Below are 288,358 nucleotides of genomic sequence, written 5' to 3' on the forward strand. Positions count from 1 at the left end.
ATCTCTGTAATGGTGTTAAAGGTGTCTGAGCGTTGATGGATCGTAATGCATTCACTCATTCACTCTGGGTATGAGAACGTCCTTTGACGTCTAGCTGCGGTGCTGCCTGTCGATCGTGCCTCCGGGGGGGTTTGTAACTATGTTACCCATGGTTATCCATCATGGTGTTAGAAGAGAGTGTTGGTAGCCATTAGCTTTAGCATCTTTATCTCTCTCTGTCTAGCACTCTAGCTGTAATGCGCGGGCCTAATTTGTTTAGCGTGCGCAGAGTGTCCATTAGGGATGGGGTTTGTGTGCCTGGGTGTCTAAGTCTGTGGAAATGGTGACAAATCACACATAGATTTCCTCTCAGTTTAATGCTGGCAGTGTACAGGAAGAACAAGATATATTTTTGGTGTAGAGAGGATAGTTTATCCCCCCAAAAATGAGCATTTTCTCATCATCTATATTTTTACTCATGAAATAGTTTTTTTTTTCCCTCCATGAAATTCAAATGGAGTTATTTAGCACAATAAATGAGTTTACATGCACCGCAATATGCTGAAAACTATCCAAAAACAGATTGTTCCAAAAACCTGAAAGAAGGGCCTATAACAGTGTTAGCCTAAATTATGTCAAAACGTTAATAAGAACATAGGCTAATGTGTATACTTGAGAAATCGTCAAAAATGTGTGTGTGCTCTATGGGCTTTATTTAAGCAGTTTATGACCGTTCCCAAATAAAAGAACAGTTTAAGGAGTTTACATGACCATGTTGTCAGGTTACAAAGACTGTGCAAGTAAACACTCTGAGTGATATAGAGTATTTAAGCAGGTTCCAGGCTACTTGAAATTTCTTTCAGAAATTATGGCTTTAAAATATTAGGGCTGTCAAAAGATTAACATAATTAAATACGCCTAATCTTAGACCTATAGACCATGAAAGATAACCATAACGGTATTATATGTAGCCTACACACAAACTTACAATAACATTGTTTATTATAAGTGCTCACTTAAACTATGTTGTCTGTTGCTTTAAATGCTTGAGCTCTTTAAAATCGGGCGGATACTGATTGGATGTCAAGTGTGAATATTTTTATAGTTTATCACCTGGGGGAAAAAAAAAAATCATTCTGAAAGTGATTCCATTGATATTGCTATTCTGTCATTATCATTAGATGTGGTTTGGACATCCTTATTCTCATATAATTAGAATTATTATTACAACTTTAAAGCTAGTTATTGTTAACCTGGTTTGAACCCTTAACAGTTTGAGTTGCTTTTTGAGGAAAGAAAAATGTCAGTTTGGAAATTGTGTGCATAACACTTGAAGCAGAATAAATGTGAATGTATTGGAAGAGAACAGACAGGTAGAGTTCTTCAACAGCGTTCTTACAAATCTCGAAAGTTTCTCCAAAATTGTCCCCAGAGCTGTCAAAACGAATGAATTAAAAATGAACTCGGGTCTCTCATTAAATGAAAGTTGAGAGGACAGACACTTGATATGTCTGTTTTTCGATGCATTGTTTATTATTAGTTTAGATATGAATCATTGTAAGACTGGCCATTATTTAGTCATATTAATGGTATGCTGAAGGTTTGGTGTTCATAAATGTTAATAAAGTTGGCCTTTGTTCTTGCTGCTCTGAGTAGAAACGACACTAAACATGATTACTGTTTATCTACGTTGTGTTTACATTGAACTTTTAAAACTTTTAAAGTGCAAAACTTTATGTATCAGCAGCAAAGCCATACATTCCCCTCCTCCATGCAGACAGTATAATGATTGTGAGGAAAGCGGTTTCATATTCTTGCGAGTCTGGGTCAAGAGTACTACTGTAGATCTTCCTGTCTCAGGATCTATTATGGATAGACCGGTTAACCTTTCATACACTAGACCACTATATTGGTGCCTGTGAAATATTGGTTGTGAATCTCAAATACAGTATAACGACATTGAGATAAACTAGCTCTGAAAGATGGCCAGATTCAAACACCATGCAGCTAAAGTACCTCAGCAATAGTAATGCAGATAGAAAGTTGCAAAGCGATAACTCCCCCCTAGCCCACTAACTATGCAGGAAATGACTGTGGTTTCCTACAAGGTAACCCAGTAGCTGCCAAAAGTTTGTTTCAGATATCTTTAGATAAATAACTGAGAAGCAAATATCCTTTTTGATAAGGCATTCGTGAGCTCAGTGCGAAACTAAAATCGCATTGTCCCGCAGCTGCTTGTGCGTATCTGCGGTGAATATTTTCTTAGAAGAAAGGCTGTCATGAGATTTCTGGCTGGATCAGTTTTTGTCTTTTCCTAGAGACAGTACAGTGACATAGAGCTCAGAAATGGAGCTCATTCTAGAACAAAAAGGCCAACAGATAAAGCTTTGAAAGGCTTTGGCTATCTCAGTGATCTTTATCATCATGTCTTATCAAGTAATCGCAGACCTGACAACAACATTATGTGCACAGAAAGAGAGAAAGAGTGTGAAATAGTGACTGGCAACTAGGATGCACAAAGTACTTCTTATTCTCTTTCACTTTCTACTTATTGGAATGGGATGAATGGCTGTCTGCTTTACAGTGTGGCAGGCGAAGTTCTTTGCTCAGGGAGGGATTTCTTAGGAGATGGGAGAGGAGAACAGGGGGGTGTTTATGGGGGGATCTTGTAAGCTTGCATTGTTGTCCTGGGCTTTCCCACAGTCTCACTTTTGTGTGTGCAGTCCCTTGCAAACTCAGACATGATGAATTACCTGCTGCACGCTGCATGCCATGTGGTTCAGTTGCACTGGAGTTACTTTCTCCGTTATGGTTATACCTCCTCCCCCATCCCTACACTCATCTCTCAATATGCTTTCTTCAGTTCATGAGCAGACTATCACTCTCCATCCCTCCATTATGTTCCTCACGCTCAAACTATCTATCTTGGAACCCGAGGCACACGGCCCCACGCTGTTCAACTTTCTCTCTCTTTCTTTACCCATTAGCCTCGTCCAGCCCGCCCCTCGTTGGCGGTCTGTGATGTCCAGAGGGTCTCTGGATCAGTGTCCCCTCCTCCTCATAAAAAGCCTTTCTTTTCCTCTAAATGCGAGCACCAAACTGCTGGCCATTAAATGTTTGGTCCACCACAATAGAGACATTAACACACGAGTGAGTAGCTCTGAAAAGCCTGTTAGAGTGTTAGGTGAATTCAGCATGGCAGACGACCCTTTCAGCGAGCCCTGGGCCTGTAGTACCACAAGCGCAGTGGCTTCAGCTGGAGGTTGAAACCTGGACTGAATTTTTGGGACTTCAGTGATATATTATATTATATTATATTATATTATATTATATTATAAAGTGTATTATATTATACAGTGTATTATATTATACGGTGTATTATATTATATTATATTATATTATTATTATATATGTGTTATATTGTATCTGTGTTTGTTTGGAGTTGGTAAGTAATGTGGTAAGATAAGAAGTCTCTTATGTTCCTTCATCAAAAATACAGTAAAAAAACTGCATTGTGAACACTCTAAAATGCTGATTTGGTGCTAAAAAACTTTTATTTGTTATTGTCAGAGTTAAAAAAAGTTGTGCTGCTTAATATTTTTGTGGATATTTTTAGGATTCTTTTATTCAAACAGCTGTGAAAAAAAAATGTATATAGAAAACAGAAATAGAAACGTCTTTACTTTTTTTATCATCAATGAAATGCATCATTGTTCAATAAAAGTATTACTTTCTAAAAGTATTATAATCTTACTGAACAGTTGTGTGTGTGTGTGTGTGTGTGTGTGTGTGTGTGTGTGTGTGTGTGTGTGTGTGTGTGTGTGCGTGTGTGTGTGTGTGTGTGTGTATGTGTAAATGTACATTTTATGAGTAAAGTAACAGGCAAAATACACCTGCATATCTTACTGTTTTTGAGGTCAACGGATTGCTTTCTTTGGTGGTTTCATGTGCATGTGGCTTTTTTTTGTCGTGAGTTTCCTTACAGCAATGAATCTTCACAACAGCACAACCTGCCAAATAGAACAATCTGTAGAATGAAGAGTTAGATTTGGCCCTCAATCCAAGCCATTATAACTGGCTGACCTTTGAGGGTGAACGGGGGAGAAAGCAGGTGACCAGAGTTCAATCCTTTCAGAAATGTGCTAAAAAAAAAAAGGTAGAGAGTGAAGCATTTATTTTGGACAAAAAGTCAACCATTAAGCTTTGATGTGTCTCAAAATGACACAGAATGGCAGAAATGCACAAATGGCACATGCATTAGTCTGAGAAGAAAGGTGTGTGAGAATAAAGTTTTTTTTTGTGTGTGTGTGTATGTGTGTGTGTGTGTGTGTGTGTGTGTGTGTGTGTGTGTGTGTGTGTGTGTGTGTGTGTGTGTGTGTGTGTGTGTGTGTGTGTGTGTGTGTGTGTGTGTGTGTGTGTGTGTGTGTGTGTGTGTGTGTGTGTGTGTGTGTGTGTTGAACAGCACTGACTGAAGGTAAATGTACACCAGGAAGTGATTCTATGAGGAAATCTTAACAATAGCTCTCTATCCTCCTCTAATGGCCATTTGTTTTATGAAAGAGAAAAGAGGAATATTGCAGACATATTTCATATACTCTGCCTTGACTTTGTTGGTTTCTCCTGAAGAGCAGAAGCTGACACTGCACTTTACAGTAGCTTTCAGAGTCAATCCACAGCGACTATGAGGACTGTAAGTGTCAGACATCACACACACAGCCATAGATGGGGGTTGATGTTAGTTGAGGAGTCTGAAAGCCTTGTCACATCATTGATAGTGTTGCCATGACGAAGCAGAGTTTTGTTACTAGATGAATGAAGCATGCTGAAAACCTTTTCTTATTTTACCCCATGGGGAAATTAGGTCATTGGCATGCAGCCTGTATGGGGTGTAAATTGCTGTCTTAATTGGACACATAGAAAGTCCCAGTTGGAGCAAAGAGCAAATGGATAAAGTAATGCTGGTTTCACTGGTCAGTGTTCAGCTTAAAAAAATATATATTTTAAAGATTTTTAGTATCAACATTCTTCAAAAAGAAGAAAAGTTTTGTTTTGCAGACCATTGACAGGTTTGCTGTCCATTGGACAAAAAACGCTGAGACATTTCTCATAATATATTTTATGTTTTCACAGACAAGGTTTAAGCCTCCCAGACTAAAGCATGTCTGACTTCTTGGTGTAATCTGTACTTTGAATGCTTTGTAAATATGTCATAAAGCTTTATATAGCAAATAATTTAAGAATGACGTAAATCTTGTTTGCTTTCCATGTTAATACGAGACGTTTTCTTTTTTCTACCTAACAATACGTCATTTGGAAACAATGGTGGCACACTAGCGAATTGACCAGTAAGATTTTAATTTAGTTTAAGTTATTACTCAAATATTAATCACATCAGCATGCTTTTTTTTTAGTTATGAGCTTTATGAAAACACACTTAAAGGGGTGATGAACTGAGAAATAAAATTTTCCTTGAGCTTTTGAAATCTAAGAGGTCACCATATTATAAGAATATCCTGTAAGTTTCAGAACTGAAAAAGTCCTTGTTAGTCCAATAAATGCTTTTATTGACACCATGCTCAGCAAACGACTCGTTTTTCAAACTGGGGAACTATGACGTCAAAGAGGATAAAACACCACCCCCGCAGAAGAAGATCAACGCCTACTTCAACACGGCCGGGTTAGCCCCGCCCACCGATTCGCGCATTACACGCATAGCTAAATAACATAGGCCTACCTCGTGATGACAAACCGGATCGAGCTACCGAGCAGTAAACATGCCGTTTACTAAATATTGTGCAGTGCCTGGTTGTGGAAGAAGACAGTCGCTGCATAAGATTCCTCTGGATTCCAATAGGAATGCATGGTTAAAATTTATTTTTAATGAGGTTCCAGCTGATGTGGGTAAAACATTGTCCGTTTGTTCGCTTCATTTCGCCGAGGACTGTTTTGTAAACAAGACACAGGTCGAGACAGGATTTGCAGACCGATTAACATTTAAAAACGGTGCTGTGCCTTCTATATTGGATCCGACAGGAATGGTGCAACACTCTTATGTGAGTAAAATTTCTATAAAAACATTAAAGATAGCCTACATTAGAAGTAGCATAAACAATTAACAATAACTTACCACGCTGTCACAGGCTGAAGTATCCGTTGTATTTGAGGTGTTGTTGGTTCATTGTCCTGCGATTCGGGATCGGACTCTGGGTCGAACATGTATGGGCGAATCATTCCGGTTGCCATTTTGCAACATTGGAGGTTTTCAAAACAATTTCCCCCACGTGCACTGACGAGTGAGTTGAAACTCATTATTATGCAAAACTGTTATCCACTCACAGCAGTGGGCGTTTATTTCCAAGTCTTCAATGCGAGACGCCCATAAAAACCGAGCGTTTTTGAGCTAGGCTCAAAACTAGGGTTGAAAATAGCCTATTACTTATTCATTTTGATGTTTTTTAATGTAAAAACCAAGCGAGCGTCATAAGTTGACCTCAGACAACAATATAATTTTTTTTAAAAAGCCAGTTCATGACCCCTTTAAAAGTATGATGAAACAGAGTGGTGCAGGTATGACGTCAGAACCCTGAAGAGTAATATGCCTCTCGTTCCTTTGAGATTTTTCTGTGGGGTTTTTCGATTTATGTGTAAAATAAAACCTGTGGTAAACATAACTTAACTATACTTTGATGTTTTGTTCTACAACGTAAATTATACCCATAGCCAAAACATGATTTTTTAAGCAGTTATGTTCATTTTTTTTAAATGTAGGCTACGTTTTGTAGTAACTAGATAAGACAGCTTGGGTTGTGAATGTGTGTTTAGAACAAAACGTCAAAGTATTGCCAAGTTATGTTTACCACAGGCTTTATTTTACTCATAAATAGAAAACCCATAGAAAAATCTCAAAGGAACCAGCGGCGAATTAGACTTCTGGGTTCTGACCACATGCCTGCTCCCCTCTATGGCACTGTTTGTTTTTGTTGCTCTGCCATGGCAGCTTAGTCATGACTGCAGTTTCCCAAGCTCTGTCCAAAATCTCATCTAGTGCAATCATTTAGGGGGAAACCATTTGTAGAGGTGTCCGAAATCGACTATAAGTATATTAGTATACAACTGATGTACACTCAATGGCTCATACCCATAATGCAATTTGCAACAGCAAGCAAAATATATGCAAAAAGTGGTAGCCCTTCCGGCACACTCAAATAGTGTTCCAAATGGCAGAATACACTATGCCCTTAAACTGTATTCAACTGTGTGGTGAATTAATTTTATATGGTTATTTTCTCATTTTAACATTGGAGTCTGATAGCCCTTCCCCTTAAGGAGGGCTGCAACTGCATTAAGTGTCCAACGTCCCACAGTATTTTTTTCCGGTTAAGTGCATAATTTACGTTTTTAAAGTGCACTTTTTCTTTTTGGAATTTTCATTGTGAACTCACTACTTGCACTATTTATACTACAAAATTATATAGAATAGTGCATACGTATGCAAATTGGGATGCACCTTCAGTGTACGAATTGGCTCATTTGTTTTCAATCACTCCTTCCGTGGACTACTTAGGTAGGCCTATAGTGAATGACTACTTAGGTAGGCCTATAGTGAATGAGAGAATGTGAGTGATTTTGGATACAGCCACAAGCATGAAAGAGAAAACTGACAATGCTAATATAATAAATCGATAATGTGCAGCAAAAAATAGCGTTCACGTAGGCTAGGCTACTTGGCTAAAGTATATTTTGGATTAAGTCTGTATCCTGCATGCTTTTTTGAACATTAGTCCAAAAATTCTTCCTAAAAATAAATTTGTACAGTATTTAAGCGAAGCGCAATTTTATAGCGATTGCTAATAATATGAGAATCACTTAAATTATTGCATATTTGTTTAGTTTCGTACTACGAGACGTTTTCTCTTTACAGCCTAATATAGCTTACATGACAAACTTGTGCAAAGTGACGCTACAAGTAAAGATACTTTAATTAAGCAGTTTAAAGCCAGTCTAAAATGAAATTTGTCAGCTGTCATCGTCTGCGCTTCCTTCAGTTTCTCTGTGGCGGTTGAGATCTTTATCGAGCTCGCGCCTTTAAAAGCACCAGCGCGCCTCCCGCCGTCCTCCGTTTCCCTGGCAGCCCGGGATGATTGACACGCCGAGGCTAACCGGACCCTCCCTCTCCTCTCCTGCTCTCCTCTCCTCACTTCAGCTCTGATCGCGAGCCTCAGTAACTTTCTACAGCGAGAGGGATGCAGCGCGCGCCCAGCGCAGCCTGAAAATGGCAACCCTTTGGATTTATCCGTCCCTACTTTTCTTTCTCTTATCCTCCCTCACGCCGAGTCAAGCCTTACGGAATTACCCAGAGAATGAAGGTATGAGGACTTTGAGTTTAACAAGTAAAGAATAGGGTTTATGAATGGCTGAGGTTTGCGGGAGACACAGTTTACTGAAGTGCGCTGTATGGATGATGTGGTTCCTATAAGCCATGCACAAGGCTAATTAAGCAAGCAGAGGAAAACTAGCAAGTGCATGTGTTTTTAAGTAGGGTTTGTTGAAATATTAGAGTTCATCATGCCTGTCCATGTCCAGTAGAACTCGCTCTAAGTGTTACCGGTGGATTGCAGCTGGACGTTTATGATATACGTATTTTACACTGTGCACGTGCCAGTGATTAATGAAAACGATGGCACATCGTCACAAGTGTTATTATTAATGAATATATTTGCTACCATAATTTGTTGTATGGAGTTATGGCTATATGAAAGCCATTTTTGAACATTTTTAAATATTTAAAATTAAGCAGTAAACTGTTTCCTCTTCTATTGGAAAGTCACTGAAAAAAAGTTCAGTAATGTTTTTTTTTTAAATAAATAAAATGGAATTTAATGTTATATTAAAGTGTTTACGTTGTTTACGAATATATGTATATATAATAAATCATCTAGCTAAGGATTAAAAAAAAAAAATTAAACAAAAAGAAGAACTTGTCATGAGTCGACTGTCCAGAATTGATGCATGTATTGTGTACAATGTGCCGTATGGCAAGCAGGATATAGAGAGAACTGGAAGTCTCTATAAGCCTGATCATTTATCAGTGACCATAAGGTAATTTGTTAATGGCGTGTGCATCTTTTCTATATAGCAGTCTCAATGCACGCAAGACAAATCTGTTCCACAATCTGTTAAATAAATAAAAAAATCCTGAAATAGCATACAAGTACCAGTTCCCTGCCACAAGAGTGAAAACACACAAAGCTGGCCAATTTAGCACTTTATTTGAAAATAAATGTAGAATGGTAATCTATGGTTATATTAATGTACTTGGAATGAAGGTTTAAAGTATATTTATCCTCTCAAAGATCATTTTTTATCTATGTGTGCCAGAGCTGTGAGTTGCAGCAAATATTTCAATATGGTTTCAGTGTTTGTGTGTGTGTGTGTGTGTGTGTGTGTGTGTGTCAGTCAGACCTTATGAACAAGCTTCTTTTTTTGGCACAGCTTATCCCTTAAATGTCAAATGTTGGAATTAGAGTTCAGGAAAATCCATCCTAGATAGACAATGAGGATAATGATTCCATCGAGATGCAGTGCTTTTGAAGTAATTTCTTATCCCGAGCAGAAGAGTGCAATAACTTGTTTTCTTGGTCTTTTCAGTGAATTAAGTCAATTGCATGAACAAATAAATCTGCTTTTTGAATATCAGAAAGCATTTAGATTGCACCAATGGCAACCCTTAAAACCTGAAGAAAATGCCTTTCGTTGGAGAAAAAATTCATTTGAGTGGATGATGAAACTGAGTTTAACGAATGGAAATAAAAGACAAATCATTTTGTGCCCAATAGAAGGACTAAATAGTGCTTTTCTAGTGTTGGTCTCTGTGGCAGTCCGGTGACTGGGAGCCGCTCTCGCTCTTTCTCTCTTTTTCTCTCCAAGCAGGGCTTGTTCTTCTAGCCTCTTTCCTCTTTATAATGTTTTCTGCTTTCATCTGAACCTTCCCCTCTGTTATCGGCCTAATTGGCTGACTTTAGTCGACTGCCCCATGTCTTTGCATGTTTTCGCAGTAGCTTGTGTGTTTTTGTGTGTATGTGACCGGAGTGCATAACCGTTCATCAAGTGACTTTCAGTGCAAAAGCACAGTCTCTTCTGCTTTGTCTCCGCCATGCTCTGCTGTGCTCTATATGACTGTAAATAACGTCGTCTAATCTGCAGGACGCCCGCTGTGCTTGCTCGCCGATCCGTAAGACTGACCAACGTTTGTTATTTTAAGCCGCAGTGGGAGTGCGGGTGCCATGTTACAGTGGAGCAATGCGAACACAATGACACGGGAGTCATTTGCCACATATGGACCAAAATGTGGAAGTCATCTAAGAAGGAATGTATTCTGAGAGGTCAGGGGACAGTGCAGTAGCTAATGTGAACAACAGAGGGCGCCTTGCAGCACTAGAATTATTTTGTGAAGCTTTTGTTTTGCGCTGGATCTTAGCACAATTTTGTAAATATAGGAAATAAAACACTTGGGGCAGAAACCGAAAAATCTGTTTTTATTTCACTATATTGGGTTGAGATTTGGATCCCTTTTCAGATCTTAACGCTATTATGCCGACACATCACAGGCATGTTTTGCAGACTCTTGCAGTTTGAACAAGCACACAAATGTACACAAATTAGTCAAACCTAAATTTACAATAAAATGAAGAAGAGCGCTTACAGCAGAGGTTTCATACCACCACCTGCTTGAGAAAAGATTATATTGAGTCTGATCTGGGTTGGCGAGCTTAATTCGGTTTAATGGCTTAAAATGAACATTTAATCTTTTTGCTGAACCCCTGGAATGGTCATTGATTTATGTTTTTTTCTTCCGCTTCTTTTGCTCTAGATTAGTATTCTCTGCCATGGGCCGTTTTTACTTCTGTGATATTCCTCTCTCTTTCCTCCCTTCTAGCGAGTTTGGGTGACCTGTCCCTGTTGCATGCTTTCATTTACTGGGCAGCAGGATTAGTGGTTCAGCTTCCCCCCAGGGGAACAGGGTCTGTTTGTGAAGGAGCCTCTGTTCTCTGCCTTTTCTCTAGGTTTAAACAGTCTGGATTAGAGTGCCCCTATGGCCAAATGCCTCGGCTAAAACAAGCAAGAGAGGGACACACAACACACACAAAATCAAGGATACATGCTCTTATGATAATGTATATTTGATTTGCTAGATTACAGCAAGTCAATATATATTCTAAAATTAGAATCAAACTATACAATTGCATCATCCATCCATCCAGCCATCCAGCCATTCAGTCTTTCTTTCTTTCTATCTATTTAGCTGTTGGATATATAGATAGCTAAGTAGACATACATCTGATTTCACAAAAGTTTATCTCAAACTTTTTCCACAAATGTCTCTGGAGAAATTAAAATAGGAACACACAAAAAAAGATATTTGTTGCTATACTGTATACAATAATATTAATTTGGATAGCATACCTCAGATCATTTGGTTTTGGGTAAAAATAAGTGTTTGAGTATTGAAATCTTTGACTTTAGATTGCAACTGGTCTCATCTAGTTCCAAACAGGTATGATGATGACATTCTTTTTTGGTGCATACATTGAACTAAACATCAATGTGGTCCAATGTTCTTTTGGGCCACATTGACTTGCATTGTTTAAACAGTCCGTACATTCTTCAAAATATATTCTTTTATGTTCTGCTGAACAAAGAAAGTCCAAATTTGTAATTTCTTTGAGATCTCTTCGAGTTGATACATTTGAGATTACTAGAGTCTTTCTTAGGAAACTATTGATCTATTTATCGATTATACTTGTTTAACTATGTAATTGGAATGGGAATATATATATATATTCTATGATTAATCACATCAGTGTAATTGGATTGCTTTTATCACCATCATTATTTTGTTCATGACCTTGAGCTGACGTGGACATTGATTGGCCGCCCCACTGCTCTGATTCACCTCTATTACTGGGATTACTGATGTCTTTACGCTGTGGGTCGCACAGCAATGTGCAATCATAAAAAAGACCTTTGGAGGCATCTTAATTTCCCACCATACACACTATTATCACCACACATGACCAAAGTCTGAGGGCAAATGATTTTCTGGACACACAATGGCTCAAGCCAGATAATGGATTGCCAATAGTATTAGCAATGAAATTCAAATCGGTGAAAAAGGTAGGGGGTAGACGGATAGCTATTGATTTTAAGACATCATCAGTCTTGAAGTTTGCAAACAACATTAATTGCCAAACTGCAGAATATAAACAAGATTTTTTTCTAAGAAGGATCATTTTACGTGATCAGTTATTTGTTTTGGTTGAGCTCAGGTCATTGTTTGGGGTTCTATATTGTTTTGGTAAAGGAACCCTTTTTGTGACATGCTGGGCTGGTGACCTATATTCAATGGGATGCCCTCTGTTCTGCGGGCACAAAGCATTGCCCTGTCAGCTACAACTACTTGTGTCTCTGACAAATGAGCTGCACTGTCCCCTCTTTTTTTAACTCTCTCGCTCTTTCCTTTCTGTTTCTACAAATGAACGCCTCTGACACTCATGTTCAGCTACCGGTTCTCTGACTGGAAGCTCATTAGCAGGCTAGTCAACACAATGGAGCCTGACTCTAAACATCACGCTGTGTGCTCCGCTCTCCCTGCGGTCTTGCTGGGTCCCAGTCTTGACCTTTTATTTGTTATAATTGAATTCATCTGCCTGCCTTTGGCCTCGGCTTCTCTCTTTTTTGTGCGGTTTGGAGAGGCGATTGTGCTCGGAGAATCGCCGCCTTACTGCAGCACTAAACAAACAGCAGGGTTTTTCAATTTGCTCGGCTCTGTGTTATTGACCGGGTGAAATCTCTCACTGCCTCCGTCCCGTATGCTTTGAGTCTCTGTTTTCTGTGAGTCAGAGCTGATGGTGGGCTGTTTGCTCAGCTTGTCTACGCTAGCTCCTCCTGTGCGATGGGTCAAACGATGGCTGGATTTACATTTCGATGGAATGCGACCTTGCCACCGACTTCTCCCCACTCACCTGAGGAGCATCTTTTTTCAAAAGCCAAAACCAACATCCTGCTCTGGACAGCCAGCTTCCTGGGTCACTCTGATATCACATACTGTCTTTGTGACCTGATCCAGTCTTATGCGGTTCTTGAGACGGCACTTTAGACGGTCAACACACAGTGATAAAAGAGGTGTAATTTAAGTAATGCGCCTCTTAACTGGAAAATAATACAGCCTGGTCATGTTATAAAGATGGGGCAGAATTTTTTTGTTGGAAAATAGTTAAAGTGATACGATAATGTACCACAAAACTATTGGTGGTCACAAGTAAGTGCACTGAAAATGGATTGAATGAGGTTTGTGAGAAGATGATACTGAAAATTAATTCACGATTTCCTTTTAGGTTTCTAGTGTCATACAACCCACTTCTACAACAATGTGACAGAATACAGTGACATTGGTCAAAAACTGAAAAATTTTTTGTAGTAATGTTTCTAAAGTGAGTAATTTCAAAAAAAAATGTGCTGACATTTTTTTAATATTTAATTAAACAATTTAATTCATCAGTTGAATAATTTTTTAGATAATTAAACAATTATACATTTAATTTATTATTATCATTATTTATTTTTGTGTAAATAAAAAACATCTATTACAATTTGGGCTACATCCATTAAAGGATAGTTCACCCAAAAATGTTAATTCTGTCATCATTTACTCACCGTCAAGTTGTTCCAAACTTGTATGAATTTCTTTCTTTCTTCTGAACACAAAAGAAGATATTTTGAAGAATGTCTGTAATGTTGGTAATGTAGAATGCCGGTTGATGAGCCCCATTGACTTCCACAGTATTTTTTATTTTTTTCCATACTATGAAAGTCATTGCGGCTCATCAACTGTTTGGGTACTCATATTCTTTAAAATATCTTCTTTTGTGTTCTTTTGTGTTCAGCAGAAGAAATAAATTTGACGGTGAGTAAATGACAGAATTTCTCAACTATCCCTTTAGGTTAAATATTTATCTGAAATATTTACCTCATGCATTAATCACAAATCAGGGATACTCAGATTTGTGAATGGAGTCAAACCTTTTCCATCCAGCAGCCAGGTCATTATGGGAATTTTTGTGGTCTTTTTGTTCAGTCCTTGTAGAGTCTGATGGCCAGCGGGAAATGGCAGAGGAAAATGAGAATGAAAGAGATGAAAAGGAGAGGAAAAGAGTGGTCATTGTCTGAGGGCTTCATTCTCCATGCACTCTCCAGGCCGGGGCTGATGTTGGCAGCACAATAGCAGGATGACCTGGCAGCTGATGGGGGAAAAAAGAGGCAGAATGGAGATGTGTTTGTGGGAAGGGTTTGTATGCCAATGAGCTTTAGCCTGGACTTACTGAAAGTCTCTCTCTTTCTCTCTCAGTCATTCACACTCTTTTCATTTTCCGCTTTCTCTCACTCTTTCCCTTCTGTGGCCAATTTGGTGCCAAGGGACTTGAGGATGCTGTCATTCAAAAATCTTGTCTTCTAAAGCTTTGTATTCCCGTGACTCCAAGCTTTGTCCTCCTGTGTGATTGTCAGAGTGCATGTGTGTGCGTATGCGAGTGTATTCAGCTTTCCTTCTCTCCTGTACTCAGTTTCGTGTGTGTCAGTGCTTGTCTGGATTTGGGGTGCTCTAGATACATTTTACAGTACTTTCATGGGGCAAACAGATGCCATTTTTTTCAATTTACAAGATTTTCCTCAGTATTTTTTTAGTGCTATTTAAAATCTGTATCTGACATATATTTTGGTGTTGCTTGCCGCTAGATTTTCTGAATACAGCTAATTACAGCTAAACATATTACATTGGGGATGGAAATGAATAGGCTTGGACTTGGTGCTGATAACCCAATGCACAGGACAATAGTGACACCAGAATAAAAATATTCATGATTCTGAAACTGAAAACAGAATTATTTTAGACGAATATGCTTGATCTCTGACACTTACTAGATATATTTAAAATAATGTAGGCCACTTTTTACTGGTAACAAGACATTTGGCATTATAAGGACCCACGGATATTCCCCCATTGCATTATGATACATTATATTCAACATGATATATAGCAGTTTAATGTAGTACTGACACTAAAACTTTAATTTTTTTCTCACACAGTAATTTTTATTTTGGGTGAACTATACACAATACATATTGTCACTATCCACGATACATATTGTTGCATGTTTGTATTTCAAAATATTGTGACACGATATATTGTTACACCTCTACATGTCATGCAGATTTTCTCTCAAAAATGTATTTTATTTCTATAGGACTTTTTACACATTGATCCAAACCATATTTATATAATATAGAGAACTACATATTACATTGTATATAATTATGCACAGTTTTTCTGCTTTTATTTTGTATACAATATGATTCAAAAGTTTGGAATCAAGATTTTTTAAAAATAAATTAATACTTTTACTTAGCGAGGATGCATTAAATTGATAAAAAGTGATAGTAAAATATTTATATTTCAAATAAATTATGTACATTTGAACAAATATCTATTTATCAAAAGAATCCAGAAAAAAATGCATCACAGTTTCCACAAAAACATTAAGCTGCACCGCTGTCAACATTGATAATTATATAATACAAAAATAGTTTCTTGAGCATATTAGAATATCACACTATCACATATTTTATGTTATTAATTTAATATATGAAATCAAGAATCAAAACAATAAGTAGAAATTATGGGAAATAGATAAAATATATAGAAAATATAAGTGTTTAGTACTTATGAAAACGTCTCGGTTACGTATGTAACCCTAGTTCCCTGATAGGGAACGAGACGCTGCGTCAAACGCTGCGGGAACGCCCCTGCGTTGTGCGTCATGAAGCACGTATGGAATCAGCCCAATGGAGAGATGAAACGTCATAGGCGGGTGACGTCATCGACCAGGAAACTATAAAGCACCCCAAAAACACAAGCGCATTAGCTTCTGATAGGCTTGAAGGAAGCGCTAACGGGAGTGCCGGGAGTATGGCGGAGCGACGCAGCGTCTCGTTCCCTATCAGGGAACTAGGGTTACATACGTAACCGAGACGTTCCCTTTCAAGGGAACTTCGAGCTGCGTCAAACGCTGCGGGAACGCGAATACCCACGTCGCCATAGGACCAAATGACCGTCATGTGAGACTAGCGCACAGAGGACGAGAGCACCTGTGCCCCAGGGGTAGAGCTTAAGTCTAGGTCATAGAACTTAATAAAAGTATGCGGTGAAGACCATCCAGCCGCATCACAAACATCACTCAGGGAAACCCCCGACAAAAGAGCTTTAGAAGCAGCCATACTCCTGGTAGAGTGAGCTCGGACAACCAAAGGTGAAGGCTGGCCAGCCGACTCATAAGCAAGTGAGATAGCCTCAACCACCCACTTGCTCATTCTCTGTTTAGACGCCGGACACCCTTTCCTGGGTGGCCCGAAACATACAAAAAGTTGTTCTGATTTCCTCCACAGGGCAGCTCTGTGGACATAAGCGTCTAATGCCCTAACAGGGCAGAGTGAATTAAGTTTCTCCTGGTCCGATGACATAAATGGAGGAGGACAGAAAGCCTGCAGAACCGTAGGTCTAACAATATTAGTAGGAACCTTAGGAACGTAACCTGGTCTAGGATGCAGAAAAGCTTTAACCATGCCAGGTGCAAATTCCAGGCACGAGGGTGAAACCGACAGAGCCTGCAAATCTCCGATTCTTTTTAGTGAAGAGATAGCAAGCAAAAAGATAGTCTTAAAAGTGAGAAACTTCTCGGGAACTTCTTCGATAGGTTCAAAAGGAGCTAGGGAAAGACCTTCTAATACAATGGCCAGATCCCAAGTCGGCACCCTCGTACGAACTGCTGGCCTCCGCCTCAAAGTGCCACGGAGGAAACGAGTTATAAGCGGGTGTCTCCCAAGAGAAACTCCACTGAAAGGGACGTGGTAAGCAGCTAGTGCCGCCACATACACCTTTAGTGTGGAGGGGGATAACCCTGTGGAGAAGCGCTCCTGCAGGAATTCCAGCACTGCACCCACTGGGCAGTTAACTGGGTCCTGCAGGTGTTCTCCACACCAAGAAGTGAAAAGTTTCCACTTCAAGGCATAAAGCTTCCTCGTGGATGGAGCTCTGGAGTTAAGAATGGTCTCAACAACCTCGGTTGAGAGACCGGAGTCTATGAGCTGGGCCCCCTCAGAGGCCAAGCCCACAGTTTCCACAATTCTGGGCGGGGGTGAAGTATCGTGCCCCCCGCCTGGGAGAGTAGATCCCTCCTGACCGGGAGCTCCAAAGGAGAACCGTCCAGGAGAGAAATCAGGTCCGCAAACCATACTCGGGCCGGCCAGAACGGGGCTACTAGTAGTAGACTGACCCCGTCCCGGCGGACCCTCTCCAGAACTCCTGGTAACAGAGCAATCGGGGGAAAGGCGTACAGACGTGACCTCGGCCACGGCTGCACCATAGCATCCAACCCCAGGGGGGCTGGAAGAGTGATGGAGAACCACCGATGACAATGAGTGGTCTCCTTGGAAGCGAATAGGTCCACCTCGGCGCGACCGAAACTCAACCAAAGGAGCTCCACCACCTCGGGGTGGAGTCTCCATTCCCCTGGCCTCGGCCCCTGCCTCGACAGGGAGTCTGCTACCACATTCAAATACCCAGGGAGATACATTGCTCTCAGAGATAGTAGCTTCCCTTGGGACCACAGGAGGATCTGACGGGCCAACTTGTAAAGCCGGCGAGACCGCAGGCCCCCCTGATGATTTATATAAGAGACCACCGACGTGTTGTCTGATTGAACTAACACATGATGGCCTCTCAGGTCTGTTAGGAAGTGTTTCAGAGCCTGAAACACAGCCAACATCTCTAGACAATTTATGTGCCACGAAAGATGATGATCCTGCCACAGACCTTGGGCTGGGCGACCACTCATGACCGCCCCCCACCCTGTGAGGGAAGCATCCGTCGTTAGCGTTATGCGACGACAAAGAGCCCCCAGCACAGGACCTTTGGATAGGAACCAAGTTTCTCTCCACATGCCCAGAGCACGAAGGCAGCGCCGCGTGACTTTGAACGTGCGGAGCGGATTTCCCCTCGGGGAGAATCCCTTGGTCCTGAGCCACCACTGTAGCGGTCTCATGTACAACAGGCCGCAAGGTATAACGTTGGACGCTGCTGCCATCAGACCCAACAGTCTCTGAAACTGCTTGACAGTGAGTAGCTGGCCTAGCTTCACTTGTTTCACAGCTGAGAGAATCGAAGCGATGCGGGTCGGAGAGAGTCGCGCCCGCATCGATACCGAATCCCAAACGACACCCAGAAAAGTGGTCTTCTGGGAAGGAGATAATACACTTTTCTTTGCGTTCAGCCTCAACCCCAACTTTCTGATATGAGCGAGGACGACATCTCGATGCCGAACCGCCATCTGCTCGGTCTGAGCTAAAATCAACCAATCGTCGAAGTAATTGAGAATACGAATGCCCTGAAGCCTCAGAGGCACTAGTGCTGCATCCATGCATTTCGTGAAAGTGCGGGGAGATAAAGCTAGGCCAAACGGAAGAACCCTGTACTGGTACGCCTCGCCCCCGAAGGCGAACCTCAGGAACTTCCTGTGTTGTGGAAGGATGGACACATGGAAGTATGCGTCCTTCAGATCTATCGTGACAAACCAGTCCTCGGACCTGATTTGAGACACGATCTGCTTGATAGTGAGCATCTTGAATTTTAGCTTCCCTACCGAGCGATTCAATATGCGCAGGTCTAAAATTGGACGCAACCCCCCATCCTTCTTTGGAACGATGAAATATCGGCTGTAATAACCTGACTCCAAACTGGGAGGAGGAACCCGTTCTATAGCCTCTTTTTGAAGGAGCGTTTTCACCTCTTGTTCCAATACCAGAGCCTGCTCGGGGCCCACCACTGTGTGCAGAACCCCTCTGAATTTTGGTGGACGACACCTGAACTGGATAGCATAACCCTTTTCTACTGTCTGCAGGACCCAATGAGATATTTTTGGAAGGCTTTTCCACTCTGCCAGAAATTCTACTAAGGGTACCAGCCTCTCGAGACTGGCCTCTGGTGTAACTTGAGCAGCAGACGCAGCGCCCTGTAACGGCGCACCGGCAGGGAACAACTGGTCTGACCGCTCTGAGACCCTCCTCAGAGGGAGCGAGCGTCCCTCGGGAAAGCGCTCGCTGGGATCGTCTGTGCCCCGGCATAAAGGCGGGGTTGGCAGAACGAGCCCCTGAGGGCACCGAGGAGGAATGGGCACCGTAAAAAGAGGTGAACACCTTTCCGCCTCGGTGGGGACCACCCTCAGCATCCTGAACGGCTTGGCGTCAGGACTTCTTCTTAGCCGAAGCCTTCTTAGCCAATATAACTGTCCTCAGATCAGTTCTACTGGGAGAAGGCTTCGGCTGAGAGTGTCGCGGCTGAGCCCACTGTCCAGCAGGGGGAGCACGAGACGCGACACTCTGCCTCTGCTGCGCTCTATGTGATGAGCTCGAAGACGGCCGGGGCTGCTCCCGCCCAGCAGCCCCAGGGACATGAACTTTAAGGGGAAGAAACTTTTTAAAAGCTGCAGTTTGTTTCTTTTCTTCTTGGAATTTATCGATAACTGAATTCACAGCATCACCAAACAACCCCATGGGAGAAAGAGGAGCATCTAAAAGAAAAGCTTTTTCTCTCTCTTTAATATTAGTCTGATTTAACCACAAATGTCTTTCTGCGGCCACCAGAGCTGCCATAGAACGACCCATTAATTTGGCCGATTCTCTGGTGGCACGCAGGGATAAATCAGCAGCCTGACGCAGTTCGCGAACTACGTCAGTACTGACCTCCTCACTCTCACTCATGTCCCTTAGCAGATCAGCCTGGTATGCCTGCAAGATTGACATAGTATGCAGACATGACGCAGCCTGACCTGCTGCCGAATATGCTTTACCCACCAAAGCCGAAGTGTTTCTTAAAGGCTTGGTGGGTAATGCCGGTGCCTTAAAAGATGATGCTGCTTCGGGGGAGAGATGGCTCGCAAGCGTCTCTTCCACACGAGGCAACGCACCATAACCATGAGCCTTGGCTCCCATAATATTAGCGTATGTTGAAGTCTGGGGACTAAACACTCTATATGACACCGGTTTTCTCCATGATTTCGACACCTCGGTGTGGAGATCATGGAAAAACGGCAGGCACCGGCGTGGAGGCTGCACACGTGACGGCAAAAATCTCTCATCCAACTTTGATTTAGAAACAGACTCCTGTCTAGTCACTGGCCATTCAATATTAAGTTTTTCAACAGCTCTTGTTAACACCTCCATAAGCTCATCACTCTCAGGAGTGTGGGGTGGCGAATCCTCCACATCTCCCTCAACACTAACAACATCAAGTTCCTCAGAACTGGATAGCATTGGTGCCTCAGCCCGAGCGGAAGAAACCGCAGCGCGTGCTTCCGAACCCGGGACTGAGGCACTGGATCTCACAGGTGAAGGGAGAGATAAGGCAGAGCCCGTCTCAAACCCCGCTGTGAGATCCATCTGCGATCCCCACGATAAGCGCCGCCGCTCTGCCTCGGCAGAAGCGGGACCCGAACCGCGGGGAGCGCGCACCGAACCGCTCTCCTCAAAGAGCGACCGGCGGGAGCGGAGCGTCCTTAACGGCAAACGCTCGCAATGCTCACAGTCTGCTCCCTCGAGAGCAAACTGGGCATGCTGAACTCCCAAACAAACAACACAAAGATCATGTGTATCCCCGCTCGTTAAATAACGCGAGCAGGGAGGAACACACTTTCTAAACTGCTGTTCGTCCGCCATAATCTCTCAATATATATATATATAGGGATAAATTGTTTGTGTGGTGCAGGGTATGTAAGACAGACAATATCACACAGGGACAGATTCACATGTAGCGCGACTGAAAGCACAGAAGCTAATGCGCTTGTGTTTTTGGGGTGCTTTATAGTTTCCTGGTCGATGACGTCACCCGCCTATGACGTTTCATCTCTCCATTGGGCTGATTCCATACGTGCTTCATGACGCACAACGCAGGGGCGTTCCCGCAGCGTTTGACGCAGCTCGAAGTTCCCTTGAAAGGGAACTGTAATAGAAAATTAAGCACTTATTATCTTTAATCAGACCGATGCCGATTCAAACGCTAATGGTGGCCAATACTGATATAGTCACTGATATATCTGGCATCTCCATCTAATATGCTTTTATATACCTCGTTCTAAGCCATCTGCGAATTTGGAAGAGGAAACAGTCTCTTCCATATGCTTTTCTGATGACTTTGGCTCATTAGGGATTCAGCCCATGTTGCTGGTAGCTGCTCGCAGGTACACTGATTTGGCCCTCAGTAGTGATTATGTTCTCACTAATGTACCATTGGCTGCCGAGTGACCCAGTGTGGAGAGGGCTGACCGAAACACACCGACTCCAGCATTCCTTAATATCTTACTGGAGCGAGATGCACACAAGATCTTCAATTTCCCCCTTGCTGTACCCCTGTACCTCCCTGTTACCACGTCAACACCCTGGCCCCTGCCACTTAGACTGGAACGAAAGGCCTTAAGCACCATTGATAGCCTCATTCAGATGGAGAAATCCATCAGAGAGGATTAAAGGTTTGTGTGATTTTGTATTTTATCTGTATATAAACTTTGTTTTTAGACCTAATGTATTCTATAGGTGGGCTTTTGCAGTACATCTTTTGATCTTCATATCGATTCTGTTTTTCAGTTAGCAATCTATATATTCACACCTGTGACAAAGCGTGTGTTTTTTGGCTGCTGGCCTCATTGTGAAGTCGGGCGACTCTGCCCAAGGTTTCGGAAGGGATGACAGGGCGTTTGATTGCTGGCAGGTAGATTAAAGCAGCTCTTCTGCCAGGATTAGAAAGCAAAAGAGGATGGAAGTGGAGATCACAGCCAGAGGAACACTGCTCTCCCCACTCAAAGTGGCTGGAATCACCCTTGGCCTGGCCTCAAGCACTTCAACAGCAGGCGAGAGCATCATGGGCGATCTGGATAAAAGAGAGAGAACTAGAATAAAAAAGGGAACAGGTTTGGTGTTGGCTCAACTACTGGATGTATTTATTCCTGTGATGGCAAAGTTGAATTTTCAGCATCATTACTCCAGTCTTCAGTGTCACATGATCCTTCAGAAATCATTCTAATTTGCTGATTTGGTGCTCAAGAAACATTTATTTGTTATCAATGTTGCAAACAGTTATAATAATTTTTTCCAGGATTATTTCATTAATAGAAAGTTCAAATGATCAGTGTTCATTTGAAATAGAAATGATTTGTAACAATATAAGTTATCATCACTTTTGCTCAGTTGAATGTGTAACCCCTCCGGTTTACTCGGTTTACACTGCTCCGAGTGGGATTCAGACCGGCGTTCCTGCATGCTAACAAAGATTCTAAAGACCGCAGCCTCTAACGTCAGTGGCTTGCGTGCCCCTAAAGGGTTAATTCACCCAAAAATGAAATTTCTGTCATTAATTACTCACCCTCATGTTGTTCCAAACCCGTAAGACCTTCGTTCATCTTCTGAACAAAAATAAAGATCTTTTTGAATAAAACAGCAAGCTTTCTGACATCCCCATAGACTGCAATGTTATTAACACTTTCAAGGCCCAGAAAGGTAGTAAAGACATTTTTAAAGCTACACTGTGTAATTTTTTAAGTTGATTCTTAGTGTAACGGAGAGATATCCGAAGTCTATAAGTAATGGGGGAGTAGACCCGCTCAAGTTGTTCAACTAAATGAAAGTATAGGCTCTGGTGAGGTACACGGTTTCTTTATTTCTTCTTTTAAAAAAAAACATATATAAACATTGATTCAACAAATACCAAACAAAATAAACATTCACAAAATAACGGGGCCGCAATAGGGGCCAGATTGATTTACTTAGACAAAGTCTTGGACTGGAAGTAACAATCTCCGCTAATTTAGTGCAACCCAGGAAAATTGTAACACACGTGCCAAATGTAATACACAACACTCAAATCAAAAGATACCACTATCACTGCATCACATCATCTCCGAATAAGGAAGATATAGTCACGTCCATTAAAGGAAAACCCCTAGCTGGCCAAACAAAAGAAAAAAAAGAAAAAAAGAAAATTACACTATACAATGGACGAAAATCAACTAAAGAAAAAGAACACAAATAAACAATACCATATGAACATGAAATTTACGAAACCATCCAGAAACAAATCCAAACAGACACAATTGTAAATAAACCATATACTGGGAAAAACAGTGGTGTAGTGCACCAACAGCTGCCAGATGAATCTGCCAAAACATAATACACATCTACATTTGTACACTATTAAAATATACAATTAGCATTTGGACCATACATTTCATTTATACATCTTTCTATAAAATATAAAACCACATAAATAATTTCTTTACCTCCACAGTGTGTCCTATCTTATACTGAACACGTCATATCGCAAGTCACGAACACGATGGGAAGCTTGTTAGGTTACTACAACACATACAAAACATACATGCTCAAGAACAACAATACTCTGCTTTTTGCACATAATAAAATCAAACGACCTACCCGGGAATTGTCCGCAACATGAACAGGGGAAACTGAACGATGTGATACGTACAGATCCAAGTGAATGACCGCGTCGCAATGCCAGGTCTGTTACTAAAACACATCTAAAACACATATTCAATGACAAACAATACTCTGCTTTTTACACATAAATCAAACGACCTACCCGAGGATTATTGGCAACATAAACGGTAAGCGGTACCCCCAGCGTGCAACAGCTCTTCTCACTCACAGCAATTCCACGCCAAACAAACATGTGCGTGTCTCCCACACCATTGTGCCACACCCCCCTTTAACTCGCTGAGGCGGAAATGATGCTGGACGCATTCTGCCGTGACGTCAGTCACAATAGTAAAAAATTATAAACACTGACAACCCACTACATTAGCAAAAAACACTTTGTTCTTTCAAAATAGAAAGCTCTCGGATTTCATATTTTCATCAAGGTCTTCATTTGTATTCCGAAGATGAAGAAGTTCTTACGGGTTCGGAAGGACATGAGGGTGAATAATTAATGACAGAAATTTCATTTTTGGGTGAACTAACCCTTTAAGGCCACGGGAGTGAGATTTACTCATACAAGTACTACCTAGCATCCATTACACTCACCCCCTCCCTAAACCTCACTCCCAATCCTGGTAATGCACCAATTTAACCCCTCCGGATTCGAACTGGCGTTACAGGCTCAGAAGGCAAACAAGGTTAACAAGGATCCTAGCCTCTAGCGTCAGTCGCTAGTGCTCTGTTACAAATGCATCCTTACTGAATAAAAGTAAAAGTATGTTTTTAAAGGTATATTGTGTAGGAATTTCTCCCATCTAGCATTGAAATTGTATTCACTGTGAATTGAATTGCAGTTAATTGTGCTCTCCAGTACCTCGTCTTTTTCAAATGCGTGTTGCATCTACGTTAGCTGTTATGTGCCAAAAAGCTATGACAGGATCTCTTCTTATAGCACTTCGTCGAGTTTCCCTTCGGGTGAAAAGGTTTGTTATTTCAAACAAACTGCAACTTTACACAACAAACAAACGAATGTTAAAGTATGAATTACGCAAGGCAATGGAAATGTGAGATGATGCTGTGTATTATTTGTCATAAGTGTGAGATGAGGCGAGATATGGATCTTAATGTAAAGTGTTTTGCAGGGTTTAATCTAGTATTGACATTGATGGTGTTTTATTGGATGATGAATATGAGCTGGGCACGGACACAAATGGGCAAGTGACAAGTCCAAGTCAAGGTGTTAAGCCTGTGGATGAATTCACTTCTCCAGAGCCAGAGAAACAGAACGAGAAAATAAGAGTGAGAAGGAATCGAAGAGAGAAAGAGAACATGAATTTATACGAGTATCTGGCCATCAGTCTATCTATCTATTTAGATCTATCTATGTAAATCAAGATACTCTGGAGAGAACGGATGACACTGATGAAGGGTTGAACCCAAAAAGTTTTGAGCACCTTGAACTTTTTGCACTATATTTGTGGCCTCTGGACAACACATTTATGTGAGCTTTTTGGCCTATTTCTTGTCTTTTGTCAATTTTTGATAATCAAGATAATCTGAAGGGTTTTAAATTTAAAATCGATCTATCTATCTACACCTCTACGCACACCTTGGCAATAGAATCGTTTGGTTACTCGCCATACTGATATAGGCTACTATTGATATATGTATATATATATATATATATATATATATATATATATATATATATATATATATATATATATATACATATTCCACCAAATCAGCTTTTCTTTGTAAAATGGCACAGCTTTTTAAATATCTAAACGTACACTCTTCAGTCAATCAAGCATTATATTATGATAATCAAGCACTATTTAATGATATAACTTTAGTAATTAGAACTAAAACTTGGTAACCATGCATGAATGTTCATTTTGAATTTAGGACTGGTGGTGGTGCTTAAGATACTGTTGGTCAGTCAGTGTTTCTGTAAAAAAAAAAATGTATATATATATATAGTCCTTCTCAAAAACAAATAGGCTGTTCTCAGAGTGCTGTATCAACGCACCTCAGTGGGAAGTCTGTGGGAAGGAAAAAGTGTGGCAAAAAACGCTGCACAAAGAGAAGAGGTGACCGGACCCCTGAGGAAGATTGTGGAGAAGGCCCGATTCCAGACCTTGGGGGACCTGCGGAAGCAGTGGACTGAGTGTGGAGTAGAAACATCCAGAGCCACCGTGCACAGGCGTGTGCAGGAAATGGGCTACAGGTGCCGCATTCCCCAGGTCAAGCCACTTTTGAACCAGAAACAGCGGCAGAAGTGCCTGACCTGGGCTACAGATAAGCAGCACTGGAGTACCCACAGTCAGTGATGGTCTGGGGTGCAATGTCAGCTGCTGGTGTTGGTCCACTGTGTTTTATCAAGGGCAGGGTCAATGCAGCTAGCTATCAGGAGATTTTGGAGCACTTCATACTTCCATCTGCTGAAAAGCTTTATGGAGATGAAGATTTCATTTTTCAGCACGACCTGGCACCTGCTCACAGTGCCAAAACCACTGGTAAATGGTTTACTGACCATGGTATTACTGTGCTCAATTGGCCTGCCAACTCTCCTGACCTGAACCCCATAGAGAATCTGTGGGATATTGTGAAGAGAAAGTTGAGAGACGCAAGACCCAAGGCTGATTGCCTCCATGCCACGCCGCAATTTCTTTCTGTCTTACCCTCTTGCTTGAGGGTGTCAATGATGGCCTTCTGGACAGCAGTCAGGTCTGCAGTCTTACCCATGATTGCGGTTTTGAGTAATGAAACAGGCCGGGAGTTTTTAAAAGCATCAGGAATCTTTTGCAGGTGTTTAGAGTTAATTAGTTGATTCAGATGATTAGGTTAATAGCTCGTTTACAGAACCTTTTCATGATATGCAAATTTTTTGAGATAGGAATTTTGGGTTTTCATGAGCTGTATGTCAAAATCATCAGTATTAAAACAAAAAAAATACCTGAAATATTTTAGTTGGTGTGCAATGAATCTAAAATATATGAAAGTTTAATTTTTATCATTACATTATGGAAAATAATGAACTTTATCACAATATGCTAATTTCTTGAGAAGGATCGTATATATATATATATATATATATATATATATATATATATATATATATATATATATATAATAGTAATTATTAAAATATAATAATCCTACTACTAATTCTACTAATAATAATGACAATATACAACACAAGGATTGATTGCTGGGTTCATACATATTAATTACATTGGCAGCGTTTGCTCGAGCTGATTTGCTGAAATAAAAACAGGGATAAGCGCCATCCAATGAGATTGCTGTTTGCCGAAATATATATATTAATTATATTTCTTTAAAATTTAAAACAATCCAAACACACCTATATACATTTGGATGCTGCATTAAACAAGTTCTTAAAGGGGAAACATTTAAAATAATAAATCAACTCCATAGTTGATTCCAAGTTATCAAGGGCTTAGGACGTTCCAGTTCAGCCCATTGCAGTTTCCGCCAGTAGTGGGCTCTCGTGAAACGTAAGCAATGACGCACATCCGAGTGAACGAGATGGAGGGAAGTTAGGAGTGAAGAGGCTTGTTTGAGATGAGCAAAATCTGCGCAGAACCGATCACCGGTGATCAGCGCGCAATGCATGCCGGTTAGAAATGTGTCCGAGTGCGGTCCGCCTTGCTATGATGTCATACTGACGTGTGTCAAAAAGCTCTCGCGAGCGCAAGACGCACGTGTCGGATTCTGCAGTAGAACGCATGTTGCTCTCCACCAACTGCGCTGATCAAAAGCATGATGGGAAATGACTTGCTGACGACACAGCTTAATGTTGATTAGTTTAAACAATTGTGATGTATTGTTCTATTTTAAAATGTTTGATTTTAAAACTCGGATATCATGTTTTATGTGTATATGTTATGTGTGAATATTCCCAAACTCTCGGAAAGTGCGATCTCTATGGGTTATGCAATGCCATTTTATTATAAAAACAAAAAAAAACACATACCCTATGTCTGTATTAAAGAAAAAAATGATTGATAAACACTTAATTGGAATGGAATTAAACAATAAGTACTTTGGGTGTCTTGTTCATTATATTTATTTTCATATAAAAGCAACAGAACTTAAATTACATCCAGTTTATTAGCAACACTGTGCACAAGCGTGAATCCCATGAATCCCGCGATATCCATCATTGATATCGCAGGTGTCAGATCCACTGCGAGAAGAGAACTGTCCGGCTTTCCTGCGCTTTTTTTCACTCCTCCTCTCACTGCAGCCGCCTACTCTCGAGTCTCGACTACGTTTCAGGCGAGGCAAGGCGCATCACAAACAACCCTAGTCAGTGTCCGACTTCACGTCTCTGTTTGCAGCTCCTCCCCGCCTGCACACGGCAACTCTCGCCAATCGGTTACATCCAGCCGCAGCCGATGTCGAACACACCTAATTTTGGACTGGAACTACACTCTCGACTTGAACCGGCGCTGCACAGACCGCTCGGTTGATGACATCAAAGTACCGCGAGAGCGATTCAAAAGCATAAGGAGCTGTCTGCTCTCTAATCGCTCTCGCGGTACTTTGATGTCATAAACCGATCGGTTTGTGCTGCGCCGGTTCAAGTCGAACAAGTCATTTGACTCCTGATTCGTAAAGGTTTTGAAGCTTCATGAAGCAGTGTTTTGAAATTACCATCACTACATATCTTCTGCTTGTGCTTGTTCTGCTTGTTCTTAGAAGCTGAATAATTCCAAATGAACTGACAGAAAAATATAACAAAGAATATCGTAACATGTAGCGCATCGATTCTAAGACATTAGTCTCTCTCTCTCTCTCTCTCTCTCTCTCTCTCTCTCTCTTTGCGTGTGTGTGAGAAACGTGAGTGTTTATCGAGTGAACATATATCCATGCTAAACTTATACTTCGCCTCACACACTGGCGAGTACAATCAAATAATTTATTAGCCAAAGGCTAATGATCTATTCTTTTTTAGTGATCGACCGATGTATCGGTTTACCGATATGTTTCCCGATATTTAAGCATTTTCCCATAATCGGGAATCGGTTTTGTAATATCGGATTTTCCGATAAACGGCGCCATCTTGTGGCCGTTTTGAGAATTCCGCCATTGCAGCCCGCGTCTGAGGAGATCAGTCAATAACAACTCTGTGCACAGGTAAAGTATATGTTCTACTTGCTTTGCTTTAATTATTCAACTTTATTTAACATAACAGACATGCAGAAATGAGATTTGAGACATAAATGCCTGATATAGTTTATTTATGCAGCTTGGTTCTAAAAAATTGAGACGAACTCATTGAGCCACGTAGCGTAATCCGTCACGTCCTTCCCCAATAAAGACGTAACTTTACATTAATTAAATGAAACAGACATGAATGAGTGCATGTTGAAAATAAAAGCGCTGAATTTAATTCTCTATCTGTTGTATTTGCTCACCATTAGTCTCGAAAAAAAAGTTCGTTCATATTGCTGAGCACTCACTGGGTTGATGATCAGGAATGCTCAAGCACGGCCACTGAATGAAACTTTTGACAAGATTATCTTGTTTAAACACCCTAGATTATATTATCATTCACTACATAGCAATTATTTCGCTAATACACATCTAAATATACCGCTTTGTGGAAATTAATTATTTATTATCTGCACCCGCGATCGCGGTTGAGTAACGTATAGCCTAATGTTATAGTTCTGTGTAAATGCATAGATAAACAGCACTTTGTCATAAAGCATTTCATGATCTAGACCGACAAAAATATTAATAATATACTAGTTGGAAAATGCAATGATGTATATGCTGTTTTGTTTGTTACTTTCCTGATGTTATAGGCTATTCCAGCTAATATTATGCAGTGAATTAATATTACCCAGTGAATTATTCCTCACTCTTAGTTTAAACCTATTAAACGGCACATAAACCTTCTAAAACTGTTTAAAATGAATTACATTTCTGCAAAGGTGATATGACTCCCCTGTCAATTATTTTTTCCATATGAAAACATTAGACTTTTAACATTTATTTTGCCTATTGTTAACATTGTTGCTGCTGATGCTTATAAATGATATGTATAATTTAGATATAAATTATATAATGTAATAATATAAATGTTTTTATTGTAATTTGATTAGTTTACCATTTATGAAAACAAATAAACATATCCAAATATGTTAGAATAGTTTTTGTGCTTTATTTTTTACCTCATCAAAGCTTTTATTTTTAAACAAAGACACTTAGTAACAGTGCACTTTATTTTTTGGACTCAGACCCCTCTATTTATTTGTGTATAAATATCAAGGGTTTTTTTGTATGCAAGGAGAGAGTGATTGTTATGAATAAAATGGTTTGTTCAGTTCATTTGTGTTGTAATAATTGTGCCAAAAACAGAAGTATAACAGTAAATAAATATCGGTTCTGCATATCGGTTATCGGGCACATACACATGCAAATAATCTGTATCGGTATCGGTTATAAAAAATCAATATCGGTCGATCACTATTCTTTTTACAGTCTATGCTAATGATAGATATTCTTTTGTAGCCAAGAGTGATGATTTAGTCGCATATGCGAGTGATCGACTCACATTGTAGAGGTATCTATCTATCTATCTATCTATCTATCTATCTATCTATCTATCTATCTATCTATCTATCTATCTATCTATCTATCTATCTATCTATCTATCTATCTGTCTATCAAGCTATCTATCTATATAATATATATATATATATATTATATAGATAGATAGCTTGATAGACAGATAGATAGATAGACAGATAGATAGACAGATAAATAGATACCTCTACAATGCGAGTGTATGCGAGTATATATATATATATATATATATATGTCTGTTGACATGACTAGAACAACAACTTTGAGTTTCTTTGAATTTCAATTCATGGTAATTCCACTATAAGCTATTACATGCAAATTTGAGTTGCAAGTGAGGTTTTCACTACACACACAGTTGTGTTTGTGAAGCAGAGCAGAAGAGTTGTAGTGTTTAGTTAAATAAAGGTCTGTATATGTTTCACCCCCTCAGGCTTTATCACCAGTTACAATTGTATGAAAAAGTTTGGGCACCCCTGCAAATTCTCATGATTTTCTTTTACAAATCATTGGTTGTCTGGATAAGAAATTTCAATTAAATATATCATATAGGAGACAAACACAGTGATATTTGAGAAGTGAAATAAAGTTTATATGATTTATGGAAAGTGTGCAAGAATTATTTAAACTAAATTAGGCATGTGCATAAATTTGGGCACCACAAAATAATAATTAACTCAATATTTTGTGCATCCTCCTTTTGCATAAATAACACCCTCTAAACGCTTTCTATAGCTTCCAATTAGAGTCTGGATTCTGGCAGAAGGTATTTTGGACCATTCTTCTTTACAAAACATCTCCAGTTCAGTCAGGTTTGATGGTTTACGGGCATGGACAGCCCACTTTAAATCATACCACACATTTTCAATAGTATTCAGGTCTGGGGACTGAGATGGCCATTCCAGAACGTTGTACTTGTTCCTCTGCATGAATGCCTTAGTAGATTTTGAGCAGTGTTTTGGGTCGTTGTCTTGTTGAAAGATCCAGCCCCGGCGCAACTTCAACTTTGTCACTGATTCCTGGACATTGTTCTCCAGAATCTGCTTATATTGAATGGAATCCATGCACTGGACTGGTCCCAGAGCCCCACAGCATGATGGAACCGCCACCAAATTTTACTGTAGGTAGCAAGTGTTTTTCTTGGAATGCTGTGTTCTTTTTCCGCCATGCATAACGCCCCTTGTTTTGCCCAAATTACTCTATTTTAGTTTCAACAGTCCACAGCACCTTATTCCAAAATGAAGCTGGCTTGTCCAAATGTTCTTGAGCATACCTCAAGCGAGACCGTTTGTGGCGTGTGCTGAGAAAAGGCTTTTTCCGCATTACTCGTCCATACAGCATCTCCTTGTGTAAAGTGCGCTGAATAATTGAACGATGCACAGTGACACCATCTGCAGCAAGATGATGTTGTAGGTCTTTTGAGCTGGTCTGTGGGTTGACTGTGACTGATCCTGTGCCTCTGCTTATCTGAGATCTTTCTTGGTCTGCCACTTCTGGCCTTAACTAGAACTGTGCCTCTGGTCTTCCAATTCCTCACAATGTTCCTCACAGTTGAAACTGAGAGCTTAAATCTCTGAGACAGCTTACTGTATCCTTCCCCTAAACCATGATGTTGAACAATCTTTGGTTTCAGGTCATTTGAGAGTTGTTTTGAGGCTTACATGTTGCCACTCTTCAGAGAAGATGCAAAGAGAAGAAATACTTACAATTGGCCTCATTAAACCCTTTCTCATGATTGGATTCACCTGTGTATGGAGTTCAAGGGTCACTGAGGTTACCAAACCAATTCTGAGTTCTGATAGTTAGTGATAAAGGTATTGAATTCAATAAAATGACAAGGGTGCCTAAATTTATGCACATGCCTAATTTAGTTTAAATAATTCTTGCACACTTTCCATAAATCATATAAACTTTATTTCACTTCTCAAATATCACTGTGTTTGTCTCCTATATGATATTTAATTGAAATATCTTATCCAGACAACCAATGATTTATAAAACAAAATCATGAAAATGTACAGAGGTGCCCAAACTTTTTCATACCACTGTATTTGAGTAATTGACATAACAGTCATCAACCCAACCTGTGTTATCTGTATTATTGCGGCCTTCCTCTTCCTCCTCTGCAATTTCAGAATTGTTTAACCTTTAACGCATCCAGATTAGTTTTTCTCATCCACACAGCGGTTGTATTGGGTCAGATTCCGCCCTCTATTAGCTGGTGTGCTATTAAAGACATCTGTAATAATCAGTAGGTTTAACCAAACAGAGACCACATAAATGCTGTGTATCCCTTGTGTGCGGTTTTAAAGAGCGACCTTTCCTCTGTGAAAAGGGTACCTGTTCACTGAGCAAATGGCCTTAGCAAATACTCTGACACACTTTCGCTGAGACTTTATTTATTTACAAATGTCACCGTCACCGGGGCGTAATGTGTTGCATCAGGCGAAGGGCTCTTTAGAAAAGCGCTCCTCATCAATCCAGAGGATTTAGATGGGGGCTGCAGAGAGGAGGAGGTGGTAAATCACTTCATTAGAACACTCTTTTTTCATTTTACACTTTAGGCTATATGTAATTTAATTTATATATAATATATAATTTAATTTACTTTTTTAATGGTTTACTCAAACTATTAAACACAAATTGTGCATTCTCAATCTTTTTTTTTTTTTTACTGAAACCAGTTGTAACTTATTTTTAAATGTCCGTTTCCACCCTCTCTTTGGCCCTTAGAACTAAACAAGCTGTTTTGGTATTGTACCTTAAGATTAATTGTGTAAATGACCACTTTTCTGATTGGCTAACGCCTCTTTGCATGTGAAATGAGTGAATGACATTCACAGCTCTGTGTCGCTGTCGTTGTTTGGACATCTTATGTGTGCTGTGCTGTGCAGTATGTGAGGTAGATCAGATCCCTCTCACCGCTTAAGGATTACAGTCAGCCCTCAAGAAAATATTTATGAAACATGACTCCATTAATCTTACACCAACACTGCACTGTCACTATAAATCAAACACACATCCCACTCCACTTCATACACAGCGGCTAAGGATATACCTTGGTCTATTCTCATTCTTTACTTTTTCTTTGAACGAATACAGTTAAAACATTGACTTCCGAGAGGGTGAAAGACAAACAAAGCTATTAAACCACTTAAGATCTGCATGCCAATAACTTATGTGTGCTGATGTCAAACATGCTGTGCTCAGCTTTTCTTTATGCGAATATCCTGGAAGTATTGACTGGAAGAAGTGATTGTGTGTGTGTGTGTGTGTGTGTGTGTGTGTGTGTGTGTGTGTGTGTGTGTGTGTGTGTGTGTGTGTGTGTGTGTGTGTGTGCGTGTGCGTGTGTGTCTGTCTGTCTGTCTATCTAATGTGTATATTTTTATTATATATACATATTTAAATATATGAAATTTGAAGTCTGATTTTGTTAATTTCAGTTCTGTGATGTCACTGTGACCAAATATATCAGTGTTTTGATAATTTTGTCTTTTAATTCATGAAATGTAGAATTGAAATGTAGAACACATGGTTTGCAAAACTTTATTAAATTAGCCATATGTATATCTTTTCCTCAGTGTGAAAACGCAACATCAGAGGTGATTAAAAAGTAGTAGCCGTCGATGGCAAAACCTGATTTACCCTGGAATGTAGATCATAGCAGAAAAACACAGTATGCGACCCCCTGTGCGAAGGGGGGGAGAGACTTGCATAAGAAATTAAATGACCTCTTAGATGTTTTGTTGACCCATTTCCCTTTGCATACGCACACATATTCATACATACTCCAGAACTGAAAATGAAAACCATCAATACAGCGATCGAGGGCAAGCGTTGTTCTGCCGGTAATGCTGTGTAAGACATGAATGTGTTTTTATTGATACATCTGATTTACAAAACAGTCTTTCCCTCGTAATGGGTTCCCAGCATTGGATTTCTACGCTGGATGAACGAGGGCATTGTGGGAATGATTTAAACCGTGGGGCTAGACTCTCGTCCCTCAGGCTACGGACCTGATTGTCTGCAACTGCTCTGTGATTTACTTGCCAAATATGCAATCTCATCTAACTAGCTTGTTTTGCTCACAGTGTCACGAGGTTGAGTGAACTTTAACAAATCATTACTTTTTCTCTCTCTCCCCCGTGTGCTCTTTTTCTTTCTCTACTCCTTTCTTTCTCTCTAGTTACATTGCTGGACACTATGTCTGCTCTGGGAGACCTTGGCTGGGAGGCCTACCCAGCTGAAGGGGTGAGTAACACAACCAATCAAAATCAAGACCCAAACACACAAGCCCCCACAAACGTCTTTAATCAATTTTGACTCTTGCAACCAGCCAAAATTATGGTGCATTTTGTCTTGGCGCTTGTTTTACACAAAATTATTTGAACTGTGCAGGGACAACTTTTATTTATTTTTTTAAATTAAAATGAGTCTGGGCTCTTGGGCTCCGACACACTTTTGAACTCTTGTATTTTTTTTTTCTATTTGAACCCCTTTTGCATGTTTTTCCTTTTTTATTAAAACATGCTCTTTTCTTTTAGCAGAACTTTAAAATATTAGTCCACATTTTTTACTGTACATTATAAGGTTATGATGTCATCTTAAGCATAACATCACTGATTTGGATATTGGTTTTTTTTTCTTGACAAAATTTGGTGATGAAGGATTTTGTAGGCCAATCCAGAAGTAAGAATCACCCTGGTTCCTTCAACAAAACGCTGTAGTTTTTTTACATAAAATAAGTCGAAGACTTTATAGGGAGACGGTGCACTCCGATTACTTATGAATGGGAGAAAGTGCAATGCCCAAAATGGCGAATAAGACCCGCCTTCTAAATGAAAGACCCAATCATTGATTAGCAAAGTCATCACTGCAGCTGCCGTTAGAATCTCCGGTTGTTATAGAAACAGACAGTGTTTTGAGACGCATGCTTAGGACTGTGCATGCGCATTAGCTTTGTCCAGGCTGCAAAATTCTGTTTCTTGTAATGATACGAGCATTTACAAACAAAATTTATGAAACAGTTGTTGTCGATTTCATTGATGATTTCAAATATAAAATGTAATCATAAGCTTGGTGAACAGTTCTGGAGAATTTGATGTTCCCCCATTCAAAGAGATAGGAGCTGCACTTGCATGCCGGAGAGGAGTTTCAAAGATGGCCACCAAAATGGACTTTGAATAAGCTCTGTTGATCTTACACATTTTATTCTTCAAGGTAATCTTCAGTGCTTCTTTTACACAAAATTATTTGAACTGTAGAGGGACACCTTAAACAAAAAGAAAAAAAAAATCCCCCTGCCAACAATTATCGGTAATCATGTCTTAAATGTGCTGGAATCGCATATGGTTAGACCCAACCTCCACATGCATATGTATAAGAGTGGATACAGCATACATCGAGCCCATGGGAAAGGAAGGCTGTAAGCACGTTCTCAAGTTATATAAATAGGAGCCACTGTTTTTTGCATGTGCAAATTGTAGGATGTGGTGTCAAGGTCATCTGTGAAGTGAAGTCTAGCAAGCTTATACTCGTTTTCAGCCAAGAGGCATTCATGTTCGGCTTAACACCAATTTACCCGGTCGCTTACTTCCAATTTATTTGAGGAAGACGTCAAGATTAAGAGTCTCTAAAGCAGGAACACAATCCCCTGTGCCAGAGAACAGAAGAAGGAGCCGTTTATTTTGAGTAGAGGAGGCATGTTCTGTCTTTTTTGATGCACCCAAAGTGGTCTAAAAATAATCAAGTTAGCAAAAACCATGGTGAACTTAAAAGAAAATCAATCTCGGGGATTTCACAGCTGCCTTTTAAATGATTTAATAGAGACGTCAGAAGCTAGATCAGATTGCCTGTGCCCCACAGGCGTGTCTATGAGACGTGTCGTGTAGCAGCTTAATCTAGAGATGAGCGGAATTTACAAATTATTATTTTTTGCTGAAAATAGTGCGACAGACATGTACTCCTTCCCAAACCAAGAAATGTTAGACTTGCATAACAGAGTATTGCATTGCATTGCATAACAGGCTGATATGTTGTCAATAGCACAAACCAGGCACATCTCCATAAGAAATCATGTGAATACTGAATGACATTTAAAATTGAAGTCGTGGAAGACAATGCAAACACTGTAGGGCAAGATCCTCAAAACAGATGCATACTGTAAACCAAACTTCATTTATGAGATTGTTCATGTAAACGGCTTGGAATGTTTGAATTTCTGTAGTGTGAGTGAGCACATCACCAGCTCCTCAGCAGGTGAATGGAGTGTCTACAGGGGGCTGTTTCTCTAAGACTGCATTCTAGTTTGCATACTATCTGTCCTACATAGTACGCATGATTGGAATTTGTGTGTTCTAGGGATGTATGATGTATCTGGACCATATCACTTATCGGCCAATATTAGTGTATTCTTTTATTGTGAATGCTTGTTTCTGACTTTTTTACATCTTTGATTACATTTGCTATCATCTAACACCAACATAATTTTAATGGATTTTGCACAATCACAACAAAGATCCACAATTGCTAGTAATTGTTTTAGATTTTTTTTTATTAAAAACACTATTTTCTTTAGCAGAATTCAAATTTAATAATCCATATTTTTAACTGTACATCATTCGCAAGTTATGATGGCTGATCTTAAGCTTCACTTCACTGATTTGACTATTGGTTTTCTGTAAAGCTGCTTTGAAACAATGTAGTGTGAAAAGCGCTATACAAATCAACTTAAATTTGACAGAATATTTCTGAAATTTTTTTTTTTTAGACAAAATGGTGCTGGAGAGACAATGTATTTTTGTAGGCCAATCTGGAAGTTAACATCACCCTGTTTCCATTGACAAAAAGCCAATGGGATTTTTCTGTTGGCATTTGGATTATTAAAGACAAAAGCTTTGTGATCAACAAAGGTTTATGATTCTTACACATTTTGTTGCTTAAATTCAGTACATAAATACTTAAAAATGATTTTAGGACTAATTCCTGCATTACTCTATATACTACAGATTTTTAATATAGACCATTTAACCATTCATTTTTAGATCTGCTAAAGAAAAACATCTTATTGAATTTATCTAAATGCTTCATGTAAACAGCCTTTGCAAAGGGAAACATTGTAGATCTCAATGCTGGCATGCTTTCTTATTGCATATTCAAAAGTATGTGCTTTCCCATCAGTAGCCATCAACAGCTTTTAAATGGATAGTATTATTTATTTATTTTTACAACAAACCACTAATTAAATTTTACCCTAACCGATCATATTTTTGTTACTGGATTGAGTGATACTCTTACATACAGTACTGTGAGAGTCTCTTCCAATTGGCCTGTTTCCACATTACGTCTGTTAAACTCTTCAGAGAACATTCCTCCCTGTCCTCGTGCTGTGTTTACCTTAGATTCAGTGATAGTAGGAGTGTCTTTGTTTTGCTGGTATGGCAGTTGTTTAATGGGACTGAACTGTAAGGCTAAATCAGGTCTCGCAGCTGCGGCTTGCGTTTCATATTTGAGGATTATCATGGAGACCCGTGACCCACTGAACCCGGCGATGGTGCGCCGTTGTGGAGCGACTCACAGGAAAGCCGATGTGTTCCCAAAGCAGCCGCTTCACCTCCGCTGGATATTTACCTTACTGACTCAATCGACTGCCACTTGACCCTCGCAGGTCAAGACTAATACAGCTTTCCCTGTCCCAGATGTGGAAGGTTTGTTTTGGATTGGCTCTCAAATGGCCATAGTCGTTTAGGGTATGTGTGCATGTCTGTTACTAAAATAGAAGGGAGCAATTCACCTAGAGTGATAGAAAACAGGTAGCCCTATTAATGTGTCCTCCAAAAGGGGCCTTCTCCCCCCAAAAAACAGACGTTCTTTTAGGGATTTAAAGTCAATTGCATTTAAGTATCTTAAACTACCAGATGATTGTGGGCCTGCAATTAAGTTAAGCCAATGAAGGGCTAAGCAGACCCCCTGATCTGACATATTTGCCTGGCTTCAAAGCTGCCAGAGCCTGTGAAGGGTGACTGGGGAATGGAGTTAAGGTATTTCAGAAGAGACTCTAGGGGAATCGGCCAGCTGGAGACGCTAATTAACAAGACGCCCACGTCACACTTATGACCGCTACGTTGATTGAGAGTGGCTAAGCTTTACCTCCTGTCCAAATAACCTGTTTTTCACTTAACAATTGTGAGCGTGTGTTGAACTAGCTGTACGTAGGTGCATTTATGAACGTTTCGGTGTATGCTTTTGCTGGAGGTTAGTTTAGTTTCGTTCCTGAATATCAACTGCACATGGCCAATTTCCTTTGGACGGCTGTGCCCTATCGTGGCATACAAAAATGTGTAACTAAATTGTATATGTGCGCCTGGAGATCTGGGGTGTGTAACTCAACCCTTTAGACTTTGTGTAACCGCCAATCTGTGGTAAAATACTTCATGAATTCAGACAATGCAATTCCAAAGAAACTTTCCATAGCAGTTTGGTTCAGACAGACTCTTGAAAATAAATAAACAGAAAGGCATAAAACTGCCTTTATCCCTACATAAATATTCCTTCAAAAGTCGTAATTATTCCACTCAAAGGGAAAGAACATACCCAAGACGTTTAGTGGCTCTGTCACTTTGATCTGTAATATCCACCCATTCCCACCAGTCAGCATATGGCTCAGTTTAAAGCTAAACTGCTCTAACAATTGACACTGAGCCTCGATCACTTTTTTTGAAGCTATAAACTAATGGCAACGTGTCATAAACGCTCTCATTGTTGCTATGACATAATGGCATGGCCGGCAAGTTATGTGCAATTTAGACTTTGTTGACGCACTGTATAAAATACCTAAAATGCTTGAATGCACTGATGTGGAAAATGGCTCTTTTGTAGACATTCTGATGTACTAGGTCTCCTTGACCATTTGCTTAAATGTGCACCCATATTCACTGCCAATCAGTTTAAGGGTTGTTAAAGGATTAGTTCACCCAAAAATGAAAAAGCTATCATCATTTATTCATCCATGTGTCATTCCAAACCCATTTGACTTTGTTTTTTCCTTGGAACACAAAATGAGATATTTTATGTACTGATAGCTCTTTGCCATTATTGAGGACTGGAGCTTTTAGGCTTCATAAAGGAAACGACAGCACCATAAAAGTATCAAACGATTGACATGCTGTCTCAAGTTTCACGATAGCTTAATATGATGGACAGATTGAAAGTTGTTATTTACTCCAGTCAGTGATCTGATAACTGTGGTAACTGGATCATTGAGTCAAATCATTCAGATCAGATTTTGTATCAACCTATTCATTGAACATATCCGAAACAAAGTAAGATTTTGTTGATGTGTCCAACATAGCAACTTTCTGTTTATCAGACAAAGCCATTGTATGGCTTCAGGAAAATTTGAATATAGAGCACAAGTCATTATTGATCACTTTTAATGATACTTTATGGTGTTTTTGTATCCTTTTTTGGGCTTGAAAGCTCCAGTCCCATTCACTGTAAATGAACAAAATTTCAAGAAATCTTGAGTGGAAATGATGATGAATGCCTTCGAGTGGCAACTCAAGTGGTCAAGCAGTGATTCCTGAATGCTGAGAATTTGAAGTCTAGTACATTACTTGCTGATTGATCAGCAGCTCGAATGAATCTCTAAAATCACTTAGAACTGAGCCGGTGGTCTTCTAGCTCATCTCCGCTGCAAATTATACAGAGACGGAATAGAATTTATTGAAGCAAATCAGAATCTTTTTTGAGAACCAGCCGTTGAAAAATTGCCCACCCCTCTAAGACTCCCTGGATGGTTTATTTTCTCTCCCTTTAAGGAGTGAAATGTTACTTATGCATGAAGTGTTCCAAATGAAGGAACCGTAGACAAGTGGAAGCAGATGGCAAGAGATGATGGGAGACGAGTCCCTTACACATACTCTATCTATTGCTGCCCATGCATCTGGAGACATACACCCTCACACAAACTAACTGAGGCATACTATGTGTTCCATAAGTGTACATGCAATAGAAATAATATATAACAAATATTTACACAATATACATGCAATATTTAAGCCCAGAGTTCAGGATTGGCAAACTTGCACATTTTTGCAATCATAACAGTTGTTCTGTCTGTTGCAGTGGGAGGAAATCAGTGTGATGGATGAGAGGAACACCCCAATGCGCTCCTACCAGGTGTGTAATGTGATGGAGGCTAATCAGAACAACTGGCTACTCACGCGCCACATCCCACGAGATGGAGCGCAGCGCGTCTACATCGAGATTAAGTTCACCCTGCGTGACTGCAACAGTCTGCCTGGAGTCCCTGGCACCTGCAAAGAAACTTTCAATATGTACTACTACGAGTCCAACAACGCCAAACTGTGGTTCATCAAGGAGAGCCAGTACATAAAGATAGACACTATTGCAGCCGACGAGAGCTTCACGCAGACTGACGTGGGCGATCGCGTCATGAAACTAAACACAGAAGTCAGGGACATCAGTAACTTGAGCAAGAAGGGTTTCTACCTGGCTTTCCAAGATGTTGGAGCCTGCATCGCTTTGGTGTCCCTGAGGGTCTTCTACAAGAAGTGTCCTCTTGCCGTTCTGAACTTGGCCCAGTTTCCCGACACGGTGACAGGGGGAGATTCGGCTTTGGTGGAGGTTAGGGGATCTTGTGTGAATGACTCTGAGGAGTTTGAGGCGCCGAGGATGTACTGCAGTGGAGATGGCGGATGGCTGGTGCCCATTGGACGCTGTGTCTGCAAGCCAGGCTTCGAAGAGAACAAGGACTACTGTCAGCGTGAGTTTTCTATGCAGCTTATTGTTCTCCTGTGTTGGCAACTTTAGATATACAGTGGTAGTTAAAAGTATTTAGACACGTCTGTACCCTCAAGTTACACTTTAAGATGTAGGGATGCACACAGTAAATTGGGACACTTTTCACAGTCATTTCAATGGCAATCACCCTATTGTTTGGTTACCGGCCAATATTAAAGTATTTTTCTTTATTGGTCGATATTGGATATATTAAATTGTGCATGCTCATTCCTCCTATTTTACATTTAGATTACCTTTGCCGTCATCTAAATCTCAAAATGAACACTAATAATTTAATGACACTGTTAAAGGATAGTATGTCGTGATTAAAAGTGATCCAAAAAAAAAAAAACCTTCTTTTGTATCACTTTTTATCACAACATCCTATCCGTCAACAACGGAATCCATTCGTTATGCTAAGCTAAGCTAGCGGCGGTACTGCCAGACTAAGACAATGCATGCTTGACTGAGAAAAAAATTTGTTTGCCCACCTATCTAAATGTAGGGGAGACAGTGAGGGAATAACCCTTATTTCAAAAAACGGTGGCGTTTTCCTTTAAATGTAATCTTAAATGTTGCAAATCTCAAAATGAATATCCTTTTTTTTATACTGTTGATTATTTTATTGTGATGCCTAAATTTACTTAGCATTCACTAGCATTTAAAAAAAAATGTTTTGGGGGGGGATTTTAATTTATTTAGTCAAAATAGTACAAATTTGCCATTTAACATTATCAGCTATAACATGAAAATAATTTTCAGCTTTGGTCAAAATTTTTATATTACTGCATCCCTATTAATATGTTTGAATCTCATTGCTTTCCATACAAAATATTCGGTGCAAACGATGCTAAGCCAAACAGAGCTAACCTTTTGTTTTCTTTTGCATTTACTTTTAAGTGTATTCTAGGTCATTTTTATTGGATGTTTGACATTATCAAGTGTATGCAATCTTTCTTTTAAATTAAAGGTACTTTCTTAGAAAAAACAATGCCATTCATGTATTTCAAGTTTGGCTAAATTTTCCAAATACGTTTTAGGGCCACTGTATAACAAAACCCATGTTTTTATGACTTTATTAGGGGATTTATTGGTTAATATGGCACGGTCTGTAGTGATGAAATATCCACAATCTGTTTTTTTAGCAGTTGCAGTCCCTTTGTATGTTTAGTGAGCGTGTGTGTGTGTGTTTGTGAGCAAATGCAAATAAGTTTGCAATGAAAGTAGCTGTGGGCTTCTGTGACTCATTCAGATTCACTCCGTGCCTTGTTTCCCTGAGTTTGGGAAGGTAGTTATGCTCCAGGATACAAATTATTGAGACATAGCATTCCAAAGACTATCTGTTCTGTTTACTTGCTTTGCAAATCCATAGGCCTCCAGCAGGCTGTCTTGCTTTTATTCAAGAGTGTGTGCGTTCATTGGATGAGTTTGTAGAAGTTTTCTTTAAAGAAGTCTATGCCAGCTGTTGAATCATTATTTTCAAATCTGCTTACTTTTGTCTCATTTAAGTGTAGTACTTGCTCAAACCCCAGATCTTCTAGATTCATGGAGTTTAATATTTAAACTATAAGGTACCAGTGGCCATATGTTTAAAGAATGTTCAGCACAACTGTATTCACAATAACGTTTTAAATTTTACACTTTTTTTAAACTAATATTACATATTTACATTCTTAATTTTCATTAAAACATAATTTTATTAAGCAAATTCATTATTCAAATACTATATGCTACATTTTGGTATATTTTAGAACAATGCATTTATATATATATATATATATATATATATATATATATATATATATATATACACACACACACACATACGTTTTGGTATATTATAATTTATCTATATATATATATATAAACTTTTTATTATTATTATTTTTCTGATCCGCTGGGATCAACCTCGCTTAAATTACTTTTAATTCTTCTTACATTATTCTTTTGCTGTTTTGATTTCTGCATAGCCTGCAAACACGTCACAACATTAAAAAGTAAATATCTAGCAACTCACACAGCTATCAAAGTTTAAAACCTCTTGTTGATTGAATTTGCAGCTCATCTACAAACTCCTACTGATCTTTATTTATTTGCGAGTAGCATCATTATGCAGTGTACTTTCTATTATCAACTTTGAGATTTTAGAGGACTTTGGAAAGAGGAGTGGAAGTGAATAAAGCATGACGGGAACATGAGTGTATTGTGGGGATGTTGTTCTCTTTCTTTGTGCATTGGGCTGCTTGCTTTCCATCTAATGGTTGCTGAGGGGGTTCATGTTGTTTGCTAATAGACAGGCTAGAACAACACAGAGGGACCTGCTGAGGAGTCAATGACAACACCTTCATGATGAAACGTTTACAGAACTCATACCGCTCGCAAGCAGATACCATCTCAATTTTTTTCCCCCATTTTTTTCTCCATTGATTTTGTGCTTTTTTTGCTCCGTTGCTATGAATTTTGTTTTAGTTAGCTTAGCTTATGCTAATTTAATGGTACCAATATCTACTTCCTGATATTTGTGAATGAGAGTAGAATGGCATTTTGTTGTCAGTACACATCTTGTTTAATTCTGAAAGTGGCATCTAATTAAAATAACAGAAAACTAGTTATTTTGTGTAAAAATATCAACTAATATATTTTGGAATTCTGATCAATCAAGAAAGATTGATCAAGATTTTGATATTTAAAGTGACTGTTGATATTACATCCGGATCATTCATAACTCTAGAAATGGATGGCCAAATTGAGAACATTGAATTTTAGGATAAAGTATCCTACATAGTTTTCCTTTTATGTATATTTCAGAATGTTAGAGGTCGACCGATTCATTGGTTGTGTGGTCATGAAATGGTAACACTTTGCAAAATAATCACACTTTTAGCATTAACTAAGGTTAATAAATGTTTTAGAAGTATTATTCATAGTTAGTTTAATTTCAACATTTACTAATACATTTTAAATTGAGTTTTAATTTTTATTTTATCTGTTATTACCTTCGTTAATGTACTATGAACTAACATGAATGATCAATGTACAATTGTATTGCTACAATATTATTACATGCAGTAAAAATGTATAATGCATAATTCATATAGATCATGAAAGCTAGCTAATACATCCTTGTTAACAAATGGGACTTGCAAAGTGTTAACTATAAAATTTACATAGGCTATGTTTCTAGGTTAAAGCTAAAGAAATACACATTTGACCTGTGATATTTTAATGTTTAAATACTTTTCTGTAGAGTTCGTTCTTTTGAACTTCTCATTTTTATATATTCATATTTATTTCATTTAGCACATTTCAGTTCAGCACTGTTTTACGAGTGTTACCTTTATTTTTAATCCCTGTATCCATTAAAAAAAAAAATATCGGTTGACTAATTGGTTATCGGCATGTACGGTCAAACCTAAATATCGGTAACGGTAAAATCCACTAGTGGTCGACCTCTAAACAATATGCTATTCCATTTCAAACATTTCCATGATCTCAAATTTCACAAAATGCATTTAACGCAAAAACACTGTTTTGAAACTAGAGATATGCCCGAAGCCCACTTCCGAATTCGGAAAGGCACGGAAAATAAATAACGCATTCTAAGGAGCCCCTTTAGGGACATGGATTGGCTTGCTGCTGTTGTCGGTTACAATTCATCAGAGTCAAGCCGAGTCAATTCAAGTCACTTTCATTTATATAGCGCTTTTTACAATACAGATTGTTTCAAAGCAGCTTTACAGTGATTATAGGAAATTAATGCAACAAAGATTGTTTTGGCTTTACAGCAGCTCTAGAAGAAAGTAATTTTCTAGCTTAAGTAAGTTTTTGACTGATTCATTTCCATTGTAAAAAATAATTGGTTATTAACTTAGGGGCCATTTACACGACACCGTTTTCAAATGAAAATAGAAAACTTTTAATGCGTTCTGGCCGTTCCTTTACACGACAACGGCGTTTTGGTGGCCAGAGATGGCAAACTTTGAAGTATGTTTTTGAAACAAACTACTAACACTTCAGGGCTGCGTTGCGGTCGTGTCTTGCCTCAGGTCCTTCATCTGATCTGGATACGGTCCGGATCCAGTTGACAATGGTAAACCTCGGGATAACCAGAGAGACTAATATTAGCGTAGATGCCATTCTTCTTATGATGGAACGAGTATATCAGCTGACCTAATTTATGCAGCCTATAATAATTTTACATGATTTGAATTATTGAAATTGATAATGTGCTATGTGTATGCCAGGTTAAAGAGAAGTGTTTTTAGTCTAGATGTAAACTTACCGTGTCTGCTTCCCGAACAATCAGATTTCACTTATTCAATTCAATTCAATTCACATTTATTTGTATAGTGCTTTTCACTTTACACATCGTTTCAAAGCAGAAAATCATTTACAGAAAATGCATGAGTCCACATTACAATTTAGAGTGATCTGTTCTCAGAGGTAACTGTCTTAGTTATGTATTTCAGAAATGTACATACAAACCACAGTTAGCTGAAACTGTATTAATTTAAACAATGTAATAATTTAAGGCAGAAACTATGAGCTCATTGAAGTAATGCATACATTTACTTATGTGAATAGAGTAAGGGGAGATGACAGATTGGACGCTGGAGGATTTGGTGCGCAACAGACCCTGAGTGCGTGTGCATGTGAAGTCCGCATGTCCCATTTATCATTTTAAGTTTCAGTAGGGTGCTCGTGAGCACCCCCTTTGCGGTCGATATAGGCACTGAGGCAAGCTCCGCATGCAGACTTCTTCCTGACAGTCAAAGTGACGTTATATTGCGAAAGTGCTGACACTTTGGAAGACAGTGTGTGTGTGTGTGTAGGGTGCCATTTGGTACAGGGCTACATACGCGTGATCGCAAATTTGACAAAACCAGTCTTAAGTAGCACGGGTATATTTGTGGGAATAACCAACAATACATTGTATGGGTCAAAATTAATAATTTTTCTTTTATGCCAAAAATCATTAGGATATTAAGTAAAGATGATGTTCCATGAAGATATTTTGTAAATTTCCTACTTTAAATGTATAAAACATTTATTTTTGTTAGTGAAAACAGCACAATCGCGAACATAAATGGATAACTTTAAAGGCGATTATCTCAATGTTTCGATTTTTCTGCACCCTCAGATTCCATATTTTCAAATATTCGTATCTCGGCCAAATATTGTCCAATCCTAACAAACCATACATCAATGGAAAGCTTATTTATTCAGCTTTCATGTGCTGTATAAATCTCAATTTCAAAAAATTGACCCATAAGACTGGTTTTGTCATCCAGGGTCACATATTTACAATATAATTAATTACCCAACTATATAATTACGAGGGAATGCAAAAGCATTGAAAAATATTTTGTCCTCCCATTTCATATAGTTTTCCTTCACCATGTACCTTTAGGGGCTCTATAGAATCCGTTATCTCCTTTCCGAATTCGGAATTCGGCTTAATAGCACCCATCCCTATTTGAAACCTTCCCTCCTTCTAATGCAGCAGGTCAAGGAATGGTCACTCTTTGCAAAATAATCATATAAGAACGTGCCAGTGTAATGATTTGCTTTCTACCGGTAAATTAACCTTATTCAAGACAAAGCTAGCTGTATCTTTTCCAGTTGAATCATTCAATCAATCATGCGAGAGGTCAGTGGAAAGGAGAAATAAGAACTCACCGAAAGGCCTTGGCAACAGAGCACAAGACTCAATAAATAGAGATTGACCGTGTTGAGCTGTTTCTCAGTGTGGTGGTCCACAGGCCAGCATGACGAAATGGCTAATCATGGAGGTTTATTGGCAGCACAAGGTCAGAGGTCACCTAATATATGGCCTGATCCTTCATCTCAGGCAGTGAATTATAGCTGGATGTGGGTATGTGTAAGCATAGGCTTTTTTTTTTATTTTTTTTTTACATCAGGCCGGCAGATGGCTTTTCATATTTAGTACATGAGTTATCCCTTTAAGCTCTGATTATATTGAGGATTTGTGAATGATCCTCCGTCTGTATTAAGCTGGCAGGCTCTCTAGAAATGGTTTCTGCTAGCAGTACAATAGCTGCCTCGAGACCACGCGGTTGTTTAATCGACAGGTAGACAACTCACAGATATTGGAAAGCTTAGCATGGGATTAGGAATCACGAAACTATTGCTTTTTGCCGTAGGCCACTTTGGGTTAGCGTGGAGCCTTATCGTTGTGGTGAGAGATGATCGACCACAAAAGAACAGAATTAGAAACTCAGATCCTTTTTCAGTACAGAAAAAAAAGATGTTTCATTGCAACAACATTTAAGGCTTTAGTTCACTAAGGCCTTCTCCACACAAATATATATTTTTGTTTGAAAATGCATATTTTTGTCTCCGCGTTTACCTTTCATCCACACTGAAACTGCGTTTTTGTCTTGCAAAAATTTTGCTTTTTGAAAATGCTTTCCCATTTGAAAATGCCGCTTTTGCATTATTTATGCTGTTTTTTGGGGGGAGGGGGTTGGGGGGGGGAAAGCGCGAGAGGTATGGGTGAGTGAGAGAGAGCGCGTGTGAGGGAGAGAGAGCGCGAGAGGTATGGGTGAGTGAGAGAGATAGGGACGAGCGAGAGGTAGTGCTGCGCGAATGCGCTACGGCGCTCTGCAATCAAATACGATTTTAAATAGGCTTAGTAAAAAAATAAATAAAAAAACAATCGAAAATCAATGTGTGGCGGTCAGCGTTGATATTGTGACGGGCCGCCACAAATAAATGAACGTATGGGAAACCCTGGGGTGCATCTGCAAAGACTTTCTCAACGCCGGGTTTAATTTATCACCTGAAATCCAAACATTCTGATCGCTACGCTGAATATGAGAGGAACGGAAAAGGAAAATGCCTCTGAGCACGCCCACTCCGTCTGTAGCGGACGTTTTTGAAAAGGCAAGGAAGTTTCCTACAGAGAAAAATTTAAAATGCACTTGACCAAATGCTCTTTGTTTTATGAGAGAACATTTAATTTTAAAACCTTTCTGAAGGCCACTAGGCCTGTACATTATTATTTAATGTACACATGAGTGGGGTCAAGTTAAACATTTGTTAACACTTTAGAATACGGTTCCTTCGTTAATGAATAACTACACAGAACCAATGAGTAACACAATATTAACAATCTAGTAACTATTATTAACTAACAAGAAACTCTGATTAACGAACTAGTAAGTAAAAGCGCACAGATGAAAGTGGTAGTTCACTATTAACTAATCAATAACTACTATTTTTTTAATGCTTCCCAGAGAACTACTGAAAAAGTTTATTAACAATCTAGTAACTACTATTAACTAAAAAGAAACTCTGATTAACGAATTTGGAAGTAATAGTGCACAGATGAAAGTGGTACTTCAATAACTAATATATTTTGTTATGCTTCCCAGAGAACTACTGAACATTTTCATAATTCATACAAAACTAATCAATAACCAATGCAGGATAAATGACTAGCACTACATTAACATTTGAACTACTACTGTAAACGAATACACAAGGTTGTTTACATTATCAATATGTAATAGCACAGCAGACTTATGATTTGGGAAAGCTGTTAATAATTGGCCTTTGCTGTCTATCAATTGAAATATGTTAAAGAAATGGATTTTTAAATGCAGTTGTCGGGACCTTACTTGTCCTGTGGCCAATTTTCCGGCATTCCTCTGGACTGACATTGAATCACTAGAGTCACAGTGACGACTGGAACATATTGAGTCATCAGCCATCCAAATACCATATAGAGTGAATTTATTATTTAACTTACCTCACAAAAAAATATGTTTTTATGTATGTCTCCTAGCTCATATGTTTGTGTGTGTGTGTGTGTGTGTGTATGTGTATCTTGTGAGTGAGAAGATTCTACACTTTATTGGCTTTTCATTAGTAACTACTGTAAGAATCATGGGAACAAACTAGTAATGACTCAAGTGTTACTACATACTTCTATGGGAATTACTAATTATTTGGATCCGTATTCTATTCTAAAGTGAAGATCATGGTAACTAACTAGTAATGACTCAAGTGTTACTATACTTCTAAAGAAATTTTCTAAAAATATACTAAAGTTCACCAAAAATCTCAAATGCTTGAAATGACTTTTGTGTTTGGTTGCACAAATCATGACTAGATCATGTAGTAACACTTGAGTCATTACTAGTTAGTTACCATGATCTTCACTTTAGAATACAGATCCAAATAATTAGTAATTCCCATAGAAGTATGAAGTACCACTTTCATCTGTGCACTATTACTTCCTAATTCGTTAATCAGAGTTTCTTTTTAGTTAATATTAGTTACTAGATTGTTAAAAAACTTTTTCAGTAGTTCTCTGGGAAGCATTAAAAACATTGTACTAGTTATTGATTAGTTAATAGTGAACAACCACTTTCATCTGTGCGCTATTACTTACTAGTTCGTTAATCAGAGTTTCTTGTTAGTTAATAATAGTTACTAGATTGTTAATATTGTGTTACTCATTGGTTCTTGTGTAGTTATTCATTAACGAAGGAACCGTATTCTAAAGTGATACCAAACATTTTAGTTTGAATTTTATTTTATGCTGTGCATTGTTGCAATGTGCTAAATAAATATTTGCATAATTTGTAATTGATTTATTCTTTGAAACTTTCACATTAATTTACGCAATTGCAATTCCTTGATTTTAGTAAAGCTAGTACACAGTCATAGCCATACATGCAATGGTACTAATAATTGGTATATTTTTTTTCGGTGTTTCGCTTTTCGGCCTTGGTTTCCTCTTTTTTGGTATTCGGTTTCAGCCAAGAATTTTCATTTCGGTGCATCCCTACTTATAATGGTGACTGAGTGCGACCTGGATGCATGAGAATTCAGCGTTTTCCGGCGTTTCAGTGTGAAAAATTAGACATTTTTGGAAAAAGCTTGAAACCGGTTTTGTAGTGGACTGAGAGCGTTTTGACAAGTTTTGAGCGTTTTCAAATGTATTCGGATAAATGTAGACATAGCCTTACAATTGTGTCATTATTTACTCATTCTCATGTTGTTTTGCATAAGTTCGACAAAAATAACTGAAAAGTGACATTCAAGCACAGAATTCACAAAAAGGTCAGTAAAATATTTTTTAAAGAAATTAATCATTTTATTAATCAAGAATCTATTAAATTGATCTAAAGTGACACTAAATGCGTATGTTGTTACAAAAGGTTTCTATTTCAAATAAATTCTGTTCTTTTGAAATGTCTAGTCCTGAAAATTTCATGAATTCCACTAAAATATTAAGCAGCACATAACTTAGCATATTAGAATGATTTCTGAAGGATCGGGTGACATTAAAGTGGGCTAATGGCTGCTGAAATTCAGTCTTTTTGCTCTTATGAAGCTTTTTTTCTTGCACTTGAGAGCCCTTTGTCACTGTTCACTTTCATTGTATGGAAAAGTGTAGTATGAACATTCTGCTAAACATCTCATTTTTTGTGCCACTGAAGAAAGAAACTCGTACAGGTTCGGAATGCCATTGAGGGTGCGTAAATGAAGATAGAATTTTCATTTTTGGATGAACTAAGCAATTAAGTATGTGGGCAAGGACGTTTAGAATATTTTGAGAATAGTGGGAGTGAAAGGACTTTTACTTTTCTCTGATGAAATTTCAAAGCAGAGTGAAATTCAGGGGTGAAAAAAACGAGAACACTTGCTTTTCACATTCTTTTCACAGTTTAATGGTTGTGGGCCAAGGTGAAATGTGAATTCACCCAAACGGCAAGCTTTTCGAATGTTTTCGAGGACTTGAGTGCTGGCTAAATTTGGAAACATTGCTTGACTAATGCCCACATGGGCCGTTATGTTACCTCTTCTGTACCATTAGTAACTGAAAATGCAGTGAGCTGCTGATATTCTGAATGAGTCAGTGGAAGCAAAAGGTGTTGGTTTCTCACACTTTTTTCCAGTGTTTATGCCCAGGAGACCTGAATCCACTCTCTCCTCTGAGCCAGCGCTCGGCAAACAAAAGGTCAGAGCCCTTGAAAAAGCGTGTCAGCTGCGCTGAATAGCCTCTGCGGTGAAACTGTCAGCAGGCTAATGTATTAAAATTAGGCTTTTTTGCTTGTCTTCTTTATGCAAGGAAGGTGCTAATGGACTCATTAGCCGGGCCCGCTCTGCCTCTGAAATGGCAGCCAGTTCTAATTACTGACATTTTCCATAGTGCTGTTTTTGTAATATCCGTGTTTTTCTTCAGCTTTTCCATGGTCGAGTTTCGGTAATGGTCATCTCTTCTTCCCAACGCAGGCTCTAGCAATGCTCAGAGACCACTCAAGAGATGAAACTGCTGGTCCCTGTTTAAATATTCATAAGGACTCATGGATCCAACTGTCTCTGAGAAACGTGAATAAAAAGGCTAAGTGCTTTCATTTAAAAAAGGCAACAAATAATGGAAAATGATGACATTCAATTAGGCTTGGCTACATGCTGCCCGTCAACGCTTCTCATTTGGAAATCAGCAAGGAAGTCCATTTGAATGTTGATCATCAGCATATGTTTGTTCAAGTCTGCGTTTTTTGACAGCCATGCATAAATGTGTTTTAAAAGGTGCAAGCATGTGTGTTTGGTTGTGCCGTGTTGTCTTCTGTGCAGGGTAGAGCGTTTGTACATTTCCATAGAGACCTCTGGATGTAGCACATTCCCTCTATGGTTTTCTCAGATGACGCATACAGTATGTTTTATGAAATATTAATATCCTTGTAGCCATGTATTTTAAAGTTTCTCATGCACTTTTGGGGTATAATGGCATTTGTCAGAAAGAAGGCATGTCTGGCTGGTGAGTAGATTGTGATATAGGGCAATGCTACACTTTCAGCACCGCTGTATCGAGCAGAACTACAGCGGACATCACATTATACAGCCTCCTTTACTTTCGAATGATTAAATAAATATACAATGGTTTGAATCACTTAGCTATACTTAACGTATCCTTTTGTATTAAAGGAACACCCAACAATTAAAATGTAGCCATTATTATTATACCCTCATGTTAGTTCAAACCTGTAAACTAAAAATGTTAGCGTTTTATGAAAAAAATGAGATATTGGTCTCTCATTTTCTATTAGCTTACGATAAATCAAGACTAGAGCTTTCAAACCCCAAAAAGCATCATAAAATAGTCAGTAAGATGCAATATTCCAAATCTTCTGAAGGTTAAGCCGTTATTTAATGATAACCTTATTTTCCTCATGCGAACTGTGACTGGATGATTGAGTCGAGTTGAACTCAAGGACTGAATCAGTTGGATGTGTGAACTAGATCAACTGATTTATTAAAAAGACTGTCTGTTCACAGTTCACAGGTAGCCAAGTATCATTGAATTTCAGTAAATAATGACTTTCATTTAACATTTAAGGTGTTTTTTTTTTGTCATTATTGAAGCTTGAGAGCCTCAGTCCTCATTCACTTTCATTATATTAAAAGGAGTAGACAGAATATTGTTTGAAAATTCATCTTTTTTTCCCACAGAAAAGAGGATTTTAAATGGGTGATTTTGAATGCTATGAGGTTGAGTAAATAATGACAGAATTAAAATGCTTCGGTGAACTATCCCTTTAAATAGATGTTATGAGAATCCGTCAGCAGTTTCACGATGTAAGACAGGTCATCATTTACTAACTCCAACTTAACACACAACTTGAATGCTGTTTTTATTATTGATTCCTTAATGTATATTTAATGCTGGATCGGATGTGGAATTTAGTGATTTGAATCGGCTGAAATGTACTGAGATGCACTTAATGAGTTTACTGTAAATCTATCATCAATCTTACCAGAATGGCCCATCTCCTGAACCTCAAATGAGTGATTGTTTTATTTTTTTCTTCTTTTCTTTGTGCTTCAGCTGATGTGTGACTTCTTTTTCTACATGGCATTATGAATTGGGCTGGCCCATAACCTTCACACTCCTGTAGGTAATTAACATGCTCGTGCTGTGTCTTCAGTCTCATGAGAGCTCTCATTAGCACAGTCCTCTTTCAGTGGGATTCATTCACAGTGTTGGGGGTCTATCTGATAAGAGCGTCTGTTCTCAGGTCAGTTATTGTGTTGCTGCTGGCTGCTCTTATCAGCTGGATGAATAAGGCTATGACTGTGTTTAGTGTTAGGATGGGTACATGGCTTATTTCTTTTGAGCTCTCATTTCCTACATGAATAGAAGAGTGGTCATTTGTCTTTGCATATGCCATGTTGAAGGTAGTTTCATAGAGCCAGACTTCTGAATATCAACAAAGTCTGGGCCATTTATTAGCACTGTTCTGTTTATCAGCTGATTTTAATTGAATTAATTTGTATTAGTTGAAATTGAATATTTAAATTGTGCAATCTTATTTCCCCTGTTTTTACATTTTGATTATTTGATGTCATCTAATAATGAACTACTAACACTGTTAAATGTAATCTTAGCAACATGAATATATCCATTTTTCATAATGTACATTATAATAGTATGATGCCTAAATTCACTTTTAGCATTTAAAAGGATAGTTTTTAGTGTTTTATTTTTAATTAGTCTAATTTATTTTGTCAAAATAGTATAGACTTTAAAGATCAGTTGTTTATTGATTATCAGCCATAACAAAACAAACAAAAAAAAACATATATGTTGTTGGCTTATCAGTAATAGCTTTCCTATAGCTTTCCTGTAGCTCAAATAGTAGAGCGTTGCCGATTGCAGGAACTGATAGCAATGTACATGTGTACCTTGAAATGCAATGGAAGTCGCTTTGGATAAAAGCATCTGATAAATGTAATGGCCAAAATTTTTATTTTGGTGACCAATATCTAATTTTCAAAGAACAAAATAATAGAAATTGAAACATTGTGATGCTAAATGAGTAATAATTATCTACGTATCTGTGCTAGGTCATTAATTAAATGATAAAAAAATTAGCAAGCTTCAATTCAATGATGTTCCAGCTGAAAGTTTTTCTGTGTTGTGTTGTACTGATTCAAATCTTTCCACCAAGATTCCCAGAAATTGCATAAAACCAACCAGTCAGATTGAGGCTTGGTGTTTTGAAAAAAAGCTCTTGCATCAGATGATCGGTGAAACTACTTTTCAGGAAACCACAATGAGATGTTTTTAGCTGGGTAGATATTTATAATGAATGTTTGGGGCTGTTCCTGTGTACAATTTTTAGATTCTGTCAAATGTCGCTTGAGTTTGTTTCTATTTTGACACAAGGCTGTGTATTTATAAGAAACAGTCAGTGTGTTATATGTTACCCAAGGTACTGATGTCGGATAGTGTCTCACTGATTAAACAGAATAACTGACTTGTACAAGTCCCTGTGCGCTGTGTAGATTTCAGCCATCCTTTCTTTCTCTCCAAGTAACCCTACACGTCCAATGGCAAAAAATAACCTGGTGTGTACTGTCACAGGGATTATATCATTACGAAATTGAGATTTGCTGTCAAAACACACCACTGGATACATATCCTCAATTGCACTCATTGCACACTAATTTTGGTTCGGTCTCTTCCTCTCTTTCTTTTTTCTATCACATCTTTGAGTTTTTTTTTTTTTCCCCTTCCGTCTCTCTACCTGACCCCTGGAGGCCTGAAGCAGGCCATTCATGCTGTCTGCGTCCGCCACAACCAATTACAGTTCCAGGAGAGACCAGAGCAGCCCAGACACCTGTCATCTTCCACTCCTCTGTCCTGGAACGCAATATACTTTCTCTCTCCACTGACTCCCTCTGACGACTCCTCTGTGACGTTGGCTGATTGCCTCCTACTTGGACTCTTTTATTCCATCTCTTCAGTTGGCTTATCTAGTTCCTCTCTGCTCCATTCTTGTGCCCTTCTGTAAGTCTTGCTGTCCTGCTCTCTTTTGAAAACTACATCATGATTTTTAATTTTTTTTTGTGCAGAATCCAGAAAACTGAATGGTATCAGCGTGATGCTTAAAAACGGGTGAACTGGTTAGACCGGTGAACAGGTCATATTGGGATATCAGGATCAAATCACAGTCTTTGTTTTTGATATGATGATTAAATGTGAAGCATGACAAATGGAGTAATTCTGTGTTCAGGTCATGTCAGAATAACCACATTTACAATATGTTTTATCCACCAGTGGGGAAACTCAGCATTTTATTTGAATCCTGATTTTCTGAGTTATGTTAGTATCAATAAAAAAATAATAAAAAATAATAAAAAAAACAACATTGACAATAATGTGTGTTATATATTTTGACAACACAATTTAGTTTGTGGGCATAATTTTGTCATTTTTGTAAAAAAATACAACCCAGGCTCATTGGAAATGTGGCACTTTCAAAGTGAATGTCCGGTGAGTGGAACCAAAAGCATGTTCAGGTTTATCTGATACAGATGAATGTGAATCTGGTAGTGTTTCATTACTTTGGTTTGGTTGTCGGCCTACATATCGAGATAGTTCTGAATTGAAATGTCCAGTAAGTGGTTCTAAAAGGTTAATGGTCTATCGCGTTTGAAAATAACGTACCACCTACACCAAACCCTAACCTTATACCAGAGTGTTAACAAAAGCAAATATGATCTAAAAACACATTTGCTATAGCAACCATGCCATTTTAGTTTGCTTCTACAAGTCTTTAAGCTCTTTTATTGTGACTCAGTATTGCATGTGCAATGTTGTACCAGGTGTGTGTACTGAGCAAGTCCCCTATGGAGCTGGTTTTGTGATCAAATGTCAAAATGTATTAGTTTACAAATGATGCACTATGATACACGTGTTTAGAGGATCATATTGTGCAAGGAACTGGGTGAAAATAAGTATTTATTAATAGCTAATCTGCCCGAGTAGTCATCATTTTTGTGTGAAAAGGAATAAAAGTTGTTGCTGTTTTACTTCCTCTAGTGTTCATTTTTAAATGGAAACTGCAGTGATTTGTTTGTATTGGTACATTTTTTTTGAGTTTTGGGAAAATGTAGGTAGAGGCGCATCTTTCCAATGAGCCTGTGTTAAAAAATAGCTGTAAAACTGGTCAAATATTACATTCCCCAGTGCATCCATCCATTTATTCAAATGGATCAAAACCACTTTAACATGTGTCACTTCATATTTACGATTTCTGAACTCAAGTGAGAACTTCCCAGGGTGACTTAGAGGCAGCATTGGTATACACTGTAAAAAATAAAACAAACATAAAAAATAGGAAATGTACTTCATGTGGTAACATCTAAAATACTGTAACTACTAGCCAAAATATGATTTAATATGACTGAATCAACCTGATTACATTCGGTTATACATCAGTAAAAAAATAAATTTAACAGTCAGATTGGGAAGTATTTTTATAGTGTAATGCTCCTCTGAGGAAATCTCTGGGACAAGTAGTGTCCGAACATTTCTGGCTGGGTCCGCCACACGGTCAGTTTGTGTAGATTCCCTTGATCTTTCTGTGTCGTCAAAGTGACAGCAGAAAACAGATCCTGGTTGATTTCCTGTGGGTCCCTCTTACAAGCGATTAAGACTAGGCTGATTTGATTTCACAGTATGGAAAGTGGGTCATGGCTCTCAGTATTGAAAGAGCTGGTGAAGCTGGTCAACCAGCATCTTCTTTTGTTAAAGTTGATTAACTGAACAACTTTAAAACTGATAGTTTAAAAGTCTGGTGAGGACACCAGCATCTATAGACACATGCTGTGTAACCACCAATGTTGTTTTTTAACAGAAGTGAGGACAGACTAAGACAAGGATAAATTCTCCAGCCTTTCCTCTTTTTAGTGTCTCTGCTCTCTATAGTGTATTTGTGACCCTAAAAAAGTGTTTTAACACTGTGTCAAACATTAGTGGATTATGTCCATAGTTAATGTGGTTACTCTGCTTGGAGATCTGTGTGAACTTCATTCATTCACTAAAAATCATTGGGTAAAAGTCATAGAGATGGCTTATAAAATAGTTTGTTCTGATAAAAATATTCTGCACTATTTACTTTTATGTAATAATATTATGAATACAAAATTAATCATTTTAAATATAAATATAGCATGACATGAAAAATGTATATTTTACTACATTTTAGTAAGTAACATAGTCTATTAGATTACAAATTGAATGTATTCAGACTATACTTATTAATTGCTTTTAGTTTATTTTTGACCAAACTTGTTTATAACAGATCTGAATAGGATTGTTTTGTACCATTACTCATTACAGCGAGATGGTCTTTCTGCTGGGCCTTAGGCCTGTCGCACCTCCAACGGTGCCTTTTGTGGACTATGCATGGCAGAGGCGTCCTTTTCTCTGAGGCAGGCTTAAAAACCTGACTGCATACCACACGGTTTTGCTGCAGGGTCTTCAGCTGGGCACCACCGCTCATTGACGTTTCGCCCCTTAACCCAGAACGTCTCATGGTGGCGGGGCAGTGAACAGGGACGTCTCCCTGACACCCCCTGCAGCAAAACCTAACTTGATGTTACTCCCCACGACTTGTCTCGTCGTTTCAGCCAGAGCCAGTGGCTTGCTTTCTCAGCTTCCTCAGAGAGCTCTTTGGTGGATCTGCTCAGTGTGGCTCCCCGTAGTCCCAGGTCCTTGAGCAAACGTGATATTGATCTGCCCACAAAGCCTCTGGCTCCCACCTCCACCGGGTACAGCCTCACATTCCATCCACTTTCCCTGCACTCCGCAACCAGGTCTGCATACTTCGCCTTCTTTCTCTCGTAGGCAGCTTCCAGACCCTCCTCCCATGGCACTGTCAGCTCGATTAGTATTACTGACTTCACAGCTACAGACCACAGCACCACATCTGGTCTTAAGGTGGTGCTGCATATCTCCTGTGGGAACTGGAGCTGCCTTCCCAAGTCCACTTCCATTTTCCACACCGCCCCTGGTGTTAAAAGCTTGGCAGGTTGTCTCTTGCTGGTATGAATTACGTCTTCCCCCTGCCTAATGAAGTGGATCCTGCATCGGCTCTCTGATGGACTCTGGTTGTTTGCCTCCTGTCGACTTTTCTCCAGCACCTCTGCCAGCTTTCTGAGCACTTGGTCGTGCCGCCATCTGAGCCGCCCTTGTGTCAGTGCTGTTTTACAGCAAGACAGAATATGCTGGAGTGAGGCATTGATGGTCCCGCAGAGGTCACAGGATTGCTCTGTTCCAAGCCATTGGTGGAGGTTTTTAGGGCTCGGGAGGGTGTCGTACGTTGCCCTAATGAGGAAACTGAGCCGAGCCTGCGGCAGTTTCCAGAGCTCTGGCCAGCTGATTGCTCGGCTCGTGACACCCTCCCAAGTTGTCCACCGCCCCTGCTGCCCCTGTACTACAGACCTCACTCTGATCTCCTCCTGCTCAATCCTGGTGACCTCTGCAACAACAAGGTCCTTCCTCTCCTTCCTGCTTGCCTTGGACCATGGGATGGGTGGCTTGCTCCATCCCAGACCTGCCCGTCCTGTCTGGACCATGCCCACGACTTGTTGATGTTGCAGTCTTCCCATCACCTTCTCCACCTCCTCCTTGGCCCTCCACTTCCTTCCAGTCTCAACTCTGGCATTTGCATCAGCCACTGTCCTGTCGGAGGAGTCCCTTAATTCCATCACCAGCCTTGCCTTCTCCTGCCTATAGCCCAGGGTGATGGATTTCAAGGGTAGCTGGAGTGAGTTCCATCCATACAGGCCAGCAGCTGAGAAGCACCGTGGGAGGCCAAGCCATTTACGGATGAAGGAGTTGGCTTTTGCCTCCATCCGGCTTACGGCTGATGAGGTGACTTCGCACAGCTTCAGAGGCCACATCACCCTTGGGTACAGGGTGAAGTGATAACACCACACCTTGTACTTTCCAGGTAGCTGGCTTGCATCAATCTTGGATAGGCCTTCTGACAGCTGCAGAAGGATGATTTTCCCCATCTCCTTGTCTGAGAGACCAGATGTATAAAGTCTTCCTAGGCTTCGGATGGGCTGATCCACGATGCGGGGGATGTCTTCCCCGCTGATGGTGAAGGTAAGTCTGTCATTTCTCTCCCCCTTTCGCAATGAGAGGCTCCTTGACTTCTGCGGCTTGAACTTCATCCTGGCCCAGGTGATCAGCTCCTCCAGCCTCTTAAGCAGCCTAGCTGTGCATGGGGCAGTTCGTAGGAGGCAGGTGATGTCATCCATATAGCTCCTTAGGGGCGGGAGCCTCTGGCCTGAAGGCAACCGGACCCCACCCACCACTTGCCTTGCCCCGATCAAGATGACCTCAAACGCTGCCACGAAGAGGATGGGGGAAATGGAGCATCCCATTGCAATCCCTACTTCCAGTTGTTGCCAGCCGGTGGTGAACTTCTTCAGTGCAAAGCACATGTGCATATCCTGGAAGTAGTTCATGATCATGGTCCTGATGTTGTCTGGGATGTAGAAGAATTCCAAAGCGTAGGCTATGAGCAGGTGCGGCACTGAGCCATAGGCATTGGCTAGGTCTAACCATATGACATGCAGATCTTTCTTCTCCCTCTTCGTGGTCTGGATCTGTTCCCAAATCATGGAAGCATGCTCTACACAGCCAGGAAAACCTGGAATCCCGGCTTTCTGGCAGCTGGTATCAATGTAGTTGTTCTCCGTGAAGTAGGTGGACATTCTTCTTGCCATCACGGAGAAGAAGATTTTCCCCTCCACATTCAGTAGAGCTATGCTCCTGAACTGCTCGATGGTCTTGGCGTTCTGTTGCTTGGGAATAGAGACTGCCACTGCCCTCTGCCACTCAGATGGTATGGTCTGCTTAGACCAGGTGATTCTCATCAGGGTCCATAACAGCTTCAGCACTCCTGGACAGTTCTTATACAGCTTGTACGGTATTCCGTTCGGGCCTGGTGCTGAAGCAGATCTTGCCCGCTGGATCACCTGCCTGACCTCGCTGAGCTTGGGTGGTGATACGTCAAACAGGGCTGATGGTTCTGAGGGTCTAGGCACATACCCTGGCGAACCTAGGGGGTTGTTCCTTGCTGGGTCACTGTACTGAGTGCGGATGTGCTCCTGTAGTTCTTTTTTGGAGATATCCAAGGTTCCACTTGTCTTCTCCTCAAGGAGTCCACGTGCATGCCGAAATGGATTCCTGAAGAAGTTTGATCTTTCCTTCTCTTTCCTTTTCCTCCGTCTTCTAATGCGTTCTGCCCTCCGCAGGTTAGCAAGGCGTCTTCTGATCTCATCCCAGAGAGCTTTCAGGCCCTCCTTCTCAGACTCCTCTGCCTTCCTCCAACGCTTGCGAACCTGCCTTCTACTTGCCACCAGGTCATCAATCTCTTTTTCCCTCCTTCCCTTTGATCTTATTGCGTCTTCTCTGATGGTCACCTCGCCATACCTGTTGCTGCATTCTTCATACAGGATTTCCCCGAACAGATTTAGCTTGGCTACCACTGACCCGCGCAGAGCTTTTTGCAGCAGCCCACTCAGATGTTCGTCCAACTTTCTCCACTCCTCAGCTTTGTTGGCCTTTGGCCACTTGATCTTATTCCTTCGGAGTGGATTCTTCAGGTTCCTGGCCCTTTGGCTCAACTCCGTTCTTGAGTCACTCGGGGGTGCAACTGGGTTCACTTCTTGGGGTTCATCAACATCCCTTTCTTCCTCTTCCCTTTCAACCTGCCCTGCCTCTGCAACATTGGGCCCATTGGCACTATGGTTGTCAACCCGGCCTTGGATCCCATTTGTCTGACCTGCCCTTACCAGGGCAGTGCAAGGTTGCATTAGGCTACCACCACCACACTTCTTCTTTCCCATGTGGATGTGAAGTCCCCTCAGAGTTGTTGTTCTTTCCCAGCCGCACCCACACTTCCTTGGGATCTTCTCTTTTGCCGATATCCTTGCGTTCGTTACCGTTTGGTCCGTCCTTGTTGGCCCTTCTTTCATCCCGCCTCTCGGAGGGCCGTCGGGTTGTTTTCTTTGTTTCTTCTTCGTAGTAGACTTTGGGTGTCTTCCTCTTGAAAAACTAGAGGGTAGGGTTACTAGCCCGCCTCTCCCGGTGCAGTCTATCCTGCTGCCACCAGTCTCTCCTGGTTGTCCTCCAGTCTTCCCTGGACTCCAACTGCTCTATTCACAGTAGCCACTGTCTCCAGAAATGCATTACTCATTACAGCGAGATGGTCTTTCTGCTGGGCCTTAGGCCTGTCGCACCTCCAACGGTGCCTTTTGTGGACTATGCATGGCAGAGGCGTCCTTTTCTCTGAGGCAGGCTTAAAAACCTGACTGCATACCACACGGTTTTGCTGCAGGGTCTTCAGCTGGGCACCACCGCTCATTGACGTTTCGCCCCTTAACCCAGAACGTCTCATGGTGGCGGGGCAGTGAACAGGGACGTCTCCCTGACACCCCCTGCAGCAAAACCTAACTTGATGTTACTCCCCACGACTTGTCTCGTCGTTTCAGCCAGAGCCAGTGGCTTGCTTTCTCAGCTTCCTCAGAGAGCTCTTTGGTGGATCTGCTCAGTGTGGCTCCCCGTAGTCCCAGGTCCTTGAGCAAACGTGATATTGATCTGCCCACAAAGCCTCTGGCTCCCACCTCCACCGGGTACAGCCTCACATTCCATCCACTTTCCCTGCACTCCGCAACCAGGTCTGCATACTTCGCCTTCTTTCTCTCGTAGGCAGCTTCCAGACCCTCCTCCCATGGCACTGTCAGCTCGATTAGTATTACTGACTTCACAGCTACAGACCACAGCACCACATCTGGTCTTAAGGTGGTGCTGCATATCTCCTGTGGGAACTGGAGCTGCCTTCCCAAGTCCACTTCCATTTTCCACACCGCCCCTGGTGTTAAAAGCTTGGCAGGTTGTCTCTTGCTGGTATGAATTACGTCTTCCCCCTGCCTAATGAAGTGGATCCTGCATCGGCTCTCTGATGGACTCTGGTTGTTTGCCTCCTGTCGACTTTTCTCCAGCACCTCTGCCAGCTTTCTGAGCACTTGGTCGTGCCGCCATCTGAGCCGCCCTTGTGTCAGTGCTGTTTTACAGCAAGACAGAATATGCTGGAGTGAGGCATTGATGGTCCCGCAGAGGTCACAGGATTGCTCTGTTCCAAGCCATTGGTGGAGGTTTTTAGGGCTCGGGAGGGTGTCGTACGTTGCCCTAATGAGGAAACTGAGCCGAGCCTGCGGCAGTTTCCAGAGCTCTGGCCAGCTGATTGCTCGGCTCGTGACACCCTCCCAAGTTGTCCACCGCCCCTGCTGCCCCTGTACTACAGACCTCACTCTGTACACAATAACTGTAGGATAACTAAAACTTCCTTTTGTATTTAATAATAAAAAAATTGAAAAAGAGGCAAAATATAACATTTGATTTTAATTGTAAGTTCATGGAATGAAATATCCAACAAATTGTCCATAATTTATTTTAAAAAAACCTAAAAGGCCATCATTTATTTTAAAGCGTCAAAAGGTTTTATGTATTTCCCCCCCCTCAAAGTATTACAAAAATTATGTTACTGTCTTAAAAGTAATACAGAGGTCTATCAAATCTTTGTTTCAGATTATGTGCTCGATGAAGTTTTGATTGAATCTCTCAAAGGGGAATGACTCTTTGTAGCTCATAAGAAAAACAGACTTCATATTTTAAAAGAGAGCTCTGTGTGATATATGAACTCATGGTGATATATGAACATGTTATAAGATGAAAACAGATGTTATGAAAGGTTTTTCTTTAGTCCTGCAAAATACATTTGAATCTTTTGGGGGACATTTTAATCGTCTTTTGGCAGATTGTGTTCATATATCCCCTCTTCCTCTCACCAGCGTGTCCTGTCATATATCAGAAGAGGTGTGTGTGTGTGTGTGTGTGTGTGTGTTAAATCTGTATGTGTGGCAGTGTGGAGCAGCAGTCAGTCGAGACCCACCTGATCCCTGTTAAGTTCATCTGAAACAGCAGAGGATCTTTGAAGGTCAAGTGCTCCCTGAGCAGCTACATTATTCCTGAGCTCTCTCTCGCTCTTTCTTTCTTTCCTGTGGTAGAGGGTCAGTCAGAAGTCGGAGACCTCTCGCTGAAAGAGAGCTCTTGAAGCTCTGTGCTCGCATTGGGGCAATTTTACCTCATGCCAGATGTTTAGTAAAGGGGGACTGATGGGTGATGTGGAACGACTCCTTGAATAACAATCTGAGGGCCGTTGCCAACCCCCCTTTGCTCACATCTTCACAAAGCTTCAGTGTTAGTCACTTCTGGAATCAAATACACAGCTGCACCTCATTTTAAGACTACATCACCCTCTCTTCCTCTTCCTCCTCCTCCTCCTCTTATTCTCTCAGACTCTGAGCAAGTGAAATGAATAACATTTATTCCCCAGTATTTCAAGTCTAGGGGAAAAAGATGGCTGAAGAACGTACGTAGCAGTAAATGGTTGTATAGTTGGAAAATCTAAGGTCCAAATATAGATTGCCTTTTCCCCCATGGGACGATGCAGCCTTAATAGTTGTGCAGAACACCACAGTTATTTTTGTAAAGGTCAACATGAAACGCTGGTTGCAGCCCATTTTACTTCCGTAATCTGATGTATTTTCAAGTGAAATGGGGAAAAAAAATGTAGCTCAGGAATTTTATTAATTGGTCATTGATTGGATTGTGAAATTGGACGTTAGTTATCGGTGGAGGAGATGAAGAGATGAAAAATAAGACAAAATCTCCTAGCAAATCTTTTTCAAATCTCAAAATAAATATCCCTTTTTCTACATTGTGTACATTTATAATGTTCTTAGAGGACATAGGGTTAAATTTTGATATATATATATATATATATATATATATATATTTTATTAGTTATTGACCATAAAAAGAAAATAATTATCGGCTTATCGTATTGGCAAGATTTGTTATATCCCTTGAATAAAAATGGGTAACACTTTACAATAAGCTTCCATTTGTTAACATTACTTGCCTAACATTAACTAATGGGACCTTATTTTAAAGTGTTCTACAAAAAGTGAATAGTGAGAGAGATGTGAAAAAAGTCCATTTTAAAATGATAAGCCGAGAAGGACATGGAGGTTTACATAAATAGGGTTGCATGTTGGGAGCCAGCTGCCTTATTTCTGGAGGAAATGGAGAATTGACTCCTCTGATCCGTGGCGATAAATTCCAGATGTGTTTGAATGTTGTCAGACTGAAGGCCATGTCCGCGTTGACCTCTGCGCTGACAACACCAATCACAGCCCTGAGAATTGGCGGCTCGCTGTACGAACGAGCCCCTCTGTGGTGCTATGTTATCAATAATGCAAAGGCTCCGGTGCTTCCGCCTGCAGTCTGTTTCTCTCATAACCCAATTTGCACCTCAGATCCCCACTTTGCCTTCCTGGAGGCTGCAGCCTTTTGTCCTCTGTGAAGTGTGGTTGCTCTCTGCCTGCTCCGACATTGTCGCTCTGGCACTTAAGTTCAAGGACGCTGAGTATCACAAAAGAAAAGCTTACTTTAAGCCATACAGGCCAGGTTTTTTCATCTTCCGTCATCTTCAAACCTTGATGTGTTTTAATTTTTCTGCGCTTTTGAGTCTCTGACACTGCTGACATGTCTGTTATTAAATAGATTGTATTATAGTTGTTATCACACCAACATCACATACATGTAACATGCTTGAACATTTTAGTGTGTTTTTTTAAATGTGGTCAAGGCAAGAGCAGAGCATGTGATATGAGATATGTGCATGTGTGATGTATTGGAGTGCAAGGAGGTGATAAGTATTGCTCTGAATTGATTAGTCTGTCAGAGGAGGTAAAGATCTGCACCTGCTTCATCAAGCAACGCTTCACCCTCACAGATTTATAACTGCCACCCACCCCCTCTGCCTGCCACCACACCGCAGGAAAACCGACTCAGCAACCCTGCTGGAAACAACGGTTTCCAAGAGCATTTACTGTATGAGCAGTATAAGGTATATTTTTGTGTATTTTCATGCTGTGTTTGGCTGGTCTCCTATTCTTGCGGGGCCAGACTTTTGCACAAAGTCACTTTGCAGCTTGTTCTAGGCTACAACAATCGGCTTCCTTGACAAGAAGAGACCATCTAACTTGCATGCATATAGTAATATCTTTTCTCTTTTTTTTCAAGTTAATTTTAGTTACTTTATTGGATTTTAATGTGACATTTAGAGGTAGGTAATCTTGAATTCAGTGATATCACCTTAACAGACTGGTGTGACATAAATAGCCACATTTTTGATTGATGATTGATTGCACAGAAAACACATTAGCGTAAACATTGAGATTTTGTCAGCACCAAAGTATTAGCATTCAAACGTTTTTTTTTTAAAGAAGTATCTTATGTACACCAAGCCTGCATTTATTTGATCAAAAACACAGTAAAAACAATAATATTCTGAAAAAATTATTATCATTTATAATAACTGTTTTCTATTTTAATAAATGTTAAAATGTTATTTATTCCTGTGAAATGAAAGCTGAATTTTCAGAATCATTACTCCAGTCTTCAGTGTCACATGATCCTTGATTTGGTGCTCAAGAAACATTTTGGTCTTACATATGTTGAAAACAGCTGTGCTGATTTTTGTGGAAACGGTAATGCATCTTTTCAGGATTCTGTGATTAATAGAAATTTTAAAAGAACATAATTTATTAAAAATAGACATTTGTAACATTGTCACTTTGTATCCTTTTATTGCAACCTTGTTAAAGAAAAATATTAATTTATTTATATATATATATATAAAAAAAACATGCTGACCAGTAGTGCTGTTTTAAAGCTACATATTTTACTAATTATTGTAAAATATAAATTATTCCTCAAAAATGTAATTGTTAAGGACCGGTTGGTTGCCGTATATAAATCGCACAAACAAATGAGAATCAAATTGACAGTCTTTAATGACAAAATGCTCAGGGGAGAACAAATAAACCGCTAACATAACACAAACAAGAATTGACAAAGAATAGAGAACTCAGAGCTTAAATAATCAGGAGGACTAACAAGATAATTAACATAACAAGTGAATGGGATATCTAATCAACCATATTGGGAAACTGGGTCAGATGGCAGGGCATACAAGCAAACATGATAACAGAGCATATAATGTATGTTACAGTAGCAGCCTGGCATTATGTTACATTACTTTCCATTGGGACTGATTCTTGGAAGTTGCTTTCAGGCAGTCTGATTGGAGTTTGCGATCTTCGTGTGCAGTATGCATCATTTATGCAAACGAACCAGATTAACCATTGTATTACTCATCTAAATCAAATTAGATCATCTTCAAACTTGTGTAAGCAGGTTTTTTTTTTTTTTCAGCAAGGAAATCATGTTATCTGTTGAACAATCTTCTCACAACGCAATAACTTCTTACTAAGTCGAAAATATCACTAAAAAGTGTGAAATGTGGGGCCTGTGTGATGAAATTGAGCTTTGCATGATGGACAAGCTCCAAATGTTAGAATCCGAGAGATTCACTATTGATCCCTGCGGGGAGATCCAGTTTTACGCCCTGGATGGGAAAAAAAATAAAACAAAATCAATCCACGAAAACCTTTGTGAAATATCACCAAGCCAGCAGTTGTAACCAAAGCATCTTTGTCCTAAATCTGATGTACCCTTTTACTTCATTAGCACAACAATACCAGTTGTAATATCAAAGGGTGCTTTATATCAGTACTCACTGCTAAGTGATTTGTGATCTCTGTAAACCGACCACCACGGGGGTTAGTATTAGCAGTTATTAGCGTACAACATTTGAGAGGCGGTGGGCTAATCAGTGGTAATCGTAGCAGAGCAGTGTCTGTGTTCGCTGTTGCGATCTGTGCTCATTCTGTGAGCAGAGCATGTTAGTTGTGCTGTTGAACAGCTTCATTACAACGAGCTGCGAGTTGGACATCGCTGTGCTAATAATAGAGAGAGCAGTTTTTTGCGCCTGCCTTTGATCACGTCGTCGGCCGAAGCATGTTATTACTGTTATTCTGCTACTCTACACATGGGTTTTGCTTCACCTCTGTTGGCTTTTTTATTGTTTTTAATAAACAGGGACATTTAGAAAGGATTACTGGAAAAGGTATAGAGACGTTAAGATCGCTTGGTTGTTGCCTGGCATTTTTCACCTCACCTCAACTCTCACTGGTTTCTCACTAGCATGGGGGATGCATACAGTTAAATAACGGTGAGGGAACGCGGCACAAAAAGACTAAGTGTCCTACAGCCCGTCAGCACATTGTTGGTCTTCAAACTAACTCCAGCCCGTTTTATTTTAGGTTCATCTCTCTCAATAATTCATAACCTCTGTCCCAAGAGCGCACAGTAACATGTTCACAAGTCTCGTAGTCCCTTTATCAGCTGCACCATGCTGTTCATTCTACCCACCCTCCATCCTGCAGACCACGGTTTATTTATATAGAGCAGCTTTAGTGTTTGAATTAGGGTTGAACCTGTGCATCTTTTTTTAATAAATTTTTTGCCTGTATTTAATGCTCATCAAGGCTGCATTTTATTTTGGATAAAAAATATGGTAAAAACAGTAATATTCTGAAATATTATTATTTAAAATATGTTTTATTTGAATATATTTTAAAATGTATTTTTTTCCTGTGATGGCAAAGCTGAATTTTCAGCATCGTTACTTCCAGTCTTCAGTGTCACATGATCCTTCAGAAATCATTCTAATATGATTTAGTAAATGTCTTATTATTATCAATGTTGAAAACAGTAATATTTAATATTTAATATTTTTTATATTTAACCTTGTGTCTCCAGATTTCATCTTTTAATCATTACTGTTGGTCACTGTTTACATCAGTCTGTGGGTTTTGCAAATATTTAAACAATGAAAAGTAATATAAAGAGCCTGTGATTAACTGTTCTTTGAATAAATAGCGTTTTCAAGAAACACTTTATTTATAAAAGCTAATGTTTTATGTATTTGATCTGAGAAGAGTGCCTGAGTCTTGCATTTGTCGTCGAGTCATAGTCAATACTGTCTTAAATGGCCTGTGTGAAGCACTTAATCTTTTATGAGATTCTGGCCAAATGATTTAATAAACTGAGTGTCCATATAGCTACAGTAAACTTTATAACCTGTAAGTTGAAAGTACAAGTGCACTTACAGCCGGTGCACTTACTGCCTCAGATTTGGCCGTTCGCTGGTCAAAAACCTCAGACATTTGAGCTTTATTTCGATAAAATGTTAGTAATATAATGCAAAAGTTTCTGAACATATATATAAAGCCACAATATCAACTTTTGAAAACCTGGTGTTTAATTACAAAAAATCTGTTTTTTCGATTTCCTGAAAAACAGCATTTTTGGAGATATGAAGTTTCAACCCAACAGCGACAATTTCCTTAAAATATAAATCTTTTGTAATGTTATACATGTTACTGTCACTTTTGATCAATTGAATGCCTCCTTACTTTCTATATCTCATATATATATATATATATATATATATATATATATATATATATATATATCTATATCTACATACAGTATATCTACAACTATCTATATACAGGATAGAGGCCAATATTTGCTTTGAAGCATTTGTCATGGTAAGACCATTAGCTGCGTAAAGATTGTGCGAAGACTATTCACAGTGGTTTAACCCTGAATGACAGGGTGTCAGAGGGGTAGCTGAATAAACTTGACTCCACCTGGTAACAACTGTCTTCAGACAGGAACCCTTTATATTAATGTATGTATAAGTGAGTAGGCTATTCTGAAGGATCCCCAGTGCCCTCTAACACAGAGTCATTGGATCAATTGCATGGATTCGAAGTGTTCTTGGCGTTTAAGTAAAGGAGAGAGAGGTGTTTTTAGGCTTGACTTCTCCACTTGTTGATCATTCTATAGCTGATAGGGCTAGACAACATACAGCATGGTTGGCAAGACTGCTTTACATCATTTACATGTGATTTAAACTATTATGTGGTGGTTATTGTAGTTAAATGGTCAAACATTTTCACAAACTGTAATGAATCAGTGTTACAAATTACCCGATTTTGAATAAACATCTTACTGTATTTATATGCTTAGTCTATTGTTTAGAGATGCTCCGATCAGCATTTTTGGGGCCGATCACCGATTACCGATCACCAAAATCATGATCTGCCGATTACCGATCACTGCCGATCACAGAATGGCAGGGGAATGGGAATCTTTTATCTATAATCTAGCAGAGTTTGCACCATTTGTAGAAATGTGTTTATTTAATTGTATTTAGAAAATGACATGTCTTAAGGCTACTGTAGGCCAGCTTTCCCAAATAAGGCAGAGTAACATAAAATTATTCCAAACAAAGAGGGGTCAGGCAGACCAACACACATCAGATCAGCCTAATGGGAGGGGATCAAGTTACACTTAGGCATATTTGGAAATTGTAGCCTCTTAATACACCCACTACATTTACTAATTGGCAACAAAATGTACAACTTGTTACACCAAAACTGGCTACTGATAAAAGGACAAAACTATGGCTAGTTTTTCTGTTATTATCATGAACGTCTGATGTAGTTGAGCAGAATGCTCTTTTATGAAGTTACTTCATTAAAGGACATATTTAATGAGATTATGCCTGAAAAGGTTTTGGATTTTTTATCGTATGTTCATTTAAAAATATATATTGTATAAAATGACTTCTTGGTTCGTTTTGTTTTATTGTATTTATATGATATTTGTATTTTTATAATTGAATTTTTGCCATGAAAATAGCTTTGAATGCTGACATGGCATTAAATAAAATAATCTGAATCTGAATCTGATGTAGTTGAGGAACCAACTACGTCAGATCAAAAAAAATAAAATACCACCACCACTTTTGAAACATCTCGCGGCACGAATATACCAATACAAATAAATAAAAACATCTCCAGTTAACTCAGAGCATTCATTTTGTTCATTTGTTAAGAGGCGATCTAGCACTGAAATGTTTGTTTTTTTATCAAGTGATCAAAGTGCTCGTTGCCGCAGCGATCAGTGGCGAAGATACTGCGTTCTGTTGTGGCTCGCGCGGTGCACGGTCTTCACTCGGACGCGCGCTTCAATCCGTTGGGAGACTCCCTATTCGTTCCGGTGAAGGAGAACTCATGTTGCCACTGCCAAGTTCCACTCTGCTGTTGTGTGCCCGTGCGCCACGCATGCATGTGGGAAAAAGTTGCGCGAGTAATTTACGTCACGTGATCGGCTTTTTTGATCGGCGCTTTTGGTTTCCGGGTTCTATGAAGCCAGTCCCTTTAAAAATACGCAATGGGCTCAGATTGCTTAGCTGGCCCAGTGTGTTGTGATTCGCTAACTGCCTAGTGCACATTTTTTCGGAAACGTCACGCCCCCCGTACCTTTACCGGTAGTTTGTGCTTTGGTGTATTATAAACAATGGCGTCAATAAAACCATACCAATTTGAGCCCGAATCGGACCCAAAGAATGTTAGTGATGATGATCGAGCAGAACGGCTGTTAAACGACGTGTCAGAATAATAATACTGGATAATAATCATTAGACCACAAAAAATAAGCTTCATAAACAAGAATTTCATATAATCGTTCTAACAAATTATACTACAGTCCTCAAAGGGATTTTTTTAAGTAAACACTGCGGATCTATACTGATCGTTACTGATTGTATGGCACCGTTACTTTTGTATTTTTAGAACGATTTTAGCAAACTATCTGTCGCCAGAACTATTAATGCAAAACAAACACTAAGCATTGGCTTTACCAAATCAAACACAGAACGTCTCAGGTTACGTATGTAACCCTGGTTCCCTGAGAGGGAACGAGACGCTGCGTTGAGACGCGGTGGGAACGCTCTGCGTGATTGCGTCGTGAAGCACGTGTATAATCAGTCCAATGGAAGAACGAGACGTCACCGGCGGTGACGTCATAGACCAGGAAGCTATAAAGCACACCAGAAATCAGACCGCGACAGCTTCTGAAAAGGCCTGAAGCAAGTCGATCAGGGCATGCAGGAAGTATGGCAGGAGAATGCAGCGTCTCGTTCCCTCTCAGGGAACCAGGGTTACATACGTAACCTGAGACGTTCCCTTTCAAGGGAACTCGAGCTGCGTTGAGACGCGGTGGGAACCCCATGTCCACTACGCCATAATGAGAAATGCCCGTTCTGTGTGGAGTCCTTGCGCACACTAAGAAACAAGCAGCCTAGCCCCGGGAGTGGAGAGGTCTAGGTCGTAGAATCTGACAAATGTATGCGGTGAGGACCAGCCTGCCGCATTACAAACGTCCTGCAGGGAAACCCCTGAAATTAAAGCCTTAGAGGCAGCCATACTCCTGGTAGAATGGGCGCGGACAGCCATAGGTGAGAGCTGTCCGGCCGCTTCATAAGCAAGTGAGATAGCCTCAACTACCCACTTGCTCATTACCTGTCTAGATGCAGGGCAACCTTTCTTGGTTGAACCGAAGCAGACAAATAACTGCTCTGATCTACGCCACAGGGCAGCTCTGTGAACGTAGGCATCCAAAGCCCTAACGGGACATAACAGATTGAGACCTTCCTGATCTGGGGTAACGAAAGGTGGAGGGCAAAAAGCCTGCAGCACAATAGGGCCCGCCACATTAGTGGGGACCTTAGGAATGTAGCCCGGCCTAGGGTGTAAAAATGCTTTCACCATACCAGGTGCAAATTCCAAACATGAAGGAGCCACCGACAGGGCTTGCAGATCTCCAATTCTCTTGATAGAAGAAATAGCGAGAAGAAATAGAGTTTTTAGTGTAAGGAACTTCTCTGAAACCTCTTCAATAGGCTCGAAGGGAGCCAGGGCCAGACCCTCAAGTACAATGGCCAAATCCCAAGCCGGTGCTCTAGAGTGCAATGCAGGCCTAAGCCTCAGTGTACCACGGAGAAAACGAGTAATAAGAGGATCTCTCCCAAGAGAAGAAGCCCCCAAAGGGGAGCGATAAGCAGATATAGCCGCTACGTACACCTTTAAGTTGGAGGGAGATAATCCAGCAGAGAAACGGTCTTGAAGGAAATCGAGAACTGTACCAACCGGGCAGTTAGCAGGATTTAAAAAACGTTCTCCACACCATGTAGAGAACAATTTCCATTTCAATGAATATAGTTTTCTCGTGGAAGGAGCTCTGGATTGAAGGATGGTCTCAACGACCTCAGTCGAGAGACCGGATTCTAAGAGCTGGGCCCCCTCAGAGGCCAAGCCCACAGTTTCCACAACTCCGGGCGAGGGTGAAATATCGTGCCCCCTGCTTGAGATAACAAGTCCCCCCTGACAGGAATCTCCATGGGAGAGCCGTGCAGAAGGGACACTAGGTCCGAGAACCACACTCGGGTCGGCCAGTGCGGGGTTACTAATAATAGATGAGCCCCCTCCCGGCGGACCCTCTCCAGAACTCCCGGAAGCAATGATATTGGGGGGAATGCGTACAGGTGCAGCCTCGGCCACTCCTGTACCATAGCGTCCAGTCCGAGAGGAGCTGGATATGTGAGGGAGAACCAAAGCGGACAATGGGTTGTATCGTAAGATGCGAAAAGATCTATCTGAGCTTGACCATAGTTCTCCCATAGGAGCTCCACCACCTAGGGGTGAAGTCTCCACTCCCCGGGCCTCAGCCCCTGTCTTGACAGGATATCTGCTCCCACATTCAAATACCCTGGAATATAAACTGCCCTGAGTGACAGTAATTTTCCATGGGCCCATAGGAGGATCTGATGAGCCAGTTTGCATAATAATAGGGACCTCAGACCCCCCTGATGGTTGATGTAAGAGACCACCGATGTGTTGTCTGTGCGGACGAGCACATGATGGCCTCTCAGGTCTGGCAGGAAGTATTTGAGAGCCTGAAATACCGCCATCATCTCTAGTCGGTTTATATGCCACGAAAGCTGATGGTCCTGCCAGACACCTGTCGCCGAGCGGCCACTCATGACCGCCCCCCAGCCTGTGAGGGAAGCATCCGTCGATAGCGTTACGCGTCGACAAGAAGCCCCCAATACTGGGCCTTGGGCGAGGAACCAAGGTGAATTCTTGTTTCGCCATAATATATATATATATATATATATAGATAGATAATGTGCTTGTGACAGACAACAATAAATAGACAAGGACAGTATACAGAGAGTGCTTGCTGAAGGCAACAGAAGCTGTCGCGGTCTGATTTCTGGTGTGCTTTATAGCTTCCTGGTCTATGACGTCACCGCCGGTGACGTCTCGTTTAGGGCTGCAACAACTAATCGATAAAATCGATTATAATCGATTATGAAAATCGTTGTCAACGAATGTCATTATCGATTAGTTGGTCTGCTTACGTCACGGGGAGCGTTTACTGGTACGCACACACACGCAAGGTCTCTCTCCCTCAGGGGCTCTGCCGAGCGCGCGCGCTACACGGTTTGGAGCAGTCTCTGTCTCGCATGCGCGCTCTTGCTTGCGCGCTCTAGATTTCCATAGTAGATTTCGGGAGTTTGAACTAATTCGCGGGCATCAGGGAGCCGCAATCAATATGCGGGAGACTCCCGGGACTTCCGGGATCTTGGGATGTCTGTATTTTGTCTCGAGTATCAGGTTGCGCAATCAGTTTGCTCGCAACGTAAGTGATGGATTAAAATAGCGCTACCGCAGAAATAGGTTAAATTAAAACGGTCTTTACAAAGCGAAGCACTAAATATAAAGGCAGTTAATAACAGCAGCAGTAAAATATTGTTTTTTAGTCACTGTACTCAGTGGTTTTCAGCGAATGCTTGTGCACTAATGCATAATTTCTCCTGTCCTTTACTCAAGCCTGTTAGCTTGCTGGGTAACGTTACCTCCATTCCGTTCTCTTTTTATAGCATTTGTCTACTAAGTTTTAATTGTTTTTCAAACGCGATCTACTGCGGCTCTACGTTCACACAATTGTTTTCAGTCTTTCTATATTTATTTAATCAATTTATCCTTATATTATTCTTTTATATATTATATATAATATATATTATATTCTTTATCCTTATATTCCTTATATATAATTAATTTTAAATAAAAATTAAATGAATTATATATTTTAGATGTTTTTAGTTTGTTTTTAGTTCAGATATTCACATCTGAACAACATGTCTGTGTAAATGTGTTTTAACAAAAATTGTGTTAAAACATAATATGTTGGATATCATTTTTTTAACAGTAATCATGTTTGTCAACTTGCCATCAGCAATTATCATTAAAAACAATGCAAATATTGATATTAGTAAAACTTAATGTGTGGCTATTGCACTTTTTAAAGTACACTTTTACACATAAATACCCTGATTTACGGTTTTATTTAGTTATAATAATAAAAAAATCTAATTTAATTTCTATCCGATTAATCGATTAATCGAAAAAATAATCGTCCGATTAATCGATTATCAAAATAATCGTTAGTTGCAGCCCTAGTCTCGTTCTTCCATTGGACTGATTATACACGTGCTTCACGACGCAATCACGCAGAGCGTTCCCACCGCGTCTCAACGCAGCTCGAGTTCCCTTGAAAGGGAACCATGTTTACCATGCCTATAGACAAACCTATATATAAACAATACATAAAAGCTCTAATCAAAGAATAATTTACACTAATTCCAAGTTCGCTGTTGAGATTAAAAAAAAAATTTGTAACGTTAGGTGTTTGTCGGATAACGTTAAGTATGAATGAGCATTTAACAAACTGGTTTCCAGAGCCAGACAGCGTTGTCATTTGTTTACTTCCTTGCTACAACGTACAATTAACAATAAAAACAATTACAGGAAAACACATCAACGAAAAATAAATCATACTTGCAGGTTGTGGCCCGTAAACAAAAGCTTCTGTTCTGAAAGTTGAAACGGCTCCATCTTTCAGGACAAGCTGTTGTGCGAATCCTGCATTGAACTCGCCAAGATTGTGGAAGCTTTCCTTCGTAAAATGTGCAGCACAGAGACTGAGATTTGGGTAATAATTATGAGGGATCGAGTTAAAAATACATTTTAACCATTGATCCCTAACTCCCCCGTCCCTAGGAAGGCTGAACAAAGTGGACCTGCAATCCGGATGAAAATAACAGCGTTTCGACGGCATTGCGGCAACAATACTCCTACTATACCACAACAACTCTTCTCCAAAGCAATATAAATGGCATCACCACCCATATTTAGTATTCTCGGAGGAGGGGTTCATGTAAATATTGGGGTTAGTGATGTCAGCAACCCTAGAGGAATGTTGTGTAGTCCCTACTGCCCGTTTGCTCTACTCCTTAGAAATTGATTTCTTTAAAAGCAAATATCTCCCTTTGCTTTGAACTTTGAGCGTTGTAACTTTCCAGATGTTTATGCTCAAACAGCAACATTACACTCTAGCTAAAGTTAGAAAAGTGAAATTGTGTTTTACAACCCCTTTAGTGCAACTTTTTCAAATATTGACTTTTGAATTATAATTTCGGTCTAAAGTGAGCTGACTCTGGGTCACGCTGTTTTACAATGCTTTTAAATAAATTGTGAATGATTTTATAGAAATTCAAGTAATTTAAGGTTAAGGCACAAAACATTATTTAAACAATTAAACAATGCAATATACAGTGAATGAGTTAACTCTAAATTGGTAACCGCTGACCTTTTCCTTGGTTTGCATGAAAATATGGATAGAAAGATTTGCCTTTTCACCTGTCTTTCGATATCAGACTTTTTCTAAATAATCAGTTATATAATCAATATAATAATCAATTTCTGCAATATAGTTACAATGCAAACAGGCTAGACCTGACAAGCAGGGGTGTCATGTTTTTTTTTCTTTTTTTTTCTGGAATCGGTATGCTGAGCTCATAAAGATCCCGTATGGAAAGCTTTCTGGAGAGTTCCATGAGTCAAATCAGTCCAGGACAATAGAAAGCCCGTCGAGGAGGGCGAGACCCGGATATTACTGCGCTTATCAACGAGGAAGAGCTCATCAGGGTTCATTTGTACTCTCAAAGAAACGGACACTAAAATCCCTATCAGCAAGACTGAAAGGAGCGAGCTTTCCTATTAATTCTGACAGAGGGAGCATATGCTTCATCTGAATCAGTGTGCAGTTTTCAATCTGAAATCCATAACCTCCCATCTGAAGATGAAAGGAACAATGCCCCGCAGACAATCTGCCAGCTTTCGAGCTGGAGTTTGCAGGCGTGTGAGTAGGGATGAGATATTGTGTCAGGTCAGACCTGTTATCAGTGTTTTCTCTCACACAACGTGTGCATGTGTGTGTTTCTGTGTCCGTCGACAAAAGGAAGCATCACTTGCCATGTGGACCTGGGGGTCAGATCAGGATGTAATTTGCAGAAACCTGATACGTTCTAATGACAGCAGCCAAAAATTATTTTATTCTGGATCTTGTGATTTCAGTTTCATCGACTTTCCTAACTGAGAATGAAAATAAAAGAGATTAAATAATAAGCAAGTAAAAGGAAGGCCTTAGTTATTTTATATTTACTGTGGTAAACACCCTAGTTCCAAAATGCTTTCCTTTTGGAAATTAATCATCATTAAAAGGGATAATTCATCCAAATTAAAAAAAAAAAAAAAAATCAGTCTTTTTCCTTCTTACGCATGCCATTCCAAACTCGTATGACTTACTTTCTTAATTTTGTCCACATGACTTGTGCTTTATAATACAAGTCTTCTAAAGCCACATACTATTGTGTAAGGATCATAAAGTTATTTATATATATATATATATATATATATATATATATATATATAAATTAGTATTATGATTATTTATATTGTTATTGCGTCCTATTGTATTAGTCATTGATATAATTTTATTTTGTGATATTGAATAAATATGTGTAAGTATAATAAAAAAGTACAGTATAATATATATTTCCCACAGAATAAATGCTTTAATTTAAATCCTTTTTAATTATTATTTTGGTTTATACTATTTTAGTTATCTTCAGTGAGTTTCTTTATTTTGTCATATAAATATATATATATATATATATATATATATATATATATATATATGTGTGTGTGGGAGGTGGGGAGGTGCGAGGTTATATATATATATATATATATATTCCCCTGTCCCAGACACTTGGCATTCCTCCTTTCTAGAATCCTTATTAAAAGTGCATACTGTTTGGGACATTGAATGATATTATAAAACATTTGATCAGACCAAATGGATGCGTTTCTAGTGGTTACCGTTGAGCAGAGGATAAAATTAGGCTAGTTTTTTAGAATTCAGAAACACAGTTTGACTACTCTCCCAGTGAGAGAGATGTGAGGTTTGAGGAGCAGGGGGTTGTTTGTATTTCTTCATGTCAGATATTTCACGCGCAGAAGAGCTCAGAAGGAGGTTTCAGAGTGCTTGCAGAAAGCTGGGCTGTAGTTTTATAGGCCTTTACTTAACTGGTGCTGAGTTTATCCTATAAATGGCACAGAGCGGGACGTAGCCTTGGCATTCCTCCATCTGAGAAAAAATACATGGACTGAAAACTACTAAAACTTACATGGCAGTAGGGATGCGAAACTGCGTATATCTGTCACTGTGTGCATATTGCATAGCGCTGGTCCTTATTACCATGCAAACTGTCTAACTGCTGAAGCGCAGTTCGGTGTTAGCATGCTTGTTTTGAGCACAGGAATTAGAAAATAAAGACTGTCCTTAAATGACACACTACCTTTTTTTTCCCCGGAAAGGACTACACGTGTGTGATTCGCATTTTGTGCTAACTGCCGAAGACTGAGTTTCACGACATATTATGTGCATGTTTACTTTGGTAAGGAAGCATCTGGTTGTGAGATAGATGTAAATGTAGAGAGAGAAAGAGAGCGGTCTCCAGACAGCAGGCACAGGGCTGTAGCACCTGCCGCAGCAACGTGAGTCCCAGCCCGCAGCGTTAAATATTTACTGCTCATTCTCACACATGACAACACAGATCACACAGCCAGCTCCCTTCTCTCTCTGCATCCCTCACTCCTGAATCATCCCTATCCTCGCTCGTCTTTTATCACTCTTTTTCTTTAGTAAGTTATTTTGATAACACTTTACAGTAAATTCTCATTTGTTAACATTAGTTAATATATTAACTAACATGAAGTAGCTAACAATGCTGCAACAAGCCTTTCAATTGAAACAGAATTCAATGTTTTATTTTCCTTCGCTTGGCAAGCAACCTCAATGACTAATAAAATGTGTCGGTTGTACTTTGCATATTTTTTATTTATTTAGAAGTATAAGAAGAAATAAAAATAATAGAAAAATATAATATTATTAATTAGACGTTATCTTTTTAGACAAATTTTTTTTTTTTGCATTGTGAATTTATGACATTATTTTCATGGCAGTTTCAAACATATGTTCCTCCCACATTATCATTACAAATTCTATTTTTTTATTATTATCTTATATTAATTTAATTTGACCGAATCAACCTGACTACATTACTATTTTTTTGTCACGATTAAGTACCCCCCCCCCATCAAATATGCATCAAATATTCTTATTTATTTTATAAATATTTTTTTTTATAAAATAATATCTCTCTCTCTCTATATATATATATATATATATATATATATATATTAGTATAATATAGTATAGTTATATATATATATATATATATATATATATATATATATATATATATATATATATTATATAAAAAAATATATTATATATACATTATATAACTATATTTATATATATATATATGTATATATATATATATATATATATATATATATATATATATATATATATATATATATATATATATATATATATATATATATATATATATATATTATTTAATTGTTAAAATAATTAACAAAGATAACTAATATTAGGCTTTTGGACATTATTGCATTATGATATTTTTATGGCACACACATTTTTCTCCCAAATTGTCATCATAAATTCTTATTATTAATTACAGTGATGAGAATAAGATTTCACATTATGAAGTGTATTGAATTTGTTTATTTATTTATTTACCAAAAAATGCAAGTATGCACAACTTTTTGTAGAGCCTGAGCAAAATCTTTAATTTTTTTATGGGAAATTTGACAGTCATTTCCATTGTTGACAGGCATAAATGTTTGTGCTCTTGTTGTGAATAGTCCTGTGCATGGTCCTTACGACTCTAGTATGCTTCTAGCATGCTTAGACATTCCATAGAATCAGCACATGTGCCTGTCCAGCACACAAACTCTTTATTCCTCATCCTCTCTTTCATTTCCTTAGGCTCCGTTCCTGAACACATGCTGCGTCCAGCTACACACACATAAGCAGAAAGTCAGCTGGGATCGATTAAGGTTTTGTTGTGTGTTTGGGTGATTATAGCGTCTGTAGGCATGCATGAAATTAGTGAGTGATTAGTTTGCCTCACTGCTGAGTATCTGGAAGCTTTACTGGGGTTGAGACGCCCTGGCCAGCCGGCGTGTGTGTGTGTGTGTGTGTGTGTGTGTGTGTGTGTGTGTGTGTGTGTGTGTGTGTGTGTGTGTGTGTGTGTGTGTGTGTGTGTGTGTGTGTGTGTATGTTTGCCTCCTGCTGTGACTGTCTGTCAGAATGTGACCCTGACCCCACAAGAGCTCCTGCACTAATATTTATTTAATTTCAAATGACTAGCACAATGCCAAGAGGTCAAAGAGGAATAACAACCACAAACTGGCAGACGGAGACCAAAGCTGGAGCTCTGACTTCCTGTCTATCTCTCCGTCTACATATCTTTTTTTTTTCTTTTTTCTTTTCTAGACTTATTGCTTATCTGTTTGACTGATTGAAATCTGGGCAGCAGGTCATGTTTTTGTAGCAGTGAAACTGTTTAAGACTTTAAGCATTTTATAATACACACACATACAGTACACTTAGTGTTGTACATGTGCATGTTTACACAATGTCCCATGTACAGTGCATAAGTATACCTACAATAATTTTTGGTGGCCCTGTTGTGTGGCAATTTTGCAGGTCAACTCATTTAGTAACTAGCTTTATTCAAGCCACAAATATATTTTTAACATGATTAAATCAACCTGACTTCATTAGGTAGTGTTTTTATGTCATTAAGAAATGGCTCATATTGCCTATACAGTATATATACAGTATATATCATTATTCCAGCAATGAGAATAAGATTTTTAACAATATTTTTTCAATAATAATGCTGTTGAACTGTCAATGGATTGAGGTGAGACTGCTGAATCTATATTAACACCTCTTATCATTGAGTGCTCTCCACTCGTGTTAATTATCTGAACGTGCTCCTCCCGAACTTTGTTAATAAAACATCATACAGTAAATTACTGAGAATGAGTGAAAGGGTTTCAAATCTGATTAATTGTTATGGAAATTATCTTTTGATTTTAGGATGAAATTTTTTTATTAGACGCACCCACATACTAATTAAGGATGATACTATATTAAGGACAGGATTATGCAAAATCAACTAAACTAGAATGAGTCATGAAAAATATCATGTTTCTATATACACATGTTCTAGAACAATTTGTACCATAGTGCCAAGACTCAAAGAAGCAATGCCTCATCTCACACACTGCTGTCCCAGTGATTGATGGGAAAGTTTTGTGGTGGATTGGCTTAAACCAGTAAGCCAGGAGAGACATGATGTTCCCCTTCACTGATCTAAATCATATGAAAGGGTTTACTTAGAATTGGGATGGTGCTCTGCTTAAATGGGGCAATGTAAACTCACGTAGGTTTTATGGTTAACGTTTTATTTATTTATTTTTACAAGTGCACCTTTGCATCAAATATTCTTGTGTGCATGTTTGTTTGCTCATGTGTGAGAGTGTGAAGACTTGTGCTTGCTTTATCCATTGCAATGTCACTCAGAGCTTGACCTGGGGAGTCTGGGATATTTCCATTCAGCCCCCCTGACTCACAGATGCTCAGTTTGGACATTTTACGGGATAATCACCAGATTGATTCATCTGACTTAATTTGGGATAAGGTGAGCAAAGGTCACAGAGAACAGTTGTAGCAGTGGTCTCCATTCAAAATTCAGCTAAATATAATTAATTAATTCAGCTAAATATAATTTATTTGGGATAAGACAAAGAGTAAAACTCATTGTCTCAGTAAAACAGCGTTACTGTATATTTTTTTTAAATTATTTTTTTTTACCCACACATACCCATTGGAACGTTTCAAGAACCCTTTGTCAACACCAAACCCAACCTTCATTCATTCTTTGTATTTTATTTATTTATTTACTATTTGGGTCTATTTGAATCGCTGATATAGAGCATAATAAGGGTCTGGAGAAACATAGTGTAGAATATGCTCATGCAGACTAAGGCATAAATATGTGCTTTATAAGTACTAATAAACAGTCAATATGCTAGTAATATGCAAGCTAATAAGCAACTAGTTAATAGTGAGAATTGGACCCTAAACTAATTTTATTGTACTAAAAATATTTGGAAAAACTTTAATGTATTATGTAAGGTAATGTTGATTTGTTTTATAATATACATTTTTTTTATAGATTAATTGGGGTGTGTTTTTGCCGCCTTGCAAGGAAACACATCTAACATTAACTAGCTACCTACCAAATGTTAGTTAAAATGGGATGAAGAGCATAAATTAGCCTACTTCAGTACATGCTGTAAAAGTGTGTGGTCACTGTTACGCTCCATAAATGGTTTCATTTGATAATGAGTTTCTACTCGTTTGCTTTTCTGTTCGCTTTCCTTTGCTACAGCTGATTGTTTTAGGTCTTCACTCTTTTACACCCCAAGCCTGAGCTGTTATTTTCCCCCTTTTCTTTTTCTTTAACCAGCAATCTTTCCATTGACAGAGATAATTATTCAGTGACCCGTTTAGCTCAGAAAACAGCAGCCGACGAGATAAATGCATTTTGTTGAAGCAACTCCCGGGTGAATAACTGCCCTGTGCATGATTGTGGGCCGCCTGTAGCTATTACAGAGAAAAGCCCTTAGTTCAGCTCATCTGGAGCTCTGGCTGGCCTGAAATAGGGACATGTTGATTTTCTATTGATGCACTGCAGCGTTCAGGCTTAGCATGAAGAGGAGAGAGAAGAGTTTAAAGATGATTTTCAAAGAGTCTGTCCTCCCCTGGATGACACAAAATCAATATCGTAGATCAGGCCGCCAGCCCACTGCCCATCAGGTGAATGAAAATGGTGAGAGAGGAAGAATCTCTGGGTTTTTGTGAAGCCGTCAGCAGAGTTTCATGTTGAATTATGCTCCTCTCCATTAAAGTATCTTGTTTAGTGTATTTTACTATCGGCAATATCCGACTCTGTGTGTGTTTGTGTGGTACAGGTATACCTGTCGTAAGGGGGCAAAATGTCCACACAAAGATGGAAAATTGGCAATATCCGAAATCCTTGTGGGGACATTTTTTTAGTGCCCATGATGAAAACGGCTTGTAAACCATAGTATATGATGTTTTTTTGAAAAATGTAAAAATGCTGAAGTTTTATGTGATGGGTAGGTTAAGTGGATAGAATAATCAGTATAAAATACAGTTTGTATAATATAGGAATCATTGTCCATACTAGAATGTCTCCATAAAACATGAAAACCGAACATGTGCACACACACACACACACACACACACACACACACACACACACACACACACACACACACACACACACACACACACACACACACACACACACACACACACACACACACACAAACACAAACACAAACACAAACACATATCCACAGAACTCTATTTTACCAATAAGGCTGAATCTTTGACAAACAAAAAAACAGATGTATTACAAATTGTACTTGGGGGCATATTATTTATTTTTTAAATTAGTTAAATAGTCCATGTATTAAATATTAGTTAAATATGTATTATGTATTAATTTGCATAATGCCATATAAAACAACTTATAATCAATGTATCTCATGTGTGTTTGGACATATTCATAATGTGTGCTATGAATTTTTTTTTTAAAGGCATTATAAATATGTATTTATGTATTTAATATATGTATATTTTTTATATTATAAACTATATATTCATATTTATTTTAAAATTAATAAGTGACTGATAAAATTATTACATAGTAGTATTAGTAGGCTATGTTTTTTATTTATAATTGAAGCAATTTATTTTTTTATATTTATTATTTTATTTTATATATATATATATATATATATATATATATATTTATATATATATTAAATGTAGTGTACATACATATATATATATATATGTGTTTATATAAAGCACACTTGAATATGACTGTGTGGCCCCCTCATGGTTAGATAATTCATGTTGTCAGAGCTGTCCTCTTCTCAGCTGATTGGCAGACTCCTTCCGAGAGAAGCTGAATGAGTGAAATATGGAGAGGGAATGAGGAGGAGAGCGAGAGGAGGAGTGGTGTGGGGATTTGGTTTGCTTCAGTGCTTATTAGGATTTATCCCTGATTTGGGCTCTTAAAGCACTCAGGTTGCATTTAGCCAAGCTGTGAATGTCTCAATTTGGCCTCCAGAGCTTTAGCTCAGTGCTTGCTAACCGGGCAAAACATTTCAGGTCACAGTTTTCTTTTATGTAACCCTTGAGGAGAGGTTATAAGTCTGGTGAGGTAACAGCTGTAGACAATATTCAACTCAGAAGTTTCCAGAAGGCACAATAAGAGCTGATAATAGCCTGAGTGATTTTAGAAATTGATTGAGAGTTTGATTAGGCATACTCGTTAAATGGAGGAAGATTGAAGCCTTAAAACATCCAATCAGAATTCAGAGACATTACTAGCTGTTATTTTATAGTTCAAAAAAAAAAATAAAAAAAAAATTCTGTCATAATTTACTCACCATCATGTTGGGCCAAACCTGTATGACTTTCTTTATTCTTCTAAAAAAATCTTCCTTTTTGCTTGAACTATCACATTCGTAAATATTTATAAAACGGATAGTTATGTTTCTAAGTTCTGATTGGATGACCTGTGTTTGAAGGCTGTACAATCTAAGCACACATTTGCTGAATTTTGATTGAACTGTCCCTTTGGCACTTGCGGTCTTTCGTGGCGCAATAGCGGCACTCTAAACGTCAAGGTGTGTGAACTGCTAATTGTGTCTGTTCTCGGTTGTTAGGTTCTATGTTCCTGCACAGGAAGTGCAGCTAGTTAAGTTGTCGCTACAGCAGTCCACCACATGCACAGTATTGTTCCGAAATGTTAACGCCACATCTGTCATAGGCATCAAAAGCCGAGAGGAAAACAAAGAGATTTGGTTTTACATCTCACTCCCCTACGCCACCCTCATTTCTGCAGAGATATCCGTCTGCTCCTTTGTCTGCCAGATACACTCTACTCTCTCATGACAAATGAGGCCTGTCATTGTTTAGAGCCCTTCAGGAACCGCTCCTTATGTCAATGTCCAACTCTAATACGTTCAGGGAATGGTTTTATGAAATCATAAACAGTAAATGGAGATGCAGGTATAGAGGCCCAGCAGTGCCAGCGAATGACAAAACGAGTTCCTGGAAATCTAACACTAGACGGCATTGAAATTGAATCCCTTTATCTCTCCGACGTTTATTAGAGGCAGGAACAATTGTGTGCCATGTTTTTCATATCCTGAGATTTGAATGTGATTTGTGCCGAGCCTTGCTGATACAGTCCAGTTGTTTTTTCTTAAATAACATTAGCACCTGTGTTGCATTGCCTTTTGAAAGATATCAGTGAATGAGCCGTCTTTTCATTAGAGTTTAGAGGTTATGTGCTGAAGTGCATTTTGCAGCAGGATCAGATACTTGTAATGGCCTGACCCATGTTTCCTCTGCATACGATATAGTAAAATGTGGAGGACGTTATGGGGAATTGGTTGTGTTTATGTGCTGGATGTCCTCGGCCCCTACAGCGGCCCCTCAGGCTTTAAGACAAGTCAAATCCTATTATCTCCCACCCTGTGTCTATTGAATCTTTCCGTATTGAAATTCAATAGAGTGGTCTTGCGTAATCCCATAGAAACATTCTGCTTAAGGGAGGGGATTATTAAATGAGAGAGTTATCTTAAAATGACATTGCCCTGACGGCCACAGAGGCCAGTCACATGTCTTTCTTTCCAGGCTATGAGGAGATATTCAAAGTGGCATACAACCCCAATTTATATGAATTGGTATGCAGTGTGTATGCAGTGTGCTATGCAGAATATAAAAATGCAACTAATGAGTGGTTGACTTATTACATGCTAGATTGTGTGTGTAGTGTACAATAGAGTTGTACTTTGTAAAAAAAAAATCTTTTTTTTCTATTTAGTGCTAATAATTTTTTTTATTCAGTTATTAGCAATTTGTACTTCAGCTTATACTGGTTTAATTTAATTTAGTTGCCATGTTTTATGACGTCTCTTGTTTTCATTAAACTATTAAATGTAATCACTTTACATTAACTAAAACTATTAAACATATAATATTTGTTAATTTAAGTCCCTGTGGCGAAAATCAAGCTTTTAATGTTGTTTATATGTCTATGAGGTGTTTTTAATATGCTTTAAGAGAAACCATGTGCAAATTCATAAGTCAACACCATTGCTGAGTATTTTCTCCTTAAAACTGCAGTGAACCAAAGACCGTCTCAAAAACACGATTTTAAAAACGCTGGTGTTTCTGACGTCACAAACTACCTATATATATATATATAGTCTTTTTGGTAATCATAGGTGAGTATTAAGGGATAAAATGATTAACTACAAGGGGATTTTAACAATAACAGCAACAATGCTAAAACAAATGTCTGTTATTCTACAGACAAGCAAATAGAGACAAAATAGTGTCAAATGTTTCACAAGTATAGCAGATTTGAGATGTGCCGATTCGATTAAATTGAATTTGTCATTTCCAGTGTGGGTGTGCTTAGAGAAAGGCTTATCTTAAGCCCGGATAGAGTGTCTTCTTCCATTTTCTTTCCCCGTGTGTTTGTGGGCAATCAGATGGACCCTCACCCTCCACCATGAGTGTGATGTGCACGTCCTGATATCATATGATGCAGTAACACCAGCTCTTAGAGTCTCCACACAGCCTTATCACACACAGACCAGGAAGCAACTCACTGCTGGTGATTACCTACCTTGTGTGTGTGTGTGTGCTCCAGTAATGATGTCATCCTCCAGGATGTAATTCACAGTTATCTAGGAGTTTGTGATTTCTATTTCTCTGCCTGAGGTAGCGAGAGAGACCGAGACACCTCTGCTGGTATATTCTCTCTCTCACAAACACTTGTTTAGCCCGGGGACCAGGTATTGCTCTCTCAGGATGTGATTGTATTTCATATGAATTTCACACTTGTTGGGGAAAAAACCCTAGCATATCCTAGACTGTTGTGGAAACACATCCATATTCTACAGAGGTTTTAGACCCATTCGCTCAACTAGCCATTGGATTGCTGCTGCTTTTTTTCCCCACATTTACCTTTCAGCAGCAATGCACTTGTTATGAAAAGCAGTGAATTAGCAGCTACATCCAATCATACATCATTTGATACTTGTCATACATTGTTAATCTCAGGTAAACTCATGAGCGATTAGTTTAGCGGGGAAAATTTTGGAAAGCAGAGGCCCAAAAAAATAGCTGAGATGTGTGTGCGCTTGTCTTCATCATGCAGATAACATTGTCTTTATTAATGCTGATCCAAGGTAGCTTTTGCGAACACCCTTATTTAGGAGGCGTGGGTCGTGCTCGGCACCAGAGCACTGTTTACTTACTGTCATTCCTTTAAAAAGACAAACGCAGACTGATGCATTATGTATGAGCACGGCGAAAGCTGTGGGGTTTGTAATTTTCTGTCTTGCGAATTTGTTCTCTACCCGAACAAAGGGCAGTAATTGAAAAACGCACACCTCTGCTTTGACGTCTGATTGGATAAAGAGGGATGTTGTTGAAATCTGTTCTGCCTGTTTACTGCTGTGATAGCCAATTAGCACAGGGAAAATATGTTTAGATTATAATCAGTGATACATCGATGCGATGTGACAGCGTTGCAGTCGGCTTACCCAAACGGGTCATACTTCATCAGGGGCGTACGTTGGGCTGTCGGGTCCAGTTTGACTTCTGTGTAAGAGATGGAGGAAGTGAATCAGGATATGTAGATGAAAGGTGAACTCATGAACTCATTTTGTAATTGATTACTCACTTGACTGTTGACTATGATATCAGTACTGCTGAGATCAGACATTTCATGTTCATTAAATGGATGCATACTTAACATAAATCCTGCTTTATTTCTTCTTTTCATCTCTTGTACCCCCCCCCCCCTGCAAGCATTATTATAACAAAGCACACAATTATCGAACATCATAAAATGCTCTCGCCATAAAATATTTGAGCAATGCCGTAATCAAATTCCACGGATGACCGCTGCTCGGTAAATTAAAATGACGATTAAGTTGGTCTCATAAACAACGTTGTCTCGCGAGTGGATCGTTTTCATCATCTCTTTCTCTTACATTCAGGAATCATATCTAAAAGCTATTGATTGCCATAAACAAAGAACGGCAGTCAGATGGGTATGAATTTTTAATGGGGCAAACCTCCTGGAGATACCTGAGATGTAGATTTCTGAAGCGCTCGCTTCCCCTTGTCTTTTGATTTACTATACGTTTTAGAGCGCATACTGTGGGAAGATACCGTTGCAGTCAGAATTCCTAAATAGTGAAAAGTCTCTCTGTTGCGAATTGCGATGCATGACGACTGGGCTGCCTTATACAAAAAGCATAGACGTAGAGTTGGCGCTCCCAAATGTACCACCTCCATTCCTCATAAGTTTGTAAGGTAGTGAGTTGTCTATAAAAGTGATACGGGTTGTACTTTTCATTATCATTTAAGGTTAAAATAAAGTGTGTCTAAATTGTAACTTATTCCACTGATAAGAAGAGTGCGGGAAACATTCATTTATGCCATCATTAGTGTTGTAGTGTTGGACTACAGTAGATTCAGGCAGTGGTTCTGGTTTCTTTCTGTTATCAAAATGTGGCTATTTGGGTCTTTCTTCATGCAGGAATGCTCTGTGAGATGTTCAGCCTCTCACATGATCTTCTCTCGACCTCTGGCCCACTAGATATGGACACACTTTCTCTCTCCAACACTTCCAAAAAGAACACAGTGGTACAAAGAAATCTCCCCCAGAAGTTGTCTCCTAAAGTCATCAAAAGTCAGTCCTATAGACTTTATTCAGGGTAGAGGCCAAATAGATTTTTATTCGGATTGAAACAAGGCTATGAGGATTAGTCTTTGCAATGGCATGTCAGGTATAATGGTTCTAGATTACATGTCATTGTCACAAAGTTTGTAGAAGTTTTTGTCTTCTGAAAGTCTTTTAGAAATATTTCCTCAGCTAAACAATTTGTGTTGTTAAACAACAGTACAATCCTTCTGGATACCTCACTGTATCTCTCACAGTCTCGTTTTTATTCCTGTCAAAAAAACAAAAAAATATGGCGCTATACCCTAAGTAGTATGTCAGTGCTTTATTTTTGTATTTATTTATTTTTGTTTGTATTAGTATTTTTTAGATGTTAGATTTTTTTTGTAAATGTTGTTAATGTATTTATTTATAAATCACAGCACGTAAAAATCTTAAAGCTAAAAATAAGTTAATCCCCCTTCCCTAGTGCTTGCTTGCTTGTTTTATTTATTTTAATATTATAAATGTATTATTAATTAACTATTTTTAAAGCTCTGCTGGAAAAATAAATATTTAAAAACTCACTAGTAGACAAGTATTGGATAACCATTCCTTCATTTTCCCTGACATGGAAATTATGCTGTTGGGAAGAATCTTACTCAAATAGTACTTACGTCTTTAATTCTGTCAAACATTGCTCTTCAAATAAACATCAGGCTTCCCTTAGCCTTATGACTCTAATATGAGCAATTTCTAGTGTTTCACTCTTTGCTTGAAATTATTTGTGTTGAATATAATGTGGGTTTGGCTGGATGAACAAATTATGACTATTCAATCTTCGCCATAGTCATATCATTTTCCCTGCTTGAGTTCAGCACGGACGACTGAAATGGTTGTGGTAAAGCTGAGTCTTTGAAAGTCATCTAAACAGATGCTGGAGGTCATAGACTTCTTCTCTCAGAAACACTTTGTAAACTTTCAAAGATTGTTATTCGGAAGGGAATTTCCTGTGGCCGTAAGGGCCTATGTGTGTTTGGTCAGGCTGCATGGGAGTTCTGATATAACGCTATGGACCAGTGCCAGGAAGGAACAGCCAGCACCCCTCATCAGAAGGCCCAAACTCTCCAGTACAGCGGCACGGTGCCCAGCCTTCACCCCAGACGCTCCGCTTCTGATTAGGCTTTCTAAGAGCAGAACTACTCATCTCTGTTTCTCTCTTTCTCCTTCTCTTTCCAGCCACTACAACCCAACAAAAGGCCCACCACACTCAATACTAACACACTCTTGAACCTAATTAGAATCTATTTGTTTGGACTATTTAGGAGACCATGGAATGTCCCTTTTGGCTGACTTTTTGTTTGAATAAGAAAAATGAAATGGGATGTAGTGGTGTAGCGTACTGGTTAAGACACCACGGGTGGTATTTAGATGGTTGCTGATTCGATTCCTTCATTCTCTGACTATTTAGTTCTAGTCTAATAAAATGAATATTTTGAATGAATGAATATCGGCTCCGATACTGCTATTTTTGCCGAATCGGGTATCGGTCAGACGAGGCCGATCCAAATCCGATATTGTGCGCATACTATTCTGTGTTATTGTTAAGCCCCACCAAAACATTATAAAGCACCATAAAGTTTTCGTGCACTATATTACAAGTGTTCTGAAGCCATTATAGTATAATGTGAGATAGAAATGAACATTTAAGTCATTCAATTCAAGATCACGTAAACTTTTCCCTCCGCTGTGGCTGTCAATCATTCTTCGTTCAGCGTTCAAACAGCACGTCGCGTTCGGTTATGACAGTCAACTCGATGAAACTCTCTCCAAGATGATTCAATGTTACTATTATTATACTTATAGTATTATTATACTAGATCTGTTGATAAAGGTCTATGGTTTCGCATAAAACAACTTTATCTTGGTGGATTTTATTGCTGTAACTTAATCATGTTACTTTCTACGGGGTGTCTGTTAGATCACAACACTAGAGTAGAGTCAGAGCACTATAATTGTTCTTCAGGCGTACAGTAACTGAAATTTAAAACGTAAAAGAAAAGGCTCAATAAACTATTGCTTAGATGGACACTGTATAATACACTACGCATCAATATGTCCTTTGTTTTTTTGCTTTGAACTTTTCAATGCGGACTCGACGCGCTGCGCGCTGTGACTCCGTGTTGCTTCAAGCGCATCATTCTGTGCTCGGGATGCGCATACGCGCTTTGTGCCGCACTGTATTGCAGCCTTTCATATCATAATACAGTGACACAATGACAGATTATTAATAGCCTTTCTTGTTCTATCATATGTTGCAGCCTCATTAAACAGCTGTGCTTTACATTTAAAACATGTCTCAATTGTATAGTAGCTTATAGCTATTTATAAAATAATTTATCTTTTTGCTTTTTGTTATCTTGTTTTTTATGATTGTATTTTACAACAATACAAAGAGCAAAGTGTAACGTTTTACCAGATTTAGTGTTACACTTATTGTCTCTTATTAGTTTTTTTCACTAAATGTTCAGATTTTATACAATTATTGTGGACTAATGATTTTTCTAGACTAAATTTTACTGTTGAATTATCCACTAATCTATTTTATAATAACATTTTTGTCATAGATTATGATCATATATTTTTTGGATTTGTTTTTCTTTATAATGAAGTTGTCTGTATTAAGTAGATTGTGTTTAACACACAAAAGAGTGATTATCAGTTCAACACACAGAGAGTTATATAAATTCTACTTGATTTAAAAAGAAAACTGTATTGGTATCGGATCGGCATCGGTCGATACTCAGAATTTTTGGTATCGGATCGATTCTGAAAAAAGTGGTAGCGGTGCATCCATAGTCATAACATAATCGATTACATTTCACATTTTAGGTTATATAATGTGACTACTTTTTGATAACTTTTAGATTACTTTTAACCTTACCTATGAATAATTTACTGCCATTTTTTTATTTATTAAATAATCATGTAATCAATAAAAATAAAACTGTACTCTGATAATGAGTATTTTAAAGTGTAATATAATCTAATTACAAGTACATAGTTAACCAGTTACTACCCAGGACTAAACATAAACCCTGTCCCTTCTTTACAATTGATTATAAGCTCAATTCAGATCTGCCTCCATCCAATCAACAACCTGATGGATAGTCTCAAGTGCCCGTCCTACATTTTTGGATAATCCATTTCACTCGGACGTCATAATACAGAAGAAAAGACTTATAAAAGGTCGCTACTTCCGTTTCATAGTGACTTGAAAGTTGGCAAACTAAATGGTTAAACTAGGTGACTCATTTAAAAAGTAATATCCTGTTATATTCATGCGTGAATTGTATTAGGAAAGGTTTTTTAAATTTTTTCTTCAAATTTGAAAATTTTGAAAGGGTGTTGTGTAATGACATTATGTGTGGAGAACAGAGTGATGAGTAAAACAAGATGGTTTAAGTTTGCTACTCCTGTCTTGTGTGCTTTATTACTGCTTACTAACTTCTGACAGATACCACAAATACTATACATTTATGGGGGCAATATATGTTTTTAAATGAATAACTGGGTAATAATATTTTTTTAAATATTTAATTGGTTATATAATTTTGTATTGTTTAATCAGAGCAGTATAAGGGGCCATTTACACAACAGCATTTGCGACTAAAAATAAAACTTTTTATATATTTTGGCCATTTATTTGTTTATTTGGCCTGCAAATGCTAGTTTTTGAAAACGGGTTTCAAAGTGCAAGTTTTTGAAAACAATACCGTTATTGTCTCAGTGTAAACTACAAAAAACGTGAATTTGTGAAAATATATTTGTGTAATACATGCATATTACATGTTCAGTAGTTTTTATTTACAAAGTGACCTCACCAACTACTGGTCTAGCATGCATAATACAACGTTTTTAATCGTTTTCGCTGATCCATGGTAACGGGGATCGTTTTAACAACGTTGTCGCCTGTATGCGAAAAGCAAAAAGGAAAAACTTTTCCGTTTTTAGTACATCGTTGTCGTGTAAACGTACCCGGATAATAGAGATAACATTGAGATAACAGAGCTACTGGCAGCAACCTGTTACTCGCATGACATTGTAGCAATTAGCAAACGTTAATGATTCAACAGTCCAATCAATTGTCGATAGACAAAATCCTACCCTACATTTTTAAAATATGTCATAAATAGAGAAGAAAAGCTGATCACAATTTTCATTCGATGTTGACTTTAAGTCATTTTGCTTCTCAAGTAAATGCATCTACATGAAAGTTTGGATATTAGAAAAACTATTTTTGCAGTGTAGTTACTCTCCAAAACTATAGAACAAATGCTTTGATATGTTGAGATGTGGTGATCATGCATGGGGTGTACGGTCTTGCCCCTTTAAACAAGAACAAGAACAAAAAAGTTAACCTGGTGACTACTGTGATAAATCAAAGAAACAGTGGAAAGTAGTTAAATTTACACTTTGTATTTCTATTCATGTTTTCAGAGGAAAAGCAAGACAGCAGCAAATGATGTGGGAATGTATAGGAAGGTAGAGGTGGAGATTGAATCATGGCGGTGCAGGGTTAGCCTGCCGCTCTTTGCTGGGTGTGGATTTATGGGCGAGCAGAGGAGCTGCAAGCCTTGATTAAATCTGTGACCTTCACCACTCACACAGGCAATCAAGACGAGGATAAATTCATCATTGCATTGATCCATCAATTGAATTGCATTTCCGACACTAGCGATGGCTTGACCTCGGCGGCCGGCAGGATTGTCTAATTTGCTCGCGGTGCAGATTGCTAACGCTCTCGCCTTAACTGCACCATGAATTTACGTCTCTACCCCTGAGACGCACCATCACAAACCACCTCCCTCCCACCAACATCCCCTCGACGATTTGTATGCAGCAAAGCAATCAAATAAATATGCCCTTTCCAATTCATTAGCATTCACACGGGCCTCTAAATTTACATATATTAGAATATGCAGAAGTCCTTTGTGGTGTGTTTATTGGCGCCTTAAGCTAGATTTAGGCTAAAGCTATGCTAAAGGCCTACTCGCCACCTTCTACTCCTCTACACGCTCCATCTTTCAAGCCTGTGTTTGTGTGAACACTTTGCATTTTTAATTGGGTAAAAGGCTAAATTCCTCCTCACATATTTCAGAAATGGGTCATCCATTGGGGCTCTGAGGCAAACAAATGAATGTGAGATGCAGATGTGAAAAAGATGGAAAAGAGACAGAGAGATAAATAGAAAAGAGAAAGCTAACTGTTTTCCCTTCACAGAAATGGCCACAGTTTGAGAGGAGAGTCAGGTTATCCGGTTTGTAAACATAATCATGGTGTTCTCTGAGGCAGGGAAATGTTGGAATTTGAATCCAGGTTTTAAGGATGTGTTTTGGTTTTGTGAAGTCCTTTAGGGACACTCTGCTACAAGAAACTATTTGTAATTCCTGCACTCGCGCTCGTTTTTCTGCAATGTTTATTTAAGTCCGTGTTGACTGACCCATTTTACACAACACAGGATGTTGTAACAGCTCCGAAAAATAAGAAATAAATGTCTATTTAAGAGCTGAAGTGTGTACTTTTTGTGCCACCACCAAAAGGAATTACAAAAACAATAACTGTATACTGTTTCTATGTATTTTAGAGTTATTTACTATTTATAGACATCACTTTGGTCCATTCTAATGATTTTGAAAGTGCTTTATGAATAAAATCTTGAGTTGGGTTGAGTTTTATTTTTTGATTTGTTTAATTTGGTTTTGTTTAATGGTTTGCTTTGCTTTTTATGTATAGTTTTTTTCTGTTCTTTTTTTGTTTTCTAGGAGTGCACTGTAAAGCTGTATATCTAACCTTTCAGTCTTCTTGTTTCCGTTTTGCAGCCTGCAGGTCGGGCACCTACAAGGCCTCTTCCATGGATGCCTACTGCACCAAGTGTCCTCCACACAGTTTCTCCCATCAGGAGGAAGCCTCAGAGTGTTCCTGCGAAAAGGGATTTTACAGAGCTGACATGGACCCGCGGTCAATGTCCTGCACCCGTGAGTGATCCAGTACTACAGCCATAAATCTTTTTTAGGTAGATCATGCATGAATGCTGATAGGCAGAGCAATCCATGGATGGATGAACTTATGGAAAGAGGGATGAATGGATAGGGGGAGGTAATTATGAATGCATGAATCTATAGTATAAGTGTATGGATAAATAGACTGATGTGTGGATGGATACATAGATGGATGAATGAACTGATGGAAAAAGGGGTAAATGCATAGATGGATAAAATGATGGAAAGTTGGTTGAAAGGATAGTTCTAATTATACATGCATGGATGGATGGATGGATGGATGGAGGGCTGGAGGCAGTTTTTCTTATTTATTCTTATAGACTGGGCTCAGTACATTTTCACCTTCATCACTGTCTCATCATCATAAATCACGTCAGATTGGACGTCTAGCTCTGCTTTTACAAGACTGGTGAGGTCACCTTATATAGACCAAGAGAGTGAGTCATTACCTATATATATCTGTGTGTGTGCTTGGGGTTGAAGCGTGGAAGAAAGAAGGAGAGAAATGAAAAATAAAGAAAGGAAAGAGAAAGAACGAACCCCATGTGATAGATCCCAATTAAAGGACTCATTCATCTGATAAGGCAAATCATGCGTGCAGCTAAACATATGGATCTACTTAATGACCTTCAGTTGTAGTACATCACACACATACTTACACCCCCCCCCCCCCACCCCTCGCCCCCAAAGACCCCCCCAACACCCGCACACTGCTTACTTAATGTAATGATAAAATAAATTAGGGCAACAGCAGCGAAATGAGACTGTTTGTACTGTATATGAAAATCATGTGCCAGGAAATAAAAATGATGTGCTAATGTGATTACTGAGAAACCAGCTGTAAATCACACACTTGCATGTGAACAACATCTCATTCACATCCTAGTTTATGCGCATGTCATGTCAATTGTTTTTACCTCAAATTAGACTTTTTATGCTATGTCCTAAAATATTTGGGAAACCAGTGGAAAAAACAGCATTATGCCCTTATGCTCACTAATGCTACATTTAATAAAAAAATGCTGCAAAAATTTGGTGTTCAAAATATTTCTTATTATCAATGTTGAAAACAGTTGGTACTCAATATGTTTGTGGAAACTGGTACATTGTTTTAGGTTTCTTTGATTTAACAGAGTTCAAAAGAACAGCATGCATTTGAAACAGAAATCTTTTTATCTTTTAATTTTCTTTTTTTGTTTATTAACACAAAGTTGAACTGAACTTAATCAGACTCTTTTTCAACTCTTAAAAAACACACTCACTTTTATCTCAGTGACTGGGCTGAGCTTTAGGTTGTGCACCATATAGGCCTAGACTTCATCCACAGGCGACCGCAAACACACACACTGATCTGTGTCCCAGAGGAACCCTCCCTTTCCACCAGCTAGTAGATCTGGTGAATGTCACCACCACAGACATTTTAACTCCTCCACCCTGATCCTTCGTTTCCCCTGCTTCATTTACTCTCTCTATCTGGAAACTCTCTTACAGACTCTTCAAACCCTTTGAGCAGTGAAAGTAACCTTCACTGTCTAGGAAGAGAGTTGAGCGGGTTTGATTACTGAGGCTTTGCAAAAACAATTTGTGTCCTTGTGGAATATGTGCATTTGCGGATCTTCCCATCTTATTCTCTTTCCTTTTGGCTGTATTTTCCTGTTTTCATCTCAAACACTCATATGAGAGCCTATTTCAAACAGACACCCTGCTGAACGCAGTAGTGTTAAAAAAAACCTTTAGCTGTGCATAGTTGCAGGTTTAGCAGACTGTTAAAGAAAATAGAAATACCCCATGGCAGCACTATCCAGCCCCCTACAACCTGCTCAGACCCTCCTCTCATTATCATGGCCTCGGATGAATGCTGTCCCCTAATGCACTGCAGCAAGGCAATATTGGAAACATTCAATGTAAAAGCTCCAGCAAAACAACACCGGAGAAGTAGCCTGGCTAACGTCAAACCTAGTCCCATTGAGACGTGGGTCTGGGAACCACATGTTCCTTTTCTCGTATTTGAGGCATGGTTTACGAATGCCCAGAGCTGTTTTTTGGGTGCTACGAATGTCTATCAGATGCGCCTGTGCGTAGCTCATAGCCAATCGTTTCAATTGTACCAGATGCCGTATGTAGAGTGACATAAATTAGATGAGGAAGAAGACGATGGGTCAGAGATTTAACTAAACTACTTAGAACAATAGCCTATCTAAGGCTGCATCGAAAGGTAATTTCGCGTCCGCTGCCATGTTGGATCCATAGGTATAAACAAACTGCTTCGGTGTGTCGCATAGACATCGTCATTGTCTTGCTGCACCCTCCCCGTTCTGGTCCCCTCGCTGAGGCGAAAATCTGGTCCATGGAATCCAGACTGCCTAGCAGCGTGAATAATTGCGCTGCGCGCAAGGCAGCATGGGGAAGCCCAGGCTACTGGAGAAGCCTTTGGTTTTTCTTTTATTTCTTTTATTTTTTGCTCCTTGTTGTCTCAATGCTTGCTTTAGTGACAGTGCTGCACAGAAGGGGTTTTCCTATTTCTTGTTGGCAAAAATGTAAAGAAAAGTACATGAGAAGTTCCTCAAATGTAAAGGCTGTTTTATGTTTTATTTTTACTGATTGGCTTCATCACTGTCTCCTCTCCACCAGTAAACTGGTGTGTGGTGGGGGTTCTGGGGCATCATCCAGGTGGATGATGTACATTGGTGTTGCTTGAGGAGATTCACCCCTTCCATGTAAAGCGCTATATAAATGCAACTAATTATTATTATTATTATTATGAGAATTGCATGCTAGATTTGGTATTGACATAAAATCAATATTTTTATATTTTCAATTGTAAATAGAATAAAAAATATATTTAAATATATATGCACAAATTAATTGTTTAAGATAATATGGATTTATCTATCTATGGAGAAATTGAATGATGTTCATTGTAATTGAATTATATTTTATATTTGTGTTTTTTTATATAAATTTAATAATATTTAAAGAAAATACATGCACAAATGGAATGTTTAAGATTATTGGGATTTATGTCAGTTTCTATGGAGAAATGATATTGTTAGTTTAGATGTTATTTTTCATTTTTTATATTATAATATATTACTATTAGACAGATATCTGACACATTTCTGTAGAGAAATTAAATATTTATATTAATTGAATGATATTGATTGATTTATGTTTTAGAGTTTTTTTTGTTTTGTTTATTATAATATATTAATATTTAAATATAAAAAAAATGCACAAATAAGATGTTTCAATTATAGAGATTTATCTATCAATTTTTATTGAGAAATTGAATGGTATTTTTACTTCTGGAACACAACTGCTCAATAGGAAAGTTGACTGTTTTGTAAATGGGTAAATGTGATTTGCATAAGACTTGTGATCAAACTCATTCAAACACAAACTGAATTCACGGTCTAGAACAAATTGAATTACAGTTTTTCTGAATTGCTAAAACACATTTCTTGAAACCACTTTCTCTAAACCTTAAACACAAAAACAAATTTTCAAACCACATTCACAGAACGTCTGACTCTTATAGCAAAATCAAACAATTGCCTCAAAACAATTTTATCTGTGCTCAAAATCAAACAATGCTTTCAGATTATACACACTGCGAGTCAAAATTATAAACACTACAGATCATTCATTAGACAATACATCAAAAAAATGGAGAACACAGAATCCAAAGCATGCAGTCACAGAAAAAAGTATATTGTAACAAAGTAAACAAATTTTACAATTACGTAAAAAAGTATAGTAATGACAACTTGCAAGGAGAATAAATTGTATACTGTGTCCACTGCAAGTATAGTATTGTACTGAATATTGAATAGTAGGCCTATCGAATGTCTGTATATTCACCACTTGCATACAGTGAAAATACAGTGACCCAACTGCAAAAGCCAAAAAGTTTACAGTAAAAAACAGTAAAAGAAAAGCACGTTACATAAAGTACAGTCAGAAGAGTTGTGCAACTGCAAAATCAAGGTCAGTGAGAGAGAGTGATCCTGCTTCAGCATCATGTCTTCATGTTGGTCTGGCCGGAGGAGTTTCTCCACATCACAGACAATGTCATCTCTGCAGGCGAAGGGAAAAACCCTAAAGCAGATCCAGCAATATGCTCCATACCTGCTCTTCCTCGTCCTCATCCTCTTCCTGCTTGTTCACCTCCTCTTACTCATCCTCTTCCTTCTCTCCATCTTATATTGTTTCCATCCATTGTTGGTATCAACATTCAGTGCAACATTTTGAGTACATTTTGGGACTCTGAACTGACTTGTATTATGTACAGTTGGTTTGGTCACACATCATTAGAAATAAGTGTGAACAATTTTGAGTCAATTGTGTCACAGTTGTGTTTAACTTTCGCCCACCTGTGTTTAGCATTTTGAAACATAAGTGCATCACAGTGCAAAATGTGTTTTAGTGAGCGAGAATGTGTTTAGAGTTTTGAAAAAAGAGTATGATGGCAAACAGTGTTTTAACTACCTGAACTTGTTTATTGTTTTACAGAAAGAGTGATTTATTCCACAAATTGGTTTAGACTATTGAGAATTTTGTTTAGAGAATAGGGTTTAGTGTTTTAGCAATTCAGAAAAACTGTAAAAGCCAACCCTTTATTTCTGTATTTTTTCTTTTTCTCTACCAGGGCCTCCATCTTCACCCGAGAACCCCATCTCCACCCTAAACGACACCTCTGTGACACTAGAGTGGAGTCCTCCGAGAGACAGCGGTGGGCGAGGAGACGTCACATACAGCGTCCACTGCAGGAAGTGTGCCGGCGACGGAAAGACATGCAGCCCCTGCAGCAACAACGTACATTACAAACCTAGACAGTTTGGTCTCTCGATCCCTAAAGTGTTGATCACGGATCTGCTGTCCAACACCAACTACACCTTCAGCATAGAAGCGGTGAACGGGGTGTCCGATCTGAGCCCGACCCCTAAACAACAAGTCACTGTCAACATCACCACCGGACAGACAGGTAGATTGCGTCTCTGTTCCATGGTCATTTTTAAATGTTGCTTGGTATATATTTTTGTTGCGTTGTGCTTGGTAGCCCCACCCACAGCGAAATCTGACTGATTCAAAATCTAGCATCAAATATGTTCTTATTGGCTGAAATTGTCACTTTGTGCAGCATTTTGCTTCCAATGAGGACTGATAAATTATTCAACGCTCAAACGTTGCAGTGTGTCAGACCTGGTTTGGATGCAATATAACATTTTGAATGCCAAACGCTCATTAGATTTCCGTAAACGAAACCCACTCCAAAATATGATTTGAAGGTATTTTTGTAGTCAACGTGTGTGAGTCGTGTGTAGTCAACGTGTGTGAGGTAGACATGGTCTCTTTTTCTGTTTTTCCCTCTTTCTTAACACAATTTTATGCATCCTAAACAATTATGCTGACAGTGAAGGTTATTTTTTTTTTATTCAATGAGATGTCTCAAAACTCTCCAGTGTTTGACAGCCCTTGGGTCGGGTGTGTGTTTGCGTTTGTAAGCTGGTCTTTGTGATGCATCATTGTTCCGTATTTTCTCTGCTCTGCTCAAGGTTCCAGAAATGAATAACAGCCAAAGTAATGGTTCAGTGCTGCCAGAGGGTTGTTGTTCGACCAGATTCCCATCTCTTTCACACACACACAACCTTTGTGGAAGTTCATAAGTTCATAGAATTCTAAATGCTCTAAATAATACATGTCATCGAATATGTAATCTGCAGTCAGGACTCATTCTCTGGTGCTAAAATGTGGTAAAGACACAACTGCCCTCCAAAACTCCCTGTCTCACACCCCTGATAGACCGACAAGGGTCATCAGGGCAGGCGTGTTCTCATTAAATGCGTGTTTGTGAATGTGTATATGGTGGCATTGGGCTTGTGTAAGGCTTGGCTGAGGTATTAAATATGTATGAAGCTGGTCGGGCTGTAGAGGGAGGCTCTTGAGCAGAACAGGCACATGCTGAGAGAGAAGTGCTTAGTGTCAGAACAGGGTCAAAGATCCCAATGATACATTCAGCCACGTCAAACCGTGAACCAACCCTAATCTGAATATTGTATAGTTTAGAGCAATTTAGGAAGGAATTTTGCTCATAAAAATTCACATTTAATGAAAAAAACACCCACAAAAAAGATTTTCTTGCATAGCCTGATGCAATGGAAGAAAGGTTTTATTTATTTATTTTTATTTCATTTATTTTTATAATATGTTACTTTCTAGTTCTTTAGAAAACTAAGTAGTTTTTTTATGTACTAGTGTTTTAAATAACTAAACTACAAAGATCCTCAAGCAAGTCAAGAACCTATCAAATCTGAAATAAATGATCATAAAAATGCAAATGTTACTTATAGTGTGTAGCTGTAAAATACAGTGTATATACATATATATATATATATATATATATATATATATATATATATATATATATATATAAACCATTACAATTACGTCTTTGGGAGGTCCCCATTAAACACTGTGAACCAGTGTTCGTGTGTGTGTGTTTGTGTGTGTGCGTGTGAGTGTGTGTGTGCGCGTGCATGCGCGCGTGTGTGTGTGTGTGTGTGTGTGTGTGTGTGTGTGTGTGTGTGTGTGTGTGTGTGTGCCTGTGCGTGCATGTGAGTGTGTGTGTGCGCGTGCATGCGCGTGTGTGTGTGTGTGTGTGTGTGTGCGTGTGCGTGCGTGTGTGTGTGGTATGTCTGGTGAAATTTTGAAGACTGTTCACAGATCTCAGAGCACAGAGGAGGTGAAGGACACCAGGAGAATTTACCTCCAACCATCTGATCAAATATCAGACCTGCTGTCTCTGCACCCCTTCTCATTCCCTTCCTCTGTCCGTCCTGCTGTAGTGAGAGATGAAGGGACAGGCGAGAGAGACAGAGAAGGTGTTAGACTGTGTTTCAGGACTGTAATTACCTGCTGTCATGTGGCTCCCCTTTGTCTCTCTTTAGACAAAGGTTTCACAGCACTTGTGTGTATGTGTGTAAAGCAGTCTCAAGTGTGTAAGGGGATCCTGAGCTCTCGTTGGTTTGGTTTTGTAGCAATAGAAGTGTAATTGGAATAAAACCGTGTGGGTCAGAAACCTGTGACTGAACTGAGGTGGTCTTGAGTACTTATTGACAGACCATTTTATCATTTTTGTATGCACATCATCTCATTGTGGCTCTCTCTCTCTCTCTCTCTCTCTCTCTCTCTCTCTCTCTCTCTCTCTCTCTCTCTCTCTCTCTCTCTCTCTCTCTCTATCTCTCTCTGTCTCTTTGTCTCTCTGTCTCACTCTGTTTGCAGTGAATGTGATCCTGAAAGAGAGAAAGAGTAAAGACAGTATCACACTGGCCTGGCAAGGACCCGACAGACCAAACGGAGTCATAGTGGAATATGAAGTCATCTACTATGAGAAGGTACATCTCCTCTCCTCTCCTCTCCTCTCCTCTCCTCTCCTCTCCTCTCCTCTCCTCTCCTCTTCTTCTTTTCTCCTCTTTAATTTCCATCAGCTCTACTCTAACAAGCTGACTTCTCATCCTCATACACAGATTACAAACATGCTTCTTTGACCTCCATTAAAAGCTGCAACGATTGCAGTTGTCCAGGCAGCTCTGGCATGTGTAATTGAGGGCTGAAGCATCATCGTGCCTTTGGGAATGAAAGCAATCAGTAGACCCTGTACGCCACAGCCGACTGCTCACACATACACATAGCTCTTTAATTATAATGGGAGAATGAAACCAGGGCTGATGTCACCGATCAGAGAGAATGGCTTCACAGAAACACACCTGTATACTCACCCCCGGTTTCACAGACAAGGTTTAAGCCTAGTCCCAGACTAAAATGCATGTTTCAGCTGTTTTAATTGAAAGCAACTTGCACTAGTATCTTAAAAAATTATATATTTCTAAAATTTTATGTAAATATTTTATGCAATGCATTAAATAAAATGACAAATTAAATGTTGTTTTTTTTGTTTTGTTTTATTTACACATTTTCATTCTAATTAAGTTAAATATATCATCTCTTCTAACCATTCAAAACGTACTGTCTGTTGACGGTTAAAGGTTTTTTACATCAAACCTGCACAGATGCTATCGTTTGACTCAGTCTAGTCTGGCACACATGCTGGTTGATGTGCGATTATGGGATGTCAGCTCAAACTGAGTGCCAGGATGGGTGTCTGGCATTAGAGATCGTGTGGTTCATGCTGTGTTTGTTGGAACTGGAATGGTCCCACGCTCTCACACACAAACCTGCTCTGTCCTTGTTCATTCTGGGTGTGGTGGACAGGGACCAAGTCTTTCCCAGAACCCATTTTGGCTGAAACGCTGATCTGATTTAGTGACTGGTAGCTGATTTCTTTGAGGAATATCATTGGTCTTTTGACCATTCTATGTTTAGATTATCAATTTATAAGATCATATTGCAAGATATTTTTAGATTCACATAGTGTTTTTTTAGACTTAAATAGCCTTAATGCAAGTAGCTTTAAGAGAAAAGTGTCAGCCAAATGCATAGAGTAAATGTAAATGAAATGACTATCCAGACTGCTGACTATAAGACAAAGTCCGTCAACTATATCCATTTTTGTGTACAATATGCAGAATAGAATAAGTGAATGTGCCATGTAAAATGTTAGCTAGCAGACATGGTAATTACTAGAAAATTAATCCACACACTGTATTCATAGACTCACATTAACACACCACTGCAGATGTCTGACTCATGTAACTATAATCACACCAATAATCATGTCAAACAGGGTAAATGAAAGCCCTGGCCTCGACAGTTAGCACCCCAGCATCTGCCTCACTAAAATGACTCAAAATGCTAAAATGTTAAAATGCTGCTGAAATAATATCCTTCATTAATCCTCTTATGCACTATTCTACTGCACAGACTCGAAATTCAACACTGTCACCCTGTCGTTAACTTTAAAAAGCTTTAACAAGTATATTTCAGATTGAATTGTTAACATTGTTAGCATAGCATCACAGTAATATTTAACAGAAGGCTTGTTGAAACTTTAAAAATTCCATGTTGATTATTAGAAATCTGCTGAAAGAAATTGCAAATAAAGTGTGGTGTTAAACTGTTTGTCAAGATTAAACTTGTTAAAAATTGGGGTCAGTAAGATTCCTTTGTTCTGCAAGGATGCATTGGCAATTGACATTGTTACAAAAAAATGTATTTCAACAAAAATAATAATTAGCTGTTTTCAACATTGATAATAATACCAAATCAGCATTTTAGAAAGATTTCTGAAGGATCATGTGACACTGAAGACTAGAGTAATGATGCTGAAAATTCAGCTTTGCCAACACAGGAATAAATTACATTTTAAAATAATAGAATAGAAAACGGTTATTTTAAATTGTAATAATATTTCACAACACCACTGTTTTCACTGTATTTTTGATCATGTAAATGCAGCCTTGGTGAGCATAATACTATTTTGTTTCAAAAATATTTATACTGACCCCAAACTTTTGAACGGTAGTTTAGGAACATTTTCCAAATTACCATTAAATTCCGACAGGAACAGTATGCGAGTCTAAATCTACCATGGTTGTCTGTTCTCTGTTTATAAATCCAACCAAAACAATTTTACTGAGAGTGAATTGCTTGAACATTGTTGTTCTTTTCTGTTCCAGAACCAAAGAGACCAGAACTACACGGTTCTGAAAACCAAAGCCCACATGATGACAGTGGAGGGCCTGAAGCCGGGCACCACCTATGTGTTCAGGGTGAGGGCGCGCACTGACGGAGGCTACGGCAGCTACGGTGGAGAGATAGAGCTGGAGACCAGTCATGAGGGTGATGCTTTTATCCTTTTCTTAACAGTTTCCTTTTTTTCGGGACTTTTTCCCTTTCTTTGATCCACTCTATTGATGGTTCATTAGTGGCATACTGTAAATCTTTGGGGAGCCCATCGCAAACCAGCACTAATAGCATAATTTAACCACTTTTTATAATTGTATCTCTTGACAATGCCTTTTCTTTGTGTCTATGCAATAGTTTGAGTTATTCTTCTAGACATTGACAGCAATAAAAAGTTTGTGTACACATACCATTTATACAGTATGTGCTGCTTCTACAGTTCTATTCAAAAATTTGGGATGATTTTATAAAAAAATTAATATTACATTTATTTGATGTAAAATAGAGCAAAACCGAAAAACTGTGAAATATTATAATTTATAATAACTGATTTATGTATATATATATATATATATATATATATATATATATATATATATATATATATATATATATCTGTGTAAAATATATATTTTTTCCTGTGCTGAACAAATCTGAAATTTCAGCAGCCATTATTCCAGTTTTCAGTGTCACATGATCCTTCAGAAAGATTTGGTGCTCAAAAAGTCAAGTCACTTTTATTTATATTGTGCTTTATAAAAAACAGATCGTTTCAAAGCAGCTTTACAGTGATAACAGGAAAATGATGCATTTCAGCTGTTGTTTAGCTGAAGTCAGTTCAGTGTTGATTCAGTTCCGTTGTAAAGATCTTTAAGTATTCAATTAATTCATTTAATATATAAAGTAGTTCTGCAAAAAAATTTTTAAAAAATGATGTGGTAACACTTTAAGGTAAGGGTACATGAATTATCATAAATTCATGCATGAATTCTGCATTCATTCATGCATTAATTTCTCATGAATCATCAGGAACTAACACAAGTTCAACATTTTTCATTCATGACTTCATGGATGAACAACACCTTAATTAAAACATTAACTAAGATGAGCACATCATCATGAGTTATGATTTATTACGCATGATCATGATGTTTTCTTTGTTCACAGTTATGCCACCATTAATAGCACATTGTTCATCAGTGTTTCAAAGGACTAGTCGCCACTTTAGTTGAGGGGCCACACATGATGAAGTCATTGATAGATAATGCTTAGTTAATGATGACTACTGTATTTGAATGTCAACAGAATTTGTGTGCTATGAGTTGCGATTGGTCTATTTTGGGGTCTGTCCAATACAGTAGTCATCATTAACTAAGCATTATCTACCAATGTCTTCATCATGTGTGTGGCCCCTCAACTAAAGTGGTGACTAGGTCACTGACCTAGACAAAGAACAAAGAAAACATAATGATCATGCGTAATAAATCATAATTCATGATGATGTGCTCATCTTAGTTAATGTTTTAATTAAGGCATTGTTCATCCATGAAATCATGAATGAAAAATGTTGAACTCGTGTTAGTTAATGCATGAATTTATACATGAATTCATGACAATTCATGTACCATTACCGTAAAGTGTTACCAATGATGTCATTGTCCAGGTCAGTTCAGTTCCCTTTCGAGGGAACTCGCGATGCGTCAACGACGCTTTGGGAACGCTCCCAGCGTGAATGCGTCTGAAGCATCTATGTCAACTAGTCCAATGGAAGGAATGAATGTCACGGGCGGGTGACGTCATGACCAGGAAGTGATAAAAGAGCATCCGGTGCAAACCGGCATTAGCTTCTGTTGCCTCAGCAAGCGATCTGTGTCAAACTGTCTGTTATATTTACTGTTGTCTGTCTGATATATATATTTATGGAAACTAAACAATTGCACAAACTCTGTGTTCTCCCTGCTCGCGCTATTTAACGAGTAGGGACACACACGAGCTTTGTGTGATGTGTTTGGGAGTAGAGCATGCGGTATCAGCCTCCGAGGGGGCTGATTGCCAACATTGTGAGAAGCTTTCGCTTCGCATGCTCCGCTCCCGCCTGTCACTTTTCGAGGAAAGTGGCCGGGCTCGCAATTCTCAGGGTGACAGGTCCCGCGTCTGCCGAGGCAGCGCGGAGAATGCATTCCTGTGGATCGCGAATAGGATCTCTTTACGGGGTTCGAGACGGGTCCGCGGATCTTATCTCCTCCCTTTCCACGAGGGATCCAGTGCTCTCTCGCCGGTCTCGGAAGCCCGCGCTGCGGTCTCTTCCGCCCGGGGAGAGAGAGAAATCAATGCTTCAGTGCTCTACCTCCGAGGAGGTAGATGTGCTGGGCATTGAAAGTGACACAATCATGGGGGAAGTGAATTTGCCATCTCTTTCCCCAGCGTATGAGAAATATATATAGCCTATATATATATATATGATAGTTTATATATTATATATAAAATAAAGTGAATATATATAAAAAATATATATAAAAAATAATAAGCTGGTGGAAGTGTTTACTAAGGCTGTAGATAAATTAAATATTTATGGCCAGCAGAAATAAGGGGGCACTCGTCCTAAAAATAAAATAAATTAAACGAGTTTCCTTCCCTCTATTTTTCCACCTCCATCACGGGGCCTTCCATTTTTCCCGATCTGCACAGCGAGCTGTCTAGATCATGGAAAAAGCCTTACTCCTCTTGTCTTTTAGCCCCCACATTCATGTATATTCAGATATTTGGGGGTTAAGAGGGTATGGCTATGGGGCAATACCCCGGGTAGAACAGACGCTTGCGAGCTATCTGTCTCCCGGTTCAGTATCGTACCTGAAGGCGTCGGCTTCTCTCACTAAACCATTAAAGAAAACTATTTTTTAATCTAGTGGGAAAAGCATATATGGCAGTGGGTCTAGCATGGGCCTGCTTGCACACCATAGCAGTGCTACAAGCATATCAGGCTGACCTGCTGCGGTATTTGGACAGAAGTGAGGGAGTTTGGCCCGATGGGGTTTGAGAACTCCGTCGGGCCACAGATTTATCTCTCAGGGATGGCAGCCCTTGTGGTCACTGAGAGACACCTCTGGCTCAATTTGATGGGAATCATAGAGAAAGATACAAGATAATCTCTCCCTCGCTATGTCCAACCCCCTGGGGCTGCTGGGCGTGAGCAGCTCCAGCCGTCTAGTTTCTCATACACAACACAGCAGCCAAAGCCTTCAAAGCAGAAGCCGGATCCGAGGACCGTTCTTCACGCTGAGAAGGCTGCGGCTCAAAAGAAAAGGTCTGGCGCCACCGGCGTCAGACCGGTGAGGGCAGCCCCAACCGGGGTGGAATGGTGTACACCTCATTATACGGTGCCCTTTCCATCTCGGTGCCCTCAGGGGACCGTTCTGCCAACCCCGCCACCCTTGGTGCTTCGGGGCGCAGCGGTCTCCAGCGAGCTTCTGGCGCAGCGTCAACTCGACATTGCGTCGGAATGCGCCCTCTGAGGGGGGTTCGAAAACAGTCAGTTCGGGTGGTTCCGGCCAGTATGCTTCAGGTCCCCGAACTGGCTGTCTTTATTACACCAGAGGCCAGCCTCGAGGGGCTGGTTCCCTTGGTAGATTTTCTGGCAGCGCGGAAGCTACTGCCAAATATATCTCTATGGGTCCTGCAGTTAGTAGTAAGAGGCAGATTTGGTTCTCGTCCTCCAGGCTACAACGGGGTGTTGCTCACGTTAGTGCATTCCGAGCAGGCTCTGGTAATGGAGCAAGAGGTAAAGGCCCTGTTAGCAAAGAAAGCTATAGAGCAGGTGTACTCACCCGACATTGCGTCGGGTCTTTACAGTCGTTATCTCATTGTTCCAAAAAAGGATGGAGAGCTGCGTCACATACTAGATCTTCGTCTGTTGGAGTGTTTGGTGCTGGAACTCAAGTCCAAAATGCTGACACTCAAACAGATCGTGACTCAAATCAGATCCGAGGACTGGTTTGTCACGATAGATCTAAAAGACGCATACTTCCATATCTCCATCCTCCCTCAGCACAGGAGGTTCCTGAGGTTTTCTTTGGGGCAAAGAACACCAGTATCAGGCACTTCCTTTCGGTCTAGCTCTATCACCCCTCACATTCACGAAGCGTGTAGACGCAGCTCTGGCCCCGCCAGGCTGCAGTGCATATGCATTCTGAATTGCATAGATGACTGGCTGATTCTAGCGGAATCAGAACAGTTAGCGGTTCGGCACCGAGGTGTCGTTCTCGCTCCTATGCAGATGTTGGGGTTGAGGCTCAATGCCAAGAAGAGTGTGCTTTCTCCAGTACAGAGAACCACTTTCCTTGGTGTGGTATGGGATTCAGTGACGATGCGGGCCACTCTGTCGCCCGTTCGTGTAGCTGCTATCCTAACAGCCACAAAAGAGCTGAGGCTAGGCCAGTCACGCACTGTAAAACAGTTAGAGAGACTGTTGGGTCTTGTGACAGCAGCGTCCAACGGGATAACTTTTGGCCTGCTGTACATGAGACCTTTACAGTGGTGGCTCAGGACCAGAGGGTTCTCCCCGAGGGGAAACCCACTTCGTATGATCAAGATCACGCGGCCGTGTCTCCGCACCTTGGTTATATGGAGGAAACACTGGTTCTTAACCCAGGGTCCGGTGTTGGGAGCTCTTTGCCATCGAGTTGTGATCTCGACAGATGCTTCCCTCACCGGCTGGGGAGCGGTATTGGAAGGCCGCTCAGCTCAGGGCTTGTGGAGGAGTCATCATCTCTCTTGGCACATGAATTGCCTAGAGATGATGGTCGTCTTCAATGCGTTGAGACATCTCCTCCCAGACCTGAGGGGCCATCATGTGTTGTTCTGGAACAGTGACTGTTAGGCCTCAGGGCAGCAGCGTCCAATGTGATACCCTTTGACCTGCTGTACGTGAGACCTTTACAGAGGTGGCTCAGGACCAGAGGGTTCTCCCTGAGGGGAAACCCACTCCTTACGATCAAGATCACGCGGCAGTATCCCCGCGCCTTGGTTATATGGAGGAAACTCTGGTTCTTGACCCACAGACAACACGTTGGTGGCCTCTTATTTTGGTCCCTCAAGAAATTACGCTGTCTGAGGGCAGTGTATATTCCGGGGGGGGCCAGAATATTGGAGCAGACACCCTGTCGAGGCAGGGGCTGAGGCCAGGGGACTCCACCCCGAGGCGGTGGAGCAAATATGGGAGTTTTACGGCCAGGCAGAAGTGGATTTGTTCTCGTCTCAGCATACGACGCACTGTCCACTCTGGTTATCCCTCACTCAACCAGTCCCCTCGGGGCTGGATGCTATGGTGCAGACGTGGCCGAGGCTACGTCTGTACGCATTTCCCTCCGTTGCTCTGCTCCCAGGAGTTCTGGAGTGAATCCGCCAGGATGGAATAAGCCTATTTAGTAGCACCACCCTGGCCGAGCTGAATTTGGTTTGCGGACCTAATTTTTCTCCTCGACGGACCTCCCTTGGAGGTCCCGATCAGGAGAGACCTTCTGTCTCAGGCAGGGGATGCAATATTGCACCCCCGGCAGGGGATTTGGGAACTGTGGGTTTGGCCTCTGAGGGGGCCCAACTCATAGAGAGTGGTCTCTCAACCGAGGTTGTTTAGACCATTCTAAGCTCCAGAGCTCCCGCTACGAGGAAACTATATTCACTATTTCGAGAGTTTTTCACTTCTTGGTGTTGCCAGCGTCAGTGGGATCCGGTTAACTGTTCAGTAAACACAGTATTCGAGTTTCTGCAAGAACGCTATGTATCAGGTCTATGTCCTTCCACGCTTAAGGTATAATATGTGTGGCGGCCATTGCGGCTTTCCACGCCCTGGTGGGTAGTACATTTTTGGGTCGAGACCCCCTGATCACTCGTTTCCTTCGTGGCACTTTGAGGCTGAGGCATGCAACTTGCACTAAGGTGCTGGCTTGGGACCTTGCAATAGTTCTAGAAGGCCTATCTGGGGCTCCCTTCGAGCCCTTAGATTTGGTCTCAGAGAAGTTCCTTTCTTTTAAGACTATTTTCTGCTAGCTATTTCGTCCCTATAAGAGTCAGACCTTCAGGCCCTTTCGGTCCCCACCTGCCTTGAGTGCACCGGGATGGCCAAGGCAATCTTACCCGAAACATGGATATGTTCCAAAGGTGCCTACCATTATTCCGAGGCCTATTGTGCTGCAGGTTTCTGTCCTCCCCCATTTTTCGGACCAGGAAAAGCTGAACCTCTTGTGCCAGTGCGAGCACTGGACACTTATGTTCATCGGACTTCTCTGTCGAGAAAATCCAACCTATTGAGCATATAGATAGTCGAGACTATTCTTCTTGCTTGTGAGTCTTCTGGCCAACCATTTGGTGGTCAGGGCTCATTCCACTAGGAGTATGGCTTCTAAGCGCATTATCTGGAGTTCTCTCCAAGACGTTTGTGATGCGGCGGGCTGGTCCTCACCGCTCACATTCATGAGGTTTTACAGCTTGGACCTGGATGCTGCCCCAGGATCCCAGGTGCTTGGTGCAGTGTGACAACAGGCTGACACTCAGGCATTTGAAAGTCTGGCGTTTTGGGTATTCTCGTTCCCAAAGCGTCGTTGACGCATCGCGAGTTCCCTCGAAAGGGAACGTCTCAGGTTACGACTGTAACCATAGTTCCCTGAGAAAGGGAACGAGACGATGCGTCACCCTGCCATACTTCCTGCATCCCTGTGATCGGCTTGCTTCGGCAATTTTTGAAGCTAATGCCGGTTTGCACCGGATGCTCTTTTATCACTTCCTGGTCATGACGTCACCCGCCCGTGACATTCATTCCTTCCATTGGACTAGTTGACATAGATGCTTCAGACGCACTCACGCTGGGAGCGTTCCCAAAGCGTCGTTGACGCATCGTCTCGTTCCCTTTCTCAGGGAACTATGGTTACAGTCGTAACCTGAGACGTTCTCATACAACAGCGTCAGTACAGTCAGCTCAATAATATTGTTAAATATTAAGTGTCCCCAACTAAGAAAGTCAGAGGCGACAGACCAAAAAATAAATAAAAATCCACATAATTTCCAATGTAGAAAACTCACAACGGCATCCCACACCCATACGCCAGTGTCTTTCTATATACTCTTTCCATTGTTGAGCCAGGCTCACTGCTCTGGATTTAATATGATAAACTGTGTGACTTATTTACCAAACCTTCTGCTTCTGCTCCCTGGGAGGTGTCTTATGAGGACAAACAAAGCTGTGTTCAGCTGACCTGTGTTCCTTTGATGGAGATCAAAGAATGGTGGCACATTTTAAAAGGCTTTGGGGCATACGGTAAACACAGAGACCTTGTGGTATATGCGCCTAATTTAAAGCATGTTACGGCCCAGCAAGCATCTCTGGAAGCATATCACAGAGCTCACCAGACCTGATCTGCCAAGCTGAAAGTTAACTGTGTCATGTGTAGTAATTGCTTTTTTAATTATATAAGAAATGCTTAAGCCTTCGACTCACACTGACATTCATAAACCGCTTGCACCGTGTGCATTAGTTCATACAATACACATCAGAGCAGAACATACAGTACTGTAAACTGCATTTAGTCTGATAATGTAGAAAAATATTCCCCTGAAACCCCTTTATGGAACCATTGGTAGTTTTACATTTTTAATTTCGTTTTTATTTTTTTTATTTTAAATGTATCTTTTTAATAAATTTTTAATGTATTTATTTATTTTAAATTAAATACATTTAATTTATTGATTTATTGATTATTCATTTTGGGGTGCTGAATTTAATTTTTTTAATTAATCTGGATTTTACAGCGTTATCTATTTTTCATGTTTAATGCAGTTTGGTTGTAAATGTTTACAGCCCCCCCCCCCCAAAAAAAGTTACTTTTTATTTTTATTTTTTTAGTTATTATATTTATTGTTTAGTTATTATTTATTTATTTATTTTATTTCAGTTAACAGAATTATTTCCATATACTTTTTTATTTATTTATTGCTAACTATAAAAACGTCTCAGGTTACGACTGTAACCTATGTTCCCTGAGAACAGGGAACGAGACAATACGTCAACGACGTTATGGGGAAAGCCTCAGGCGTGACAGGTGTCTGAAATCAATATCAAATCACGTCAATCACATTGACCGGCGACAGCCCGTGAATCATTAGAGTAATGATCAACGTGCGACCTGGAAGTATATAAGGGCGCCTTGCAACATGACAAATCACCTTATCGTCTGAAGGGACTGTACGGTAGGCAAGCCCCGAGGCATGGCAGGGAGACGTATTGTCTCGTTCCCTGTTCTCAGGGAACATAGGTTACAGTCGTAACCTGAGACGTTCCCTTTCGAAGGGAACTCAACAATACGTCAACGACGTTATGGGGAACGATATACCAACGCCGCCATGCTAAGGGGAGTGCATGCCAAGTGGCAGTGACAACGGTCAGAACCAGCAACTTTAAATGAAACGCTAGAACCACTCACCCTCAGGTCACACTTGGCTGTCAGTGACAGCATTCCCTATGGTCATAGCACAAGCTACAGCCTCACAGGAAAAACCTTCATAAACATGGTTAAATGAAAGGCCTACCTGGGCTGGCTCCGGGCCTGGAACCATAGCTTCCAATTAGAAGGGGTCCCTTCTAGGGAATGTGGCTAGGGAACCCGAAGGAACCCCAGCCAGTCACTATTCAGGGGAACGTACTCACCCCGAAATGCCACCAGGACGGCCTGACCTGGCGTCAGTACATAGACACTTAGTCTGGCCAAATCCTGTCTGTCTGAAGACAGAGCCTCTGGACAAATGCCTTAAGTAAGGCATCCAACCCGAGGGACTGCGAAGCTGGCAGAGAACCACTCGGCCCGGATCTCAGAGACGGGATATCCCGGAGAGTATGACTCAGCATAGTGCTTTTCAACCCTTGCTAGCGAGGGGAGTTTCTCTACTCGATCCACGGATCAACCCAGTGTCTGTGTTTCAAAACACTGAGGAGGCCTGTGAAGGCCTAAGGGCTGATCTAACTGGGAGGCCTCACGAGAGGCCTACGACCGTCTGACCAGACTCAGGAAGCCGCATGCTCATAGAGACCCTCGGTGAGGGGAGCACAAGGTCTGCCTGGTAGGCAAACCAGGCTGTAGGCAGAAAAGGATCCGGGAGGGAACCAATAGCAGAGAATGAACACTTTAGCGAGCCAGGGCGCAAGCTCGCCTTCAGCAGCTGCCTATTAAGGCTAGCTGAAACTGATAGCAAGAGACCACTAGCTTCATAAACCCAGCACCACTAGGGAACGTTACAGGGAGGCCCGGAGAGGCCTACTACCTGATAGCCAACGTAAGTGGGAATTCACCTTCAGGGAGGCACGTGAGGCCTACTACCTGATAACCACAGTATGTGGGGTGCTCACCTTCAGGGAGGCCCAGAGAGGCCTACTACCTGATAACCACAGTATGTGGGGTGCTCACCTTCAGAGAGGCCAAGAGAGGCCTACTACCTGATAACCACAGTACGTGGGAACTCACCTTCAGGGAGGCCCGGTGAGGCCTGCTACCCTACAACCACAGTATGTGGGGAGCTCACCTTCAGGGAGGCCTGGAGAGGCCTACTACCTGGTAACCACAAACTGTGGGAACTCACCTTCAGGGAGGCCTGGTGAGGCCTACTACCTGACCGTTCTCATTCAAGGAGGCCTGGAGGAGCCTACTACCTGATAATCACAGTATGTGGGAACTCACCTTCAGGGAGGCCTGGTGAGGCCTACTACCTTTGACACCCAAAATATTTGGGAGCCCACATCCTAGGGAGGCCCAGAGCGGCCTACTACCTGACAGCCACAATATTTGGAAGCTCACATGCAGGGAGGCCCACAGAGGCCTACTACCTGATAGCCAACGTAAGTGGGAATTCGCCTTCAGGGCGGCCGGGTGAGGCCTACTACCTGATAACCATCTTAAGTGGGAATTGACCTTCAGGGAGGCCTGAGTGGCCTACTACCTGATAACCACTGGTAGCTTTGAGCCCTGAGTCCGGGTGATAGTATAAGGTGGCCTGCTAAGGCCAGCCAGCTGGGGACTCGCCTATCAGGGAGGCCTGGTCGGGCCTACTAGCTAATAGCAAGTCATATTCTGCCATAAAGTACACTGTTGGGAACCATACTACACAAGCATAATTTACTAATGGGCTTCCAGTAGCGCTATAAGGTATGTCCCACAATGTTGGGACTCACCTCCGAGGAGGCCTGTTTAAGGCCTACTACCCATCAGTGAGTCAACTGCCCGAACCACCAAGGCCAACCACGTAAAGTGAGCTGGCCTACAGTGCCCTCTAGGGGGCTGTCCAATCAAGGAGGCCTGCTGAGGCCTACTACCTAATGGCCTTCGTTGGCAGAAAAACTGTTTACACAGCGCCTACAGCATCCTGGTGCCTAATCACATTGCCCATGGCAGTGTACTCCGCAAGAAAGCTAGCACCCTTAAAACAAGGGGAGTACAACATACGCCACTCTGCCTCAACGGAGGCCCCAGTTAGTCAGGGGCCTACCATCTATGCATGGGCGTCAGCTCAGGGCAATGCTCTGGCTTCAGGGGAGCGTACTTCGACCAAAGAAGAAGTGAAGCTTACTTCATACTCGACCCGAGCCATAGGTGTGCGAGGTTGGATAAAACAGAACTGGGAGTGAAGTGCTCAGACCTACCTGTATCACAGGGGAATACTCACACCTCACCCTGAGGTTACCAGGGTGCGGGCCTGCCAGCGGCTCTAGGGGTGACAGAAATGTATCTGTGCCCAACCTAGGGGAGTGGGGCTTGAATGAAAGCCAACCACCTACAACCTAGCGCTCGAGCAGTAGCTCAGCGAGGTGAGTGAAGCCTAAACTGGTGGCCTAAATCCGTAGGCCAGTTCTGCACGGCAGGGTCGGGCAGGAAACCCAGTCTTCTTCGTGAAGCGAAAGATGGCCTAACCCTGCTCAGTAAAGACATATATACCACGGAGGCCTATTTGAGGCCTACCATGTCCTTATAAACCATCCTCTGCACCATGCTGCATTACTCTAGTCACCCCAGAATGCAGAGAAGGGGGCGGGCCTTGGCCAAACGACTCCCATGGGAGGAGGCTGTTTATACAGGGATGCTAGAAACCTACATTCACAAAGTGAAGGGTCAGAGGAAGAAATGCTAAAATTTTTAGCAGAGCGCCTCTATTATCCCTGGCACAGCCTAGGCCAGCTACAGAGGCGGCCCTGGTGAGGGCCAGCCTGCCAGCATAGATCTATCTGAGGGCTCGGAGGAGCCACAGCCTTACTAAAGAATATAGTCTGTATTATTCCATACAAAGGGCTGCAGAATCGCTCAGCCTAATGAAAACCCAAACAGAGCTCAAGGGGCGACATACTCAGGAAGAAGTCAAACGGACCCGTGGGCCGGACATAAGATCTATCTGAAGCTCTAGCGTCAGTCAACACTCTAAGTAAAACAATTTTAAGAGAGAGACCAACCACTCTACCCTGAGGTGGCTAGCAGCCCGAAGGCTAACACAGTTACCGTTCTGGCCACCTAACGGGGAACTTCAGGGCCCTGATAATCCAATAAAGTTCTCTTACCTTATTACCTTGACCTGACCCCATGACTCTATACAGGGAACGAGGTCTGCGGCGTGCAAAGTGAAGACTCGCCAGATAGTTCTTTACAGACCTGGGATCCGCCACTTTACATGCCTGAAAGGGGCGTTTCTACTAACCAAGCCTAGGTGGGCCATCAGAACATAGTTCTCATCATAGGCCCATTCCCAGGCCTGATGTTATGAACGCCTGGGGGTCAGAAGAGAGAGGGGAGATTTCGTGACCCTCCGGGGAGGTTATCCATTACCGACGCTGTGTGCGTTTGCGCTGGATAACCTCCCTCAAATCTCTTCTGTTGCGGGAGTCACGCCTTCTCTGCGACCTGCTCCTCAAGGGAGGGGAGCCAGATCTGTGGTGCGGCGCAGCTCAGCCACCGCCTCAGGGGACATCCCTGCCCCCTGGTCGAGATCCCCCAGCAGGTCGGCCTGGTACGCCTGTAATACTGCCATGGTGTGCAGTGCAGCACCGGCCTGACCTGCTGCCGTGTATGCTCTGCCATTCAAACGAGCCGTTGTTCTCAGCGGTTTGGATGGCAGGGTTGGAGCTTTCAGTGTCGCTGCCCGCCCAGACACGAGATAGTTCGCGAACGTCTCGTCAATGGGCGGCATTGACACGTACCCATGCTCTCCGATCCCCTCGACATCAGCGAAACTGGCCTGCTGATGTCGGTGAATACGGGCAGAGTATGTGCTCTTCCATGCCCTCTCGATCTCCGTGTGAAGATCAGGAAGGAATGGAAGGCTCACCTGAGCTGGTGGTGTATGGCCGGGGAGAAACCGATCATCGAGCCTACCGCGAGCGATCTCTCCTCTAGCGCGCTGCCAAGGCAGCTGCAGCCTGTTGGCAGCGCGCTCCATCACATCCACCAGCTCTGCATACACGGGGCAGGATGGCTGAGGAGGTTCAGGATCTACCTGATCATAAACCTCCTCAGCCATCTCCTGCGCGTCCTGAAGAGCATCAACTGCAGGTACAGTCGGTGAGTAATCTTCCCCATCCACCTGCAGTTCGCCCTCGTCAGCCGTCGAATCATCTGAGAGGTTAACAACCCTCTCGAGGCGATCGACAAGCTCCATCTGGGAGCCCCATGATGTAAGTCGCCGCTCGGCCTCGGCACGAGCGGGACCCGCACCATGAGGTCCAGACGCTGAACCCCCTTCACTCGAGAAGAGGGCCAGACGAGAGCGGAGCGTTTTAAGAGAAAAACGCTCGCAGTTCGCACATAGGGCTCCCTCGAGAACCTCCCGTGTGTGCTCTTCACCCAAGCAAAAAACGCACAGCTCGTGTGTGTCGGCCGGTGTCAGAAACCTCGGACACGGGTCGGCACACTTACGAAAACAATCTGCCTTAGCTGTGCGTTTCATCTTTCTCTTACCTTCCCGTATACTTGAATAGCGTTTTTTCAAACAAACAGTCCCTGAAGACGATGAGATGATTTGTCATGTTGCAAGGCGCCCTTATATACTTCCAGGTCGCACGTTAATCATTACTCTAATGATTCACGGGCTGTCGCCGGTCAATGTGATTGACGTGATTTGATAGTGATTTCAGACACCTGTCACGCCTGAGGCGTTCCCCATAAGGTCGTTGACGTATTGTTGAGTTCCCTTCGAAAGGGAACTGTCATACAGTGCTTAGCATAATTGAATGCTCCCATGCTAAATTTGACTAAATAGAGGAATATAAAATAATATTTTGGAAATTGATCTTAATGCCTTAATTTAAAAATGAGGAAAAATCCGACCTTTAAGGACACCAATTTTCTTTGTGAATGAATAATATATCGTAAATAAATAAATGTTCTTCCTTAAAATACAGGACACAGGACAATAAGTCAGGACACCCTATGTTATATTCCCATAGAGGCAGGCAGATTTTTATTTTTAAAGGGCAGTTATTTCATGGATCCAGGAAACTATGCATCCTGATAAAGTTCCCTTGGCCTTTGGAATTAAAATAGCCCCACATCATCACATACCCTTCACCATACCTAGAGATTGGCATGGTTTTATTTGAGTTAGCCTACTAGCTGGTTTGATTTGCATTGAGAGATGATCTTATGGAAAGTACCCCATGCCAATCTCTAGGTATGGTGAAGGGTGTGTGATGATGTGGGGATATTTTAATTCCAAAGGCCAAGGGAACTTTACGATACATTATTCATTCAGAAAGAAAATTGGTGTCCTTAAAGGTTGGATTTTTCCTCATTTTTTAAATTAAGGCATTAAGATCAATTTCCAAAAGATGATTTTTTATTCCTCTTTTTACTCAACTTTAGCATGGGTGTTTTCAGTTATGTGCTGTACTTGAGCTTGAATCCTGCTTTCCTATTTTCCTAATCCTGTTCCTTCTGTTCTCCACGTCCTTTCCTTTCAGTTCTCCATGTCCTTTCCTGTCATGTCTCTCACTGTCCCTGTCAAAAAAAAAAAAAAAAAAAAAAAAAAAAAATTTCTTGGTTCAATAATATAGCTGTGAGAAATTCATATTTAGCATATTGCTTAGCTGATCGGTGCATCTGTTCCTGTCTCAGTGAGTTGCGATCTCTTTCTGTACGTGGTGCATAACTGAGATTGTTGAATGAAGTTGAGTGGAATTCTAAATCAATTCCTGTTGCTGGAGATATTCATTTTCCTGAAAGAGGCGGTTACTCATGCGTTGCCGGGCTTGATAAATGATGTATTTGTTTTGAGTAATGAGTCGATTGCGGCAGCATAAAATCCATATACTCGCCGTGAAACTTTCAAACCGAGCCTGTTATTCCCTCTGTTAACATACCTATTTGGATGGCATGCGTAAATTAGAAAATTGACTCCCGTCTTCGCCTACATATTTAGTGGCCAGATGCAGCTTTTTTTTTTTTTTTTTGAGGGAACAAAAGCATTGACATTAAAGCTAAATATATAACCCTCTTTGGGGTCCCCAGAGACCACATACTTGATGATGATATGTTCAAAGGGTGAAATTTGTTACACTACTTGTTTGTTATAAAATATGAATAAACCCAATGATTTTTAAAAAAAATTTTACAACCAATGTCACTATATTGCAAAAAAATATATTTTTGAAATGAACAAGCCTAGTTAAAACAGAAATATACAAACCTGTGGTACAAACAGCAGGTTAAAGTTACTGTATTGTAATTTTACTATTATTATTATTATTATTGTCATCTTTTTTGTCCTTACCTTATCACATGCCTGAATATCTTTCTTGTGGGTTTTGATTAGGTCAGAGGAACTCATTGAGCTTTCTGAGGCCAAACTCAACAGACCATGAGGTTTAACATTGACACAAATGCGTCTATTCTTCTCTTTCTCCCTCTTCAGATATGCTGGCCATTGGGGACCCTAACCAGTCCACAATCCTTGCGGTGTCCATAGCTGGTGGCATTGTGCTCCTTATCTTCCTGGTGGCGTGTTTTGTAGTGAGCGGACGGTAAGACAGAACTTCCTTTTAACATCATCTGACCTTTGCTTCAGTCATTCTGTCCTTCTGAACCGCCTTGTAAGAAGTTGTACCGGTCCCGAGGGCTGATATTACTGAGCAAAATAAAATGCTTCTGTTCGTTAGATCTGAGAGCTGCTGTCAAATTGAAATTGAACCTTGAATTAGAAAATGAAGTGTGGATTCTTCCATGGCAAAGCTTTTAAAAGAGCTTGAACAGCCCATACAGGCACTCAGTGAGGTGTGTCTTATAGGCTCCTAAAAACCAAGAAAAAAGCGTTTGAAATTGAAGTCTAAGGAGACATTTTGCAGAGCATCTCTGGTATTCAAACAATAACTGAAGCAGAAAAGACAGTGCGTCAGTTGGATGAGACGTACTGAGCCTATAAATTAAAGCTGATAATAAATATACTCTGACTGAATGAAATAGCGGTTTCTTTCTCGAACAAAGCTCGCCCGAAGTCTCTAAAAACATTAGTATTGATCTGAGGTGATTGCCTATCACGCTGAGTGCCCTATTCAGTATTGACTAGAAAAGACCCATGTTTGCCTGCTGAGAGCATGTAGAAATGCACATAATAGATTTATGTGCAACAAATAATTAATCTCAAACCACTCAACTATAAACCAAAACAATAAATATGTAAGACTGGAATATGCGAGTCCTTATCGTAGTTGGGCAGAGGAAGAGGAGCGGTTCTCGCCAGGTTTTACCCACAAGCCAGTGCAGCTTCATGCATCATGCATTAGAGCTCCCTCATGCCTCTGTTCTGAGTAAAAGCTGGAAAAACAGAATGTGTTGAAGGTGTCGTTTGGTGCTCCTCAGATAAAGAAACAGCAAGTTAAGTGTTTAAGATTGTGAGATTGATTGAAGATTGATTGTCCAAGGGGACACATGAAAGACATACTGTAGAAGAGGAAGACCAAAGTGGTGGTGGACAGAAAAGGAGAAGGATGGTCAATAAGTGGAGACCACTAATATTTTTAAACAAAATGAATTAGAAGACAGTTTTGTTGTCTTTAGTGTGCTGTTGGACTTTTTCAGACACATTGCGTCTGTAAATTTCTCTCCTTTGAAGCACTGTACAATACATTTCAGGACAATTACTGTCAGATTTTAAATTGTCTGCTTTAGGCAATGTTCCTGTCAATGCTTATCCGTAGGCCTTTGTAGTTTTGTTCAATGTGTCCATCCTAATTTGTCACGGTAAAAATAGCTCAACTTGAGTGGTAGACTTGACCATAAGCCAGCCTTACTAAACAGAGCTTACATAATAGAAATTAGTGAACGAGTCATTTAAACATACTGTAGTAATATGTTAAAAAAGCTAGACACTCTGCTGTAGCATATTGCAGATACACAGTCTTTCCCACAAATTTGAGGCCCCCAAATGTTTTTTTTTCTTTCTTATTTCACTGTGCAGGTTTGCCAGGAGATTATTCCTTGACACCAGGCCTCAGGCGTAAGTCTCCACTCTAACACAACTGTCTGACATACCATAGAAAGATTATGCAAACGGTACTGTTCTTTAGAGAGAAGTCTGAGAGGTCTCAGTAACCCCTGCCGGCCAGCTATTTGTCATTGAGGAGAACCATTGGCTTACTTTCAAACGCTGAGAATAGTTTAATTTCATGCAGCTCAGGATTTCATAGCGAGATTTCGAACAGCATAATCACCTTTCCACACCTCATGTCTTGGTCTATGCAAGTCCCACTTGACCTATCAAGACCATTTTGTTTCCTCTTACCATTGGGTCTTTAGCTGCCGAGTACATCCATCTTTTATCTAACAATCACAAGAAATTGCAAAGAAAGAAAGAATGAGTAAACAAATAAGTGAATAAATGCATGAGTGAGTGATGGAACAAACGCATGAACGAGCAAACAAGTGAACAAAAGGAATGAGCAAACTAATGTACAAACATTAACGAAACAAACAAACAAACGAAATAATAAACAGTAGCAGAGTAGTTGATTAGACCTTAAGTTTTCAGCTGTATTACTTTGTTTTCTATCTCTTTGTTTTCTATCTCTTTCTATCTTTCTCCTTTTCGGTCAGTTAGAACATGAGCAGTATTTGCTTAGGCTACTTTGCCGTTAGCACATTTTTGTGCTGTTGAGGATTTCACCTGGCTCAGAGATAATGCATAATTTAGAGATTTTAACATCAGCATTGCTTGCTCCACCGCTATAATTCTTGCACATTAGTTGCAGCCTACCACAAAGACTGAGGCTGGGATTTATGCTTTATTATAATCGTTTGAAATGCAGCTAATTAGCGTAATTCGCCGCCTTGAATGAAAACAGGCAAGCATGATTAGCATACCATATAAATGCATGTTTCTAATCTGCCACACAGCCAAATTCTTAATATAAAATCAGTGCGCTAGTTAATAGAAATAAAGTTTTAGTTGGAGCCATTAGCATACAAAATATTGTCTCTGTTCTCTTGATTCGCTTTACTTTTAATGTGAAAAAAATAGCCACTGACATAAAAATAAGCAAATAAATAAGTAGTGCTATTTTAATTTGCTTGTTCAGTGCACCAGGGACATACATTGGCCGAAAGAATACAGAATATTTGTGGTCTTATATATGGACAAAAGGAAAAACTGGCATGTGCTACAGCAGGCAGATGGTGTTCACTCATCAAATTCGTACAATTTGTTTTGTTATTTTAAACGCTGTTTCCCTAAAAGCAATTAAATCACAGCAGGTGGGTGCTAACGGCTGGGAAACTCCTGCAAATTTAACTCTTGGACTTATCGGACATCACTGCTGCTCTCATCATTGCCAGACAATTATTTTTGTTTTATGAGAAAGTTGGAAAATCTATTTTACTCCCACGTCTAACTCGCTCTATACTTTAGGATTATCTCTTTTAAGCCGTATCCTCAGTGGAGCGCCTAATTATTTGGCGTGCACGCCATACGTGCCAATATTTGTCTTTTTAATTACATTTTTCATATTTTCTGCTGCACTCGAATCAAGCAAGCATAGTATTTTTGAATAACTATCAATAGCTGCTATATTTTTTAACATTGAATAAATGAATTATCTGAAAGGTTCTATTATGCTTCCTAAAGGTGAACTCAGTGACCCCCCCCCCCCCCCCCCCCCCCATTTAAGTAGTTAAGAATTTTTAAGAAATGTTTAAAATCGTATAATGAATGTTAGTGGTCTACAAAGAACTGCTTCTGCATGGAGCATGTTGACTAATTGGGGTGCTATGTTAGGATTACATAACCATCTGAATGTTGTTTATCACTCATTTTATTTCAGTAGATCCTGCTTAATAGATACTTTTGGAATAAATGAATAGTGATTTACCTCAAATAAAGCATTGCTACAATGGATTCAGTAACTGTAAACATTTGAAAAGCTTTGCATGCTGCTGCTAAAAACTATAGTTGCACTTCCAGTTAAATGAGCATGTTCCTTCTAGAGAAAACAAATTGGGATTTTAATTTCTAAAGCTGTAATCTTGATTTTCCCATTCATTTTTATACAAATATTCCTCTTTTTATAGTCCACTCCTCTTTATAATGTCTCTGGTGCAACTTTAACTCTTTCCCCGCCATTGACAGACATTTCCATCATATATGAGATAACACTTCCACGCCATTGATGGAATTTTCCAGCTTTCCGTGTTTTCACTGTTTCAGTAGGGCCGCTATTACATCTTCTGAAAGAGTACAGAATCTCCTGATCAAAAGAGAGGCAGCGAAGAATAAGCAGAAACAAGAGATAGCATATGTAAGAAGATGCATACGTAAAATCATGTGATCATCCACATTAAAAAGCATACAAATCAAAACGGTCTACTGTTACTGAATGAAATGTCGACCCAGGACGAGCTATAGGACTGTGAAGCTCTGGGGTGTTGATGGATGTTTTGATCATCATTCTGAATTCTATCCTGATTAGTCTTTAAAAAAAAAGACTTACTTTTTTTAATGAAACTTACCCACATTTAAGTGTTGATAAAAAATAATAATGTTTAAGCTAGAATAAAATATTTTATTTGTTTAAAAGCAGAGGGTCTGTTCTTTCTTTTGATATATTGCATGTTCAGATATTCACACAACAAAATATTCCGGGGGCCATGAAAGTTTTGTGAAAATGATCAAAAGCGCTGGCGGGGAAAGTGCAGTGTGTGTTTAAATCCCTCTACCTCTTTTGTCATATACAGTCTGCTTATCATGTCAGGGTGAATTTGAGATTCTACAAGAGATCTTTCACTTAAATCCTTGATGATGCAAGTATGGCACAGATGAATTTGTCTCTGTAATAAAAGATGAAGTGCACAGGAAGATTTTCAAGCCGATCTAATCAGAGAGAAAAATAAGTTCTTTGTCAATGAGATATCATCTTCGAAGCATCTGCTACAAGCCCTGGGTTATTCTTAAAACTTGATGACAGGAAAATGTGCATACACTCAGCCACTCTCATGTGAATAGAACATTTCTCCCAAGAACCTAAAGCTGAGAGCACTTCATTGCACTCAAACATGTTTTCGATAATTTTCTTCCTCCTATTATCTGCCATGTTCATAATGGACTTTTGCATAAAATGTTCAGTTTTACCTCTAGTGTGCTCGTATTTGGTGACATCGAAGTGAAATCTTTGATTGGCCAAATGGCACCAATTTAATAAACGTTTGGCTCTTTGTTTTTCTACCCCAGTATAGATTCATCTGTGCCGCTAACAGACACACCAAAGCGCCTCTCCAACCCTGCAATTGTAGCACAACAGACATAATGACGTTTTCGAGCCAAAACTGCTTATAAACTGAAGAGCTGTCCCATTTTAAAAGCTGGAATGGTGAACATCAAGTCTTTTGCAAGCTGGGCCTTCTCGATGCATTCTAATTTACACACACACGTGCGAACACATACAGGCACATACTTCTCACGTTTTTCCAGAGGTGTAATGGTTCTCCCATCCTCTTAATGTGATGGACTAGCCTCTCACCGCAATATACTCGCTGTGTGTAAAAGCACTCTTTGGCAGCAGCGTCGGTCCTATAATTGTTTCTATAGGATGGACTGCGCTATAGCTCAGTTCATTTTGAGCGGTGCGATTTGAGTAGCGACTGAAATATCGCGCAGTCAGCATAAAGGAAAAGTAAACACTGAGATAATGAAAGCAAAGCAAGCTGCCTCCTATCGAGCACAATTATAGAGGAAGGGAATCTCAAAGCTTTTGTTGGAAAGAGGTGACAGGCCTGTTTGTGTGGCTGGAGCTTCAATTATTTGAGGAAAAGAGTGTAAATTTCCAAGTACTATAGTACTTTCTGCAAAAAGCTTTGCTGAGACCAACAAAAAGTTTTAGCATTTGAAGGTTATAGCATTAGAAATATGATTGGTTAAGATTGGTTTTCAGAGACAGTAATAATAATAATATTAATAATATTTAGTACTAGTAGTAGTAGTTGTATTTTTTTTTTTTATACAATTTTATTTAGTGCTTTTATTTATTTTATTTATTCTTTCAGGTTTAGTTTAGGACATTAGACATTTTATTATTATTTTTATTATTTGTGCTTTTATAATATATTAAAAAAAGGTCAGGGAATGTGCAACATCAGCAATACACTACTACTACTACTAATAAAAATAATAATATAATAATAATAATATTTTAAATAATAACTTTAAAGAAAATGAAGATTGCTTAACCTTTCACGATTTGTATCCGTATTATTTATAATTTTTAATTAAAAGTCAACCAAAATTAACTTCTTGTCACGTTGAGCCTCATTTACACTGTCGTTTTTTCACAAAAAACAAAGGCATGCACTTCATGCCATTTCATTTTCTTTTGGCCGATTAGCAAATGAGGGTTTTATTACGTTCACGGACCCTGCATAGATTAGGGCGACACTAGTAATCATGTCAGAGGTCAGACTCCTTAATTAATTGGATTCTGACTGCTGTACTGAATCAAACTAATAAAAAGCAGCTCTCAAAAACAGGATCATGATCACCGTAATTTTCTCTCCTGCATTCTCAATTACCGTAATGAATTGCTAACAAATGAGATGTTGCTCCACACCTATCAGAAACACATCCTGGAATTTAGCACATATCTCCGTTTAATCTCTTCACTTCACTAATAATGACTTTGGCTGGAGTAAAGCTTTTTTTAAAACAGCAAGCGTAGGCCTTGGATGTCTGCCAGGTCTCCTCCAGCAAAGAAAGGAGCCAAGAGCAAGTATAGCTTAAAGAAAATGAAGGATCAAGAGACAAGGGACGGCCGTTTTGTTTCGCATTCATTCGGGCTATCTGTTATTGCTTGATAATGTAATGACCACACGATGCAGCGTCGACGGCTCCTGTGAGCTGGAGCCGTGGGTGTCGCTGATTGCCATTAATCTGAAAAGCCACTCTGCGTGATGAAAGCATTAGGGAGGCATTTCTCAGTCCGTCTCCATCTTATTAGCACTGTGGCAAACACACCGAATGATTAGAAACCGTCTGATCTTTGAAAAAACCTGTCGTTTATGCTAATCAGGCCTTCTGATGGACACTGCAGGCCAAAACATTCCCTCACCAAAAATATGGAGCATTGCAGAGCGTCTCTGTGCATCTCTTTCAACTTCATTGTCAATTTTTGAGACTAATTTTGTTCAGACGTTGTGTAGTGTATTGTAACTTCTGTTTTGTTCTGCATTGCATGCATGTTCTAAAGCCCAGAAACAAATCCGATCCCCGTTTCTCTCCCTTTCTCTTCGGCGTGACAGTAGTGAACAAAGGATTCAGAACAAAGTGCTGTCATTTGTTGAATTTCCTCATTACTGAATGTTGACGAGATCATTCACATAATTTTCTTTTTTCATCAGTAATAGAGACCCCTGAAAGTCATTTACTTTGATTCTAGCTTCAAACACGGCCATTGCCGTCTAATTTGAAACATACCAAAAGTGTTTTGGACTGCGTCAGATGTTAACAAACGTATAAACACAACTTCTTATTCTGCAATCTTCAAAATGAAATTTATTAAGTGTACTTTGCAGTACCTTAGGTTCAAATCTTCTTTTAAAGCATAATTTTTCACTGTACATTTGAGTTATATGGGCTGTAAAGATCTTTAGAGATGAAAAAACAAGGTTATTGATGTGAAATTGTAGTTTCTTAAAATCAGCACATTGACCCAAAAATGTTAATTCTGCCATAATTTACTTCCTCACATGTCGTTCCAAACCTCTATGACTTTCTTTCTTCTGTGTAACACAAAAGTAGAGGGTTTTTTTTTTAAATCCATGGAAGTCTGAACCCTCTGACTTCCATTGTTTGGGCAAAATCAAGCATTCTTGAAAATTAAACATTCTTCAATATATTTTGTGTTTTGGAAGAAAGTCACCTCTTTAAGCAACACAGAAACCAAAATACTGATTTAAAGAACCAATAATATCCCATCAAGTACATTTTGAATCTCTAAAGGGCTATATAGCACATGTAACTTAATACAGTGAAAATATGCTTCATAAGAATTAAACCTAAGGTGCTGCAAAGAACCATTGAAGAATCTTTAATTTGAAGTAGTGTTAATACATTGTTACCACCTGACGTTGTCTGACATGTTATTAATTCAAATTAGACTACAGTGGTGGTGTTTCTGAAAGTTTCTGAAAGTGTTTATTTTTGGGTTAACAATATAACTAACTATATAAAGCACCAGAACTTTGATTTCTAAACACTCTTAAAAATTAATGTTTTGTTGGCAACTCTATTTCTTTAACTTCCATGGAACCTTTCCATTCGACATAAGTTTTGTTATAGTAGAAGTATAGGTTCTTTAGATTTTTAAAACTGTTCTTCACACAAAAATAAAAATGGTTCTTTTAAGAACTGTTCAGTGAAGGGTGCGGTACCAAAAATTTGTATTCTGTGGCTCTGATTCGAAAACACCCTTTTGGAACCTTCATTTAAGAGAATAAAAAATGATTTGTTGAAATTAGAAAACTTGTGGTATCAGGCTGTAAAAGTTTTAGTCCAACCTAATATTTTTAAGAGTGTTCAAAGAGTATTTTTAAATAGAGCCGCCCATAGAATAATACCCAAAAAATTGCTGAAACCTTTTCAGAATTCCAGCGTAGCTGCATGAATAATTAGCTGAAGACATTTTGCAGACCTGAAAAGGTCACTCTGTCTCCTACGCTTCTTTAGTTCTCACATTAATAAAAAGTAAAATCCACACATCACCTTGACCATAGCTATTTTGTGTCATCAGCATGGGTGGTTATCTCAAGGTCGCATGCTTATTGTCAAATGAAAAGCTAAGGTTGGTCACCTCCCGTTTTAATGCTGTAAAAAATACAAGGTAATCAAACAAGCAATTAAGCATTATGGGAGGAAATAACTTCATGCTGTGCCCTTTGCAGGCTCCTTTCAGGTTTTACAGCTCTTCCCCAGCCCAGACACGCTCCAAACAGGAAGTCGGCATTAAGACCGCCTGCTATCCATCACTCTGAGAGGAGGAGAATGTTTTAAGGGTGGAACGGATCAGTAGAGAAGGTCAGCGTAGAGTTCAGATGTGTGTATTTTGCAGAAGCCTACGATAAACATGCATGTTCGTTTAAATGAAAATCGAGTTTAAAAAGGAAGTTTTAATTTCAAGTTATAATAAACCAACTGATATTTCAAAGGGTCATAACTTTGACCAGACAGTCACTGATTACTCTTTAGCGAATGGCTTACTTCATGCCGACTCTCCTGCTCCCATTTCTAAGGCGGTCATTTTGTGTTTGTAAAATGAGACGCCGGATGAATTAAAGCAGATGAGGTGATCGTAATTCAACACACTGCTGGAGCGTGAGGGTAAGGGCAGCAGCAGTCATGGGAATATCTGTACCATTTTTTTTTAACCTAATTGCAATTCAGTTAGAAACAGTTGGCAAGGACATGTGGCTAGGGAGGCTTTAATGGAGATGAATGGAATGCCATCCTCGGATTTCTGTAGTCCAGTTGCACCAAACAGTCTCGATCAACTCTTCTGACTATCAAAAAAGCCTGCTTTTCATCTGAAATATGTCAGCTTGTTTATCGTTGTTTGCCCAAAATTTGAATTTCGAGAAGGTTTTGTCAAGGTTGAGAAGTTCTTTTGGATCTTTTCAGCCTTTGAACGTCCATTAGATTCACATTTCAATTTGAGACTGTTTGGTTTCAAAGCGTTCCCTTTACATCCATATTTACTCAGTTTAAAGGTATCAAACTTTCTTCTAAAGGCGTCTCGGTGTAAAAACCCATCCACTCGAGCTGACGCCGAGGAGAAAGTTTCCTTTCATTTGATCACGCCGCTGTCTTTGTCTGGGCGCCGTTCTTGATCCTGAAGAGATTCTGTTTTGGAGAGAGCCGTTTTTCACACCAGGCACCTCGCAGAGATGGTGGAATCAAAAAGTGCCTTAGTCAGCTCGCCGCTCAGGGCAGGGGCTGATGGGAATGGGCTCTACAGCTCTAGGGTTCCTGTTACAGTGGATCACTTTCTCCCCAAGTCTCATTTCAATAGCGTTAGTATGCTGCAGCTCAGCAGAGCGCCGAGCAGAAAGCACACTGTCAGCACAATCGTCAGCCCCTGCTCCGACTCAAGCCCTCAAAGAGTGTCAAGACATAGATGTGAAAGTATAGCGAGAGAGATAAAAGGAAAGGAGAAACGATGGCTATGGAAGTTCTAAAAAGTGAAAAGGTCAGATAAGAGAAGGATAACTGAAATGGTGTGCGTAAAATGGCAAGTATACCATAACAAGCTGTTTATTCCTTCTTACGTTTGTATTAATACTTTTATGTTATGTAATTTTTTATATATATTTTTTCAAATGCATGTACACTACCAATTTTTTTTAAAGAAGTCTGTTGTTACTAAGGTTACATGTATTTTTTATCAAAAATGCAGTAAGATTGGGAAATATTATTACAATGTACAGTAATTTTAGCCCTGTTTTATTATTTATTTTTTTTAAATCCTATTTTGGCAAAGCTGAATTTCAGCAGCCAGTAAATCTTCAGTCACATGATCCTTCAGAAATCAATAGAATATGTTGATTTTCCATATAGTGAAAATGAATGAGGATTGGGTGCAGTCAATGACAAAAACAAACAAACAAACAAACAAAACAAAAAAACGTAAAAGTGACATTCCAAATCTTCTGAAGCCATGCAATAAGCTTTGTTTAAAAAACAAAAACAAAACAAAAATGATAAGAGAACAAATCATTTAGACAGTTATGTGAACTGAATCAATCAAATAATTGAAAAGATCAGTGGTTTTAAGTATTTATTGTAATTAGTTACTAAAGTACCTGAGTAACTTTTTTGCTAATTTGTAGTTTTACTGAGTATATTGCATGGCACCTAACTGTAACTTGTTTCTGCTATAAAGAAGTGATATTGCCATCTAAGGTTATTAACGGTACTATATCTTGTGCAGTTTGCCTGTACTCACCCAAACTTGTCAACAGGCTACTTTACGTCAATATAAGTGCATTAGCAGATAGTTGCTGAATCGCATGTGTTTGATTTAGGAGATGAAGTCATGACTGCAGCCGGTGATGAGACCGAAACCAGAACATCCAGTGCAAGTAGACTTTGATTATTTAATTTTACTTAACATTATTTTATTTATCCACTATATTGACGAGACCATTTTGAAGGATATTGGTTTACTAATGCACTTGAGTTTGACTGACTTGGCTGTTGTGTCTTCCTTGGTTTATTGCAATTTTGAGGTGTGCAGTTTTATTTTGATTTTAGAAAATATCAACTGTTTCTTATTTTCGTTTGTATGTCTCTTAGGTGTTGAGGACTAGTGCATATTTGACCCCACATTCAGTATGAGTAAAATGCTTAAGTACTGTCAACAAAAAAATAATACTCTAAGATTTAAACTAAATTCATATTGGAACTGGTGACTTGTAACTTGTAATGGAGTTGTTTTCGCTGCAAGGGTATCTGTACTTTTACTCAAGTATAGTTTTCAGGTACTCTTTTACACATCTGAAAAAGATTTCTATCAAAATAAAATGATTCGTTCATTATTCTGATATTCTTCTAATATGAACTCTTGTGAGCATGTCAATGAGAGCTTGGTTGGATGTTCAGATTTTGACAACATCATTTTGATATGTTCATCACACAAGCTATTAAATAGCTTCAGGAGACTGATTTGAATGGACCAATTTGATTATTCTAAATTTTTATTTTTTTTGGTGTATTTTGGCAAAAGAGTGGCTGGAATATATATATATATATATATATATATATATATATATATATATATATATATATTGTTAAATAGTGCCTCATGGAAGAAAGAAAGTCATACTGGTTTGGAATTGCATTAGGGAGAATAAATGATGACAGAATTTGCATATTTAGGTGAACTATTCTTTATAGAAGCAATGGTATGGTCTGCAGGACAGTCGTCGTGAAAAACTGTGCTTATGTGACAGCATATTAGACCAGGAAGGTAAATTGATATGTAAATTGAGTGCGCGACTCAGAGAATAAGGAAATATGAAAATGAAATATGCTAGACCTTCACATAGGACTAGAACAGCTTTTTTCCCTTCCCGTCAGCAGAGTACAATAGCAGACCCAGGCAAACCGAACATCTCATATCTGTCTCTTCTGTGGGGCAAAGTGTTCTGGAGAAAGAGAGCAAGAGTGCATTAGGCAACACAAAGTGATTTGTCCTCATGGTGTTCAGGCCGTACTGAGAGAGCAGAGACCATGCTGAACAAAAGCAAGCAGCACTCGCTCATTTATTGGAGGAACACTGGAAGATTGGAGTCGTTCATCAGGATGATGCTCACTGCTTTGTTCGTCAAGGAGAGACGTTTTGTCAATACAAGATGCTCTTTTTCTCATTAGATTCCTGAGAGGCCTGTCAGCCATACAGACGTACTGTGAGAACAGATTCAGAAGATTTGTGCTCCTCAATATCCGCATACACACTATGTAATGGAAATGTATGTTTCCTATCGACGAATGCAGCAGAGAATCTGCACATTTTCATCTAATCTATCTATCTATCTATCTATCTATCTATCTATCTATCTATCTATCTATCTATCTATCTATCTATCTATCTATCTATCTATCTATCTATCTATCTATCTATCTATCTATCTATCTATCTATCTATCTATCTATCCTCATGACAAACTATAAAATGGCATGACTAAATAATACCTTTATTTCAGAAAGTTAAGAGTGCTACCGATGTAACTGTTGTACTTTTAAGCTCATCTGTAAATGGATGATGGTATTGGATTATAATCAGCCTAACAAAACGTTAGAAAAATGAATGCAAAATCACACAGTATTTTGGTGTGTACTTGGCACTTGCTGAGTGCTATCATAATAAAGAGCTGATATATTTGCTGATATTTTCACGTTTGTCAGATTGCATTCAAAAAACAACTTGAGAAAGTTACGATCTTAATGAATGGCGTGTTTTCTAGTTTTGATGACCTTCACCGACCGTTCTTGTTTATTTGGCACATTTGTCTCCTTTTTTTCTTTCTTCGTTCTCCTTGACAATGACAAGATGAGTCGAGGTTTCCACAGTCACACATGCACACACACACACACACACACACACACACACACACACACACGTACGCACGCACGCACGCACACACACACGTACGCACGCACACACACACACACACGCACGTGCACAGGGGGATCCATCCGTCCAGCCAATTAGTGGCGTTTACATGATGACAAGCTTGTGTTTGATTCAGCCAAATAAAATCAGGATCAAACGGAAGTGATGGAGCATGATGAACACTGGGAATCGACTCCACTATGTGGTGTATGTGTGTGTGTCGGTGAGGTGCGCTTGCCAAAGACAGAATCATTCAAACTCTTCTCTGCCACGCAATCACATCTTCAGCCTGCCAACTGGCCATGGCTGGGCTCCTGTGACCCTGGCATGGGCGGCCCCTCTCCTCATCATTACTGCCAAATTATAAGCCAGAAGCCTCCAGCTCATCTGTCTCCCTTCTGCCGACTCTTATCATAGACTCGGCCGCTCCCTCGCCGTGCCGAACGGAGAGCACGCTTATTACGGGAGCCTTGGAACTCGCCCCAAACCAATTATAATCAAAATATGATTTTAAAATGTACTAGTCCTTGATTGTAATGAGAGAGTTCTACATTTTCTTTTTCAGATTAGCTGTCATGAGTGATTCTTACTTTGAGACAAATTACCGAGGGGAGTTTAGGCTCAGGAATAGGGGAGAAGAGAACTTGAAGAAAGGAAATGTAATTCCCTCATACCTTCTCTCATTAAAGCGTAATGCTGTTTGCAATGGGGCATAAAAGATTAGGCAGTTACATGTGGGAAGATGCGGAGGCTGATTCGGTTCAAGAAGATCTTCAGTCAAGCATCCTCTCTACCTGCTGTAAGGTACGGAGGAAAATAAATGGGTTTCTAGACAGCCAAAGGCAAGTCAGTTCATTCGGCGTCCATATTGGTAACACCTCCAGCTGCAATTTTCAAAGAATTTCTCCAAACCAATTGAAAGGTGAAGGATTTATATAGGAACCATAGGAAGGAACCATATAAAAAAAATGCTACGTTGAATGATTTTTAAAAACTTTTTCAATTAAATGTATTAATTAATTCAACTTCACGTTGAATGTTTATTTTATAATTTGAATTACTGGCACCTTATTTTTTACTTATTTATTTTCTTCATCAATCCTGTATCAATTCGACCACCCCTTTATTTTTATTCTATATTAAATATAAACCTCCTAATTTCACAAGGGAATTTTGAGCTTGTGTTTAGTCTCATATTCAAGCTTCCAACAGACACAGAGTCACACATGTTTTACAGTTATCTTATGCAAGGATTGTATAAAAAGGTAAACTGGCTCACTTAAAAATGTGAAACTGCTATTATAATTTCATACCTTGTGCCTTCAGGAAACACACTTCAGGGAACTTTTTTTGTGTAAACTGCAACTGCAATTAGTTGACAAATGACTGCGATGTTTAAAATGTTCTAGGAGCTTTTATACTGGGTATGTTGCACTATATTGCTTGCGGCGAAGGCAGACGGTTTCAGAATCATACCCACGGAGACCCAGAACACCAGTGGGTATTTTTAGACATTCCAACGTGCCCTCAGAGACTTCTCACAGATGTGGTAGTGTGCTCAACGCACACACACATATATATGCAAAGACAAACTTTTATCAGGGCATACACTTATTCAAACTCTTATTTTAACACTTTTATTCATGTTTTAGGTGGCATACTCATTCAAACACATTCAGACTCAATTAATGGCAGCATGAAAGGGAAGTTTTGATAGTCTTTTCTTCTCTATTGTGGTGTATATCCGATTGAAACGGCTTCTGGAATGAGAAAAAAAAATATATAGGGCAGGTTTGATTTCGTCCTTCGAGAATTGATTGGACCGTATGAAGTTGGGCGTTACTAACTAAATGGAAGCAGATCTGAATGCAACATTCTGTAAAAATATAAGAATCTTCAATTATGATTTCATGGTGACTTTAAAGTATATACTGACTGGAAAACAGTGATTAATGTTACAGCTGAGTCTATTATATGAAGGAAACTTCATCTCCTTCAGCAGCATGGAAATAATCGTAATCTTTTCCTCATTCGCGAGTCCTGAATGGCAATTTTATGGCTGGTTTATAAAATACACCTTTTTATAGGTGATGTTTTTATCTTTTTTATGCGTTTCAGACATTGTGGCTACATCAAAGCGAAGCAAGATCCAGATGAAGAAAAAATGCAGTTTCAGAACGGGAGAGGTACGGTGGCCAAAATAGCTCGCACACAAACACAAAAAAACACTCATACATAATGGATTGTGAAAACAAATGGTTGTTTTTAGAGGTAACATAAATGTAAAAGGTCTCTCTTCCAGCTATGAGAGTGGGATATAAATCAAAAACTCTCATGCTCAACCTCACTGTGGAGTTTATCTTTTCCAACATTTTTAGGAGACTGTTTGGGTTTATGGTCCAGTCGTGTCTTGGCTTTCATTTGGACTCAAAACCCCTGTGTGAAAAACATATGTGATCTTTTCTTTTTTTTCTTCTTCTTATTGCAGTGAAACTGCCAGGAAGCAGGACGTACATTCACCCCCACACTTATGAGGACCCAAATCAAGCCGTCCGAGATTTTGCCAAGGAAATCGATGCCTCTAATATACGTATAGAGAGAGTTGTAGGTGCAGGTGAGAGTCTGACTCTTCTGTAGACCAAATTGTGGAAATAAAATCACTTTGAATCACAAATATACATTATACAAATGTCGCTACTTACATACTAGGGTTTGTTCACTTCATATATCCTTTTTCTGAATGTTTTCAGGGCGTAAGTTGCAGTTCTTTGATAATGTATGTCAAAGAATAGAGATTTGTATTTGAGCCCTAATTATACAACGTCTGCCGACTGTAATCCTCCCACACAAAGCTGCTGTTTGAAACACTGACCTATTAATACCGCATATCTCTGCATCTGAACTTAGCTTTGAAATCTCATTTTCCTCGGCGTATGGTTTCTCTGTGAGTGAATGTCTGCTTTTCCATTTTCAAAAAATGTTTGTACTTTGTGCTTCTTTCATTCTTTCTCTGTCTCATTTCCTCTTTCTCTCCATCTGGCTGCAATAGTGTTCATCAGAGTTCTTTAGGGCTTTAGGAGATCTGAATTAAACGATACCATCTAGAAATGTTGTTACATTCTTTGTGTGAGAACAGAACACACGTTTAACCCAGACTTGTTTGGCTGAGTTGTTATCCACATAGCACAGCTTTCCCCAAACTCTCTCTGTGTCAATTCAACTTCCTTTCTGGAAAACTTGATTCTGGTTGGTCAGTAATGAAAATCTGCAGTGATGGATAGATAGATGGATAGAATGACAGACAGATAGATTGAAAGACAGACAGACAGACATAATATAGATAGATAGATAGATAGATAGATAGATAGATAGATAGATAGATAGATAGATAGATAGATAGATAGATAGATAGATAGATAGATAGATAGATAGATAGATAGATAGATAGATAGATAGATAGATAGATAGATAGATAGATAGATGGATGGATGGGTGGATGGGTGGGTGGGTGGATGGGTGGATGGATAGAGACTGATTGATATATAGATTCATATAATATTTCCAATTCAATATTTCATGGTAATTTATTTCTATTTTGTAAGCAACTGTGTTGTCTGCTGTAATAAAACAAAACAAAATAAATTAATAATAATAATAGTGTTTTGCCTTGCTTCTCAGTAAAAAAAAAAAATCTAAACATCCTTAAATTACGTAATATAATTGTAGTTTTTTTTAAACATAAACCTCACTAAATGTTATTTTTATGATAAAAAAACCCTAATAATTAGAAAAATTAACTAAAATAAGGAAATATCAAGTTATATAAATATCGTAAAGTCACAGTTGTAAAATCAGTCAAGTGGATATTATGTATGCATATTTCCTTGAAAAACCTGTCATAGTCGGACGCTAATGGAAGCTGTGTGTCGCTCCCTAGGTGAGTTTGGTGAGGTTTGCAGTGGCCGCCTGAAGCTCCCCAGCAAGAGAGAAATCTACGTGGCCATCAAAAGTCTGAAGGCAGGATACTCCGAAAAGCAGAGGCGGGACTTCCTGAGCGAGGCCAGCATCATGGGACAGTTCGACCACCCCAACATCATCCGACTGGAGGGAGTCGTTACCAGATGTAAGTGACTGACGTGTTCTTTCGTGTTCACCTTCACCCAAAGGCTTTTAAAATGATCGACTGAAACATTTAAGTAAACACACTGCATTATAAACACTGAGGGAAAAATAAGCTGTTCTCAAAAGGGCTTTCAGATTTCAATTGCACACTTGAGTTCATTGCTCAGTGCGTGGTTGAATAGCACAAGTGCGACAAAAAAATGATTATTGTGACTACACCAACAACCTTTTTCCGCCACAATGGTCACAAAGTGTTTTCATGGTATTGTGATTAAGAGCCAGATGGAGGTGTGCTGTATACTCACTGATGTGCTTAGTCTCGGGGAGGACAGGAACAGAGCTCCACTGTTCCACCTGAATGGATCTGTTGAGTTGGATCTGACCACACAAGAGTATTGGCTCGCTACAGCAGATGTATTGCAGAGCAAGCCTAGATTATTGGTTAAAGTTTGACTTAACATTATTTCTTTTAAATGTACCCGTTAACTGTTTACTTTACTTTTTATTAAGGAATGTTTGGCTCCTTGGAAACTTTTCATTAGGGAATGTTATGCAGAACGTTAACATTACGTTAAAACAATATTAAGTAGACCTAAGTGTTAAAAGTCTTTTCAAATTGACACGTAACTCGCTCTGCACTGTTTGTGCGAGGACAATTATTTGTTGAGAAGAAGTCTGTTACTTTGCAAGTGAATTTTCACCTAGTAGATTATCTCTTTTTTTTTGTCTTTTTACTTGTGCCAAAGGCTTTTATACTAGCCTTTAAATAGCATTATAGTCACTTTCTATTTTTTAATAGATATTTTAATATTCTTACAACCAAAAGGAAATACTTGTAAAATCTTAGGGCATAAATTTGTTATCTGGGAACTTAATGTGAGGCCACTTTCTTCTTGCGTATTATATTCTTGTTTTTGTTTTTCCTTTTATCATTTGTTTCTCCAATCTTTGACTGCCGTTTTGGACGTATATGTTTGTGGCCTATTGCCGTTGTCTAAACTGGATCTTAATCGCAGACAGAGATAGACTTACACTGGGTTATGCGTGTTGGAAACCTTTAAGAGTCTCATTATCTCATCAGTAATGGGGAAGAGCTTATCGAAGAACTTCAGCTTTCACCAGACGCCAAACAAAAACCCTTTCTTTCAAGTGTCATTATGACTGAACCAATGTCTGCGACTCTCCACACTACCTATAGAGCACAACAATGAGAGTATGCATATTTATGACCGCATGAATATTAATCATTTAAATAGTTAATTGGATGTGTTTTAAGTGTCATAAATATTCAGCAGCGCACATATGAAGAGCGAAGTCTCGACATTTCTTATTCATTTTTCGCTCTGTTCTCTCTAATGCGGAATGCTAATTTTGACCTTTTGTTAGCATTGGTTTGTGCAGTTTACAGAACTATTTTCTCTGTAAATCGAGTTTGCTTTTCATTTTGAAAAGGCAGACGCTGCCTAATTGCCTGTCTTCCAGTTATAAGTGGTGTATTTATGTTTTGAGCAAATATCAGGGGCTCAGGGTTAAAGCTCAGTTCAGTATCTCTCGAGGCATGCAGACTATTTGGAAGAACAAAGTAGCGGTTTAAGTGAGAGTAATACATTCAACATCGGGGTGTACTTCGACCTCTGTCTTCATGGAATAGACCGGTCCTCTCTCGGAATCTAAAAAAAGCCTGATTTTGACAGGGTAAAAGAGAGTTTAGAGGAAAAAATGAGACATTCATAGAAACAAGCATGAGGGCATAGAAATGTACACCACTTATATGTTTACTAATTTTTAAGAATCTGCAAGATGTTTGTCATATAAAAATATATATTTGATTAGCCTCTTTGTTACAGTGTTACAGTGTAATACATTTACACTAATTGATATTAATTAACAACATGTATTTACTATAGGGTTAGTGTTAAGATAAGGGTTTGGTTAAGGATTAGTTGCATGTATTTATGCTTAATTTCTACAGTAAGTAGGCTACATGTAAAACTTATGATCAAGCTATTTGACAATCTTACAAATAAAAACTGAATATACACTTTTGTGTAAGATATTATTTGTGTGATAATTTGACTTGTGGTATATACTTAAATATCTTAATTTTAACTAAACATCTTACAGATTTTTGAAGGGTAAAATGATAGTCATGTCACTGCCCATATGGCCGCATGTACTCTGGCCTTGGGGGTTGTGAATAGTTGCACGTATGACAGCGAAGAGAGGCAATTTCACAGATCACTGCTCAGCAGGTCAGTGGCTGCAGGGCCGAGGACAGGGCAAGGGAACCGCAGGGACTACTCGCTAACCTTTAACTCCAAACAGTTATTCAAAACATCCATTTCTAACAGCTCTCAGCATTAAAATTCTTCCATTTTGAATAACCTTTAAAAACCTAAAATATATGCAGGGTAGTGTCTCAATAATACCACTGCATGATCAATGATTAGCTCCTTCGCTAATGGTGTCTGATCCATAAATGAGTCATTATTTTTATTCATTTCCATGAATGAAAAGATATTAAAATAATTGTTATAGTGGATGTATGTCCTTTTATTTTTGCTCGGCTCTAAAATATTTCATAAAATATTTCATTGGCACGCAGACTCTTTGGATGAATAAAGAAGCAGTTTAAGTAAAAGCAATACATTCAATTTAAGGCTGCAGTCTCTAAAAAATCATTGTAGAATTATGTTTAAAAATCCAGCTCAAATCTCAAAAGACTACAAAAGTAATGGAATTTTATTTTTATTTTTTTTAAATGTAAACCCTGTGTAAACAGTGATAAACAGCAGTATTTAATATAATAACATGTATTTTACTACAAAAATGTAATGTAAAATGTTGTGCAGGAACTTCTGGGAACTCTTGAACTCAAATGAATCAATCAAGTTTTAACTTTTTTTTTTTTTTAATGAACAAGGCTACAGGCAAATAGTTGTCTAAACATTAGTCGACAAGAAGAGGCTAGTCGACCAAATGTTAATTAGTCAGTTGTGAAAAGAAACCACTCGCAAAGACCCGCCCCCTTAGTTACTGTTTCTATGTCCGACAAGCCATTCCGCTCTCACGCCACATATCATGTTCTCATGCAATGAAAAATACATCGCGGGAAGAAAAGAAGAAAAACTAACAACGCTTCGACAGACAGTACAGAGCATGTTACGTTTGATGTGAAACAAAGCCTGAACTTTCAAATTAGGTCATTTTTTAAAAGTAATTTAAACCATAAATACCATTTTGTGACTCTATAATGTGTCGTGACAGATCGCTGTAGCACCTCAGTTAAAGCTTCTCGTGAACCGATCATCTCTTCCTTCTAGTTAATTTATAGCATCAAATAAACATGAATGAACCATGGGCAATTTTCGTAAACGAAAACTGAAACTAAGACTAAAACTATTGGTCAAAAAACATTTTCGTAAACTGAAATAAAATTAAAAATTCATAATAAATGAAAGACTACAACTAAACGAAACTAACAACAGTTACTGAAAAACTAACTGAAATAAAATAATAATTAGCAAAAAGAAATAATCGTTTTCGTAATTCATAAGCTCTTTACTTTGGCGGAAAATCTGACCTGTGGCTGTTTAAGGAAATGCCTGATATGGCGCTTGGCTTCATACGTGAAGAAGTTGCTGAGGCGATTAACCGCTGTCCTTCTGTGATGCGCTCAAGGACCGTAACGTAGAACACATGGCTAGTTCTAAGCGCTGTTCATAAAGAATGTGTCTGTTGCATTGGAATGGGAAATAACACAAGGTAATAAGACGCAAGTTGGACGACTTTTAACTTGAGCGCAGCATTTTTAGAATACCGTTTGATTTGCGAGACGCGGGTGCAACAGCAAAACAAGTCCGTCAAGCACAAAAAAAACTTTAATTTAGACTACTAGGATAAAGTAAGCTACTGTATGTTTCAGATGTCATGTTTTCATGAAGGTTGACAGGGTGAAAGGTGCATTTAATATTATTATCCACGTTGAGACATTTCCCCCGCAATGTATGGAATACCAGGACACGACACACACACACAAGTGCGCGCATACAAACACACACACACACACACACACACACACACACACACACACACACACACACACACGCACACACACACTCACACACACACACACACTGATCCACTATCTTTGTGGGGACTCTCCATAGACGTAATGTTTTTATACTGTAGCCTCAAACAAACTGTGTATTCTGTCTCCTTACAGTACACTAATGTATGTACCAGTGGTCACTCTGCTACATTTACAGCTGAAAAAAAGTAAACTAGGCATGTTTAACAAGATTTCATCTTTAATATGAATTAGTTTGTCTGATTTTTTCACAGTTTTTTCTTGTATACTTGTAAGTTCCATTTATTTGGTGCTTTGTTCAATCTCAAACCATTATTTTATTTTTATTATTAAGATGTCAAGATGTACAAGAGTTAACTGTAATCTGGGCAAACATTAAACTTTGCTGAAATTAAGCGTCTCGCTTTGGTCTACACTGGAAGTGTTTTGTTTGTTCTGCTAAACTATAATTACTAAAACTAAAACTGAAACTAAATAAAATAAAAACTAAATAGAAATGTCTTTGCAAAATAAAAACTAAACTAAAACTAACAAAACCATTAATGAAACTAACTAAAACTAAACCGAAATTTAAAGCAAAATTGAAAACGATATTAAAATAAAAACTAATTTAAAAAAGCAAAACTATAATAACCTTGGAATGAACATCAGAAGGAATGTTGTTTCAATTGTGGAAAGACGCCAGTACACACCATTTTTCAAGTTCAAATCCACCAATGTTAATCCACTAAGTCTCCTGACTGCTTTGTCAGACAAAATAGCGGATTCAGTGGATGGCCGATTATGATTTGTCAGATCGTCTGTCAAACTGGATGAATTGCGATGTCATGCAGTCCATGATGGACAGATCGTTAATACAGTTGGTCCATGTGGTAATTATGTCAGGCAAGACATCCTAATGTTCACCTATAATTCATTGACCTCAAACATGGCTTATCATTCGTAATGATTATCATATCCTAAGTAGTAGCCTACGTTAGCCAGTTTACATGGCCGCTCGCTTTAACGTCAATGTTAACCTAGATAAATGTGTGCTATTAATAGGCACATATCCAAGTGTTTGTGCGGAGTATGGAAGCTGAATTAGTACCACATCTATTATACTGGATAGATGACGAATTGGTGTCTTTAACTTCATCTTTGCAGCCAACACTGACCAAGAAAAAAATAGTGTATTAATAAATTAACAAAATGGTATTAATTAATTAACAAAATAGTCTCCTCTTTTTTTTTCAACACATTCATAATCATTATTTTTGCCAGTGCGCTGCAGCAAGCTTTATGCATGCGCTTGAGTGCTTAGTTTATATTTTAAAGGCTCATTATAATGGTTTAGTATTTCTTATAATGTAAAAAAAAACATTTAGTAATGTTACATATAATATTATTTTTCAGGCCTGAAACTGAGACCATTTTCCAAAATGATTCTGGCCTCCCAATGTTATCTTTCTGGGCTCATTTTAGTAATGTACACAACGACGCTTTTGTAAATGTAGTTTTTAGTGTGTGTGTGTGTGTGTGTGTGTGTGTGTGTGTGTGTGTGTGTGTGTGTGTGTGTGTGTGTGTGTGTGTGTGTGTGTGTGTGTGTGTGTGTGTGTGTGTGTGTGTGTGTGTGTGTGTGTGTGTGTGTGTGTGTGTTTTCTGCTTGTGGGCTCCCTGATCAACAAATCCAAAACAGAGGCCCAATCAACATTGCTTTATCAGAATAATGTTCCAAACCCTCCCTCTCACTGTGATTGCTTCCATTGTTATGTAGATGGTGGGTATGGTGCGACTAAAAGAAATCTTTGGAAATAGCCCTTTTAATTGCCATCTCGTCATTTGTCAGAAAAGTTATGATCTTTCCGTATCTCTCATTTCCTCTTTTATGTTGCCAACAATCGCCTAATCTAAAAGCATTCAATTTGGAGGAGGCTATCATCTCCTCTCATCGCACTCTTTCCACCGCAAAGGATTTTCCTCCTAACGAAGTGGCTGCTATTTCGAGAAAGTATTCATTAAAACCGCCGCTCTATTGTTTAGGGGACAATGAGAGTTTAAAGTCTTGCGTAGTCTCTTGTGTTAAATTGCGTTAACTCTTGTGGTAGATTAAGGGCTTCGATGTACCTCTGGGTCTCTGTGCTGTTCTTGGAAAAGACTTGTAAAGCAACTCAGTGCTAAGTGCATCATGTGTCATTTAGTTAAAACAGCATTTGGAAAATCGATAAGATTGTAAAGTTGAAGAACAGCGTCTTTTGTTCTTTTGTTCATAATTGTAGCGGGAGGACACAAAGTGGGCCATCGGGGTATCAACCTGGTCAATATCTCTTTAATCCTATAAGTTAGTACCTTGTAGACCAAAGCCAGGAATATATGGAGATATGAGTTCTGCTGTTCCCACTCGAAAGAAATAAAACCGCATTAATGGGGGTGTAAAATCAATACTTTATGTGCAATAGGGGTTCTCACTCTGTAGGTGAGCCAGCATTGCGAATACCCCAATCTGCTTGCCTGATTTGAGCTTGTTAAGGGGTGTCACTGCTGGGGTCCTGATGGGACGACTGCAGGCCACATGTAAAACATCTTGTGTGCTGCTCTACACACAAACATATGTTTATACACAAGCGTTCAAGCTGGTGTGCCTCCCTCCCCATACACAATTATCCAATCCACCTCGTATCTGATGTCACAAAGCAATTTTTTATCACCTACACACACACACACACACACACACACACACACACACACACACACACACACACACACACACACACACACACACACACACACACACACACACACACACACACACACACACACACACACAAACACTCTAGATGTCAAATCACCTGCTACAAAGGTCTGTTTCCTTTAATGATTATCCTACAGTCCTGTTAGAGCTAAATCACAGGGGCAAGGGATTACACAGATGAGGTGTTATGTGATATTGATTACTTGAGTTTGTTGCAGGTATTATTATTATTATTTATTTTTTATTTTTTTACGGTTCCTGCAATACAAACATGTAGGTCAGAGGGACCCCCCTGGGAATAGATTTATATGGCAATTTTCCCCGGTAAGTATGTATAGAGTTCAAGAGATTCTGTGCAAAATGCCTTTGACAGCTGCGCGCTGTGACGGCTTTATCTAAGTGGATATGTTTTTAAAGTCTCTGTCCTAGATATCACAACACATGTAGACCTGGATCCAATCTGTTATTTTCATCAGAGACAATGACAGCTTAGTCTTTATTCCGGGCCATTAATAGTCACATTTACATTTTACATTTATTCAGAAACATTTATCCAAGATGTCGACAGTGCAACAACATAAGTGATTTATAATTTGTTTGTGTCTTTAGATGTTTCTTGAAGGTAGCGAGGGATGAGCAGTTGGGAAAATCATTCTATCAAAGTTTAAAAAAACAAAATGTGAGCTTTTTATTTATTTATTTACACTACTGTTCAAATTTTTTTTTTTCTTGAAAGAAGCCACTTATGCTTATGCTCTTATGGTTAATTTGAAGTTATAACAGTTTAAAAGTACTGTTTACTACTTTAATGTACTTTAAAATGGAATTTTGTCCTGTGAAACTACTCCAGTGGTCTCAAATGATCCTTCACAAATCATTGTGCTTAACATACCTTATTGTTATCAATATTGAAAGTTATGGATACAATATTGGAATTTTTTTTTTTTTGGATTCTTAAGAGAGTTCAGAAGATTCTATTATTTGAAATAGAATTGATGTAACAATGTAAAGGTCGTTATTGTCACTTTTGAGTGAAAGCAAGTATAAAAATAATTAAAAACTTTTATCAATGGTTTTATTTCACAAAGTTTGTTTTTAACCCAGTTTAAAGTCATAGAAAAGGACTTAAAGGGATAGTTAACCCCAAAATGAAAAATCTGTCATCATTTACTCACCCTTAAGTTGTTCCAAACCTGTATAAATGTCTTTGTTCTCCTGTACACAAAGGAAGATATTTGGAAGAATCTTTGTAACCAAGCAGATCACAACCTGCTTGCCTGCTTTTTTTCCAACCATGGTTGTCAATGGTGGGCGAGATCTGCTTGGTTACAAACATTCTTTCAAATATCTTCCTTTGTATACAGCAGAACATATACATTTATACAGGTTTGGGTTTGGGAGTGAGAAAATTATGACAGAATTTTCATTTTGGGCATTTTGGGTGAACTATCCTTTTAATTCTAAAACGCAACAGAAAACAATACAATGTGTAATTCAAAATCCTGGCAAATGCTTATGAAAAGGAAATCGAGAAAATTACTTTGTATTAACACAGAACATTGTCTTCTTAAGATTAATTTGTAAACCTGCCTTAACTGTATTTAGTGTCACCCTCAGGGTTTTTTGATCTTCACAGTATGTAAATCTATAACCTAACCCTGTGTTGAAACTGTTACTCCCGCACACACAGAGCTCATTGTAGAATGGCTACTATTCCAGCCATGCAGGGTTCACGAAGGGTTAAACATATTCTTATCTTTGTAGAAACAAAGCAGAAAGAGAAGAACAGGTCTTGAGGGTGAAATCAAAGAGATATGCCTGCCCTCTGTTCATAAGACATGTGATGCTAATGCAGGAAGCTCTCAATGAGCTCTATTGTGTGCTTTAGAGATAGCGAGCACACATTCTGCACCGGATGGAGATGCTTGTGTGTGCTTGTGCCATAACCTTTTTGTAACTCATCAGGAAAATATGCCACATCATATGTCCAGATGATCTCTTGATAACACATGAATTAGAGGGGAAATAAAAAAAAATCTCCTCAAGGTTGCCAGAGATTAATGTCAAGAGCGGATCTTTCAGAGCTGTTTTCTGAAGAGCTCATAACAAGGAGTGTTTTATTAGTTAAACGGCTGCTGTAATCACGGCTGACGGCTGTTTTAGCACTTAAACCCACGTACAAAATCAACGCTAGATGACCTTTCAAAAAGATTTGCCAGAGTTTAGTCAAGCGTTGAGTATGAAATGAATTTCCTTGGTAAATTCCAGCTTTTGAAACCAATTCCGATCTGGAGGACACCCGCATTAGAGATTTGATATTTGTTAAAGGCACGTACGTGATCCTGTTAAATCCTCACATCTGCCCTCGCTGTGTTTGACTGCACGTTCATCTCGTGTTTTCTGTCTCTGGGCTCGGCTGTAGGCTGTTACCCTGAGGTCAGGGCCCCCGGGAGGCCCCGTAAGCTTCCCTGATCGGATCCACTGCCTCGGCCACCCGCTCTTTCAGGATCAATGCCAGTTGCCGCTTCAACTGTCTTTCTGATAAAGCGGTCACACACACACACACACACACACACACACACACACACACAGTGACATCAGATTGCCACCCATCGCCATGCCATTCCCAGAACACAGTGCGCCGCGGTCCGTTCCCTCTCTTTCTCTTTCTGCGGCTGACAGCTACATTAGTCTGCCTCTGAAAAGTAAAAGCAATTGCATTTTTTCCCCCCCTTTTTCGGATGAGACATGGGAGGTTAGGTTTGGGGGTGTCGAGGAAGGCATTTATCTCAGTGAGATAGTGATTTAATTTTAGGTGATGTATAACCAGCCAGTTGCTGTGGTGATGCTCAGAGGGGGGTGATCAAACCTGTTTTTCACAAACTCATAGGGGCATATACTGTATACTGTATATGACTAGAGCACATATCTCAGTATTCCAGAGTGGAGATATAAGTCATTTATCACCACTGACATAGCTAGTGTTTACACGTCCTTGAGAGAGGCAGGAACAACAGCCCACAACTGAGCACTTAAACACTGATACACATTCTGTGTACACAATTTATTATTTTATTTTTTTTGGAATAGTAACTGTGGACTTTTTTTTTAGAACAAAAAATGCCATTTGATCGGGGGGTTTTTTTCCCCTCCTGATTTATTTACTACAGACTTTTTGCATTAATGTTGCTTTTGTTAACTTGAATTAATTGAGATTAAGCTGAAATAAAAACATTTTATCCCTTAAAACGCCCCTTTGATCACCAAATTTACATATTTGAACATTTTTTCCTTGCAAAAATATTTGTCATGCCTTATAATAGCTTGAATGTAACTCTTAAACCTTGCTTCATTTAGTATACCTGGTTCTATGAATAAGCAAATTAGCCCCGCCTCCACTCGCTCACTCCAGTTCAAAGATCAACTCGTTTGCATGATCGGTTACAAGGTAGTTTGTGACATCAGAAACACCAGCGATTTCAAACCGTGTTTTTGATATTGTCTTTGGTTCACTGCAATTTTAAGGAGAATATACTTAGCAATGGTGTTGACCTGTGAATTCGTAAAAAACATACTCAGTTACTAACGTAACCTCGGTTCCCTGAGAGTAGGGAAAACGTCTCGGTTACGTATGTAACCCTCGTTCCCTGAGTAGGGAACGGAGACGTTACGTCGGATGACGACGAATGGGGTTTCGCTTAGAACACCTATCGACTTCGAGTATTACAAAACGAGCCAATGGCAAAGAAATGCCATGGGTCTGCGGAATTTGCATGACGTAACTCCGCCCCACCTCATGGGTATAAAAGGAGGACGCCAGCAACAGGCAGATATGTTTCTTCGCTGAGGAGCCAAGACTGAGCTCAGGCGATCCCCGCGGTACAGCGGAAAGTGGCAGGCAGACGTAACGTCTCCGTTCCCTACTCAGGGAACGAGGGTTACATACGTAACCGAGACGTTCCCTTTCGTTGTCACTCCGAGTTACGTCGGATGACGACGAATGGGGTTACCAGTCTAATCACGCCACCTTCTCAGCTGTCTTCCAGTGCCCTGCGTAAATCTGAGATCCCTGTCGTGAGACTGGCACGGACGAAGGACTCCTATTTAGCACAGGAATACCAAGGTACACTGGGGAGCATATCCCAAAGTTTAGGGGAAATATGCAATTACTGCCAACCCAGAGGGGGGGGGGGACTTAGAGAATACACATATGACCCGAAGGAGACATATGGAGAACACTGGGGTGTCCAGCCGCAGGTGGAATATTTCAACCCCAGGGGAGGCAAGGTGGCTTGCCAAGGGAAAGACACATGCTCAAGAGGCTTACAGTGGAAATACACATGTGGGGGTCGCTCAGGGGAGGGACCATGCACACGGGAGGCACCTAGCCGACGCACAGGCAATAGACACTGGCGCCAACGTCAGGAGTGCTGGAGGAACTCAGGGCTTTTCGGGGAAGCTCACCTGAGGAGAATATCGCACGTATCCAGTCCGTGGAGTGGAATGGCGAGCAAGCGAAGACACCTGAGCGGGTCCAGTACTAGCTGGTTGAAGCGAGTACATGAGAGGACACTGGCTCCACTCGGAGATTGTAGAATCTGGCGAATGTGTTAGGTGTCGCCCAGCCTGCAGCTCTGCAGATGTCTGTTAGCGAGGCGCCATGCGCTAGAGCCCAAGAGGATGCCACACTCCGGGTGGAGTGGGCGGTCACACCAAGGGGGCACGGTCGACCTTGCTGCTGGTATGCCAAGGCAATGGCGTCCACTATCCAGTGAGACAACCTTTGCTTGGAGAGAGCCTTTCCCTTCAGCTTCCCACCATAACAGACAAAGAGCTGGTCTGAGGTCCTGAAACACTGCGTCCTGTCTACATAGGCGCGGAGGGCGCGTACTGGACAGAGCAGTGCCAAGGCTGGGTCTGCCTCCTCCGGGGGCAGCGCTTGCAGGTTCACCACCTGGTCCCGGAAGGGAGTGGTAGGAACCTTGGGCACATAACCAGGCCGGGGTCTCAGGATCACGTGAGAGTAAGCCGGCCCAAATTCCAGGCACGCTTCGTCAACGGAGAATGCATGCAAGTCCCCCACCCTCTTGATGGAGGCCAATGCAACCAGGAGCGCTGTCTTCATAGACAGGAACTTAAGCTCCACTGATTGCAAAGGCTCAAAGGGAGCACTCCGCAGGGCAGTTAGAACCACTGAGAGGTCCCAAGAGGGAACGAGAGGAGGACGAGGAGGATTCAGTCTCCTCGCTCCTCTCAGGAACCTGATGATCAGGTCGTGCCTTCCAACAGACTTACCTTCGACTGGGTCATGGTGTGCGGCAATAGCGGCAACATAGACTTTCAGGGTGGAGGGAGACAGCCTTCGCTCCAGCCTATCTTGAAGGAAGGAAAGCACGACACTAATCGAACATCTCCGGGGGTCTTCTTGAAGAGAAGAGCACCAGTTCACGAAGAGGTTCCACTTCAACGCGTAGACGTGTATCGTGGACGACGCTCTAGCGGAAGTGATGGTAGCCGCCACCGTAGGTGGAAGGGTACTCAAACCTGCTTCGTCCCGTCCAGGAGCCACACGTGGAGGTTCCAAAGATCGGGACGAGGGTGCCATAGGGTGCCCCGTCCCTGAGAAAGGAGGTCCTTCCTCAGGGGAATCGGCCAGGGAGATGCTGTCGCGAGGAGTACTAGTTCGGAGAACCAGGTCCGGGCGGGCCAGTATGGCGCGACCAGAATGACCTGCTCCTCGTCCTCCCTGACCTTGCGCAGGGTCTGTGCAAGAAGGCTCACTGGGGGAAACGCATATTTGCGGCCCCGCGGCCAGCTGTGCGCCAGTGCATCCGTGCCGAGCGTGCCCTCGGTCAGGGAATAGTACAGGGCGCAATGGGTCGAGTCGTGAGAGGCAAACAGATCTATCTGTGCGTCCCCGAACTGGTCCCAAATCAGCTGAACCGACTGGGGATGGAGTCGCCAATCTCCCGGGAGGGGCTGAAGCCGTGAGAGCTCGTCGGCTGCACAGTTCAGGGCTCCGGGGATGTAAATGGCATGAAGCGACCTCAGATGCTTCTGACTCCATATGAGGAGGTGGCGGGCGAGTTGCGACATACAGCGGGAGCGTAGACCACCTTGATGGTTGATGTACGCTACAGTGGCGGTATTGTCTGAACGGACTAGTACGTGTTGGTTCTTGAGCACGGCCCGGAAGCGGCGCAGAGCAAGACGTACGGCCAGCAACTCGAGGCAATTGATGTGCCAGAGGCGGCGGGGTCCTGTCCAGGAACCCGCGGCAGCACGTCCATTGCACATGGCACCCCAGCCCGTGGAGGAGGCATCTGTCGTTACAACAACATGCCGCGAAGCTCGTTCCAGGGGCACTCCGGCCCGTAGAAAACTGAGGTTCGACCACGGGGTGAAGGTCTGACGGCAGGTCGGAGTAACTGTTACTCGGAGGGTGCCGTGTTGCCATGCCCACCTCGGGACTCGGTCGCGAAGCCAAAGCTGAAGCGGTATCATATGAAGCAATCCGAGCGGCGTTGCCGCGGCTGCAGAAGCCATATGCCCAGGAGCCTCTGAAAAAGTTTCAGTGGAACCGCACTCTTGCCCTCGAACTGTCTCAGGCAAGTCAGCAGTGACTGCGCGCGCGCTAGCTCGTAAGCTGCGCGGACATGGCGACCGAGTCGATATCCATACCGAGAAAAGAGATCCTCTGCACGGGGCAAAGTTTGCTCTTCTCCCAGTTGACCCGAAGGCCCAGACGAGCTAGGTGCCGAAGCACTAGGTCCCTGTGTTCGCAACCTGAACTCGAGAGTGAGCTATGATCAGCCAGTCGTCGATATAACTCAGGATGCGAACCCCGTGTTCCCGAAGGGGAACAAGGGCAGCCTCGACGACCTTCGTGAAGATGCGTGGAGACAGGGCTAGCCCGAAAGGGAAAACCGCGTACTGGATGCCTGCCCCTGAAAGAAAACCGAAGGAATGGTCTGTGTCAAGGAGAATAGAGACATGAAGTAGGCGTCCTTCAGGTCGATCGCTGCAAACCAATCCTGGGCCGTATGCATTCGAAAACGCGTTTGAGCATCTTGAACGGCATCCTGTGAAGGGAGCGGTTCAGCACGCGCAAGTCCAGGATTGGCCGTAACCCACCGGTTTTATTGGGGACAATGAAGTAGGGGCTGAGAAGCCGGCTGGACCTCATCTCGGCTGGAGGGACAGTCTCGATTGCGCCCTTCGCCAGCAGGGTGGCAATCTCTGCTCTCCTGATGGGGGCATAGCCACCGACAAAAGTGGAGCGGACTCCCCAAGTGGGGAGGAGACCATGCGAACTGAGTCGCATAGCCGAGCCTGATGGTCCGCGCGACCCAGCGGGCCAGACAGGGAAGCTCTAACCAGGCTCCCAGGAACTGAACCAGCGGGATCATGCGACCACAGGCGTCCCCCCGGAGGGGCAGCGAAGCGGAGTAACTGGCCCAGACGTGGACGGCATAGCGGCCCGATGTGGGGGCACAGTTAGCAACCGCGCCCTGGCAGAGGGGCCAGGGGAGGACCAGGCTGGTCGTCCCGCGGGGGCCTGCTCTGCCAGGGGTCTGGCGACAGAGGGGGACAGGGGCGAAGCGGTCCGTGGACGGCACGTCATGTCAACCACCTCTGGGACAGAGGGGGACGAGGAGAGCACGGCTTGTGGGCGGCGCTCTGTGACGTCCGAGAACTCTGTGCTCAGAGACGGGAGAATCAGCTCTTTGGAGAATAAGGATTCTTCCCCGGCCCTCCCCGGGGAAAGGAGTGGTCCTGCTACCAACTCCTGGAAAGAACTGAGTCCCATCTCTGAGGAGCCCAACTCAAGAGCGCCGCTTAACCCGGCGTTTAGCGGGGTGCGGGGCTGGAGAGGACTGTGGCGTCCGGCCGCGGGGGGCGGGGTGGGAGCCGCGGGGGGGCGCCCTCGGCAGTGGGCAGACCGAGGGATCTGAGCGGACGGCGGGGCCGTCGGGACAGAATCAACCTCAGTCTGCTCCATCGCCGAGGTGCCCGTCTCACGAGCGCCGCTTAACCCGGCGTGTAGCGGGGGGCGGGGCTGGAGAGGGCTGTGGCGTCCGCCCGCGGCCCCCAGAGCCGGCCCGAGAACGGGCGGGGTGGGAGCCGCGGGAGGGCGCCTTCGGCGGTGGGCAGACGAGGGATCTGAGCGGACGGCGGGGCCGTCGGGACAGAATCAACCTCACTCTGCTCATGGGCGGCTGAGAGCTGTTGGGCAAGCCCTCAACCGCACCGCCGAAGAGGCCGACCTGGGATATGGGAATGTCGGACAGACGGGTCCGCGCGACATCCAGCACATCAGACAGGTTCAGCCACAGACTGGTAAGCATCACCTGACCCAGGGAGCGTACGGCCACTTTCGTCGCTCAGAGAGCAAGGTCAGTGGCGGCGCGCAGCTCAGTGAAGAGCCCTGGGTCAGTCCCGCCCTCGTGCAGGTCCATGAGCATCTGGGTCAGGTGGACCAGCAGAATGACCATGGCATGCAGTGAGGCGGCTGCCAGTCCCGTGGCGCTATAGGATCTCGCCACAAGCGTAGACGAAAAACTACAGGCCACGGGCGGGTGCTTAGGATTGCGCCGAGAAGAAGCACTCTGAGGACACATAGCATCGCAACAGAGCGTTCAGCCGGGGGAACCCCAGTGTACCCAAGGGCAGCGGCCCCATCGAGGGGAGGAAAGGCGGATGAGATCAGCGAGCGGTCCTGAGAAGACAAGGGGGTCTTCTAGGACTTCGAGATCTCATCATGCACGTCCGGGAAGAGAGGTATTGGGGTTTGCCACGGACGAGGGTCGGCGGCCTTACCCAAAACCAATCGTCCCAGGAAAGCATGGCCGTCATCTCCGGATCAGACTCAGGCACAGCCGTATGCACACCGGAAGGTGGCAGCTGTGACGAGCCCTCACTTCCAGAAGACTCAAGCCCACCTAGTGATGCTGCAACAGACATGGCATCTTCCTCTGTAGCTTCAACTGAAACACGCGGGCCACCAGAGGGTAGACTCGCGGGAATCAGCAGTTCACTAGCGGGCACCGTCATTGAAGAGGGGGGCTGGGGTCACGGACACATAGTCGGCGCCTTGTTCCAGACCGTAACCCTCAGGTCACCCTGGCCACCCGCCGAAGATCGGGGGGTGGATGAGGGGACTCTCACTCTTGCGAGTTCACAGAGTCTCGACCTATTTATGACGCGATGATCACGTTCCCTTGCGAGAACATGAGTCACCCACGAGCACTGTTCAAGCATGATCAAACACACTAGACAGCGCTCGTGCCCATCAGAGTCCGATACCAGTCCGCTGCAACCAGAAATGCACGGGCGAGCCGTCTTTAAAAAGACGTGCCGCGTGCGAGCTCTTTTATGAGAGGAGAGAAAAAACTCCGCGATGTTGAAGCGCACAGGGAGACACACACACACTGGCAGATTACTGCACAGATCAGCAGGCACTGTGAGCTCGCTGCAGATCGCCGTCACACCAACACCGGAGAGAGAAGCTCGTCTCGTAGAGCGAAGTCAGAGATGACTGTGGAGTGAAGAAATGCACTTGGCTCCGAAGCGAAAACATATCTGCCTGTTGCTGGCGTCCTCCTTTTATACCCACGAGGTGGGGCGGAGTTACGTCATGCAAATTCCGCAGACCCATGGCATTTCTTTGCCATTGGCTCGTTTTGTAATACTCGAAGTCGATAGGTGTTCTAAGCGAAACCCCATTCGTCGTCATCCGACGTAACTCGGAGTGACAACGAAAGGGAACTCATTTTCTCAAGAATATTGAAGCCATTATAAAAACGCAGTGCAGCTGCACAGGGAGCACAGAGTAGAGCGTTTAGCTCGCTCAACTGCACGAACCTATGGCGAGGCGGCTGAGACGCGCCGCGTGAATCAATCGGGTCGCTGCACGTCAGAACCTTTTTAACGTTTATATATATTATAGGCTATATACTATAATTTTTTTCCTTAAAAATTGTGTTTAAAACCATTTAACACGCAGGTCCTTACATTAGAAAAGAGCAAAAGCTTGACTGTGACTGAAAGCATAAATTATGTTATCTGATGCAAACATTTTTTTATCGACGTTTCTGAAAATGTTGGTAAACTGATTTTAATATTGTGTAATGTATGAAATTTAATATAATAATACATTTTATTTGCTTAAGCGAATTTTTATCATTAACACATGTATCTCATCTGGGTGCTAACATGATAACCTATTTCCAGCTATCTGAAGTACTGCATGCCCACTTAGCATTCAGTGTCTGTATGTATAAGCCTCATCTGTGGAGACCTACTTTTGCTTGGCGTAGGTTCATACAGAGCCTTGATATGCCCCTTTTACAAAGACAAGCATGGTGTACTACACCACCAGAATCATACGCACCGACTAATCAACAGGCACATTTGACACGGTCATATTACCCCAGTGGACACGTTTTGATTCGTTCCGTCAAATCTGTACATGGACGTTTCTGAAATGAAACAAGGGTCGCTAAATTGTTGAACTCTCTGTGACCTGTGAGTGATATATTTAGGTCAGAGGATTGAGAGGGATATGACAGAGCTTGTTAACGGGGACTCGACAAGGCGCTGGAACATTTTTCTGTTTATTTCACTATGTCGCTTTATTTCAGATATCAGGTTGCAGATGATGCCCTGCGGTAGTTGGTGGCAGCAGAAGTATAACTTATGCCTATAAATGGGAGTGTGTTTGTAAGACTGTTTTTAAGACTCTGTTTGACTCGTTGTCTACCTTGTAAGTAATCATTCATGTAGGATGTTTTCTTGTGTTCAAAACCGCTTATTGGAATTGAAAAGACTATGCGTTTGTCGTCTGAATATGCTAGTCTGTTAGTCTAAATATCCTTATCCCACCCACAGATTTATCTGATTGGTCGGTTTAACACTGACATTTGATTGAATATAGTGCAACAGTGCCCACCCACTATTTCAGTGGCCATATTTCTGAAAAAAAATTCCCATAGGGATTTTTCAAATCTATGTGTTAAAGGATTATAATCCATAAACCAAACCAACTAGCAATGAGGTGAATGGCAACATTACAAACTTTGATTTGAAATAAAAAGTATTTGGAAAAAGGTACAAGTTACAATACAATACAATAAGCAATACAATAAAAAGGTAGGTGTCTTTACTTACAGAACACAGCACTATACAGTTTGATATTAGCAAAGCTAAGCTAACATGTTTCACAGCTAATCTAACATGTTGATCTCTAACGAGAAGCACCAACAATAGATATAAACAAATATTGATTGAAATAGTGATGGAACTAATAAAATGTATGTCCACATCCACTTTTAGACTAGCTGGCCAGTTGGATGCTGTTTTAGCATTTGGCTAACATGAGCTACTTTGGAATAAGCAGCATTTTCTTTTGGATCCTTTGTGTCGGAAGTACAATTATAATGCCTTAAAATGTTTTAAGCAGCTCATTAGGTTTTGAAACAGTTGTGGAAATGAATGAACTTACACATGTACGGTATGTTATGATTACAATGTCACATTTGGGAGATTGTTTCTCAGGTCAATTAATAGATTAATACTTGCGGATTTGGTGTGTTCAGTTGACTGATCAATGTTGTTTTCTTAGTTTGGGGTCTGGAGCTTTGCCTCAGTCATCTGTAAAACAAACTTTGTGTACTGTTAAGCGTAAAACTGTTGAGATTACAGGTGATCTTCCTCTTGCTAGCTACATCCATCACTGCTCATGCCCACCACAACAGGTGCTGTGCCCTCCCATCGGTTCTCATTGACTGTCCTGCCCGCCCATCATGGCAACAAAGCTCTCTAATTGGTTCTCAGTGGATTATCTGGGGTTAATTAACTGCTGTGTTTGATGGTGGAAGGCTCTGATGAAGGTCTGTCATGCTGAATAATGGGGCTGCCTGGCCGGGGCAGAGGCTGAGAGTGTGGCCATGGTTTCGCCTCCTCTCTTCTCTCCTTCATTCCTGTGTTTCAGCATCTCAGCTATAAAGGATTAATGACACCATTACCATGATTTATTTCTGTGTGGATTTGTGTAGAATCATCAATCTGTTTGGACATTTTATGTTTTTTTTTTCCTTCCATCTAGGCTGATGGTAAATCTTGTATTTTTGTCTTCTTTTTTTTTTTCTTTATGTCTACAGGCAAGCCCGTGATGATTATTACAGAGTACATGGAGAATGGATCGTTGGATACTTTCCTGAAGGTGAGGAAGGCAAAATGCCCATGGCACAAGTCCACACCGATATTCACATGCCATTTAAGATGCTGCCTTACATTTAATTACCTACAGCCAATAAACGAGCATCGCTCAAGGGTATAAGCCACGGATACCTCCCTGAAAGTCTATTACTGGAGGGAAATTAAGCATGGAATGGATGCCTGGTCGAGGCAGCACAGATTCAGTTGCGGACTGTCCATTAGGACTCCCGCATCCTGTCTGTTGTACAGCGAACGTTCCAAGGTTATTATAGTTTGTTTCAGTTTAGTTTTCATTTCATGGGAAATTCTGTTGCGTTTTTATATACTTATTTTTAGTTAAATATTTTCTGTTTAGATACAACAGAATATTCCCATCTAAAATAGATTTAGCATGGTGCCATTTGCATTTTTTCAGAGTAATGGTTGAATTAAACTGCATCACTGCACTATAATGCCAGTTATTTTTGCATTTTTATTTCAGTTTATTTTTCATTGAAAGTTTAGTTTTTTTATTTATTTTCATTAAATACATTTTGTATTATTATTAATATATAAATAATTTCTGCTCACAAATATAGTTTTTGCCTTTGAGTTACACTTTATTTCTATAGTTCGCTTTAGACATTCTACTAACTACAAGTAACTTTACAACTATACATGACAACTAACTCTCATTAATTTGCAACAACATGTCAACTAACTCTCATTAGAATATTAGTAGACTGTAAAGTTACTTATAGTCAGTAGAATGTCTGTTGGAAGACCATCAAAATAAAGTGTTAGCAGATATTAAGCAGACATTCTACTAATACTTTACTAATACTTTAATTACTGGCAGTTGTCTTGTAGTTGCAAAGTTACTTACTGTATGTAGTCAGTAGAATATCTAAAGTGGACTATCGAAATAAATCGTTACCCGTCTTTGTTTTAGTAAACGATAATAACACTTGAGCGTGTATTTGAGTGAACGTGTTGTGAATGTGTCTCGTACAGAAACAGGAAGTGAGTAAATGAACTCGGTAGATTTATAATAAGGTTATGCTCGCCCCACCAAGCTGCCATAATGTCTCCTATGCAATCCTCACTAATTTATTACCGCCTTTGTCACCCAGCGGATCAGGCCACAAAGTTTTATTACGCACAGCACAGATACGTTTTCCTTTAAGTCAGGACTCTTTTTAATTGCCTACACTTTGAGAAAATGAAAATGAAATCTAACACCCCCTCCCCTAAAAACGGGCCTGTCTGAGACTTTCGATCTTTCTGCAGCGTACATAATGAATCCCATAAATACCCCCTTAGCCCACATAAAAAGCTAATATAATTATGGGTTCCGTTTTATGGCTAATAGCTCATAGTTCGGCCACCCAGCTACATGTGTTTAATTAGAAGACAGATCAGTTAAGCATCACTTACTAGTAGAAAAACAAATGATTTCTCTCTGTCTCTATGTCTGCGTCTCTCTGCTCTTCCTGTAAGTAGTGTGGCTTCTGACAGTAGATTGATAACAACCAGTTGATCAGGCCGGACGATCAATCAGCGGCCACATTTCACAAAACACAGCGTAATTAACTTACCCACATTATGATGCATGAAATACTATATGAGAGCATGTTTCTGATTGATTTGGCTCGGAGGTACAAAAGTGGAGTTTTAACAAGATTAGTGTACTGCCCAGATATGGAGATTAAGACATTCAGCTAATTGCTTATTGCGAAGATTGTTTTTGAGGCAAAATGGATGTCTGAGCTCTTTTGTTCAGCTAACAGAGGCACCAAATCCAGATGGTTTTACATTAATAAAGGACTATCAACATTATAGCAATTATGGCAGAAAGAGCTGTAAAACCAGAGGTCAGAGTCTTTTGCATAATGAATCAGAACTCGGGGCAAAACCATTGGATGTATATATTACACACACTATTAATATGATTATAAATAATATATAATAATAAAGATTTGTAAAATAATAAAAGTAAAAAAATGTTGATAGTTCATGATACCTGATTTTAACAAATTGAAAAGCATTATTAACCTACTTATAGTTGCCTCTGCATGTAAATACATGTTCAAGTTCAAACCACAATGAGTTTTGCATCCTGCTGCCACAGGAGAACAGTTTAAAGTTACTATTTAAACCTTTGTTTCCACAGTGTACACCACCTGTAAAATCTATAAAAACTAACATTTGCCGTCACTTTCTCTTGCAGAAACATGACGGGCAGTTTACGGTCATTCAGCTGGTGGGGATGATGCGTGGTATCGCTTCAGGAATGAAGTATCTGTCTGACATGAGCTACGTCCACCGTGACCTGGCGGCACGAAACATCCTGGTGAACAGTAACCTGGTGTGCAAAGTGTCCGACTTCGGCCTGTCCAGAGTGCTCGAGGACGACCCTGAAGCTGCGTACACCACACGGGTAAAACACCTTTCCCTGTCAAGGTTATTTTAAAAGTCATTATCAATTTTACAAAAACAGGGAATGAAGGAAGAACTAAATGAATAAAAAATGTATGTTGTTTATTGTTTTGTAACATCTTGTATGCTGTATAAATTCTGCTTTGGTGGGTATTTATTTAGTGGTTTTTCAGAGCTAGCTTTCATTGTCGTCTCATTTTTTGCGAATACGGTAAATCTGACAAATCCCATAAGACCTTAGTTAAGAAATATTGATTAAAATGTCTGATCTGAATAGAGAAATAGATGTCTCTTATGTTCTTTAAAAGTGTTTGATTGTGTGAATGAACTAAGATGAGACACAGAGAGAAAGAGGAGGGATGTTTGAGAAGTGAGTTGGCTTTCTCAGGGGTCAGTTTCTCTGTCCACACAGCATGTATTAATTACATCCGTTTCTGACAGGACAGCCTACACTCGCTCTCTGTCCTTCTCAGCTCGGTAATTGGTGAGCACCCCTGTGGATGCGTATGAAGGCCAAGGGCAAGAGAGGGATGCGAGGCTGTGTGTGCGTGTAGCCTTCAGTGTCTACCCGGGTGGACAAGGCATAGACTCAGCAGGAGACTCTGTTGTCACATGCAAACAAGGGAGGGAGGTGCTTGTACTACCCTGAACGGACCCCTGCAGATTGCCTTTTGATGCTCGTGTGTATGCGCGCCTGAGACAAAATGTGTTTCAACAGGGAGGAACTCTTAAAATATAAGTGTCTCTGACATTCAGCGCACCGTGCCCTGTTGCTTCAAGCCCTGAAATCATGAAGAGACAAAACCCTTCAGGCCATGCGAGGCAGCCGTTTATGTTGCTGTGACTTTATATAATTAAAAAAAATTGTAAAGATCGGTTTTTGAAATTCTCTTTAAATGATTTTACCCCATGGGCCCTGCTGACGTTCTTTGGCACGCTCGTCACGTATCAGTATATAGACTACAGCCAGTTTGTCTTTTGTTTGACTTTGACTGTAGAGATTAACTACAAACTACTGCAGCTATTTAAAAAGGCATTTAGGGAAATACAGACCCTGCCATAGTGCTGGAATGGAAAGGCAAATATTGTATCTATTCTGCTGTTTGTTTATGGGTCTTTCTTTAACTTTCAGAATGAAATTTCTTAAAACACATTTTTCACAAACTCATTAATTTTAGTAGTGTACTAACAACGTCCAACCGCGCAGAATTGTCATTTTTTTTATCATGGAAATTACACCACAATGTTATTTCAGCTACATCTCAGCTTGTATATTGTGTTGAAATGACGATGATGGAAATTAACATTTTTGGAATAAAATAGTCTTGCTACAGTAAGGCTAATTTCATAGTTAGCATTTTATGTCTTAAATAATGACAATTAAGCCATACACTACCGTTAAAAAGTTTGGGGTCAGTAAGATTTAAAAAAATATATATATATGTTTTTAAAATGGGTATCTTATGCTCACCAAGGGTGCATTTATTTGCTCAAAAAACTTAAAAAAAAAATAATATTGCGAATTATTACAATTTAAAATAACTGTTTTCTATTTTAAAAGAGCAGCCAAAACTGCAGTTCCCTTTCGTTGTCACCCCGAGTTACGTCGGATGACGACGAATGGGGTTTCGCTTAGAAAGCCTATCAACTTCGAGTATTACAAAACGAGCCAATGGCAAAGAAATGCCATGGGTCTGCGGGATTTGCATAGCGTATCTCCGCCTTACCTCGTGGGTATAAAAGGAGGACGCCGGCAACATGCAGATATGTTTTCGCTTCGGAGCCAAGTAAATTCTTCATTCCACAAGCCATCTCTGAACTGTCAGGCTAAACACAATCAGGCTCAGCTACACGATTCAGTTCGCGTGGTCTCCTCCCTGCTTCAGGTGAGTCCGCACCACTTTGGTCGGTGGCCATGTCCCTATCATGAGAGCGGAGGTTGCCACCCTGCTGGCGAAGGGTGCGATCGATACTGTCCCTCCAGCCGAAATGAGGTCCGGCTTCTACAGCCCGTACTTCATTGTCCCGAAGAAAACCGTTGGGTTAAGGCCAATCCTGGACCTGCGCGTGCTGAACCGCTCCCTTCACAGGCTGCCGTTCAAGATGCTCACTGCCAAGCACATTTTTGAATGTGTACGGCCCCAGGATTGGTTTGCAGCGATCGACCTGAAGGACGCCTACTTTCATGTCTCCATTCTCCCTCGTCACAGACCGTTCCTTCGGTTTGCTTTCGAGGGGCAGGCATATCAGTACGCGGTTCTCCCGTTCGGGCTAGCCCTGTCTCCTCGCGTTTTCACGAAGGTCGTCGAGGCAGCCCTTGTTCCCCTCCGGGAACACGGGGTTCGCATCCTGAACTATCTCGACGACTGGCTGATCCTAGCTCACTCTCTTGACACCTTCGGGTCAACTGGGAGAAGAGCAAACTCTGCCCCGTGCAGAGGATCTCTTTTCTCGGTATGGAAATCGACTCGGTCGCCATGCCCGCGCAGCTTATGAGCGAGCGCGCGCAGTCACTGCTGACTTGCCTGAGACAGTTCGAGGGCAAGAGTGCGGTTCCACTGAAACTTTTTCAGAGGCTCTTGGGGCATATGGCATCTGCAGCCGCGGCAACGGCACTCGGATTGCTTCATATGAGACCGCTTCAGCTTTGGCTTCGCGACCGAGTCCCGAGGTGGGCATGGCAACACGGCACCTTCCGAGTACCAGTTACTCCGACCTGCCGTCAGACCTTCACCCCGTGGTCGAACCTCAGTTTTCTACGGGCCAGACTGCCTCTGGAACGAGCTTCGCGGCATGTTGTTGTAACGACAGATGCCTCCTCCACGGGCTGGGGCGCCATGTGCAATGGACGTGCTGCCGCGGGCTCCTGGATAGGACCCCAGCGCCTATGGCACATCAATTGCCTCGAGTTGCTGGATGTACGTTTTGCCCTGCGCCGCTTCCGGGTCGTGCTCAAGGGCCAACACGTACTAGTCCGATCAGATAATACCGCGACTGTAGCGTACATCAACCGCCAAGGTGGTCTGCGCTCCCGACGTATGTCGCAACTCGCCCGCCACCTCCTCTTATGGAGTCAGAAGCATCTGAGGTCGCTTCGTGCCATTTATATCCCCGGAGCTCTGAACTGTGTAGCCGACGAGCTCTCACAGTTTCAGTTCCTCCCGGGGGAATGGCGGCTCCATCCCGGGTCGGTTCAGCTGATTTGGGACCAGTTCGGGGACGCACAGATAGATCTGTTTGCCTCTCAGGACTCGACCCATTGTGCCCAGTTTTTTTCCCTGACCGAGGGCACGCTCGGCAAGGATGCTCCGGCACACAGCTGGCCGCAGGGTCGCAAGTATGCTTTTCCCCCAGTTTCCCCCAGTGAGCCTTCTTGCGCAGACCTTGCGCAAGGTCAGGGAGGACGGGGAGCAGGTCATTCTGGTTGCGCCTTACTGGCCCACCAGGACCTGGTTCTCCGAACTAGTACTCCTCACGACAGCACCTCCCTGGCCGATCCCTCTGAGGAAGGACCTCCTTTCTCAGAGACGTGACACCCTATGGCACCCTCGTCCCGATCTTTGGAACCTCCACGTGTGGCTCCTGGATGGGACGAGGTAGGTTTGAGTACCCTACCACCAGCGGTGGTGGCTACCATCACTTCCGCTAGAGACTCGTCCACGAGACATCTCTATGCGTTGAAGTGGAACCTCTTCGTCAACTGGACCCCCGGAGATGTTCGATCAGCGTCTTGCCTTCCTTCCTACAAGGTGGGTTGGAGCGAAGGCTGTCTCCCTCCACCCTAAAAGTCTATGTCGCCGCCATTGCCGCACAGCATGACTTTGTTGAAGGTAAGTGTTTGGGAAGGCACGACCTGATCGTCAGGTTCCTGAGAGGGGCAAGGAGACTGAATCCTCCTCGCCCTCCTCTTGTTCCCTCTTAGGACCTCTCAGTGGTGTTAACTGCCCTGCAGAGTGCTCCATTTGAGCCTCTGCAATCAGTGGAGCTTAAGTTCCTGTCAATGAAGACAGCGCTCCTGGTTGCACTGGCCTCCATCAAGAGGGTAGGGGACCTGCACGCATTCTCCGTTGACGAAGCGTGCCTGGAATTCGGGCCGGCCTACTCTCACGTGATCCTGAGACCCCGGCCTGGATATGTGCCCAAGGTTCCCACCACTCCCTTCCGGGACCAGGTGGTGAACCTGCAAGCGCTGCCCCCGGAGGAGGCAGACCCAGCCTTGGGACTGCTCTGTCCAGTACGCGCTCTCCGCGCCTATGTCGACAGAACGCAGTGTTTCAGGACCTCAGACCAGCTCTTTGTCTGTTATGGTGGGAAGCTGAAGGGAAAGGCTCTCTCAAAGCAGAGGTTGTCTCACTGGATAGTGGACGCCATTGCTTTGGCTTACCAGCAGCAAGGTCGACCGTGCCCCCTTGGTGTGACTGCCCACTCCACCCGGAGTGTGGCGTCCTCTTGGGCTCTAGCGCATGGCGCCTCCCTGACAGACATCTGCAGAGCTGCAGGCTGGGCGACACCGAACACAGTCGCCAGATTCTACAATCTCCGAGTGGAGCCTGTGTCCTCTCATGTACTCGCTTCAACCAGCTAGTACTGGACCCGCTCAGGTGTCTTCGCTTGCTCGCCATTCCACTCAACGGACTGGATATGTGCGATATTCTCCTCAGGTGAGCTTCCCCGAAAGCCCTGAGTTCCTCCAGCACTCCTGACGTCGGCGCCAGTGCTATTGCCTGCGCGTCGGCTAGGTGCCTCCCGTGTGCATGGTCCCTCCCCTGAGCAACCCCCACATGTGTATTTCCACTGTAAGCCTCTCTGAGCATGTGTCTTTCCCTTGGCAAGCCACCTTGAACCCCTGGGGTTGAAATATTCCACCTGCGGCTGGACACCCCAGTGTTCTCCATATGCGTCATATGTATATTCTCTAAGTACCCCCCTCTGGGCTGGCAATAATTGCATTTTCCCTAAACTTGGGATATGCCCCCCAGTGTACCTTGGTATTCCTGTGTTAAATAGGAGTCCTTCATCCGTGCCAGTCTCACAACAAGGGAGCTCAGATACGCAGGGCACTGGAAGCAGCCGAGAAGGTGGCGTGATTAGACTGGTAACCCCATTCGTCGTCATCCGACGTAACTCGGAGTGACAACGAAAGGGAACGTCTCGGTTACGTATGTAACCCTCGTTCCCTGAGTAGGGAACGGAGACGTTACGTCTTCCTGCCACTTTCTCCTGTACCGCGGGGATCGCCTGAAGCTCAGTCTTGGCTCCTCAGCTTTCTAAGCGAAACCCCATTCGTCGTCATCCGACGTAACGTCTCCGTTCCCTACTCAGGGAACGAGGGTTACATACGTAACCGAGACGTTTTTAGTGTCACATGATCCTGCAGAAATCATTCTAATATGCTGATTTGATTCTCAATTTGGTGCTCTCTTTTTGTATCAGTGATTAAAACGTTTGTAATGTTTATTATTTTTGTGGAAACTGACACATTTTTTTAATGCTTTGATAGAAAGTTCAAAAGAACAGCATTTATTTCAAATAGAAATATTTTGTATAATTATAAATGTCTTTACTGTCCCTTTTCATCAATTTAATGTGTCCTTGTTGAATAAAAGTATTAATTTCTTAATAAAAAAAAACATTTTACTGACCCAAACTTTATGTTTTTATGTATAACTTTATATAACAATAGTGTATTTTCACAATTTATGCATAATTACGCACAAATAAAAAACATTTCTTTATTTTATTTTTTATATGACGTGTCATATTTAATCCCAAGCACTTCACTGACACTGTTATCTCTTGGTAACCAAGTACACAATTTTTTTTTTTTTTTAGAAAACTTGTTTGATGTGGTAGAAATTGTGCCATAAATGAGGGACAATCCTAAGTTTTGAAAATGACAGAAATTATTTTCTGTCATATTGCAAAATACATTTAAAATCAACCCCTGGGACATGAAAGTACCTGATTTTAAAGAAACACCATCTTTTTATTTCCTTTTTAGGGTGGAAAAATTCCCATTCGATGGACGGCTCCTGAGGCTATAGCGTACAGGAAGTTCACCTCAGCAAGTGACGTTTGGAGTTACGGCATCGTCATGTGGGAGGTGATCTCATATGGAGAGCGGCCTTATTGGGAGATGTCTAATCAAGACGTAAGTGTCCTTGAGAAACTGGAAAAACTCATGTTCTCTCGTGTATTGTTTAAATTGAAATCTGCTCCACTAATATCTAATATCTCCACTAATATCATTTCCATTGAAGCCTCTTGAGAGAGGGGGAGGGCAGAGTCTCTGAGCAGTGTGTCCTTGCAAGTAAAATCTTCCTGCGGTGATGTCTGTATAGAAACCGCTCGAATGACAATTGTTTTTAGAAGCCTCGTAAACGAGAGCTGTCCAGCTGCTCCTCCATTTAATACAAGCCAGTGAAACACACTTCATCCCTCACTGCTATATTATGCTAACAGTTTCTGACTTCTCCCTTTATTACCATCAGAGGAAATGTCATAGAAATCTTGAAGACCTTCAGGGCACCGCTGATAATGATTTAGATCTTCTGTGCTCATTCTGAAACACAGAAGAATGTTTCATGTCTAAAAGAAAATAGCTAATTTGATTTAAGAACATGAAGTGGCAGAGAACAGGGGCTGTTTTAACCATAGCATTGAGTTATAGTCATATAGGAGATGTATTGTACCAATGAATGTTACATGACTCAATTAAAGGTTCCAATGTTTTACGCCATGGAATAGACAAAAGTTAATTTAGATAAAGTAATATAGAAATGTAAATGTGATGTTCCTTACAGTAATATACCATGGTAACTACTACTAAACTTAATTTTTCCACTAAAGTACAATGATAGCATACCAGGTGCTTGTATTAGCCATTAACAGTGTTATCAAAAGAAGAAAAGAACAGAAATATTCAGAAAGCTTTATCATTTGAAAAAGATCCTACATTATTTTAGTATGGTTTTGTAGCAACATTAACAACAGCAGCAATGAAACAGGAAAAACTATGTAACCTAAAAATGTGCTTCATATGGTAGCAACTATATTACTGCATTTTACTTGAGTCAAAAATATGATTTTATTTGACTGAATAATTTAAGTTATTTTAAGGGACAAATACAGTAGAAATATATCCTTAAGGTTACATACTGGTAATTTTCTGCCAGAACATTATCGGTTGAGTTTACGGACATTTCCTTTAACTCTAAAACACAACACAATGCAATATGTGTAATTCAAAATATGGGTAAAACACCTGTGAAAAATCATTATGGAAAATCTCTTCATGTTAACACAGTACAATGGGCCCTATTTTATGGACTTTTCTGTGTGCATTTTCAGGTTTTGTTATTTGTTCGTTGTATTGTGTTTAATCTATGTGCCTCTGTTTCAGGTGATTAAAGCTATAGAGGAGGGTTACAGGCTGCCCGCTCCGATGGATTGTCCCGTGGTCCTCCACCAGCTGATGTTGGACTGCTGGGAGAAGACTAGAAGCGAACGACCCAAATTTGGGCAGATTGTCAACACTCTTGACAAACTCATCCGCAACCCCAACAGTCTGAAAGAGCTTGCCAACAGCTCAGTCTGGTGAGAAACTGATATGAACCTGTGCTTCAGCTTTTCACACTATGCTTAACCCCGTATTAAGGCCACTTTTTTTAACCCTTGGTTATGTAATGTTCATAGTGCAATAAATCATGTAAAATCTTGGTTTCCTGTAAAAACATCTGAATATCCTTTAAACAATATAAATTGAAGGTAAGATAATATACACAACCATTAAATTATACTTTTATGTAATAATGCATTAAACATATATAAAAAGAGACAGTAAAGACATTTATAATGTTGCAAATGATTTCTATTTTCAAAAAAAAAATTGGTGTAGACACTTAAAGAGGTTACATGTTCATCACTAAATAAGAAAATGAGAAAACTACCCCAAGAGTTTTAATAATGTAAAGTGTGTTCAAAAAAAGTATGATCAGACCTGATTGATCCAGATAACCCAAGATTATGTTAATTCAGGGTTATAAAGAACCGTTGCTTAACCATTTATTAACATTGTTTAAATATGATAAATTGGTGGAAACATGAAACAAAAAGAACGACACCAGTTTAAACCAAAGGATTGTCTATTTTAAAGTGAACATTTAAAAGCCACAAAAAAAATCCCTAAGAGCTCAAATAAATCAAGAGAAAATCCAATCCAGCTTTTCTTTGTCTGCCCCATAACCTCTCAAATCTTTCGTTTAATGTGAGACAACAAGCTGATAAACTCCATATCGTCTAATATAACCAAACCCAGTGTCACTGATCCTTTTCCAGCAGTCATTCATCTCGCAGCTTTGTAAAAAGTCATTGTCGTATAGATAGCCTGAACCCCTATTGTAAAAAACCTGACATGAGACAGAGCGCAGACTCCCCCCTCCACCTGCGGTTTATCAGGAGCGCTGGAGACGGAGACGCAGAGTTCACATTTCAGCCGTAAAGCTAGTGAGTCAGAGCCCTTCTTGAGATATACGCTTCTTCAAGCCCATCACAGTCTCTCTGATTACAGCCCAAACTGCCAGTCATTTTATCCCTCTGTGTCCGAAGAGGACAAAGAAGAACGAGGGCGTTAAATACATCCCAGGTCTGAGATTGAATTGACCCCCGGTTTTCACTCAAACTCTGCTGTCACTTAACATTGTGAGCCTAACCTGTCTGTCACGAAAAACGGAAAGGGAACATAATGGGTTTTAACCTCAACCGCAACTCTTTAACTCTTTATCCTGTTCCCGTGAAATTACTTAAGATATCGACTCACAAGGAAGTGCAAGGAAGTTCTTGGATCAACTTGCTTTTTTGGTCCTGAAAAATCGCTATCATTAAACAAATGACAGTTTGATTAAATTTTTGTTAACTGTAAGCCTGAAGCTGAACCCTTAACACTATAACCTACAATTCCAACGACGATTTATTATGCAAGAGCAGTTTTCCATCTCTGTACTCAATTCTTTACCATTAAACCACACCACAATTGATACAAATCCAATTTCCTTTCCAGGGAAGACCCCACCACCCCAGAGTTCAGCGTGAGTACGGTGGATGAATGGCTAGACGCCATCAGTATGGGCCAGTACAAGGACAACTTCTCCGGCGCGGGCTACGTTTCTCTAGATTCCATACTGTACATCAGCTTGTGGTAAGTTTGTGTATCTGTACTCACATCTTGGCAAGTGTTCAGACCCACATTTTTATTTTTAATGTTTTATTTTATTATGTATAATTATTTGGGGTGAATAAGATTTTTTATTTTATTTTTTGGAAAGACTGAAGGACTTTTATTATACATTTTTTTATTATTATTATATTTTATTTTTACTTTATTATTTTTAATTTCTATTTCAATTAAATGTTGTTCTTTTTAACTTTCTATTCATCAAAGAAATCTGGAAAAAAGTATCAAGGTTTCAAAAATATTAACGTTTATAATAAGAAGAAATGGTACTTGAGCATCAAATCAGCATATTAGAATGATGAAAATGCAGCTTTTTCAATTCAGCTGCAATATGTGTCATGCAAAAAAAGTATTTTTATAATGTGCTGTTGGGTAGTTCTGCCCACAAAGCAATCTCTTCGGTAATAAAATTGTGCTCCACATTGAAGCACATCAAATAGGTTCTGATTACTGTACTTTTTTCCTCCTTTCAGTAAGGGCAAAACAATTACTCAGAAACGAGAAATGAACCATCAGAGAAAAATAGTTGCAAGAAGGTGTTTATCGCAGTGATGCCATAGAAGAACCATTTTTTGCTTCCTCAAAAGAACCTTTCAGTGAACAGCTCTTAAAAGAACTATTTCTGTTTATGTGAAGAACATTGAAATAATCTAAAGAACCTTTTACGCAATGGAAAGGTTCCATGGATGTTAAAGGTTCTTCATTGAACCATCAATGCCAATAAAGAACCAATAAAGAGTGTACTCTTAAAGGCCCCCTGAAATCAAAATGTAAGTTTTTTAGCTTTTAGTATGAAACTGTTTTCCTTAAGGTTATGAATAAGTTGGTGTGTTCCAAAACAATGACAAAATTCGCATTTAGGAGATATAAGCATTCAAAACATACATTCTCTCACTTCCGCTAAAATGGATAACAGATGTTTATGGCATCACCGTGGACTTCAGCTTTCATCACATCTTCTGTCCAATCAAATACTCTCTAGAATCGTAATCGTCCCGCCCCTATGCTATAAATACCACCTGGCCAAAGCGACCATTGACACGTCACGGAGCAATATGGGTTAGAGATGTGTGTTCGGTTGCTCAAACCATTGAGTTGTATTCCGTTTTCTAACTGTACATTGGTTAAGAATGAAATGGCTAGAATTTATTCACACCTCCATCCTCAATCCAACGTATCATCAGCAGTCGGATTCGCTTCCATTGTGCTGTCAAGTACGACTTGCAGTCTGTGAGGTAAACTAAACGCTATTGTGTATTTGAAAAGAGGAAGGAGCCATTCAATATATGTCCAGCTGTATCTTCCTGTTTCAGTGGATATTATGTCAACACATCATAAAAAGCTGTGCGTTCCTAGGGACTTCAGTGGGCCTTTAAATATATTGTTCTTTAATGAATTATTCTACAACCAAACACCAAATAAACTGTACTTACTATGACCTGATTTCTTCAAACGTTTTCTCTTTTTTTGTCCCTTCTTCCTCAGTGAGTTAAGCAAGATGGGTGTGACTCTGGTAGGGCACCAAAAGAAGATTATCTCTGCCGTCCAGAGTTTGGACGCACAGGGGACACACGTGCAGGTATAACAAGCCTTCTCCACCGCCTGAGAGCGTACAGACTGAGAGAGTTAACAACTACTCCCACTACAGTCCCTATCAGCAGCTTCACTGTACAGTTCCCACCCTGGATGTTTCCGCATATGACCCTTTCATCAGCGCTCTGGCTTCCGTCCATGCACGTCCAAGCTTCCTACGAGCCAAGGGACACACCAAGACCGATCTGCAATTGCTTGACAAGCCCACGGCAAATCAGATATGAAGTATGATTATTAAACAAAAAAAGGAACAATAATACATTAGGGAGAATTCACAGCTTGTGTTTTACAGTTTCAACGTTTGCATTTCATGTGTGATCTTTTGCATATCAAAGGTCGGACTATTCATGAAAATGAGCGTTGTTGTTTCTTTTTATCACATCCATGTTTGGGATATCGGTTTGTTCTTCTACATCCACTATAAGCCACAGTACCATAAGAGAAGATGTTTACAGTATATTTATTTTGTCATAATTGAGGCAATGTTTGAGCACCGATGGATTCACGTCGCTGTATCCAATATTCAGGTGAAAAGAAAAGTTTGCGTTCCACCAGCAAAGATGGCACCCGCAACAACGAAGGAGAATTGTGAGGCCAGCGCAGGACGGCAAGATAAGATAAGAGAATTATATTCTTTTTAGCTGAGAAATAACTGCTCTTCACTCATTGCAGTGTTCCTTATGTGAACAGGCGCTGAAACAGTGCAAGCATTTGAATAAGAAACCGTTTGACTTCCAGATAAAAAGTAAAATGTTATTTCTGTCCATTCGCCACATAGACACGTTGTTCCACTGCAGTGAAAACAACTTCGAAACATTATTTACGTCATCATAACGTGTGTGTGTGTGTGCTCTCGTGCACCACGTCCTCATCGTCTTTACGTTTACACTCGTAGTGCGTGACGACATATACTATTGTACTATAGTGTATAAAATGTACAGTGTTGATTTAAAAAACGAAGACAAAATCGAAAAAACAGGAGAAAAACTAGAATGTTTGTAATGATGTACTTTTATTTAGTATGAAGAGGAGTTAGCGGCCGTGTGGTGCATTATCACCGCTGTCTGCTGATGTGCGATAATAACTCATCTCTGGAATGTAGCATGGATCCTAAGCTTCGTCTTTGATTGACAGGTGACAGTGACTGCAGTTTTTTCACTCAAGTGGTGCCCTTAGCTGCTTGACTTTAGATGCCTTATTAACTGTGCAGTTCTCTCTCTTTTTTCTCGTCCTCCCCTTAGAAATGATATCATGAAGTATAATGTATATAGTATTTATCATTGCGTCACTGAGAAGCTGGAGCTCGATATTAAAGCCAGGCTCAACATGTTTACCGTTGTTTTAGTCTGCTGTTTGTGGAAACGCATTAGATCTGCGCCGCTCTCGTGGGAGGCGCGGGGACATGTGGTATAGGGACGAAGAGGTTTTAATAAATCTATTGGGCTGAACTAAATTCCTCATGCCAACTTTACTGAGACTGATTTGCTGCACTGTATATTTTTGTACTAGTGAGGTTGTTCTGTAAAGTCAAAGTCTACCTGTTTTATTTAAATATATATGAGACAAATACAGGAACTGATGGTACTGAGAGGTAATCATATTTCAGGTCATGATCATGATTCCCATTTCAATCTTTGAATCATCATTTCAAATTTGATTTATTGTATGTCATTAATTGTTTCAATGCTTCAGCACAACACTGTAACTAATCGCAAGAGCTACTCAGAATATGTCGGGTTTCGCTGAAAGGATTTAAATATGCTAAAATATCTTGATTCAGAACTCTTTTAAAATGGAATTAAGTTATATTAAAATAAATATGTCCGAATTCTGTCTGCAGAATCCGAGTGGCTTTAAGTAAGCACACACAACCACAGTTCCGTCAGTCAATTATAAAGGTAAATCCATCATCATCTGATTTTAGATTATGTACAATATAAAAGTAAAATTTGCATAAATGCTGAAAATCTTTAAACGTATACCATGTTGACATAAACGGCAAAAACAAAACATTTAAAAATGTCAATCATACCAATATTGCAAATGGGTCACAACTATTGCACTTTTCTTTTAATTTTGCATATTTTAACCAGAGAAAAACACACTTCCTTAAACAAGCGATTATGCATTTAGTTGAATTAATTTGTTCTATCCTGAGATTAGTAAATTAATCTCATACACTTAATCTGATATTTCAATATGTAAAATAATTGCAGAAGGCCAGAATCTCATCCATTTTTATGCTAATTTTTGAATCTTAAATTAAATCTATTTGTCTCGGGAGGCAATATGCTGATGTGGCGAAATTGGCTGCACAAAATCCCAATGTTCCATTGAAACAATAAAAACATGATTTGGCGATGATGCTGATAATGGCAATATTAATAACCATTAATAAAACATAAGCTCCAAATTTTACTACTGCAACAAAAACTTTCTGGGTTTTGCAAATACAGCTAAGGAAATAAATCTATCTGTATCTGCTCACCAAATGAAAGCATACAAAGCAGGTGGTTGTGTGACTAAACAGTGTTAGAAGAATGTGGAATGTTGTTAATATGATAGAAGATGATAGATGAACATTGCTTATAAAGTTGTTGTCTTTTTTTCTGCCCTGGCTCTGTACATGTGTTTGGGCTGATCCTTTGTGAATGATCTCTGTTCTTTTGTAAGCTATGTGTCCATCATCTCTTCACACACTGCAGGTTTCTATGAGCTCGCAAAAAAAGAGTGTACGCATTGAGGTTCTTCATGTCGCTGTAATAAATGCTAATATTTTTAATTTCTCACCTGAAGCTTTGGCATCTCTTTTCCTTCTTCTCTAAATGCACCTCTGCATCACGCAAATGCATCATACACGCAGAAGCCATAAGACTCAAACGTTTTTATACCTAAACTTAGGTTTAGACAAGGGGTGAAAAAATGCACTGATTAGGGTGACCAGATGATGGGGAATGTTTGCTACGATGGATACTTCCCCACACACTCTTCCTGGTAACTGCAGAGACGTTTTTGCTTTTTAGCGGCGTGTTGGGGTTCCGGTACACCAGCCATGTCAATGAAACGAATCAATGAATGAAAATGAGCTTATCAATGCATATCTAAATTTGCGCCTACCGTATCTTTGTAGAACTTCAAAAAAAAAGAAACAAAAAAAATGCTGCAGCCAATGAGGGCGGCGGGGGCTGGCTGCAGGACGACTCAACCTCCACGGACAGTTTTTAATGTTTTATCATAACTAATAACTAGTAATAACTACTCAAGATTTTGCTTTAGTATAATTTTTGGTACAATTAGGGCCGGATTCGAGATTCGGGACAACAGCTTAGATTTCAGGAAAGTCCCGAATTTTTCTGGATGTCTGGTCACCCTAACACTGATGCATCCATTGAAAAATAGCAATGCATTATATGCAAGTCACAATGATGTGTATTGTATTGCACATCTGAAATACTGTAAAATGCCCTATTTTAAATTGTAAAAAATTCTGGAAAAAATTATATACACCAAATGTATAAACTGACCAAACTTTAGGCTTTATGAATAACACTGAAATAGTTAAATCAAACTGTGACACATCTTGTGATCTTGTGATTGTTTCCTTAATATATATCAACTCAAGTAAAAAAAAAAAAATGTGTGCACCTTTTAGAATGAAATCTCTCATATATATATATATATATATATATATATTCAGTAGAGCATCCTAATGAGGCTGTTACTGCAAAAAGTCCCATTTTTTATTTATGATAAGCAAAACAGGGCCTTTTGACCTGCGCGTTGTCCCAGAGACGGATGTCATATTCTCCAGAGAGAGAGAACAGGTCAGAGAAGGTCAGCTTTTAAAGGCACTCCTGCCTCTCTTCTCACTCTATGTTATGGCCATTACAACCAATCCCCACTCTCTTTTTCTCTCCTTTGTCTTGCTGTGCATTATACAGCACGCACGCACACACAGATCATATGGAACACATAGTCATTTTTCAGCCATCATTAGTGTGGCAGGCGGACAGATTTATGGGCAGCCTGTAGGGCCACAATAATACAATCAGCAGGCAAGACAGTACAGATGAACATTACGGACTGTTTTTCAAACAAATCATATTGCATTATATAAGTTCAAACAGTACACAAATCATCTCTAACAGTACGCTTTTGCCATAGCGGACCTGTTGCGTGTCAGAACGGTCCTCTCTGCCGTAGTGCCTCAGCTGAGAACTGACAGAAATGGAAGTAGTTTCTCCATTTAATGAGTATTACATGGGCTTTTGTGTTCACATTACACAATGATTAAAAACAGTGTTTATAGAGTAGACAAATCACAAGTGTGGGAAGTTTTCTTGTTAAGCAAAGAGGTATAAAAGGTATTATCAGCAGCACGGTTTGTTTGTTTTGCATTTCATCATGAGCGTTTGCAGCGCCGTCATGAAATAAGTGTGTGGCGTTCATTCAGGGCCATTTTTACAAGGGGCAGGGGTCAGTTTTCCAGCGCTTCTGTCCGAACCCTCCGGAGGTCTAAGTGGATCTATATCGCACCATCCAGACTCGGGCTCCTGTGTTCTTTTAATGCCTTCTGCACTCACATTAAGAGACACCTAAGCCCCTGTCTGACAGCATGACTGAGAGGGGTAATTAGGCTAAACACCCTCGGGACTCGCTACTATGTGCGTGTGTGTTACAAAGAGAGTGAGTAAAAGTGAATTTGTTGGGTTAGTGCGTATCTGCATTTGTTCAGAGTGAATCTGTGCAGTGTACGAGTTTGTGCACGTGCCCGACAACCCCATCCGTCATAGTGTGGCCTTTCGAGCCTTCTTTGCCACACTATATAACCTTTTCAAATTATGTCAATGTGTATTTCAAAATGAATCAATATGTCATACTGTGGCCGATTGTTCACATCTGCTAATATATGGACATGGGTCTAATTTGTGGTTTGGTAAAATGACACATTATCACAGGGTGATCCATCACGGCGTCCTAAGTGACAGCCGGTCATCCTTTCTGCCCTGCTTACTGGTGTCATATGATTGCTTAATATGGTGAACATGACAAAGGGAGATTGAAGAGGATTCAATTTGGGCCACGTGACTGGATGGCGCAACTGTCCGGGAACCGATCCGTTCCCACCGCGCTTTCTCTTGGATGTGTTTAACTGGGAAGCACTTAATACATTAAGCTTGGACACAAATTTCTTGCTTATTCAAAGCCAATCCAATCCGATAATAAAATATAGTTAGATAAATATGGAAATAAATTTAAATGAGATTAATTTCTTCTTACTCTTAGTCGTGGCCCTGTTGCTGTTTTTTTTTTTTTTTTTTTTGTCACGTAATCCTCCTGGTTAATTAGCGTTGACATTTAGCATTAGCTCCCAGTGCGCAAGGCCTTTACTTTCATTAAGGCAAAAACAAAACGTTCAGAATGTTCAGTGCCATCTTTAAACGACAACAAATAGGAGAAAGGTCACACACCGTAGCACTTTGATCACTACAAAAATCCTAAAGGAAGTCTAGTATGCTAGTTCCCTCGTCTTGCTAACTCACAGTGTCTCAGCTCAAACTGACAGCGTTTTACATGTCAGCCTGTGACTGCTGAACCTACACAGCTAATGCTGTTTGAACAGATGTTGTTTTTCATAAAAATATGCCATACATGTCAGTTTACTTTTCGGTGTCACTTACTTTGTAAACAAAATCGCATTTGTTGCTCAGTGAGAAAAAGAAGAAAAAAACCCAGCCGATTTAACTCACATATTGAGATGCTTGGGGAACATCGGACATGTGATTGCGCGACAGTCCTCTGTGTTTAATATGATCCGGCTCCTCACTGAGCTATTGTTTGACTGTGGTAGAGGATGAGGCACAGGAAGTGTGGGAGAATTTCAGCTCACAAAGACGATCTTCACGTTTAACTAGATTAGTCCAGCCGTCATCCTAATCCACTTCAGCAAAACACATCTATAGGGACGTCTTGGCTGTTGTAGACGGGTTCAGCGAGGGCCCTGTGAATGGTGGTTTTGATGATTGTACAGCTAGACCATTGTAAGCGGCTTTATTAAAATTGAAAATCAGCCACACTGGGACTCAATGAATGGTTCAGGAATTTGCATTTTCGATAGGGGCTTTCCTGAGCTGCAACCATAAAACAATTTTCTATATTGCACCCCAAAGTAATATCTTAGTCCTTAAATAGTGGTGCTGTATAATGGTTAAACATCTGCTTAGGTTATCAAAAGGCTGTCGGTTTGGCGTTGGATTTCACCACTGCCCTTGAGCAAGAATATATATATTTTTTTTAAATAAACACACACACACACACACACACATATATATATATATATATATATATATATATATATATATATATATATATATATATATATATATATATATATATATATATATATATATATTGTATTGGGTAATGTGTATTGGGTAATGCGTAATTGTAATGGTTTTTATTGTGCAGTGTGGGGGCATACAATAAAAATGTATTGTGCACTATACAGTACAATTTATAAGGTGCTTCAAAGAAATACATTAATTTTCTATTTTTTTTTAATTGCTTGTACTGGAGAGCCAATCACTTGTTCACAGTATAAAAATAAATAAAATCAATAAAATAAAACTTTATTACAACAACAACCACAAAAAAAACATATATAAACAAATCACACACCTACAAAAACTTTCATGTTAGATGTGATTAATCGATTTGACAGCACTAGTTTTATTAAAATATATATATATACATACATGAAAAAGTATATATATTAAAACTTTATTTTATTAAGCAAGTTCAAAGTGTGATCCTTTCGCTAGAAAATAGTCCCAAACATAACAGAAAGTTGCTATGCAACAAAAAACAATGATTCAATAAGGCAACTACTGATACGGTGAACAAAGTTGTTACAACATCATGGGAATATAATATGGCTTAAATGCTGCACTGACCAAATAACATCCAGGACCTGGAACTATACATTTTATAATGTCTAATATTGCTATCATTAAATTTACATTCATGCATTTAGTAGACGCATTTATCCAAAGTGACTGAGAAAGAGGAACAAAAGCAGATTTTTATGGAATATCAGGACTCCACACTGCAGCCATCACTTTTCCATGCACGATCAGCTGTTGGCTTTGACAGTAGAGATGTTACTTCACAGACGGCACACGTTAATTAGAGCCTGTTGGAACAGATGCCCGTCTATCAGCCTGCTAGAAAACCATTCTACCATGCATTCACCATCATTTACAGAAAAGTCTAACTTCACAGACGTATGTACAGATGAATCAGCATCTATTATTCCACAACCACACTTATTTTAGTCAGGAAGTCTTCAAAAGACCTCAAGGAAGTCTTTAAATGACCTTGGCTTTTACACTAAAAGCGAATATACTGTAATTGATGCTGTTTTGTATCTCACTTTAATCAAACAGTTCATACAATCGCCTTTTGCTTGTTTTCATTCCAAGTCATAGCATTTTCTTTCAAAGCATTTCCTGCCTCAAATTTTCATTAGCTATCAAAGTTCCTAATTCAATTTGAAAAGTATGGCGCTTTAAATTGCATTACATGCATGGGCCGCATCGTGCCCGCTTAGATCAGCGCTACAGTGAGATGCACGCTCAATACTGTTGACCCATGCAGGAAAGAATGCGCTCGATGCATTCTGCCATGCCAGAAGAATAATAGAAGAAAGGGGGGAGCTGTCACCATCTATGCTATTTGTTGTCCTTGCTTTCCACCAGGTCCGGGCAGGACGCCAGTATTCCCATTGTGAGTGTTCTAGTGAACCGCTCAATAACATTTGGTTGACTTTCCTCTTTCAAAAAGGGCATTATTTGGGGGTTTTGTGGGGAGTTGGTGCATCGTACAGGAAATTTTTTGTCCAGCTAGTGCTCAGTGGAGGTCTGGATTTCCTCTAACCCTCTGCAGATGTGCTGTTCTTTGGTGCACAGCTGGCACTCGTTTCTGGAAGAGTCTGCCTTGCCGGTTGCAGTTGATTGTGGGGTGAAAAATGAGCGTCGGTCCTGTCTTTTTTCTGGCGTGTTCCAGAAACATTGTGCCACATCTTGCAAACGTTAAATCGCAGAATGCCCCATCTGAGAGCTAGAAAGGAGATATTAAGGAAAAGATTATGGTGGATGATGCCATTCTGTGAGCTCAGGGAAATCTAGATTTACTTGCCTTTGGGCTTTCGGCCACACAGGTATTCAGGTACACTTTTTTTTCTTTTTCTGGCTAAAAATCATCCAGAAAGAGGCCAGCAGACTGACATGTAAAATATCTTTTGTTGTACTTGACATTTAGGGACAGTGAAATCTCAACTGATACAACCTAAGAGGTAAGATGAATATATAATAAATGTATTTATTAACTTTTACAGTGTAGTTAATGGATTAGGAATCATGGAAAATGTTTGCAAACTTATATATATATATATATAAACAAGTTTTTACGTTCAGAAAGATAATCTACCTGTCATTGATATATCTCTCCTGTTTCTAAGCAACATGTGTGTGCAATTAGATTATTAAGATGAGTATACGGCACATTTATGTAGAAATCTCTTTATCATTTGTTTGCATTAAAGGGGTCATATAATGGTACATGCACTTTTACAAGTTGATTGTACTGAAATGTGTGTTGGCAGTGCCTGTACACAACCATCATATAATGATAAAAATCCATCCAGTGTTTTTGTTTTAATCTCCATATATGTTTTCCCCTGCCTCAAATTGAGCCGTTCGTTTTTGTGACGTCACAAAATCGGACGCCCCTCCCACGATTGATAATTGACAGCAGCGTTTCAACACAGACCCGCCCTGAGCGAGCTGTCATCGTAGTCCGCCATTGTTGATACACTGGAGCAGAATGGTGTCAAACCAATTTTGGTGTTCTGTTCTTGGCTGTAATAATAAACACAGCAGTCATTTTAATGTTCCTAAATTCGAACCGCTGAAGACGCAGTGGCTGAGTTTTATTATTGAAGGCAATATTCCCAACGATCAACGTAAATGCTTTTATGTTTGCGTTCTCACCAGACTGCTTTATAAACGAGGGTCAGTGTAAAGAAGAAGTGAGTGTACATTTTTATAAACCTTTAACAATGAATCTTTGCAAATCGCTTGCAGCTTCACGATGAATGCGGTTAATGTTTACACTCAGGGTATATTACGGCATGTTTTCTGTGTAACGTTACGACGTTCTCAATATAATTCATAATCCCACATTTATAATGAACAACGCGTTATGGTTAATGTGTTATTAAAAACTGTGTACACAGGTGTACATTACGTGACATTACGTTAACCAACCATTCAGAAACGTCCTGTTCGAGCCTTACTTGTCGAACTTCTTCGGGGTCGTCATCTTTTTCCGGGTCCGAGTCCGGTTCAAATTGGTATGGTTGCACAGATGTGTCCTCAGAGGCTCCCGCTGACATTCTTGTTCCAAAATATACCCTCAACTGTTGTCAAGGCAACACTCCACGTGCGTTTGTGTCAAAACACCCCAAAGAACAGAGGGGCGAAGTGAGCAAAGCTCATTATCATTTAAAGGCATATGCCCTGAAACGGCGTGCTGAAAACAAAGCTGTTTTTGACCAGGTAAAATTAGTGTTTTCTTATAATACTAAAGAATTTTTAATAAAAGTATATTACAAAGTTTTAATTTAGACCCTAAAGATTCATATTAACTTGTACAAAAATGTCATTATGACCCCTTTAACATTTCATTGCATTTATGCATTTGGCAGACCCTTTTCCATTCCAGGTTTTTTTTTTTTTTCAGGGGTACCTTTCAGTGACTTTTTTCCAGTAGTGAAAAACATTTTAATAATCTAAAGAACCTGTTCCCACTATAAAGAACCTTCTTGTGTAATGGAAAGGCTGTGTTGTTAATGGTTCTTCATGAAACCAAAGAAGCCAATAAAGACCTTATATTTCTTAAGACTGTAGTGCTATCACTTGAGCTACGGCAACTGAATTTGTCTCAGTTTATTTCCACACAGGAAAATCCTCAAGCTAGCTTTCTGAACATTTTTAGCAGGCTAAAAAGCCAAACTGCAATCACAGGATTTAGCTGAGTGGAGATTGAGCTTGTTTAAATCACACTGTTCTCCCAAACTTGGGTTACAACCTGATACCTCAGCGAGCATTGATTTCCCCAGCATACTGAAACACTTGTCGCTCCTGCATCACTGCATGTACAAAAAAAAAAAAATAATAATAATAAAAACCAATTGGAAGATTGAAAGTGGAAAAGTAGTCTTGTAGTCGTGATATATCTGAAAAAGCAGAAAAGGGAATGAGAAGCAAACTAAGGCTGCAGATGGAGTGAGAGAGCGAGAGGGAGAGAGAGAGAGAGATAGAGAGAGAGTGCCACACTTCTACTCTGGTACTGTAATGATGAGTGATTGGAGGGAAAGATGATCTGGTACGTTGGACGAGCAGAAGTGGAGAGATGAGTATACTCGTGGATGGAGATTAAAGATGATGATGGAGGGCTGTCTCTCGCACCTCACAGCAGAGAAAATAACTGCACTGCTACATTAAACACAATGCAGCGCTGATGATTTGATCTGATACATTATAGTACATACAGCATATATTCCGTATTCGATTCTGACAGTTACATGAAGCTAGATCTGCATCACAGCAGCATGTGAAAAATGTCCAAAACATTATATAACTCGAAAAGGAGTTAATTTAATATTAAAAAAAGAGGTTAAGTAATTTAAACTGGTTTAACAAGTTGATAAAATTCCAAGCCCTTGTATAACCATCAAAAAAGACCATCTAAGCTAAATATGTAGCTAAACTACTAATTTCTTTAATTGAAATAAAGACACTTTAGTTTAGGGTCCAGTTCTCACTATTATCTAGTTGCTTGTTAGCATGCATATTACTAGGTTATTGGCTGTTTATTAGTACTTTATAAAGCACATATTAATGCCTTGTCCTCCATGATGACCATATTCTACATCCCTTAATTCTACCCATACCTAACCTTAACAATGAATAAGCAGTAATTAGGAGTTTATAGAGCCAAGAGTTGGAGTTAATAGTTAGTTGGACCCTAATCTAAAGTGTGACCATATGTATATACGCACCCACGCACACACAGAAAAGTACTATATATTCTTGAAATATAGTTCAAACTGCTTGTCTAATGAAATTCGTGGACCTGATATAAATGTTCAGTAAATAAAAAAAATAAAAAAATGATAAAATATCAATTAAAGTGTAAATTGCAGATTAACCACCACAATCAATTAAAGTGTTAATTAAAGTGCTCTACATATATATATATATATATATATATATATATATATATATATATATATATAAATTTCTGTCTTAAAATGCGTTAAAATAACATTTATTGGGGTTTCTTCAAAGGTAGCATGTTTTTTTACCGTAACTGGGTGATGACGTCATAACAGGGACTAGCAACCCGTACTCTGCTAGATTCCTACTGTTTGCGGTTTGACTATGGAGAACGACTGGGAGACTGAAGAGGTGGGAAACCATCAAATTCTTGATGGACCACAGCCCTACAATTTTGAACCAGTCAGGCGTGAGAGAGGGGAGGAAATTGTCAGAAATCTGGTGCTAGCCCGGATAACATTAGGAAACAAGCTAAAGTCTTTTCAAAATCTTGCCGTCATGTAGAATAGCAAGAAGGGACAACAACTGAAGACATTATTTACTTACATGGTGTTAGTGGTCCTAATCAGAGCTGTAGAGATGCACACACTGAACAGGCACAATGGCGCTTTTGCTGGCATCTGTTGACAGAACGCGATATTGCCTGTGCTAAAACGCAACTAATTAACAATGCTCATTGTCAGAAAGAAAAAAATAGATCGATGTCCATATCGCTGTGTTTGACAGGTGTTTGTGTGGGCTATGCCACCCAATGGAATCAGCAGTGGAGAGTATGTGCTGTCGTGAGGTGAACGCGTTTTGGAGTTTAGTGGAGCATCTCGACCCGCGACCGGCAAATCTGACGTGCCTTACACAGCATCCTGGTTTTGACGCATGCTGCCTGAACCAGTTTGTTTTGCGCATAGCTTACTCTCATTTCAGACAGGATCACGGTCCTCTTGAAGCCAGCACGCACGAGTATGTTTACAATTCAGTAATTTAATTAATCACTTCTGAATCTAAAAAACGTTTCTACTAAAATCAGCTCGCTTCGTGGCCACAAACTTCCCCCAGGCACGAATCAGCCGTTTGTCCTTGGGGAACTTGTGGAGCCTCTCTCCCGTATTAGAAGTATTTGCACAAACACAATAGTTCACCATTTTTGTTACTTGCCGTTAGACTAACGGTAACTCTAGGCTTGGAGTCCCTGTTATGACGTCACGCCCAGCCTATTATTCATATTATATTCGGCATTTTGGTATAAAAAACAATGGTGGGCGGTTCTTATCTTTATGTTTAATAAGCACATTGCATTATCTTCGTAAAAAATTTTACCTGCAATTTACACTTTAAAAAAATCCACCCGATCAATTCCTGTAACCCTTAATTGAAAACTGACTTTCTTTTCAAAATCTTTTTTTACTAATCAACTGTAAATCCAGAGCATTTTAGATCAATGAGGTCAATTCCAGTTTGAAAAGAAGGCGTGAGTGCGTTTCCAGTGAAATGTGCACTTCTCCGCCCCCGTTCACTCCCAATCCAATCCCATTTCCAGAAGACTGCAGTCCATCCTCAGCCCATTTCCACCAGCCCCGCAGCAAAAGATGGGAACAGACACTGGTGGCTTGATCAATTTCACTAAGACACGCCCACCATGGAATGGAGAACCTCTGGCAAACTGTGCAATCGAACAGCGCTGTCAGTCAAACCAGCCTCTGACACTTACCAAAAGTAGTTAAGTTAATGAAAAATCCACCCCCCTCCAACTGAAATAGAACCCATCACAAACAACAGTGTGTGAAAACGGCATTGAAGGGGGGAAACATCTTGAATAATGCAATTACTGAAACAAAACAAAAAATAAATACATTTTTACACAATGTGCCTCAGTTTGCAGAGGTATCCAGTCGCAAAGGAAAATAAAAGGCTTCATAAGGCTTCAGGGCTCGAGTTAAAAGACTGCAGATGCTCAGGAGAGATCAGACTAGAAGACAGCAACATGTTTCTGGATTTCCATTCAATGCCCCTAATTACACAATTTATGATTCTCCAGAGGACCTCAAGGGCTGCTAAATAAAAGAAACAATTACAAACATGCAAACAGAAAAGGAATAATTGCATCTGTGACTATGCCACGCTGCCTGGAGACGTTTCGTTTGACTGAACTCTGTCCTCCAGTGACTGGCTCCTTAAAGCTGCTGCTTTGCTTTAGATTACGCTATCTTCTGAAGTACTGTTTGCCAAAATTACACTCGCTTAGATTGCTTGAAAAGAACCAATTGAGAACAGAAATGGCCCTGTTGAAAGGACCAGCATACTTTGTGTTCGTTTGTTGGTATCACAGGTATTCATGAGTGATGTTTAAGTAGATATTTTTTGTATGGACAGATATATGCTAAAACATACAAAATGGACGTATATTGACATAAATAGCCAACATAAATTGACATACATCTAACATAAAAGTATTCATGTATGCATATATATATATATATATATACTTGAATGGCAATATACACCCATTTTCTATCTATGTACAGTAAAAGCAGTAATATTGTAAAATATTATTACAAATTAAAATAACGGTTTTCTATTTGAATATATTTATAAAATGTAATTTATTCCTGTGATGCAAAGCTGAATTTTCAGCATCGTTATTCGTTAGTCACATGATCCTTCAGAAATCATTCTAATATGCTGATTTGGTGCTAAAGAAACATTTCTTCTTATTATTATTATTATTATTACTATTATCAATGTTGAAAACAGTTGTGCTGATTTTTTGAATTTTTACATTTTTGTGGAAATGGTGATACTTTTTTTCAGGATTCTTTGATAAAAAGAAAGTTCAACGAACCGCATTTAATTATATTTATTAAAATGTATGTATTTGGATTTATTTAATATAAATCTTATGCAACATTATAAATGTCTTCATTGTCACGTTTGATCAATTTAATGCACTCTTGATAAAAAAGAGACAAAAAAAATAAAAATAAAAATATGGAAACATACATTTTTTTAAATATATTATTTAGGTTATTATCCGTTTACATGATATTTAGTTATATATTTCTTTATTAAGTATTAAACATGTTTTGGGGGGAATTTAAAGCACAAATTAAGGCTATGCTAGTCCAACAGCACCAAACTAGTCTGAACTATACAAAAAAGACCGGGTTAAGTTCCTCTGGGAATAACACATGCAGCATGCATGAGAGAAGAACTTTATGACTCCAATTTATCTTGAAACAAGTGTTTGTGAAATGTAAAAATTGTAGCACGGCACCAGAAACTCATTTTGCATCAATAAACATGCTTTGTTCCAGTGCTAGAAACTATAAAACGTTTTACACTTGAAGTAATGAACTAATATACTAGAACTCCCTCTCCTCCTGCTATGAGAGTTCTTTGTCTTTGGTTAAAGACTGTTTTATTGCTCTTGGACATATCTGGATGTGTTTACATTTGAGGAGCTGATACCACACAAATCAACCCGCACAATAAAACTGTCCGCCACACAAGAACACAAGAAGTGATTCAGCTCAAATTCTGTTTCACATCAGCTAGTTGTACTCGCATTCAAACACACACAATTAGAAATCCTCTTATAGATTCTTGAGAATGACATCATTCAGGACTAAATTTCCTGTTCAGTTTCCCGCATGCAAACACTCCTTTTCAGATGAGAAAATCCAAATCAATATCCTCTGAACATATGGCTGTCAGTGGTCGCATACACAGTGTGCAAACCCTAAAGTGAGTTGCTGGATCGTGAAGGCATGAAAGTGCAGCATCTGTAAGACATAATGTTGGGAATGGTTAGACGTGCAATAAAGAGCCATCACGTGCCCTCTGGTGAAGAAAACCAGATCGAAGACGGAGGAAAACCAGAGTCTTTGGGGTAGACCACTTCACTCAAGCCCTCCTTGGGACCCTACTCATTAATTTTAGTACTTAAGCATTTTGTTTTCCCAGCATTGCTGTTTCAGCTTATTTATTTACTTTCCCTCAAATGCAGGGTTCTGAGAATAGACAAGCACACCAGCTAAGAGAAACGTAGCGTGCCAGAATGCATGTCTATTATGTGTGTGCATTTGAGCGTGTATGTTTACTAGCGGGGTTTTGAAACTAGGTGGTTTCTCTGAGTTCTGTTGTTGTCTGAATGAGAAATGTTTGTATGTATTGCTGAGATTAACAGCACCCCGGTCTTTGACACTGTAAACAGGAAAATTGCTGTGTGTTGTTTCTTATGTCTGAGAAAACATGCGAGAGGAAGTGGTTGTGCTGATATGATAACATCAGCTTCAGGACTGTAACATGATGAAGCAATTGAAATAGAAATGACAACCGATTCTGTCCTTTCATGTTAACCAGCTGTGGGAGATATAGGGGCTGAGCCTTAACACTTTATTTTACAGTGTATTTGTTTTACATATAATTACCACAGTAATAACAGTAAATTATGCATAATTCCAAGCAACTAACCCTATACCCAGCCCTACTCCTTAACACTACTCAGTACTTAATTGCATAATTACACAGTATAAGGTCAGTTTTAATGATCTTAAAATAAAGTGTAACTCAAAAATGTATTAAAAATGAACAAAAGGGGTGAAATTAACTAATGTTTGAATCATTTTACCTTTTATTGGCATAACTCTGATGCATACCATGTAACAAGATAAGCATTTTTACATATCATGTCTGCTTGTGGTCAACAGGTAAAGAGTAACTTTCAAATTAAAAAAAAAATGAATGAATGAATGAATGAATGATTCATCATCCAGTTTGAATGTATGGATAAAGCAGCTTTGACATTCTGCTAAATAACTTCTGCTAAAAATCACATAAAATATAGCACGAACATATCCACGGTGAGAAAAATAAAAAAGTGACATCCGTCCATTCATCTCTCTATCTATCTATCTATCTATCTATCTATATATATATATATATATATATATATATATATATATATATATATATATATATATATATATATATATATCCATCTATCCATCCATCCTATGGTTAGGGTTAGAATAAATGAATTAACAAATAAATAATAAACTACTGTGTAAATGGTTTGATCAATATTGGTGTAAATATTAGCATCTCACCATATGTGTGCCTTAGGAATAATTCACGGAAAATGAAAATTCAGTTAGCATTTTACTCACCCTAATGTCATTCAAATCATGACACGCTGGTTACAGAGTACCAATGAAATGTTACACAAAAGAAACAAATAATTTGGGTTGAAATAATATAGAGTGAGTAAATGATGACAGAACTTTCACTTTCAGTTGAACTATCCTTGTAAATCTATAGTTATTACATTTTAGAGAAGATTTCATCTTTGCTTTAGTACAACGTTTTCAAGATATGTAGGTCTCTGAGACAGGCACACAAACATAAACATAAATCTCTCTCTCCCCTTCTCTCTCTCTCTATTATTCTACATTCTCCATCTTATCCTGAGTCAGCTATCTCTTCTCTCTTTTCTATTATATTCTCCACTGAGTCCTGTATTGCCTGGAGCCACTCAGAGTGCCTCCCAAAGAGGTTTTCCACTGTACAGCCTCTCCAGAAAGCCTCCTCTCTGCGTCCAGAGGTCTCCTTCAGATTTACATAAAGACTCGTACCATTAAAGCTGAAGAATAAAACCTGCTCATTGTGATCAAAGACCGCTAACGCATTTCAAATATGACTCATATGCTCATAATGTACAATATATCTTAAAGATTTAAGCTTCTTGATTTGCCAAAAGAATATTTATTGCCTGCAAATCAATACGTAAGATATTTCACAGTTTATGAGAATACAGTATGGTCTCACGTCTTCTTTTGGACTGTGCGTAACACACATTAGCCTCACAGACGGACAAAGTTGCTGGACACATGCCATGTGATTATACAAAGGGAATACAGCAGTATGCATTTCAGTGTTGAAACTGGAGATGTTTCTTCATGAAAACAGCCAAGTGTCACAGGCATGGAGATCACAGAACTGTTGAATCACAGCAAATGCTGAGCAAAAATACAGAGGAAATGAATTCAGCGTGTCGTGCTGCTGTAAAATAGCATGTGTTTGCCATTATTGAAAGCTGTGATTGTATCAGATCTGAACAAGCTCTCAGATTAACTATTTCCTGCTTAAATTAGAGTATATGGTCGTCATTATCGTTTTTTCTAGGTCACAGTTTTCTTTTTTTCTGTGTGTTTTTTTTTCCTGTTATCACGGCTGCTGTGAACACAAATGTCACAAGCTGTTTACTAAAGCGGATGCAAGGTTGCTTTCTGAAAAATCTAAATCAATAACCAATTTAAGGCAGGTTTGGGAGCACTGCATTAAACTCTAAGTGTGATTTTGTGTCTGTTAAGGATGAATAAAAATCAACCACAGGTTTGTGGACAGTCCCCGCAACCCTCACATTGGAAATGTCAACACATGGCTTTGAATTTAATTATTTTTCACAATGCAGCTGAGAAAAAAAAAAAACATTCTTCTCTTGCTACTTGTGTTTGCAAAATTTCATGAATAGCATATTACAGATATTTATCAAACCCAATAATGAACTACAATTTTCAAACTTCAAACTTTTCAATGAACTAAAAACTTGTTTAATTGCTTCCTTATCATAAATATTTTAGTGGTGCACAGTGATAAGATGCAGTTTATTTTACACTGTAAAAAAAATTGTTGTTTCAACTAAAAAAAAGTAAGTGTTCATGCTGCCTTTAAATTTTAAGTTTAGTCAACTCAAATATCCAACTTATAATTGTAAGCCCGTCTCAATCGGCCCAATGGCGTGTTTCTGTCTTTCCACGTGGCAAAGTAATTTGATTAAATGAATCACATTTTCTCATATGTATTAACTCGTTATTTCATCTGACTCCATAAATGAAAAAGGTTTTAATGATATCTGTGCATCATGAAATGTGAACAAATGTTTGACTATTCTTTTTAACTCTTTACTGAAAATAATGTCAAATGTTCACAATTTATTATGTCAGGTAAATATATCATGCCAATTTCATTATCAGTCCAAAGATAATAGATTCAAAACATCAAATGCTCTGGAATAAGGAGAAAAGATGCAAACCTGACATTAGAAAGAGTCTTGGTCACTCTCAGCATCACAGGCTAATTTGAGTTACAAATCGCCCTGAGCCTTTTGTTGCATTTCATTATATAGACAGAACCGTCTTTTCACATAGAAACATCTGCTAACAATGCGAATTTGCATACAGAGGTTACACCTTTGAGTGCAGGAGGCCATTTGCCTGGAAGACCCGCCCTCCTTTGTGTGCGAGTTATCTCTAATCTCTTAAAAACTTCATTACCTTTTGTTTTACTTCTTTGGGAATGAGACCTTTGTACCAGTCACACTGAGACATTTCAAATGATATCAAACATGTGTAATGCTGTATGATAATTATTCACATTAACCCGTATAGATTTTTGGGTGAATTTCAGGTGAGATTTCCCTCCTTGACACAGTGAGTATCTCAGCATGAGAGAGGGGGAGGTGGGGCTTCCATCTCAAATGGTGCTTAAGAGAGAAATTCTAATATTAATTTCCTTTGTTTTCTCAGAGAGTTTCCCTCTCTTCCAGTTCTTCCAGTTTCTCCAGTCATACTGTTTTCAAGTTGACTAAACAAAAAGTTTATTTATTTTTTTTAATTTAAGTGTTTATTCAACCATTATGAATGAAATTACTAATGAAGAAAATTGAGCTAAAACTCCAAAAACTCCAAAAAAATGCCACTATTATTGAGACTAGTTACATTATTGAAATCAGATGAATCATCAAGGTTAATAACATAAGACATAATCAGAGTGGAGGTCTAAACAAGAACATATTCATTTTAGGATGAGAGATGAACGGAATCAAAGCTTTCCTGATCTAATTGGCACTTCGGGAGGAAAATTAAGCATTGTAAGTCTAAAACTGAGAACATACAGCCTCCCCTTTCCAGACATTTAAACGTAAAACACCTTGTTTAAAAATATGCTGAATAGTGTTTTGTGACTTGCAGCATCCACTTGATGAAACTTTGAGGACCACAGGGCTTAGTAAGCGCTTAGCAGTGTTTGACAAATTCCATTTGATTCTGGAAATGAAATGAACCCTTAATTAGTCCCTGCCTGCGCTACAGGCAAACTAACGGAGCAGTACAAGGCTCAGGCCCAAGAACAGCCTGATTTTCCCACATACAACCCCTCACATTCCCTGTACCTGCTCACTTTTTCCACGAGTGCCACCTTAAGAGCTTCCAACTGCTTTGATTAACTCCGATAATGAAATCAAGGCTTAAATCTGTGCGCTTAGCCTAGGACAACAAGACTTGTTTGACTTTCGTTTCAAGGACATACTTTGCATTCTTGCACTTCTGAGGAAAAACATCAGCTTATATGAAAGTTTCATATTTGACTTTTTCCACACAAGGCCTGTCTGGATACAGTCAGTCAGTGTAGACAGGAGACATCTCCTCCTCTGCCCCAAATATGTCAACAGTAAGTACCCCGTCATGAATGCTGTGTGTCAGTTCAGGCTAACACATCTGTCGCATCAAACATATCTTGATATTCTGGAATCTCAGAGACCTGGCTGCTTGACTTGTCGACTTATGTGGACATTTTTCCAAATGTCAGCATGGTTTTGGAAACTGAAAACAGAGGGAAGCTACAGTACAGTATAAAGATGAACACATATTCAGACTCACACTTACTGTTTTGTGACAACACATTATACAACATCTCTCTTGGCTTTTCAAACATTATGTTTAAGGAGATCTGTTAAGAGACTCATATCACATAATTAGAAACCCTCCTAAAGAGAGATCTCTTGAGCATCGGTCAGAGTGTTAAATCCTTTTTACCAGTCTTTAAACTCATTTAACCTTTGACCTTTTACCAATGATGAGATTATCATAATCAATCCTATTGATCTATGGCTTAAGGGTTAAATTAATTTGGGCCATCAATGGATTGCAGTTAGTGACAATATGGGTTGGTATCTGATGTTTTTGGTCTTCCTGTGGGCTGAACCTAAACTTTAACCATTAATTTCCTTATTTATATAGCAATAAGTAACTTAATTTAAAGCAGGCTGACTTACAAACCAATAACCCTGTAAAGCCTGACATATGAATAGTCTGATTTGTTTATTGAAACTTTTTAAATAATATGATATAGTGAGAATCCTTCAAAAACTCTAATTTTATTCAGAGGCCCGAACTGAGCAAAAACATGCAATTTGGTGCAGTTGCTGATTTTTTTATGGCCAAAAAGTCATTCTGATACCTTATAATGTAAATCAATGAGATCTTTATAACAGTAAAGCAAACTACTTACAAAAAAAATCATATCAATAGTCACTCTTTATCTCCCAATAATATGTCTTATAAGATTATATTAAAATGCTTAGTTTTATGAACAAATTTCACACGAACTAGATGTGGGCCGGATCTGGGCCGACACTATGTTGCTGTCTGGGATATTTGATGCTCATATTTTAACATATTTTTTCATCAAGTAAACCTAAGTTGCTTCAGTTTTCATCTTGAAATATAACTAACAATATAAAGGTTAATCTTATGTTTACTTTATAATAATCAGTAAAGATTTCACAGCAAAATGCCACTTGGACCACAACCTGAAGGTGGACATTTCTAGAATTATGCTAAAAGGCCTTTTACTAAAAAGTTGGCAATAAAATATCAACCATACGACTGAAGGCAAGTAGTAAATTATGTACAACAGCAAAGTTTTGATCATGTTGATAATTTAGAGGAAATTTTGAGAAATGTGTAAATCAAATATGATACAGTAGGCTTTATAGTGTTAATAAAATTATTCTTAACCCAGTCCATAGGTCCTATGGCAGTGGACGCACAATAACACCCTGGCAAAGAAACATCTGCAAATATTACATGATAAATAAATGGGAAAAAAATTAATGAAAGCATATGAAAATGAGGGTATCATTTTCATCAGAAGCATTTTTGTTTGAGTGCATGGAGCTATTTTCTTTGCTGGGCTGCTGTGTGTTTGGAGCACCATGTCAAAGTCAATTAAATAAGAGGACACCTCACAGCTGTAATGCAGATGAGTATACGTCTCACACATCTGACGAAATATGACAAGAACAGCCGAGAGTAATACTGCGAAAGAAATGAATGCTTAGACACCAAGGAGTTTTTACACAAAGACACATGCTTTTATATGAGATCATAAACTCAGGATACACATACTCATCAAATAATGGAGTCCAAGACAAAAGCTACACTACAAAAAGACCTGGAGCTGGCTGACACAGTTTGTAACACAGGGCGTTCACACAGAATGCTTTTTTGCATTCCACTGCTCTACTTTTCCATTGTTTTACGATGTTATCACACACTAGATGGACATCTTTAACTGTTGTATTTTGTGTCTTTTGCAGCGTCTCGCCAAAGCCACTTGAAGGCGAGCCCGCAACCTTAGCGAGAAAAGTGAATCGAGCCGAGCAGTATGCAGGGAAGGAGACAAGAGGTGTTTTTTTAATGGATGTCATTTTGTGAGAAATAGCTTATCATTTAAAAAATAAAGAGAGATCGCTCAGCGAACTACAGGTTTTTCAAAGTGGGGATCTATGACGTCAAAGAGGATAAAACCCCTCCTCTGCAAAAGAAGATCAACGCCTACTTCAACATGGCCTGTTTAGCCCCGCCCACTGACTCGCGCCTTACATGCTACAACATAGGCCTACGACGAGGTAATTTTGCTAAACTGGATCGAGCTACCAAGCAATAAACATTTACGAAATATTGTGCAGTACCTGGTTGTGGAAGAAGATAGTTGCTGCATAAGCTTCCTTCAGATTCCAATATTAGGAATGCGTGGTTAAGCTTTATTAAATCAACAGAAAATCAGTCACAATTTCCAACACAGGCTCTGCAAACAGACTTTTATGACACGGATCTGCCAGCAACATCACAAACATGTAAGTAACCATGTTTATTTTAATGCCTGATCTGTGAGCAGTGATTTCTGATGTGTAATTATTCAAGTTCAGTATTATCTTTGTCTCAAAATCATTCAATACTGTTTATGCATCAGTGACTAAACGATCAACTTCACATCGTTTCTCTTAAGATGAAATAATATTAAAACTGTGATTAAGTTATAGAAAGAAAGCGACCAAAGAACGCTCCCTTTCCAATCGCCCAAGCTGTCAGTCAATCAATCACACAGCGCGCAAATCTCGAAATCATGAAATCAATGACGCTGTTACACTGCACAACGAAGCTCTACCTGTATTTACGTCGTGTTTGCATTGTTATTTGGTGAAAAAGCATTCGTGAGTGTGCAAAAACTGCGTTGCAATAATGAGATCTTCATTCACGCGATCACCAGACTGTATGTCATCTGCTCAGCTCATCACTGCAACCTTTCATGTGATGGAATAGATTTAAATATAATGTTTTAAACAATACATTTAAAGATTTGTTAATCTTCTCGATAGCTGTAATAGTAAAAACGTAGTAGTTTCCGAGAGTTTCACATGTAATACTAGCTATTTTATATGCAAACATGTCAGCCAATCACAGCAGTGGGCGTTTACACTGAAGTCTCACAGCTGACACGCCCCTTCAAACAGAGCGTTCAAATCAAAGGCTAAGATCAGGCTAGGAAAAATGCCTTTTATATCTTAATTATGACAATGTTTGATGTAAAAATCATACTAACATTATAAGGGCAACCCAGGCAACATTATAAAAGAATAAAATAATCCACTTCATGACCCCTTTAAAAAAAGTAGCATTTTTCTTGTCTTTTTTTAAAGCGATTATTTTAGGAAAAGTAGCAATTTTTTTTATGAAATGTAAAAAATATATTTTTTTAAAAGTAGCAATTCATTTTGAAAAAGTTGCGATTTTTTTTGAGAAAGTAGCGATCCATTTTGAGAAAGTAGCGATCCATTTTGAAAAATTAAGCGATTATTTTGGGAAAAGTAGCGATTCTTATAAAAAGTAGCAATTCATTTTAGGAAAAGTAGCAATTCTTTTATGTAAAAGTAGCAATTATTTTTATGAAAAGAAGAGATTCTGTTTTTAAAAAAGTAGCGATTCTATTTAGGGAAAGTAGCGATTCATTTAAAAAAATTGCAATTCATTTTGAGATATGTAGTAGTGATTCTAATCAAGAAAAGTAGTGATTATTATTCTTAATAGTAGCGATTTTTTAAAAAAAAATTAGAGATTCTTTTTAAGAAAAGTAGCAAATCTTTTTGGGAAAAGTAGCGATTCATTTTAGGAAAAGTAGCGATTCTTTTAAAAAGTAGCAATTATTTTTTTTAAAAAGTAGCAATTCATTTTGAAAAAGTAGTGATTCACTAAGAAAAAGTAGCAAATCTTTTAAGAAAAGTAGAGATTCTTTTTGGAAAAGTAACGCTTCATTTCAGGAAAAGTAGCGATTCTTTTTTATAGTAGCGATTCTTTTTGGCAAAAGTAAAGGTTCATTTAGAAAAATGTAGCGATTATCTTTGGGAAAGTAGTTATTCATTAAAGAAAATTAACAATTCTTTTTTTTTATTAGCGATTCTTTTTGAAAAAGTAGCGATCCATTTTGAAAAATGAAGCAATTATTTTAAGAAAAGTAGCAAACATTTTTAAGAAAAGTAGCAATTCATTTAGAAAAAGTAGCAATTCATTTAAAGAAAGTAGCGATTCTTTTTGAGAAAGTAGCGATCCATTTTGAAAAAAATAAGCGATTCTTTTAGAAAAAGTAGTGATTCTTAAAACAAAAGTAGCAATAATTTTTTTTTTTAAAGCAATTCTTTTAAGAAAAGTAGCGATTCTTTTTAGGAAAAGTAGGGATTCTTTTATGTAAAAATAAAGATTTTTATGAAAAGTAGCAATTCGATTTAAACAAGTAGAGATTCATTTAGCAAAATGTATAAAAATGTTCATTTTGGTTGGATGTAGCTATTATTTTGAATATACTTACAGACTATATACTTACTTATAGATTATTTATTTAATCCATGTAATGATTCATTTTAGGAAAATAGCTATTCTTTTTGAAATTTTTAACCTATTGAAAAGTAACAATTTCAAAAATAGCGATTGTTTTTGAAAAAGTAATGATACATTTTAGAATAAGTCGCAATTCTTAAGGCAAAAGTCGCAAAAGGAAAGTAGCTATTCTTTTTTTTTAAATAGCAATTAATTTTAGGAAAAGTAGCAATTCTTTTTGGAAAAGTAGCGATTCTGTCTGAAAAAGTAGCGATTCATTTAGAAAAGTATCAATTCTTTCTAGGAAAAAGTATTGATTCATTTCTAAGAAAAGTAGTGATTTTTTTCAAGAAAATAAGCGATTCTTTTTTAGTAAAAGAAGCGATTCTTTTTGAATAAATGTATTGATTAATTTCGGATGGATGTAGCTATTAGTTTTGAATATATGTATCGATTCTTTTTGATGAAAATGTAGCAATTCATTTTAGGAAAAAGTAGCAGTTCTTTTTAAGAAAAGTAGTGATTCTTTTTGGAAAAAGTAGTGATTAATTTTTGAATAATTTGGATGTATGTTGCTATTAGTTTTAAATATATATATATACAGATTATTTTTGAAAAAGTAGCGATTCATTTTAGGAAAAGTAGCAATATGTGTCGATGTAGCTATTAGTTTTGAATATATAGTTGTGGTCAGAATTAAAGGTAAATATGATAAAAAAATATTACTGTAAAAAATAAATCTGCATTGTTTATCCTTTTTATCTTTGATTAAAGAAATTAGCAAAAATCTAACATTTCATTAGGCCGTGTGTCCACCAAAGCGTTTTTAGCCAGCTGAAAATATATATATGAAAAACTCACCTATAATGCCTGATGAGTTTGGAGAACACCTGAAAAGAGATTAGAGACAATTCCTTCATACAGAATCTCTCTAGATCCTTCATATTCCCAGATCTATGTTGGTGCTTCTTCTCTTCAGTTCACTCCACTCATCAGGTCAGGGAACTGGGACGGTCATGGCAGAAGTTTCATTAGGCGCACACAGCCGAGATCGTGACGGCCGTACAGCGATGGACAGCAACCGTGGCGATGGGATATTACGCCTCCCGTTCCCTCCTTCAGGAAACGAGGGTTACATTAACCGAGACGTTCCCCATCAGTCGCTCATGTTCGGCGTAACGTAAAATTTACATTTAATTGTGTGAAATTAAAAAAATAAAATGCTATGAAATATAGTGTTAGCAAGACAGCATATCAGCCATTTTATTCCAATGTTACAAATATTATTTCCTCCATAGAATGTTAATAATAAATAACTTAAGATGTTGTGGAAAAATATTGATCTTCATACAACAAAATGACAAGACAAAGTGGGGGGACATGAGTCAGCAGACTTCAGTAGTGAGAGTGTAAGGAGTTTCATTGCTAAAAGTTTCCATTGTTGAATAAACACCCAAATGTAGGTCCACTATGCAGGTTTGCTAAAAATCACATGAATGTAACTACATATGGATGATATTATGTTTTTAGTTGTGCAGTCCCATGTGTCAATCCTATATTACCCTAAAAGGAAATATTTAAACCAGAGTCTATTTTTATTCAGTTATTTGTGCACAGGTCCATTTTCATGGTTTAGCTTTAAGGTTGAAAATCAATAATGATATCTAAGAGATTCCACAGAAAAGAGGGCAGAAATTCGATCAGGTATCCTCAAAAGTGCGCTTTTGACGCGGAGCCTTGAAATCTTCTTCGGCCATCCATCATGCTTTGCGCTACATAAGACATTACAGCGTGACCAAAAGAGAAAGACAAAGATAAAAGGTGGGGAAAAAGTAAAAAGAAAACCCAGCAGCCTTTTATAATCAATATCCATTTCCAACAGCTGTCACCTTGTTCTTTGGAGCAACTCTCCAAAGTTGTGCATTAGCAAATTGATAGGCTAATTCCAAATAAAATATCACCTTGAACCAAAATGCCTGCATTAATCTTCATTTAGAGAGCCGCACTCAGAAAGGTCTGTTTTTCCACGTTCACTCATAGACAAAAGCATCATAGACCATGCTCAGCAGAGCCAGTGACACTTCCATATAAAAGAGAAAGAAAAGAGTCCTACAATTTAGATATTATTTTACATAAATTGACATAAAAAATTACTGTATAAAGATTTCACAGCAGTATTTCAATGCTCTAACATCTTGAGAGATGTGATATATTCTCTCGCTAAAGTTTTGCTTTCCCCCGAGACACTTTGAAAACTTTTTTTGTGAGGGAAGGCAATATTTTCACGTTAAGTTTTTGCAAGCAAACTCAAAGTTTCTCAGGGGGAAAGCAAAACTTTAGCTAGAGAAGCAGAAAATGAGAAAGTTTTAAATGCTTGTTTGCTTCTTAAAACAATCACTAGCTATTTGGCTCTTGACATTGACATTATTCGATCGGCTGCATCACTTAAATGACATCAGTGCTGTTTCTGAGGAACAGCAAATTTCTACATTTTGATTAAAGATTACAAAATCAAACCATGTTGTTCTTTGGAATAACATGCACCAATGAATCATTCACAATAAGACAAGGAACATGCAAATAATTGGAGTTGTTTTGATGTCATGTTGACTTTAATAGAGCCAAATTAAAAATTTGACTAAGATTGTGAATGTGACTGCACAGAATCAAGATAAAATAAGCAAATGGTCAGTAGTCTATAAAAACATTTCAACATTCTTATACAAAGACTGGCATGGTTGTAATCATTGAAGCACATCTTGTCCAGCTATGAGGTCATAAAAGCACTATGCTGAATGCCCACACACACTCCGCCATTAGCAAGTGCCTTCCTACTCTCACAAAACAAATTATTTTTCCATCTACGACTGAGAGCTAACAGGGGAATAAACACATCAATAGATGGTGGGGCTATCTATCAGTCGGCCCCTACAGCTTGACAGAGTGGAGTCAGGGTACCGAGGCAATAATGGCATCTTAATGAAATACATGACAGGCTGAACCACAAAGAAATTATGCTTACATTTAAGAATACTTTTTAGAATTAGGTTCTAATAATGCTCTTGAGTTTCATATTATCTAACAGATGCTGGTGTCATCTCAAAGCACTGAGCTTGAGCATTCTTAAAGGAACATGCTCAAAATAGAATCAAAAGAACGTCTTCAACATGAATTACAGAATGAGTTTAAATTGAAAATGAGTTTTTGGAAATTGATGTTGTCAATATAAAAATAAAAATCGGTAACACTTTATTTTAAGATTTTAAAGGGACATTGTGTAGGAATTTCTCGCATCTAGCGGTGAAATTGTATTTTGCATTCAAACGAATTGTGCTCTCCAGCGCCTCGCTTTTTCAAGTGCGTGTTGCATCTACGGTAGCTGTTATGCAAAAAAGCTATGACAGGATGTCTTCTAATAGCACTTTGTCGAGTTTGCCTTTGGGTGAACAGGTTTTTGTTATTTCAAACAAACTGCAACTTGACACAACAAACAAACGAAATGTTACAGTATGAATGACTGACTGACTTGCCGGGGCAGTGACAAGCGCCTTTCACTCCTCTGCTCTGCTCCTCCATTTCTGCTGCTTTCAGTTACATGACGCTGGCTCTGAACGAAAACGCGTTGGCCTAGTACTTTTTGACCCTCTCTGTTATTATAGTTTTTCAAGATGGCGGAACGACATGGAAGCCTCCGTGGACCTACCCGTCACATATATATAAAGATAATAAATTCTTCGTTTACAAGGATAAGTCAGATAATTGCCACAGGTATTTGTACACCATTGAGGACATGTTTATAAATGAAAATATTGATTTTTGATTATAAAATACCTAAAAAAACTACACATTGTCCCTTCAAGTAAATGGTGGAACTACATAGTAAAAACAGTTATGCATAATTACAAGTAACTAACCCTAAACCAAACTAGCGTTTGGTTTAGGGCATTCACGTAGCTACGGGTGGGCATGGATGGGCCTGGGCCCACCAACATGTCAGTCAGGCCCATCCAGTCAGTGTAATTAACAAAGTAGCCGGAGGGAATTCTGTTGCGATTATCACAATTCTTGACCTATAAAAATAAATCTCAATGTTTCTTGATTCTTGTTTGGTTGTCATGGTGATTACGAAATGCCCGCGTAGCCCCGTAGCCCGCGTATGACCAAGCATTGTTTTTACACACTGTCCACTAATGTCCTGCTGATTTGATGATGGTGTTGTTTTGCATCTGTCAGATGCGCGTGTGTGTGTAGTGTGGCCGCGCGCAGTGGAAATGCTGTTTTTATCGTTATGTTCTTAACATTGCTTAATATGACATACATGCTTGTGATCTGATTAAACTGTGGTGTATTCAAGCAGGTGTGGTTGTGTTGGCCTATTTTGATCACAAATGCATTTTAGGCTGTGCCCACCTGATTTTCTTTGGGCCCACCTACATTGTGATTCCTGGCTACGCTAGTGGTTTAGGGTTAGTTACTTGTAATTATGCATAACTCTCCCTGTAACTCAGTACATGTAGTTAATTAGTATTACTACTATTTGAGTAAATGCATTTCCTTAAATAAAGCGTAGCCTATTTTTTATTTTTATTTATTTTTTCAAATGGGGAAAGTAAGAATCTTTAAATGTTTTTCAAAGAAGTCTCTTATTGGTACCAAGGTTACATGTATTTGATTAAAATATTGTAAAAAAAATTATATATGAAACATTATTACAACTTATAATAACTGTTTACTCATTTAATGTATTTTTAAATGTAATTAATTTGTGTGATGATAAAGCTTAATTTTCAGCATCATTACTCCAATCTTCAGTGTCACATGATCATTCAGAAATCATTCTAATATGCTGATTTAGCGCTCAAGAAACATTTCTTATTATTATATAAATATATATCGCAGGACTGTTGAGTACATAAAGTGTGTGTGATTTGACTGACTAAAGTTTAAGAGCAGCAAACAGACAAGCAGAAATCAAAAGATTGATGAAAGAAGACACCATGTTACAGATCGGATGAGATTTCAACAGGGATAACAAGATTAACAAACTGTAAATAACTCACAATACCATCAAAACATACCAGGTCATATCACTTAGAATGCACATTCACAAAACCCAGACTTTTCACTCCAATTTATAGTAGTGCTTGCGAACCCCATAGCCAAGGACCAACACATCATAGAGACTCTTCAAGCTGAGGAACTCCAATAAGCAGGAAGCAACCACCATCAACCACCCTGGAAACCACATACCAACATTCTAACAAGAAGCATCGTAGCATCGTAACAATGACCTAGCAGTATAAGGGGCCAATTACAGGACACCATTTTCAATTAAAAACTGAAAACTTTTCACTAAAAAGTTTTACACCAAACAGCGTTTTGGGGACCTGTATCAAAGTGCTTGTTTTTCAAAGCGATGCCATTATTGTCTCAGAGTAATCTACAAAAACGTGAATTTGTGTAAACGGAGAAGTCATGCGCATTTGTATTACATGTTCAGTCCCTATCTTGACACTATTTTCTTCTAGATCTGCTGTACAGCCGAAACCAACTTTGTTGCATTATTTTCCTGTTATCACTGTAAAGCTGCATTGAAACAATCTGTATTGTAAAAAGTGCTACATAAATAAAGTTGACTTGACTTGACATTTATAAAAACAAATATTCCTGACCTAAAACAGTTAAAATTATGACAAAAATATGCTACTGTTGTCATTTTTGTCTGGTGTATATAATAATAATAATAAAAATGGTTCTAATTTAAAACACTTTTGATCATGTGTTTGAAACCAGCAAAGCTGCTGCGAGAACACACATTTTTTTAATTTTGACTCAAAACCTGGCCTTTCTAACATTCTCATATGACTACCTTAGTATCCCCTACACATGATAATACACAAACCCACAAAGTCCAGTGGATGTATATCATTTTGAAGTGTGTCATCCAGAAAAAGAAAAGACTCAAAACTTAAAGCTCAAAAACCGCAAAGCTAAAAACAGTAATGGCTTGGTGGTCTTGGCAGGCAGCTCACCTGGTATTTCTCGGCAGAGTTGGAAAGAGGTTTGGACTCTGTGAGCTACCATGACAGATTCTCAAATGAGAGCCAAACACATTTATCAACGGTTCATTTGACACTGATTACTCTCCGAGGGCTGTCCACTACACTTGCCTGTTAAAAAGTGAGCAGGGTCCTGGAGGTCAAAAGCAGTCTCTTATTGCCAGCCCACATAATCAAATCTGACAGAAATTTTCCCGGTAGACAGCGAGGGGACTGGTCAATCATAAGGGGGTGAAGCAGAGGTATAGTGTGGAAAACCACGGCAATAGATGAGTGTTCACACTCCAAATCACTTTCCTCTGTCAGTAGCACCTGAAATGGGGATTGATTGTAACTGGAAATGCATAGAATTATATTAGGAATCTAGAAGGAAAATGGATATATACAATCTGTTCTATAACTGGCTGGATCAGGATAGGGAAAAAACAGATTTCATTTTCCACCTTTTGAAAACCATATGAAATACATCACACAGTCATAAAATATACATAAAATCATCAAAATAAATCAGGCACAACTTGCCGAATGGGCCATTGAGTCTACCATACTTGATTCAGCTTAAGCTGAAGCTCCTGCCAAATAAAACGTACTGTTTTCTTTAACCATGATTAAGCAGTTAGTAACCGATGTTAAATAATAGCTCTTGACCTCAAATCAAATCCCATCAATCTTGAGATATTATAGTCTGGATGATCTCTGCACTACAAACCCCGTTTTACACCATTAAGCAAAACCCAACCCAACATTTGCGGAAAAGGTATTTGGCCAGAGATGTGCTGAAAAAAAAAAAAAAAAAAAATGTCCTCTGGGGTTAAAACACATCATACACACCATTAGTTTCCATTGTAGATAGTTTGAATAAAAATGTTCTGTAAATGTCTTTCAATTTAGACAGTCAGTTTATGGTCTCAGATCCCTCAGCAGTGGGGATTTATTTTGCTACTAGCCCTGTCAATATTTTCACTGGTTCCAAAACAAGAATAATAATAATAAAAAAAAAAATAAAAAAATATATATATATATATATATATATATATATATACACACATATACATACATGAGTTTAATAAATTAGTGATTTGATTTTAGTGACAAACCATGCAAACCTTGTAGTTATCAAAATGGCAACAATTTATTATAGCACCTTTAGGGCAAAAAAACAAAGATAAAAAGATAAACAAATGTAAGATTTATTGATAATTCAGTAATTTGGCCAGTTTAAAGACAAGGAAGCACCACATTCATAAAAACATGGTGACAAAAGAGGGTGATGGGAATATTAATCAACACAAATGTCACATCTGTCCATAGGCTGGGATACCGTGAGGGTCACAATGACAATATTTGTGAAACATAAGAACACCCAAAGGCATTCTTTCTCTCTCTTCCCCTCCCATCATCCTCTATCACTCTTTCTCTCCTCCTACCTCTCATTAGGTCACCAGAGACTTTGCATCTTTGAAATGTTAGCGTCTGTCACCAATCTGCCATTACCAGTGGACAGACACCTCTGCTGTCACAGCTGAGACTCATGGGACATTTACGCCCTTTCACCTACAAGGCCGCAATCAATTACACAGCTGACAGAGGACAAAGACTGTTTAAAGTCTTCGATAGCATGTGATCTCCATCATGTAGCAGGCGAAAGATACACATCTAAATACTTAAGGAAAAGGCGCAGGAAATTACTTCTAAAGAGCAATCTGTTGTGTTGAGCATGAAAACACACGAGCATCAATATGGGGCCCTGCTGTGGAGCGAGCCAGGATGGCTGAATGGATCCGTTATTGAAATCTAGCCAAGCTGTCAATGTGCTAGCTAAAGCAGGTGCCTGGCGTGCTACACAGATGCTGTGCTCCCCACATTAGCATCTCTTTGTTGGTGGAACGGCATCACAACAGAGGGAGGTCAGGTGAAGATCAAGTATTGAGCCCTTAAAGTTTAGCTTGTACTCATTAGGCCAAATAAAGAGGGAAGGCGAAGCAAACATATTTATAGGATGCGCCACAGGACAACCAGCACCCAACGAAGGAAGAGGATGCATTAACAAAAAGTAGTGGAGCCTTCGATATTGATTTCAACTAGCCAAATTTCTTTATGAAAGAAGATCTGTGTCCAAGAGTAAAGACTGTTTTAACTGACTCGAAAGAACGATCTATTTCGATTGATTCTCCCCTATCAGCTTACGGTCTTGGATATGATTTCGGAAAGACAGGGACAAAGACAAGTGTTTGGCGAGTGCATTAGCCGGCAGCAAATTAGCACAGCTTACAAATTTTGGAACTTGGGCATGTTTTATAGTGCGTCATGTTTCTTCTAAGACATTCAGCATTCATTTGATCACATTTGAAGCATGAACACTTGCAAATAAAGGTAACAAACAGTCTAGACATTATCTATGGTACAAAAGTAACAAAAATGGCATTAGAATCAAACATTGAAATGTATTAAAGGGATAGTCCACCCAAAAATGACAATTCTATCATCATTTACCCTATGCCATTCCAAATCTTTAGGGAAAATTGCCAAGAATGTTTAAGATTACTAAACAGTTTCGGTTCCTATCATCTTCCATTGGATTTTTTGTCCTTACAATGGAAGTCAATGGGAACCGAAAGAATTTGCTTATCAATATTCTTCCAAATATCCTCTTTTGTTTTCAGCAGAAGAAAGAAAGTCTAACGCATTCTCATCCTTTGGCGTCATATGTGACGCCATATGACAAAACGGCGAAATACTACGCACATGGCACCCTTTATCGTCAATATAACACGCACTGTGATGGGTAGGTTTAGGTGTGGGGTAGGGTCTGCGTCTCATATTCACGCTAAAGGATGCCAGTCAACTTTATGACGCCTTGTTATATTCACGCTAAAGGGTGCCATGTGCGTAGTATTTCGCCGTTTTGTCATATGGCGTCACATATGCCGCAAAAGGATGAGAACGGGCTCGAAAGTCATACAGATTTGGAACAACATAAAAGTGAGTAAAAGATGTTTGGGTTTAATATCATCCCTTTAATATTAACAAGAACTACATAGGTGCAATAATATGCAAATTTTTTTGTGATTTAAATGCAAAAACAACTTTTTTTTTTTTTTTTACCAGTCTAACACATTAAACAAACACAGAGACAAATAGGCCTACTGTGTTTTACCATATCACTAAGTGACAAGGAGAATTTCAACCTCCAAAACCCTCAAAAGTGTGCATACTGTCTCTGAAACCTTTGCAAAACTCCTTTCTCACTGGATTGGTTTGAGGAAAGTGAACCCAACCTTGGAAAAAGCAATGACAATGTTTCATAAGTGAGCAGCATTCAACAGTAATTGGTTTCAACTGATGCTTTTAGAAAATGAGCACACAGAGATTTATTTGATATCTCAACAGCATTTATTTTTAGCATCTTGTTAGCATGCTCCTTTTTTGTTTTATTTTATATATCTTGGATGTGAAAGCAATAAGCTAAGTGGCTCAGCTGCCTGTACTTGCAGCTTTCACTATATCTGATTATAGCATTTTTGTCAAGCATCATCTCTTTCTCTGACACAAGAAAAGACACACATATACAAACATATAGCATTGTGCACTAACTATGATTACAACCAAAATGGAGGTTTACTGGCACCTAATTAAAACAAATATGGTTTATATTATTGCCTGTCATCAGGAACTCATATCCTAAATATAAAAATAAATCCTCATGGATGGATAAAGTCAATTTGAAACAGGGACATGGCACAAAAGAGTTTGTTCAGTTCCCCTCCATGCGTCAATGTTACTCTTACATGCTAAGCCAGAGTTTCTGGCATGAAATTTTTTTTTTTGGAACAAACTCTGAAGAATAAATCCACCTATTGAGAGGAGATGAAGTGGAAGAATCAGAGAAAACTATAAGCAATTTGAACCCATTTAAACTTTAGGATGTGTGTGGTTTAGACACTATGTTCCTTTTCACATTGGATTTTTTCTTCTAATTCTGTCTCCTGTTTCAGGTGCTTTAAAGTCTTCATCAAAACAATGCTACATATTTTGATAAGACACGTCATGTTAAATTAATTTTATTTGAATTCATTAATAAAGTATAAATTATATATATATATATATATATAATGCAATATGCAATAATTAAGTATTGTAAAATGTATTATAAATTAGTATAAACAAATCATAAACTAATAATAAAAACATATCAACACAAGGTCATATTATGAATCAATAAAAACATTTTTAAATAAATGAATATGCAAAAAACAACATCAAAACAAGTTCATATGATTTGACAGACACGTCATCGGTCATCCACACATCGGTGCAACAAGCAAATGAGTACTGTTTACCACAAATCAATATTAATTATTTTTATTACTGATCAGTTGAAAGACCATTGCTGTTGTCTGACTTTTATTTCAGGGGGTCCGAATAAACCCCCCATCTCTAGGCAGTAAATTGCATGTGCCACAGATAAACATCAGACCCAGAATGTTCCGCACAGAATGAGTGACAGCAAGGTAAACAAAGTGTGGCACAGATCAGCACCGTGCAAAATCACTTTCAGACAGATTTGAATTCATTGGGCCTGTCCGTGGGCATAGCATCATTCACATGTGCCTAAAACACCATGAAACTCAACAGATGCTTCTCTATAAAATCACTCACATATTCACTTCAATGTATTCCCTTTTCAACCTCCTCCTGCTTTCTTTATCTTCACTTTCTTGTCCTCTCCAAGTTTAATGTTTCACTTAACCCAAATAATTCATTAAAAAGTATCATCCAGTATATACCCATGTTGCTACAGTAACAGCAAAATGTTTTTGTATCAATAATAACCACCCATGTAATTATCTCTGCTTTTAACTCCGATCATCATTAACTGGAAAAAGGTACCTATTTTCACTATCTGACGCACACTATTGAAAGCGTAATGTATATAGAAACTGTTTAAAGACCAGATAATTAGAGTAATTTCCTCGAACAAGAGAGACATACAGTTTTGGGCTCATTTCACAGACGTGCAAAACGAAGATACAATTGGAGCGGACCATTTTCTGTGTGTAAAATTAATAGATCTCAGCATTGCTCCTCCTCTTCCATTATTCAGAAAGAGAAATTCACAAACATAACCTGCTAGTCTCAAAACATATCACCTTTCTGAATATTTCATCATAGGCTGCAGGTCTCAGAGATAGCCATGAATAGACACGACTTCGGTCAACTAGGGAAAAAAATATATAATGTCACGTCAATTCTGTCACTGAAACCTGTGAATGTAAGAAGGGATAAAATCTCATTCAAGCATTGAAACCTCAAAGCAATGAATCTGGTTAATATGAAATCCACAATTTACATTGACTCCAACATAAGTTACATCTTCCTTCAGTCACCATTGTAGACACCTACAATCTTTATTTTCTTTCTTTCTTTTTTTTTGGTTAAACTGAGAACATTGGTTTTCGACCAGAGTGGGCGAGTTTTTGGAGCTAGAGGATATTGAACGTTGTTTAGCTCTCAGGCCCCATACTGTGAGCTCTGGAGGTTTGAGTTTCAGCATCAATTAGAGGCTTTGTCAACAGATGAGGCCTTTTATTTCCACAAATGTCAGCTATTTTCTCATGGGGTCTTTACATGAAAAACGAAATGCTGGTGCTAATTATATTAAATAGATATGATATTCACATATTGCTCTAAAACCCTATAAGGATTGCATTGCTGTTACTACATAAATGCATAGATATAAGTGCAGTAACAATCTCCAATTTTTAAAGGTTCACTGAGTATATCCTAATATTTTTAGTATGACAAATGTACTCAACGAAGTGAAGAGAGCAGTCCATTAGCATTCCTGTTCATCTAATTAACCTTTGCATAAAATGATAGTAATGATAATAATAATAAATAAATAAATAAATAAATAAAATTCAACTTTTAAGAGCTCTCCATCAATAAACTGTGTATATATATATATATATATATATATATATATATATACACTGTCCAATATAACTGTCCAATATATATATATATATATATGGGATATATATATATATATCCCAGTAATTACCACATTTAAATTCATTAATATTGATTTTTGTCATGGGGAAAATATTACTGAGCGCATCTTTAAGACAGAGGAGAGGAAGTAGACAGTTAACTCTGTCCTAACAAAGATTGTGCACTGTGGTCAAGAGAGGTTCTGGTCATTGCTGAAGGCATGGGAGCATCTATTTCAACCTCGTCTTCAAATGTAGACATGTTTCTAAAGGTCATATTGCACATGATTGCAAAGCAGAGATAGGCATCACTAAAAGACACCTAGACAGCTCACAAAGAGGTACTTAGACACCGATCAGATGGCTTTAACAGGGAAAGTGGGCTCCAATGACCACCCAGACCACCCAAACTGGCCACACAAGTGCTGTGACTGCCAATGGAAAAGTGATATTCTACCCATATCCAATGAACGCTCACTGCTGACTGGACACTTTGAGGTCTCAACGTCTCCTGGATCCCTTTTCTGTCTCAAAGGCTGACAATCAATATAATGGACAATGACATTTAAAATGAATTTTCTGACTTCACCATTGGTTAGTGGTAAAAACAGATGTGTAATGCACATTTTTTTAAGTATGTCAAGAAATGAAGAAAAAAAGCTTCCGAAGTCTGGATTTAAAATAAAAATAAAATAAATAAACATACAGAATTTCACAAGTCCCTAGAATAAGAGAAAAGAGCTGTGATGTGACAATACATTGTATTGGTTAAATTAACCTGTTTACTGTTTGCTGCCTGATAAATGGCAGAAAATTACAGCACATATACTTCTCAGAATCCCAACGCAGAGAGCTTTTATCCTGTAATGAGAAAAAATTAGACTTCGCATGTGGCATATTTTCCAATATGCATTTGCCACGGCCATTACTCACACGCTAACATCAAGACAAATAAAACAATTACCCATCTGTAATTAGTTTTCACAGCACAACTCAAGTTGCCATCATTTTAAACACTAATAGTGTCACCACCGCGCATGGCTGAGGTTCAGGCGAAACATTTATTATGGAAGGTCATCATTTCAAAATCTCGTTAGCTGTACCTGTGGGCCTGAAGGTCAGGATCTACTCGAAGTTGTGTTATGTATGACAGCGGAGCCAGCCAACTTCCCCCTGTTCTCTGCCTCACTTTAAGCTGTCATAATTTTGAATTAGGCTGAGACGTATCATCATCCTGGTAATATTTCATATGTGCCATCACACGCAGCCAAGAGGCAATAAACAAAGCAATTACAAAGGCCTGCTCCTGCAAAACAAACCTGCCCCCATCCTTGCCGGCCTCGATTTCTCTATTTGTTAATTCACATGAATATTTTAAATGTCATCAAACCTGTGTCACACATCCATAAATACCATAGATGGATGCAATCGTATTCACACATTTGGCTTTCTGTAATAACATCCTTTCCATTTACTTCCATTGTGTTAATTCTATGCTAAAGATATTTTCAATTCCTAGCTTATTAAAAAATAAACAGTGATGCCACGGAACTATAATTTTGAGTTCTCAAAAGTGCATTTCAGTAAACAGTTTTTTTAGTGTGACGAATGTTTTAATAGTATGAAGAACCTTTTTTTGTGCTATGAAGAACCTATTGTCAAATGGAAAGTTTACATGTATGTTAAAGGTTTTTCTTGGACCATACCAATGTAAATAACCCTCAGATATTTGAGTAGTTTTTGTGGTTTACTATTTTATTTTTATAGTATGTATTATTCGTTATGTGTTTTATTTTATATGAATATGTTATTTTGCCTGCTATAAGTTATTAGTTATTATCAATTGTCAGGGTTTGTTTTGTTTGTTCTATGAATGGGTCAGCTAAACAGGCCAATATACTATTAACTACAATTATTAATTTTAATTATGGCTCATAATAAAAACGTCTAATAAGTGTATAAAACTGATCAGAGATCAGGTAAAACCCAAAGACACTTGTTCATTGGTTCTCAGTGACTCCTCATGATTCATGGGTTGCTAGAGATCAGTGCCCCAAGCGGTAAATCATTGAAATTTCGAAACGCCAGTTATGACGTTTTGAAGCCTCGTTTACTGAAATCACGTGACTCTGGCAGTTTGATACACGCTCCGAGCCATTGATTCGGAACAAAAGATTTGTAAAGGTTTCGAAGCTTCATGAAGCAGTGTTTTGAAATTGCCACCACTAGCATTTCGTTACTGTTTGTTTTTTTTATTTTATTTTTTTCGTATTATTTTTGTATTTTTTGTCTTTGGCTTTTTAGTACATGGAAGGGCACGCGCTCTTACGGTGTTGTGGTGTCAAATAGTGTGTATTGTGGAGTTAAACAAGGATAATAAATGGAAAAGGGGACAAACACAAACATCAGTGAAAGAGCCATTTTTTATTTCAACCGGGCTGCTGCATATTAAACCTTTTTTTTCTAATATTGTGGATGCTCCCCTAAAAAAGGACAACCCCCGACCCACACATATGTGTAGACAGAAATTACTAAAGCCAGACAACTGCCACTGAACGCTTCAATATGCATAAAGATGTGGGTGATGGAAGGTGGATTTAGCTTGCAATAATGATGGTAATACCTCATCCCACGAAGGCTCGCACCATACCCGAAGACCACGTCCCATCTCTGACTGGCCCAAAGCATAAAAGTTACAAAACGAAAGAAAAATAATTCTACTCAATGTCATAACTAAGTCTCCTTCATGCAAAGTATCATCAAACATTTCACTTTTTACACTGAAGATCTCTTTCTCAAAAGCTCTGATCTGACTTTGTCTCCTCATTCATTCAGAAGGTGATGTCTCAGCTCTGTGTACACTGAACAGCTCCTGCAGGATCTCACCATCTGTTCTGCTGTTGACTCAGTCTTCAGCTGAGGTATGGGTATGTTTACTGAGTGAGCGCTCACTCACAGGTGGCCAGACCTGCACACAAACCAGATTTTTCTCTCATCACTTGGTCACCTTAATTTTATTAAAAAAAGTATTAATTTTATTAAATCAATAAAACCTTATTGCTGAGAGAGAGTCCACGCAAAAATGAAAAGCATGTCATCATTTACTCACCCGCATGTCATTCCAAACCTGTATGACCTTTTTCTTCTGTGAAACACAAAAGATGATATTTTTTTGAATGTTATAACCAAAAAGATTTGATGAACATTGCCTTCCATTATCAGAATTTTCATTTTTGAAAATTAACACCCACACACCCACACACCCCCCCACACACACCCACACCCACACACTACCCCCCCCCCCCCACACACACACACACACACCCACACACACGTTGTGTTTCATGTTATATGGGGACTTTCCATAGACATAATGATTTTTATACTGTACAATCGGTTTCTTCTATCATCCTACACTACCCCTACCCCTAAACCTACCCATCACAGAAAGCTTTCTGCTTTTTTACATTTTCAAAAAACATCATTGCGGCAGCCGATGTGGCAATGGGAAGTATGTCTCCGTTCCCTCCTTCAGGGAACGAGGGTTACCATACGTAACTGAGACGTAACTCTCTACGTAATTGAGACGTAACTCTCAACATACGTCGTGACCGACCAATATGAATCCCTACCAAGGCGCCACAGGTGCTGACCCATCCAGAGCCCTCTCGACTGTGTCCCCGAAGAAGCCTGTCTTGGACACGGGGGTTTTAAGGAACCTGACTTTGTCGGTCTCTCTCATGTCAGCCACACAGCCAGAGATGGCGTTCCTGGACCACCAGTGGACATCGCACGACCCACTGGCGGCTCTACTGGCTGCGGAGCGTGGGAGGAATGAGAGTTCCTAGGGGGTTGGTTCCCTGAAGCAAGCGCGCTAACCGTAATCCTCAGGTCACCTGCACCACTGCCTGTAGTAGCCCTCTGTGGAAGATTACATCGAGGGAGAGGTGCAGGGACTCCGCCCCTTTGCAGGAATGAGAGTCTCGACCGTAGCTCCGAGATGGTCATCTTCCAACAATGAGTACATGACTCATTCATGAATGCTGTATCAGCATGTTGCATAAATATATATATATATATATATATATATTTATTTATTTATTTATTTATTTTTTGTTCTTTGGCGTTTTGTTGTTTGCCTTTTTTTTTAATGTATTGATAATTGTAATTTTGTTATGTTCTTTTAAGTTGTAATTGTGTTTCATTGTAAGGACCCCCTCGAAAACGAGATGATACATCTCAAGGGCTTAATCCTAATAAATTATAATAATAGTAATGTTCAATGCGCAGTGTTCGTGACCATCCCGCGATCCCAGGTAACGACCGCATCCAGAAACACACAGGTAGAGTGACAAAAAACAGGCTCTACCCGTGTAAGCTCTTTCAGGGGACTGCTCTCCTTGGAGCTGAAGCCTGCAGGGGAACGGTCGCAGCGGACACAGACAGGGAAGTGTGCAGTATGTTGTGCGCTGTCTCTCTCTCGCGGTGATCTTACCAGCCGTAAGAATGGCCGTTCAGCGCTCCTGGCGCACCGTACCAGCTGTAAGAACAGCCCTTTTGTTTTGCTCAGTTTACAACACAAACACAAAAAGACAGAACGAGAGAGAGAGAGAGAGAGAGAGAGAGAGAGAGAGAGAGAGAGAAAAGAAGTCGACCCAACTGCCTTGCTGTATCGTCCTAGAGAGCTTGCTCGTTTAATATAAACAGCTTTCAACGAAGAGAACAGCATCGAAATGCTTGGCTCTAAAGCAAAAAACTGAGATGCCATCGCGTCTGCTGCTCATTATATACCTGCGCTGCGTGGCTGAACAGCTGATGCCAATGATTGCACGCCAATGTGCATTGGCTCGTTTAGTTTCACACGAAGTAGATTGGCCTCTCCAGCGAGATTCCTATTCGTCGGTCATGACCGGGGTTAAAGTGGGCCGGAACTGCATTCCGGGACCTCAGATAAATCAATAAATAAATAGATTCATTAATATCAATAATAGTGCTATGGTAGGGTATTGTTAAAAAAAATGTTGCGTGCACCGTCAAATTGCAGCCAGCCTGGAGCTCCTTCTGATGTAGTCCTTCTGCGTCAAATCAAAACTTAATATAACCCCCTGGTCCTGCCTCCACAAACATGCTTCCCGACGTTATTTTCTCAGTCACGGATCTCCTGTCGGATTAGAGGACATCTACGCCAGTTCACGCATGCAGACAAAGTCCTTCCTCCAGAATGTTTTGACGCGGTCCCACAGCGCATGATAGGGAACGTCTGCCAATTCCACCAACGGTGGTGAACATAGCATATAATTTGTATTATTTAATATTAGCCTACTTTTAACATTTAAAAACAGACGTCTTCCTATTCCAAAGCTTGCAGAACGTTCCTATTGGCAATACTGACTTAGGCAACAGCTTTCCTGGTTGTCTCAGAAAACATATAAATATCAGTTTAGCCTATGTTTACTTTCTTCACTAACACAGACGAAAATTAAAGACTACAAGTCAAAGTTCAGCTTTAGGAGAGGAAGAAATAGCAGGATAATGAGAGAGAAAAAGAAAGATGAGGAGAGAGCAGGTATTGACAAAGAATCTAATGCCCACTGACATGGTTTTAAAGCTACTTCTTATCCATTGTTTTAGCCTTCAAAAGTCTTACATTGCACATATGTAGGTCAGAGAAATACAAATGTTCTCGGGGGAGCATGTCCCCGAACCCCCCTAACTTTTTACATTTGAATTTACATTGTGAAAAACATGCTTGTGTTCCATAATGTGGTGTTCAGCCATTTTAACATATTAACGTCATCATATCAGTGGAGATGGACCAAAATAAAACCATTAAAATGTCAAGTATATAAGTATTGTGATACCTGGTGCAAAAGTGACACTCTTGTCCCAAAAAGTACTGTTATACCACGATACTCAATATGTTGTCCTATGGTGAGTCATTTTTCCCTGTTGCACCTACACAAAGTTTAATGGTTCCCCCACCTGCCAAATCCCACTTTAACCACTGGTCACAACGTACGCCAAGAGTGACCGACTGATAGGGAACACAAAATATCCCCACAATGTCAAGGATTTCGGATATTGACATCTTTGTGTGGACGTTATGTCCTCATAACGTAGGGTTTACCTGGACCACACACACACACACACGTTATGTTTTCGTGTTTTATGGGGACTTTCCATAGCCATGATTTTTATACTGTACTAACTGTGTATTCTATCCCCTAACCCTAACCCTAATCCTAACCCTAAACACAACACTCACAGAAAACTTTCTTGCATTTGTACATTTTCAAAAAACATAATTTAGTCTGATTTATAAGCTGTTTTTTCTCATGGGGACCAAAACATTTCTTCACAAGGACAAGGATTTCGGATATTGACATCTTTGTGGGGACGTTTTGTCCTCATAACATGGGGTTTACCTGGACCCAATGTTGGGACCAGCTGATCCTATAATCAAAGCTTTGTTTGTGGTAAGAGCACCAGTTTGCCTCCAGTCTGCTTAGAGGCCTCTGACTCTGATGGAGGGGCCCAAGCTTAACGCCCACACTAGGATACTCCTGTGTCCCCTGCAGTGTAGCGTGGGCGTCTTGATCTGTGTTCAGATATCGATTCAGCATTCAGGCCCTGTTCAGATCTATCTGGTCTTTCTGATGGGCATTTGAGAGTCTCAGAGGCATTTAGAGAACAAAACAAACTGAAGGAGAGGGGTTATCGGTTATCCTTACAAATAAATAAATAACACAGGAAGAGAATTTAACCTGAGGGAGACGCTGCTGCTGGTAAACTAAAATTTCAGTAGATTTGCATTTCCCTCTTTCTCTTTAAACTACTGAAAGGTATGTTTGTTTTGGCTAAGGACAGAGACCTGTATCCACATCCATATGTTGAACACGTTGTGCTCAACTATTCTTCATGCTGTTTGATGGAGATGCTATATTTGACAGTTTTTCTGTCTCCCGGTGGGTTGGTTAAGACCTTTTGCATAAGAATTTAATGAGAAAATCGCACCCCTCAGTCACGTCCAGCCTCCCATGAGGAGGGGGAAGGTCAGTTTCAGGATGCGTTATGGCCTGTTTATTCGCATTATTAAAACAGGGCAACAATTAAAAGCTTCCTGTGGGAGATTTCAGACAGGCAAAAAACACATCAGACATTGACGGACTAATTCACGCTGTGCCCGTCTTGGCAAATTCAGCATCTCATGCGCCCTCGGCAAACTTGTTTTCTCTTGTTCTGTCAAAAAAAAAAAAAATCTGGTCACAGTTTAGGAGATTATATGCTGTATGTTCCACCAAATAAAAATAAAAATAAAATAAAATAAAATAATTATTATTTTTGTAAACACATTTGGTGACACCAACTCAAAAACGTACACTAATAGAGTAGTTCAAGCACTGCTTGTTTCAAACATTTGGAAGACAATGGAACAATGGAAGGCTGCAATCAACAATCTAAGGCTGAATTTTAGTTTCCCCATCTTGTAATGTTAAAAAAGTGCACAGTATGAACCTCTGTAGCTTCAGTAACTCATATTTAAAGTTCATCTAAATTAAAACTTTGCAGCATGTTACTTTACTGGCATCTCTTTGGTTTGTTTGCTATTACAAATACACTACCACATAGTCACATTCAGTGATATGAGCTTAACTACACTTTCCAAATTCCAGTCTAAATATGAATATGCAGGCATTATAGTAGGCATACAGCATATCTGTTAGCATGACAATTTAATTCAATTTAGTTTCTGTATTACAATAGAATCGTATATGGGCAGGACTTAAATCTGTAGAATGTTCAAACTAAATGAAAAAACAATTGTAGGTTTAACTATTCCATTTATAGTTTCAATACAGCAAATCTGATATGCATAATTCATAAATGCAATAATGAAACAGAACAAATAATTGATGTAAAAAACAACTAAAAGGATTACAAATTTAAATACTAAAAATAATTAATCCATTCAACTGGGCGTTTCTGACCAAAAAGACCAATATTTCCAATTCACATCAAAATTTTACAAAAAATATTACAATCATTTTTGTGAACTGAAATTAAGCTAAAATACATAAATATTAGATGAAAAATGTACACGTAAATAACTTATACATCAATTAGAAATACTGCCTTGTCAATTGAGATAGAATAAGCTTAAATTGCAATACTAAATTGACTAAAACTGATATAAAAGAAATTGAAAAGAAATTGAAATAATTAAAACAATAAAATGATAAAGCTTATAAAAAAATGAAAAAATATTAAAGCCAATTCAAAATATTAATATGAATACTATAATAGTATATACATAATATTAAAATAACACTGATGTATAGAAGATGTCAAGAGGGACAGGGAATAGAATAGAGTTTAATGTTACTTCTGTCAAGTAGGAGTTCATGAATATTGTTCAGATTTATACATATTTAAAAGTATTCCACCTGCACATCCTGCAGAAAACATACACAAATATTTACATTCTGTAGAAATTTAGTTTGGTTACAGTAGGTTTATTTTAATTCCACCGGAATCAGCTGTACCAATCTCTGGAAACGAGGAACGTCTACGGTTACGTATGTAACCCTCGTTCCCTGAGTAGGGAACGGAGACGTTACGTCGGATGACGACGAATGGGGTTTCGCTTAGAAAGCCTATCAACTTCGAGTATTACAAAACGAGCCAATGGCAAAGAAATGCCATGGGTCTGCGGAATTTGCATGGCGTAACTCCGCCCCACCTCGTGGGTATAAAAGGAGGAAGCCGGCAGCAAGCAGATATGTTTCTTCGCTGAGGAGCCAAGACTGAGCTCAGGCGATCCCCGCGGTACAGCGGAAAGTGGCAGGCAGACGTAACGTCTCCGTTCCCTACTCAGGGAACGAGGGTTACATACGTAACCGTAGACGTTCCCTTTCGTTGTCACTCCGAGTTACGTCGGATGACGACGAATGGGGTTACCAGTCTAATCACGCCACCTTCTCAGCTGTCTTCCAGTGCCCTGCGTAAATCGAGATCCCTGTCAGCCTGGACAAAGGACTCCATATAACACAGGAATACCAAGGTACACTGGGAAGCATATCCCAAGCTTAGGGGAAGTATGCAATTAATGCCAGCCCGGAGGGGGGGGGACTTAGAGAATACACATATGACCCGAAGGAAGCATATGGAAAACACTGGGGTGTCCAGCCGCAGGTGGAATATTTCAACCCCAGGGGTGGCTAGGTGGCTTGCCAAGGGAAAGACACACGCTCAGAGAGGCTTACAGTGGAAATACACATGTGGGGGTCGCTCAGAGGAGGGACCATGCACACGGGAGGCACCTAGCCGACGCACAGGCAATAGACACTGGCGCCGACGTCAGGAGTGCTGGAGGAGCTCAGGGCTTTCGGAGAAGCTCACCTGAGGAAAATATCGCACGTATCCAGTCCGTGGAGTGGAATGGCGAGCAAGCGAAGACACCTGAGCGGGTCCGGTACTAGCTGGTTGAAGCGAGTACACGAGAGGACACAGGCTCCACTCGGAGATTATAGAATCTGGCGAATGTGTTAGGTGTCGCCCAGCCTGCAGCTCTGCAGATGTCTGTTAGCGAGGCGCCATGCGCTAGAGCCCAAGAGGACGCCACACTCCGGGTGGAGTGGGCAGTCACACCAAGGGGGCACGGTCGACCTTGCTGCTGGTAAGCCAAAGCAATGGTGTCCATAATCCAGTGAGACAACCTTTGCTTGGAGAGAGCCTTTCCCTTCAGCTTCCCACCATAACAGACAAAGAGCTGGTCTGAGGTCCTGAAACACTGCGTTCTGTCTACATAGGCGCGGAGAGCGCGTACTGGACAGAGCAGTGTCAAGGCTGGGTCTGCCTCCTCCGAGGGCAGCGCTTGCAGGTTCACCACCTGGTCCCGAAAGGGAGTGGTAGGAACCTTGGGCACATATCCAGGCCGGGGTCTCAGGATCACGTGAGAGTAAGCCGGCCCAAATTCCAGGCACGCTTCGTCAACGGAGAATGCGTGCAGGTCCCCAACCCTCTTGATGGAGGCCAGTGCAACCAGGAGCGCTGTCTTCATAGACAGGAACTTAAGCTCGACTGATTGCAGGGGCTCAAAGGGAGCACTCTTCAGGGCAGTTAGAACCACTGAGAGGTCCCAAGAGGGAACGAGAGGAGGACGAGGAGGATTCAGTCTCCTCGCTCCTCTCAGGAACCTGATGATCAGGTCGTGCTTCCCCACCGACTTACCTTCGATGAGGTCATGATGTGCGGCAATGGCGGCAACATAGACCTTCAGGGTGGAGGGAGACAGCCTTCGCTCCAGCCCCTGTTGAAGGAAGGAAAGCAAAACACTGATCGAGCATCTCCGGGGGTCTTCTCGGTGAGAAGAGCACCAGTTGACGAAGAGGTTCCACTTCAACGCATAGACGTGTCTCGTGGACGGCGCTCTAGCGGAAGTGATGGTAGCCACCACCGCTGGTGGTAGGGTACTCAAACCTGCCTCGTCCCATCCAGGAGCCACACGTGGAGGTTCCAAAGATCGGGACGAGGGTGCCATAGGGTGCCCCGTCCCTGAGAAAGAAGGTTCTTCCTCAGAGGGATCGGCCAGGGAGGTGCTGTCGCGAGGAGTACTAGTTCGGGGAACCAGGTCCGGTTGGGCCAGTAAGGGGCAACCAGAATGACCTGCTCCTCGTCCTCCCTGACCTTGCGCAAAGTGTGCGCAAGAAGGCTCACTGGGGGAAACGCATACTTGCGGCCCTGCGGCCAGCTGTGCGCCAGAGCATCCGTGCCGAGCGTGCCCTCGGTCAGGGAATAGAACTGGGCGCAATGGGTCGAGTCGTGAGAGGCAAACAGATCTATCTGCGCGTCCCCGAACTGGTCCCAAATCAGCTGAACCGACTGGGGATGGAGTCGCCATTCTCCAGGGAGGGGCTGAAGCCGTGAGAGCTCGTCGGCTGCACAGTTCAGCGCTCCGGGAATGAAGATGGCTCGAAGCGACCTCAGATGCTTCTGACTCCATAGGAGGAGGTGGCGAGCGAGTTGTGACATACGGCGGGAGCGTAGACCACCTTGATGGTTGATGTACGCCACAGTGGCGGTATTGTCTGAACGGACTAGTACGTGTTGACCCCTGAGCAACGCCCGGAAGCGGTGCAGGGCAAGGCGTACTGCCAACAACTCGAGGCAATTGACATGCCACAGCCGCTGGGGTCCTGTCCAGGAGCCCGCAGCAGCATGTCCATTGCACATGGCGCCCCAGCCCGTGGTGGAGGCATCTGTTGAGACAACAACATGCCGGGAAGCTCGTGCCAGGGGGACACCGGCCCTGAGAAAACCGAGGTTCGCCCACGGGGTGAAGAACTGACGGCAGGTCGGAGTAACTGGTACTCGGAACGTGCCGTGTTGCCATGCCCACCTCGGGACTCGGTCGCGAAGCCAAAGCTGAAGCGGTCTCATATGAAGCAATCCGAGCGGCGTGACCGCGGCTGCAGATGCCATATGCCCCAGGAGCCTCTGAAAAAGTTTCAGTGGAACCGCACTCTTGCCCTCGAATTGTCTTAGGCAAGTCAGCAGTGACTGCGCGCGCTCGCTCGTAAGCTGCGCGGACATGGCGACCGAGTCGATGTCCATACCGAGAAAAGAGATCCTCTGCACGGGGCAAAGTTTGCTCTTCTCCCAGTTGACCCGAAGGCCCAGACGGGCTAGGTGCCGAAGCACTAGGTCCCTGTGTTCGCAAACCTGATCTCGAGAGTGAGCTAGGATCAGCCAGTCGTCGATATAACTCAGGATCCGAACCCCTTGTTCTCGAAGGGGAACAAGGGCCGCCTCGACGACCTTCGTGAAGATGCGAGGAGACAGGGCTAGCCCGAAAGGGAGAACCGCGTACTGGTATGCCTGCCCCTCGAAAGCAAACCGGAGGAACGGTCTGTGTCGAGGAAGAATGGAGACATGAAAGTAGGCGTCCTTCAGGTCGATCGCTGCAAACCAATCCTGGGGCCGTATGCATTCGAAAACGCATTTGGCGGTGAGCATCTTGAACGGCATCCTGTGAAGGGAGCGGTTCAGCACGCGCAAGTCCAGGATTGGCCGTAACCCACCGGTTTTCTTGGGGACAATGAAGTAGGGGCTGTAGAAGCCGGACCTCATCTCGGCTGGAGGGACAGTCTCGATTGCACCCTTCGCCAGCAGGGTGGCAATCTCTGCTCTCATGATAGGGGCATTGCCACCGACCAAAGTGGAGCGGACTCCCCTGAAGCGGGGAGGAGACCGTGCGAACTGAATCGCATAGCCGAGCCTGACGGTACGCACGATCCAGTGGGACAGACGGGGAAGCTCTAGCCAGGCTCCCAGGAACTGAACCAACGGGATCATGCGAGCCACAGGCGTCCCCCCGGAGGGGCAGCGAAGCGGAGTAACTGGCCCAGATGTGGACGGCATAGCGGCCCGGAGAGGGGGCACAGTTAGCAACCGCGCCCTGGCAGAGGGGGCCAGGGGAGGACCAGGCTGGTCGTCCCGCGGGGGCCTGCTCTGCCAGGGGTCTGGCGACAGAGGGGGACAGCGGCGAAGCGGTCCGTGGACGGCACGCCATGTCAACCACCTCCGGGACAGAGGGGGACGAGGAGAGCACGGCTTGTGGGCGGCGCTCTGTGACGTCCGAGAACTCTGTGCTCAGAGACGGGAGAATCAGCTCTTTGGAGAATAAGGATTCTTCCCCGGCCCTCCCCGGGGAAAGGAGTGGTCCTGCTACCAACTCCTGGAAAGAACTGAGTCCCATCTCTAAGGAGCCCAACTCAAGAGCGCCGCTTAACCCGGCGTGTAGCGGGGTGCGGGGCTGGAGAGGACTGTGGCGTCCGACCGCGGCCTCCAGAGCCGACCCGGGTGAACGGGCGGGGTGGGAGCCGCGGGGGGGCGCCCTCGGCAGTGGGCAGACTGAGGGATCTGAGCGGACGGCGGGGCCGTCGGGACAGAATCAACCTCAGTCTGCTCCATCGCCGAGGTGCCCGTCTCACGAGCGCCGCTTAACCCGGCGTGTAGCGGGGGGCGGGGCTGGAGAGGGCTGTGGCGTCCGCCCGCGGCCCCCAGAGACGGCCCGTGAACGGGCGGGGTGGGAGCCGCGGGAGGGCGCCTTCGGCGGTGGGCAGACGAGGGATCTGAGCGGACGGCGGGGCCGTCGGGACAGAATCAACCTCACTCTGCTCATGGGCGGCTGAGAGCTGTTGGGCAAGCCCTCAACCGCACCGCCGAAGAGGCCGACCTGGGATATGGGAATGTCGGACAGACGGGTCCGCGCGACATCCAGCACATCAGACAGGTTCAGCCACAGACTGGTGAGCATCACCTGACCCAGGGAGCGTACGGCCACTTTCGTCGCTCAGAGAGCAAGGTCAGTGGCGGCGCGCAGCTCAGTGAAGAGCCCTGGGTCAGTCCCGCCCTCGTGCAGGTCCATGAGCATCTGGGTCAGGTGGACCAGCAGAATGACCATGGCATGCAGTGAGGCGGCTGCCAGTCCCGTGGCGCTATAGGATCTCGCCACAAGCGTAGACGAAAAACTACAGGCCACGGGCGGGTGCTTAGGATTGCGCCGAGAAGAAGCACTCTGAGGACACATAGCATCGCAACAGAGCGTTCAGCCGGGGGAACCCCAGTGTACCCATGGGCAGCGGCCCCATCGAGGGGAGGAAAGGCGGATGAGATCAGCGAGCGGTCCCGAGAAGACAAGGGGGTCTTCTTGGACTTCGAGATCTCATCATGCACGTCCGGGAAGAGAGGTATTGGGGTTTGCCGTGGACGAGGGTCGGCGGCCTTACCCAAAACCCATCGTCCCAGGAAAGCATGGTCGTCATCTCCGGATCAGACTCAGGCACAGCCGTATGCACACCGGAAGGTGGCAGCTGTGACGAGCCCTCACTTCCAGAAGACTCAAACCCACCTAGTGATGCTGCAACAGACATGGCATCTTCCTCTGTAGCTTCAACTGAAACACGCGGGCCACCAGAGGGTAGACTCGCGGGAATCAGCAGTTCACTAGCGGGCACCGTCATTGAAGAGGGGGGCTGGGGTCACGGACACATAGTCGGCGCCTAGATCCAGACCGTAACCCTCAGGTCACCCTGGCCACCAGCCGAAGATCGGGGGGTGGATGAGGGGACTCTCACTCTTGCGAGTTCACCGAGTCTCGACCTATATATGACGCGATGATCACGTTCCCAGCGAGAACATGAGTCACCCACGAGCGCTGTTCAAGCATGATCAAAGCCCAAACACACTAGACAGCGCTCGTGCCCATCAGAGTCCGATACCAGTCCGCTGCAACCAGAAATGCACGGGCGAGCCGTCTTTAAAAAGACGTGCCACGTGTAAGCTCTTTTAGTGAGAGAAAACTCAAGTGTTGAAGCACCCGGGGAGAAACGCACCGACTGGCAGACCACTGCAACAGATCAGCAGGAAGCACGCTCTCGCCGTAGATCGCCGTCACACCAACACTCGAGGTACTCGTTTGTAAAGCTGACAATTCAGAGATGGCTTGTGGAGAGAAGAATACACTTGGCTCCGAAGCGAAAACATATCTGCTTGCTGCCGGCTTCCTCCTTTTATACCCACGAGGTGGGGCGGAGTTACGCCATGCAAATTCCGCAGACCCATGGCATTTCTTTGCCATTGGCTCGTTTTGTAATACTCGAAGTTGATAGGCTTTCTAAGCGAAACCCCATTCGTCGTCATCCGACGTAACTCGGAGTGACAACGAAAGGGAACTCAAGATCCAAGACTCATAATTGGATGCTTACACAATAAAACACAATGTCCCAGTCTCTATTCTCTTCATGCTAATTAATGATAAAAAATTGCACCGCAATGCACAATTTATATGAGTCATCTGATAGTGAGAATGCATCTACAGTATATAAGGTATATTTCCTTCTCTTACAACTAATTATATAGAGTCCATAAGACACCCTTGAGAAAACAAACAGTTTTCTTGTGAATGTCTGGAAGAACAAAACTACTTTGATAGAGAGAGAGAGAGAGAGAGAGAGAGAGAGAGAGAGAGAGAGAGAGAGAGAGAGAGAGAGAGAGAGAGAGAGAGAGAGAGACATTATGCTGTTGCTGTTGAGAGAGACATTATGCTGTTGTAAGTGCATTACAACAGCATACTGTATGGTTACACTTTAAACAGTAATGAGGATATTTCTAGAAGATGAAGAATCTGAGAAAAGCGAGATCAAGCTGTATCACTTCTTTTGCCAAGATCTAAAGCATAATAATCAAGAAGTCCTTCAATGTCTCACAGATTTGTTTAAGAAAGTTCAGTCCGGATGAAGTGTTCAGGATCGAAAATTCAGCAACAGCTCTGTTCTAAAAGCTATTCAGTTGCCTACAGATTTCAAAGCTTGCAACTTAAGTCAAATAGAGTGCAACAGTCAGGTTGTAGAAATAGATTTTTAATGATAACTTATAAACCTTTAAAGACAGCCTTACTGTGAGCAATGAGGCAGTTAATCGATAGTACTTGCTTCTGTTGAAGCCGTTAGCCTGCATTATTTTAACTTAGTATTAAGTGTTTAACAGCAGGATTTGTGGTGAAAAACTATTACCCATGATGCTGTACAGAAAATTCCACCAATCAGTGTTGAAACAAGCAAAACACACCAAAAGATCTTGTTAGCTCCGCTCACTCACATGAAGCACCCCAAATTACATCATCAAGTCGGTCTTCCTACGCTGTCAAAATACTTCAATATTTAAATGTATATGCATATTTTTCAATAAACTACCTTATGATTGTAGTACTTTCCATACACAGTTCTTTCTGTACACAGTCTTGTACATTCAGTGCCGCTGCTAGCCATTTTGGTGCCCTAAGCATAATTCCTTTATGATGCCCCCCCTCAAATCAAAGTTTGTAATGTTATGATTCACCTCGTGTAGCTGATTGACTTGGCTCATGGCTTATAACGCTTTAACAAAGATTAAAAAATAAATAAATAATTATATCCAATGGGAGAAATGAATGAAAAACTACTTTTTTCATTCAAAAGAACTAAAGCCTTTGAAAGTGTGGGCAGTTAGGCACTAACCCTAACCTGCACTCTATAGAAACCCATAAGTGACAGATTTGGAATGCTGTATATGAGTCATCTGATAGTTTAGGAAGCAATGCTGTGCATTATATGACAAGCGCTCTGTGAAGAGTCTTATAATACTGCCTGACTAGGTCTTTGAACCAAAATCTACTGATGTCCTTCTACAGCAATATGTTGCCACTGTATTTGGCTTTCACAATGGCTAACATTACTCACTCTGAGGGAACTTCGGTGGGTTGTCATTGATGTCAGTTAGCGTGATGTTGACCGTGGTGGAGCCCGACAGCCCTCCAACCTGCCCTGCCATGTCTTTGGCTTGAATCACCACTGAGTAATGTTCTCTTGCCTCTCGATCCATGTCTGCCAGGGCTGTTCTGATAATACCTGCAAAATGTGCACATAAATAGTATAAATGCAAGGGTTAATAAGTGATAAAGTTACACTGATGACCATCTCACACAGCGGTCTATTTCTTATCATTTTTGGTAAAAATGTTTCAGCCAAAATACGTATGTGTGAACACTTATACAATGATGATTCATATTTATAATTTTTGGATTAATCTAGAAACAGAACTGGATGCAGAGGTAATGCCGTGTGCAGTGTGACATTTTGTAAGACTTGTTAAAATAAAGCACTCTTGTGTCTGGAAGCTCTTTTCTCAGCCAAGGTGAGTTTCTGTACACCTTTCACTATCATTCAAACGACATCAAAACCTTGAAGTACTTTTTTTTTTACCTTGTACATAATGCATCAGCAATGGCAACAAATGGTTAATAATAAAAGGAATGACTTCAAATAAATCAATAAAAAGCCTTCTCATAACTGCCTGCTGGCAAACATTTTGAAATGTTGTTCCGGCATTTTGGTGCAGAATGTGGAGGTCACGCATATTGCTCTAGAGAACTGCGCTCAGAAAAAAAAGAAAAGAAATCATGTTTGTTTTTGCATTTAGAGTCACATAAATTATGTGTATGTTATGAGGAATTGCTTAAATGTGTTTGCAGCCCAGAAGCAACATTATGCCACAGTGGAATTGATATGACGCTTCCACTATAGAGAATATTGCAGTCATCAGCTCCCATTCACTAAACATTTTCATAAACAAATCATGACTCATCAGTAACTTTCTTATATTTATTTTAAATGTAAGAAAAAATTTAGGAACAACTGACATCCCTCACATCACATGCAAAAATCATATATTCTTGGTGGCCTTATAAACATGTTAAGATTAAATTTTATACATAATTATAGATACATACATATGGTAAAAGAGTAAGAAAAGGTGCATTATAGCTTCAGGTGCGAGGTTCCTCTGCATAAAGGTGCAGATTTGAGTTTGTGCAGCTGGCTAATCAGAGGACTGTAATCTGGGTCTGTTTTAAAGTTTTTTATTGCACACTTTGCATTGCTCGAGGATCTTGCTGCGCGTGCTTTCAGGCAGAAACGAGACTTCAGAGAGCATCATGTTCGCTGAGAGTAGAAAGAGGAAAGGAAAGGGTCTGCAGAAAGCCCTAACATGGACATGGTTTGGCTGGGTTTTATGCAAATGACTTACCTCGAACACATTCAGAATCATTCAGAATTCAGAATACTCCAAATTCATTAACGTTAGAATGAGGTTGAGAGCAAATTCATGTGCGTACGCACGTGTTGTGAATTAGACGGACATTTTTCATGAGAAGAATACATTTTTCCTGTGCGTAAAAACACAAATAATTCATGATTAGTGGATGAGACCCAATTTTTCTATTTACATTTTTTCTACATTGTTCATTATTGAAGTACATACTTTTTTGAACATTTTCTTAACATTTAGGTGAAATTTAAGTCAAAAGTAAATCCAAGAACCAATTCAGTGGCAATCCACTGACTCACCCTGAGAGACCCTCACACCGGTTCAAACACGTCTCTGAATCACCACCGCCTCACACAATATATCACACAATGACTGTTAGTTCCTTTCCTCTTTGTGTCTCACAGTGTCTTTCTTTCTCTCACTCAAATCTCCCTCCCTCTCCTTCTCACCTTTGTACTGTCACAGACTTGAAGTCCTCACAAATGATCAAACCCGCAGTCAGATGGAAATCACACAAAAGCCATTGCTGGAAAATGCACAACTATATATTAGTAGGTAGGTCTGAGAGGCCATTTTTGAAAGTTTGGTAATCATTTCATATAGTTATTGTGTCATCACCATCTCTTTCCATTATTTTAATCTTTTGTACAATTCCATTGACAAAAGCCAGTTCCTACTGACATCATCATCCAGGAAGTGACATAATTTTAAAGGGAAAACAACAGCACCAGAATCAATGGATTTGGTGGGTTACTGATATTTTGAGTACTATGATTGGATGGCTTGGACATCGTGGATGATTCTGCTTTATCTCGTGTATAAATATGAGCCTTCTTCCATAAACTTGAGAATGTTATGTTATTACACCGTCTCTGTGTCTGCTTAATCATTCTCCCGAGATCTCCTGCCACACATCACAGAGGTTGAGACGGCTGTTTGACTGATGACAGATAGCCTTGAGGCAGACGGTTGAGAGTCTACATGGAAATTAATCTAACAGATCTGGGGGCTCATCCGGGATATTCCCAGTTCTGTGATGTTTTGTGTTTTTCAATCAAAAACGATACAACCTGTTAGATAAAATTAAATCAGAAATGTGTATTTTATTAGAATAATATAACATTTTATTAATTCATAAATAAATAAAATTATTGTTCAGAGAGGGAATGACAGTTGACTTATACTGTACATATACACTGTTCAAAAGTTTGGGATTTGTAAGATTTAACATTTTTTAAAGAAGTCTCTTATACTTCTCACCAAGGCTGCATTTAATCAATCAAAAATACAGTAACAACTGCTATGTTGTGAAATATTATTCAGATTTAAAACAATCGTTTTCTTCATTAACATATCTTAAAATGTAAATTATTGTTGTTGTGGCAAAGCTGAAATACTCCAGTCTTAAGTGTTGCATGATCATTCACAAATCAATGTAATTTGCTGAATTGATGCTCAAGAAACGTTTCTTATTATTATCAATGTTGCAATTTTCTTCTGTGATTACATGCCGACATTCACAGAAACTTCTCCAGACGGGCAAAATATGTTCAGATTGTTAGATTTTATTTGTGTCAGAATTGAGGGATGTGCAGTCAAGGAGGAATGGCAGGAACAGTCTCTCTTTACAAAATGAAAGTGTTATCAGACAATCCAATCCTGCTTTATATTTGCTTGAAAACAATAGTGTAGGTAGCCCGCGGCTTCCTCTGATAGAGGGGTTCGACTGACACACAGTCAATACACACAGGCCATTAAAGAACAGATTACAGACTCATGAATAAACAGGGTGTTTGAGTCAGGCTCCAGACCGACTCTAAACAGGAATTTAGCACGCCGCTTGCATCCCCATAATTGACTGATTCATTTTCACTTTAATTTATGAAGTGCAAACAGAGAGAAAATATTGATTTGTCATTATTACACTGAAAAGTGGTTTTGCGTAGACCATAAATAACCGTCGGTTTTCTCCGTTATTGACTACAATCATCCCAAACCTTTTTTAAATACTTGTTTGGTTTCATTCCCCTCCTGATAATGAATAACTAGAATAAAGAATAAAAGATGATGACGCCAGTGTTCTGTGCTCATACACCGAGGGTCTGTCCTCCTCATGTGCGGGGTGTTGGGTTGACAGGCTCAGGATTAGCTGTCCGTGGGCAGGTCACAGCATTAGATGCCGGTCAAGGCACGAGTGACCGGAGACAACAATATTAACATGCAGGGCAAGTGAGGTTGACCATTATCACCTGTCACAGTGAGAGTAGAGCAAAGGCCTCCATAATACACTAGGGACAGACCAGGATATCTTGTACTGTTCCAAAAATACCAGAGAGAACGGTCAATTGTTCATACAATTGAACATTCTTACTGGGTTTTTACAGACAGGTGTTATGAGTGGTTGCAAGGACATTGCTGTGGATTGCCAAGGTATTTTAGTGGTTTCTAAGTGAAGTCATCTTCAGGCCATGCATTTGTAAAAATTAAATAAATAATTTCACAATTTAACTTTCATATATTTATTAAAAATAGTAATATCCACATACGTTTTTTCCCCGTTACTCATACTTTTAGTCTTTTTACGTTACAAGTTTTTTTTTTTTTTTTTTTACAAAACTATTTTATTCGAGTCAATATTACCAGCATTTTGAAATCTGAGTAACAAAAAAATCAGTGTAAAATTTAGATTATGCTAGTTAATGCTGTTTTTTTTTTTCCCTGAAAGAAACAACTTGTCTGATAAAGCTTTTTTAGTTTTGAAGCAGCATTCTGGTTGGTTAAGTTACTGAATGGGCACACAAGAATCCCATGTCAGAGATCAGCATCCAAAACACATCATACGCTTCCTCATTAATATATTTGTTTTAATTAACAAGCATAATCTAGCTTTCACACTGATATAAGCTATTTTGCAAAATCACAAAAACAGCTAGCTGGGAAAGAGTTAATATATTGTAGTTGATTTTTGTTGTTGTCGTATTTTCCGTTTTCATTATAATTTGAATTTAATTTCTAGTTATTTTGTTTTTGTCATTTTTATTCGTTTTTTTTAATAAGTATATATAGTTTTTATTTAGTTATTTTTGTCTAAAATGAGAAATGTTGAGTTTAAGTTTTTTTTTTATATATATATATATATTTGATTGCATTTCAGTGAACAATTATTTTATTTCAATTAACGGAAATATGGTTTTAATTTTAGTTAACAATAACCCTGGATCTCACCATCCATAACTAAGAAAACCTGAAAAATTGGGCACCTGCAGTGTAGTGTAGTGCGCTCACATTTTAGCTGCATTGCCAGTGTTAAATACACTCTTCCATTCATGTTTCATCATCTGTGAATCTCCCACATCCCAATCCAAGGGGGTCCGTCCCCATTCCACCCTCTCAAACCTGCTGGATCTGTCACCAGTCCTTGTTCTGGGACCTCACAATTTACAAATGAGAAGAGGCATTAAAAAACAATGTCATAAACACATCCAAAACATCTCCTAATAAGTACCGCAAGCGTACCGAAGGTTGGAAGATTTCCCAGAATGCATCTCAGCAAACAAAAGCCCAGCACAATGGTACAAAAGGAGGTTTGTAAACTTTCCAAAATGAATCTCCCATCCATTTCTCCTGCTTTAATGCCATAACTCCATTTCTAGCCTGCCAACGCTCGAGCCCCAGCGGCTAGGCAGAGATATTACCCGAGCTGCAGCATTACTTAACCTAGGCTCCTAAGGCAACACAAGTCTCTGGCACACAGCCATTCACTCCATTAAAACAACACAAAGACTAATGTTGTGACCTTTTCATCATTCGTCAGGGGTGAGGGACTGTCTCTCTGCAGCTATCACTCAAGTTTATTGTGTGGGATTGGTAAGTGCTCTTGAGGAAATGTGATACAGGCTTGCTGTAAATGAGGGAGAGTGTAGTATTTGTTATAAGGATGTACAGGAAGGCTTCAGGGAAGCCCTCAAAAATGAAAACCCTAATAAAACCCCATCCATCCTTCCATCAGAGCTCACTTTAGACAGGCAGCATTAAGAACCCCTCAGCATTCTTCCTTTGCTCAGAAGAACCATGAGGTCTCTATGGAAATTGGAAACAATTTCTGCAGAGACCGTCGAGGAACAAGTGGCAAGTCTGACCCAGGGTTAGCTGAGTGAGCAAAACTGTTTTAAGCCTTTGACTGGTCTCTCCCGCACCCCTTCTGTCTGTAATCTTCTATCGCTTTGTCTTCTTCCCTCTCGCTCCCTAGGTTTTCACAGGCTGTACATTTATAAAGAAGGTTGAACTAGGAGAGCAAAGGGGATTATGGGAAATTACCTTTGACCTAGTTGAGCGCTAAGGGCTGTTCACACAGGACTTTGTGCAGTTTACTTCTGTAGGCTGATGGGATTAAACAGGATATTCAGAAAGACAAACTATATTTTCATTTACTCAGTGTGTTCACACTTGTAGTTCAGATCGCTTGGTTCCTTTGGTCCAGACCCAAATAAATAAATAGATAAATAAATACAAATTCCTGGTCCGCTTAGCGATCAGACGGGCATTTTTTTCACTGGACCAAAAAATACCAATCCTAAAAGTATATGAATATGATCTCACCTGATGGTCGGTTTTTATTATGTATATTTTGTGATGGGTCTTACTGAACATCCAAAACAATGCTGTGTGCTGGGCTAAATGTACTTGTTGTATGTGTGTAGCTGTATTTTGACCAGCTGAGAACTCGTGTACATCTTATAAGATGTCTAAAGGAGTCAAAACAGCTTCAGGAATCCCTCCGTCATACACAAATGAAGATCTGCTGCGAGGAGACGCGGTTCTGACGCCTGTCCTGAACTGTGATGGACAACATCACGACTATGATGAGAAAAACTGTTATGCTTGAGCATTCTGTCCTTTTTTAGGGTCGCATCTTGTGACATTATGTCCTGTTTTTGGTTCATTTACATGTCTTTGGTCCGTGTTGCATTCAAATTTCATTCGAATCGCATCAGAGTTCTTTTGAAAGCTGATCGGGACTCATCTTTTCAGCGGTCTCTTGTTTAGTGTCAACTGGATTCAGATGGCAGCGCTCACACTTATTCAAATGAACTGCACTAAAAGAGCAATCACACAAGAGTTTATTTTAATCGAACCAAACATGCCAAGTGTGAATACACCCTTACTTTCTTCTGATATTTTGAAGAATGGCTCAGTATTTTTTTCCCCATTTAATGAAAGTCAGTGTGCTCCAATATTGTTTCAAACACCACTGCCTTTCATTATACAGACAAAAACAGTTAAAAAACTGTTCACAATACCTTATTTTGTTATCCACAGAAGAACAAAAGTCATACATGTTTGGAACAACACGAGAGCAGTGTTACTAATGCTTGAAAATAAAAGCTAATTTTAAATATGTAAGCCGGTCTAAATCGGCCCAATGGAGGTTTTCCGATAGAGCGGGTGAAGGTCTCTGCGTGTTACTGTCTTTCCGTATGGAAAAGTAATTTGATTAAATTAAATAAATTTTCTCATATGTATTAACTTGTTATTTCATCTGACTCCATAAATGAAAAAGGTTTTAATGATATCTGTGTATCATTAAATGTGAGCAAATTTTTGACTATTCTTTTTAACTCTTTACTGAAAATAATGTCAGAGTCGATTAGAATATAGTACAATTTTTACAATTTATTATGTCAGGTAAATGTATCATGCCAATTTCATAATCAGTTCAAAGATAATAGATACAAAACATCAAATGTTCTGGAATAAGGAGAAAAGATGCAAACCTGACATTAGAAAATACATGAAGCTTACGCCGGTGACACACTGGCTGCATGGCGTGAGCGTGGCCTTTATGTTGCGTGTCATCTGCGTGGCAGTTGCATTGCATTTTCTGCGCCGCTGCTGACACGGATCACCCTTGTTTGACATATGGGAGAGAGTTGTGGAAGCCCTATATACTTCTGGTTAAGCATAAATATAAACCTACTGATAAAGACAGTAGTATTGACAGCAAAATAGACTACAGAATATTTCGTTCTGTATTGACAGGTGCAATATTTGAAAATTGATGATTATTTATTTATTTTTAAATTATATTTATATCTGAATTTGTCAAAACCCAGACTTTCAACCATCGAAATGTAATTTATTAATATGTATTCGTGTACAAAATAACATATACACATCTGTTCATATTCTATTTTGCCTGGAAACACTTCCAACACGCTTGCGTGTCGCGTGAAAAATAGGCGTCGGTTCTATTTCTAGCATGCACGCGTTTTCCGCGCGGCTCAAGGCAGAGATATGCAGAGTTTTCCCTCCTTGACAGTATTTCAGCATGAGAGAGGAGAGGTGGGACTTGCATCTCAAATGGTGCACAAGAGAGAAATTCAATTGCTAATTTCCTTTGTTTTCTCAGAGAGTTGCTCTCTCTTCCAGTTCTTCCAGTCTTACAATATTAATACAAACTTTACTGGCATATAAATAAAAATAACATTGCTCAATTGTGAGTAAATTATGATTTGTGGGTGAACTATCCCTTTATTTTTGTCGATCAGGATCTGATTACATTGTGAAGAGTGGGTGTTACAGTACATACCTAGAGAAATAGAGGCAGGTGGGACTGGTGGACCAGTTTCAAAAGTATTTCGATAAAGACAAGTAAGCAAACAAACAATTTTCAGTTGAAAAACATGCACTGAATGGCACACAAAGCCAAAAGATCGCACCTTAGACTGCAAGACCTTAATTCAAAAAGAAAATGCTGCACCCAATTCAAAGAGTTACTGTATTGCATAGTATATTGTGATACATTTGTCTGTGATAAATATGAGCTTTTTTTTCTCTGGAGGTAAAAATAGCTCAGGAGAGGTTAGTAATATGTTGAATAGCATTAGGGAAGGCTTTGACAAACTGGCATGCTTTTCTAATTTGATCAGAACAGGAAGTTGCACTAATCCTTCCTTTTAGAGACTCCCTGATCTGTGTCAGAGAAGCTCTAAACTCACTCTCTAAAACCCTCCAGACTCCCTGATCAGCAGAGAAATTAGCCTACTTACGTGTATGAGTATGTGTGTGCGTTTGAGAGAGAGGGTTCCTACGCTTTGCCCATCATCGAGGCCTCTGAAATAACTCCCTGGAACCTCTTTACAAGAAAAAGGGGAATACGTAGATCCGACCTCACTTATTAACAAGCGTAACGTCTTGCTTTAAGTGTGCCGGTGAGTGGGACATGTTGGGCTTCTGCACTGCCACTCGCTGATAATGAGGTGTCTTCACACAACAACACTTTCTTTATTTCTAAAGAATATGTTCAGTTTCAAATCATAAATTAACAGGGATGATGCAAACTTGTCAAGTTTGTGACAATTATTAGCATTGCTCGCTAAAAAAAAAAATCATTATTACTATTGTTTGGTTCGGGTCAGTGATTTGAACAAACCTTGCTTGTAATGATGTGTCAAATTGCACAGCTTGTACATTATGTTTTTGAATGTCTCTTATGATCACCAGGGCTGCGTCTATTTGTTCAAAAATACAGCAAAAACAGTTATACCTATCATTACAATTTAATATAACTTTTCTATTTTAATATATTTTAAATGTAATTTAAAAATCTGTATTTTCATCAGCCATTACTCCAGTCTTTAGTGTCACATGATCCTTTGATGCTCAATAATCATTTCTTATTTTTATCAATGTTGAAACATTGTGCTACTTAAAGGGATAGTTCTCACAAAAATGTTTACATTTATTCACCTTCATGTCATTCCAAAACCGTAATGCAAATGAAGATAATTCAAAAAGTTCATAAAGAGACTGCAAAACTAATCCATATGAGTTGAGCGGTTTAGTCCAAATTTTCTGAAGAGACACGATCGCTTTATAGTCTGAACAGATTTAATTTAGCCTTTTATTCACATGTAAACTTTTTCTTCAACGCACACATTAGTTGTGGTAAATGGAAGCTAAAGTATGTTCACTTGACGTGCAAGAACCAATAAGGTTCATTCTCGTGTTACGCAGCACGTTTGAGTTTCCACTTTTTGAAGCTTTAAAGTGGTAGTTGCATAAACTGTCAATGGAGAGACAGAAATTGCTCAGATTTTATTAAATATATCTTCATTTGTGTTCAGAATATGAACGAACGTTTTGCGGGTTTGGAACGAGAAGAGAGTGAGTAAATGATGACAGAATTTACATTTTTGGATGAACTATCTCTAATGCTTTTGTAGAAACCACCATATCGAGAACACATCTACCTTGGCCTGTAACCAAACAACCGAAACGCCAAACATTGGAACGCTAGCATCCTGATAGCAAGCTTTGCGCTATCAAAACTCCACTAACGTTTTCCTTTCATCTAGTTAATTATTAAAATTATTCATTAGGAAGAATCACTATGCTTGTTAACTGCTAGTTTATATGAGCCAAATAAATCCCAACACCTGACATTAACATCTCCTCTGTTTCAAATGGAAATTAACCAAATAAATAAATAAAGCCATTGCTTTTAGTTACCACTATTTATTGTTATGGAGTGGAAGGTTGAGCACAAATCCATAACCCTGGCATTAAACTGTTTACGGTGCCTTTGTATCTCCCACAGTTACAAATGAAACTGTATATTACTACTATAGCATTCTCCTCCTAAATGACATGTCCTTTTCTGGCCCTGACTTTGTTATTCTATCTGGGTGCATTTGCTGACCTAATGACCACAATCATCTCATCCAGCTCAAAACAATACGGCTGCGCTTACCATATAATCAAAGCAAGATTGACTATTGACCAGCACTCTCTTAGTTGAATTGATTCACGTGGGCTTCTCCTCTGTATCCTAGGGTGCTTTATCTAAAGTTTTTAATCCCACTTGTCGTCTATATTTGTGTTCTCTGACATCCTGAGAGAAAGAATTTAATCGCCAATTACCAGTGAAGCAATTCAATAGCATATTAAAGGGTGGAAGGTGATAGCATCTCATTTCCAAGAGATGATTCGAGTTTGCCTGCAGCTTTGACTGCACATTAGGTGGAAATGAGCAGTATTTGACTTTCTTATTGTGAGTTTTCTAATAGGATGTCAAACATTTTGTACACAGAAAACAATGATCAGCACTTTTAATGCCCCGATATACTTCAAGCAAAAATTGATGTGACGTAATAAAAAAAATAAATCAGGGCAAAACAAAGTTAGTTTGGAGTTCGAAGCAGTTTTCTGGAAAAGTTCACTCCGGCTGGTAAACACCTTTGTACTATCATTGGTCCGTGGCGATTATGTAATAGATAGGTTTGTGCAGAGGCTCTGCCTTTTTTTCTCTCTGAAATCTTTTTCAGTATATTTCTCCCATTGAGTCCGTGGAGGACAGATGTCCGTAAGTAAAAACATGAACACACTAGAGAGAAGCTTTATAGTAGAAAATGAAGTTGTACTTCTGATGAAATGAGACACGTGCACTGTTTTTCATGTTTAATATGGTAAAGCTGCTTGATTAAAGTTACAATATGTAATTTTTTTTCGCCGCTAACCTCTTACAATAACAAAGGCGTATGTTTATAACGCAGTGATTAGCCGAATTATGGGACTTGCTGTCAAGCTTATGGATCTAATAATGTTTATGGATGAGTGAAAACATTCATGTTTTTTTAACATTACAGTGGTATGAAGCAGATCGCGATTGCTAATAAGAGACAGATATCACACGCAAGTCCAGCGGATATAAAAGAATAAGGATTTCATTCTAGCGAACTACCCGCAAGTGCTGGATTACTACAAACACAGGTCAGTTTATTAGACAAATTAAACTCGTGAGGTAACACAGCGCTGTTTCAGTTGGTCTAACGTTACACTATCACACTAAACAGCATTTAAATGTGTGTTGAAAGTTATGATGTTATTCTATGTGTTAGTTTTTTTGCTATATGAAACTATCAGTAAGCTAGATCAACATTAGAATAACATACTGATCATATTCTAACATTTCATCATGTTTTGCTATATAAGATTGATTTGTTTTATGTACATTTGCTCACCTGTCTAATAAAGTATGTGCAAGAGCGGTGTCGCTATCAAGTCGTGACTCGTGAAGCTCTGTCAAGTCCAAGTTAGTCGCGGATGTGGAGCTCTCGGCATCTCAAAAACGCCACGCCGATATTGACCCTCATTTTAGTTCTCCTTTTTTTTCCCCAAGGTCTGCTTGCCATGGTCTATAATGTTTGAACGAAACAAGAACAGCGTGTCGCTAAACGTTACGCACTGCGCAGTTGTCTACGTCTGTCGCCATGGTTACGTCATGGCTATGGCAGTACGAGCGGAAACCAAGGATAGCGCGGATATTGACAGGCGACATTTTTTTCCGGGACGGCCACTTATTTAAAATTGGAATTTCTCTGAAATAAAAAAAATCTTTGGAGACTTTTGGGATATTGTAAGTACACAACTGCAGGAAATATATCACACTGTGCAAGTCATTTTTGGACTTGCTGTTTTCTCAATTTTGTTGTGTTTATTTTGTTATAGAGAGGAAAGCGTGCCGACACATATTTACACATTCATCTAAACGCTACTCTCAGCAGAGTGGGCGGCTTCAGATGTTGCATAACATTATATCGCTGCTCACGTATTTAGAACTTCGTTTTATCCCTAAGCGAAGAACGAAATAGAACTTTGCCATGAGTATGTCGGGGCCTTTAACGTGTGAATAATTCACAATTTTATGTGTGTGGGGGGAGAGGGGTTGGGGTTGGCTAAAAGTTTCATGCGACCATAAAATATGCCTTCATATTTTGGATAGAAAAGAAAATGAGCAAACGTATAAAAATATTACATTATATACATTTTATCCAAATCAATGCTTTTATTTAGCAAGGAACAATTAAATTGATCGAAAGACATGTATAAATGTTCAAATTAAAAGATTTAGATTTCCAATTATTTTTTTTTTTACTTTTGGAAGGATATTGTATTCTGGAAAATGTATTATGTACCATGGTTTTTGAAAACTGGAATAATGATGCTGAAAATTAAGCTTTTCCATCACATGAATAAATTATATTTTAAAATACACTAAAATAGAAAAAAAAGTTATTTAAATATTTCTGTTATTACAGCAACCTTGGTGAGCACAAGATACTTTATATTTTTAGAAAAAATAAAATAAATAAATAATGGTAGCTCCTTATTTTACAGTCCTGTAAATACTATGTACTTATTATAGTAATTGCAATAACTGGTTAATAACTAGGTACTAAGCTTGAACCTTTCCCTAAACCTAACCTTAACCAATGTAGTTACCTTATATGACCAGTACTTTCTTAGGCTAGAACACTGTAAGTACACATAAGTGCACATACTGTAAAATAAAGTGCAACAACAACAACAACAATAATAATAATCGTACAGACACCATAGTATATATTTTTGTTTTTGAGTGAATGTTGACACAACTGAAAATGTATTAAGCCATATTACAGGTTATTCTAATTCAAATAGTGTTTTAATTACATCATTCAAAGTGTACTGGATAACAGAAATGACCCATATATGAAATATTTTGTGGGGTCAAATGAGAAACGCTAGATTCATCATCTCATCAATCAATTCAATCATGTCAGATTCTGTTGTAAAAAATAATTCACACACAAATTCATTCATATGTCTTTTGAGCTTCTGTGTGCAAATGCAGCTCAACAGAGGTCGATGTGTTTTAGTCACCTTTTTAAAAAACAAAAATATCTAACTTAACTGTTGAGTTTTACATACAAAATAAAAGCTTTTCAGCACCATGCCTGTGATGATCAAAGAAAAACATGAACATAAAGAGAGAAATCCCACAAACCTCCAAGAGAAACAACACCTGATACAGCTGTTGACAGCAGGAAACATCAAGGAAAAATCTATATGAAAGCAACCCTCCTACACTGTCTGTCAGAGTATATTAAAAAGATGCAGATTAAGGGGTGAGATACGAAAGAAAATAAGTCTTGCTAAACAGGAATAAATTAGGGCGTCATGCACACAACTTTGCATTACGTTCTTTAAATGCAAGGCAGAATCTGCATAAACACCCACAGCAATGGGTTATGACTTCAGCATCAGTGCTGGAATAAACTCTTGATTCACACTTCAGAAGTAGAATACTTCCTCAATCTACTTTCTCATCTTTGTGACTTGCACCCTTTTTGCTTTCACTAGTTAGTATAAATATTATAATATTTATACTCAAACTACCTAGTAACCAGTCCTGAGGTAAATTAAGCAGCTTAATTATTTAAGCCAAGACTCACATAGAATCAGTATTGAGTATAACTGAGAATAAATCATCATCATTATTATTATTATTGTCATCAATATGTTTTTTTATTTATTTTTTTTATTGTTATTACGTCTGTTGTACATATTCTTCTGTTAAGATCCCCCCCAAACACACACACACACACACGTACACACACACACACACACACACACACACACACACACACACACACACACACACACACACACACACACACACACACACACACACACACACACACACACACACACACACACACACACACCATGTTGGCAGTTGTTTTGTTGGCCTTGGTGTTCTTTGTTCTATCTGTCACTTGTAAGTATTTGTTGGCATAATACAAAATAAAATCAATTGAGTATAAATAAAAAATTAAACACAACATAATAAAAACATTCTATAATATAATAACTTATACAAATGAAACATGAATATAAATCAATATTTAAATGCATTATATATTTATATTTCTCTTTAATAAAATTAAGCATTTCTTTAAAATAACTTACACTGATGAATCATGCATAATAAGACCCTTAAATGTGTATTATGAGACTTGTCGACTTGAAAGTCCTCATATTATGCACTGAAATCTCTCAGTATATTCATTTTATACATCTCCAAATGGGATATTTGTGTCTTCAGTATTAAATGTCCTGAAAGGTAGTTTGTGAGAGATTGAAAGTGAAGTATCACTAACAGGCAATGCAGTAAAGCAAGAATAAGTCAATCTTTGTTGTCTTTTTTTTCTTTCTCACACAATCCCCTTGATTCCGTTTTCATGTCTCCTGTCTAAATGCATTAAGTCCTTGAACACCATCTAAAATGAACTCTGTCTGGCAACACTGATACTGTCTCGCCAGAATTCCATTAAGCATTTCATCTCTAAAAACTATTACCAAAGTCATTGATATACCTGCATGCTCGACAACTTTGCAGAACAAAATTCTTCATGGTTCCCCTCCAAACTGCTGCATTTGTCTTTACTAAAGGCCAAATGCTCACAAAACTGGATGGACTGAATTGTCAGAGCACTAGTCTGTCAGCGCTGCTAGAAGGGATTCGCGAGGGCATGTTTGGGTGAAGGCTGAGAGGTGTCTAGAGATTTTCATCAAAAACTTCTTTGAGGTATTTCTGGCAACATTTCTCAAAATAAGCAGTGTACTGTGGCCATGAATATGTAGGGATACATTGGTGGTGCTTGCGTGTGTGTAAGAGGTAGTGAAGTGTGCCGTGTTTCAGCACCATGGACAGCTCCAGCAAATATGATAAAGCCACAGAGGCCCGGGAAGCATTTCAGCACCATGGACAGCGGCAAATATTCCCTCTATACTACAAATTAAGGAAAACCAACAGCATGTCCATACAACTACTTGATGATTGTACATGCAAATGTTTCTGGCTTTAAGGTCAGAGTGTTTGCACACCATTTTACCTCTGTAATCTGACATATATACAAGTAAAACAGATATTCCTTGAACACATAGAGCAGGATGTGATTTTATCTATTGGGAATTGGTTGGTTTCATTCTTCATTCATTCTTACTTTCTATACTTTCTTATTTTATTATTTCTTTCATTTCATTCATTCCTTTCTTTCTTTTTTCTCCATTCCCTTTTCTTTTTTCTTTTTTTCCATTCCCTCATCTTTCTGTCTTTCTTTTTTCATTTCTGCATATCTATAATTCTTTATTTCCTTCTATACTTTTTTCTGTTCTTCCCTTCCTTCATTTTTTTGTATTTCTTTCCCTTACCTTCCTTCTTTTTATCTTTTCTTCTTTATATCCTTCCTTGCTGTCCTCACTTCTCGTTCTCCTTCCTTCCTTTTTAGTACATTTTCTGTCTTTCCTTTTCCCTTTGCTTTTTATTGCTTATTTTTTCTTTATTGCTTATTTTTTCCACCATTGCTTGGATTTTCTTCCTCCCTATTTTCCACTTTAAATTTTTATTCTCTTTATTTTTTGTATTTTATTTTTTTTACTTTTCATTTATTCATTATTTCTTTCTTTCCATTATTCCTTTCTCCTCTCATTTCTTTCTATCCTTACTTATCTTTCCCTCCTTCAATTTCTCTTGCCTTCCATTCTTCCTCCCATTTCTCTTGCTTTCCATCCTTCCTCCCATTTCTCTTGCCTTCCTTCCTTCCATTTATCTTACCTTCCTTCTTTCCTTCATTCATTTCTTCCATTTCTCTTGCCTTCCATCCATCCTTCCATGTATCTTATATTACCTTCCTTCCTTCCTTCCTTCCTTCCTTCCTTCCTTTCTTCCTTCCTTCCTTCCTTCCTTCCTTCCTTCCTTCCTTCCTTCCTTTCTTCCTTCCTTCCTTCCATTTCTCTTGCCTTCCTTTCTTCCATTTATCTTACCTTCCTTCTTTCCTTCATTCATTTCTTCCATTTCTCTTGCCTTCCATCCATCCTTCCATGTATCTTATATTACCTTCCTTCCTTCCTTCCTCCCTTCCTTCCTTCCTTCCTTCCTTCCTTCCTTCCTTCCTTCCTTCCTTCCTTCCTTCCTTCCTTCCTTCCTTCCTTCCTTACTTCCTTCCTTACTTCCTTCCATTTATCTTGCCTTCCTTCATTCATTCCATCCATTTCTCTTGCCTTCCTTCCTTTCTTCATTCCATCCATTTCTCTTGCCTTCCTTTCTTCATTCCTTCCATTTCTCTTGCCTTCCTTTCTTCATTCCTTCCATTTCTTTTTCCTTCCTTCCTTCCTTCCTTCCTTCCTTCCTTCCTTCCTTCCTTCTATCTTTCAATCCTATTTCTTTTCTTCTGCCTTTATTTCCATGAGACATACACAAAATGTGCCTCTATTAAAATTTAATGGTTTCTTGTAAAAACCCTCAAACAATGTCCACCTCTAATGAACACCAAATCCATCTCAAGGCACTCTGAATCTCTTTCCCTCTCCTACCGTCTTGTCTTTATCCCTGAAAGCCTTAACACAATGTTCTCTCCACCTCATTCTCCAGGGATGCTCTCCATTATACAGCCAAGATCCAAACAATACTGCATGCATGTCAAGCTCTATTTCTGCACAGTAAAAGGTGCTGGTGGTGTATTGTATTGCTCACAGCTGTTTTCTGATGAACAAACAGTCTAATACAAACATCTCATAAGAAGATAAGGCAGATTTTCTGTGTGTATGTTTTGATTGTACATCTACTCGACAAAATGCACCAACAGCTCGAAACCTTTAAGCAATAAAAGCACTTTGTATTAATTCAACTTCACGGAGACTATGAACAGAAGTCTTGAATTTACCAGTTTTGGGGTCGACAGAGAAATATGGCTGTCCATGTAAAACGCTGTACACCACCCGCGCACTGTTTCCATACGTAGGGTCATCTGCGTCTGTTGCTGTGACTTGAAAAACTGATGTTCCTGCAGAAAGAGAGAGAATAAAGAATTGGTGGATGTATTTGAAGGGTGGAATGAATGAAAATGATTCCCAAAACATCATCAAATGTTCTTCATGTAGACCTAAAATAAGTCCCTCAACCACACAAGGAGAGTTCCTCCACTGTTTCTGCTCAGACCAAGTCAACAAAGATTAAAGACAGGCTGGAAATGCAGTTGTGTGCTTTGCAATCTCTCTCGTGTCTTTTAAGCCCTCTCATTCCCTGCTCTGTCTTTGCTCATTTCAGCCCTCCGCTTACAGTCTGTCTTTCTAGCAGTCTTTTTCCCCCTCCAGCTGACAGTAGATCTCTCATTTCGTCTGCTGGCTCGGGTCGCATTTCTCATCTGCACTTGTTCTTGCTCACTTTCATCACAGCTCACCAGGTTCAATCCATCCATCTGCATTGTCTGGTGCTGACGTACTGCAAACACCACAAAACATTTAATGCAGTCTTGAGGGCTGAGGCGTAAAATAGGATTATGGAGGCAGAACCTTAAATTTCATTTTTTATTTCTCTCAGTCTCCTTGCAGTGTTAAATTGTCTCTTTCTCTCTTTCTCTCTTGCCCTCTATTCAAGTATCTTTATTCTAGTATAAAACAGATTTTTGTTCTGTGCTTTAGCGTATTTAAAAATAAGTTTGGACAAAAAAAAAATCATTTGGTTTAAAAGCTAACACCATATAAATCAAAAATGTTTATTTTTTATTTCCTGAAGAAAACGAAAAATGATCTTGTTTTAAGGATGTTTAAGTACAGTCATGCCCACATGAATGATTTTCTGCAGTGTTCTCTTGCGCTGAGAGCCAGCCGGAGTAAAGTAGAAAAGCTGTGTTCTCCCACGAAGACTTTCAAAAGCTTTTCAATTACGGTCATCACTCAGCGTAATGCACACGAGAGACACGACGTTCACTGGTTTCTGCATAGTTCAACAGCATAAAGACCTGATAGCCGCAATTACTGCTATAACCGCTTCAGATAAGTGTAATTTTGGTTCTAATCCTGAAGCTTCAGTGGGTTAAAATGAGATATCTCATCCCTCGCTGAACTGTATCCAGCTTCAGCTTAAGTAAAAACATTTCTATCAGAGTCTACCAGCAGCTGGAAACTTGCTGAAACAGCTTGTCGAGAATTTTCTGATGAGCGTGTCTCCGAGGGCCAGCAGATGAACAGTGTGTGTGTGTGTGTGTGTGTGTGTGTGTATGTGTGTGTGTGTGAAGGGAGTAATAATTCTGCACCACTAATAAAGATATTGAGGTTTTCAGAAACTCCCAATCAAAATTTGACCCATAAAAATAAATTATAGTAAAACTGCAACGCAAGCAGTGGCTGCTAAATGGGAAGCTGGGTAATATTTAGAAGTCAATATGGATCTTCTGCTGATATACATGGCTATACACACTCAGCAGTCACTTTATTAGGTACCCCTGCTGAAAAAGACCAGCTTACACCAGCATGAATTTCCAGGCTGGCTTATACTGGCTTTGGTGCAAATTGTCTGGCTTGTTTTCCTGTTAAAATATCTAAAAATCCTTAAAAACCAGATACACTTACAAGTCTTAAAGGGGTCATCGGATGCAAAATTCACTTTTATATGGTGTATATGGTTTGCATATAAATGTGTCTTTGCAGTGCGTGGACACAACCACCATACGATGAAAAAAATCCATTCACTCCTTTGATTTTAATCCTCAAAAAGCCTAAACACTCTCAATAATCAAGCCATTTGGATGTCATATTGCTCATGCTACACCCACGACCCCTGATGGACTGTCCCGTATTAGCATATTTCCCGTATTGGCATATTTCCGCCCTCAGCCATTTGTATACTGTCCACCAAGGCAGCACTTTATGTGACTTGTGTCGACACCCCCATGGAAGAGAGGGGTGGGGTGAGAAGCTGCTCATTATCATTTAAAGAGACATGCACCGAAATGGGTCGCTGTGAACAGAGCTGTTTTTTAGGAGGTAAAAAGGGTGTTGTTTTACACAACCATTGAGAAATTTGAACCAAAGTATTTTACAAACTTTACATAAGAACCCTAAAGAATCATACCACTTGTGGAAAATGGTCTATCTATCTATCTATCTATCTATCTATCTATCTATCTATCTATCTATCTATCTATCTATCTATCTATCTATCTATCTATCTATCTATCTATCTATCTATCCATCCATCTATCTATCTATCTAATCTATTATCTATTTTTTTAGCCATAAAAGCACCCCTAATACATACTTTGAAATGACCAGAAGATCATGTAGTAGGGGACACAATACATATATGATATGTATGATAAACAATGACTATTAAAGGATGTATACGTTTGCAGTTATGATCCTCTCACAGTCTTCATTGTCAGACCCTCTAGTTTCTCAGAGCTGAAAGGTCCAGTCAATAAATTCAGATTGGCAGAGACAAACCAGCAACACACAATTAGATCCAGACACTCAAACGCACAGGGAATATTGACAGCAGTGGACTAGTGTTGCGTGGGGGCAGAAGTGTTACTGTCCAGACGGGCTCATTCTGCTCAAAGATGCCTACAGATAAACGCCTCCAAACACTCAGCTTCAGAAATAAGAGGAAACAACACTAATTATTCATTTCCCTCTTCTTCTGTCGATCCTTGTTACCGCAGCATCTCTTCTCCATGTATCTCATCAATACTAATCGACTGAGCATGTGTTCTTACAGCTGCAAAAGTCAGTTGAGGTGATGCTGTGCTGGTGGACAACCTTTTGATTATCTGGTTAGTCTTACATTTCCAAGAGCAATGAATGTTATAAACCAGGTAGTCCTGATAACGAAGAGTTTATATCCCAATGAGACATTTTCAGCTCTAATCCCAATGTGAATTGATATAAACATATTTACCAAAACAAAAATACAGAAATAAAATCCCACAGTGGATATGTGGAGATGAGTTAATTAACAGTGAACCTTCTATGGTAAATGTGCCCTTGAATCTGTGTGCACTGAAAAAAAAAGAAAAACAAACAAAACTTTTTCTTTATGAGCATTCTTGCCTAGTTACCTAGTATTTCCAGTATTATATTTCCCATAAAGGCAGAGCATCACCTCAAGATAAAACTAATCTGTGATGGTCAAGTGGACAGTATAGCTCTAACATAACAGTGCAGTGTTCTCTAAGACATCTATAATTGGGATTCTGAACCCACTCTGCGCATGAATCGCAAACAGTAATGGACAACAGCCAGGCAATAATAGACTCCTTCAACATTGATTGCAGCTGGTCTTCAAATCTAACGATACCACAGATCATTGTATGGGCTTCAGTTGCTACGGCAACAGCCAATTGGGACCTAAATAAACAATAAACAAAGCTTTCTAAACCCACAGGCCATAATCTCCACCAAGAAGTGTTGCACACTGCCAAAATAAAGAGACATATTTTATTTGTACATGCAAGCCAGGAATATAGCCTTCAAGACTCTCAAAGAGATCCAAAAAAAAAGACTGAGTGTGAGAACGTGTGCAACAGTGACATTCCTGTACATATTACAACATCTCTTTTACTTCTGATATACCAATAATATGATAAGCATTTTTAAGAAATCAACAGTGACATACTGTGTGTGGGTTGGAAGCGAGTTTACGGGAGAAGTGTTTCTCAAAGGCAGGAAGTACAAAAAGTACAAGATACATGGATAAACAATTTGCAAAACTAATGTTCATCTTCAGCTATCTATTATGTTGAATTAATGCTGAAAAAAACCTTCCAGCCTCTGCAAGTGTATGAAATACACTGCTTAATGAATGCAACTATGTCTAAAACCACTTGAATACACATAACATCATAATTTCAACTTTGCAACTCGTAAATAAACTGCACTGCATTCCTCAAACTGTATGAAACATCAAACGTATACAAAACACAATCACAAACACAACTCATAATGCATACAACACACACACTAAACTTGATACAAATATATATATATAATATAAATACACTTCTCCTGTAAACTGACTTCCAACTTACACACTTTTGATTTCTTAAAAATGCTTATTATATAATTGGTATATCAGAAGTAAAAGAGATGTATAAGTACATAAGTTAATGTACATTAATACATAAGTTAGCCCACATTAGTATTTCTATTACCACTGCACAAACCCCCTGCAGTTCCATCACAAACCCCTAGGGGTTCACAAACCCTGGGGAAACCCTGCTGTAAGAGAATCTCTCACTCTCGTTATATTTTTGCACTATTTCTCTAAGTGGAAGTGGAGCATTCCGGAAGAAGCATGAGTACATAGTGCTCTCTAAGAGCTATGGGGCTCCTGAGGGAACTCCAGCCGCAAAACACAAAACAAGCGGATAAAAGCCATGGGCTGGATAGAAAAAAAAAAAAAAAAACAGTTTGACTTGGGAATGGAGTGAATCAGGGAGATTTGAATTATAAGTGATGAATCTTGGAAAGTGACAGCTTATAACGTTTGCACCAGTACAAGCCTTTGGTTATAATCGTTTTTTTTTTGACAGCTATGTTTTTTAAAAGCCATTTCAATTTTCACAAGCCTTTTTTTACATAGACATGGACCCAATATCCAAAACTTGAGATAAACAATTTAGACAGGGTGAACAATATACTATTCACTTCTCCTCAGAGAAAAGTGAGAACAAATGTCATGTGTTTGGGCCAGCAAAGGCACATTTGCTCAGAGCTACGTGGTAATGTAAGGTGGTTCCATAAAGACCAAAAGTCAAAAGAACACATTTTCCTGTATTTACATGGCTTTAGTCTCTCATTCAAAGTAAATCTATAGGAATTTTGGACCTGATTGATGAGAAATCGTAGGCCAGATTGATTGGAAAATTATCACACCTCTCCTTCACATTCACACGGTCAATTTTTGGGATTGACAACCGCATTTACAGGTGATAGATAGATTGAAAGGTGTGTGTGTCGAAATGTCCTGTTCACACAGCAACTAACATGAGCGACTCTCTCTAACATGGACTCGACATGGAGTCCAATCAAGCTGTGAGTTCATCTGTCAAATCTTCATTAACTGACAATTTTGTTCTCATGGTGACATACAGTTCATAGAGCTAAAAAAGCTCGTTCAAATCACCAACTCTACATTTAACCAACACTGCAAAACTACACCGAAAAAATACTTAGTTTGCTCTCCTTGATTTTCAGTCAAATAATCTAAAAATTCTAAAACAAGATACATTTACTTTAGAAGCAACACTAAGATACTAGGACTTGATTTCATGGATTGTATCTTGAATATATTGTATTTTGACTTACTGTACATTACTGTACACTTACTGGCACATTTTTTCACTTGTTTATATGTAAAATAAGTCCTAATGTCATTATTGACTAATGACTTGCTACTGTACGTAAATTGATCTTGTTTTAAAGATTTTAACTGGAGAATTAGACAAATATAAGTGTTGTGAGTAAGTTTATCAAATGACTGCAAATCATTTTCATAAAAGACCAAAGGTAAAGTTGAAAGAACACATTTTACAGGAAAAAAATAAACAAGGAAATCTCACCAATTTCCGACATCTCAGGCACAGATGTGACGAAGGGTCCGTCTGGGAATTTGGGAGCGTTGTCGTTAATATCCTGAACTTTTATAATGAACTCTGACTTTGGCTCCAGGGGTTTATTTTTGTTGCGGTCGATGGCTTGTGCATGAAGAACATAATGTGATTTGTTTTCCCGGTCCAGACTCTTGGTGGCGTGGATGTCTCCCGTTACCTCGTTGATGATGAAGATACTCCCTGCTCCTTCACCACTAAGGATGTACCTGACCGAACCATCGCCTTTGTCTGAATTAGAATGCAGCTGAAATGAGAGAAAAAGAACCGTTGGTGTGTAACTACTGATGTGAATCAATACATTGCAATATATTCAATAATCAGGGCTCATTAAGCACAAAATACTCCTATAAACCCTTAAGCTAGAAAACTTTTTTTTACCTTACACTGTAGTTCCTTGCAGACCAGACTGATAATGAGCAATAATGCTATTGGTTGATAGGGAATTTATAAGTGGTTGCTAGGTAAATACATACTCTCTAGGAAGTCGACCTATGAACAGCTTACTTATAACTATCCTGGCACATTAAACTGGGACAGGAGAAAGAATTTAACATCAAAACATCATGCGCATCACCTTTAAAGTGACTTAAAAAAGAAAAGGAGGATGTTGGATGTTGAATAATGTATTTGCATTTAGCAAAAAAAAAAAAAAAAAAAGAACAGTCTTAAAAGACTTCAACTGCTGAACTGGAGGATCATCCTCAGAGATGTGAAATCTCAGATCATCTAGTGTTGATGTGAGATCTTGCCCTACTGCAATGTCGAAAGAGAGAGAGAGAGGAGGTGCAAGCCAAAAAAACTGCTTAATTGATAGAGGGAGGATTACTTACAGCTCTCTAGCTGATGGCTACCAACTCAGTTAAAGCTTATGACAAATAAAAGACACTTAAAAATAAACAATTCTGCATGGTGGTCCCTGCAGACTGCAAAAACATAAGCATGTTTATAAAACATTAGCACATTTATTGCACTACCATAATGTATCTGGAAGTCATTTATGTACTCATTATTGTCAGTTGTGATTTTACAATATTCTCATTACTGGTTTTGTGCTAATACAATGATTCTATTATGATGATGATGATGATGATGATGATGATGATGATGATGATGATGATGATGATGAATAAACCATGTTATTTTAAGGGTTTGTTTCAATCTTATTTTCTTTTGTTGAAATAATTTGTTTATTTTTTGTTTGTTTATACAATGTATTTTCCCTTGGGTCAAACTAATCCCAAACAAAGAGTCTTTTATCAGATAACAGATGCATTTCTGAAAATTGTTACACAATTTGTGACACAAAAACCACAAAAATGCCTAATGGGCTTTTGCTGTATCAAAGGCACATAGTTAAGACATTAAAGGGGACAATATTTATTGATTATAGTTGTTATTTTGAGAAAAACTGTATGTCGTGACACCAAACGTAGGCAAAGTCAAACTCACCAGAACAAGACTATTAAAGCTATTATGTCAAATGTTACCCAAATGTATAAATACAACAGTATCTCATTGTTTTTTTTCACATAATGAAATGTGCTTTATTTTCCAGAAAATAAAGTCTCAATGCTAAAACAATCCAACAAAATAGGCTTACTTTAAAGCTACACTGTGTGATTTTTACCCCCATCTAGCGGTGAAAAGGTATATGCCCATCCAGTGAATATTAGTTTCTGTTCCTCTCAATTCCGATTTCGTTTTAACTCCTACGGTGGCCAATGTAGTCCAAGATTAGCATGGCTTCCAGTTCGACCTCGTCCATGAGTGAAAGGTGAAGCTTGAATTAACCGTATGTCCCTCTTTGGCTAATGTACTTTCAAGATGGAGGGGCAACATGGTGACCGACATTAGAACCCCCCACCCGTATGTATTTTCAATGGCATATTATACACTCACGAGAATACTTTATTACTTGAACGAAGTAAATATACATTAATGAGCACATATATTTTTGAAAGAACTTAGTGTTTTTAGCTAAGAATAAACTAAAAAAGTTACACAGTGTAGCTTTAATTTATGCACATATATCATTTGCTACTTCTGTTGATTTGTGATCATGTTTTGTTGATGACTCCTTTATTTCCTGTTTCCTTTCTGTTTAGTTCCAGATCCCTTTGATTCTATTGTTAGTTTGTTGCTATGGTTACTAATTGATTGTTTGATTATGTTCACCTGTTCTTCATCTAGATTCCTTTGTATCTACTATTTACACCCCATGCGCTTCAGCGTGGTTTGCATTTCTCCAGCGATTTCCTGTGCATTGATTTTGTAAACAAAGACTATTCTGGAATCAGACTGTGACAATTTGAGGGTAAAATGTGACCTGGATACGTTCTTGAAAGGTTTCGCAAGATTCATCCATCTAAATGTCAACTGCATTTTCAGGATTTCTCGAAAGTCTTTGCACTTACAATTACCTCTCTTTGGGGACTGAAAGAATGACCAGGCGTGAAAACAAACCAGTTCAAGGCTGGGATGATATTTGGCTGCATGCTCTCAAGATGCACCGAATAATAATAATTTAAAAAAGCTGTAAAAGACAATACCGTCATTCCCAAAGCATAGTGAAAATGACAAGAGCGGTTAATGTTTCAGGAAGGCATAATGTGAACCCATGGGATACCTGTGCACTGGTGTCTCAGCTCTGTACACAAGTAGTCTGCTCAATGCATGGTGTCTCAAGGCTCATTGGTTTTGTGATAAGGCAAAACATTGACAGAACACTCAAAGCACTGAAAGCCTTGGTTCTCCTGAGTGTTTTATTGTCACTATCCAATAAATGTTAGATTGTGATCCACTCAAGCTAAGTTTAATGACTCAAGCGCAGACTAAAGCAAACAAATACATAGACCTCGACCCATCCAATCATTTATAGTCCACAGGAATTCAACATTGATGCGATTTACTTTTTTTTAATACACATTACTAATCTTATCGTGACTCATCAATGCACATTTGCAGAGAAGAATGGATTATGTTAACTAGGAGCTGAATGGTTTTTTAGGCACTGGTATAGCAAACTTGCATTCAGGTGTGGATTCATTCTTATATTGAAACATCCACTCTTTCATGATCCAATAAATTCCAGATGGATAGAACACCTATGCTATTTTTCTCACTGATCTTGTTTCACTCAGAAATATGCCACATTACAAAGTAAAATAGGTTGGGACTAAAGGATTGTGATGTTGATACATTTTATATAAACTCTTGATTTTGTTTCCGGGGTCGGAATAGGTTTTCATGCTTGAATGTTCAATCAAAACACCTATTTTCATTATTTTACATTGTTGCAGCACCTCTCTTTGCAGTCTGTCAGTAACGCTCTGTTTAGTAACTGTCTATATGAAACCCCTCCTTCTGAGAAGCGCAGTGTGCTCTGATTGGTGGGCTGGACCAGTGTGTTGTGATTGGTCAAACTAAACCAGCCCACGCCCATTTGATGTGTATACTTGTAAACTCAAGACTACAATAGAGGCATTTCAGGGAGTTCAGAAACAATGCACACTGATATACTTTGTAACTTTGCAGACCTTTTTCATGCTCAAGCAGCAACATTACATGTTAAAGAAAGTTAAAAATATAAAAAAGCATAACAGGACCCCTTTAAAACAAACATATCAATACAACCTCAAATGTTTCTAATCAAATACTTCTGAGAGTAAATTATCTCATTGATGTGTCTGTTTTTATTTCCTAAGAACTTTAAGGAGAAACATCTGAGATAAAGAGAAATGTTTGAGCAACCAAATTTTTCTCTGCACATTTCTTCAGTCTACAGTACTGAGTCCAGTTGAAATAAAAAGAGACATTTCCTTAATTTAATCTGAATATTGTATGTGGTATTTTAAATCAAAGCTCAGCTGGTCTAATGATCGTTTAAGGCATATTCTGAAGCTATGAGTAGGTAACTCGACACAAATTAAACACTTTAAATATGTTAGAGAGCACAAATAAGATCCCAGACATCGATTATGAAGTTATAATCTGATAAGAATGTATTACAAGGATCGCAGTATTGTCTTTGCAGCCCAGTTTGTGGACATTAGAGAAAAATGGCAAAAAAGATATCAGACACTTCAATCACACCATTCCATGAAGGGGTGAAACTCATGGGTTATTTGACTGTTTAAGGCCAAGAAATGTGCAAACCGTGGCCGGTAATACAAACAGCGATGCTGAAATTAATTCGTAATTAAAGGAAAGGGGGGCTGATTGCACAGCCGGGTCGTCGGCAAGAGTGAACTGTCCGTTTCTGTCAGTAAACAGAGCACTCAGGCTAGCAGTCAGTAATTAGCTGAACGGTCAGAGCTCACACTCGGGCTAGAACCTCTCCAATCAGAAGACAAGTTAATGAGACTTTATGTTAGAAGCCGTAAACAAAATCACTTGCAGTCACAGTGAATCTGCACCAATTATTTTACATTATCTTCTCAAAAAACAATCCACTTTATCTGGGCGCACCTCAATCAGAATAAAAAAATTAGCAATTTAAGCTTAAGCAAGAGTGCTGCTGTACTAAATAGCTGAGAAACCTGAATTTCAGGTTAAATTTGTCCAGTAATATATATATATATATATATATATATATACAGGTCCTTCTCAAAAAATTAGCATATTGTGATAAAGTTCATTATTTTCCATAATGTAATGATAAAAATTAAACTTTCATATATTTTAGATTCATTGCACACCAACTGAAATATTTCAGGTCTTTTATTGTTTTAATACTGATGATTTTGGCATACAGCTCATGAAAACCCAAAATTCCTATCTCAAGAAATTAGCATATTTCATCCGACCAATAAAAAAAGTGTTTTTAATAAAAAAAAAAAAAAAGTCAACCTTCAAATAATTATGTTCAGTTATGCACTCAATACTTGGTCGGGAATCCTTTTGCAGAAATGACTGCTTCAATGCTGCATGGCATGGAGGCAATCAGCCTGTGGCACTGTTGAGGTGTTATGGAGGCCCAGGATGCTTCGATAGCGGCCTTAAGCTCATCCAGAGTGTTGGGTCTTGCGTCTCTCAACTTTCTCTTCACAATATCCCACAGATTCTCTATGGGGTTCAGGTCAGGAGAGTTGGCAGGCCAATTGGGCACAGTAATACCATGGTCAGTAAACCATTTACCAGTGGTTTTGGCAGTGTGAGCAGGTGCCAGGTCGTGCTGAAAAATGAAATCTTCATCTCCATAAAGCTTTTCAGCAGATAGAAGCATGAAGTGCTCCAAAATCTCCTGATAGCTAGCTGCATTGACCCTGCCCTTGATAAAACACAGTGGACCAACACCAGCAGCTGACATTGCACCCCAGACCATCACTGACTGTGGGTACTTGACACTGGACTTCAGGCATTTTGGCATTTCCTTCTCCCCAGTCTTCCTCCAGACTCTGGCACCTTGATTTCAGAATGACATGCAAAATTTGCTTTCATCCGAAAAAACGTACTTTGGACCACTGAGCAACAGTCCAAGTCAGGCGCTTCTGCCGCTGTTTCTGGTTCAAAAGTGGCTTGACCTGGGAAATGCGGCACCTGTAGCCCATTTCCTGCACACGCCTGTGCACGGTGGCTCTGGATGTTTCTACTCCAGACTCAGTCCACTGCTTCCGCAGGTCCCCCAAGGTCTGGAATCGGTCCTTCTCCACAATCTTCCTCAGGGTCCGGTCACCTCTTCTCGTTGTGCAGCGTTATTTGCCACACTTTTTCCTTCCCACAGACTTCCCACTGAGGTGCCTTGATACAGCACTCTGGGAACAGCCTATTTGTTCAGAAATTTCTTTCTGTGTCTTACCCTCTTGCTTGAGGGTGTAAATGATGGCCTTCTGGACAGCATTCAGGTCGGCAGTCTTACCCATGATTGCGGTTTTGAGTAATGAAACAGGCTGGGAGTTTTTAAAAGCCTCAGGAATCTTTTGCAGGTGTTTAGAGTTAATTATTTGATTCAGATGATTATGTTAATAGCTCGTTTAGAGACCCTTTTCACAATATGCTAATTTTTTGAGATAGGAATTTGGGGTTCCCTGTCAAGGGAACGAGACGCTGCGTTGAGACGCGGTGGGAACGCTCTGCGTGATTGCGTCGTGAAGCACGTGTATAATCAGTCCAATGGAAGAGCGAGACGTCATAGGCTGTGACGTCATAGACCAGGAAGCTATAAAGCACACCAGAAAACAGACTGCGACAGCTTCTGTTGCCTTCAGCAAGCGCTCTCTGTATACTGTCCTTGTCTATTTACTGTTGTCTGTCACAAGCACATTATCTATCAATATATATATATATATATATATTATGGCGAAACAAGAATTCAAGCGTTGTGTTGTCCCTTGCCCTCGTTTCATCACGGGTGGGGACACATATCAGCTTTGTGTTGCTTGTCTGGGAGTGGAGCATGCCCAGTCAGTTCTCGAGGGAGCTGACTGTGAGCATTGCGAGAAGCTGTCCGTGAGGACGCTCCGCTCTCGCCGGGCGTTCTTTGAGGAGGACAGTTCGGTTCGCGCTCCCCGAGGTGCGGGTCCCGCTGCTGCCGAGGCACAGCGAAGGCTTTCATCTTGGGGTTCGCATATGGATCTAGTAGCGGGGCTTGAGACGGGCCCAGCCCTTTCTCAACCCTTACCTGCTGGATCCGGTGCCTCTGCCCAGGAAGGAGCCTGCGCTGCGGCTTCTCCTTCCCAGGTTGGGGCACCATTGTTGCGGCTATCCAGTTCTGAGGATCTGGATGTCGTCAGTGTTGATATGGGGGATGTTGAGTCTTCGCCAGCTCATGCCTCCGGTAATGATGAGGAGCTTATGGAGGTTTTATCTCGTGCTGTAGCTAGATTAAATATTGAATGGCCAGCTGATGATTCTCTGAGTGTTACTAAGAAAAGTTTATTAGATGAAAGATTTTTACCATCTAAAACACAGCCACGTCGGGGACTCCCATTTTTTCCCAATCTCCACAATGAGGTTTTGAGATCGTGGAATAAACCGGCGTCATTCAGAGTATTTAACCCACAAACTTCCTGTTACAGTAATGTTTTGGGAGCATCTGATTATGGTTGTGACTATGATTATGTGACGGTGCCTCGGGCTGAAGAGACGCTCGCGAGCTATCTCTCTCCCGAGTCATTGTCATCATTAAAAACCCCGACGTTACCCACCAAGCCATTAAAATCTACATCTTCGCTGGTGGGTAAAGCTTATTCGGCAGCAGGTCAGGCTGCGTCATGTCTGCACACTATGTCTATACTGCAGGCATACCAGGCTGATCTGCTGAAGGATATCGATGAACGTGAGGAAGTCAGCGCTGACGCAATTCGAGAATTGTGTCGCGCAACAGACCTGTCTCTCCGGGCCACCAAGGAGACGGCCAAATCAGTGGGCCGTTCTATGGCAGCCCTGGTGGCCACGGAGCGGCATCTTTGGTTAAATGTGTCTGATATAAAAGATAAAGATAGGTCTGTTCTTCTGGACGCGCCACTGTCACCTTCAAGTTTGTTCGGCGACGCTATCAACTGTGTCGTCGATAGGTTTCAAGAAACGAAAAAACAATCGGCTGCGTTCCAGAGGTTTCTTCCTCGACGTTTCGATGTCCCCGAGACTGCTGGGCGAAAAATGATTATTAAATCAGAGCAGTCTCATCCGAGTACAAGCTCCTCACAGCACAGAGTGCATCAAAAACAGAGCGTCGCCACTTGGGCTCCTCCACAATCTGGGGAATCTGGGTGGCGGTCGCAGTCCAGGCCAGCTAGGGGTAGGCAAGATCTGAGGACTGTCATCTCTAAGAAGGCTTGGGCTAAGAAGAAGTCCTGACGCCCAAACCGTCAGGCTTCTGAGGGTGGTCCCCTCCGAGGAGGGACGATTTCGAGAAATCGTTCATCCTCGGCACCCTCTGGGGGGCGATTCTCTGAGGAGAGTCGCAGCGCTGCCACATCGGTTGTTCCCTGCCGGTTCGCCGCTTCAGGGCACCGAGGTGTCAGCGTCCCCATACGATTCTCCGAGGAGGATCGTAGAACGGTCAGTTCGGTTGTTCCCTGCCGGTTCGCCGCTTCAGGGCACCGAAATGTCCGTACAACCGAATCCCGAGGCCAGTCTCGAGAGACTGGTCCCCTTAGTAGAATTTCTGGCAGCGTGGAAACTACTGCCAAATATTTCTCAGTGGGTCCTGCATATAATAGAAAAGGGTTACAGAATTCAGTTCGGTTCTCGTCCGCCCAGATTTCAAGGGGTCCTTCCCACAGTGGTGGACCCAAGGCAGGCTCGGGTCATGGAGCTAGAAGTACTGACGCTTCTGCAAAAAGGGGCTATAGAAAGGGTTTCTCCTCCCAGCAGAGAGTCAGGGTTTTACCGCCGTTACTTCATCGTTCCCAAGAAGGATGGGGGGTTGCGTCCTATTCTAGATCTGCGTCAGTTAAACAGCAGAGTTCACAAACTCAAGTTCAAAATGCTTACACTCAAACAGATTGTATCACAGATTCAGTCCGAGGACTGGTTTGTCACAATGGACTTGAAGGACGCTTACTTTCATGTATCCATTCATCCTCATCACAGGAAGTTCCTGAGGTTTGCTTTCGGGGGCGAAGCATACCAATATCGGGTCCTTCCATTCGGCCTAGGTTTATCACCCCGCACCTTTACGAAATGCGTGGATGCAGCGCTGGCTCCTCTGAGACTCCAGGGCATTCACGTATTAAACTATATCGACGACTGGTTGGTCCTGGCTCGTTCCGAGCAATTGGCAGTTCGGCATCAAGATGTCGTTCTGTCTCACATAAAGAGGTTGGGGTTGCGGCTAAACACCAAGAAGAGTGTGCTCCTCCCAGCCCAGAGGACCACTTTTTTAGGGGTGATGTGGGATTCGACAACTATGCAAGCACGATTGTCTCCAGCACGTATTTCTGCGATTCTCACAGCCGTAAATATGGTAAAACTAGGCCAGTCACTCACTGTGAAACAGTTCCAGAGACTGGTGGGTCTCATGGCAGCTGCGTCCAACGTAATTACTTTTGGCCTTCTGCACATGAGACCCCTGCAGTGGTGGCTCAGGACCAAGGGGTTTTCTCCGAGGGGAAATCCGTTTCGCACGATCAAGGTCACGCGGCTATGCCTACGTGCCTTGGTCATGTGGAAGAAACCTTGGTTCCTCGCCCAAGGCCCAGTATTGGGGGCTTCTTGTCGACGCGTAACGCTATCGACTGATGCTTCCCTCACGAGTGGCCGCTCGGCGACAGGTGTCTGGCAGGACCATCAGCTTTCGTGGCATATAAACCGACTAGAGATGATGGCGGTATTTCAGGCTCTCAAATACTTCCTGCCAGACCTGAGAGGCCATCATGTGCTCGTCCGCACGGACAACACATCGGTGGTCTCTTACATCAACCATCAGGGGGGTCTGAGGTCCCGATTATTATGCAAACTGGCTCATCAGATCCTCCTATGGGCCCAGGGGAAATTACTGTCACTCAGGGCAGTTTATATTCCAGGGTGTTTGAATGTGGGAGCAGATATCCTGTCAAGACAGGGGCTGAGGCCCGGGGAGTGGAGACTTCACCCCAAGGTGGTGGAGCTCCTATGGGAGAACTATGGTCAAGCTCAGATAGATCTTTTCGCATCTTACGATACAACCCATGGTCCGCTTTGGTTCTCCCTCACATATCCAGCTCCTCTCGGACTGGACGCTATGGTACAGGAGTGGCCGAGGCTGCACCTGTAAGCATTCCCCCCGATATCATTGCTTCCGGGAGTTCTGGAGAGGGTTCGCCGAGAGGGGGCTCATCTATTATTAGTAGCCCCGCACTGGCCGACCCGAGTGTGGTTCTCGGACCTAGTGTCCCTTCTGCACGGCTCTCCCATGGAGATTCCTGTCAGAGGGGACTTGTTATCTCAAGCAGGGGGCACGATATTTCACCCTCGCCCGGAGTTGTGGAAACTGTGGGCTTGGCCTCTGAGGGGGCCCAGCTCTTAGAATCCGGTCTCTCGACTGAGGTCGTTGAGACCATCCTTCAATCCAGAGCTCCTTCCACGAGGAAACTATATTCATTGAAATGGAAATTGTTCTCTACATGGTGTGGAGAATGTTTTTTAAATCCTGTTAACTGCCCGGTTGGTACAGTTCTCGATTTCCTACAAGACCGTTTCTCTGCTGGATTATCTCCCTCCACCTTAAAGGTGTACGTAGCGGCTATATCTGCTTATCGCTCCCCTTTGGGGGCTTCTTCTCTTGGGAGAGATCCTCTTATTACTCGTTTTCTCCGTGGTACATTGAGGCTGAGGCCTGCATTGCACTCTAGAGCACCGGCTTGGGATTTGGCCATTCGAGCCTATTGAAGAGGTTTCAGAGAAGTTCCTTACACTAAAAACTCTATTTCTTCTCGCTATTTCTTCTATCAAGATAATTGGAGATCTGCAAGCCCTGTCGGTGGCTCCTTCATGTTTGGAATTTGCACCTGGTATGGTGAAAGCATTTTTACACCCTAGGCCGGGTTACATTCCTAAGGTCCCCACTAATGTGGCTGGCCCTATTGTGCTGCAGGCTTTTTGCCCTCCACCTTTCGTTACCCCAGATCAGGAAAGTCTCAATCTGTTATGTCCCGTTAGGGCTTTGGATGCCTACGTTCACAGAGCTGCCCTGTGGCGTAGATCAGAGCAGTTATTTGTCTGCTTCGGTTCAACCAAGAAAGGTTGCCCTGCATCGAGACAGGTAATGAGCAAGTGGGTAGTTGAGGCTATCTCACTTGCTTATGAAGCGGCCGGACAGCCCTCACCTATGGCTGTCCGCGCCCATTCTACTAGGAGTATGGCTGCCTCTAAGGCTTTAATTTCAGGGGTTTCCCTTCAGGACGTTTGTAATGCGGCAGGCTGGTCCTCACCGCATACATTTGTCAGATTCTACGACCTAGACCTCTCCACTCCCGGGGCTAGGCTGCTTGTTTCTTAGTGTGCGCAAGGACTCCACACAGAACGGGCATTTCTCATTATGGCGTAGTGGATATGGGGTTCCCACCGCGTCTCAACGCAGCTCGAGTTCCCTTGAAAGGGAACGTCTCAGGTTACGTATGTAACCCTGGTTCCCTGAGAGGGAACGAGACGCTGCGTTCTCCTGCCATACTTCCTGCATGCCCTGATCGACTTGCTTCAGGCCTTTTCAGAAGCTGTCGCAGTCTGTTTTCTGGTGTGCTTTATAGCTTCCTGGTCTATGACGTCACCGCCTATGACGTCTCGCTCTTCCATTGGACTGATTATACACGTGCTTCACGACGCAATCACGCAGAGCGTTCCCACCGCGTCTCAACGCAGCGTCTCGTTCCCTCTCAGGGAACCAGGGTTACATACGTAACCTGAGACGTTTTCATGAGCTGTATGCCAAAATCATCAGTATTAAAACAATAAAAGACCTGAAATATTTCAGTTGGTGTGCAATGAATCTAAAATATATGAGAGTTGAATTTTTATCATTACATTATGGAAAATAATTAACTTTATCACAATATGCTAATTTTTTGAGAAGGACCTGTATATATATTAGAGGGCATCCCAACAAATATATAGTAAGTATATATATATATATATATATATATATATATATATATATACAGTAAGTATATATATATATATATATATATATACATTTACATTTAGCAGACGCTTTTATACAAAGCGACTTACATCTGAGGACTAAAGCAAGCGAGTCATCATGAAGAGGGAAGAACGACGCAAGTAGTGCTCAAAATACAAAGTTCAGGCATTGCTCAGAGTAGCAAAAGCCAGACAAGGGAAGATTTAAAAGGGAAGGAAAGATTTAAAAGAGAAGAATTTTTTTTAAATGTTTTAATTTTTTAAAGTACTCACGGAATAGATGAGTTTTCAGTTGTCTTTTGAATGCTGTAAGGGATTCTGCATTACGGACGAGGGTGGGGAGATCATTCCACCAGCATGGAACCGTGAATGAGAATGTTCTGGAGAGTGATTTAGTGCCTCGCTGTGATGGCACCACGAGCCGTCGCTCCTTGGCCGATCGTAGGCTTCTGGTAGGGACGTAGACTTGTAGTAGGGAGTAAAAAGTAGGACGGAGCTGAGTCTGTGGTAGATCTGTAAGTAAGCGTCAAAGCTTTGAATTTGATGCGAGCAGCGAGTGGTAGCCAATGCAGTGAGTTGAACAGAGGAGTGACGTGAGCCCTTTTGGGCTCGTTGAAGACAAGGCGGGCTGCAGCATTCTGGATCATTTGTAGAGGTTTAGTAACACATGATGGAAGTCCAGCTAGAAGAGCATTGCAGTAATCAAGCCTAGAAATAACCAGGGCCTGGACGAGAAGTTGTGTTGCATGCTCAGTTAGGAAAGGCCTGATCTTCCTGATGTTATACATTGCAAACCTGCATGATCGAGCTATCTTTGTAATGTGGTCTGTGAAGGTCAGCTGGTCATCAAATATTACTCCAAGATTTCTGACCGACCTTGATGGGGTGATTGAGGATGACTCTAGCTCGATAGTGAAGTCGTGCTGTAGAGACGGCTTTGCAGGGAGGACGAGAAGCTCAGTCTTTGCCAGGTTGAGCTGCAGGTGATGTTCCTTCATCCATGCAGAGATGTCCGCCAGACAGCTTGAGATACGTGTAGCTACTGTCGGATCATCTGGTTGAAATGAGAGGTAGAGCTGGGTGTCATCAGCATAGCAATGGTAAGAGAAACCATGTGCCTGTATGATGGGTCCCAATGATGTGGTGTAGATGGAGAAGAGGAGCGGTCAAAGAACTGATCCCTGAGGAACCCCTGTGTTCAGTTGATGTGCTTTGGATACCTCGCCTCTCCATGTAACCCTGAAGGACCTACCTGTGAGATAGGACTCAAACCAGTGGAGGGAAGTTCCTTTGATGCCCAGTGATGAGAGGGTGGACAGAAGGATCTGATGATTCACAGTGTCGAAGGCAGCAGAGAGATCCAGCAGAATGAGAACTGAAGATTTGTAAGCAGCTTTTGCGATCCGCACATATATATATATATGTGTGTGTGTGTGTGTGTGTGTAAGGAAAATAGGTCAATTAAGCTCAAAAGGAATTATTCATTTATAGGGAATTTTGAAAGACTTATTTTATAGCCGAACAAATGAATCGTCCAGTAGTCAGTTAAATGGACCGTAACTATGAACTCTTTAGCGCATATTAAAGGACAATTCCGGCCAAAAATGAACCTAGGGCTAAATAACACATGGGTACCGAGTCCACCGTTTTCATGATAATCGAATGTACCCAGTTTTAACGTTAGTTTTAGCTCAACCACGGATCAGCTTATAACGCTATTGTATGGGCCATCGGATAAGTAAAATAAAAATCACTAGTTAATACCACTAACAAGGCTCAAAATAGCCCCACAATAACACGGAAGCATATTTAGGGTCTCTACCTGGAAACCGAAGCATTGAGAATTTTGTAAATGTACAGACAGTTTAATAAGATACTTTATAAAGACAGTACACAAACGCCTTGGTTTGACTGGTCAAGACTGTTTTCCAAAGATGGATCCTGCTTGTATACGCGAAGTGTACTGTTAGTGGTATTAACTAGCAATTTTTATTTTTATTTATTTGTTTTTGGCCGGAATTGTCCTTTAATATCCAAACTATAGTGAAAACACTATTTTTATTAGCACGGTAACAAGATCAGCAGTTTAAGACATTAAATCCCTAAGCTGATAACACAAAGAACACTTCTCTTTAAATACAGACAAGACTTTATTATTCTAAAACATAAAACTAATATCTAATACAAACACATGCACCCACACATTCACATGAGATGCAGAAAGAAAGAAAGTGATGAAAGAATGATTTTTAAGAGAGTGAAATGATGAAATCCCGAGTTTCTGGCAAAATATGCACTTTATAAGACCTAACGTAAACGAACCATAAATCATTAATTTAATCCTTATACCGGTTGATAGACGTGGTTATTAAATTTAAATGAATGCACCAGTTCTGCTAGGATCTGGAGTTATTCATTGCTTTTGTTGTTTATGTCTTATGTTATATGGGGATTCCCTTCGTTGGCATATTTTGCTTAAAAGGGGTTTCCCAGGATCGTTATTCGCTGGAGGCCTTTTCGTGTCTGGAGTGATGTCTTGGGAATCCAATCACATTCTGGTGTGTTGGCGGATAAATGGAAGCTGAGTCTCTGCTGTTTGAAGTGAAAGTTTGAGACGGGCAAAGACTAGAGTCGTGGACTGCTGCTTCATGGCAAAAACGTCGAAAATGAGACTTGCAACGGAAATGAAAAGAAACTAAGTAAAGAGAGAAAAGAATAATAAGTGAGGCAGAACTCTTTGTACTCTTATTATAAAATGCCCTAAATCATACCTTGGTAGAGTGGGAAATTTAAGTGTGACTAATCAGATAACATGTAATTTATGTGAGAGGAGGAGAGACAGTCACACCCTGAACCAAAAACCATACCTTACTGATCAGAACTCCTACCAAGGGTTGGACAAACAAAGTTGCAGACATTATGTAGAATTATGTGATGAAATGATGTTTGAAGTCCATCTATCATTGTTTTGGAATGATCTGATGCATTAGGATATGGAAAGGTAGTGGTTTTAAAGAGGATTTTAGTCCTGCGTTCAAGAGAGAGGTCAAACAGAGGTCTTCAACAAGAAGGTCTGTTTTGGATCTCTACGATTTTTCCTCATTAGACTCAAGACATGCCATCTCCAAACCAATCAGTCTTTTTAAAAACTGCCTAATATTGACATCTTAAATGTTCATTCTCTAGCTCATCTCTTACAAGCGCTCTTTGTTTTAAAGCTGTGGAGGAGTTACTTATAGCTGGACAGATCTCTTATTTGTGGTCCTGGTTTGCTGATTTGGACTCATGGAATTCTGCTTCTTGGTCAGCTTGAAAGGATCATCTCTGTCTGATCTGATCTCAGTTCCTACATAAGTTCACTTTAAATAAACACATCTTACATTCACACAGCAAGTGCAAAAGTTCTGGAACAGCATTCCAGTTTGGAGTAATTTACTGCTGCTGATGCAATAATGGCATTGTGATAATGGGTACTGTTGGGACTCCCTGTGACAAATAAAACAGGATTCATTGTGAAATCCCAAACGCTACACCATAAGGACTGCTGAACCCAACCCCATTCCTTTTACACTCCGGCTTTGCTTCCAAATTTTGTCCCAGCTACACAAGGGAACATAAATTTCACTTAACCTGCAGTCAGGCTTCTAATTTGGCCACTGACTTAGCTGGGCACAGGCTAATATATCACACTCTGTCTCTGCACCAGCTCCTCTGACGCTCAGTCAAGCCCTCACTAATAACAGGAAATAAAAGTGGCACTGGGTCAATAGAGCCAAGATCAGCCAGCTAAAACACAGGGTGGGCCATCATTTCTGGAGTGATAACAGAGTGCAATGTATTAACTTTATCAATTAAATTTAAGCGGCACATAACACTGAATCCGCTCAGTATATCAAATACAAATATATCAAGCCAACCAAACATATGAAGCTAAAATATTAAAAGGCAAAGCAGGTGTGACACTAAGAACATTGTGAAAAGAAACGTTTCCTCCACTTAAACAAGTTCTTTCTGAAGAGAGAAAGGCATAAACATAGTGCGAGTTCAGATTTAATCAGCAACAATACATTTCTTGATCAGTATTTTTAGTGTTCAAGCTTTAAAAAGTGTAAGACTTGCCTTAAAGAATATGTCTGACTCAATAAATTAGCAAATTAAGTTTATTTATCTTTTACACCATTGGCAAACCATTTTTTTAAAACATAAACAGCATTTTTGCTTATAAACAAGACATTTAGAGTAAGAAAAACAAAAACCTTAATTTAATACACATTCTCTGAAAACAAGTAATATAATATATTGCACGTAAATTAATCTTTGCTTAGATTATTTTCCCAGAGAAAATGAGAAAATTGTGATTAAGATTTCTTTTTCTTAGGCTAATTTCTAAACTTCTTGTTTTCAATAATGTCTGACTAAAAAAAAATAGCAAATTAAGTTTGTTTTTATTTTTTGTTTTAATAAACATCATTAAATTGTTAGATTTTTACTTAAGAGAAAAAAAAAATATATTAGAGTAAGAAAAAAAACTTAATTTAAGATATACCCTTTGAAAACAAGTAATTTAATATTTTGCAAGTAAACTGATCTTAAAGGATTGTTAGGCAATTTTCCCAGAAAACAAGAGAAACTTATTATTAAGATTTTTGAAATGTCTAAAAACAAGAAATAGCATATCTACTAATGACTTATTTCTTTTAACTTTTTACTGCCTTTTTGTGTTGTTCACTTATCAAAGACTGTTATTTCTAGATTTTATCCACCGCCCTCAGAATATCCTTAAAAAATGACACCTTGAATAAAAAGTCTCACACTTGTAAAGCAACATCCATTAACAGGAGAGACGGTTACCTCTGAATAATGCTCACAGTAACTGTAACCTTGGAAACCCAGCAAATTAACTTCTTCCACTTTTTATTTTCATCTGACAGAAGACGCGTTTCTAAAACCTGAGTAGTTTTTACGCATGCATAAGACATTATTCCAGAATTAAAATTTCCCATAAAAGTTACCTTAGCACTGAGCCTTGAATACACATCAATGTAATTTTGAAAAGTTATTACTAACTCATGTAATTATGATTCACTTAATGATCTACTCATCTAATGTTTGGTATTATATTATGTGGAGTAAAAAATACCGACAATTGTTGTAAAATTTTGAAGCAAAATGAGTAAAGACAGGTTTCATTAAGTGTGAGTCAGGATGGATGGAGTGTGGGATAGAAAAAAACCCTCAATGACAGGACAGAATGTCTTTTAGATGCAGGGGAGAGACATAGAAAGACAGAATGAAGGAGAGGGAGATGGAGGGAGTATGAGGAGGAGCGAAGGAGAATGAGGTCAAAGAGTAAAATAAACTCATCAATCACCACAGAGCTTTATATTCACAATTAGTAAGGTGGACTTGTCTCTGATTAAACTTATCCTTTTTTCCTCTGAAGAGCTTTTAATCAGTGTGTGTGTGTGTGTGTGTGTGTGTGTGTGTGTGTGTGTGTGTGTGTGTGTGCAGTACCTTTGATAGTGGTTCAATAATCACTTAATTTTCTCTAGCCTGCACTTTTCTAATCAGGTGCATTTGGTTAACACTGCACCAAACAAAAAAATTGTGCTCTGTAGCCCAGACGAGAAAATTATATTTCTCAGATGTTGCTCTTTTATAGCTCAGCAAACTAACTGTTTTCAAATTGTATTTAGCAAAGTACACGCCTCAGATGTTTCTACTAAAATAATACTAGGCAAAAATTATACAAGATCATTATTGAGTGTACAAAAAAAAGAATAATATTAAACAGCATTTACTTAATATATAATAAATGGAATAAATGGATGAATGAGCATCACCACAGTGTAATCATATCATAACAAAAATAAACATACATATACATATATATATGTATATATATTTACATCAAAGGGCTGTTGAATGCTTGATTCTGAATAGTTGACAAACGTTCTAAGGTGTGCAATTATTTTCAGGGAAACGCAGGGCTAAAGTAGTTCCAGGCAAGTCTTCGCCAAACTTCGCCACTTCACTTCGCCGAATGACATTCGCCAATGTCTTTACAGTCTACAACAGTAAAAGAACCAAAACCCACAACGACACTGACCGGGCAAATAAATATAGTGAACAATAGGATAAAAACAAAAAAAATAGTTTAGCAACTTAAAAGCTACATGACGTTTCTTACTAGCGAGGTGCAGGTAAACATAGTTTCACTATTAGAACATGGTGGTGTCGAACACTGTTGAGTTTTGGTTATTCACACACACTTAATCTCTCTCTCTCTCTCTCTCTCTCTCTCTCTCTCTCTCTCTCTCTCTCTCTCTCTCTCTCTCTCTCTCTCTCTCTCTCTCTCTCTCTCTCTCTCTCTAATAACTGCATTATTAACTGCATTAGTCTGCTATCAGTTGCTGATGTCTCAGGTACTAGCTCTAAAATGACGTTTGGAATTAGCAATGGAGGCTTGGGATGAGATGCGTAAGAAAATAGTCCCACACACAATAGCGTTTTAAGAACAACGACCTGACAAATGTCTTGAAATACATATTCTGAACAATGTTTTGATGTGTGGTAACCGTATGGTATAAGCAGAATAATTGATGACCGGTGGTTGAATTATTAGAAAAAAAAAATGTACACCCGAGGTGGTAATGCACGACATGTGTGTTATTTGACTTGAAATTATCTCTCAAACGAACTGTAATGAACATTACCTATGTGGCAAGCATTTGCATTTTAGACAAAACTTCATAAGAGAAGGCTAAAGTTTAGCCTTGAACACTTTAGCTTCCCCATCCTGCACTACTCATAGCGGAAACGGTTCCTTGATTCTGCCAAGGGACCATCCATATATAACCATATGAATAAAACATTCAAACACCTTTTGTATCAGAATGTGTCAAGACCTGTAACGCTGACAGAGCAGAACAGACACACTTGAGGCTGGAGGATTTTTTTGGACACATTATGTTGAAATATACTCAAACCATTTATATAAACCTAGTAAAAACCCTACAGAGGCTAAAAGTCAGTAATCTTGAGTTGCACTGGACTTTTCAATATGCTTTCTTGTAAGCCAATTTTGGATATAAATGTATTATTAATAAGGAGTAAGTGTAATATTAAATGTTAATATGGGAGATTGTACGAGATTTGGTGTGAGGCTCTCCAGAACTAAAAAGAAACAACTTTACGCAAATGTTTCGCAGCAAGACTAAAGTCTGGAGTCAGATGAGGCTGGACATAAGTGAGAAGAGACATAAGTGAGTTTTCTACTCATTCCTCAGAGTGAACTCATTTTGATAAAAGATCATTGGTAAGGGAAAGCTTAAAAATGCTGCGTATAAAATAGATAAGCCTGCAGATTTTGTCCTTACAAAAAAATAAATATTTTTGGATGTGAAATATGTCTCAGACGGCAAAATCATTCTAAAGTAGTGGCCGTAGGAGCAACTCCAGTTTCCCCTACAATCATGGAAAAATAAATGCAGTTGTCACTCAAAAAGTATGTGGTCAGCATATCTATATACATAGGTCAAGTTAAAGTCAAAAGTACCAGTATATGAAAATCAATAAATAATTAAAAACAACAACAACTATATCAGTCTTTTCACAATAAACCAACTAAATTTGCATACAATATGTAAACATTTGCATACTATACGAATATGTGTGTAGAGCTCTGAGTTGAGTTACTGCATGCCTGACTTACTCTAAACTTCACTCCAGACACTCCAGAATTAGATGATCTCTCAAGACACTAATCCAGTTTAACATTTTGGTGCCTACTAAAGAATCACAAGATTAAAAATGCAAGATTATGAGAGGGATTTTTGTTTGTACGGCTAAAGAGAATCTCTCTCTCTCTCTCCTCTTCCTCTTGGGTAATGTATGAGTGTCACATAGACCAAGCTTGAAGTTTTTCCAAGGACCCTTTTGTAAGAAGAGAGGCTGCCTGACAGGAGCCAGAACTGCACCGTTTCCCTTTCAAGGTCTAACGATATATAAAGCTGCACCGCCTTAAATATTCCATCACCTGCACAAACATTATATATCACATATGTTACACATGTGTCTTCATGTAGAGCATGAGAAATAACAGTCTCCCAATGTCGAGGATGAACGCACAGGGATGAGTTACTACCTCAGTCAAGGACCTTGTAAGACAGTCTTTGTGTTATTAGTTGATACATGCTGTGTTTTCTAACTCATGATTGGTTAAGTTAATGGAATCAAAAGTACCTGTATTTAATACTTTAAGTTAAAAAATATATATTTTATTTTCTAAAAAACTAATGAAAAAACAACTGACTAAAAGTGGTACCTGGATGCAGCACCTTAAATGAATAAAATTGTTTTAAATAAATGTAATTTATTTGTGTAAGCATTTATTTACATAATTATTTAAATAATAAATAATTAACATTTAATGTCAATATGAATATTTGTATTATTATTTATACATGCTAATATTCATATTAGTTTATATTATGAATTTATATATTTACATAAATATAATGTTATTTTTAATATTACGTGTAGCATATATTTATGATGAAATCCTGTTTCTGCCTCAGATGTAAAAAATAAAGGTAAATTTGAAATAGTACAAATTAAGAAATTAATTTATTTCACTTTGTGAGATATATAGTCAATAATAAATGTATTTAATTCACATACATTCATTTCAATAATTAAGTAATTTATATTAACTAATATTTAATGTCAACATTGATAATCATATTTTGATATGCATACACATTCATATTTTCCTATTATATTAATCAATATAAAGCATCCAGAATGAATATATTAAAGGTCCCATATTGTCAAAACTGAAATTTTCTGGCTTTTTCATGATAACAGAGGTTTAGGGGTTATGAAACTACCATATAAGTTTCAAAACAGTTGTTCCACAGACAAATGCACACAGCCTGGATAAAGTACCTGTGCCTTTTCACGAGCTGTTGTGACTTCCGTATATTTGTGATGTCAGAACTACTCAGTCACCGCCTTCAGTCACCACCCCCACCAATGGTGAGTCACTCAGAAAACCTCAGGCCAATCCAGGGGCGTCATGCAAGCCAAAATTCAGGGGGGGCACAATCTGAGACGTTGCAATTGTTTTCTGACGGGTGATATGGATCATGTTAAGAGGGGTCAGGGGGATTCTCCCCCTGCCATTTTTTAAATTCTGGCTGCTAAACATACCATTTCAATGCAGTTTGGGAGGGACAGAAATACCTTAACGGAGCTAGCAGCAACCCTCCTCTATCTGAGGACTAAGTTAAAGTATCTATTTTGTAAGTTTAAGTAAAAGACAGGTTGATGAAAGAACTGTAAGCTCAAATTCAAAAGCTTTTGAAGTCTACTTCATTAAAGCATGTTTACACACACACTTACTGTACACTCAGGCCTACTACACATGATTTTAAAAACAGTACCATTGCAGTTTTTATGTTATGATTTTAAATTGGTAGGCTATGTGACCTAAGAACGATCTTACATTAAAGGTACATAAAGGTGCTGAGGTCTGACTTTGTGGTGCTCTGAAATTAAGTTATTTTAATATTAATATGTGATGGACTTTGAAAGAAGTTTGACAGATTTCAGTGCTGAATAAGGTTAACACTACCCCGTTTATTTGAAAATGGTTAATATTTGACAGAAATGTAAAAAAAGTTATCAAATCAAATGTAATATGTAACATTACTTTAGTAAGGAGAAACATCAAGTCGATGCCTTGATAACGTTAGGTTGGATTTTGCAGTTAGCCTACAACAAATTGAACACGCTCGTTTCTATGAAACTGAAAACAATTGAACCAGCTGGAGACTTTGACACAAGACAAAACAGAACAGATGTTTCAAAACCGATCAGATAACGTTACTATGGCTTATTGGCTTTGTATGGCAGGCAGTAACGTTAGCCAACTAGTTTACGGTTAGACTAGGGTAGCTATCGATAACGTTACGCTGGCACAACTTAAGTTAATGCTCTGAATTCGCAGCTAATATCAAATCCATAACTTTTTGATCAAGTAAAAATTTCCAGGTCAACCACAAATAATCCCACTACTTTTTAATATCATCCGATAAGTAATTCAATGCCGATTTGTTGCTTTGCCCACTTACCACTTCAAGACCATCTGTAAAACTTTGCCAGCTCAACGTGCGAGACGAGTGAGTGCGAGTTGCTTGAACATACACAGCAAATATTCTAGAGAGCTACGCGCGTAGCGCTCTACATTTGATATAGGTTACACAGACACCATATTAGGAAAAAGGGGCGGGCAGATGCTGACCGATTTATTACACATCCAGAAGAATACATTTGAGTCGTTATAGGCTCTGAGGGGGCACGTCCCATGAGCTAATGGGAGTGGATTTGTGAATGACAGAGAAGCGACTCAACTGATGCCGGTAGGTCACATGACAATGACAACATGGTGAATGTAGTAGGCCTAGTCCGGAAATAATTTCTGTTTATCTACAGCTCAGATCTAGAATTCTGAAGTAAAATAAAGTAGCCCTCTAATATATATATATTTTTATGGAATTCAAATGAATTTACAGAGAGAGAGAGAGAGAGAGAGAGAGAGAGAGAGAGAGAGAGTCATTAACCTAATAGTGGAGCTTGTTGGTTTAATCACAGTTATCTCCTCATTGCTGAGAAATATACTGTATCTTTCAGTAGTGAAGCTGTATTATTTATAAGTCATGGGCAAAGGCTGAAAACCAGCTCTTGAATGTTTCTGTGTTTGCAAGGTGCCACCTCAATAAAGCTGTGAGCGAGCGCATTCAGGCACGCCTCACACAACGATATGTGCGTGTTTAGGTCGGATGTCCAGATATCGGATATGCATCTGATTTAAAAACACATTTGGCAACACAAGTGGCTCAGATCAGATGTGGAAAAATCGGATCTCGAGTGGATTTTTGTGTTTACACGTGTGCAGCAAACACCGTGTCGGATGGGAGTAAAAGATCGGATTTTTTGTGCCAGTGTAAACGCAAAACACTGATTTGTCATCCGTGGCTGTTGTCAGACTCCTTGTGCATTCAACAATCTCACTGGATTATTACAATTAATGACAACAGGATTGTTTGGAAATTAGGGCTGGGCGATAAAACGGTAACGTTAATTATCGCGATATTTTTTTTCTCGATAAAAGGATATCAAGAGTTTGATAAATGTTCGATAATGTTTATGCGCCAAAAGCGGAACAAAACTCATTTGAACTGCATGCCACACGGACCATTTATCCACTCGGCTCAAAGTCCAGATGGCAGCGCAGCGCAAGCTCACTAGAGCAGACGCATCAAGCCTTGTTTATACTCGACGTGTCCGCACGAGCACGAAGGTGCGCTCGGCAAAAATGACGTCATTACGGTGTGGGCGTTCGCGCGTGTTGACCCCATTTCGCCTGGCGGTGTGCACGGCACTTTTTGTAACATCGCACGCGGCGTCGCATCCGAAGATGAACGACTTCGAGGCGACTTTGTCCGAACTGGTACGTCTGTACCAGCATGTTTATGATCCTTCTATACTCATAGAGACATTTGCATTGAAGGGCGACCATAAAAGCATCTCATTTTGTGAATAGGAACACATTTGCATTAAGCACCCAGTTTGCACTTGTCTAAAGTAACTGCTTACATTTACAAAATAAGCCTACAGAAGTAGCCTACGTCCAGATTAAAGTCATACTACAAACATTCATATATAGAATGTACTTTTTAGCGTTTGCAAAGTAATAACTTCTTCAAAGTAAGTAGCTATACAAGAGTCTATGTGATTTCGGATGCAGCGACAGTCTCAATGTGAGATACAGTATAAAGTCCATGTTATGAGAAATAGTGAGATATGAAATAAGATATGGGCTTAAATTCTTATTTGATTTCACTTTACTATCGAAAAATGGTGTTGAAAATTATGAAAATGCACTGGTAATGGCATCAACTACAGAAATTCTGGTAATTCAACTGTAAAAAATGCTTGTGCCCCCCCACTTGAGGCACAGATAATTTAATTTTAATATTATCATAGTTGCTAATTTTGTGTTGCATTCTTTATCATTAAAACGTTAAAAATATAAAGAAACAATGGTGTGATTTTATTTGATTGATGGGAATCTACACTGCAACAGCCTATCACGGCCTTACTAAAAATAACGTTAGGCTACGTACGTGACGTACAACTAAGCCGCTCAACAGTTACCGCGCATTTTTGAAAGCTGTTTCAAAACGAGGTTTCCCTGGCATACTCGCTTCAGTTCCTTCCGAGTGGAAGAATACTTCGATGAGGAGGTTCTGCTCGGAGAAACGCCGCCTCCCGCTGTACTGACAGGAGGGACTGGAGAGAGGACAGCGCTGCCTCCACTCAAAGTACCGGTAGATTCAAAGTCTCTGTGCGAGTGTATGTGCGTGCGTGTGTATGTCTCATGGCAATGCATATCTCTCTGTTGACTGCTTTAAAATGCAATGTTTGAGAGATGCTTCTGGTGTTACATCTAATATGTAGTATAGTCAAGTGTTTTATGGATATTCATAACATTGCTTCTATGTAATGTGGTGTAGGCTAGCCTATAGGCGACCTGGTCATATTGCGGTTGGTTATATGTTTAAAAGTGATGATTACGTGCTGCGCGACTAGAGTTGATTATTATAAATATACGTAGGCTGTAGGCTAATAATAATTGTGCCCCCCCATGCATTTCACATGCCCCCCTTAAGACTGAGGTCTGGCGACGGGTCTGACATTCATTACAGAATTGCATCATGGAACGCTGATGAGGTGATTACTCTAATCAAATGGTACTTTGACCCCTAAAGACTGCGTGAGTCTTTTGGCGAAACAGCTTTTCCAGTCCCTTTTATCCATCTTTGAGGTTAAAGATGCAACCAGTGAGGCACTCAACCACATGAATGCAAGAAAATAAAGAGCAGTAGGAAGGCAGGGTCTATCATATAAGTTTGTCATCCCTCACGGGAACTTTTCCTGTTCTATTGCAAGCGTCTGCAAGTTTTAATTAAGCAAAGACTCAAAATAAACACATGCACTCACTCACACACACACACACACACACACACACACACACACACACACACACACACACACACACACACACACACACACACACACACACACACACACACAAACGGAGGGGCTGAAGGATTAATTGTCAAGAGTCTTTGCCGATCTAATTAAGGGTCATTTCGCATCATGGCCATATTTTACCAGCCCCTGTGATACAGGCGGTAATTAAATATGAGGGAGTTAGCTGCACTAACGATCTTGGGACCTTGCCTTTTGCATGCGCATGTCAAATTAAATCCCTCATAACAGCTTGCTCTTAATGGCATTTTATCGTTGCGGATTAGCATATTCTGTTGACGCTGTAAACCTTGTTCAATTTTTGTAAACTGTTTGAGCACGAAGCACAGCGGTGGCCAGAGGGCTTGGGGGTCTCTTAATCCAACCTGCCATAGTGAACTAACCAATCAGAGCTCTTCAGAAGCAGCCGTGCGGATATGCTAATAAAGGAAGACAAAAAGTAATTATTATTTCCTGCAATTAGCAACCTGATAAAGCCCTATTTTGAACTAATGCAATTTTAAATTAATACTATCTGCTTAATAGCCATATAGCACTCCAGTTACAATGCCAGGGCACGCTAAAATAAAGTCTAGTCGTGTATGTGGCTTTAAAGAGGAACTATTATACTTTTCAACATTTACAATAAGGTACAAAGAACAAATTCAATCCAAAATGAGTAATTCTCTTTAACAGTGTCACTGTATCGGAATTCCCTGAAATGCTTCCATCGTAGTCTTGTCTGCATGAGAGCGCCCTCTAGATGGAGCATCGTTTACTACCGATCAGCTGTGCTGCACAGACAAACTGCGCATGAAATAATCGCAGCCTTTGTCAAATCGTGTGCAGTTTCATTGAGATTAATTGTGCAGCCCTAGTTGAAAATCACAGTCATTGTAAGGGTCGTGGCATTACCAAAATACGCACAAAGCGGTTGACCAATCACAACACACTGGTCCAGCCGACCAATCAGAGCACATTACGCTTTTTGGAAGGAGTGGCTTCATAGAGACTGGCAAGAGAGGTGCTGCAACTATGTAAAATATGTGAAAAATAATGTGTTTTTGACCATTCAAGAAAACCTATTCTAGAAGACCGCAAATATCAAGACTTTGAAAAAGGGCATAGCCTCTTTAAAGTTCACTCAAGCATTTTAACACCTCACTAATATTGCCATTTTATCAGTCTGAACAGACAAAATATAGTTTTACTCAATATAAAAGCTCAGAAATGCGCAAATCACTATCTTATGCATTCAAGTTCCCGGTCATGCTTAAAGTTAAAACATAAAGATGTAAATATATAAACCGTTTTTTCCTCATTTTTGTACCTCTAGATTTTCTCTCACAGAGGCAATTTTCCATTGCTGCCTTCAAGTCCTCCTGGGAAGTTTGTACTTATGAGCTCAGAAGTCAGAAATAATGCTGAGATTTGCATTCTAATTTTGCTTGGATGGTTTTGGGACTAATTTATGCTTTATATAAATTATTCATAGAAAATGACGGCAGTTAGTGTCACCTCATAAACCAGTTAAATGAGAAGTATTTTATGCCACTTTATCACTATTCTTCACCAGCAACGGGTACATTAAAAACCGTGTACAAAGTAAAGTAAATATAGCCAACCATCACAATTACAACTTACAATCAAAAACAACTTGATTTAATAATTCAATGTAAATTCAATTTTTAAATGTAAATGACAATTCACAAAGTAATGTTTTTTTTTAAGCAACACATTAATTGCAAAAATTCAATTATATTACAGTATGTTTTAGCAGTTACAACCAGTAAGAAAGCTGTTTGACAGTTATTTCAAAATTAAGGTACATAACTAAAAGCTTAGAAAAATAAAAATGTTCTAATATTTTTCAAATCGCATACTTCCTGTGATAGCCGGGCAACTGCGAGCATGTGAATGCTAACGGATATCTTTCTCCAGGTATGATAAACAAGCTCATTTCTAATGTATTGGTGTCTTTCCTGACCACTCATAAATACAATCATTCCAACATGATTTGAAGGCAGCAAGTAATAATGTCTGTCTCTTTTTCTATCTTCCTCTGTCTGCACGTCTGTCTCTCTTTTCCCTGCATTTCCCTATGCTTGAGTACCCTGAATGCAGATCAACCGCCACACATTTGCATATTTCTGAAGATAAGAGAAACCAAACGCTACACAGACAACCTAACCAGCTTCCTACGGCCTCATTGTACAACGCTTCAGTAGAGAGACGTAAAGCACATGGACATGACCTGCTGAATCAATCTCCGCTTCAGAAAGAGAAAGAGAGAAGATACACAAAGAGAAAAAAAGGAGGACACTGGGATGGAGTTTTGCCCCCTGCTAACAGTCTCACAGTACCCATTAAACAACGTTTATTGAATCAATTTACGATGAGTAATGCACTTTTTGAGTACTGGGGAGCTCAAGGACAGTGGCTGTGTCTTTTATTGAGCTTCTACTGTTATGTGAATAGGTTCTGGCGATACTGAATATCTGTTCATAGCTGACAAATAGATTCCAAAATAAAATGTATATACTGTATTTGTATAAGGGAAGGTGTATATGTTGTAGAGCTGCACGATTATTTGTTAAAAGATTGTGATCTCGATTCAAACATCCATGTGATCTCATTCCTAAATGACAATGATTTCGCTTTGTATATTAAACCTTTAACAAGTACGATCACAGTGAACATTCAGATATGCATTGGTGCTGCCGCTGAGCCAGAGAGAGCAGTTGTCATGTATATGTATGAAACACACAGTATCGTTATTTCTGTTACAAATATACATATTATCACTGAAGTACTAGAAAATAAGGTTATAGTTCAGATATAAACACTGATGTTTACATTAGAGATCAAAATAGAGTAAATCACCTTTTGAAAGTAACATGGCACTTCAAATAACGATTGTATTTATTACATCATTACACCAGTAGGTGGTGACAAATTACTGTCAAAAATGTCCCTCAGTGAATCATTCATTCAAGAGATTCATTCAAAAATGCTGATTCATCTAGTAATGAAACAAGTGATGTGTTTATAAATGAATCATTGAATCATTCATTCCACAAGTTTTTTTTTTCAGTCAGATATTTTATATATTTTTAAATAGACTGCAGCAATTAACATTTTGTCAGAGCCTCAAGTAAATTACATGATAAGTTGTCTGTTCAGAATCGTGGGAGAATTGTGGTAAACAAAATTAAATAAATAAATAATTGTGATTCTTAAAGGTACACGGTGTCGTTTTTTAAAGTATTTTATTAGCTAAAATCAATGTCTTTATTCATAAATATGTCCTCATTGGTGTAAAATTACCTCTTTTGAAAAACGCATTTTAAAAAGGGAGGCGCTAGAGAGCACTATTCGTTTGAATGCAAAATAAAATTTCACCGCTAGATGGGAGAAAGTCCTAATAAATAAAAATGATATTTACTGCAGGACAATTTTCCTAATTTTATTTTAAATTGTTAGAAAAAAAACAACTAATGTTAGTAAAAGGGCACATAAAAAAGCATTGGTCTGGATTAGTTTAACTTACTATGAAAACAAACACTGTATTTGAAAATTACATTTTGTCATTTGAAGAGGAATGTATCCTTATCCCCATTATCCACATACAGATCTCAAAGTATGAAATGTATTATTTATGTAAATAATTACATAAAGGACCCTATATAGCCATCTAGTAAAATACACCCAAATGTGGTCACTGCAAAAGTTTCCATGCTCATACAAGACTGACTTGCTAATGCTAATAGATTCATGGCCCTATTTGCTATTTGGCACAGGCATAAAATTCATGTTTCACAAGATCGACAAGCCCATGAGGCAAACACAGGAGAACTGGCATGACTTCTAGCTAAAATGATGAAGGCTGTCAAATCTCAAACACAAACCAATAAGTCAAGCTGCAGTTCTGAGCTGCTGTTTTGCTGTACTAAGCTAACTCCATGCAAAGATGTTATCGATCAAGGCCCGGGGGTACAGGCAAGTGATGGAATAAGGTCAGAAAAAGAGCAAAAGGTCACTTGACCTGCTTGATTTCCAAATTTATGCTGTTCATGATGGTCTAAAATGTTTCAACATTATCTTAGACTGGTGTTGATAGATTTGAGGTCATCTACAGTATATGCTAGTGAACTCCTAAAGTTAACCAAAAGAACTTTTAGCAGGTATACTCATTAGAGTCCTTCCCTTCCAGGAGGACAAATCAAAGACTCAGCTGAAGAAAAAGAAAAAGTGGTCCAGCTGGTCTTAACTGGTTTAAGTTGGTCTCTGAACCTGGCCAAGCTGGTGTTTAGCTGGTCTACCAACCTGACTATCTGAAGAAGTGGCCAAAACCCTTCTAAAACTTGTCTGCTAAAACAGCTTAGGCTTGTGTTAACTGTTTTTATTTCATCTTGCACTCTAATTTTTGGTGCAAAAGCAAGCAGCAAATCATTATTCATGGCTGTGATGTAACCTAAAGACTATTAGACTATAAAAACAACACAGGAAGATAAATGCACAAATTATCTTCTCTCTGATTAATTCCATTCAAATAAAAACAAAATAAATAAATAAAGTAGATGAACTTATACTAGATAAGACCAAGTATATATACCCAGCAGGGATGGTAGGAATCAAACACTTTTGTGTCACATGCTGTGTTACATGGTGAATGTATAAAGTTATGTGGGTTGTAACAATCAGAAAATAAGCGCATTGAAAAAATTCCAGAGGAAATATGCTTACCTTTCCCACATATTGTGCATCTGGACCAATGTGTTCCTCTAAGACAAAGAATTGGTTCCATATCCATCCCCGCTTGGGCCGATGGTGGACCTCTGTTTCCCCGTCCTTAGTCAGGTTGTGGTTGCGAGTTGCATTGTGGCTCCTGGAAACGACTTTGGCCGGGGTGAAATGGCTCGCCTCATAACCTCTCTCCAGAAAACACAGGCACAAAAGTACAGGACACAAACAAGAGCTCGGGTTCACCTTCATGACTGCGAACAGGAGCGAAATTCCTAATATTCCGAAATGATTCCAAAAACTACAGCGAAACTCCCAAAGTTCTATAATATTCCAAATACACAGTGATATTCCACAAATGGTATATTCCAAAGGGTATAGATGATTTCCAAACCCCCCTCCTCCTCCACCTCCTCGTCCTCCACCACCACCAACCAGCAGCCACCTCTACTCCTTATTCCCCCTCTCTGATGGTCGTTTGAGGGGCTTGATTTAATCAGACGTCGGACCGGAGGTCCAGAAAGCTTGAATGAGGTTCATATTTCAGTCGCTCATCTTCGAAAGGCAGTTGATATGCATTTACATCATGCACTCAGGGGCACTCGAGGAAGAACGCAGACGCGTTCAAGCCAGGATGCAAAAAACTTGTACGATGACCGCAGCGGCCATGTTGAATCTCCTGTGAAAAGATGAGATGAAAAAGCAATTTTAATATTTCATATTGTTGCATGATACCACAAGAAAAGGAACATCTCAAAAGACATTTAATTATGAGTACAGCATCAAGTGCAAGTCAACATGGAATTAAAATATACGTTTACTTTACTAATGCATGTTGCTGGTCTAATTGCAAAATATTTATCAGTACATGACATTTCAAGAGAAAGTGTTTGGCTGCATCCCAAATTGCATACTATATAGTAGGCAAAAAACAGTGCTTGACAAAATAAGTATTTCCGAATACACAGTACTCATAAAAGAGAAGGCAAAAAGTACCCAGATGACCTACTTCATCTGGCGCATACGATGGACACTTTACTATCCCATGATCCCACGGGAGAGGATTTATGAATGACGGTGAAGCTACGCTACTGTTGTCGTTCAGTCACATGATAATGACAACATGGCGAATGTCTGAAATTCATTCATGCTACACATATTTATAATAAATATAATATAATTTTTAGCAGTCGCAAAGTAATTACTTCCCTTGATAATGTTAACCGATATTCAATTAGCTATTTATTCATATTTTCAGCAAACTTAGTAGGCCTGGGACGATACACCTCCCAATTCGATACTATCACGATACTTGGGTGCCAATACGATATGGATTGCGATTTTTTTAAGAATTACGATTCTACAAGTATTGCGTTTCAATATTGCAATATATTGCATTTTATTTTTTAACACTAGACCATCGGGAAAAGTTAAATCATACACTTATATAGACTGTACATGATGTATAAGATGATGTATAAGAGTCATATTTACAAAAACAAATCATCACATCTTTCTGACTTTTATTTCAAAAGCATCATACAATACTACATTCTCTTGAATAAATGATTCAATGACAAATACATTTTTTAAGAGTTACTTACTTGTCACCACTTAGTGGGGAAACAATGTAATCGATAAATGCGTTATTTTAAGCACCAACTTTCTATCAAAAGCTGATTTTGATCGCTATCGTAGACATCAGTATTCATATTTGAACTTTAAATTTTTATCCAAGTACTTCTTTGATAATTTGAACTATTGCATCCCAGAAATAATGATACTATGAGGTTGAAAAGACTGTGAAGCTGTTTCATGACGTGAACATTCTTTGAATGTTGCCATATGATTTTGTCAAAGTTTAATAGACAGACGAATTGAAAGATCGTGTGGGTGTTTGAATCGAGATCAGTCTTTTAAAGATAAATCGTGCAGCTCTATTGTCTTATCTCTCTCTCAGCATATGTGTAGCGTGAGGGCTTTTTGTCTCACGTCTCTTCCACGCGTCCACTTGGGATATTACGTCAATCAACACTCATAGATAACGACACATTTCATCCTCTGTTGAAATGAAAGTGGCTAACTTCTGTCAACCTCATCTACAAGCAAGGACTACAATAAAGCAATTGAATTATAGTTAATAAAAAAAATTGATTTTAGAATCGTACAAAAAAAAAAAAATGCAATAGCTAGCTGAAACAATTTTTTCTCCCAGCCCTAAAACCTAGGTTTGATGTGGCTCCATAATGCCACCCAATATGTTTCACATTGGAAATTTGGTTACTTTATTTTAAGGTGTCATTGTTACAGTTGCCGCATTTCCATTACCCCTAAAATTGCGCAAATTGAAATTGTGAATTGAAAATTTGCCCAATGGAAACACGTCAATTTCGCAAAAATTCCCATTTATCGCAAAAACGTTTTTACGCTTGCATGAGGTGGTTTTTCAGGCAATTCGAAAAATAAATATTTTGCAAAACTGCAATGGAAACAGTTTTTGCGCATTTACAGGTCCCATGATGTAGATGACGTGGTGCATTTGGACAAAATACGAGACTGAGTTCTTTATTAAATTAAAAAAAGACAAAAGATTTACAGGAATACTGGAATTTTAAACCTCAAAGAAATGCCACAATCAAGACCTTGAAGCAGATATGAGGGAGAAACTCCCAAAAACATCAGCCGCTCCAAGTATAAGGGTCTGTTCTTACCATTGATGCTTGGATAACGCGTACTGGGATATACGCAAACCTACAAAAATCCGTCACCGTGATTTTTTGAATGACTTATCGCGAGAGGAAACAACTTATTCCATTAACCGCATAAAATCGGTTAATGGAAACGCCGTCATATCGCAGTAGTTTTTTGTCGACATTTAGAAAAAAACGCAAAAGTTTTGCGCAAATCTGTAATGGAAATGCGGTTAGTGTAATTATACATTTAAGTTGTGAGTGATATGAATTAACATATGTAAGTGCATGTAACATATGTAGCAAGGACACTTTAAAATAATGTGTTACCGAATATGATCTTTTACACAAGAAAAATGGTAGTTTACACTGATAGTAAAGGAAAGTTTCCCCAAAAACGAAAAAGTTTGTCATCATTAACTCTCAGCATCCACTTGGACAGTCTTTCATCCAATTTCATCTTTTATGAAAGATTTCTCAATAACAGAGTCGGACCAACATGAGGGTGAGTGAATGAAGACAGATTTTTCATTTTGGGGTAAAAAAAAAACATTAAAAGAAGTAATTTATGAAATTTCCTTACAGAGAACCAAAACAACAGATGCTTGGCACAGTAAGTCCATCCCTAATTAACTCCAAGTTATAATCAATATTTTGCTGTTTAACAAGGCGTGGCATAATATAGTATAGTTTTGGATTCAGTCATATTCAGTGACTGCAATGCAGACAGAACACGTTCACAATGCAGTCAAATATAGTTTGTCATCCTATATTATCAAAATATAGAAAAGTTAATGTGAAGATGTAAAAACATATCTAATGTAAAATGATTACCTCTCAGAAAGATTGCACTTGGGTAACCTGACATACACATTTTCGAGTGTTCTTGGTGATATAAGGGGTTGCTAAAACAAAGACACTTTAGTCATGCTTTGGTAATAAACAGAAGACAAACATTTATTCATAAAGTGTGAGAGATCATAGTGGAGTTGCGAACAGCACATTTAGTTTAATGAATGCAGAAATGCTAATCCCTTTCTGTGCACTAACAGCACTCTCATCAAGGTTTAAAAGGTCAGGAATATAATAAAATATAATTAAATGTGAGAAATCTAGAGGATTCTGCATTAGTCAATTACCACAAAGTAATTCTGACTTGACTAAAAATATGTTTATGCTAACACAGCTACTGATATTAAGATTGTCTGCAAATGACCGTTTGCAGCAGGGAATGCTGAATATCTGATTTAAATTAGAACGGTGCATGCAGGAAAAAATTCAAGGATTTGCACAATTGAAAGTTCTTCACGCAACCATAAATAATTATACAACTGTAAATTTCGCTGCAATACAATCTGACTAAAGTCCCTACAGTCTTAAATAGTTGCAACAATGCCATAGAAGAACCATTGGTGGTTCCCAAAAAGCATTTTAATAATCAGAAGAACCTTTATACACTATAAATAACCTTTTGTGGAATGGAAAGGTTCTATGGATGTTACAGGTTCTTCATGTAACCACAGATGCCAATAACGTTGTCTTTAAAGTCTATGTATGTACATAACAGGGAAACAAGTACAATTCTAAACTGAACGGAGACCAAATTCTCCACAGTTGATTTAATGACATTCAAAAATAGCAATAAAATTAATTCAGCCCAAATTAAACTATACACCTCTAATTTCAATTCTAGTTCATCTAAAGTACAAACTTCATAAGAGTTTCTGTTGTAGGTGCCTTAACTAACATAAAGTACATATTCTGTACACGCATCAACTGATATTCTCATTGAATAGGCCGTATCTACAACAAATAGAGTTTTAATAGAAATCCAATGTGTATGCATTCAACAGTTTGCAAAGGTTTCCAGCTAATTTTAGGATGACAGAACATCCAACAACTAAGTAACCACTATATCTTGAGCATGCATGCGACTATAACACAACGGATGCCTCTAAAAGCATTTGGAAGCTTCCAAATCTAATACTGTCATGGGTGTCAGATCCTTTAAACGGTAAACAGTGGAAATCCCCTTAAAAATGTACATGGATTAAAAATATGTTCTGGAATCTTGGATAATCCTCATGTTTGAGCAAGCTCTTCAGTCAGGAAATAATGCAGCTCTCATTTAGTCACTGGTGACACCAATAAAAAGAGCTGGTTGTTAAATCAGGACTTCCATCTTCTAAAAGGGATTCAAATTGATTATCTTAGTACACAAAAAAGTGTGCATCCTGATCTGTCAGCATTCTCAGTCAAAAAATTGACTAACCTAACTGTGTATGGACTATTCCTTCAGTGTCACTCAATCAATCAGCTGGATAACAAATAGCAAAGGTACACTTCAACAAAACAAGTGTACACATGTATTAGGGCTGTGAAAAGATTAATCGCATCCAAAATAAAAGTTTGTGTTTACATAATATATGTGTGTGCTCTGTGTATGATTATTTTGTATATATAAATACACAGACATGAATTATACATTTAAGAAAATTTTTTTATTTATATATAAAATATTTATATTTATATATAATATAAATTCTATATAAATATATACAGTATATACATGCATATATTTTTTAAATATATACATGCATGTGTGTGTTTTTATATACTATATACAAAATAATTATACACAGATATTATGTAAACACAAACTTTTATTTTGGATGCGATTAATATTTTCACAGCCCTAACATGTATGTATAATCAGTGCAGTGGTTCTCAAAGTGTGGGATTACTGGAGGAGACTCTGAACATACAAGATAACACAATGTTTATTGCAAAATGGCTCACATTTATATCTGGCCTTACACAAAGCTATAGCATGGCTTTATAAGACTTAGAAAATAGCACACAAGTTGCATTGGACTATTCTTATTGCCCTGTTTTAGAGATAATACTTGTCTCAACAGTCAATAGCAATCCATCTCCTTTTGTGGACTATCCCTTCGGTTTAACTCCAACACATGTCAAGGAATTGACATACTAACGTAACGCCCAATATGACAACTGAAGCCTAAATCCTCTTACTTAAAAGTGCCAATCACTATTTTTTATCACTGTAAAATGAGTAAAAACATGATTATAGCTATAGAAGCTAGATTTATGACACCATTGTTTGTTACTGAAACACAATCTTGATAAACAGATTTGGAGATTTCTGTCTTTCCCCATTCAAGTAGAAGCTGCACTTGTTAACTTGCACTTGTATGCTTATTAACTACCTAAAAAAGCGGCCCAGAGGTGTTTCCAAGATGGCCCTGAGTGAACCGACTGGCTCTCGGCGCGACGCAGCCGGGCATTATCCTGTGGACTGGATTTGATAAGGTATGTGTGGGATTTAAATTGCTCCGGTGTGTGTGTGTGTGTGTGTGCATGTGTGTCGGCACCTCCTGAGTTGCTCTTCAATCAGAGCGCTGATGTAATGATTGTATTCCTGATTATAATTAAAACACCCTTTCCATCCACCCCCTTTTCTTTTCCTCTCAGTCCATTGGTTACGGCTCACAGCTGTGTTCAATCAATGGCAGCTGGTCTCCAGTAGTGAGGCATTCATACAGCAGTGAGGACTTTCTCTACCGTCTGATCAGAGAGCAGCAAGATAGGCATTTCAAGTCATAATGGTTTAGATTACAAAATCAGTATTGGGTTCTGTTCCTAAATCTGCATTATTTTTTTTTTGCAGTAAAGTGGAATATCAGCAGTGTTTAGAACAGTTTCTCAAAAGAACAGTAGACAAAATGAGTCATTATTATATAATGAGTCATTACAAATAGCCATACATATTCGGATGGGACTAGTTTTCCTTTACGAGGTCATGTAATGGTAACTTCAGCATATTAGAATGATTACTGAAGGATCATGTGACACTGAAGACTGGAGTATTGATGCTGAAAATTCAGCTTTGGCATTACAGGAATAAATTATATTTTAAAATATATTAAATAAGACAACAGCTATTTTAAACTGCTGTGTAAACATATAGAGGTCATTTGGGAAACCAGTCTGAATTGTGCTTAAGACAATAAAATATATGTGAGAACATTTACAAAGAGAAGGAAGACAGATAAGAACATGAAAGACCAAAAAGTACTGCGAGTCGATAACATTAGAGCAGGGAAATGAGATGGAGAGAAAGAGAACGAGGCCTTGTGTTGCCTGGAGCGAGTATTTTCATGACCTGCTGTGATTTCTCAGTCTGGGCCCTCTGCTAATATCAAACTACAGAAGGAGAGATCGGGGTAGAGGGTCAAACTACCTACGGCAGAAGAGAGAAAGACTAATGATAACCGCTGTTAGAACACACTGTCAGACAGATGGAAAGTAATCGGGCTAACAGTGAATTTGACCAATTACTATGCCATAGATTATATATTATTATATAATGCAATTTACACTACTTAATTGATTAATGCTTCTTTAATATTGAGTCTTCTTATAAATGGCACCATTTGGTGGGTCTCTAAACCCAACAGCACTCAACTACTCCATTAAAAATTGTGCTTTCAACCGGAAACTTATTCTCAAATGAAAAATGTGCAGCATTTATGCTTAACAGTAAACCCAAAACAATAACCAACAAGATTAAACTATGTTGCATGATTATTAATAAAATCATTATTATGTTAAAAATATGTATCGCTGTAATCGCTGTAATCTCTCTCTCTCTCTCTCTCTCTCTCTCTCTCTCTCTATATATATATATATATATATATATATATACACACACACACACAAACCCTTGACCACAAAACCAGTCACGTAAGGTAAAGTTTTTTGAAATTGAGATTTATATATAGATTTATAAGCTGAATAAATAAGTTTTATTTATATTTACGGTAATAAATTTACAAAATATCTTCATGGACCATGATCTTAACTTAATATCCTAATGATTTTTGGCATGAAAGAAAGATCGATAATTTTGACCCATACAATGTATTGTTGGCTATTGCCACAAATATACCTGTGCGACTTGTGACTGGTTTTGTGATCCAGGGTCACCTATATATAAATATATATATATATTATAAAAATAGAAATATGTATTACTAATGTTAAAATAGTAATAAATAGTAATATTAAATTAATTATATTTTTATAATTTTTTTTTTTTCTATAAAATAAATCACATTGAATTCTTAACATTAGATTAGTCGCATAAGTTGACAAACATTTAATTTCTAAATAAATGTGCCATTGAAATGTTTCTATATTAAGTCTAGCTGTTGGTTTATGTTTTAGAAGCTGTACATAAGTTTTTCATATCCATATTACATTTAATCTTTGTCCATCCAATCATACACAAATGTGTTTGCTGTACATATGAATACCTTTAAATGTAAGTGAGATCACAGAGCCAAAAGCACGAGTGTGAGATGTTTGTACACAGATAATCTTAGAATAGACATTTCATTTACAATACGGTAACAGCTTCAAGTAACAGGACTGAAAGAGGCTTTTGGGGAGGTGAAAAAGGTATCATTAATTACAAGTTTTGCTTTCTGTGTTCCTCTCTATGTTTTTGTGCAAACTAAAGTACAGTATGTACACTGACAGCCAAACTCTCCCAGCCTGCATCATGAAATATACATAAAAGTTTGGAAAGATCAGACGCTCACCAATGAAAACACACACACACACACACACACACACACACACACACACACACACACACACACACACACACACACACACACACACACACACACACACACACACACACACACACACACACACACACACACACACACACACACACACACACACACACAAATGATACAACCAGAGTTACATTGTGCACACATCTCTCCATCACCTCATGAATATTCATTCAGCCAATTTCCAACTTATTTTGGCAGCTGAAGGTGAGAAGGCCACTTAGACATTGTGTTTTCTGGCTGCCTGTGTTGCAATGTCAGAAATATATCACACAGCACCTGCAGGAAATGACACTTTTGATTTCTGAGGGCGGATAAAAGTGAGAAGAGATCTTGCTTCCGATTATTCATGATGCCATGCAGCAGCGGGCAGCGTTCTTTCTTTTGGACTTGTGTTCTGCCCTCACACAGAGATGCCGGGTGGATGATCACTCAATTACATGTGAAGAAACTTCTAACATTAACAAATGAGATATCCTATATGCCTCTTTTTGTCTGGATGGCAATGAGAGCAAATGGAGACACTGACTACTGTTTATCAGATTTTTTTTTCTCCTGGGAAAACACCAAATTAATTAAATTTAAAAAAAAAGTGAAAATAGAGACCAGAATAATCTCACATAAAAGAAGAACAAAGAAAGAATAAAACAGGCCAAAATAAAATGAAATAAAATTAAGAAAAAATAATAAAGAAAATAAAGACCAGAGTAATCTCACATAAAAAAAAATATTTAAAAAAAGTTAAGTAAAATAAAATAGAATAAAATAAAATAAAATAAAATAAAAATACAATAGAGACCAGAGTAATCTCACACAATTAAAATTGAAGAGGCCAGTTATTAAATGAAATGACATGAAATACCAACTCCTCCATTCTTCTGTTCATCGGAGCATATTACTTGACCCCATCTCAATTATTGTTTTTTCTTCTCTCATTGGATCATGGATCCAGAGCAAAGTGACAGTTTTCTTGTTCTGTTCTTCTGGCGTGTCTGCAGCCATTTTGAGAAGACAACATGAAGCCACAAAAGCCAGTGTAAGCTACATTCTCTGCACGGGTTTAGTGGCCTAAATCACTTCTGGATCCCATCTGCCGCACGTTTGATGAAGAGATTGAGAGGGAGGGAGAGGAGAGAGAGGAAAGGAAGGAGGGAGGGAGGGGATTCTCCTGTCTTTCTCATCACAGAAAGAGGACACTGCCTCTGAGACAGTATCCATCTGCTACACTCTGCAGAGAGCCATTTTCACTCTGACAGTCTATTTACCTTTAAAACTCTCTTCATCTCTTTCTCTGTTTCTCTCTCTCCTCGTCTTATTCCCTTGCTGCATTGCAGCACACGTTGAGTTATGGTTTCAGTGATATCATGTAGCAACAAAAAGCTCTTAACTGTGCAGTGCTGCCCAGCACAAGTCCTACAGTATGATGGGATGGGCGGAACCTCTATACTGGTTACACATTTCTACCACTGAATAGAATACTGTAAGATTGTGGAGATAGATTTAGCTCATACCTATTCATGTGCAGGACTTCTTAACAACACTTACATATTAGAACTATTACGAAACAATGTGAAAATACAGAGCGACGTGCGCAAGAACTATGCACATCATTGAATGCTATTGTATATTCATGTGGCAAATTGTGGAGTTGCAATACATACATATTTAGTGGTTTGCAATTACAGGTTTGTCTAAAGATGAAATTACTGTTTACAAACACAGTCTCAGTGGCTATACTTCCTGATTATTCAGATTAACGTGCTGTTTAAATTGAGCTGAAGAAGAAAAAAAGAAAAAGAAAACTTTTACAAAAGATCGGTATGGATTTGGGCTTCTTTAAGTTTAAATCGCATTATAATAATTATAATAACATATTAGTTAATGTTGAAATAAACATTAAAAAAGATTAGTAAATTCTTTACCAGTATTTTAAAGTAGTTAGTTCATATTAACTAATGTAATTAAATAATGTTAAAAAATCATAAAAAAAATGATTTAAAATCTAATTTGCTTTATTTAAATACAGGTCCTTCTAAAAAAATTAGCATATTGTGATAAAGTTCATTTTTTTCCATAATGTTATGATAAAAATTTAACTTTCATATATTTTAGATTCATTGCACACCAACTGAAATATTTCAGGTCTTTTATTGTTTTAATACTGATGATTTTGGCATACAGCTCATGAAAACCCAAAATTCCAAAAAAAAATTAAAAAAAATTAGCATATCATGAAAAGGGTCTCTAAACGAGCTATTAACCTAATCATCTGAATGAACTAATTAACTCTAAACAGCTGCAAAAGATTCCGGAGGCTTTTAAAAACTCCCAGCCTGTTTCATTACTCAAAACAGCAATCATGGGTAAGACTGCCGACCTGACTGCTGTCCAGAAAGCCATGATTGACACCCTCAAGCAAGAGGGTAAGACACAGAAAGAAATTGCGGCGTGGCATGGAGGCAATCAGCCTGTGGCACTGCTGAGGTGTTATGGAGGCCCAGGATGCTTCGATAGCGGCCTTAAGCTCATCCAGAGTGTTGGGTCTTGCGTCTCTCAACTTTCTCTTCACAATATCCCACAGATTCTCTATGGGGTTCAGGTCAGGAGAGTTGGCAGGCCAATTGAGCACAGTAATACCATGGTCAGTAAACCATTTACCAGTGGTTTTGGCACTGTGAGCAGGTGCCAGGTTGTGCTGAAAAATGAAATCTTCATCTCCATAAAGCTTTTCAGCAGATGGAAGCATGAAGTGCTCCAAAATCTCCTGATAGCTAGCTGCATTGACCCTGCCCTTGATAAAACACAGTGGACCAACACCAGCAGCTGACATGGCACCCCAGACCATAACTGACTGTGGGTACTCCAGTGCTGCTTCTCTGTAGCCCAGGTCAGGCGCTTCTGCCGCTGTTTCTGGTTCAAAAGTGGCTTGACCTGGGGAATGCGGCACCTGTAGCCCATTTCCTGCACACGCCTGTGCACGGTGGCTCTGGATGTTTCTACTCCAGACTCAGTCCACTGCTTCCGCAGGTCCCCCAAGGTCTGGAATCGGTCCTTCTCCACAATCTTCCTCAGGGTCCGGTCACCTCTTCTCGTTGTGCAGCGTTTTTTGCCACACTTTTTCCTTCCCACAGACTTCCCACTGAGGTGCCTTGATACAGCACTCTGGGAACAGCCTATTTGTTCAGAAATTTCTTTCTGTGTCTTACCCTCTTGCTTGAGGGTGTCAATGATGGCCTTCTGGACAGCAGTCAGGTCGGCAGTCTTACCCATGATTGCGGTTTTGAGTAATGAAACAGGCTGGGAGTTTTTAAAAGCCTCAGGAATCTTTTGCAGGTGTTTAGAGTTAATTAGTTGATTCAGATGATTAGGTTAATAGCTCGTTTAGAGACCCTTTTCATGATATGCTAATTTTTTGAGATAGGAATTTTGGGTTTTCATGAGCTGTATGCCAAAATCATCAGTATTAAAACAATAAAAGACCTGAAATATTTCAGTTGGTGTGCAATGAATCTAAAATATATGAAAGTTTAATTTTTATCATTACATTATGGAAAATAATTAACTTTATCACAATATGCTAATTTTTTGAGAAGGACCTGTATATATATATAAAAAAAACATTTTTTAAATGATAACATACACAAAAGACGTGTTATGGTGCAATACTTTATGAATATATTAATGGTTGTTTCAGCACCACTTGAAGGCAGTAATGCATTATAAAAGTATTCATAATGCCCTTTTTATAACGCTACTGTGTGTAGTCGCAGGTGTGCATTTATTAGCATTTTAAAATGGCTTTACAGATGACTGACACAATGATAAGTTTAAGGCATAATGAATGTATTCCAATGAATTATAAAACCTTTATCCTGCATTTACAGGTTTTTGATGATCTAATGTGTATGCAGCAGGTTTAGAAACCCCACCATTGCAAAGCTTCATCTAGAAAAATTGCATGCAGTGAACTCTGCCCAAAAGCTTAGACAAGCAGGCGCGCTCCATGTGAACAATATTGAAAGAGCGAGAAATAGAGAGATCACATATTCAAACAATTCCATGGCACAACCTTATAAATGAACACGTGAATGTTGATTTCAGTAACTTACGTGTTTCCTTCCGTATGACATTGTTCTTTTGCGCATGTGGGAAGTTCAGGACCAAAACCAGTTTACACCCGATTCTGATATCGGCCACATTTAAAAGATAATGTTAAAAGCCAAACAAAATTTGAGCAATAAACCAGATTCAAGCATTGAGGCCTGTAGTGTGGACATAGCCTATGGCACCTGTTCTGACTTCTTTATCACTCTTAGTGACATATCCCTTCCCTCCCCTCACATAACATCTCTCGTATTATTCCCTATGTGTGGTTCGTTCTTGTTCTCAGATCTGTGAGACTGAATTAGCACCTGACTCTCTCTCTCATCTGTGTTTTAATCCACACAGAGAGCTCCCTGCTGTGCTCTGAGGTCTTTAACTGCATTTTGGTTGCTAGGAAACAGAAAAGCATCATAAGAGTGGTACCTCTATATGCATATATTCAAACAAAATACAAGATGAGATACAGTGTATGCCTAAATAAAGTATAGCCTATTATATAATGGAAAAGGGTCTTACACATAATACCCTGGAAGGGTTCATTTTGGCATAATGACCGAATGGCTGTGCACTGTCCCACTTATTACATGGCTATTTACCGATGCATGGTAAAATCACCTAGCGCTCAACCTACTTGTAGCCTTTCATGAAAAACATGAAAACACCTCTGGGTTACTAAGCAAACAATTTAACATGTATTTATCATTAATACACTTCTTCCACGGTACAAATACTCATGCATCACTACTACTTGTTGGTTGGGCCTAGACTCATGATTCGCCACTGATGATCAGCATATGAAATGAATAAATGATACATAAATGGAAATCCTGGGGATCCATGCAGAAAGATAACAAATATTATTAAATCATGATGTCTCTTAACCGCTATTTAAAACACGTTTAAACCGAGAACTAATAGACACACAAATTCAAACAGTTTCAAGCACTTATGCTCCAGATTTAGCTCTATTTTATAGTATACATTCGCATACGATATGATGTGCTTTTTATAACCTTTAGATCTTTGCAACATCAAGTTGCATCATTCCATCCATAAGCAATCAAAATAACCTATTAATGCACACAAAAATGTTTCCCTAGGTGACCCTCGAGAGCCTGTTTTGTCTCTGGGGAATCTCTGCAGGGCACCGACGCCATTGGAAATGGAAACAGCGTCTCTCGTTTTTCAGCACAAAGAGCTCCCAGGTGCCCATAGGTGATGACTTTCTGTCCCTGATTTCCTGCTGTGTGTCAGATGTATGTATAAATATCCCGTGAGCTGTTTGATTTGTCATGCTTCTGCCCTTTGCAATCGTAATGATTCACACAAGTTTAGATGAACACTGCGAGGTTGGACGGAGAAGTCAAATGGCCAAAAACAGGAACAACACTATTGATTATGACAACCGTCCGAGAACCCCTAATGTTACAATATGACAAGCGATAATGCATGATCGATGGCTCTCAACGCCACTCTGGGTTATGAAACTGATCTTAATGATCTTTATGATTTTTGCACACAGCCGCGGTCTATTGAGTTGGTGGATTCTCAAAAATAATGGTTTCACATGGTTTTACATCCCTTTGCAGTCACAGGAGAATCTTTAGACAGACATGGCTCTTTAGAATACATCTATGTATTTCTGTTTCAAAAACCCAAGAATACACTCTTAAAAATAAAGTTTCCAACAAGTTTTTTTCACAGCAGTGCCATCGAAGAATAATGTTTGGTTCCCCAAAAAACCTTTCAGCGAACATTTCTTAAAACAAACTCTTTTTTTCTTAGTATGAAGAACATTTTAACAATCTTAAGAACTTTTGTTCATTATAAAGAACCTTTTGTGCAATGGATGTTAAAGGTTCTACATGGAATCATCTATGACAGTTCAGTCTAGAAGCAATACAATTATTTAATGAATATATTAATGTAACTTGTTTTAATCTATAAACAATCGTTATAGCTAAAAAGCTCAATGAATCATATATATATATATATATATATATATATATATATATATATATATATATATATTTAATTTAGCCATTGTATCTACATGCCAAATGACCTCTCACAGTAATCTGTCCTCATAGCCACACAGGCTGTTTTTTATATAATTTATACATAACCCAATTATACCACACAGCGCAACCCATAGCCATTTAGCAGATACTTTTACATTTCCAAACCACAGAGAGTGCTGCTCGAAACAGTCTGACTGACGAGAACAGATCAATTTGGACACAGGTGGATCAGTGAAACAAGCAGTGATATCGGTATGTGCTTCAGTCTAACCCAGTCCTGCATACAGTCGCTCTGCCTGGTTAAAGTTGGGAAGCACAGTCTCAACTCAATTGTTGGTGGGGGTTGGGGTGGTACTTCTTAAAATGTTATTATTCTAGTCTGTTAGTTAATAATTTTGTCTTTTTGAGTTAAAACATCTTAATATCCTTGAAACAAGACACTGCACAAGATATTAATTGAACTGTATTTTTGTCTTGCTGCACTGGCAGGCTTATGTAAAATTTAAATGTTTAATCATATTTTACAACATTACTGTTTTTCAAGTATTGTTGAATGCAGCCTCATCGAGCATAAGAGAATCCTTTAAAAAACAATTTAAAAAATCATACCGACCCCAAACTTTTGAACAATGTACATATTATTTGACCTTTATTTACATAAATCCGCATTACAGATTGTTTCATAGCAGCTTAACAATGATAAACAGGTAAAATACAATAAAAAAATGTTAATAACATAAAAGATTTGTTCCCTAGGTTTGACTCATCATTTAACAAGACATATTAAACAAATAGTGTCAAAATGTTTGCCCAACCCTTGCTATAGGCTACACTTAGTTATACGTGCTTATTTATAAGTGCTTCTCTGTACCAAATTGGCCAACTGAAATGAAAGGCTGTGTTTTGAGTCTCAGGTTCACAGCAGGCAGCAATATGACTGTGGTCTCTAAAATAATCAACATCAGAGTTTAATAGGCTTCTCTCTTTCATCACATCTGTTTACCCTATATCTCTCCTTTTCACTATGACACCCACAGAACTGCCTTTTCACCTTCTGCGTTTCCCAGAACAGCTCATTTACATTTAAGCTGCTTCTGAGTGGGTTTCTTTTTCTGTATATCTGCTTCACAACTTCAAACCAAACCTTCCTCAGAGTTTGGGGCACGCTCCCCGTAAGCATCTCTGCTGTTCTTTCTTTGCTTTGTAATCTACTGCAGCCTGTTCTTATATAGTCACAGGTGGCTGGACATGTTCGGATGAGTATGTTATTCCAAAGCAATTAGTATAAATGCACGTTTCCCCTGCAGTCTAATTTACAGCGTGATGTGTGAAGTGGCTTTTGTATCCCATGAGTGCATGGAATGAGTATGCATGTGTGTGTAAAAATGATCCTAGTGAACATTAGTAATGCCATTTTTATCATGGCTGCCTTTTTCCTCTGTTCAGTCAATCAAGAGGTTATTTCAATCCGACAGCACTGCAATAAAAATAAAAATAAAAAAAACTACATGTGACTTAACAGAAAGATACGAGGGCAGAAGCATTATACAGTATTTCAGTGCATAAAACAGTGTTTTATTCACCAACAACCCAAACTAGTTTAGCCAGGTACTAAATGTGCAGAAAAGGCCTACAC

At 39.6% G+C, this 288,358-nt stretch overlaps 2 protein-coding genes across 5 annotated transcripts; one reads left to right on the forward strand and one right to left on the reverse strand.

Moving 5' to 3' along the window:
* The first annotated feature begins 8,127 nt into the window (after window positions 1–8,127).
* Window positions 8,128–170,497, forward strand: LOC143741087 (ephrin type-A receptor 3-like). 4 transcript variants are annotated; one of them, XM_077233439.1, is made up of 18 exons: window positions 8,198–8,345; window positions 14,114–14,323; window positions 34,376–34,440; window positions 40,315–40,975; window positions 93,818–93,973; window positions 98,646–98,981; window positions 101,279–101,391; window positions 103,633–103,795; window positions 118,568–118,676; window positions 133,416–133,483; window positions 133,786–133,911; window positions 135,235–135,420; window positions 154,402–154,463; window positions 156,669–156,878; window positions 162,879–163,028; window positions 164,280–164,473; window positions 165,936–166,073; window positions 167,595–170,497. In XM_077233439.1, exons 3-18 carry the CDS (start codon window positions 34,393–34,395, stop codon window positions 167,692–167,694), a joined length of 2,820 nt encoding a protein of 939 aa, XP_077089554.1. In that variant the 5' UTR covers window positions 8,198–8,345; window positions 14,114–14,323; window positions 34,376–34,392; the 3' UTR covers window positions 167,695–170,497. The 4 variants fall into 4 exon arrangements, with proteins under 4 accessions (XP_077089546.1, XP_077089573.1, XP_077089563.1 ...); XM_077233431.1 differs by lacking the exon at window positions 14,114–14,323 and having other exon boundaries at window positions 8,128–8,345; XM_077233448.1 differs by lacking the exons at window positions 14,114–14,323; window positions 133,416–133,483; window positions 133,786–133,911; ... (5 more) ...; window positions 165,936–166,073; window positions 167,595–170,497 and adding an exon at window positions 120,110–120,203 and having other exon boundaries at window positions 8,167–8,345.
* A 49,695-nt stretch (window positions 170,498–220,192) lies between these two features.
* Window positions 220,193–278,244, reverse strand: LOC143745373 (cadherin-18-like). The gene is made up of 5 exons (XM_077237759.1): window positions 278,162–278,244; window positions 272,245–272,920; window positions 242,791–243,085; window positions 237,115–237,234; window positions 220,193–220,368 (listed from the first exon to the last, which is right to left on the reverse strand). Exons 2-5 carry the CDS (start codon window positions 272,491–272,493, stop codon window positions 220,193–220,195), a joined length of 840 nt encoding a protein of 279 aa, XP_077093874.1. The 5' UTR covers window positions 272,494–272,920; window positions 278,162–278,244.
* Window positions 278,245–288,358: the final 10,114 nt, after the last annotated feature.

This window comes from Siphateles boraxobius, unplaced genomic scaffold (genome assembly GCF_051911475.1).
Source record: "Siphateles boraxobius isolate OS27281-9 unplaced genomic scaffold, OSU_SipBor_1 1, whole genome shotgun sequence".
In the NCBI taxonomy this organism is placed as follows: Eukaryota; Metazoa; Chordata; class Actinopteri; order Cypriniformes; family Leuciscidae; genus Siphateles; species Siphateles boraxobius.

Excerpts from the sequence above, each read along its gene's own strand:
- LOC143741087 (XM_077233431.1), top strand. The coding sequence starts at position 8,252 with ATGGCAACCCTTTGGATTTATCCGTCCCTACTTTTCTTTCTCTTATCC. Across the intron at positions 164,474-165,935 it reads CTTGCCAACAGCTCAGTCTG|GGAAGACCCCACCACCCCAG; the intron begins GTGAGAAACTGA and ends TTTCCTTTCCAG. Across the intron at positions 166,074-167,594 it reads ATACTGTACATCAGCTTGTG|TGAGTTAAGCAAGATGGGTG; the intron begins GTAAGTTTGTGT and ends CTTCTTCCTCAG.
- LOC143745373 (XM_077237759.1), bottom strand. The coding sequence starts at position 272,493 with ATGAAGGTGAACCCGAGCTCTTGTTTGTGTCCTGTACTTTTGTGCCTG. Across the intron at positions 237,235-242,790 it reads GCCTGAGATGTCGGAAATTG|GAACATCAGTTTTTCAAGTC; the intron begins GTGAGATTTCCT and ends CTCTTTCTGCAG. Across the intron at positions 220,369-237,114 it reads CTCTGTCGACCCCAAAACTG|GTATTATCAGAACAGCCCTG; the intron begins GTAAATTCAAGA and ends CACATTTTGCAG.